General features: G+C 39.7%; 6 protein-coding genes across 10 annotated transcripts; 4 read left to right on the forward strand and 2 right to left on the reverse strand.

Moving 5' to 3' along the window:
* The first annotated feature begins 21007 nt into the window (after positions 1 to 21007).
* WASL (WASP like actin nucleation promoting factor) lies at positions 21008 to 71488 on the forward strand. The gene is made up of 11 exons (XM_075146767.1): positions 21008 to 21174; positions 47938 to 48072; positions 49285 to 49371; positions 49909 to 50005; positions 54952 to 54975; positions 59988 to 60156; positions 63469 to 63511; positions 63908 to 64061; positions 67278 to 67798; positions 68922 to 69030; positions 70459 to 71488. Exons 1-11 carry the CDS (start codon positions 21055 to 21057, stop codon positions 70518 to 70520), a joined length of 1521 nt encoding a protein of 506 aa, XP_075002868.1. The 5' UTR covers positions 21008 to 21054; the 3' UTR covers positions 70521 to 71488.
* Positions 71489 to 90215: 18727 nt separating this feature from the next.
* LMOD2 (leiomodin 2) lies at positions 90216 to 98351 on the reverse strand. Of its 2 annotated transcripts, none has more exons than XM_075146790.1 (3): positions 97982 to 98351; positions 92733 to 94073; positions 90216 to 90835 (listed from the first exon to the last, which is right to left on the reverse strand). In XM_075146790.1, exons 1-3 carry the CDS (start codon positions 98252 to 98254, stop codon positions 90818 to 90820), a joined length of 1632 nt encoding a protein of 543 aa, XP_075002891.1. In that variant the 5' UTR covers positions 98255 to 98351; the 3' UTR covers positions 90216 to 90817. The 2 variants fall into 2 exon arrangements, with proteins under 2 accessions (XP_075002891.1, XP_075002881.1); XM_075146780.1 differs by lacking the exon at positions 90216 to 90835 and adding an exon at positions 91960 to 92389.
* Positions 98352 to 109198: 10847 nt separating this feature from the next.
* ASB15 (ankyrin repeat and SOCS box containing 15) lies at positions 109199 to 118529 on the reverse strand. Its single transcript, XM_075150683.1, has 9 exons — positions 118414 to 118529; positions 117026 to 117078; positions 116798 to 116929; positions 116224 to 116382; positions 113916 to 114161; positions 112951 to 113122; positions 112001 to 112571; positions 111273 to 111426; positions 109199 to 109788 (listed from the first exon to the last, which is right to left on the reverse strand). Exons 1-9 carry the CDS (start codon positions 118527 to 118529, stop codon positions 109616 to 109618), a joined length of 1776 nt encoding a protein of 591 aa, XP_075006784.1. The 3' UTR covers positions 109199 to 109615.
* A 9640-nt stretch (positions 118530 to 128169) lies between these two features.
* Positions 128170 to 132189, forward strand: NDUFA5 (NADH:ubiquinone oxidoreductase subunit A5). 4 transcript variants are annotated; one of them, XM_075146834.1, is made up of 5 exons: positions 128172 to 128277; positions 128827 to 128871; positions 130477 to 130593; positions 131318 to 131383; positions 131981 to 132189. In XM_075146834.1, exons 1-5 carry the CDS (start codon positions 128179 to 128181, stop codon positions 132080 to 132082), a joined length of 429 nt encoding a protein of 142 aa, XP_075002935.1. In that variant the 5' UTR covers positions 128172 to 128178; the 3' UTR covers positions 132083 to 132189. The 4 variants fall into 4 exon arrangements, with proteins under 4 accessions (XP_075002944.1, XP_075002935.1, XP_075002918.1 ...); XM_075146817.1 differs by lacking the exon at positions 128172 to 128277 and adding an exon at positions 128337 to 128684; XM_075146825.1 differs by lacking the exon at positions 128172 to 128277 and adding an exon at positions 128337 to 128615.
* A 3489-nt stretch (positions 132190 to 135678) lies between these two features.
* Positions 135679 to 161413, forward strand: IQUB (IQ motif and ubiquitin domain containing). The gene is made up of 12 exons (XM_075146802.1): positions 135679 to 135686; positions 137137 to 137605; positions 138788 to 138949; positions 139055 to 139230; positions 139475 to 139630; positions 141776 to 141986; positions 146054 to 146229; positions 151105 to 151275; positions 152742 to 152918; positions 154515 to 154763; positions 158629 to 158814; positions 161076 to 161413. Exons 2-12 carry the CDS (start codon positions 137140 to 137142, stop codon positions 161241 to 161243), a joined length of 2298 nt encoding a protein of 765 aa, XP_075002903.1. The 5' UTR covers positions 135679 to 135686; positions 137137 to 137139; the 3' UTR covers positions 161244 to 161413.
* A 6740-nt stretch (positions 161414 to 168153) lies between these two features.
* ATP6AP1 (ATPase H+ transporting accessory protein 1) lies at positions 168154 to 223605 on the forward strand. Its single transcript, XM_075150810.1, has 10 exons — positions 168154 to 168266; positions 175399 to 175525; positions 175631 to 175699; positions 182247 to 182440; positions 183499 to 183542; positions 188114 to 188199; positions 209620 to 209861; positions 210466 to 210519; positions 218437 to 218674; positions 223380 to 223605. Exons 1-10 carry the CDS (start codon positions 168154 to 168156, stop codon positions 223587 to 223589), a joined length of 1377 nt encoding a protein of 458 aa, XP_075006911.1. The 3' UTR covers positions 223590 to 223605.
* Positions 223606 to 250677: the final 27072 nt, after the last annotated feature.

Below are 250677 nucleotides of genomic sequence, written 5' to 3' on the forward strand. Positions count from 1 at the left end.
TTGATTAGACTTGTGGGCTATGGGCTTCATTTCAAGCCCGTACATGTACCTGGAACTGAATTCCACTCCTAAGGGTCTATTTTATTTAAAGTTAATGTGAAATAAGAGGGCTCGTGCCCCTGTGGTCACATTTCCAAGTCACACCATTGCCTAAAGATGCAAACAGGCACTTACTGACGTTGTTAAAGGCAGCTGATCTGATTCGACCTCATAGGACTAAGGGCTCATATCTGTAAAATTATTCAAATATTTAATTCCTGTTTATTGGTGATTTCAGTGCAGTCAGGCACCTAGCTATCTTTAGGTGTAAGACTGATGGCACTGAACCAGGTTTGTTGCTTTTGAAAGTATTATTAGATAGTTACCTGCACTTTAAGCCCTTATGTAATTTTATAAATCTATCCCTTCAAGGGTTAGCAGGTTAAAGGATTAGGTCCCTCTCTTGCATTTCTGAACACATTTAATCATAAATACTGGACATTTGATTTTATGGCTAGATAAACTAAAACTAAAACACACCCTAAAAATATCTAGCTAACCGTGAGACAGAATAAGCTGCCTCTCCCAGCTTTCTGTTTGGACAGGGACAAGTTTGGGATGCTGGTACCAACTGAATGGCCAATGCAACCCAGAGATGCCAAACTATATATATACATATGTGTGTGTGTGTGTGTGTGTGTGTATACATATATATATAAACCCTTTCCGGTAGGAGTGTCTCTGAATAACATGTGTACAACCTGCGTGCGAGTGGCACTTCTGCCACGCAGGGAAGGACAGTGGGTGTGCACGGCTTTAGGGTGAAATAAAGGCCAGACCTGTGAATACCAGGGCAATTACAAATCAGCCAACACCAGTGTGAAGTTTGGGCTAGCGATCTGGTTTCATCAGGAGAAAGATCAGGGATTTAAGAGTGTTACAAGGAAATTTTGCAATAAGGTTAGAGGTTCTGGCCAAGGAACATCTAATGTTCCCTCTCAGCCTAATGCAAAACATAAGAAATTAAAGATAAACCCCCTTCACTTTCCTTATGTTTTCTAAAGAACCTAAAAATCCATTTAAGACAGAACCTCTTACAGCAATGCCTCTGCATTTCCGCAAATATTTAATTCTGTGGGTAAATGCAAAAAGTGTGCACTTTAATAACATTCTCTGGATGCATCCAGTGGTTTGGTCAATCTTAGTTTTTAAGTATTCTTGCAAGGAGCTCTGGAGAATACACTCAGCATATATGCCTTTGCACTTAGGTAGCTGAGACCTTACTCTGGAGGTGGTTATGTTTACAATACAAAGACACAATACAAAGGTAGAAAACGTGTTTAAAGCTCAAAGCCTGCAAACATTTACAAGATTATCACACTCAGAACATAGTTTTGGAGACATAAAAGCTTTATTAACAGCTCTCACAAAATCAGATCTGTGGTGCCCAACTCTTGGTACATCTATCAAACAGAGAAAAGTCGGGCTGACTCGCTGAATACATTTCCCTGAAGAGTCACCAGGCCTGAGATGCTGCTGTCTGAAGAGCTACTTTACTCAAAAACCTTTTCCTATTTTTTTTTCTGTGATATTGCCATTATTTTGGCACTCCTTTAGAAAGAAGTGTTGTGCATTCACTTTTTTCTGAATGTAGATGAATTTTTATTGTCACACCAAAGGGAGTTGGTAATCTCATCACACAGGAAGAGAATAAGTAACAGACCTCGTTCCTGGTTGAACAGAGGAATGAAGTTATATTTAAAGTGCAAGGAGGAAGAAATGGAATTTATTGTTCAGCTTCATGCAGAGAGGTGGCTGACTCACCGGCCTGTACGGCTGACGGTACTTTCAAGCAACAGCAGGAGATAAATGAATAGGGAGACAAAAATGTCAATTTATGTTGACTAAAGAGGAAGCTAAAGAACAGCCATGACTTCCCACATACTTCTGCAAGGCAACTTTCTTCTGTTTCTATTGTATAGCCAGAAAGCAGAAGCTGGGGCCTGTGGCTAAATCGTACCTCCACAATTTTTCAAGATTTTCTAACATGGTATGAAAACAAGCAAGATCATAGAAAACTCATGAGATCAGGTTATTCCTTCTTCCACAATAAGTACTTCTGGATGTTAATAAAAATAATTAGACAGCACTTGAGAAAAAACTTTTTGTGGAAAATAAGTCTTTGCTTATCTATATACGTATATATACCTGTATATATATACAGAAATCACAATCAGAAACCCACTGCTCACAAAAAGCACTTCACACTTCAGACTCATTTTCTAAAGTCTGTGCTGTAAACCAGAACTTGGATAAGTGGGGAGGGTAACAGTAAGCTACCGATAAAACCAAGAAATTTGTTTTTCTGAAATTATTTGGCCCTTTTCTTTGTTGAACACTCAGGCTCACGAAATGTTGTCAAAGTTGTTTGTCAGCTTGTAGAAATACAATAAATATAGCTATTTGCAGAAGTGTAAGCTTTGGTCATGCACTTTGGCCTTTTAAAAGCTCTGTGTGGGAGAAGTGAAAGAGGAAAGACTCTAAAAAGTGCTGAAGATGAAACAGGGGTGGGGGAACCGTGAACCAGCACCCAGACTCCACCGGCGTTGCACACCTTCGTTACACCATGCTAAAACAAAGAGCAAACGGGCGATGTTCGTAGCACCCTGGGGCAGCTGCCTCTGCAGGGCTGGCGATGCTCCGCAACCCTGGCACCAAAAAGCCAGCAGCATCAGTCGTGGGGAGAGAGCCATCTTACGCCTCTGACACAAGCCCTTTCTAATATCCATCCTTCTAACGTATGAGCTTCCTCCCCAGCTTCTTTTCTTTCTTTGCATTATTTTTTCTCAATCCTTTCTGCTTTCTGTCTGGATGAGAACCCATCTTAGCCAGGCAGATCGTCTTAAGCCTGCTCTATTTAGCTTAGGGCAGCAAGCTAAAAACCAGTCCCAAACAATCAGATCTAGTTCTAAAAAAAAGTTTTCCATGAATTGTAGAGAGGAAAATAAGAGCAAAAAGGCAAATGTTTCTCCTGGCCCGAAGAACATGGTTTGGATCATGTGCTCCAGATATAGAAGCTATATTTTCCTGCCTTTGCTATTCCTTCCTCCTTCCCCTTCCTACCAGAGGGCTTTGTTTTGCTTTACAAGGAAATATGATTCAATTTTAACTGTGAAACACAAAAGCCACTGCCTGAAATCAACACTTTTTTTTTTCACACAAGAGGCATTAATTATGTCTTTAAAGACTACCAAATGAGAGGTTTTTTTCCTCTAAAAATATGGTATAATATAAAAAATATGATATTATAAAGTGGAACTATTTAGAAATGTGGTGTACTGAGGTTTCTAATAAGATTTAAACCAAATTATATCCACTTCTTTGAAAATCTTAATTTTGAAGCTTCTTCTGTTTTCTTTCTCGCTTCTCTCTATTCATCTTCCTTTTTTTGGCATTTTAATAAAAATGAAATGTAATTTTGCTTCCTATAACTAGCAAAAACCAAGGGCTTTCCAACATAACCTCAAATCCAGACTTTTGTGCAAATCAAGGAAATAGTACAGTCATTTTCCATAAGAGCTTGTGTCTCATCTTCAAACTAATTTTCATTTTTCAAGCACAGGCTGCATATGTATATGGGGAACTCCCATAAGGAACCGGATTACCTAGGCATCGGAGAAACATCCTGCGTGACTTAGGCTGGGACACATCCTTAGGCTTGCAGCTTGCCTAAGCAAACTAGGTACAGAGCCGTCAGACTACCCTGAGTCATGCAAAATCCCATACTTACGCAATTTGAAGTAAACGATTGCTTTTGACACCCATTGGGATGGTAACTAACTTCAGGTGGTGAATAACCTGTTCCCTCCAGAATTAGGGATTGCCATAGGGATGACACTGTACCACCTGGGCCAGGCAGAAGCCGGGTGTGAGTGGGGAATTACCTTGAGACAATGACTTGCTTCATGGTTGGGAGGAGAATTCATGCTTTGTCATCCAGCTACTTGTGTTAGGGTTTCTGTATTTCAGAAGAGCTCACAGGCAATAAAACACTTGAAACCATTTCAGTCATTCACCCTGCTGTTCCTAACCATCTGAATAGAAACGGTTTGGGATTACACTCTCAAATAAAACTCACAAAACTGCCTGAGAGATATAGGAGCCTATGTGTTTTGACCTTCCGTAGGAATCAAGCACACAATTCATTTGAATAAAAGGTTCATTTTTCCACCTTAAATGCAGATTAAGATTTCCATGATAAAACACAGAATACATCTCTATTCTTAGTAAATTAAAACATATTCTCATCAAGTGTTGGACTGGCAATGATGCACATGGTCGAGTTTTTCCAATGTTTTTGCATCACTAGACACTATTTTTGGGGTACTTGAACCCCAAATAAAAGCAGGACGACCCTCCACGTGTTCTGGTCCCCTTCACTTCTTTGGCTGCCCTAACAGAGGAAGCAGCTACTAAATGAATGTGAGGGGAAGCAACCAGGGAAGCAGGTAGGAGATGCTGCAGTATGGGAGAAGGGGCCAAAGGCCAGGGTGTCCAGAGGGGCTGGAAGGGGACGAGCAAAGGGCAGCCGAGGATGGGGACAGATAGCTGCCAAGGGGCTACCTCTTTTGCTATCTCCTGCCATTTCAGTATTTGACTTGAAGATATTTTTACAGATGAAGTGTTGTACAAAACCATAAACTGGTTTCTTAATCTTTCAGGTTTTTACCCTTAATGAGGTGACAGTAATAATAAACAGCAGTTACCATTACAAAAGGTCGTCTTCTGAAGTGCCTATAAGAATGATATTTTGAATGTTCTGCTTTTTTACTCTTCCTATGCATTTAGTTTAAAAGCTAGCAGTGTTTTGCCTTCTTGTTCTAACTGCCAACTTTGTAAACCCAGCAGCAACCTGAAGGAAAGCTGGTAGCTGGTAGCTTTCCACCCGATTAATCATTCCCAGCAATGAAGGCTCTCAGATGCGTTCTCAGCCACAGATTGGCAACCCCGCCTTTGTAAATTGCAGTTATATCTGTGCAGATCGCCCATCTTCAGTACATTTCCTTAGATATAACGTTTTGAAATTTGCCAAATGATCATTTTTACGGTGCACAGAGAGAAACAGAAACCCACTCAGACTGAGCGATATGACTCTGAAGAGCTAGCAGTGACAATATGCACTAACGGGTTATTTCTGTCACGCAGATCAGCAAGTACGTCCCTGAATTCGTGCAGGATGTATCTTACTCTTGTGGAGAGGGCCAGCACAAGGACCATATGTCATTTAAATCCCGTTTAAACACTATTTTAAAGGCACTAGTAGGACTTACGCTCTCCATCACCTTTTTCATGGGGATTAATTTCCTAAGTGTCATTTTTACATTGTTTTCAAAGGAAAATTGCACTTTAAGTTGAGGAAGTGGCACCATCTTGTGGGTGAAAATGGAAGTGTTTTTTTCTTTGGTAAATTTAGTTGGTTTTCACTTTTCTCTCATTTCCTGACAACCCTCCCCCCCCACGTTTTTGGTTCTTATAATTCTAGAGAGTAGCCTTTTGAGTCTAAAAAAAAAAATCATTGTTTCAGGAGGCTTTAGAGCAGAGCTGTGCTCTATTATGCAAAAAGTGCACAATATTTAATAACTTACCATGCTACCCAGATTTCTGAGACGTTGGCTAATGTCTGTGAATGATTTTTGAAAAACCCTTTTGAGGTCAGTCCCAGAAAATTTAAAAAAAAAAAAAAAGCAAGCTAAAATATGTCCATCAAGAAAATAACGGCTACATTTGCATTGGCAATGTCTTACTCCCAGAACTGAGTCAAAATTGTTCAAATCCACATATAGAGGATTTCAGTTTGCTTAAAAACTGAGACCTGTGCTTTCACTCTGAGAATTATCAAGATGCAGACTCATTTTTCTCAGTCTTTTTTTTTTAAATACCTCGATTTCTTCTACTTTTAAAGGACTAGTCAGGCTTGTCAGCAACCTAGTGTGGAGACAGAAAAGAGAAGACCAAGAATATTGTTGATGATAGAGTATTACGGGCTTGTTTAATATGCAAACAGCTGTAGGGCTAAGAGTAAAAGGTGTTGTGCTTAAGCTCATTTATTTAAAGGCATGGCCCTAATTACTGTCAGTCATCTCAGTGGGATTCACCTCTCTTTAGATATCACTAGTATCAATGTCTATACCTGAACCGGTCACCAAGGCTCCTTTTGAAGTCACTAGGGAGCAATATTTGCTTTTAAGGTGTAGTTCATCTCATCGTATACCGGATATCTGAAATAGATCAGCTGACTCATACCTTTAAAGTGCTTATGTCTCTTCTTTGGTTATAAAGGGAAAATGATGTGATTAGCATAGACGTAGATAGCTCCTGGGGCGATCTGCAGGCAGTCGAACGAATCCCACCCCGTGTGCCTCATATAAACGACATTATCAAGAATCTTTGAGCCCTGTGGATGATATTTAATTCAGCACTCCAAATGACTTAATACAGACTATCTTAAATATGGATTTCAAGAATAAGCTCTAAAGATCAAAACTGAATTAAGAGCCATTAAAATAGCTTAATATAGGGCTGCACATGCTGTGCCAGGAGGTTGGCATGATCCTTTGTGGCGAACCTATGAGAGGAACTATATATTATAGCACTGGTTGCTTTACATTTAGAGGTGTTTTCAGTTCTTTTTGCCTTTGGTAAGTGTGCGTACAAAGTGGCATTAACGAAAGTTAATGTGCAAAGTAACAATAACTGCTCTTTTTAATCACTGAAATACAAGTTAACCCTAAGATATTTGTTGTTAATTACAATTATTTTTCAAAGTCAGCGCTACAGTATGAGCTGGGCTGTAAAGCAAAACCTAGCACAAGGGTATCCTCCTTCCGAAATCAGATACTCGTGCAAAGAATATGGTCCTTCATTGGCATTACCCCTTGTGAGCAAAGCTCAGAGGCTGTTTCCCTGTTGCTGAACAGAAGGCTGAACTTCACAGCACCTGGGTACAGCTCCTTCCTTTGACCCCATCGCAGGACTAGCTGCTCCCAGAAGCATGAGGAGAAAATGGGAAAGCTGGTCGGTTTTGCTGCCCAACAGTTCCCCTACACCTGCAAGGTGTGGAGATCATCTCTGGTGAGGGGAAGAGGTGGGACAGGTCTCATCCATCCTCCTGTGTGACACAGGACAGCAAATTCAGAGCCTTCTGCTGCCCAAAGCTCACACAGGAAAACAGGCAACGTCCAAGAGCTTCCATCTTCACTCGTCCAGGACCGGGACTGGTCTCTGCCCCCTCACCCTTGTCACCACCAGCTCTGCTTCTCTGCCAGGACCAAGACACACCTGGCACCCTGGTGTGTTTCTGGACATAGCTCTCAGAGTTTCCAGTTCTTGAAGGTTAAGCTGCTAGGGGATTATGCATCTGGACTTTATGCCGCACCTTACCCTCGAGGAGATGAAGGTCTCCGTTTCGAAACTGCTGACAGGGATTTCAGACAGGGATCTCTGAGATCTCCTTCCAATGGTCTATTCTTCTCTTGAGAAGGGATATTCCAGGGCACTACATGGATGCATGTTGTAAAATAATGGCAGCATTTAATCATGAAGAAGCATAAGAATATAAAGAGATATACCTAGATATATATATATGCGGTTGTAAAGGCAAATCATAGGAAAATGCTTCCCCAAAATCTTACTTAGCAAGACCGTAATTAGCTACCTGTGAATTTCTAGAGATTAAGCAAGACATATTGAAAGTGCATATAGCAAACCAGCCCAATTATTCACCCGATGAGGAAAGACATCAGAACCTTGTGCAATAAACTGAGAACATATATTAGAAAAATAAAAAGTTACAGAAACAGTATATACTGTATATACATAATTCGGGTAAGATACACTGTCTAGAAGTTAAATGTTTCCAATGTTTAAGGAAAGAGGACAATTCCTAGCCCAACACAAAGCCCTTGGCAAATTCAGGAGTTTGCCTAGGCTCCCTGGCTCCACGTTTGTAGGAAGCATTTGCACAGACCAAAATCATTATGGAAATGCTGCCTTAGGCAAGGCAAGAATCTGGTTGACCCTTTGGCCAATTCTTGCACTGAATCTCTTTTGATGTCAGAAGAAGTCTGGCTCATTTAAATGCTAGCCACTCCACCCACCTTTTCATCTCCCGCTGTGTTTCTTGGGTTGAAAATGTCACTGAGAGTAGAAGCTGTTCCTGCAGCACCCCGGGCCCGACGGCGAGCGTGATGCAGCTGGAACCTTTCCCCAAATCTCTTCTCCTGCCATTTGCAGCCCGTCATCACAGAATAAAGACAAGCGCGTAATTTCAATGGAAAATCATCTAAACTTTAAACTTTGCCTCATCATTTTGAACAAAATTTCGAGTGAGACTGAGAGAACGCGGAGCCGGTTTTATAATTGCAGAAAGCTTGGTCACCACCATTTGTCATACTGATTGCCATGTTAATTGTCGCGTTCTCTGCACTTCCTTGATCCGCCTGTATTAGAATGGGCAATACCTTGACATAGTTTCTCTTTTTCAGCGTTTGTGACGGGGCAAAATAAGGGAGCATTAGAAACACTGGAAATAAATTTATTGTTATGAAGTGGAAGACATCAAATGATTTATCCAGATTTATCTTCATCAAGATTTATCAATCAAAAAAGACTTATTTAACATTCAGATAATAACACAAAACATAACCAAAGCAGGAGAATTTGGAATTTCTTCATTAAATAATCATATATTTAAAAAATCTTAATATTTATTATCAGGTCTCTATACCTTCCCAGTCTGCCATTAAGCTCAAGAGGGGCAGAATTCTTTTCAGTAATAGATCAAAAATGGCTTCGATAGAATAGTTTAGGATTTTAAGTCTTAAAACAGGCAGTGGCTGAAAAGAGAATACACAAGGGTTGAGCACTGAGCGATGGCTGTTTGGAGATCCAGGATTGTTCCCACACCTTTCATTAGTAAAAGTCTCATCTACCTCACTGCAGATAAGACAACACACTGGAGAACCAGTCAGGTTCTCATACATCTATTGAACTCAGCTTGCACCCACTACCGATCTCTCTGATTCTTTGTAAGTGTTTACCATAGGAGGAGGTTTACATTTACATGCCAGCTGCTTACAAAACCTGCAAACACATCGGCACTTTGAGAGCAGGAGGCTTTTCACATGATTTTGGATTCAAATTATCTTGCATGACCAGCAGCGACTCCAAAAATCCATGTGAGGAAGCAGAGCTGTTCAAAGCTTTTTAAGAATAAGCTCTACCTTCTTCGAAGTCCTGCCTGTCCTCAGGCCCTGGGCTATAAAACCTCATCCAGACAGTACAGCTGCATTAAAGGTTCGGTTATAGCCTTAGCTAGTGCAAAAGTTCCAGTATATATGCATTTGTAAAGGCCAAAGACAAATGATGATCTTCAAGGTTGTTGAAGGCAAATGGTTCTCTCTGGTGAGAGTTTTCCTTTACTCAAGGGGCCAGGATGCATCCCTGTTGGAATAGCAGTGCAGGACAAGAAAAATCAGTGACGATATATGTACTAATACATATATATAAAAACATACATATACATACACATGCACAAATGCTCCAATCTCTGCAATACATGGCAATTTTAATGAAACCAACTGTAAATGAGCATGCTGCTTTCCAGATTGTGGGCTGTCATGAGACATGAAGCACTGATGTGTTACAGACTTGTAAAGTGCCTGTTTTGCTGGGGCGAGAGGGGTTACCCCCCCAGTGCGAAAGTACTGCTGGTCTTTAGAGAGTATATTACAGCTGATTAACTTTATGAACTGCATTGGTTAATAGACGATTTTGTTTCCAAATAGTTTAAATCTCTGATTGCTGGCTCAGAAACGTGTTGAAACACAACTCACTTGTGTAGATTGTTTACTGGGTTTTGTTTGTTTGCTTGTTAAAACTTTTGGCATAACCTTAGCTATTCAGTTTCAGCAAAAGAAAAACGAGTAGAGCAAAGCACAAACTTTGGACTTTTATTACTAAGTTTGCTTTTGAGGGAGAAGGAAAAGTTAGACCAGCCGACCACTAACAGTAAGCAACTGTTTGCTTTAAATTAACGAAGAAGAAATACCACATAGAAGTGGAGATGATGAACAAAATTATTGCTACAAGACAGAAAGTGTCAACAGTAGTACTCTCTAAGAGCGGCAGGGCCTCACTGCATTTCTCTTTTGGCACTCCTCTCTTCTGGTAAGCCCAGTGCCGAGCTGTACAGGGTTTTGCATCCACACGTATAGCTTGCAATCACCTTGAGATGCCCTTCCCCAGGAAGCTAATACCAGTGCCATATCTTAAGCAATCTAGAGGTTGTGATAGCAGAAGGGTGAAAACAAGAAATGACTTGCACAGCGTTGTGTGCATGACCAGCCATCGGCAGAAGGGATTGTGTTGGGAGTGGTGGTTTTTGTGCTCGTGTAGCTGTGTAGGCTTTGAGAACTGCACTGAGAATTGCCCACCACCAAGGGGTGTCTGTCCAAAGACCTCACCACGAGCCCAGCCCAGCGGCTAGGGGCAGCTTCACACAAGTGTGATCGTGCGCTGGCACTTGTGGGTGCTGGGATGCAATCAGAACAGGAATCTCACGCACTCCCAGCCTGCTGGTGTTGTCTTCTCTGCTGTTCCAGAAAGCTGTCCAACATCTTCACATCTCCTTTTTTCAGCATTCTTCCTTTGCATCATTACAACATCATCTGTGATCTCTCTCGTTTTCTCTTCAGTGTGTATGCTCAGCATCCTGAGTGGGTTGACTGGCCTTTACATTCACCAAATGATTATTTTTAATATTGGAAAAAATAATTTCCTCTATGCATATCTTATTTTTCTGTGACAAGAGTGGTATTTGCATTTTTTAATCATTTTTAGCACATTTACATTTTTCACTTATAGGTTAGCCGGAGGTTATAAGGGTAAAACCTGTGGCCAAATTCTGCAGTTGCACGAGAGTGAACTCAAAATGAAGCCAAACTGATAGTTATGGGAGATAGAGCAAATGTTGATGAATCCACAAAGTATGTTTAGAGGAAATTATTTTTCTGAATTTTGTGCATTTAAAATACATGCCAGGAAGTATTGTGATAGTCATTTGCATTTTATTGACATACTTGTTTCAAATGAGGCTTGCAAGAACAATATCCAGCTCTAATGGGATATGGAAAGGAAACCCAACAATTTTTTATTTATGTGGCTGTTGCTTTATTCCTGTGGGCAAACACCATTTAGATAATTGCTGCAGGGTGGGTCCTGTACCATTAGATATCCCTTCTTCCTGATGGGATGCTAGAGGTGTTCTAGCCCAGCGGTTCCCAGCCTTACTGCTTTTCATAGCTACACAAATTCTCTACAAGCTGTTCTCCGAGATACTGCAGCTTAGTGCCCCCGCACCCAGTGAAAGAAATCTATCCTTCAGCATTGATAGAAGTGTATTGTTTAACAGGATTGCATTTAAATTTCTATAAAGGTTGTCAATCCAATGCTTACGCCTCAGAATGGAAACCTCCTCCCAGAGAGACTTTATTTAACCACTGACTTCTAGATACAGAGAGTGAGCAGTACACTGTAAAGAGAGGTTAAAAACTTTGTTTGTTTTAAACTAACCAGCAATCAGTTCTGGCTTCAGCAGTTTTGTGACTTGTTATTAAATGCAGTAGAGATTGTCTATTATTGGAAAGCACTAAATAGAATGAAAAAGCTTTTTGACAAGAACTGTTAAGACATATTTTATCATGTATTTTCCATTCAGAGCAATCTCTCTGCTGCAGACTAAACAGAGACTCAAATTAAGATTTGACAGATTTGTTTAGAAGCTACTGTTCTCCAACAGACCCCAAATCATTTATTGTTTTTACACAACTTAAGACAGAAGGATTCTGAATTCCTTCCATAGCAGTGACCAGTTTTATTATTACATTTTAGATGGTAAGATACCTAAAAGACAAATATGAACAGAAAAGCTAAAGGGATTTTCTGAATTATTGAGTCCTGTTCTTTGTTGTTAAAAGCAACACTTTATAGAATCACTTTGATAAATGTCTCAAGCTCAGCTTAAAAGCAGTTCAATTTTTTGCCCCCACTTAATCCTGCTGGAGACATGTTACAGACTGTCCTCACAATTAGGAACCTGTAAATTTCTGTCTAAATGTATCCATTATTAATTTCTAAACATTTTTCTTGAACCAGGGTTGCCCTTTCCTTTAAAAAAAGATATTTCTTCTCTGATGTGTTCCTCATAAAGTCCCTCATCACCTGATAAATGAGGATGCAGTCATTGCGGATTGCTTAGAAATTACATGTATGCGCAGAAATTATATCTATTCAACAGAAATTGTATCCATTCAGTGATCAGGAAGTACACTATATTTAAACAGTTATACCTTTTCTCAGGTCTTCTGTCTTTTCGTTTTGCCGTGATACCTCACCTCCTCTTTCCTATTCTCCCACACATGCTAGCTTTCCTCTGAACCTGTTCCAATCTAAATTCATCTTCAAGAAAATGGGCAGAGAGAATCATACACATTATTTCTGATAAGGTGCATTAGGGTCTTGCACAACAGCACTAATACCTCCCTGGCTTTGGTGGGAATCTCTCCCCCGAAGCCCCCGGGACTTGCATTCACCTTTCCAAGGCCCCATTGCCAGGGCAGCTCCCAGCCGTTCTCGGGCCTCCCCCTGGGTCGTTCTCAAGCGAGACACTTAAGCACAGCGCTTTTTACTGCTGAATTTCATCTCATTGCTGTGACTCATCCTCTGTGCTCTTTCTGTCTAATATTCTGATCCTCCTCATATTCGAAGACAATAAATAATGGATAAAGACACCTCATATTGCAAAATCAAGCAGGCTGCAGGTCATGGATTGCATCATATTTGAAATAAACCTCACATGGTTATAGAGACTTTGGCAAACATTCTATATATTCAGGAACGATATTAAAAATTGAGTGTGGCTTATTATTTCATCAAAAACATTTTTTCAGTGTAAATATGAATTGATTTTTGTCTTCTCTTTTGAAAGTTTAGAGTTTATGCATTTATTCCAGTCCATCTGCTTTATACCGTTCCTTGGGCAACAGCTAACACCGGGTTATTTCAGTGTGAAGGAAGTCCCCATATGACACAGGCCCACGTAACACTCTCTTTCAGCCTTGACCTTGCACACAGAGATATCCAGAGAAAGGAGAAGTATAGACAGAGTGCAGCAGTTGAACACACCTAAACCTGTTTTGGAGATTGGAACTATGATTCAGTTATACGTGGTTAGAGATTTTGGGTTACAGAGCACCATAAAACTTCTAAGACCACCCATATTCCCACAGAGTTACGTTATGGTTATAACCATGAGCAACCTAGAAAAGAAAGTGAATTTATTTCTTATGGTTACATGTTGGCAGGAGAACATAATAAGTAAAGGCTGTCTCTTCTGCCACTAAGAACATTTCTCATGTTTTCTTGTTCTGAATTGATCACTATAGCTAGGAGGAATCAAAACACCTATCCAAAATAATTGTCATAATGTATCATTATGGGGAATAATCCTATCTTGCCTACATATACTGAAATACCATACCTCAGCCTACTGCAATGTGTAGGTAGTATTAAAATAGTATAAAAATCGTACTGAGTCTTATTCCATCCGATTTGAACAAATTACTTTCTGCCACAGTTAAAAATGGCTTAGCTTTTAGGAAGTTTAGTGAAAAATTAACCCCCCCCCCCCTTAAGCAAACACTCTGCAGGCTATGCTTATGGAAAATTATTCTCACAGTAATCAGCTGTACATGCTGACAAACTTGTTCTTTTCTGGTTGCCTAGCTGTCTACCAACCTCCTCTGGCTCCCCGCCACGACCTCTGTGAAAGAGCTGCTCTAGCAGTAGCAAGTATTTTCCCAGAAAGCCTTATTAACTGTGCTGTAGGTTTCTAGTTTTTGAAGAGCAACTTGTCGTACTGTAATTATTGTGAAAGTATTTTAAATGAAGATGTTTGGTTTCATCTTTTAAATAGATGCGAGAAAATTCAAGGCCAAGAAACCTAACTGGACAAAGCAGGTCAGCATTGCGTGTTATGCAGTTCTGGCCCTCTTAAAATCCACAAAAATATCCTATCGGCTTAAAAATGATAGGCCTGAGGCTGATATGTATTTTTTTAACAAATGTGATGGTAAGCTTGAAGAACCATGACATCTACAAAAAAAAGAGGTAGACATTTTCCAAAATTTGTCACAAAGAAGTGTAGAAAGAAAATTGATTAAAGGAACTTGACTAAATTTCTCTACTTCAGGTTGTAGCACACAGAATCAATATTTATTCAAGGATGGTTAGTTTTAGGAGGCGGAGTCCTGTGGATGTTCTCTAAGTTTAACGTCACCTCCCTCTGGATCAGCTGCTTGGTTCTCATACGTGTTTACGGGGCACCTCGGCACCAAATCTGTATGGGGCTTCAGGCACTACTGTGCTACACATACAGCAATATTTTAGTCAGAAAAAGAAAAAAGAAAAAAAAAATTAGTTCTCATAGGACAACTTCTTCTCCTCCAGGTTGAGTTGATGAGCATGAGCAAAGTAGATATCCACCTAAAGCACTGCTATCATTTGTATATGCCATCTTAACATATCATGGGAAGAGCCCTTAATTGAAAGTAATAATAGGGTAGCCAGGAAAGTACCAATTAAAATAACTTGGCTGTCTGTGCTAAATTTTAGATATTCTTAAGGTCTTAAGGAAATTGGATTATCTTTACTTACTAGGATGCAATCAAAAACAAAGATTTACTTTTAGACTTACTTATCTCTGAGGTGAAACAGCTGGACAGACTGCAGATTTTCTTGTTGACGCATCATATGCATAAGCAACAGCCAATTGACTGCACATAGTTTTGAAAAAAAATAAAATAGATGGTTTTCATCCATCTTCTCAAGCCAGTTTGCAGCATGTTCAATTTCATTTTGTTTATATTTGTTAAAGCTCCTACAGCATGTATTTGTTAAGCTTCTAGGTTTGTTAAACATATTCTCTTTTTCCTATAAAAACAATATAGTTCACTGCACCAGTGGCTCTAGTTGGCCTGGAGCTGATACGAGTAAACTCCCTGAACACAAAAATCAGGCTGATCAAGATACGCACGTTCTCAGTCTTGCTTTATGAGGTGGAGCCATATGCCTTCAAGAACACTGATGCACAAAGACTGTTCTTTTTCTTCTTCTTTTCCTAAATATTTGCATCAACTAGCAAACCACACAGAAGCAAGACGATTAAAGAAGTACTAACGCACCAGAGACAGCCTGATGCAACAGTGAAGCCCCAGGTCTGGACCCATCTGCCAGATGAAGGCTGACCTTTGATGGGATCTCACTCTTCAGGCTCCTGGAGGGCAGCAGCAGTAGAACAGGACTGGCAGGACATGGCCAACCCCGACACACCACAGGGCTGCAGTAAGGATCTGGTAGCGTGAGCCCCAGCACAACCCCAACAAGAACCAAGGTGCGGTTCATGCCTATTCCTTAGGGTTGTTATATGCCGGATACAGAATTAAAAGAAAAAAGAAGAAAAAAAAAAGAAAGAAAAACTACATGAAAGTTATTAAGTCATACAGCAGGATCCAAATTGCAACTGCTGTTGAGTTGCATTACATATTTGCCAACTATTCATTGACCTATTGGGAGTAAACTACTGATCTCAAGCCAGCTCTTAGGGGGCGAGTATGTACACCGTACTTAGTGCTTACAGTAAAAAGGGTGGATTTTGAACGCACTTGCCTGTGCTCCCCTCTGCTCACTAAGGACGAGCCTTCCTGGTCAGAACCGTGCTGATCAGGGTGGGAGGTCAGTCACACTGCAAACAAGAACTGACATTTCAAACCGAGTGCAAGATTTCTGTTGTTAAGGAAATGCGCTCTAACAACAGATTTGCAGATCGTAGTAAGGAAAGAACATGTTTTTCTTTTTCTTTTTTTAACTGGTGAAGTTCTTGAGCTTTATGGTGGCTGACTAATGGCTGAAGGGAGATTTCATTACCTTGAATTTAAAAACTGTCAGGAAACTTAGAGGAAGGAATAAACATTCCTTTTAATACCTGTGGATAAATTAAAATGATCTTATTTACTCCACTCATGGTTATTGCTGGATGTAAAACTCAGAAGTCACACCTCTGCTGACGTATAAACCAAGCAAAGAGAATAAAACGAGTGTTTCAACAAACCCTGTGCTACACAATTTTGAAGCGGAGCTTTGATGCAAGGCTAGATGCTAGCTGGGCTGGGGAAAGAAAAATGTTTCCCTCTAATTTGCAGAGCAGCTACAGAACTGTTCCAGTTACTGTGGGCAGTGATCAATAAGTATGAACAGGAGAGAGAGGATGCCTCCAATTCCAGTATGTTTTGTGGTCCATCTTCTCCACAGTCCTGAAAAGGAGAGTGATACAGTCCGATGCTTCAAGCCACAAAGGAATTGTAGAGGAGCTCTTGAACAGAGCTAGATCTCCCCATAACTGATTTCAAAGTTAAAACAGAATTGCTCATATCTTACCCCAGCATATTGAAAGTACGATTCTACATCCAAAGCAAAATCAATGTTATCCTTTGCTGAGCAAAATGGAGGGGCACAAATTACTTTCCTTCAAGTAAACAGCCTGAGGTCAAAAATGAGGGCTAGAAAAGATACGGCAAACAGAAAGACATGCGTAACAGGCACTACAGAGAGAGAAAAAGTTCTAGCTGGCACCCAAGACGGCATTTGTGCAAGAAATGAAAGAACTTATTGTCCCACAGCATTGGTTCTCAGACCCAGCCTGCTCACTCTTGCGGCAAGGATGCTCTGCTGCGTGGCCGGCCCACAAAGGGAGAGGATTCTTCCTACTGACATTACACTTCCACATCCATATGGAATTAGCGGAGTCTTTCCTGGTTAATTAAAATAAAACTTAATTGTCAACATTGCAACTTCTGTGGCTACTTCATGTCCTTCTGTAACTGAAGCCTACAGGATAGAAATTCAATATAGAGCAAAAAACCACCATAGACTCCAGATCCTCTTTCTTCCAGACTACTACCCGCCGGAAACAGAGAATATAAAATCTCTGTGAAAAAGGAAATGCAGTGACTGAATCTGAAATGAGCCATAACTTAATAGATGATTCAGTTACCTCCAGAGCAGGCTGGGATTCCTAAATGTTTAAAGGTTCAGTGCACAGAGAGTAGAAGTGAATGAACCTCTTGTCCTTAAAATAACTACTACGTTATTTGCCATCAATTCAGTTAACGATGCAAACCCAGTCCTTTTCGATGAAGTCTCTGTTGAGAAAATCAACATGGTTTACTTAAAAAAGAGAACTTTCATCTTCACAGCTCAAAACCCACTTCCAACCACAAAGACAGTTCTTTTTTTCGGTTACCACAAGTGGTTTTGCAGTAAGTGGACTGGTGTTTCCTACAGGCCCAACCAAAAAGGGTGTTGAGGGAAACAAGCCCTTCCTCCCTTTTGTTCATTCTTGGGCTGCCCTGTTGACATACCCCTCCCGTGCGGTGATAGTAATTATACTCTCTCACGCCTGATCTCCCCCAGCCATGCTTATGTGGGCGCTGCAGCGAGGTTTGCACTTGTCCCAGGCTGTTCCACTTGTCACCGAGAACAAATAACATGAGATGGAAGAGAGACGGTAGGATATTTTTTTCTATGGAGAGCCGCGTTCTCCTTTAAGCCTGCTTGTTCTTTGGTGTGATCAACGGTCTCTTCATCTTATGGAAAATAAGAAAACCAAACTGTGTGACCTAAATTCAGCACTGGGACAAAATCATGATTTGGAAAGTGCAGTGACACTACTTAAAAAAAAAAAAATCCTTGGAGAACTAACAACTTCTTGCATTTAGGTAATTCAGACTTTGATAAACCCTTTAAAATATATTATGATTCATAGCGCTAGAAAAACTCAAAGTATGAAAGTATGAAAAATTACTGTAGAGGTCCATATTTAAAGACAAAATTCAGAGATACGTATTTTCTGTCAAAGCTAAGTCTGACAAGGATAATAAAAACTGTTTATTAAATAAGTATTTATAATATAAATCTTTAAAATCGTTACACTTATATTGATACAAGTTAGGTCACTTCCAATGTATTTCAGTACCTTGGTGCTACGAGCTGGTATCCTGAAATGGAAAAATCCAAAAGAACAGCTTCCCATAAAGCTTGCAGACATCAGCAGTGGGTAACACAGCTTGAACCCTAAGCACTATAGCGAGAAATTCAGAGGAAAGCCTCGGATAAACAACGACAGCAATTTCCCTAAAAGAGGTCAGAAAGAGCACTGCAATTTCTTCAAAATATAGACAGGTAATTCTAGCTGGTGGCTTTGCTTGAGAGAACTTTGCTTGAAATTGGATGTTTTATGCAGGAATAGCAGCTCTTTGCGGATATTACTGCAAACGTAAATAACAAAGGCAAAAATCTATTTGTCAGTGTGTCCCTTGGACTTATCACCAGATACTGATATTTCCATTTCCCTTCAGGACTCACTGCTTTGCCATGATACAAAACTAGAAACAGCTTTTGCATAATTAATGAAACCCAGGGTCTGAAAATAGTCCTTTTTTCTTCCCCTTCCTGCCTACCCCTATTAAAAAAGCAAACAAAATTCCAACAATAGAGCCTGAAGGTTAAAGGGCCCTTATGAATAGCTACCAGCCAGCTGGTCTGAGAAGAACAGTATGAAGCAAAACATATCACCTGTAACACCCAGAACTCTCTTTGAATGGCAAGATCTACACAGTAAGGAATAAACAGTAAAAGTTAACAGAAATGAGAAAAAAAATCAAGGAACGTAAGTGGTCAGAGAGGTGAGGACAGTACTGGCATGTATCCATTGAAGGTGTACTATATTATTAGCTATTTACACTGTGACCACCAACAGAGGTTTGTAAATTTCCTTGAAACAACTTTGGCTATAAAATAATTGTTTATTAAATTAAAAAAACAAAAACAAAATACCAAGTGTCTTGTAAAGTGCTTCCATGTGTTTTATCTTTTTACGTACTTTTTCAACAAGCGAAATGCTGCCAATATTCTTTAGCTAAAGTATTTCCCCTTCCACTAAAATATGCACATAGTTACACAGGAAAGGAATGAAAACTGAAGAACCCAGGATTGATGAAAAGTACTTTGGAAGCATTGGTTTCTACTGTTTTTCCTTTACAGCAAAGGCCCAAGCCACTCTGCGAGATCTGCAGATTAAGGAGTCCTGTATATGCATATATTTTAAATTCTTTTTATGCGGGAAGCTCTGGATTTTCCACCATATTCTCCCTTCCTTACACTTTTGGACACAGTTACAGGCTGTTAAGTACAGGGAAAAGGGCCTATAAGCAGAGCAGAAGGGGTTGCCATCTGTTACCGCCTGATCTTTTGGAAGATACAAAGTCAGTACAGCTTTGTACAAAGACCTGTGTTCACAGGTTTTCCTCCTGTGCTTCTCCAGCTCCTTTCCTCCTGTGATTCTTCAGTTCTTTCCTACAATACAAACAAAGTGAATCACCATGGGGGGATCAATTTAGCACCTTCCAGATGGACAATGAATTTATCAGAGGATGTGAAGCCAACACATTCTTCACCTAAAAACACTGAGAAAACCAGCAAGGTGCTCACTTTGACGTCGGGTCTTCACATTGGCACAGGAGAAGCACGAGCATTTCTCTCGTGCAGCTGAAAGCCAGGCATAAGGCAGCTGTGCTCCGGATCTTCAGGCTTTGAAAGGTCTTCAACCTCCACCCCAGCTAGCTGCTGTCGCACGGAGAGAAGCAGGGGGAAGAGAGATCTAGCTGACAAAGGCTGCCGATTGTGTGATTTCTCCTCAGCAGCTGACCCCCGGAGAGCCTCAAGTACCTACTACTATTTCTAGGTACTTCACCTCAAGCTGCAGCAGCCTGGGTGACGGCTGCCCCCCCGCTGCCGACCCCCGCCCGACTGCGCACCGCCAGGCCCCCAGCAACCGCCCGCCCCGCGCACCGCGGCGGGGAACGGCACAGGCGGCGCGGTGACCTGTACGGCAAACCATGAGGAACGTGCTCCTTTCTGTCACAAAAGGCGAAAGACTTTTGAGCTACAAATTAAACCAGGTTTCACTAAAAATTTCAGGGCTTCCAACACACCTCGTCCGCGAGCCCCTGCGTGAGGCCTGGCCACCCCGCGCACTCGCTCGGCAACGAGCCTCAATTTAACGGATTGCGGCACCTCTCCGCGCCCCGGGTGACCTCCCCCACGGACCCGGCCACCCCCGCCCCGGGGCGGCACGGCCCCACGGCCCCACGCCCGCAGCACCCGGCGGCGCCCCCGGCCGCGATCCCCTTCACGCCCTGCCCCGGCGGCTCCCACGGCTCCCCGGACAGCGCCGCGCCGGTCCCCGCCGTGCGGCCGCATCCCGCCGGGGGGGCGGCGGCGGGGACAGCTGCGACCGCTCCTTCCTCCTCTTCTTCTTCCTCCTCCTCCTCCTCCTCCCCTGCTCCCCGCCCCCGCCCCGCAGCCGCCAGGCCGGACTGGCAGGTACTGAGCGGGAAGGCGCGGGCGGCGGCGCTCGCCAGCGGGCTGCCGAGGCGCGGCGCGGCCCGGCGGGGCGGGAGCGGAAGGCGGCGCCCCCCCCCTCCCCGCACGGCGCATGGTCGCGGCGGCAGCGCGCTCGCCGGCCTCCCCTCTGGCTGCCGCGCGCTGTGGTCTCGCCCGCCCCCGCTGCCATGTTGGATGGTGCGGCCGCCGGAGCCGGGCCGGAGTTGGAAGTTTAGCGCCTCTCGGAGGGGCGGGCGCGATCGGCCGCCGGCGCGGAGCGGCACCGGCGCAGCTGCCCCCCTCCCCGGCGCCCCCTCCGCGGGCCGCCGGCAGCTGGCCGAGGCCCCGCCGCCCCGCTCCACCTCCCTCCTTCCCCGTCCCCGAGAGGGAGGCTCCGCGATGCGGCTGCTGTGAGGCCGCGGCGGCAGCGGAGGAGGAGGAGGAGGAGGAGGAGGAGGAGGGGGCCGCGGGCGCCAACGTTCGCAGGGCGGCGAGGGCAGCGCCGGGCCGGCCCCGGCCATGAGCGGCAACCCGCAGCAGCAGCCCCCGCAGCCGCGGCGGGTCACCAATGTGGGCTCCCTGCTGCTCACCCCGCAGGAGAACGACAGCCTCTTCAGCTTGCTCGGCAAGAAATGCGTGGTGAGTCCTGGCCCGCGGCGGCGGGGAGGGCAGGGCAGGGGGCGGCCCGCGGCGCTCCCGGGCCGGGGACCCCGAGGCCGTCCCCACCCCGGCCACGGAGGGCCGCGGGCCGCGGGGGGCGTGTGAGGGCAGGCCGGCCGGGGCGCCGGGAAGTTGAGGGCTGCGGAAGTTTCAGCCGGCCCGGCCCGCCCCGCTGCCCCGTCCCGACGCCCGGGAGGGGGGCGGCCTCCGCAGGCCTCGCTCCCTGCCCGCCTCGCCCGCAGCACCCCGGGCGCTGGGAGCGGAGCGGGGGTACGGGGGGCAATGAATGGCGGCGGCTGCGGCCCGTAGCGCGGGTGGCGGGGCCCCTCGGCCAGCCCGGCCCGGCCCGGCGGGGCTGCCTACCCCGAGCGGCAGGCCCGGCCTCGCCACCTCCGCCGTGCCGGCTCCGAGATCGCCTCGGACGCCGGTATGGGCTCCGTCCTTCCGTGCTCCCATGCCCATTGGCACTGAGCTCCCGGGGGGCGGCCGGTGAGGCTCACCCCTGCCCTGCAGCTGACCCGTGCTCTGCAGGGGGAACTGGCCGGCCACGGAGCAGCCGTGGAGCTCGGTGGAAAAAGTTCAATTGCTCTACAAGGCTGGGACGAGCCCCAGGTGCACCTGTGGTACAACAAAGCGATGTTGACAAAGTTGTAGGAAGGCTCGTATCAGTGCTAGGCCTGCCTTGGATTTAGTCTGTGCTTTTCCTAGGCTAAACAAGAGGTTCCTGGACTCAAAGGCGACTCAAATACTGCATCTTTTCCTGATTTTATATATATATAAAAAAGACAACATAATGGTTAAAAGAAAAAGCCTTGTAGTAAATGTGTTACCAAGTATATCAGTAAGTTCTTCATTTTCAGAATACCTTCTTGCATATTAATATAAAGCTGTATTAAAACTGTACTTATCTGTATTACAGAACTACTTGAAGGCTTCAGAAGTTAACCAGTTTCTTTAGAAAAGAAGCAGCTTTCAGAAAAATTGTGTTTTTGAAAAAATGAAAAATGCTTCTTTTTGTAAAAAAAAAAAAATTACCACAGAGGCCATTTAAAATTATGTTACCTGTCTGTCTTCTGATGCTTTGTGTCCAGCACCTAGCATACTAACGTTAGGCACTGTGTATCTTGCTGTAATGCTATGAAGAGTATTTAATGAACTTAAAATTGTGATTTAAAGCAGGATATCCGTGCAGTCATAATGATTCCACATAACTCTTTGGACTTTGAAATGGCATTGTTGATCAAACTGACTTCTGCAAGGAAAGCGTAAGATGTAGTAACTGAGCAGGAAGTAGATGATATTTACATTGGGGTGGGTTAAATAAGATGCTGTCACAGTAACTATGTTAAATGAGTCAGAAGGTGTGTCTATAAAGCATGTTTTTTGAAAAGTAATATATTTGTAAAAAAACACCTTCAATTAATTGAACTACTTTCAGGCACACATTTCATATGTTTAGCTCCTTTGCAAAAAAAAAACACAACCCAACTTTTCTTTAAATTTAAAAAACAGTGCATGAGTTTGTGTGTATAAGTTGATTTCCAGTTTGTTTTTCTACAACTTGGGTTTTCTTTCAAGTGAACACACTTTTCATTTTTGTTACACTGAGATGTAACACTCACCTACTCAAGTTCTCAACTTTTCTGCATAAATAGCATGTTGAAAGCAGATTTTGGAGGTAAATATCTTCACAGTATCTGGGTGTCATGCGATTTGTGACAGGTTGATAGCTTTATAGACATGACTTGCTTTGTATTTTTCTTGAAACTACATGTTCTTGTGGTTTACGCTGAATCTTGGATGACTTTGCAATTAAGGTTTTTCCAATTGTGGCCCATTCTCCTCCACTTTTCCCCCAGCCCTATATGCTCTCTAGGTTAAGCGTAGGTTCATTTTACTATAATTGAGGGTCTCTGCTAAATCTTGAGGACTTGAGTGTTGAAGCTCTATAGATATTTAACTAGGCTTTTTTGACTTACTGTGGCATGAGCCAAAAATGGTGATAATTCAGAAACTAATTCATGAACAGATTGAATGTCTCTGTCCCTTGGAGGGCAATGTCTATCAAAGAAGTGGAATGGGCACCTGGAGATGGTAACAGCTTCAGCTGTCTAACTTGAATCCATAATGTCTATCTGTCAGAGCCCAATAGTACTCTTGATACTCTTGACCTTCTAGCCTGACTCAGTGTTGGCATGCTGTGCTGATAAATGCCTTTTTGCTGTAACGTACATGATATTTCATCTCATAATATCCATGTTTGAATTATTCATTAGTGAAACTTCAGACTGTAAATGCTACTTTTTGAGAAAGGAAAATCTTGTGAGTTTCGTAGGATGCTACAAGCTTGCTTTCCCATCAGCTGAATTGTCTGCGCTACCTGGCTGCTACAGGTGGTGTTTCTGTCAGTGTGGGGCATGGGTATGCTACTGGATGTGATGTGCATCTGCCGTATCAACATAATTTTAAGTTATGTTTGACTTAACCGTGTGTTTATGTCACTAGTGAAATGAATGCCAGAGGAACAGTTGAGACATTAAACTGTGATTGTAGATACTCCTTTTGTAGTAATAATTTATAGTGCTCTTATGGAGGGCATAGTGCCGACATCAGTCCCAAGGGGCTTGATTAAGAAAGCATGTGGCACTCTGGACCTGATTTGTTTCGACTATCTTTCCTTTGACTCTGTTTTTGACTGATAACAAGGCAGCTACTTTGAAATAACATTGAGGATTCAAACTACTCGATTTTTGTTCTATGGAAAAGCAAAGGAATTTATCAAGTAGCTTAATTTTGATTGAGTACTTGCAACCTATGAATTCCAGTACTGACATAATTTCAGTGGCATCTTAAGTAATGATGACTGGTAAACACAAAAATTACCTGGGAGCAGGGGAAGTGGTGAGAATCATTGCTCTGTGTGTGTTGCTGAGGCTGATACCATTTTCTGGACTACTACTGATACTTTGGGAATCTCATTGACTACTAGGCAAATGTAGATACAGAAGGTTACTGATATTTTTTTTTAGTCCCCTTTTTTTCCCTGCTTGCTGAGCTGTAAAATGCTTATCTGAATCTATAAGCAATTAAAATACCTCTGCCCATGACAGATCAGGTTTTCAAAACCAAGCCACTGGCTGATAGTCAAAGCTGCAGCTATAGTTAATTTGGTTGAAATATGAATCCAAATGTAGAACTATCAAATTATCCAGTGTAAGGTAGCCCTTTAGGACTTTCATTGTTGCTTAGGCATGTAACTAATTTTTATTCAGATACATGACATTTGTTATCTAGGTCAGGTGTAAAATTTACTGTCTGTAGAAATTTTTCAATAACTATTTTTTATCATAATGTAGAAGTAAAAGTCTATGTAAACTTATGCTAAGGTGAGCTATGAGATTACTTTTGTGCATATTAATGAAATATTTTTGTGGTTGTGCCAAACTTAGAAGTTTTTGCTTAAGTCTGCTTAGTTATAAATCTGTCACTTTAATTTTGTCCTAAGGAATAAGAATGAGTTTTGTAAGGAAAGGCAAATGCTAGGTGTCCCATCAATAATTTTTAATAAAGAAGGTACTTTTATAATTTGCATATTAATATTGGTCAATAATGTCACTGATGAAAAATTAGTTTATTCTGTAGAAATAATTTTATATGTATGAGAGGCCTTAGGAAAGAAAACATGGGAAGTGTGTACCTGATAACATTAGAAGTAGGTAATGGAGTATGGATATTTTATACTGCTTAGAAGTGGGACTCAGCACTTGGATAAGTTGTAAGGAATAAGGCTAGGAATAGATTGTTATTTGTAAGATTGTGCCATGGTTGATATGGTAAACAGGAACTGGTAAAGAATGCAAAAAGAGAAGTGACACAGCAGTAAAATAAGAAAACTGTTTTGGCTGCTTTTAAAGTGCATGTGACCAGAATAAGACTGTATATCAGAGCCAAAGGACAAATTACAGTAATAGTTGAGATAAAACAAAATAAAAACCTGAATGGCAATTATAGCTCTTAATTGATAAGAATTAAAGGTTTTATCAAGAAAGGACTTGTAAGATTACTTGTGCATGTGAAAACAGCATGAACTAAGATTTGAAGGTGGACGACAGCCTTGGAACAGGCTGCCCAGGGAAGTGGTTGAGTCACCATCCCTGGAAATATTTAAAAGATGTGTAGATGAGGTGCTTGGGGACATGGTGTAGCGGGTATGGTGGTGTTGAGTTGACGGTTGGACTCGATGATCTTAGAGGTCTTTTCCAACCTTAATGATTCGATGATTGTATGATACAGGTCTGAGTAATGGGCAACTTCACGTGGCTGAGAAGTGTTGAGACTCTTCAGTTTGAGTTTATGCTGCTGTAGACTGTACATCCAAAAAAGGTTGAGATTGTAGTTTGAAAAAGAGTTATCTCTTGAACAGAGAAGAAGGACTGAGTCATCAGTTCAGTGGTGGTTATCTCATCTTTGCATGTGTTTTTAAATGAGATGCAGAGGGAGAAGACAAAGTATAAAGGATAGGGTCTTGTGGTACAGAAGAATATTGAGTTATGCCTGGATTTTTTTGAGGTCTGTCCTGTTCTATCAAAAGACATGTAACATCTTCAGATGCCTCATTAGTATCCACTGGAGTCACTTCCCTAAACAACTTGTCAGCAATAATTTTCCCTTCTAGAGGGAATTACATTGGTTTTTGACAGCTCCTTTGAACCAAACCTGTGCCTACAAAACTGATTTTCACAGGAACAGGTCAGATCAGACTCTTCAGAGCAAGTGGCTTAGCTATCATCCTCAAACTGCCTCCGTGTATCTACAGTAGGGTTACTTATCATAAAGGGTTTCTCATGCTTGTTTTCTTCACAGCTTGCTATTAAGCTACGGTAGTGAGCTATGCTGTAAACATTATTTACCCATAGTTGAGAAATGTTTTGAGACCACATGTGAACACTCTACAGCATTGTAGCTGTATGTATTTGAGACAAAGCATCAATTCACAGTGTGGGATTTGGTTCAGAAGTAAGAGACAGAAATTTAGGTGTTAAAATCCCATCACTGTCAGTAGACATCACTGGCTGTTATCTAAATATCCTATTCAACTTACCTTAAGATAGAAACTTAAAGTTATCAGCTGAATTTCTGTCTTGGCTTCAGTAACTGTAGTGGCTACACGTCTCCTGACCATGCTTGTAGCTTGTGCTAGACATATAAATTTGTGTCTTGACATGCAAGGTGAGTTTTACTACAAATTTCAGTCACTGTATATCTGTTATGAAGTGTTATGTGTTGCTAAACAGAAGGTGATCTAGTAATATAGGCCTGGAACAAGTACCTCAATGTATTAAGGCTGCAGTGCTCTTGCACTCACTTCTGAGCTACTTTGTAGATCTTTTCTCTGTTTTGGAAGTAGTCAAGTGCCAAACGTCTCTTGGCATCTCTGTGGTTAATCAGCTGGTCAAGTATACCACTCGTGCTCCTGATAACGTGCTCTGGAATCCTATAGTGTACAGACGCAACAGGATGAAAACAATTTGTAGTCACAAGCTGTTGTGTTGTAACTTACCAGCTCTTCACAGCTAAGAATCAGGTGGAGGAATTTGGAAGAGCGTAAAGCTTTAATGTAGGATTCGGATGAACAGTCATGCTTTGACTACAAGATTTCCACCAAGATGTCCAGATACCACTTGTTTAGGAGAACACCTGAGGAAGAGGTAGTTTCTTGTTAGAAGATAAAGACTGAGTTTACTGTTTCATGCAAATATGTAAATGGAAAGACTCTACTTTGTTCTTCCTTTAATGGAGAATTGATGTGATTTCTCTGCATTATCTGATCATAAATATCAATTTGAATCTGTTATCACTAGAATGTTTCCTCTGTGAATATTTCTTCTAGAGTTCTCAAGGGTTTAGTATAAGCCCAATTTGTAGCAAGTAAAGTGTATAAGAGTATAAGATCCATCTTATACTGTGCAATTTCAGGGTAAAAAGGTGATAATGGAGAATGTTCTAACTTTAGATCTCAAATCTCTTTTTTCAGAGGAGTTCTGGTACTTCTGCCTGAAAAAACTTCCGTGTCTTTTCTGTAGAGCTTCTTATGTCCCTTATTGCTCTACTGTTAGTGTCTCTAGTAGTGCTGGAATTAAGAACTTATTTACTGTTATCATTGGTAAGTGGTGGCTGCAGGTGCCAGCAATGGCAGCAGTTGCCACTGGCAGCTCCTAGCTCACTGCTGGAATGGGTGGAGTGAAGCGTTGAACTGGTTTGTATATGGTGAGTGAGTGTTGTCTAGGGACTTTGCAGTAGTTCGTTAACCAACATGACAAAAGGCTTGATTCTTTCATTGACCTTTTTTAGGCAGAGCGGTCTGCAGTGGAGATGGGGTTTGGTGAGCTTTTAAGTGTTCAGTTGGTCAGAGAAAGTTTGCTGTTCACTTAAAGCCCTGTGGTAGGATTTATGGTGTCCTCTCTTCCAGTGAGCATGTTTCATAGGCTTGTCTCTTGAGGAATCTTTGTAGTACAGAAATAAAACTTAGTATAGTGCAGGCGACTTATGGTTTCATGACCTAATACCTAGATAATAAAATACAGGAACTAACAAAAATGTGTCATGGGCACTAGAAAAAATTGCTTATTGGTAGGCTAGGGTACAATTTCCTAAAGAAACATTGGCATTAAGTGTTACTTGGGCACAGAGGGATTTTTTTATTGGCTAGTTTGTTTTCCTTGTAACAATAAATCATACCAAGTGGATTTAGTGGAACTAGAAGTGTATCTTCATGGGTGGTTTTAAACAGCCCACTCTACTGGGACATGACTCAGATGCTGTACAAGATAGTTTTGTTTCTCAAGGTATTTGCTTGGGTACACTGCCACACTAACTTCTGTGGCTTCCAGACATGTTGTTTATGCCTGGATAACCGATAACATGGGCACGGTAGGTGTCCACCTTCAGGGAGAGTTGCAGTTAAATTCGAAGATCCTGAAGTGTGCTGTGATCTTCACATGACAGGAGCAGTGTGCTAGAGGGGCCAAATGGAAGAAGAAGAGATGTAATGCAGACAATCATAGGGACACTTTCTTAGAAAGCTGCTCATTTGCTTAATTCTTCAAATTCGGTAGTGTATTTTCAGCTACCCGTGAGTTAACGGTAGACAATTTTCCTGACACCTCTTCGTGTTTATGCAGTGAATGACACTTTAGGCAGCTCAAATTAGAATGCCTGTGTTAAGAATATATGATTCTGGAAGAAGTTCATTAAATGAATTACTCAGTTCCTGTAGATTTAATGTTCTATGGAGAAGATCATTGCTGGCAAGGAAACTGTTGCTGCGGAGATCCACAACATACTGGCAGATTTGCAGATTGCAGCTCACCTTAGGCACTTGCTTTCATACATGCATCCCCACCTTGGTGAGACTGTTTTCCCTCTACTGTTTATTTGGCTATCCTTAAAATCCTCACTCTAAGGCAGCTTTTTTCCTTTAAGTTTTCTGAGAAACAGTGTTAATGCATTTTCCAGTTCTCCGGCGTGTCTAGCTTAAAGCGGAAAGATCACATTAAGGCTTGCTAATCAAGGTCATGTTTCCATTTCTGTAAGGTGGTTTCACACACCATTTTCCCCTTCAGAACTTTGAGTAATTCAGAATTCCCCTGCATTCATCTAATTTCCCTTCAAAGTAAATGTGTTATTTTGCCTTTATCTCTTCATGTTAATTAGCCACTATGAAGCATCAGAGTGATACAGTTATATGGGAACATATGTGTGCTCACCAAGCATATTTTGTATGCGGGGGTACTGTGCCTGCAATTTGAGAAACACCAACCTAACAAAAGCAAATGTGGCTTTCTCCTCTTTGAAAAGCTAAGAAAACTGTATTTCATTATTTGAACTCTTAATTATGGAAAGATGATGGTTTTCCCGAAAGTTAGCCAGCACTTGGTGAGATTATTTACAAGAAAGGTTAAGTTAAAATATGGATTCCTAAATAACATTCTCCGAGTATTAAGTAACAAGGCCTTGTACTTGTCTTGCTGTCTAGGCTGAAGAATATCAAGAATATTTGAATATGGGAATTTGGCACCAAATTGTAAATGATTTCTCCCCCTTCAAGGTGACAGCCAAAAGATTTATTTATCTGTATGTGATTTGTGGATAAGAAAAGAAATGAGTATTAATTTGTTGTATTAATATCTTTCTATGTTAGGGATAAAGAAAAGTAAGATGTTTTACAACCTTCTTAGTACGTTTTATAACAGAAGCAGTAATTTATTGACTTAAAAAGAATCTTAGTTTCTATGTAGAAAATAAAGCTTTAAGATGTTTATACAGCAGATTACTGTAAAGTTGGTCATGATATTTTAGGAATCAATTTAACCACTATTTCTTTTGTAAGCCCCATCCTGCTTTGAAGTCCTGCACAGTGACCTCTGACCTCCAAATCTTGTGTCTCAGCTTTCATCACTCTCTTATCACACACGCTGCTGTTGTTTTTTTTTAACAAGTTCTCCGTCCTTCTGTCCCAGCAAAAGGGATTCCTCCCCTTATTTCCTCTTTGCCCCTTGTACCTCAAGTGCTTCCAGGATCTTCCGTTCTCCCTTCAGCCCCTGCATCCATAATCTGCACAAAGATCTGCAGGTAGAAGTGTCTCTCCTCCTCACCATTCTTTCCTCCACTCCCTTACCACCCTACTTCTTAGTTCCGCAAGTGCTTTGTTCTTGCTGATGAACTTTGTGTCTCATCAGCCATGTAGTCCTGCCCATACCCGGTGCTGGGATAGACTTGGCTTGTATTCTTCTAACTCAACAGAGCATTGCACAAGGAAAGAGATGAGGAGAGGAGACAGTCTCTATGCCAACCAGCTGTTTGCTGATGCATACACAGAGTGCACTTCAGCCTGAGATATGACCATTAGACATTTCTCTCCTATTTCATCTCCACTGGCCCAAAGTCATTGTTAATGTTGCTGTAGAAAAGAGAATTTTTGGTGGATAAGAGAGGGGGAAGCAAAAACCGGAGTACGATATTCCTCAGGCTTCCTGCACTGCTCCACCCTCCACTGCTGCTTCTCCAGGGAGGACCAGACTCTCCAGTTCGTAAGCTGCTATATTAAGAAACTGTATACTGGAAGATACAGCTTCAGCAACTCTACAGGCTCAGATCTGAAACCACAGAATTGCTTAGTCCTGCTTTGAGTGAACTGTAAGTTATTTCCTGCTCCTCTAACCATGTGACAGCTCTCTCTGAGCACAGCTAAGATGTGGTCATTCTTTGTAAGTAGACATTTTTTTCCTTTACTCCCCCTCAGTCAGCCAAAGCAAATAGAAACATCACTTGGCTTATGACACTAAATATACACAAAGGCATCCAAATAGGCTCCTCTCTGTAAAACTGTGCTTGATTTTTGTGGTTAACTGAAAAGAGGAAGAGAACTATGGATGTCCTGTAGTGGTATGTGTTCTGTGCAATACCACAGGCAAAAGCTTCCCCTTGCGTTTGCAAAGAAGGAAGCAGTAGTTTCTAATAAATAAAATGCAGGGCTGTTTTTTCCTTTCTTGCCTTTAGTCTGTAGTTGAGTATCTCAGGTATGAAATTCATTTTATAACTGGGCACACAGAATTATTAGCGTTTATATTTTTAGTAACCTGGCAATTAACAGTTTCAAAAAAATACAGGTTTGGGGCTTTATTATTTTTCAGCCAGAGAACAGGTGGTGTCATTTTGACCGTTCTTAAACAATGGTGGCGTCTTTAAGTGTTATACTGCACTGTTAGCACTGTTCTCCATTTGTGTAGCTGGAACTTTAAATTTAAAACTATACAAGGTTTTAAAGTGTCATTGCAACAGAAAATGCTGGTTGCACTTGATCTCTAGAACTCAGTAGTGATTCAACAAACCACTTATCTATTAAAAAAATAATTTATTTTAGTTTTGTCTTTGAGAGATTTGTCCATATCATATTCGGGTGCCAATATTTACGTACTTGGGAGACTGTTACTATGTCTGTGTCTCTGCACAGAGCGTGCCCTTCCTTGCCTTAGTTCAAGTGTAGGCAAGATGCAACACACCTAGTTGCGTTACGGTTTTGTTTGATAGGATGAATGGAGATGAACTTGGTGCTAAATGTTTCTCTAGGAGATGTAGATCTTGCTTATTCCATGTCATGGTTTTCACTTCATCTTTTTATGTCATTTAGGAGGTTTCTCTTTTGGCGCTTCAGTTCTTCATTGAGATTTTTCCTTAACAGTCTCTTTGAACATCTCTGGCCTTTGCTGCCGGTAAACAACAAATCCTGTCTGTTCCTCTGCCCTCTGTTCATATTGTTTAAATGAGGGTTGTTTATTGAACAAGTGTTCCCGCTGCTGCTCCAAGCTTCACACAGTGTAACCAAGTGTAACCAGGCCATACCTGTCTGGACCATACCCTTCTGTACCCCATAACCAGAACTGACAAGCTCAAAACATGATACCCACCCCGGATACATTGAAGCTTAGTGGCAGAAGGATGCATCTTGTCCTTTGTCTCACCTCTCTGTCAGCCAGCTGTGCTAACATACTGATGCTTACAAACTTAAGTAGGGCAGTAGCATGAACTCAGGCACTATTTTGTGACTGTTCATGGTGTTTAATTTGTTGGCATGCTTCCTGGCACTTCCTGGTAACGCTAGCTAGTATTCACCCAAATTAATGAGCATGGTTTTGGGAATAGAATGGTGTAAACACAGTTCCTAATAGACCGTATGGGTAGGGCCATCCTTACCCAGTTTGTTGTGTTGGGAGGAGAGGGAGAGTTCCTCTGTGCAGATGTGCATTCTGTTGTACCACTTGCCATCGGATCCAGAAAATGCCCCTGGTCCTAGTTACTAATATTTGCGCAACCAGTGAAAGCTACCAGGAAACAAAAGCAACTGTAATGCTTTGAAGCAGAGGGGAGATGGAAGTGAGCTGTCTCTTCTAGCATTATCAGTGGCATGTACATCACAGAGTAAGGGTCAGCTCTGCTGCTGTTCTCATAACTGTCCTCTTTGACATCAAGCCAGAGTCAAATCTGGTTTTCCTGCTAGCAACAAAATTCAATCTTGTCTCTCTGCGCTTCGAAATTGCTTTTGGAAACCTGAGAAAATGCAGGTGACTAGAAGTTTCCAGCAGACAGAAGTGTGCCTGTGCATATAACAACTTACTGCAGTGGTCAAATTATCAAGTGCATCTGACATAGTGTGAACATAAGCTCATAAGGGTCCTGATCCTCTTCTCTGATTTCAGGAGGAAAAAAAAAAAATTATTTTGCCTTCTGGTAAGGAGATCTGGCTAACTTGTAGCCATGCTTCTAGAGACTGCGTTAGGCCAGCAGGGGTGACCTTAAGGGGTGCTGCATTTCACTTACTGTACTTCTTGATTACAGAGCACTGACCTACCAAGAAAATGAATTCCTGTCTAGAGCTTTCTTTCCTGATGAGTAGCTTGTAATTTAAGAAAAGTTCTGTGCGTCTTCAGAGGCTCCAGGGATGTGCTGAGGTCTCTTGGAATCTTCCCTGCAGCTGCATTTTGGAGCGTTTTAGCAGTTTTCTGTCAGTTCAGATGCAACAATTTGTTTCCCACTTGAGCTTCAGACACAGTTCTAGGGCGTGAAGTAGCATAATTAATGATAGTTTAATTGTCACGTACTCTGTCTGTTCTGGTGTCTCACCTTAATCGTTGGTTCTATCTGGGATGTAAAGGTGCAAGCTTAGGAACCTTTTCAGTTCTGACTTTTGCATCCACTAGGTCTGTTAGATTGTGTTTAGATGCTTCAGTTCTGCAGACACTTAGCTGAAGTTTTTATTTTATCTTATTTTTTTCCCCTCTAGTGTCCTGTGATCTCTTTTTCCCCCTCAAGCTGTATTTTTTCCCAGTGTCTGCTTTTGTAAGTCAGCACTGGCATGAACTGGACCCCTGGTGATGGTTGGTGCTGTACAAGCAGTTCTTCCACAGCAGGTAGTCTGCTTCAGAGCAGAAGGGAGATAACAATCCATCATGGATTTAGAAGCTGAGTGCTTTTAGTCTTAATTTCAGGATGGTGACTTGCATGTCAATTCTGGCTGCGATAATTGCTCTAGCAATGAAATGACGCAGTACCAGTATCTGTATCACTGGAAATAACTTATTCTCCAAGGTCACCACAGACAGACAATATCACTATGATGCAAGTCTGAATTAGCGAAGGATGTTACATAGTTGGCTTATTCCAAATAAACAAACCAGCCATAAACAAGGATGTCTGCCATGCATCATCAAGGCAGGTTTTTCACTTTGAGCACTTTTTTGAAGTGCAGCATTGTGCCCTGGTTTGTCAGAGTAACCTGGTCCTGAAGTGAGGTGACTGACATGTCACTTCTTTGACTCTGGGATTCTTCAGAGAACTGTAGTATTTGTCGCAGAACTGAAGCTTTTATGTGGGGATTGGCAGATCTAGAGATCTTAGTTCCACAGCAGCTAATATAAAACTCTCAAGTTGTGTATCATATTGCACATCATATGGTGGATGGCAGAGGCCTCCTTCTGAAGGATTCACTTTTGAATAACAAATGTTTTATGGGACACTTTTATCGGTGAAGTTGGCTAACCTTTCAATTTATTCTGTAAATCTGCTTCATCGCCTGTAAATAGTCCATGTGCCCAGGAGTGGATTCTGGAATACCATGAAATCAAGATATTTTTTTTTTTTTTTTTCTTCTTTCTTTCCCAAGGCTTGCTCAAGGTCTAGCTGTGTTACTGGCACACCCCCATCACCATCTTCCTGTAGGGAGATCATCCGTGTTTGTACCACAGTGTTGAAGTTTCTGGCAAACAATTTAATTCCTAGATCTTTTGAAGACACAGTTATACAGACTTTAATCTGATGTTCATAAAATTTACCATGCTGAACCTCTAGCAACCTATTAATGCATTGCTATTATTTAGGTTCCACTCCTGTGATTATTTCTTCCAGAAGACTGGAAGAGATACCCTATTTCTATACCCATATAAAGTCTTTTGAGTAGGGTGTCAGTTTTCTTGAACTCTGTCTTAATTGGGTAATCAGCTTGTTTTCTCTAAACTGTATACTCCTGGGACTGATACTATCTTTCATATACTCAACATCATGAGCTTTCTGTTTCTATGCTAACAGATTGAGGCTGTTCAGGTTCTCAGAGCAATTGGTGTAGTTAGTTGATCACAAAGGAAGGGAATATCTATACAAAAACTGGAAACCCAGTGTCTGCTTTGATAGGGGTACCTTCTTTCAGTCATTGGGGTTTAAGTTGCATCAGTGGTCTTATGGAGGAATATCTCATTTCCAAAGGTGTTACACATCTGAAAAAATTAATCAGTATGTCATTAATAACCTTTTTTTTTCTGTTTAATGGTTACAACCAGTATTAATGAACACTTACTCTGTTAGTGTGGTGTAACAATATACCTGCTGTCTTTATACTGTCATAAAAGCACTTATCATTGCATAAGTGGAGGTTTTCAGGAAAGTGACAAACACTTGACCTGACAGTAAGGCTGTTGCCAGTTCTCCCAAGAGCAAGGACCAGTGACATTGAGCACGTTAGCCTCACTGTCAGCACCAGAACAGACTCATAGACACTTGCAGAAAAGTAGTTCAGAAACTGAAGCATGTAATGCTTCAAATCTGATACTTGATTAGGGTAATGATACTGGCCGATTGGACTGCCAGCACCATACAGATTGATTTCAGTATTTCATTTTCACTGGGATCAAAAGCAAAGCTATCTTAATTTCTTTTTCATTAAAGTTATTATTTTGGCTCAACTTGCTGTGTTTCATTAATTCAGTCAATACTCACCAAAAAGAGTAAAGGTCAGTTTCAGACCTAATGTTTCTTCTAAATGTTCTTTGAAACAAGTATTTTCTGTCCTAAGAGTTTTTAAAGTATCTGAAACTACTGTGTTCATGTTAAAATTATTGGTGTGACTTGCAGATTCTAAACTCTTGTATTGCTCTAATAAATATTGATTTTCTTTATTGTAAGCTTTGTTTCTCACACAAGATCTAGTGCTACTTCAGTACTGTTGTAAGTAGAGCAAAATCATTTTTATATTGTCTGTAAATTCAGGCTGGTACATACTTTTTATTTTTCATGTAGTATATTTGTTATTGCTGCTGAACAATGTTCACAAGTTATGAACAGGAACACAGCAGTACTGGAGAGCTAATTATCTTCAATTTTTTTTGTGGCGGTGCTTTTGTTCTGACCCATCCAAACATATGAATATTTAAGAATAAAAGATTGAGAACAATATCACTGCCTCTGTTCCTCAGTTCTGCCTGTGGTTGCTCATTAGAACTGCTATGTGAAGTTACACTGCCAGCTCTGCGCTGAAGGAAAAAATAAGTATTGAGTGATTTAAACTGGAAACTGGTGACTGGACATGGACACTAAAGTGTTGAGTGCAGAGGAAAAATACATCCTGCCCTCTTTCTACAATGTTTTTGTTGTATAAATAAAGACTTTATCATTAACTGTAAATGAGTAGATTCTTTACAGTTTTTGCTGTTCTGGTTGTGCCCAGCAGAGCAGGCAACCTTATGATAAGTAACATTCTGGCACCTTACAGAGTTACAGAGGAAGGATTTTGGCTTCAGGAAAGGCGCTTTCCCATTCAGCATCCCTCTGTGCGTTTATTTTCGGGTAGTGGGTAGTAAGTTCAGAAAGGAGATTGTCAACTCCATTGTTAATATCTGAGTTTCAAAATTGTTCTTCATCTGAATTTTTTTTGAACTCCTAGCTTGGCAGAGGTCAGTTGTATCCATTTCTTTTTTCACCTTGAAAATTGAGTATTGCAAAGTCAGCAATTCCTTTCCTTAAGGTTTTTTCCCATCAATAAACTACACTCAGATATTACCTCTGTACTATTCATTTAGATAATCCAAGGGGAGAGTGTAAGCAGAAACACAAATTGTACAGGGGAGCTTTTCTTACATAATAGAAATTGAGGGTTTGTAATACCTGGCCTGAGAATTTAAACATAAATCTTGAGCTGCAGAGCCCATGCTACAGGATATTGCTGAGGGCAAGCTCTTAAGAGGCAAGTTTCTAAGAGGCGTAAGTAGTAATGCTAAAAGCTAAACTAAACTATCTCTAGCATTTTTTATTATGTGGCCTTCATCCTTCATAAAAGAACCTAGATGTATGGGGTGATGATTGCCTTTATTGAAGGGCTGTGTCGGAACTAGGACAGAGTGCCTAGTTTTCAAAACTACTTTTGTCAGGTGATTATCTAGTTCCTCTGGTATTGCCAAAGTCAGATTTTTTTTTTTTTCGGTGTGTGGTCTCATGATTTTCTCAATCCTTATGTACTAAGACTTCAGGGGTTTTTGTTGCTCAGGGGTCAGGGTTATCGTGGAAGAGACCACTGAGAAATGCCAGGTAGCTGGGAAATTACTTTTATTTCATAAAAATAATTCTCCTTTTGCCATTAAGTTTTGAGTCATGTGCCTTGTGCTCTTTATTCTTCCATCTTAAGAATGAAGTGTTAAATATACTGTGTAAAAAGTAAGTGCGATGATGACTTACAAAAGCATTAGTAGGTTTGTTACAAAGAATTTACAGCTGTGGTTTGTCTAAAATGGAAATAGGTGACTAACCTTAAGCCTGAGATTTGCATAGAATTGGCCACATAAGACCACTGTTCTGTGACACTGCTTCCAAACTACTAAAGTTTGTTTACACACGGGTGAATTTAAGTGGCTTTTGGCCTCCACAGTGCATTGGTAAATGCAATGCTTTGGACCTACAAAGAAGGAGCCTGTACAGGTAGTGACAATTGTAACTGTTAACTGTAATAAATGTCACTTTGCTCAAGGGGCATCCCTCATGGCAAAACAGTATCTCCATTTCTTTATCTAAAACGGTCAACAATGACCAGGCTATCAGGTATTAATTAATGTTCATGCATTGGGGAGAAAACTAACACTAGTGATGTGGAAATTAAGCTGTCTTAACCTTTGCTATTAGCAGAGAAGATAATGTAGACACCCCCCCCCCTCACACCTCCCCTCCCCCAGAATAATGGATTTCTGTCTGTGGCAGCATAATACTTTTTTTGTTCATCAGTAGTTCTCAAGGCACTTTACAGAGGTAGAGGTCCATTCTCCATATTACAGATGAGTAAACTGAGGCATGGGGGAGAAGTAAATGCAAAAATCATGCAACAGGCTATTGCCAGAACTGAATGAAAAATAGCAGTCTCCCAAACATTCAGCTGATGCTTTCACTATTAGGTATGTCTCCTCCGAAAGAGCTTTTAGTGTCGTATCCCTGCAATGAGCTTTGAATATGGCCAGGGATTATATAACTACTGCATCTTCATGCTATTTTTTCCCGTAATATATCTATTATATTCCCTTATAACTGGGAATAACTATTCATGGCAGACTCAGTTGTTGGTATAAAAAAAAAATCTTATGTACAGTTATGAGTTTCCTTATATCTGACTTGAATTATCGTAACTGTTCCGTTCAAACATGAACTCCTGAAGGAGTTGAGTTGTGGCACAGTGGAACATGTTGAGTTGTGGCACAGTGGAAGCGTGAGGGGGGTTGCATCTCTAAGTACCTTTATGTAAGTGGATTGAGTCTGCTTTATGGGACAGGACACAAGTTGTATACACAATTGCGAGACCAGTTGCTGGCTATTATTCAAAGAGGTTTTACTTTTAATAGCCTTTTCTCAAATTTGTGAATATTTTGAAGGGGGTTCTTTGTTTTATGTTGGCATGAAGTTAATGTTTTCTTATAAAAGAGTTTTTTTATTTAAAACAATTTAAGCTGTTTTATTTCTCTGTTCTCTAAGTATCTGAAGTCAAAATTCTGTATTTTCTGTCCTCAAGTGTAAAGATGATAAGAAAAGTTCACCTAAACTTCTGCTTGCTCTGCAAAGCAAATATTAATGTTTGTTTTTTTTTTTTTTTAAATTTGGACCTGGGAGTACCAGTAGGTGCTAAGTAGCATTTTCAGGGGCTCGTTAATGAGTGTTCCAGAGCTGGGATAATTCAGGAATTCCTGAGGCTTACGCTTCACATCCTTTCTTTAATCAATTTAACTGTTGTTCTGAAGATTTTTACTTGTGAACTTGATGATACATATACCATTAAGTGGGTCTATAGAGAGCTACAGTGGGTCTAACTCTTTAAAAAAACCAAAGAAACCTGTTTTGTTTTTTATGGATGATAAGGGTCTGAATTCTAACATATTTTCTCAAAGCAGTCTTATATCTTCAAAGTGGGTGTGAGGATGTGCTTATAAGAACCTGCATTAAATATGGAACTAGTATGTAGCATCTAGAAAAATGTTATTGCGTAGAAAATGGAACGGTTGGTGAAGGCTAAAGAAAGCGGACCTTAGTGCGTGAAGGCAATGGGTTGCTGGTAGAAGGGAAGAGAATGTTGAGTCAAAGGAACTGGTTTCCCTTACAGCTGAACAGGCAGTGGAACAGGACAAAACAGATTCGAGCTCCAATTTTATCCCATGGGTTGCATGAAACTCATGATTCTTGCCTTGAATGTGTATGGCTTGAAACACCAATCTGCAATTTCTGTGTATGACCGTGAAACATAGTTTTGAGAACTCATTAATCTACATATCTGTACAGTGCTCTATTTGTGTAAGGGTCATCCTAGTCTTGGGAGTCTTGATTAATGTAAAGTGGCTCAAAATCCACAGGTAGACTTCAACATTTCATCTAAAAATTCCCTGAGCTTTGAAAACGAACATGGCTTGATTCGAGTGTCTTGGGAGGCTGGGGGTGGGAGTGGAACTGCAAGACAAAATGTCTTTCTTCTGTAGTGAGAATTTTTGCTCCACGGCAGTAAGACAGTGACAAATTTGTGGGGGGCCTGTGTGCAGCACACTTTCTGTTGTTCTGACAGTAACTAAATGTATAACTTTAACAACAGAACATAACTGCGTTTTGTCATGTGTCGTCTGCTTTCTGGCCAGCCAGGGTTTCAGCAGCGTTAAGGAGTGAGACGCAGCTGAGTAAGCTGCTGGTGATGTGTGCAGGTAAACAGGAAGTGACAGTGCTCAGCTTCCTCATCCATGGAAACCCCAGGTTGTGTATGTCATCTGGTAAATGATCTGCTAAGCTGAGATAGCTTGGAATATTACAATCTGGAGCGTGTTTGTGGTTATGGTTATGTCGTATCTCTGGAAGGCTGAAGTCTTGCATGTGTTGTTTGAACTGAGGTTGCAGGATTTAAAAATACCTTTATTCTGTGTCTGGTAAAAGCATGTCTCTTTTAATTAATCATGTGCTGTTTGATTTGGTTTTGTATGCTATGCTGTTTACCCACATCTTAATTGTTGGTCTTCTGTGATCCACAGTTGAGCAATGAGTGTTTGAAAAGGAGTTGGCTAGCTCTGGCTGAACTGGGGGGTTCTGGGAGGTACTGGAAATGTAGATGAACTTGTATCTGAAAACACTCAGAAAAATGTGAGCTGTCTGTAATGGGCTGACCAAGGATTAGGAGTGAAGGCTTGCTTTGCTAGACAGCTGCAGATTTAAGTCTGGACAAGCGCTTTTATAGTTGAGATTTGTTAAACAGCAGCCCGTGTTTCATCCCTTTTTTGTTGTAACATCACTTAGTGATCACTGGTACCTTCTCCACATCAGTAAAAAATCTTCAGTGAGGATATTGTAGCTGACTTCTGCTACATCAGAACAAGGCAGAGAATCCGTTCTTGGGTATTAACATTTTTTTTTAATTGGTTTTGGTCTCTTGATCCCTTAAATGTTTTGGGCTATGTGTTGTGTGGAACTGTCTTTTAACTTAGATTAAGATCCTTGTGTTTCAGAAATGATAGGAAATACCCGAAGTGGCTTTTTGCTATTTCAGAAAAACATCCTCTCCTCCTTCTCCCTTCAAATAAGAAAAAGGCAGCATCTCTTATGCAGTGGATTTATTTTTAACATAGCCTAACTTTCTGTATAGGTGGGAAAAAAAAATTCTTAGCATCTATGCATAGTGCATTTTTAAATCCGTGGGCGATCATGGGAAATTAAGAAATGAAAAGCAAGCTTTAAGCTTAAAATTGAACACTGTTGATGATTGTAGCAAATAATTTCACAGGCAGTAGAGCTGGTGAAGGCTCAGTGTCTTCAGCTGAGTAATTTTTCAACTTGCACCAAATAAAGCTTTTCTCATGTGATTGGGTATTTACAGAAGGTGCTCTTATGTCAGTTCTGTCAAATAATGTGAAATCTTGCTTTAGTTTTCCTGTCTGTGGAGCAATCAGTCGGTCTTCTGAAAATAATGTCCTGTAAACGGCATTAAAATTAGAAGATTGTTTCCAGCTGCTTAACTTGTTGAAATCTGCCAGCAAACTTCTGAAGTTCTGCATTTCTTCTTTCTATGGGAAACTAGTTTAAAATTCTGTCTGTGGCATCTGAAGATAATTTTTTGCAATACACAACTGTCTTTAAAGATAAGATTATTAGTAATGTCTTAAATATATCTTTTAGGGCTATCATAGCTTTAAAAACTGAAGTAATCACAATTTACCAAAATGCAAATAAAGACGTATCCAAATCCCCAGTGCATGAACACTGTCACGTCGGATTCATTTGTGAAGATTCTGAAGGCAACCTGGTGCGAAGACGTAAATTATAAGCCAGTCTGGGAGTTTTTTAAATTTTAGTTTTACTAAAATCTAATTTCGTAGTCAAAATATTATGGAGTCCTTGAAAAGTATTTTTATCTACAGAAAAGTGTGTGTGTACTACCAAGACAGTATCATCCCGCTCTTTTTTTGTACAAGATGCAGTAACCATAAATCACCTGATCCACTGTTCTTAAGGGAAAAAAGGCTAAAAAGACAGTCAGCTGCATATATTGTACGTATTCTTCTGCCATCTGGGGCCATAATCCTTGTGGTCCTTCAGATGAAGGTGTCAGCAGGAAGCAAAAGCCGTCTGCCTTTAGTGTCACTAATCTTTTCTCTCTCCTTGCGCTGTTTCTTCTTATCTCCATCCCTTCTCGTCTAAAACTGCAAAAGTAAGTAATTACAAGTTGACACTTGTGAATACTTATTGAGACCTTTAAAATTTGGCATAAGTGTTGATTTGTGTTCGTATTTCTTGCTGTTTATGCCTGAATTGCACCTAAACCGTCATACTAGACACCCACGCTTAAGACAGTTGGATTACCTACTATCCAGGGCTAATAAATATTGTAGGATTCTCAACCTAATTAAATGCAAGTTTTCTAAGTTTCTGTGAAAGTGCTAGGAAATATTTTTGTCTACTCTAACAAATGCCTCTGCTACTTATACTGTGGAAATTGTTAGGGAAGCATAATTGCATGTAGTTTATGTGGTCTAATTAGTTAGGGATCATCTGAATAGTGGCAGGCTTACTCACTTCATTTAAAAGCACCGTTGGAGGAGATTGCAGTGCATGCCTTCTGTAGGATTGCGTGGTGATGAGAACATTCACCCTGGAAGTGGGTTATCAGCCCTTCCTAAGCAGGAAGGGAACACAGTGTTCCCACATGGCAGGAGACATCCTCAGTGCCAAGCAAATAGCTACATTTTCTCTTGAAAGGGGACCACTGTGCAGAAGGGAAATGAAACTGCCAGAAAGAGCGAGCAGAGCTTGGTTGTGTAGGCCACCAAAGGCCTTCCCTTAAGAAGGGGAGGAGGTTCCAGTGCCTGGTCCTGCAGCAGGTTTTGTTTATGTTTCTGTATTAAGAGTGATGAGATAAAATGCATAGCTATGTTGAGCACTGCAGAAACGTTTTTGGAAGCTACATATATTTATTAGACGCTGAAAATAAGGTAATTGCAGAACAACAGGAAGGTATTATCACTACCTAACTCCAATTTTGTTTGCTTTGAATAACATGAATTTGTTAAAGTATCGACATTTAAATGTGTAATTGCTTAAACATAAGCTTTTTTGAGATAAACTAAGATTTCAAGCAATATTTCTGCTTGATTGGTCAGTGCTACATTTTTGTTTTTTTTTTCTGCAGAATACTTGTAATCTAGAGAACGAAATGTCAACCGTTGAGTTCCATCTAATTGCCTAATTTTCCGTGGATTAGTCTTGATTTCTTACTCTAACTTCTTTAGAGTTAACTACCCTGCATTCTCACTTCTGCTTCTTGTCTTTCTCATTCATGAGTCTTAATGAGTTTCCATATCTTCTTCCATGACTCAGATAATGCTAGGCTATTAGAGATTGCCTTGGTACTGAAGCTCCCTGTCCTTGTGGTCAAGATTAGAGTTACACCTCACTAAGCATTTTCCACAGTGAAGTGGTACTTGATGTTAGTATGTCTCTGTTCCTGAACCCTGCTGTCTGAGGAAGGCTATTACTTACCACTGTTCTAATGTCCATGAATAGCAACAGCCCTTTATTTTTGAACAGTCACCCTAGAGCAAACTGCTGGGTATCTTCCTGGTCTTGTGCCAAAGAAGAAATGAGTGACCCAGGAGCACCCAGCATTACCTGGTGAGGCTTCAGCATGTTGGCTTAGCCATAATAAGGATTTCCACCGTAGTAGGTCTTAAAAAATGCCTGCCAGAGGTACCTTCTCACCAGCTGTAGTATTGATCAGGACAACTTTTCCAGATACCTACTTTAAGGAAAAGACAATAGAAATATTGATTTCTATTCTTACACGGTTTGGATTGCACACAACTATTCACCATAGCTTTTTTCCACAAAAATCTTAAAGTAGCTAATTGTGTTCACTGTGACTTTCAGGCTGAAAGTCTTCAGACTGACTTCGTGAAGAAGCTACAGGCATTGTATCAGCATGTTTTTTTTCAAGAGGTTACTCTGCTTGGAGACAGCTGCTACTACTTGTATTCTTACATTACAGGGCAAGGTCTTTTTCTCCCCCGTTTTATTTGTAAGATACTTCCAGGGGCTGAAAAGGATAACTAAGAAAAGCAAGCCTGTCATATGCGATTAAATTATGTACGTATGCAGGGTTCTGCACCCTTATTGGAAAAACTGTGACTCTTAAAATTGGAAAAAGATTGAAAATCACTGCTAGAAATCATCTTCAGTAGTACTGTCAACATGTAACACATAACAATACTGAAGCATTGGAAGAATACATTAAACTTAGTTGCATTTTTACAGGCACTAAAATGGGAGTGATTAAGCACTGGAACAGGTTCCCCAGAGGTGATTTGCAGCCTTTAAACTTAACTGGACAGGACCTTGAGAAACTTGAACTCTAATTACCCTTGCTGTGAGCAGGAGGTTGGACTGGAAGACTTACAGAGGTCACATCCAACCAAAGTCATTTTATGAGTCTTTGGTCTTTGCACCACAAGTAGTGGTCAACTGTACGTGAACACTACAAAAACCATCCCAATGGGTCTTGAAAAGCTTTCTGTTCAGGTGTATACTGAGGTGGCTGAACATCCTCTTATAGCCTTAATCTTGCTGCTGCTCTTTGTTGTGACTTTTGGCCCACTGTGTTTTAATGTCTGTAGTTTCCTGTAATTGCTTAGCTTTTCACAATCCATGTCAACCATAAGCAATCTAGTGTGATGGCTCTTGTACTGAGATGTGCCACTGTCTGTGTTGGCTTGCTTTACTGTTTTTGAGAAACACTGAGTTACACCAAGTCATTAACTTGACAGGCTACTGCAGCAAATGTTCACACCAGAAGCTGATCAAAGTACACAGCTATCTGCTGCCCAGTTGAAAACTATCAGTGGCTGCTGTGATCACATCTGCAAATGTGTGATGACTAGTTGTGGCTACCTTTTGCAGGCAGAAGGTGTTTTCATGAGCCTTTTGTTGATACCACATATCCTGCAGTATGTGTGTCCAAGGATGAGACCAGCTCTGCCAGTGAGGCAGCCAGCGTACAGCTGACACCACCAGACTTATTGCTTCATAGCTCATGAGTTTGCGGGGTGTGACAAGTCCCTGGAATCAATGGCATGTCCTCCAGCTGGAGCTTGACTGTGGAAAAAATAAAGGGAACTGAGGGGGGGTTGATTCTCATCTCCATGGCCCATCAGTTTTGGGTGGGCTACCTTATTTCTTTCCCCTATGTACCTTTTCCAAATACATAGATACATAAAAAGGACAAGGTCCTTGCCAAAACTGTTAAGCAAAGCGGTAGTGCCAGCTTCAAAATCCATCTCCTGAAAATACAGTAATAACTTTAGGTATTAAGTAACAAATCAACTTACTATAGCTCAGAAAAAATGCACTAATTACATTGAGTATTTAATGGCAGTCCTGTTCAATTCTGCCGGTAAAATTGGTGGCATGACCTCTTGTGAAGGAATATTTACATATAGTTTTAAAGAACCCATACTTTTAAATGCAATGTTCTCTTCAAGAATGCTGTGAGAAACTGAGCTGGGTATATTAATTGGCTTCAAAATAGACAAAGTGAATGGTCATTCAGAAAATGCAGTAGAATACTCAAGTTACGATATTTGTATAAATGTTCTCAGATGCTGCAATTCTGCAATTAAAGTTGGGTGGTTTTTTTAATTGAATTTATGTGGCTAGGATTCATAATGAATATCAGTAGATGAAGTTTATGGTTCATATATTTTCTCAAGGTTTAAATTTTGCTGGTAAGTTTGTAAGTTTCCAAAGGCTGTAGATGATTAAATATTTTTGCCACTTGCCTTTCAGAAGCTGAAAAGCATAAAGCATGGCACCACTGCTCTGCGTGATGAAAATGAACAGTGGCTGAAGTAAAAGGAGTTGGATTTTATTGTCCTTCTCCCCACAAAAAAACACCTTGTATTTTTCCCTGTATTGTCCTTTTAATAAAAAAAAGGATAGAGGTGTAATAGTGGAATTTGTAATTATATGTTCTAACATGTGAAAGCCTCATCGCAGTCTGTCAACACTAGAATTTTCACAATGCTAATGAATAAGTTAAAATGTAATTGAACTCTAAGCTTGGTAGGCCTCAAACAACACCTACTTTAGATTCAGTGAAATTGTTCTCTAACTTGTAAATTAAGCTCTACTCATAGGGTATCCAAGTGCACATTAAATCTATTACGATTATGCAGAATGAGGACACACTCTTTTTGTGTAATATTCTTCTGTCTACTCATGGGCTAGGTGCCGGTTCAAGGTTTTATATGCAATCATCATCGAGTTACGACAGTTACTGGTTTACCCAGATAATCCAGTTGGTGCTTTTGCTGCTAGATATGATAGGAAGCAATGCATAGGGAGCTGTTTCTTGACACAGGTCACTGTCTTCTGTTTAAGTTGCATAATTCCTTCCAAGACCACCCATTTCTGTGGGTAGTCCTGTTGCGGGGGAGGTTAGTGGAGCTGGACTTGTTTTGGGGGGTTGAGAAGGCTTCTTGCACGGACAGTGGGATAGTTGCTGTGGTTGAACGCAATGCCTTCATTACAACTGTAGAATGGCCCACCTGTGCTCTTTTTTTTTTTGTCTATCGGTTTAACAATGAGATGATATTGGAGAAATGAGAGAGAAGGCTGTTAGCAGAAATTTTGAACAAAATCTGGCCAGTTGTGCCCAAAATTAAGTCTTTGCCTGTTGCAACATAAGGGGAAAAATGGCATCTCTTATACCTGCAACTTAATTTCAGCTAACTGTTCCTGGTAGTTGTGGTAGTATGGCTAATTCAAGGGTCCCTTTTTACTCATCTGACAAGTCCAGTTATGATTAAATTATTCATATTACTCTGTAGGTTTTAGGGAGAGAAGCTTTACTCTACACTTACTTGTGGAGCATTTGAGGAGGCAACTGCAAAGCTTTCTTTTCATCAACCAGTCATGCTTTAACTCTTTCTGTAGGTTACCAGAAAGATTAGTAGCCAGTCTGACAGCTTCTGAAGAGGTGGGTGCAAGGAGGAACAGAATTATATCTTGACTTGTGAAAGTTACATCACAGTTCTTGGGCAAAGGTTATAAAGCTTCCCCAAGGAGGAGCTGTCAGTCTGGCTGTATTACTTTGACTCTATTTTAACAAAATTGGAATTTTTTTTGATAAAAAAAATCCCATGAAACTTAGATTATTCTTTTGATTGTTTTAAACCAGTTGAAAAGTATGACATGGGTGATATTGTTATTTAGTAGATAATCTTATAATGCAACAAGACATGCCTGCATTCTAGATGTCAACTGTTCTGGCAAGTAGTCAGTGTTGATGAAGGCAAAGTAATGCTTGTAGGGTGGGGAAAACCTAATACGGAGCCCACTACTCAGACTAGATGTGATCCCTGCAGAAGGATCTTGGAACTATAACAGATCTATGAAAACATCTGCTTAATGTTCCATGGTGAAAAAGGAAATAAAACTTTTTGACTTACAGGGAAAGAAATAGAGAACAAACCAGAAAACAATATTATTGTGACCCTATGTTCAAAAGGCTAACAAACTGGATTCATACAGCATAAGTCTCATCCCCAATCAAAGAAGGATGTGGTAGGACTAGGTAAGATCCATGTGAGAGTGACATGGCTAATTAAAGTGTAGAATGATTTTTTTTTTTTTCCTTGGTACAAAAATGACTTCCTAAACAGTAGAGAACTTAACAGGGCAAAGAAGTGTGACAAATATCTATAAAAGCATGTGCAGCATGGAGAGGCAACTATGAAACCATTAACACTGTCTCCTAGTAAAACAACAAGGAGGGACAGTCAACTGAAACTAGCAGGTGGCAAACTTTTAGATAAAAGTAGCTAACTATTCACACAGTGCATAAGTGAACTGTGAAATACAATGGTGCGCGGTGTTGTGATGCCCGAAGTTCACGTGGGTCTGACGAGTGATTAGATAAATTCACAAAAGAAAAATCCAGCATGTGCTGTAAAACGCAAAGCTCAGGGGAGCTTTGAGCTCCAACCTGCCAGTTGCTGTGGGTATACTCCCATAGTGTACGGTGTACTCTTGTGTTCTTACCTAGGCATCTGGTGCTGTTGGAGAGTAGATCCTGGGCTAGATAGCCTCTGGTCTGTCCCATTACAGGGCCTTTACACTTTATGTCCTTATGACTTGGCTACTAAATAAATATCCTTCAAAGGCTCCAATTTTCATTCCCTCATAGGACTTTCAAGGTAGGACACATACATACTAGAAAATATGCTGAGGAACATTCCCAGTGACTGAAGCAATCTGGTGTGGAATAATCTTCATCTCTTATTAAAATGTCTCAATTTGAAAACAGGACAATTTCAAGTTGCCAACTGGGAACAAGCCTAGCTCATGTGAATTCTCAAACCATGCCCAAGAATTCTAGGAGTTTGCTATTTGGCATAGGCTAAAATCATGCCAGAGACCATTTGAACAATTAGGCAATGTAGACAGTTGTGTTCCAGTACCTGGGAGTGTTTCCAGGCACTGTGCAAGTTACAGTTCTAGCCTGAGTATTGCATTTCTATCCAGTTTGAAGTACTGAACAGAAAGAAATTTAGTTCCACAGTAGGGCTTCTCTGTGTGACCACCATAGTTACTGGTCTGCCTCTTACAGGCAAAGTCTCTTTGCTGATTTTTATGAGCAAGTACAAAAAGTTCAGCTGGGTTTTTAAGCTGTCTAAATCTTTTGTGGAAGTGAAAATCTAAAGCGTAGAAGTGATTTGGGGTCATTTGAACTTTACTGTGTTACCACATGGGAAATCATCAAAGTTTCTGCCTAGAACAAGGAACAAAATTAAGAAATGCTTTGGTAAAAGATGAAATGTAGAACTTGTGATTTTTACCTTAAAAGTAATAGCTACCTTTTCTTTTCAGACGATGTCTTCAGCAGTTGTTCAAATATATGCAGCAGATCGCAATGCCATGTGGTCAAAGAAATGCTGTGGTGTAGCTTGCCTTGTAAAGGACAATCCGCAGAGGTCGTATTTTATCAGAATATTTGACATTAAGGTAAGCATTTTTTTTCCTTTTTCAGACTCTTTAAGCTTGATTGTATTCATTCTCCATTTTGAATTGAATTGAGTGTAGGTTGTCGTAGCTACAAACTCCTAGAAATTCTCAAGTAAATGGTTGTGCTTTAAGTGGTGCAATTACAGTGCTTATTAATAGGCAAGTGCAACTTTCTCAGGTATTATAAATTTAAATTATTTCATAGATGTCAGCTTTTATGGATGGAAATAAATATCAGATACAATTTTCTTGCAGCTGACAGAAGCTGTCCTCTACAGATCTGATTAGTCAAACCTAGTGAAAGTTAGTATAGTGTCACTGAGATGGATAGCTATCAAAATTCTAGTGGGTGTCACTACTTTGGGTGATATTAACAAAATAGATGCTGTCTTCTGTACAGGTGGAAACAGTCTTTTTGATTAGCCTGTTGGTGCTTGTGAAAAGTGCAGGACAAATAAGTTCTTTTTTTCCCTCCACAATATATACATTCGTAGTAAAGATCTTTGTCCTTTTACAATATTTTACTCAAGACAGTGGGAACTAAGAGATCAAGTGTCCAAGATGTGTTTTCATAACAAAAATGATACTGAAAAGCGGAAGTCCTACTGACTTTGCTGAGACTTTGGAAAGCTTCCCATTATCTCTACAGCCAGGAACAGCTCGTTATCTGTCAGCATTCAGTGCTTGAAGTCTCTCAGATTTGTTCAGAATTGCCAGTTGACGCTGGCATTTGACTTTGTGATTTGGTCACTTGACTATTAGACTTAGTGAGAAACCTGTTCCTTGGGTGCTGAACTATAATGCCATTTAAATATATAAAACTTCTTTAAAAGTTGAGATTTTTGTTCCCTTTAAGTTAACTGTTTTCAAGTCAAACCTGAGATAGTAACAGGAGACTGGAAGTCTCCTTTATTGCTATTGCTTGTTATCACTGTATTCATATCACTGATCACTTACTGCTCCCAGTATCACTATTGCAGGATTGTAGAACTTAAAGGATGTTTTTTGAAAACATCCAGGAATTTGAACAGAACACAGTGACCTGATGGAATGGTCTTCCACAAGTTCCAGTATATTTTGATTTTGACTGAGCTCATTCATTGGGTAGATGCTTAACACCATGCAGCTTCCAACTCTTAATAGGTTCTATTGTGAAAGAAGTTAAACTCTGCAATTCATCTAAGTTTTTCAAAATCTTTTTCTTCTTTTCAGGATGGGAAATTATTGTGGGAGCAGGAGCTGTACAATAACTTTGTATATAATAGCCCTAGAGGATATTTTCATACCTTTGCTGGAGATGTGAGTCTCAACATCTTTGAATGCCTATTTTAAAATGCCTTTTATTTGAACAGTAGCATCTCTTAATATAACTGAGGTTTTTATTTCATTCTGTAAATTATTTATAAAAGTACAATATTACCTGTGTTCCTTGAAGCTTTTTAAGCTTATTTATAAAAGAATTTTTTTGCTATCTCAACTGGAAAACATAGGACAGAAGCATAAAATGCAGTTCTTTATTTTCAACTCCCTTTAATGAAATTACATTTTGACTTGGAGATGATGTTTGTGAAGTATCATGTATTCTTAAAGCACAAATTTTCCTCTCCCCCGTTTATTTCAAGCTACAAGATTTTGCTCAAATTTGTTAGCCAGAATCTCTAGAAACTTGATTAGTAGACAGACATTCCTAAGATAGAATGTTTCACTAAGACTTGGTTCCAAGTTTGTAGTGATGATTTTTTTCTGATTATACAATCAGAAGGTGTAAGAAGACATTTAAGAAAGCCTTTGAAACATCTTCTTAGTCATGGGTGGGGGAATATTAATGTTTTTCAGACATGTCAAGTTGGTCTTAATTTTGCTAATGAAGAAGAAGCTAAACTATTCCGCAAAACAGTAACAGATTTACTTGGACGACGGCAGAGAAAATCTGGTAAATATTCAAATTAATCTTAAATTCAGGCTTCTTTATGTTGTTTTGGGGGGAGGCAGGAAGCTACTTCTGTGTCTGAAAGCTACTAGAGGCACTACTGCCATGTTTATATGTAGAAGTAATTGTGTTATTAAAGCGTGCTTCTTTTCTCTATTGTGCAAAAATAATCTTTTTTTGAAATAACTTGGTGCTCCATGCTGTAAGTTTCCTTGTAAGCTGAGACTCCAAGGTTGTGGTGTTTGAAAATATAGATCAGGAGGAAGCAAAAATGGTAAGCTGTCAGTGGGAAAACCAGAAATCTTTCTGTAAGCTGTTTTCACATTTGACTAAAACCTCTTTTAGCTCTGGGCTGTTTATAACTGATTTGTTTAAATTCAGCCCGAGTGGGTTGTAACAAAGATTTTACCATCTGGTATGTTCAGTAGTTCATGTGAATGAATTTTTGGCATTGGTCCAGCATTTAGTAGCAAAATATCTTCTATTCAAAACTAGTGATCTTGGCAGAGGCCAAGAACAGAAGACATAATGTGCCTATACTGTCCTGTGCTGCTAAGGACAGTCTGAAGCACAGCATGCTTTTTGCCAGCTGCAAGATGCCTTAGGAACATGGTCAGTGTTTTAAAGGGAGCTCAGGCTTCCTACAGATCTTGTCTTGGTCCTTTTCCAGGGAGCCCATAAACAACTTGCCTGTCTGACAGCCATATGTCCATGAAGAATAAGGTGATATAAAACATAGGCTGTGAACACATGGATGTGCTGAGGCTTGCTGTAAGCTGTAGCATGGACTTGTGTTCAAGCTACAGGATGCGGTTTTGTAGCCCATTCTGGAATTGAATTGCACTGGCAATGCAGTGTAGACTAATGTAGAGGGAGGAAGCCTTCATCTTGGAGTGCCATCCTTACAAGTATTCTTGGGAACCATCTATATGTATTCACTTGGATTTCATTCAGGTATGGTGACTCAAGTGCAGAGTATTTGTTCCAGAAGCTTAAATGGCTTCTTTAAGATTCCCTCTGCTCAGAATTAGAATAAGTTTATAGGGTTTCATGAGAAGAAGTGGGGTCATTAAGAAGTGACATTAATAATGTTTCTTATACTTGTTGTGTAAAAGTAATTTTGCATCAGCTCACATCTCCTGTTACTGAAGTTTCACTCTTATTATGTGTCTAAAACACAGTGCTACAGTGCACAGACATGACTTTGCAGGAAATGTGTTTGCATTATTGGCCATAGCAAACTTTGTTTGAAAATAGTGGTTCAATCAAACCTCCCGCTCACAGGACCTCTGTCTTTCCACGTAGAGGTTTTTTTTTACAGGACCATGTAAGTTTTTCTTGAGCTTGGTTTGTGTGCTCAAACTCATCTTGTAGGATGAGCTTACTCCATACATTGTCTTTTAACAAACAAACAACTCCTTCTCCCCAAACACTTAAAACTTGAAGACAACTTTAATTAAAAACAAAACAAAACAAAAACCAAACACCCAAAAAACCCAGCACCAGAACAAAAAACTCCAAGTTTTTTTTTTCTTGTTAAGAGCTGCAAAGCAAGAATTGAAAACAATCATAGAGATTCCTTAGTCAAGCCACCAGATGGAGTTCTGTATTTGTCATTGATGCGACTGTATCTAATTGTGCTTCCAAAATAACAGGCTTTGCACTTGCCCAAGTCAAAGCTGATTTGCTGTTGGTGTTTATATATTTATTTATTTATATATACATGCTTATGTAAAACATACATTAATTTATACATAGATTTATCTATAACAAATGAGATATGAAAGTTGTATATTATTTATCATGTATATATAAATTGTGTGTGTGTATTCTAATGCATCTTAACTTCTCGAACACAGAGGTAATAGTCTGGTTTGATGCTTTTCTGTTTTAATGGGATTTTTACTCCCTTGCTTTCCAAAATATGTTTCATTTCATAGCAATGCCACCTGACATGCTTTCAGCTGAAATGAGTACTCGATGTGATCACTTAGCAGCCTGTTATACCATTCAGGGCTTGCTAGGAGACTTTTCCAGGGGTCTTATGGAAAGCTTATGTTGTTGGAAGGTAGCAAGAATAGCAGTTCTGGGTCATAAACTTGGTGCTGAGACTAGTACACAAAATACTAACAGCTGCAAGAAGAGGCAACAGTATTCTGCTCTTTCTCACTCGGCATGAAATGCACTCCAGTATACAGACAACTCCCGACTAAGTGCATCTGGAGTTCCAGAGAGGTGAAAGTTTGGCTCCAAATAGGGAATGTACAAAAGCTTGCATATGTACAAAATATCTAATAGAGAATAGAACGAGGGAGAAAGGCAGAGGAAGAATTATTGGTGCGTTGTCTTAATCTTTTTAAAATCAGGCTGGTTTTCAGCTAGCTAAATTCTGATTTGTTTTTTTTTAATTTTTTTTTTAAAGTCAATTAAATTTTTAACCTTAGGCTAGGAAGAAATTACTATAATTAGTTAATTTCTCTGGTAGACTTACTTAAATAATCCCTCCATTTATTTCTTGAACTAATCCCAAATAGTTCCCCTGGTAAGCAGGGTGAACATTGTTTCTCTTCTCAGTGTTTGTCGGCACAGTACATTCTCACTTCAGGTATTCTTGCACATAGCTACTATTAGTTTTGATTTTTATTATCTTGCCTCAGAAATGTTAATGTGTGTACACACACAAGTGTCCTTTTCACATGCTGAGCACTCAGCCATAAAAGGGCAGCAGAAGTTTGTAGAACAGAGCCTTGTTCTTAACGGCTTTTCTGAAGTAGGAGGCTTCTTGACTAATTTTTATGGATTGCTTATAGCTCATGGGTGGGAGCTCTGTTAGCCCTCTCTGAAGCTGCCTTTTTCCTCCACAAGCCTTTAGCTCCTGATGCCCTTCCTAACACACTTCATAAGCTTCAAGCTGGATACTTAATATGGAGAGCTTTTTTTTTTTTTTCTTCATCTTTGGTCACAGCTTTTGTTTTTGCTGCCTGGGAGACAAAAGCATCTCTGAAGTGCTCAGCTTCCATTGGATTCAAGTCTCAGCAGAGATCATTCTTGTTTCCAGGAATACTTACTGAAGGGAGCTGTGTTTTTTGGACATAGGCAGCTGGTGAAGTTGATCTGTTTTGGATCAGTAGGCATCTCCATTTTCAAAAAAGGAGAAATACACCACTCTCCAGTCAGGTTATCTGCACTTCAGTACAGGAGTTCGTATTTTCTAGTCAGAAGTGGGAACCACAGAAAAACAGATCTAGTATCTTTGGGCCACAAATTAATCTTTTATATACCCAGCAAAAAATACAGGAAGTATTTAAAATGTCTTGCTTTGTTTTCCGCTATCTTTTCTCTTGAACTCTTTCTTCTAATGAAAATTGTAATGGATTCTCATGATGTGGCCCAAGGCCGCTTAACACTTCTATGAATACCTCTGGCTTTTGCCAGCTTCCCATCCTGTGCCAAATGACTTGCAACAGTCCTGCACTCTCCTTTGCTGTCTCTGACTTGTTGAATAAAATCACATCAGTGGTTTCTTAAACTGAATATTCTAGGAAAAGAAAGCACAGTATTTGGCCAAAAAGCTTTTTTTTCCCTCCCCTCAGACCTGATATCTTTTGCTGAGGCTCCCTTGCAGAGGTTCTCCACCTCTGTGTCTAAAACTAGTATGCTGTGAGCTAAGAGGCAACTGTCTGTCTTTAGAAGGCTTGCTCAGCAAAAGTTGATTCTCAAGGTCGCTTTCCTCTGAAGGTTTGATGACCTTGACAAGTACTTTATTCCTACCTGAAGATCAGCTGACTTGCCTTGCACACTTAGGAGTGTAGATTTTCTAAATATTGCTAGGACAAGGTCAATACCATCTGTGGAGGCACCTTCTCCCTTCCCCTTATGTTTGTGTCTGGAAAAATATAATAAGTTAGCAGTTTTTCTGGGACTGGCTGAAAAGTGAAATGTCTGTTACAAATTCTTACTACAAAACTCTTGGGAGTCCCTGTTAGATTTCAGATACTCCAGATCTGAAAAGGAGGGATGTACAGCCTTCCTTATAGAGCCATGTTTTTTGGTGTGGTGAGGTGACAAACTGCTTGCCCATATGAGTACTACTAACTCCAAAATTCTTAACAGTGTGTGTGTAGGTACACAAATAGTGTGACTGTGTACTGGGGGTTTTGAAGGATGGTTGCAGGATAGGTAAATGTTATTTGTGGTAGGTTGCAGGGTAGGTAAATGTGGTGGATAGGAGTTAATAGTAAGTGAGGGAAATCTCCTTTAAAGGAGAATTTATTGTTATAGGCTGAGAGTACTGAGGTGTGAAATGTTTACAACTACATTTTAAATCACCAAGCCAAACTTTTCATGGTCTGTGAAACAGTTTGCCGCTGTGAATAGAATATCAGATAAGTACTAAGGAGATTTTAGTTCTGTTTCCATATTATTCAGTTACCTGCTGGGTAACATAGGTGAAGTGTCTTGCCCGTCTGTGTCCTATTTACTTTGCGTAAAACCAAAAATAATTATAATATATTTTAGGTTCCGTGGGAGACCATACTGTATAAAAGTGCTAATTATATTTCAAATAAAAATGAAGGAACAGTTTCATTCAGTGGACGTGAGAAAGCATAACGCTTCAAAAAATCTTGCTTTGATAGGTTGTACTAAAACAGCTGCTTTTTGAATATTTCACCTTACTTTGGAGTCAAAATGTCTGAAACCAACTCAGTAGCTATTTCCTTATGGTCCTACTCGGTTTGCTTGCTTGAAATCAGTGCTTATTATCTAAGATTGGGTTTTTATTGTTCTGTAATGCTTTGTTTCAACTGCACAACAAGTAGGCTTTAAGGATATTAATAGATTCTTAAGTTTGAGTTCAAGGTCATTGAAAGCTTCACTAGAAACTAAAATTTAGAATGAATTTTTCCTGTGATACCTATGAATAAATAGCTCTTTTTCTTTTTCAACAGAAAAAAGACGAGACCCACCAAATGGTAAGGTTTTTGCATGAATCACTGCATTTTTTTTTTTCCTACTGCTGTAATTTACTGTTTATGTATAGCTTTGTTTTGGACTTGTTCAGGGTAGTCATGTGGTGGCAAAAGCAGTAAACTCTTATTCTGGAGGCTAGTATATTTGTTTTGTTTCTGTTCTTTGGTATTTGTTTAGTTGTAGCTTGAAAGATTTGTGGCTTAGCTGGCATTTGTAAAGAATGTTTTTGGAGGAGCATATTTTGTTGCAAATAGGACAGAGGCCCTTCAGCTTAAACTGAGAAGAAAACTCTGTAGCTTGCATTTGCTGCTTGATCTTCAGAACATGAATATATAGGATCACTATACAGAAATGAATGCTGAAATTAGAAGTTAGCCTATTTGTCTAAAGGCAGGCATAATGATGACAGATTTCATAAAACATCCATAGAATTTCAATTTCAGTGTATCCGGCTAACGGTGTAACAGAGCCTTTCAGTCATATGTCATGTGTTTGTCAGTATTAAACTTTTTTTTGCATGAAGGATTGTTTGGATCTATTTGTCTCTCGGGAATACATCTCACCGGCATGAAGATACAGGTTCTTCAGGAGATCCTCTCATTACATTGATGGAAGGAGTCAAAACTATGTATCAATTTGATCCAAAAATTTTTTACCATTTATTTTAAAATCAAGTGAAAAATGCACATCAATGAACATCAAGTTTGGAGTCTTTGTGGTTCTGAATTCACACTGAAGTTCAAAAGTGATTTCTCTTGTGATACTCTGTTGATGATCCAGATCATAGGTCATATCACTGTATCCGTTAGTTTGCTGCTTTAGCAAGGGTATAGTCAACTGATCATTTGAGGTACCCTTATGGCCTGAGGAAGTAGTCTTAAATTTATAATAACCAAGACATCCAAGCATCTTGGTAGGTCACCAAAATAGGTAATCCTTAACTAATCCTGAATTACGGAAACTACTGATATCTTTTATATCCAAATAAAGCCTCCCTCCCCCTCCCCCCGCCCGCCCCCCGCTGTGGAATACTTCTCAAAAAAATTACTCTTTATTTTCCATAAATATTAAGTTTTGAGGAAGTTCAGGCAATCATCAGTTTAGACGAGGCATTTTTAGTATCGATTCCTTCAACTGGGACTGGGTTGTTTAGTTTTGAAACAATCACGTAATACCATTCATGATCATCTTACCAGCTTTTCTGAGCTTTCAGAAGGTTTTAACTCTTCTGCCTCTTGAGCAACATTTGTTTCTGCTCACCTACACAGTGCATCCCTCATAGCAATATCTGCAGAGCAGACGGGAAGGAATACAGCAGTGGTGACTGTGTAGTGCCACCTACCACAAAAAATATAGCCTTTATCGCTAAATGTTACCAACAGTAACATAAACAATTTGTTTGTCTAGTTTGCTGTTGTGATTGGAATAAGATTTAAGAAAACTAAACCTGTAAAAACTAAGCCTGCAAAAACTTTTGTGCTTAAAATAATCTCCATAATTCATCCCGTAAGGCCTCAGGCAACAACATTTTTTTGAGAAAAATACTCGCATACTAAACTTGCATTCATTGGTCCCGTGCCTTTATCCTGAATATTCTGTAGAAGATACAGGTTTATGCCCAATGTTTCAGGTTTATAATCACTAGTCAAAGATCTGAGCATCTCTGCTTTTTAGTAAACTGTTTCACTGAGACATCCACATACTCTTTCACAACCTGTCCATTTTCCTTTTCTGGTTCTGTCAAATTCTATAATGCCTGGCTTCTCTGCTGGCAAAGAGTTAGGTGTGGTCATGCCCTCTGTAGTCAGGGTATGAATTATAGCCTCAGGTGGTTATACTCTCACAGACTCTGCATTTCAGTATTTGGAATTCGGACTAGAGCAGATATATACTGTCAGCATGTAACTGGAAAAAAAAAACATGTTGTAGGATCAGCTAATTTCTGTTTTACTCTCCATATGCAGTGAAATTCTATTGGGGGAAAAAAAAAATGGAATACCTGCTTTTTTGTACTGGGTATCAATGCATAATTAACCTTTAAAACTGAAAAACAAGAACAGTCACATTTCTGTACTCACATGATCCATGCTTGAAATACTGCGGGGAATTTTGTTTTAGTGGGGCTTGTTTGTCTGGATTTTCTGCATACGTTGAAGCTGCATGGAAAAAACACTCTGTCTTTTCATATGACGTTTTCAATGGTACGGATTTAAGATTTTTTTTTTTTTTTTTTTTGTAGAATTGCAGGATTAAAATCAAATTGGCATTAACAGTTATGTAAAATGTATTAGTCTGTAATTTCCTGGGATTTATGTTCTACTCATTTGTAATAGCTAGGTCTCTTTATGCAAATAAAGAAGAGTTATTGTGGTTGAATTGACCTCTTAGTGAAGTTCTGGATGAAATAAGGATTTGTCAGAGAATTAGGTTTTGAGGGAATCTTTAGGAACCATGCGGCAGAATTTTGTTTCAGATGTTAACTAGAACAGTTTGCATTTATTGTAGCGCTGTCTGTAGTCTGGGACAGATGCCTAGAGAGGTTCTAAATAAAATACAAAGAATTTCATAGAATTAACATTTCAACATGTTCTGTACTACATTTTCTGGAGCCCCTTCTGAAGATGTCACAGATGTTGGTAACAGTGGATGCTTAAGGCCACTCTACTGTCAGGTACTTCCTAATGATGAGCTCTATATGCCGCTCTCATCTTCATTTCTTGAGCTATCTACATCTGATGGGGAAGGTGCATGTCTTATGATGGGAAAAATTTTACTGGATATAAATATGGCAGTTCTAGAAGAGTACAATTCTTTCCAAGGTTCTTTAATCCCTCATGGACATCTAAGGTCTAAACCTGACGGTAAGAAAAATTTTAATCCGTAAGAGTTTACTGTGATCTGTGGTATGAATATTATTAATATCAAGGAATTAGTATCAGGCTATCAGTCCTTAATTTCAGCTGAGCTGAATAAAACTTCAATTTGCAAATGGCTGCTGCATTACATGGTTAAAACCTTGTGTGGTTACTTTAGGATTTTACATGCAAAAATGTGTAATTTCAAAGACTGTTAGGAATTGTGAGAAGAATATAAAGAACCTCCTAGAAGTGCTAAGGTACATGTTTCTTTTTGAACCTCAATATAGCTTTTGAAATTACAAATATCACTGTAATGGTGAGAAAATATAATAGGTGATTAAAGTGAAAATGAACTCTTACAGTATTTTTTATTTTGTTTTTGAATCTAATGAAATTAAGACTAACTTTCAATTAATCCTGAAGATTCACTTAACTCCACTTGTTAAGTTTTGGGTTGATAATATTTGGCAATTAGTGAATTAATGCTAACTTTAAGTGTAACTTTAAGAGTGCAGGTTGTTTTACTTGGTTGTATGGGTCAATTTGGTTTTTGGTATTCTCAAAGGACAGTTGTCTACATCATAACATTTCTAGATCAAAGCATTTCTGCTTAGCAGAAAACACTTCAGAAATTCTTCCTGCAGTTTCAATGCAGTTTCAGATCTTGTCCTTTAAGACTCCTACAGAAACGTAGGAGTTGTCATATGGTTTTAGATGAGTTTTGTCTAGCCCAGTGTCGTGTTTCTGTTCTTGTTTCTTGTTCTGGCCAGTACTAGGCTTCCCACTGAGGTGTTAAACGCCAAATGACAGCTATGTTATCTATTGTATTGTCTCTTTCTTCTTTCTGATTTGGACTTTAGACTGTGAAACCTAAGGCTTGTTGGTCCTTTCAGAATGCTTAGGAGAACTTTGAATTATCCACACAAAATGAAGTTACGAAAAAATAATTTCAAAATAAGGTTCAGATTTATCAAAGTCTAACTAGACATTTTTATCATCTGCCCAGTAAGACTGGATGTATGACTCTTATTTTAGTTGATTTGCTAAACATTGGATAGTAACTCACAGCGGAGTGGAGGATGCTTTTCAAACTGTTTCTGGCCAAACTGATCTTAAATTGACTGCTTAGTTTCAGTTTTGGAAGAATGAGGTTACTTACCCTTTTTGCAGGTTTCTTTAAAAATACGCATATACGTGTGTGTGTATATATGTATGAAAAATGGATAAACTGTCTCTTAGTATTTAAATACTACTATCACTTACTTATGTCAAGGGTTCTCTTCTGTCAAAACTAAAAAACCTGAGTGGAAAACATGCTAGGAATATCTATTTGCTAGTATTTACAAGTAATATAATACTAAAATGCTAAAATTGGCAGGAGTATAGTTCAGATGCATTTTAAATAACGAGAGTAGTAATTCAGAATTGTTTACAATGAAGAACAAGGTTTGAGAACATAATTCATAATTTGAGTGTTTAATTTCTATTTCTGGTGCTGTTTTTACTGTCACTGCTCTTCAAGCTTTGTTTCTTATCTGGGACTTTAATTTATTTTGCAAACTTGTCGAAGAGTAAGAAATAAGAAATCCTGAATAGTTCCACAGATACTGTCATATATTTGAGACAATAGTGTGTCCAGAGCAGCCTTCCGAAGTTCTTGTGATGTTCTAGTTCTCTGTGCGAGGGCAGAAAGCATTCCCACTTGGGGCTTATTAAGAGCAAGTTCCCTCTCCTTTAAGATCAGTTTACTGTGCTGCCAAGGTAATGGTGTGCTGGGTGTTACTGTGTATGGCACTCACTTCTTTAATCTTGTCTAGGATTGTAGGTATGCTGTACCTTAATGTGGCTCTTTCCATTGTTCTGTGCCCATGAAAGCTCTTCTGTTTAGAATTAATTTCTTTGCCAACGTTGCAAAAATCAAATTCTAGTTTAGAAAATTTTTCTGCCACTGCTGTGGTCTAGCAACGTTGTGGGAGGGGTTCTTCAGCAAATAACTTAGTTTATGTTTCTGACATCCAGAACCCAGCCAGATGCATGTGGCATGTAGAACTATGGCTACAGTACAAGTATTGTGCCACTCAAAAAAAAAAAGTTTGTAGGTTATATATGGCTTTGTTGAAACACGATAGTAAAAATCCTGTACTTTACCTTCACAGGCCCAAATCTACCAATGGCAACTGTTGATATCAAAAACCCAGAAATCACAACTAACAGATTTTATACTCCACAAGTCAACAATATTTCATATGCCAAAGAAAAGAAGAAAGGAAAAACTAAAAAGAGAAGACTGACAAAGGCAGATATTGGAACACCATCTAATTTCCAGTAAGGACTTTTTTGGGTTTGAGTTTGGGTTTTGGTGGGTTTTTTTTCTTTTTCTTTTCCTTTTTTTTTTTGTGTGTGTGTGTGTCAATTACTATTGCAAATGCTCCAGACTTGAATGTGTGACTGTTGTGTGTAACCTGAACTACAGTGAATGCTAGCTGGAATGCTGTGGGGTTTGAAAGCAAGTTAGTTTATACACAGGTGAGGACTTTACCACAACTGTAAACAAAAAGTAACTTGCTATCCTAAAATAGTTTAGAAAACAATTTAGCTGCATAAAATGTCTTATTGAAGTAGTCAGCTCAGTGCAGACTCATATTTAGCCTCAATGGTCAACTCTTTAACACTGTTATTCTTACAGCTGTGCCTGCTTAGCTGTGCTTCCTCATACAAAACATACAGGCGGGTCCTGACTTGTCATAACAGCAGAAATGACATAGCCATATTTTTATCTCTAGCTTTCTGTTTACAAACTTACTTATTCTGGTATATGGGCTAGTACCCATCTCTTGTGATGAAAGTACAGCATGCATGTATACACCTCTTAGGAATGGGTTGGTTTTTTCTAATATTGTTTCTTATTTATCTTCAAGCTTTTAGAATAGTTACGATGTATCATTTTAAGCTTCACTTTCATGAAACTTGGGTTTGGTCAGTTTACTGAATTAATTATTGTTTTCTTGAAGTATAGTTTGGTATTTTAATCTTCTGCCTTTTAAAATAAGTGTACTTTATTTGCTAAAGCGACAGGAATTTAAAGAGCTTGAGTTAGTTACTGGAAGGATCAGTTTCTGTGAAGTATTAGAAAACCAGTGTGAGGTTTACATGCCAAGTGAATGTCTTGTTCTTTTGAACCATTATTTTGCATCACTTCCACTGACATGCCTTCCCAGAATAAAAAGCCATAAAAGTAATGCTGGTATTACCAGTTACAGTATTGTTACTGCACAGTGTTTTGAGAGAGTGCTCTGTAGAATGGGATAGTGGACAGAAAGTAAAAGGAGAGATGGGTTAAAAGCTTCCCTAACCAGACTGTGCTTAGGCAATTCAGACATCAACCACGTTCTTTCTGATCTGAATATCAGTGAAGTGCTGCATCTGTTAATGTCACTTAAACTGAAAAATGCAGAAAAGAAGGAAGAGTGAAAGAAAGAAAATTGAATAGTGATTGGTAGCTGGTCACTGTTGTAGCTCTACTGATGCAGACTTCAGCATATGCAGACAAAATTGCAAATAATGATTTGCATTAGTGTGTCTTATCTCTGATCAGAATTTGTGGAAAGGTTTGTACAGCAGCGCAGATGTAAAATTAGTTCGAGACTTTGTTTATGTCTGTCAGGTTCTGACCATTGCAAAGCACTATGTGCACTCATAAAATATTAAAAGAGACCTAGAAAAGCTGAGAATAAGATGATAAAATATTTAATGAAATTCAAACAAAAGATATGTTCCCCTATCATTAAATGTAACATTAAATTGTAAGTGGTGAACCTTTGCAAAAGAAGATTGAAAGCCTATTTTGTTCAGCTTAAAGTCTAGTTAAGTTTCCTGTAGAGTGCAGCTAAGTGTCATTTTACTGTGTAAGATACTTTAATCGCTGGTTTTGTACAAACATATAGGAATTGGTGTTTGGTATTGTTAGGCAAATATGCCAGTAGGGTAACTTGTATGTAACTTGAGCTGTGATACTGTGTCTGTCACTGTTTGTTTATGCTGGATCAAAGTTGCAATCAGTAGATAGAATTTTTAAATGCCTTCTGTTAGACAGATGTGGACTTTAAGTGTTCTGAGAAAAAAAGAGATCAGACTATACTTAACATTAATATAACTTCTTGCTGTATGCATTGTTTTAAATAACATAAGAGTTGCAGTTACCTGGTAAGTATGCATTTTCATTGAGAAGACCTCTGAAAACAATGTGTTACAGTCAATGTGTACAAGTAACTTACTTTACTCTGAAGGATGAAAAATAAATGAGAAATAATGCTAACACTACTCCATATAAACTTTGATATCAATTAAGTACACTAAGCTCTGAATCGTATGCTCACAACTTCTTAAAAGGGCATAATGAATTGCACAGATATGCAGAGATACATGGGTAAGATTGTATTTGCTGGTAAATTTGTCAACTTTCATATGCCAATTAATACATTACAACTGGATATGAGACTATGTATTAGGAAATGTGTGTCTAATTTATGTGAAGCAAGCTCTAGCTTAACATCCAGAATTCTGTAACCAATAAATCATCCTATATTTTGGTAGCGAAAGGCATTTAAATATTTAGGCAAAACAGAAGGCTTCCCTTTTTTGCCTTGTCTGTAGCATAATGTCATTTTTAAACCAGATTTTTTACTTCTTCCCCCTCAAACTGGGTAGTTAACTAATCATAGTTATACCAAGACCAAAATTGATCATTGAGCTTCAGTAATCTCGTGAAGAAAACTTGTGCTGTTGGTGGTACTAACAGACCCAAGCAAGAATACAAGGTTGTGCTAGGCACTGTATAAGGACAGCGAAACAGTCCTTGTAATTTAACAAGCTTAGTCTAGACTGTGTTGGCTACTAATGGCTTACCTGGTATTTTTAAAACTCTGAATTGGACTTCCTGAAGACTGCATTGTGTTTCTGGAACTGGCCATTGGCAAAAAGAAACCCAAAACATGGAGTGCTGGTAACATGGTTCTGTCTTCTATAGCCAACAGCAGTTGCATGAAGTAGCTTGGAGGGGCACAAACTCTTCAGCCTTTTTAGCTGATTATAGCATCACATCAAATAATACTTCAGTAGCCATATGAAATGGCTACCAGAAGCCTAGGAAGATGGCAACTGAAAACAGTCCTGACTTTTCTTTGAAAGAAGGAATGGGAGAAGGGTGATGAGAGAACAAACAGCGATGGTAGGGAGGAGGAGGTTTTCCAGCTGCTTGACACTCAAGACCTTGGCAGTATCTTGAGGTCCAGTTACTATATAAAGACCAAACTCCTCCCTTGATCTCTGTGCAGTCCTTCCATCACCATCCATAGGCACCACAGGGTGGCATGGAGCCTTCATGTTTTGCCACAGACCATAACCTAAGGGGGGAAAATAACTTCTCCACTTGGTCTTTTTGACTCAAGACAAAAAGTGGGAGTAAAGGAAGTTTTACTATTCCGTTCTCAAATGGGGCATTGAGAAGTAAGAATTGCATAATGTCTTATAAGCCTGGAGGTAGAAGCTGATAGTAATCTCTAGTTATCTTGGTGTCCTGTTATTTTAGTTAACAAGGTCCTTTTTATGCTGATTAAATGGACTTTTCTGCTTTTTTAGACACATTGGACATGTTGGTTGGGATCCAAACACAGGTTTTGATGTAAGTAATTCAATAAATTATTCAAGACATTGAATAATTAAAAGCTTTAGAGGCTTTTTAATGTAAGTTGTGAAAATTGGCATTAAATAAACTTAACTGTACATCAGAATAGTTAGAAGTTGTGATTTTATAATATGATCCAAACTTAGAGGGATGTTGGAGTAGAAGGGAATAGAAGAGATCTGGGATTGAGGGGAAAACATGCAAAACTTAAGTTTTTGTGCAAGGTACTTACCTCTCCTAAGATAGTCCTTTCTGACTGAAAAGTCACCCCAGAGACATGTTCTTGGCCTTTTAACTACACGCTTCGTGGTTTTTTTTTTTCCCCAATACAAATGATATTTTTAAAAATTCTTCTATTTCAAGCTATTTAAAACTAATGTATCTGACTTGCAGGTGAACAACTTAGACCCAGAACTGAAAAACCTGTTTGATCTGTGTGGAATTTCAGAGGCTCAACTAAAAGACAAAGAAACTTCAAAGGTCATATATGATTTCATTGAAAAAACAGGAGGTGTGGAAGCTGTTAAAAATGAACTGCGCAGACAAGGTGGGATTCTTTTTATTTCCATGTAAAAATTAGCAGGGTGGTTTTTGCCTTGAGGATTAGAATAGAAACTGTTGATGATGAGCAATTTTTGATTCTCTTCTCTGGACTTCATGTCACCGCAGTTGCATTGGATTTCATAATGTTTCTGTAAACCATACGCTATGTAAAAATGTTCATGCACGACCCATGAGAGTTGCCTAACAAATAAGGATCTTATCTATGTCAGTTAAGTAATTTCCAGTAACACTTAGTCTGACTGTAAAGCTATGCAGTACATTCCATGTAGATTTTTCAGACCGTGTATCTTGCATATTTATTTTATAATCTTAATCTTATAAATAAACTAAAATCTTAGAAGAAATATTGCTGTTATCAGTTATAGTAGTAGCACACGTCTGACAGGTGTATGTGTGGTGCCCATTTACCCTGGCAGCACTGTGTAATGAACCTTGCAACAGCTAGAGGCCTGCAGATTTTATATGAATATTTAAAAAAGAAAAAAAGCTTTTTTCTAATTTAAAGTTAAAAGTACTAGTTTTGAGCAGGCTTCTGCTGCAGTAAAATTCTCAAATAAGTCATTTCCTGCCTAACCTTTAAATGTGATCTCAGCTGATGCATTATCTAGTGGAACACAGCAAGTCTAAAAATTACACTGCCAATGTCAAACTTTCAAAATATTTGCCTAGAACACTTCTCAAGAGAAATAGGATATAAATGCCATTGAAATTATAGCAGTTTGAAACTAGTGAATAAATTGTTCGAGTGACTGAAGAGATACAGATTCAGGGTACAATGACTTGTTACATTTATTCCTTAGGTCCCCCACGGTGGAGTGGTATGTATTTAAGCTGGCATCTAAGCATATGCTTCAAAGTATTCATGCTGCTGTGTGATTTCCTTCCTAGCTGAGAAACCTTAGTCTACATCTGGTTGACTGCAATACTAAAAATTATAATCAAACTTCTTAGTTAAATTGCAAGCAAAATTTCAGTTATGATTTTTTTTTCTCAGTAAGAAATCTGTCAGTTTCTTTATATAATCGTAACTCTGTTTAAATGTTTACAGAGTTGTTGATCCTAGACTGCTGACCATAAAATTGGATTGAGAAGACTTGCCTTGGAGTCTTTTGACTAGCTTAAAATACTTTAAAAATGCCTGGTTTTCTATTATGTATGTGTTAACTTCAAGTTACGGCCACTTGCATGTATGCAATTGAAAGAAAAGCTGTCTCATCTTTAACGTGCATGATAATAATCTACCTCTGTGCTTTTTGATAGAGGTAGATAAAATATTCCAGTATTTCAGTGGTTTTATCCGCAATTATGTTATTTGATGTGTAGGCTTGACTGCTGTTTGAAGTGTTCTTTCTCAACTGAAACACGTTTTTCTGTGTTTTCTTGCAAGAATTTCTGTGCTTATGTATTCACCCTGCCAGAATGCTGACTAGAGAGTGGCAGACATGTTGTTTTACTCAGATAGAAGTTACTTTCTTGTTTTTCCTGCCCGTTCCCTAGTACTGTTGGTTGTGTTTTTTCAATGACAGTACCATCAATAGAAGATTTTACGTACCTTTTTTTGTTAATAGCCATGTATTTTCCTGCTTTGTTTGTACCATCTGTTTGGGGGGGGAAGGGAGAGAGTATGAGGTAATGGTGCTCCCTCCTTGCTCCTCCTCCCTCATTTCACTCCAGCTGAGTGCAGACAAGCCTTAAAAAACTGCTGAACTCTATTTCCACAGATTGGATGTGGCATATCTCTCTATATACGGCGCAAATAAAACCTTTTCCCACAGGAAAACTTAAACCTTGTGTTCAAAGTCTACAGACACTACAGACTCCGGGGCATGACCATGTTATATATCTTTTCAGTAATGCAGAAGAACTGTCTGTAGTGCTTGCTGAGTAAGTTATATTTGAAAACACTGGCCTCCAATGGCCGAAAAGGAAACTACGGTCATGTCAGGCAAAAAGTAGTGGGATTTTTTTTTAATCAGGAAAGTTGATAGCATGTCTCTTGCAAAATATATGAAGTTTGAGAGGGGATTCTTCCCGTGTTGTTCTTTTGAAGAGATGGAAAAAAAACAGAGCAGTTTATGGAATTTAGGAACGTAATTTTAGGAAGGATATGTTTCTCTAAGATGAGCAGGGAAAGAGGCACTGAAGCACTAGTGTCTCCTGCTTCCTCAGAATCCCTTTTTTGGGGATGTTCTCTCTCTACTCCAGTGCAGACAGCCTACTTTCTCAGCATGTAACAGGAAGGAGATAATAGAAGAGGTAAAGAAGTATCTTCTTGAATCTAATACCCTTTTCGCTATCAAAGCATGTGAAATCAAATGTGAATTTTCTTAGTTGTGTGACGGAACCTGGATTATTGAGTAGTTACGTGCAACAACCACACAGCCTGAAGTACCATAAGCCATTAGATGCTTAATGGAAGAGGAAACGAAACGGTGCTATTTAAAATGCCATTAGCAGAGCAAGTACGTTTCCAGGCCTCTTCATATAGAAATGATCCTGTGCATTGAGGTTGTTTGGAGCCCTGAAGTTGTTTCCTTTCTACAGGCTCTGCCACAAAGATATAGTTGGAACTAATTTTCAGTAAAAGGGACTAAGAGTCAGTTTATGCTGCATCGTAATGCATTAGTAGGTTTTTTGTTACTAGAAGATGATGCTTCAAAAAATATTTGCCTCTGTAATTCCCTAATAAAATAATAGATAGATTATAAAGTGAAAACTCTGTATTTCATTTTAAGTGTATTTTCTAAAACCTCTTTCTCTTGCCTTCTGTCCTAGCTCAACAAAATTTTAGAGGATTCTTTTGAAATTTTTCTGCATTTTGTCATGAGAAATTGAAACACTAACTTAAGATACGCTTGGATTATGAAGAAAATTACTACCATTAGGACCAAACCAAAATTAATGACCAAGCTTGTTTTGTGACTTTAGTCTTTTTACGTATTGCACTTGTTTCCTGCAGTGTTGATTCTTTTACAAAATAGACGACAGACATAGTGGCTATATTCAGCTTGGTTTGCATTCGTATAAATATAGCTTGTATTCAGCTATATTCAACTTAATTCAGAATTGGTAAAATTTGCACAGGCACAGAGATCCTTGCAAAAGGCAAGGCAAAGCCTTTTTTCTTTTTCTGCTAGTCTCTGAACGACTTAGGGGTATTGAGTAGCATGTAATTGTAAATTGTTTTGTTTCATTTCAGCTCCACCTCCACCACCACCGTGCAGAGGAGGACCCCCTCCACCTCCACCACCACCTCCCCACAGCTCGGGCCCTCCTCCTCCCCCTGCTAGGGGCCGAGGGGCACCACCTCCACCTCCTTCAAGAGCTCCCACAGCAGCACCTCCACCCCCACCTCCATCTAGACCTGGTGCCACAGTGCCCCCACCTCCTCCAAACAGGATGTATCCTCCGCCACCACCAGTGCATTCATCATCTGCACCATCCGGCCCTCCTCCACCGCCACCACCACCGGCAAGTGGGTCATCTGTTCCTCCACCACCTCCTCCTCCTCCACCCCCTCCTGGTCCTCCTCCACCACCAGGCCTTCCTTCAGAGGTCGATCACCAGCTTCCAGTTCCTGCAGGAAACAAAGCAGCACTCTTGGATCAAATCAGAGAAGGAGCTCAGTTAAAGAAAGTAGAACAGAACAGTCGACCAGTGTCCTGCTCAGGAAGAGATGCACTGTTAGACCAGATACGACAGGGTATACAGCTGAAATCAGTGAGTAGAAGCTGTTTCTCATGTATGTTCCCTTGGGACTTGCAAATGACTACAGTATTGCAGTGTGAACTGTAACTTGTGGCTCTATTTCGGGCTGGATCATAACGTTTAGAGGTTTTGAAGTGATGCTTTAAATAGTAGTACTGAGAAAATGCTTAGAATGCATATTTGCTGTAGATGAGTATTGGTGCATGAAATCATCCTTGTTTCAAACTCATTTCTCACTTTTCAGTAAAGCTTTAAGCATAAATCTTACAATGACAATACCACAGTATCATGACTGTAAAGAACTTTTGCAAGAACTATGAAAGATTGCTGGTCTCCTGAATACTTCAGTAAAATTGTCTACACAACTGCAGGGGATGAGTTCAGCAGTAATGGTAGTGGAAGGCAAATGTTAGATTTCCCCCCCGCCCATCTTAAAGTGGACCTGTGCTCTGCAAACAGTGAGGCTTTTAAGAGGGTGGCTGCCTGTGTCTGGAGAAGTGCCGCCCATGAGGGGTGCCTCTGCTGTTCCTGCTGCAGCTCAGGCTATTACTATTACTATTTCTTCTTGATCTCACTGAATATCTTCAAAATAATTTTGCCTGTAGATACTTTTTTTTTTTTGCCACTCTTCTGCACTTGAGGCTTCTGATGTAAAAAGTGTGAGGGCATGTTAATATTTATTTGCCATTACAGGTATGCAGTATCAAAGTCTGTTACTTTCAGAAGGGATTATCAACCCAAAGCAGACCTGATTAACAAACCCAAAAAAGAAAAAATATTTTGTGGTATATGCCAAGGATAAAATAAATAATGATTATGCAGCCATACAAGTCATGCCTGTACAACCATATTAAGAACCTTTCCTTTAGCTGAGTGCTTCATGATATTCAGAGCTGAAATATTTCATTTTGAGTATGAAATGCTCATACTAGAGTTGTGTTATATGGCAAAAGAGAAATGGTTGACTTTTTTATAAATTAAAACTTAGCTTGATCTTGAGCTAAAGAAACAAACAGCAGTTTCACTCTTCCTTCTGGCTGAAATAAACTCATTAATCTTATAAGGAAGTTTGTCTCGGAACACACAGGTTCTGTTTTGCTAGTTGCATCTTTCTAATGTCTCCTTTTTTTCCAAGGTATCTGATGGTCAGGAGAGTGCACCACCTACACCTGCACCCACCTCAGGAATTGTGGGTGCATTAATGGAAGTTATGCAGAAAAGGAGCAAAGCCATTCATTCTTCAGGTGAGTCTGATGGAATTTTTCTGACTTCATGGTGTCAGGTTTTCAAGAGTTAACACTTCTATTCAACATAAAATATTGTTGGAAAAAAGCATGAATTTCAGCGTATAGTCCAATACAGAATGCTCTAGGCAGACCCCTAACGATGGGTTGAATGGTTACTTCGTGCTACTTTGAATTACTGGTGTATAGTAGTTTGCTGTAATACTAGAATTAAAAATTACCAATCAAGGTTAATATCCTTATAAAGACTTTTTTTTTTTTTACAACTGACTTTTATTTTTATCCACTAGATGTCTGATGAAATAAGTTGTCAAAATATTTTGGAAGGAATGTTTTTAATGCTTTCTGTTTATAGAAGCCAAAGCTCTTGCAAAGATTCATGCTCTTAAAACTGTGGCTTCCAGTGTGCTTTGGATGCCACCTGCTGGATAATAATCAGGTAACTAGTGTTACTTGACTAGTCCCGTGCTAGTACTGAATCTGCTTTTCACACTTCAGTGCTTGGAAAAAATAAGGCTGCAAAAGGATTTGCATTTCTCAAATACCAGCTTGTAATAAATGCAGTTCAGTAGCTGCAGTGCAGCTCTTTGTTTACATCTCTTCTGTTTAGGCTTTGAAAAATTTTTCTTCCAGAGCTTGCCTTGATACCAAAACTGCACTTGTAGTCTGCAGACCGTTTGACTAAGTGCAATATCATTTGTTGATTTGCTGCCCTGTGTATTAATCTCCAATTTTGATACTTTACATAAATTAAATACTAGAAAGGTGCTAAATACAGCATTGTCCTAAAGAAGGAAATGCTGTTGCCTAACAAATAAGTAGTTTAATTTTGACAGGCTACAATTTTTAAATTACGATACGTATAAAAATAGTGGAAGGCTGAATAAAGTTAACAACAAACATTGATGTTGAAGTTGATGTGCATTACACAACTTAGAATATTCCAGTAACCACAGCGGACTTTAGCTCACAAAATTTTTATCTGCTTGTACAGTAAACAGAAATCCCATTATGTAGTAAACCTGGGGAAGCAGTTTTTAGGTTTCAGAAATTAATCTGTCCTTGAAGTTTAAAACCCAATCTGGAGCAAGGGGGCCATTCTCACATTCTCTAAGAAAGAGTAATAAGTAGTAAGTGTTAAATGAGAACTTCTGATTCTTTTTCTCATAGCAGAGAATTTTCTGGGGAAAGGAGTGAGAAAGGAAACAAATTAGATTTAACTTTCAGCCAGTATCTATCTAAACTGAATGTCACGTCTAGAAATCTTAAAATATTAATTATTAAAATACTTTAAAATATTACCGAATGTGTTGTCATGACCTCCTTGAACTGATTGTTTTGTTTTCAGAAAGTTGTGGGGAAAATCAATAATATTTTTGTTATATTAATTCGGTGCATGCAAGTGACTTGGTTTTTTTTGTCTTACAGATGAAGATGAGGATGAAGATGATGAAGAAGACTTTGAGGATGATGACGAATGGGATGATTGATCATATATTATTATATATATATATTTTTTAAGGTGAATGATATACTAAACACTACTTTCTGTCTATGGATTCTGTAAAATTATCATGTAAATGTTCTACCAATTTGCTGTATATTTTTGTTGCCTTTTGCTTTTTTATTAATCTGTGCAATACCTCATTTAATCTGTAAAGGTTTGTCATAATCCTCTACAAAGCTACTCCCTGTTAATGTGTGCAAGTTTACACCTGGATGATCATGTACATGTGAATACTTTCCATTCCATCAATAAGGGAGTTTAAATGTAATATGTGAGACTGACAAAAACCTTAATGTAATTTAGTTATAATGCAAGAAGGAAAACACTATTTTCATACCCTACTTTTTCTGTATCTAAATTTTCTTATTAAAACCTAGTATAGCACTATGTTCTTTAAGTGATGCAGCTCTTAGTTTATTTAGCCCCTTCATTTCGAATGCAATGCTACATGAATGTTGAGGCTGGTTTATATTATTGCATGGTTTCAAATACATCACAACATTGCAGTTCAAATCTTAGCAGTATGTTTTACATAAAACAAAATCACTGCAAAAATGCACAGCTAGTTGTGAAGATTACCTTGCCCTAACTGTAGCAATACTGACTGCTATTGAACAGCAGTAGTAATTAAATCCTTCAATTAGGGAACTCTCTGTGTGAAGTTAAACAGGGTGGCTTTACATTGTAATACTGGTAAAGGCATCTTTGATGAAGACAAGTTCAGTCTTCTTTTTTTTTTCCTTCCCAGCTCTTACTTTCAGAATGAAGAAGTGTAAATTACTGGGGGCTATACTGGAGGCTGGCAATTGCTACAGTTTGATTTATTTTTAAAATCAATTTTATGTGGTTTTCAGGCTGAAGGGCTGCGTTTAATGCTTGCTTCAATAATGTTTAATTACTTTTTAAAATTTGTAGGACATTGGTGTACTAATAAAGTAAACATAAGTGGTATTACTTTGCAGTCTTTGCGTTATGGTACACAACAAATACTGAAACACCAATCCTACATCCATAAAGTTGGAAAGCCATTAACTCAGAATATACACTTTGAATAAGTACTGAATTTTATGGCAATATTCTGTCTTCATATGTTGGCTTTAAGACCAAGGGTTATGATGAAGATCAAGAACCCGATTCACAAGAATAGTATTTGAGTAAGTGGACGGAAAATGGGATTCTTATTTCACAGCTTGCCACATTTATATAAGTTGTACTTTGTAGTGCAGTAAACATTGGCATATCTGCCTATTACAAAATACTAATCTATGCTATGTGGGTATTTAATATCTGCAGCATTAATTACTGTACTTACTGTAACTTTCAGGTAGAAAATCTTTTTTAAAGATTTTTTAAAGATAACATTATCTGACATGGAATGTTTAGTTAAAGTCAGTCATATTTGGAGCGTAGTTAATGCATAGTGTCCTGGGTCTTTGACTGTAGTCAAGCTATCAAACTAAATTTAAGTTATCGGAGTTGTATTGACTGAAACCCAGTGTTGACCTGATCTTGACAGGCTGGACCTGCATGATACGGCTTGGATTTCTAACCCAGTTATAACATAGTCTTTAGAGAATTAATTTAGTCATGTGAGAAGAAAGGAAAGTTGCTGAAAAGTAGTGGGAGAGGTAAGGTTGTAGTTAAATTATTCAGAGGATGCTAACTTCCTTCCAAGAGTAATTTAAGCACATAACTTGAGGAAAAAAATTTCCAAGTAGTCTCACTTTCTTGCGGTAACTTTCACATTGCCCTCTGCTGATAGAAACACCTCTACTAGCTTTGCTGCTGAAATGGCTTGAGCATTGGATCAAGTGCAAGTGCAGCCTGGGGTAGCTAATGGCAGTGGAGTTAAGAACTTGTGTATAAGGAAAATACTTGTATGGCTTTCATATAACTTCTGGCACTGCTCCCTTATTTTTAATTGCATATAGGGCATTTTAAAATTAAGCAGATGAGGCCTAGAGTTTTCCTAACATGCTACTTATTAGATATGTTTAGCTGTTGTGTTCCCAGAATTGGAATTTCTGTAATATAGTTAATAATTAAGCATCACAGTTCATTAATCAAACTTCTATTCCAGGTTTTGGGAGCTCTGAAGTTACCTTATTGAATAAAACTTTGATTTGTAGATACTGGCCAAAGAAAGCTTTTAGTTTTTCTATTTCTTTTTCTTCATACAAAAAGTACACTGTGGTGTCCAGGTTAATATTTACTTTAAAGTAGTGTTTGTACATGATAAATTTCAGGCATAAAGACTGCAATGGCAGTTAAGTTAGTCATAACTGCATGCTTCAGCACTCCGCCACTTGCACTATGAGCAGAAGATAGCATTTCATGATACTGGTGCATTGTTGCTAAACATTGTAATGAAGGCCTCTCTTATATATTCTGGTTAAATGACTGTCCAGATAGCCTTAGCAATTAACAAACTAGCATGAGGCTTTTGTATCTCAACACTCTATGTGCATAGACAATATCAGCTAGCCACTTGTACGTATGAAATCCGTAAGAACTTCTCAATCATTCAGTTTTCCATTTATCAAACTGAAATTTTTAGTATGTGAATTTTTGAAATGTACAGTGAATAGGATGTTGCACTGGTGGCAATTCATCATGGAGCATAATAAAATTAATTTGACCCAACTAGCGTAAAATCGTGTGGTTTTTAAGTGCTAATTGTGCACAGCTTTTAAAATAGATCTGCATATTGATTACACAGTCTATAAGTAACTTGGATCGCCTAGCCAAGTTCACAAAGCAGTAAATAGCTGCTGTCAAATCGCAGTAGTTTTCGTGTCTCTGGAAAGTTGGATTGTGCTAGTGAATAAACACAATGAGTAAGAATGTGACACCCTGTCCTCCTGGCAGATCCCACAGCTGCTCAGCAGCCTCTCTGGAAACAGCTACTGCTGCAGGCAAGTGCAATAATCCAGCAACAGTTCAAGGTCAAACAAACATGGCTTCATTAATAAACACTCTGGAAGGAGTACTAAATAGTTAAGTCTTGTCAATGAATGCGCTAACTTAGGAGTGTTTTACAGATGTAAATCTTTGTCTTGCATGTTGTAATGTTTGAGCTCAGAACACTTCAGAAGTCTGCTTTCCTCCTCTGAAGCATCTGAAGAGTCCAGCATTTCAAATTTTTATTTGGTGTACACTTGCTTTTGCAGTTTAGTACTTCTCTGATTTTTAGGCCTTAAGTGCAAGGCAAAGTTGGAATTGTTACTTGCAGGGTGTGCTGAGGTGTGTAATTATTTCCTCTCCGCTTAGTAAACAGAAGCTTAAAACGTGCTTTTGAAAGGAGGCTTTTCTTTCAATTTTTTTATTTGACAGTGGTTACTTTCCCGAGTAAGATGTATGTAAAGAAGAAAAAGGAGGAGAGATCCTTTTGTTTTTCTTTAAGACTGTTACCAATCCATTGCAACAGCCTTTATCTAATCATTAGAGGAATTCCTGGTCTAATTAAAGTTCCTGAAGCTTAAGTACAGTGATAAGCAGCTTTATTTATAGAAAAGTGAAAATGGTTTAGGGAAGCTTAGAAGATACTAAACCTCTGTCTCCCGAAGGACCAGTGTTATCCTCTAGCTCTGCAGCGAGGACTCCTGTTGCTATGTATTTGTTTACTGCCTGGAGTTTTCTTGTGAGTGAGGAGAAGGAAAGGGTAGGGTAGCAGGAGCTAGAACGTGAGCTGTGGAGGTTTAATGTCCATCTTTAAACTTGCTTGTCAGCGACAGCAGCCTGACGCTTCTCTGTAAGGTAGTCTTTGAAAGTTTGAGGATGTTTATACAGTTGTGAAGGAGCCTTTTTTTTTTCTTTAAATCACCAAACTGCTATGGCAGTCTGCTATTTTGTGCTTGAAAAAATAAACCAGTAGGTGTTTGAAATCAGAGATTTGAAGTAATGCAGATATATGTTGAGAAGAGAAGTAGAATCATTGCATCAATGTCCAACTATAAATAGTGAGTTGTTTTCTGAAAATTTTATTTCATGCTGAATTTTACAGTATTTGTGAGAGTAACCTGCTAAAATGAGCTAGAATAGTAATTTATCAGCTATTCAAATTTTTCTCTAACATAGTTTTGGGTAATACCTGCAGGACTTACCCATCTATAAACAGCTTAATACACACCTGAAATTGTGAAGCTTGATATTTTACATTTATTGTGCTTTTTACCTGTTAGTACTGACAAACATACTTAAAGGCCTTTTTACGAGTGCTCTAGAGAGTTTTTGGAGTGTCTTTGGAGTGAAATTCTTGAGCCATTACTTCATGTGTGTGTTTTTTCCCTCCCTGAGGCTTAATTGTCTCTCTGAGTTTTGTTACTCGAGCAGTATGAAATTTAAACTTGTTACTTGAGGATTAGACGAGGGTGTGTAAGCTTTTCTGAGGAAAAAAGCTTCAGAGAAGCTTTAAAAACAGAGCAAGTTCGGAAACAGCCACACCAGCATTATATTTTTGTATGTGCCAGCGGGGGGACACAATATGATCTGGAGTTTAAAGCTTAAGAAATATGATAATGCTTGTATTATATATCAGACACAAAGTATTTCCTCAAATGACATCAGCAGACACTCAAAATTGGGAATCGGCTCTTCTGGATGTTGATGCCAAAAAACAGGCAACTGTCAGAGCAGTGGAGCTGGATTTGGAGCCCTGGTCGGTAGATGGAGCTTTCCCAGGTGCTCAGGGTAGAAGGAACACTGACAGACTGTTGAGAAACCTGCAACCTTTTTTTCTTTTTTTCTTTTTTTTTTTTACTAGCTGCTACTATAGGATTTTCTGGTTAGAATAGTCTTTTGGACCAAAACAGTGCTTGTTTCATCATCAAGGGAAGAAATGATCCTCAGCGGATAGTCCTTTGTCAGGGTTATGCCTGTTCAACTGTCAGCAGAGAATCTGTCTTTATTTTTAAATTCAAAATGAAATGGAAAAAGCAGTCTAGATCGAGACCCAGTTAACATAAACCACTGTTTCTGTGGTTAGTCTGCGGAGGGTAATGTGTGTAAGCAGGGAAGGCAAGTGGCTAAAGCAGAAATCTGCTAGGTAGTATCCTTCTCTTTCAAGGACCTACATCAAGAATTAAGTTTTCACTTGTAGTAGCTTTTAGTACCTAATCCTTGGAGAATGTTACTGAAACTTACCTGCTGTCCGCAAGATCGGTGAGAAGAAGAGGAGTTCTGGAGAGCAAGCGAGCCCCTCTGCTGTCAGTTGTGTTTAACAGCGCTCAGGCCTGCGTTTGATATTTTTGACCGTGCTAATAGTGGGTTATCTGATACAAAAACAAATAGCAAGCTCCTTGTATCAAAGCTGGTGCCAAGAGCATGTGACGGGGAAGGTATAGACTATGATACTGCTGTTGGGTTTGGTTTTGAAATGGGGATGCTATTGATTAGTTCTCAGCATCCCGTCTGGCTCCTGTGTAGGTTCTGTGCTGCACTTTTCATATGTGGGTGAGTATAGTTCCTGGATGAAAAGCGTGGTGGGATGGTACCTGGACCTTTTCATTTCTTTGCCATGTCTACACGTCGCCAAACAGAAATAATACATCTTTAGAAGTATTTCCAGATGACTTTTCCAAAATTTCTGTCTGAATGGCACACTGTGGTTTGGAGAGGGAAATACTATTTTCGTGGCAGGAGGTCTCCCTGCAGACTCTGTGTTCTTAGAAAAGTATTTGAATATGGCACATTACATTCCTAATCTGCTCCTCAGCCAGGCAACCTATCACATGTGGGTTTTTCCTTATGGAGAAAATAGTTCTTGAAAACTTACCGTATATTCCTTATGAACTATATTCCTTATGAATTCTAATGCAAGCTATCAGGTAATGCAGAACCCTTATCAGACTAGGAAAAAAGGAAAGCTACCAACAAAATTTAAGACCTTGGCCAGCAAGATGCCTGGGAAGAAGGGATAGGCTTATGAGGGTTTTTTAGTGGCCAAAATGGAGATAAATACATACCAAGAGTGTTCAGAGACTTTAAAAAAATCTGATTACAGGTCTGCAGAAGGACCAATAGAGTCCAGTAAAGCAAGATGAAGAAAAGAAAAACTGTATGAAATAATTCTGTAATGTTTAAAGGATCCCTTTTGCGCTATAACATCCTCCATGTTGGCCTTACAGGATCTGGGATAATCTTCTGACTCCTGCTAAACTAATGTCCTAGCAGATAACTGAAGTGTCTTTTTCTCACAGATAGATTATCGCATCTCAGCCCTTACTACTCTCGGCCACTCTGGTCTTCGCTACCAATGGCTTATTCCTGGACAGCTCTCCAAGCCTCACCTCAGAAATACATACACCACGCCATACAGCTGTGGTGTAACACATGAGCCATTTCAAAGTGAACAAGTTGTCCCGATGTGGATTCCTCGGGGGGGGGGGGAAGTGGTCTTATCTACATACTTACCTGAAGAATACTTGGAGATACTCAATGACCAGTTGAGAAAGCTTTGCACGGATTGCTGTAATGAACTATGTGATAGATGGGTAGCTGGTCAAAGGATAGCTGTAATCCAAGATGCATTCTTCAAGGAGTCAACCCAACACAGATCACTGCTGGCACAGAAAACAAAACATACTGGAATCTTTCTTTGCTGCTGGGCACGTTGCCTGGTTCATCGTGTATGCTGACTCTCTAGGCTATGGACCTCAGGATATCATGCGGACCTCGGGCAGCGACCAGTCAGGATGATCGTCATCTTTCCACTGTTCTACATGAGGAATCTGCCTCCTAAATCAAACTGTCCGTCCAGTCTAGATATGATATCTGGATTTGGAATGAGTTTAGAGCAGCATTCCTTGTACCTCGCCCTGTGGATGCTAGCTAACTAACAGAGTTACCTTCAGCTACGCTGCCGTGCAGAGGATTTAGTGAGACCTGTGTATTCTGCCAAGTAGAAAGGAATCATCACACTGTTACTTGTAGACGCATATGGTGTCTCTGTTTCCTGAAAGGCTGTAGCTTCAGCCCCTTGATTGAAATCAAACGCTGTGGTAGTTGAAGTTGTTAGTTGTGTTCCGTGTTTTCACTATCGGAACAGCCTTTCCGTTGGTCCTGAAATCCTCTAGGTGAGTAAGTGAGATACCATATGGGATCGTTACAGATCTTCATAGTTCCTGACTTTCCAATAAAACTAGATTATATGCTTGCTTATGTCCTTCCCCAAAACATTTTCAGCACTAAGCCTCTTACCTTTGGCCCATTCTTCAGATGTTCCCTCTCTGCATAGATAGAACTAGTGCCTTCAGGAAGACAGTAAAACGTCAAACTACCTGAACATTTGCCGTCTTTGCTGTAAAACTCATTCAGGTTGTTAGCAGGACAGTGCCCCGGATGAAGCTGCTGCTCTGTGTGGCAGAAACATCATGTCTAACCTCAAGCAGATTATCTCTTGGTGCTCTTTTGGAGATGACTCCAAAGAGTGGTGGCCATCCAGGAGGACTGTCTGCATGGGGTAGCTCAGCAGTGCGTATAGAAGCCCACAGTGAACATCGTGGGGGTCACGTCCCCATGGCTCAGCATTTGAGAGATTTAGCTGTATTCTCTCTCAGAAACAGATGATCTGTTACTGGGAAATCAGGGTGGGATGCATCCCAAAGCAGGCACCTACATTTGTCCAACTCCGTCACTCTTCAGACTCTGTTTATCTCCACTGGCTGTAATGAGAGTGTAGACACCCATTGAGTAGGTAGGCATCTATACCTCAGACATTTAGATGTAGGTGTCTTATCTGAAACTAAATCTCACCCTGTTTTGCCCTGTGCCTCAGTTGCCCATCTGTGTAATGGTGGTAACAGCATATCAACAGTAATGCATATAAATACATATAGACCATGGTACTGCAGTCCAGACATGTGACACTTAAAATATTTTTAAATGCCATTTTACTTGTTAAAATTTAGTTATCTCAATTCTCAGAACAAAAACATTAGGTAAGGCTTCTTTATTTCTACTAGGCCTGGTTTTCAGAATCAGCAGCCATTTTTAAGCTCTCAAAAAGAAAAACAGAACCCACCTGAATCGTGTCTGTAAAGCAGAGTTAATCTGAGCAGTTCGATTATCTGTGTGCGCAAATATGGGGTCGTACCTTAGTGCTGCCTTAAACTGTGCTTTTGAATTTAGTATCTCCTGTGTGATCAGAACACTGGAAACCCAGCCACAGTTGGGTTCCTCATGGAATTAGTTTTAATAAACTAAAAAAGTTTTAATAAACTACATGAAAGACATGAGTTTTGGGCCTTAAAGTTACAGAGCAGTTGCTAATCCCGTGGTTTACAAGCCAGGTTTGCAGCCTCTCACAACAGCTCCCATCGGGAGCACTTCACCGTGATTGACGGTGTCAGAAGCTTAACTGATCCCGAACAGGGAGTCCTCGCCAGGGCGAGCCACCCGAGCCCCAGTGTGTGATTACTGCAGGCAGCGTTTCTACGAGCGGCAGCAGCTATGTATGGCCCTATCGTATGGCCACTGAGCTCTGCCTATTTAATGTATCAGACTTCCTTGCTGACCAGCCACGAATGGTCGCACATTTCTCCCTGAAGATGTAAAGGACATTCGTTTCATGGGTGTAAGCCATTATAAAATCACAGCAATTGGTGCCTCTTCTGAATCCCTGCAGGTCTGCAAGACCAAAGGGTGCAGCAGTGCTGCTGCCGCGCTTTCAGAAAGCTCGGGGGCCTCGGAAGACTTTGAGTACGGGAGGCATTCTGTTTATGGCTTGGATTTACTGCAGCTCTGGGTGTGCTGGCTCCTGCTGGTTTCGTCTTACTGCCTCGTCTGTCTCTATCATCTCCGTTTGAAAGGGGCCATCCTGTTTCCATCAGGGTGCACGTTAAAGCTCTGACTTTGTTTGAGGAAAGGCAGCCAATAGCTTTGAAGTGTGTGATAATATTTTTCCTGTGGGATGACAGTCACACTCTATCCCCCAGCCTCTCGGATCATCACAGGACATTAGGAGAAACTGTGACCGGACGTGGCTGAAATCAGATTGATTTACTTTCCTCTATTAAATTTCTTTTTTACCATTTGTACTTGATAAATACACACAGGCTAAAAATGTGTCAGCTATTTCAGCTGAACAATGTGATCCATGCTTACTTAAAACTGTGGACTTACCATATATTTTAAGATCCCGACTAAGATTTTATTAATCTTTCTGCATAATTTTCAGTGAACAGCTGCACTGTCAACTTAGAGACAGAGAGGTCTTCCAAGAAACACAAGGGCAAAGGCAGCTCTTTAAATCTGACCTCCTGTTTTATTACTATGAAGCAGTTGGGTTCTAATTTAGCAGCATCTATTTTGCAGCATTAAAGAAGGAAAAAAGAAACAAAAACTTTGTCTTTCGTGTTGCTGATTTGACTGAAACTGGCAAAATGTTTCTGCCCAACGGAACTTCTTAAGGTCTTGCTAAACAGAAGCTCATGGAGGTACTAACCCCAAAGTTTTTCATTCAGTTTAAATACTGGTTATTCTCTGCACGTGTGTGCCAGCATTTTGTTCAGGACCTCTGAGCATTTCCTGACACCAGGCAGATTGGACTGCAAGAGGCTCTGTAAAGGGTTCAGGCAATAAAATGTGACTGCTCAAGTTGCAAATGGGGAAGGCTCATTTCACCAAGGCTTTTGCAGAATTTTGTGATAAAGGTACGTGCTCTACCCGTTGCTCCTTATTTCCAGCAGCATTACATTTTATCCAGTCATGAAATCTTTCCACCAAGCTGTATTTAGAACTACTAAACTGGAGTGGAGTCATGGTATGGACTCAGTCAAGCTGTTGGGATGTTCTGGAAATAGACGGGATGGGAGCTCTGCAACAGCGAGTGCAGCGGTACGGTGGTACTTAACTAGCAACAGTCTCAGTCTCGGAGAAGAATATGTGTTTAATTGGTGTGATACTTCAACCACGGGTTTGGTAAGGAACAGAGCTATTAGTTTGTAGAGAGTGAGTCCCTATAGGATTAGTTTTTATAATGTTCATTGAGCAGCTCTCACCGTAGCTACCTGCTGGGGACACGTGGTATGGGGTTGTCTCTGCATTTCATCTGTTTCCTGCTAACTCAGAGAATAACATAGCTGATATACAAAATACAAGGTTACACTGGAGATGGGAGCATCTGAAGCAATCTGCACAGTATTTATGATCAAAGCCCCCAGACTTCTCTCTCTGGAGCACGTGAGCATTTGGCAGAATTCATAGAGCAGAAACAAAGACTGGAATTACAGGCTTGAGAAGGGATTTGTTAGGCTATCTGCAGCAGTGCCCCATTACACAGAAAGACATCAGTCTGTACGAGAATATATCAAGAGATCCACAAGTTCATATTACAGTTTTGGCAATTCTTGCAAGCTGTCAAAACATTTGGCCTTTGTAATGGGGGTAATTGTTTGGCTGTCCGGAGGCTGGAGCTGCATAAAGGACATATACCTATGGTACTGGAGAAGGCATTTAAAATAAAAATCAGGCTGTTTCTGCATGATGTATTATATTTATCACATTCTTCTGATTGATAGAGAATTTTTAATAACAGAACAAACTTACTTCCTCCTCCGAGTTGCAATTACATATTTTATACGTGGTACAGGTGATTATGTAGCTGCTTTACAATGAAATCTGTAAAAGAGATTTTTAGAATACAGAAAAGCAGCAAATCTATATTAAAAATGCTTTGTGGATTCTTTGCTTTAGAGAAATTAATGCTGAAGAATATTTATTTAGATTTAGTGGAAGTTTAAGTTTTATCTTTCTTCATCCACCAGAGAAACCTCTCATTTATGTTTATCACATTTCCGACCACTAGGACAGGACCCTCTACCTGAAACACATTCAGGGATTTAAAAGCCTGTGTGATGTCTGCTAGGAAGTACATGCTTCATCGGTAGTGAGACATAAGATGAAAAGATGTCTTATTCTTTGTTCTGGTTCAGAGCCAGTGGGAAGGAAAAGCAGCTTGATGGAGCTTTGATTCAGACTGTCTTCATGGTTTAGGCTTGGCTTACCTCATGTACTTACATCTCCCATGACCCGAGCAATGCCAGATGAGGATTAAAGGGGAAAGAAAAGGTTGCAGGGTGTCTTTTGACATGACAACGTGGAGCCCAGCACAGAGACGTGTGAGGAAAGGATTGACATTGATGAGAGCACCCTCAGCCCAAGCTGATAACACTTGGATCACACCGACTATGTCTCTGAGAGAGTTATTAAACAGACAAATGCCCCAAAGCACACATGGAAAAAAGCAAGCCACTTCTATGTAAAACACTGAAATGAAGGGAAGGGGCGGCAGGAGAAAATAGAAGTGACGGGGCATGCTTCCTCCCTAATTTTGGAAGTGGTAGTTGGAGGAATGGGAAGAGACATGAAAAGAAACAAGAAAAACAGACCATAGTTAAACCTTTCTTGGTGCTGTGCAGCGTGGAGCCCAAGCTGGTGAGGCAGCCCTTCAAGTGAGAAGTCTGATCTGGCAGCCGGTGTCCACCTCCATCTCACAGCAAGGTGATCCCTCACATACCGCTTGCTGGAAAAGCAGATGATAAAGGGATATAGCATCCTCAGTTCCTCATATATTTTTATGCAGCCTTCCCCTGTGTACTGCAGTGGGAGTCCTGCTCACAAGCAGCCCTGCTGAGACCGTACAGGAAATTCTGCCACTGGTTAATTCAGTGTTTGCATTTTAAAGCAGTATAGAATACCTGGTGTAAGAGCCAGGAGATCAGGGTAGAGCTACAGCTTCACAGCGTTTCCAGACTAAATCCCTAATTTCACTTAAAAGCTGACTGAATTACGCGACTCCTGATCTGCCTTCAAGTCATTCCCAGCCAGTTTCAACTAAATCAGATGTGCTGCTTTTAAAGTATGTTATTCTGTGTCAGAAATAATATAGCCAAGTCCATTACTTGCTTTTGAACGCTAGCAATGGCCCTGGAGACCTCCCGCAACTTCAGGGCAGCAGGCGGCATCTCTTGCTGACAGAAAGAGTGGAACGAGGTGGACACATTTGAATCTTCTTTCTCCTTTGCACGTTGATCATTGCAGCTCTCCCAGCCCTAGAGAGAGGACTGAATGGCCCTGCAGACGTTTTCCAGCCCATGGCTTGTTGAACTGACTGGTGTCACCATTTGCTCCAAGAAGAAATTAGCCCTTCGGACTTCTTCATGAAAAGCCAATGAGAGAGAGAGACACACCCTGAATCTGTCCAAGAGATGCATTAACCTTGAATTTCAAACAAGGAAATACCCTATAAACAAAGCAAATTGAAATTCTCTTGAGACCACCACTCCATTTGGAGAGGGGAGTAAATATTTATCAGCTTGGAAAAAGGCTGATTTGGCAACGAGGTGTTTAAACATTCATTGAAATACGACAGAATGAAATTCACATCTTTGTTTTGAGCGGTCTCAGGCATGTGAGTCCCACCACAGCAGCAGCACTCAAGACCTGGAGGGTCAGGCTGGTTCCCTCACTCTGATCAGAAATTCCACCCTGGAAGTAATGAGTCAGCCCATCCCTGTTGAAAGAACTGCCTCTGCACCTCTGACTCCATTCCCACTTTATCCCAGGTGGCCCTACCAGTGTCAACACAACGATGAGACACTGTCAGAAAGCTGACAGGCAAGGCAAGTGATGGGACAGCAGTCTTGGGTCATGCAGATCCCTAGGTGTGATAACGACCTCATATTCCCAGCTACTCACCACCATGTCTCTTCTGGTGGGGAATATAGCTGAGGAGCTGTGGAGCAGCACACTGCAGGCGGAATAGTTGACTGCTTCAGAATAAATGATGCTCTTGGTGGGATCACAGCTAGCTGACCGTGCAATGAGCTACGGGCCCTATTAGCTCTTGAACGGATGACCATCAGAGGACCCAGTACCCTTAGCATTGAACAGGTCTGGTCACCCTGCATTTAATTAAGCGGTAGAATGAGCTACAGCATTTTGTAGTATTAACACATGATACAGTCACTCACAGATGAGGCCACACGTTGCCACTCAGGTAGCCAAACAACAACTATCCAATGTGAATGGTCCTCCATGTCCAGTGTGGATGGTACAAAAAGTAATGGGCTTACTTTCCACCTGAGAAGATGACGAAGCACTAAGGAAGGCTTTCCAATGGATGGTTGTTTAGGGAAACTAGGAGCTCCTTCTACTATGTAATTCTAAGGACTAATTTAATTCAATTTGATCTTGTCTTGGAGCAAAGGCCACTCTGGAAGCACTATCTATAACGAATTTTTATGCTCTACAGAGAAAGGAAGCTGACACAACTTGCCCAATGCCCTTGAGGCACACCGTGTCTCACAGCACAGCGCTGGCAGAGCGGGATTAGAGCTCGGGGTTGTCTGACACCCAGCTGTGAGCTCAGTTCTCCGTCTGACCTGGGGGATTCACCTCAGTGGGAATTTGAGAGCGGGAGCCAGCAGCACGGTGGGGTGATGCGGGCTGCTCAGCTGTGCTGGGCTATCAACATCCGCGGTTCTGTTGTCACAAAGAGCTTAGGGTACGGATCTAGAACAATTTCAGCCAAGCTAAATCCACGCTGCCCGATGCTGTCCTCCCTCTGATCCTGGCTGGAGGTTCCCACCACCTCCCCTGCACCAGCAACACAGTGCTGAACCTGCAGCGAGAGGTCTGGGGAACCAAACCAGAACAGTCTTCCTTTTTGTTTGTTTGCTTTTATTTTTGTTTTCTTTTTTTGGTGCTGGTTTACCTCCCCGAACTGACCTATTGCAGGCTTGGTGTGAGAGAGGGGGCAGCAACGCACAAACAGGCAGGCATGAAGGGGGCAACAGGGACCACAGCAGCGCTCATCCCGAGCTGCAAAATTGTCCTGGAGCTGCTCCGACTGGTGTGGCACGTAACATCCAACAATCAGGATGTTTGGAGTGATTGGATCTCACTTAGACTATTTTTGGTCACTCTAAACTATAGCAGAGACTGAAAAATTTGGCTCATGACTGGCTAGGCAGAAGATAAGCCTGGCATGGGATGTCAAAAGTCACGTAAGAGGGGCTAGTGAGGCACCCAAACCTGCGTGCTAAACCGGGATGAAAGGCAGGAATATTTGCCCCGTGGGAGTGCTGCCTGTGCAGTCACACACCTTCTGGACTGGCGCTGGTGCCTGTCTCACCGCCTCGCAATACAGAGGGGCAGAGTTTGCCTGTACCTGCCCGCCCTGCACCATCCAGGCTAACCTGCTGCGGCCCCGGCAGACTGGGTGAAGGGGAAAACGAAGAGCTGGAGTTCGGCGGAAGTGTTCAAGAGCACATGAAACATGAGCACTGTTGCCTTCCAACTTGTTTGTGCAACACAGCAACTCGTGCATGTATCGCAGGTTTGAAGAGCAGTAAGCTGAGACCGAGCGACAGGAGTGACCCCGCTCTGTGTACGCATAAACGCTTCCTTCAGGTGCCTGTGAAATTCACTGCTTTAACTGCAGCTCATTGACAGCCCTCAAGAACATTCACAAGTACGTTAATAAAAAAATAAAGCTATGGCTCCAAATGTTTGTCAGAAAAAGCCCTGGAAAGAAAAGCCCAGGAAATATTTAGCCCTTTTTGGGTGGATTGACCTAATGCTCTCAGCAGGAAGGCATAACGGGGTGCAGAAGGGACAAATTTCTTACCTATGGAATTGAAACTTCAGGTATCTCCCACGCAAGAAAAATAGTCTGATGGATAGAGGTTATACTTGGTTAGTCTTGTGAAGCTGTCTCCTAGGCTTCTCCTGGGAAACAGCCCCAATTTATCCTCCTCAGGGTGCGTAAGCATTTCTGACTGTCCTTTCAGTTCCTTATATACTTGTTTCTTAGGTGACTAAATGACAGAAATGGCATGTCTTTGTTTTGATGGCGTTCTTGCACGGCTGAGTCAGCCTTGGGATTCCCGTCCTTGTGGCTTGTTTCATCTGAATTTACAAAATTTCCTGTATGGGGTCATGGGCTGTGCTTCTCTTACCGCTTAGAAATACACTGACACTCATCATATTCACTCAGCTATTCAGCCAGTCAAAACATTGCTGTTAGCAAAAATAAAAATAAAAATAATAAAAAAAAAATAAAGGTGCATTTAATAGCTCTTGATATCTGCGGATCGTGGAGCACACTTTATGTGAACATAGCCTTGCAGTATTGTGAGGCAAATCAGTACTGATATCTCCAAGGCAATTTAGAGGCACAAGAAATTAAGCAATATACCCCAGAGTACACAAATAGCAGAAGCATAGCCCAGGACATAACCCTCAGTCTTGGCTCTGGCATACATGTTCTGGGTCTTACCAGAAACCCGCTGAGAAATTTTGCTGTGACAATGTTTTAAACAGAAGCCCCTCTCCCTGTGTCAGAGTTCTATGGAAAGTAATTTATTTTTGCCATTAAAAAGGCTTTTTAAAATTTGTATTCATTTGAAGCTGAAAAAAGTCAAATGTTACAGATAGAAATAAACACACCTGGCAGGCAGGCTGTTGTCCTGCTTTCAACAAGGACAGATTTTTTCCGTATTTCCCTTTTTCTTTTGGACGGACCCATCCTTTTCACACAGGACAGTTACATCTGGGTCTGGTAACACACCAGCTACCCCGCAGCCAGTCGGTGACCATTGCCCTGTTCTTCCACCACCTTCACGAAAAGAAAATAAGCCCCTCGACTGTTGCACGCTACCTGCAGTTTGCTCTTCCACCTCCCAGCTTCAGCTCAAGGCTGTGTCCACCCTGCAGACCCAAAGCTGCGACGGACCTTCAGCCCACGCTCCCCTCGCAGGACAGCCCTGGCAAGCCGGGGAGCGGCACGGACCGTGGGGAAACTGTTGGTCCATGCTGGGAGCTGCCCCGCCGCAGCTAACCCTTACCAGTAGCCCCAGATTCATACCTTCACTTAGCCTACCCGAGCTGTGACGGCACCCCTTGCCCGTAATCCTCCTCCTTCGGGGCTCTGGGTCTTGGCAGCTCGGGGTGAGCCTGAGGACTGGGAAGCCCAAGTCCCTGCCGAGAGGTGGGATGTTGAGATGTCCCCACTCAGATGATGAAGGTCTTTTCTGGGTAGCAGCTATTAAACATGAGTCCTCTTACTTCCAAAAACAAGAGAATTGTCTGATAAAATAAAATGACCAAAATACTGCAAAAATCACAGTCCAGTTCAGAAACTTCATTTGCAAGTGCCTAACTTGAAACCCTGTTAGTGGGCTGATGTTTTGCACGTCTGAAAAGAAAAATATCTCGCTATGCTTATATAAAAGTAGCCACTCCAAATGACCAGGGGCTTCTAAAGACCATCTTCTCAGTAGTACAGGCACACAATTTAATTTCTGAGCAAGGCTTTGTCTCTTGGTTGCAGGTTTTCTCCTAGCGTGTAAGGCACCATTATCACTATCCCATTTAAGAACGTCACGTTCAAAATGAAGTCATTGAACTGGCAAGTCAAAAGAAACTTTAGTTGTAACTTTTCAGGAAGGAGTTTAAAAATTAAGTCTATTTTAAGTGCAGGGTTTTGGAAATAGAAATCTGTCAGACCAGTACATACAGACATGCATGTATGGGCTTATCAATACGTTAACTAAATTCTGTTCCCTCTTTTAAGTATTTGGTTCCTGTTGGTATCAAGCATGCATGGTATTAATCCAGCACCTAGTAGAAGACTTTGGCTTCCATGTGATAGTCTGTTTCTAAAGTTACATCCGACTTGCATGGATTTGAAAATAAAGCATCTTACTACAAATTGTAGGAGATTTTTACAATTTTCAATACTATTCCAGCTTGCAGATCCTGTGGAATTATCACATCTTAAGAGGACTAAAATAACAATGGCAGGAGCTTCTGTGTTATCAGTTTCAGGCTTCTTCTGCTGAAAGCTCCATACCATACTATCCTTTCCATAAACTTCTTGCATTCTTTTAGCAGTAAGTTGGTGAATTTGCCCAGTCCTTTTTAATGGGAATGCTATTCCAAGAACCTTCTTGTTCTAAGAGTTAGGAAATGTCTTCCAACTTCTGGTCCAAATGCAGTCATGCACAGTTTCTGTCCTTTTTTTTTCCTACTGCTAACAGTGTCCTGTAGCTCTTTCCCCTTTGCAATATTTATAGACGTGAGCTGAAATCCTTTTGAGCCTTTGTTTGGCTAGACTGATCCCACCACCTGTTCTCATCTCTCTCATAGGAGAGCCTCTCCAGTTCCCCAATTATCCTAGCCATTTTCTGCTCCTCTTCCAATTCAACACAATTTTTCCTGGCTGTTAGTTACTGGAATTGCACACACTCTTCCAGATGCTGTTTCACTTGGGCTGGCACCCAGGAATAGTTCTTGGAGCTACCTCTCCCCTTACATCCAGGCATTGCAGGTACCCCCTTCATGGCTACTTCATGCTAGTTACGTGTCACTCTCTAAACAACCTACAGACAAGTCCTCTCTATTTTGGCTGTGGAGCTGCTCTGCCTTAACCATTACTTCCACAGACCTGGTGAACTTCTGAGGAAACCGTGTGAGTGGTGGCGTGGAAGTCTCGAATACTCACAGCTTCTCTTCTGTGCTGGGAGGGTTGTGCCTGTGTTGTGCCAGCGTGCGGGCAACGGAGAGGCCTTGGCCATAACCTCCCGCTCCCCTCCGCCTCGCAGCCTCCCACGCCCCAGGGCATCCACCCTCCCACCCGCCACGCTGGGACTGTGCTGCCCAGCCCCTCTGGCTCCCCGGCTGCCTGCAGCCTCCAGAAATGGACATGGCTTCGCCTGGAAGGAGCCTCGCTGGCCACCTGCCCTGTCTGGTGGGAAGGAAGCACCTCTGCAGGGCTGTCGGACCAGCACCTCTATCCCTGGCTAAAACCCCAGTTGCAGAGCAACGTGGGCCACTGTCCAGAACGGCTAACAGGGGACTCGGCAGGAGGCAGGAAACTTCCAGAAGACATGGAAATAAAATCTCTTGGACTCTTATGAACTCCTTTTCTTTCTATAAGCTCAGACACTTCCCCAGGTGATGAGGCACAAACTAAAGGGCCAAATACTGGAATTACAGCTAACATTTCTGATATTTCTGATATTTCTGGTGCTTTGGTAGGTCACCTCTTTCGCACCACATTACACGGCACAGGTGCTCACACGGATACACGTATGGGGAAGGGCCAAAGCATGAAGCTGCAGTGGAGGCACTGCCTCCACGTTGGACTACCTGGAGCGTGGGGCTTCGCAGGGTGGCACAGCCTCCGACCACCATGCAAGGCTGCAGCCCTTGCCTGGTGCAGCTGGGCACCGCAGCAGCAGACGGGCAGGGTAGCTGTGGAGTGGTGGGAGAACCCCGTGTCAGTCTCAACCACAGTATGAAGCTTGTGTGGTCTGTGCAGTACCTAGCCCTCCCCTCCCGCCCCCCAGCCCGAATTCGGGAGAACACTCACAGGAGAGGTTTGGCTCAGTAAATAGGGGAGGCAGGTTTTGCTTTTTTTCTTCCTTGGGAAGCTACTGTGTTTCTGCTCTTCAATGGGCTGGGTTATTTCTGCAACTCATGAGGAGATAAACTATGTTCCCAAGATATATCGTCTGTTCCTAAAGACATTATAACCCTTTGTCCTCTCCTGTCCCTTTACCTCTTCAGTGACAGCAAGCGCTTGGTTATCCTTTGCAGCTCTTTTATTGCTGACCAATTCATTTTGACAGATTTTGGTGTGTTTTGTTTCTCTGACTGGTCTTTGAGAGAAAGCGGATGGCCACCCACTGCAGGGAGCCCTATGAGTCCAAACGAGGAGCATACCTGCATCCTGGAGCTCCCTTGTCCAGACACCGCGTCCAGCTCTGATGGGGCCATAGCACTGGATGTGCAGGAGCTGACCCAGGGGCCACCTTCCTTACAAGTCAAACAAGAGGCAGTCAGGCCTGCAGAGGAGGTGACTTGCCTCCCTGTGACTCAAGGGAAGGGTACGGAAAGGGAGCTGAGCTTTCAGGCAGGACCTGGGCCCCAAGGGAAATGCACAGTTGTTTGTTCCCCAGGCAGGAGCACGGCTTGGCACCTCCTGGCTCCTGCTAAACCATCTTCCAGTCCGGAAAGGTGGCACAGTACCTCCCAGAGGGGTTTTGTATGCTTGTCACCTTGCCTATTTGAAAGGAAAACAGATTGCTCCTTGGAAGCACCCGTGAGGGAGCTCAGTGCCGTCGGCCCCAGGGCTGACACCCGCCCTAGGAGGGAAGGGGGCTGCCTTTCCCTTCAGCGGGGCATCAAAGCCTTAACAAGGTGTTTTTGGGGGCTCTGCCTTGCGACTCTGCAAATAGGAGACGGGCTTTGAAATGCCTCCAAGCGAAACCGCTGTGAAATTTATGTAGGCAGAAGGTAATTACCCAGATTAGACTTTGGCTAAGACACAGGTCTGACACTTCGTGAGGGAGTGTGCCGCAGGACCTTAAATAACCACACGTGGCTGCCACTTCCGTGACTTTACATTTTAGCTGAAATACTGATCTCCATCACCAGAGCGGGCCGCGGCACCAGAGAGGACCGATGAGCCGCTCGTCAGCCACCACAGTCAGCAGCTCCGGCCGAGCCTTCGCAAGGGTTGTGCCCATCGCCCTCCCCTTCTGCAAAAGAGTAACTCCAGCAGCTCTTACCAACCTGCAAGATGAATCTTACCTTCCTTTTTTGCTTTGTCTAGGTTTTCTTTTTCTTCCGCATTCTTCTCTTCTCTTCTCTTCTCTTCTCTTCTCTTCTCTTCTCTTCTCTTCTCTTCTCTTCTCTTCTCTTCTCTTCTCTTCTCTTCTCTTCTCTTCTCTTCTCTTCTCTTCTCTTCTCTTCTCTTCTTCTCTTCTCTTCTCTTCTCTCATCTGCCACTTCTCAGTATTCATTTTCTTCTATATCATCTTCTTTTTCTATATCAGTTTTCACTTGCCATACAGAGAGTTTTCTCACTTCTCACTCTCCCTCTTTCCATAAAGGTTTGGTTTTGTTTTTTTAAACATTTTCTTGTCTTCCTCCAAATCCTCTCCATTGTGCTTTCCCTGAGTTCCCTCTCTATCTTTCGTTCTCCCTTGCAACTGCTTAGCTGCTTCTGGCATTTGATTAAACATTTTGCTCTTTTCTCATCCTTCACAAAGCTGCTGGGGTCAAGGTCTGGGGTCGCAGCTCTCCTCCTGACTGTGGTCTGCATTCCAGCATTGCTTCAATCCTCAGAAGAACCCAAGCTCCAGCTTCCATTTGGTCATGGGAGACTGACCACAGGTTGATTTTTATGCTATGGGAGCCTATGCAATTATAAAGGCAGCTGAAGACTAATTGTACGTACCATATTTCCTGTGATACTGGGTCTAGAAATACTCATGAGTTGTTGTGATCCTGAGGCAAGAGGAAAAATGTCGGAAAGTGTTTCAGTTAGTTATAAATTGCTTTTGGTATGTTCTAGTCAATAAATACAAAAGCAAAAAGGTACCTATCTTCACTGTTTTCTTGCCGTAACAGTAACATTCCTGACAATTCATTAATAGATCCCCTCTCTGTTACGCTTCATTTCCCTCCAGTAATTTGTTCCTCTTTCTGCGGAAATCTGTGTCATTAATATTTCTAGATACAAGCTTACCTGTATTTTTTCAGTACCACTGCAATGTTTTACTTCTCTTTGGTGTGGTTTCATGTAAAAAAAAATACTAATTCTGTTATTTATTGTCGAAATGAGCAAACTAATTAATATTTAGTAGTGCTTCTAAACATACATCTCCTCTTGCCTTTCAACATTTTGGCCACTGCTCAGTTTTCTTCATGTTATCACTACCTTCACACTAGCTGAAGCATCCAGAACCATAACTGATCTGACAGAGGGAGATGTCTAGTTCTACACGAAGAAGGGCTGTTCATGCCATCGCCTGTGATGTGATACCTCCAGCCGTGCATCTCCAAATGATATTGGCTCTGCTTCCACCTTATCATATTGACAGTTCACACCCTGCTTGTTGTTCAGCTGATAGCATATGAAAGTCTTTTTCCAGCTGAATGCTCGACTGCTTTTCAAGTTTCTCTGTCTGACTGAATGTCTGCACTGGGGTTAGTTCTGCCTAGATACAGCAGTGTGCACTTGTACTGAATAGATCTCAGTTGAATAATTCTGCTGCATCCTTAAAATCTCTACATTAATTTTTAACCTTTAAGTTAACATGAACTGCAGCTCTATTCATCACCCACTTACCCTTCTGTTAGATCAAGGTTTAGGACCTGGTACACAACACCAGTGACCTGACACAGCCCACGGCTTAATTTTAGTTGTATATAGCCTTATGAACCATTTTTTCCCATGTCAGTATGAAACTGCACTGACATATGGGCTCAGGGACTATCCTCCAAGCAGGCCTGATGGGTGCCGCTGAGAAAGACCTCAGGTTCTTTCCCAGGAGACTTCCCTAATGCTCATGAACTTGACGCAAACATCTAGTAAGTTTTCACTCACAGAAACCCAGGACTATGTGTCTGCTTGAAAGCTTCAAACCACATTTATTGTAAATTCATGGAAAAGAGAGAAAAAGAAGAAACCACAGGTTGGTAAACTATTACATCTCAGTGTGAAGAACTTGTCCAATGATGTGCAATCAGAGATTGAAAAGAATATCTAAATAAGCAGCAATTTCTCAATAGAAATCTCATTAAATAAAAAAGAAAATTATTTCCATATTTACAGATTACAAGGCAAATGTATCCTTAAAGCATTGTTTCGTATTTAGCGGGTTTATTTCTTTGAAATAAAAGAGAAATGGTTTGAAGCTAAGATTGTACTTTGGAAGCAGCTTGCTAGACAGTCTATGTTACCACCAGTGAGTGGACGAGTAGCCTCCCCTTGACGACTGCAGTGCTCTGCTTCTTCTGTCGTCCAGGCTTTCACCGAAGGGCTTCTGGTACCTCCACCTACGAAACGGGGGTGGGGTGGGGAGCGTGTTCATTACATTTGCTGTACAGTCTGGGTGGCAAAATTCCTACCAGAGACACACTCCCAGGAGCCCTGTGCTACGCACCATCTCCCGAAACTAGCCTGAACTTGGGAAAGTACCCCACTTTCTGTCAAAATCATAGTCGAACAGAAATCAGCGTGCTGAGAAAAGCCTAATCAGAGGAAAGCCTCCACCCAAGTGCTTTCTTATGCTCACATTTCTAAGAATGTTTTTTTATTAAATATATATGTACTAAAGTTAATTGAGCTTGTGCTATACCTGAGCCATAATCAGTTACTGAAATAGAATCTCTTACTTACCCGCCTTAATTGCTTTATGCTGCTTGCCCGAATTGCTTCCATAAGGTTGTCATGGAGAGACCTTTGTGGGGTGGAGGGACGGGTGGAGGGTCGTGAACCTTCCTCTGATTTTCTGTCTGAGACTGATTTTAGAGAATCTTTAATTTCTTTCAATATGCTATTCTCATGTTTTTTGCTTTTTTTGCCTTTTTTCTTTTTCTGTCCATTCTGTAAGGCTTTTTTTGAGCTTTCTTGCTGTTTGATGACTTCAGCTATATTCCTGGTTGGTGCCTTCTTCTCTGGAATAACCGGAGGAGGAGGAGGAGGAGGAGGTGGGGGTGGAGGGGGAGGTGGGGGTGCAGGAACTGGAGGCTGACTTTTCACTGGCGGTGCTTTCTTAGGGAGCTTTGGAGAGGACCAAGGTGAGCTCTTAGGTGACACATAAGGTGAGGACCGAGGCGTCCCCTTCTGCAAGACTTTGGTCTTTGGATTGATGGCTCCATCACAACCAGACTCTTGCTGCCGCTGCTCCTGCATACGCTTTTGTCTTTGTTTATCCATATTTCTTGTCAGGATACTTGTCATGCTCATTCTTGGGCCAGCAAGGTCAAAGTGGTATCCAAGCTTCACCAGAGTGGTGTTCTCTTTCAACAGTTTAACTATGTCCATTTCCACCTGGCTGCCCATGATGTGCCTTTGATTGTGGAACCGCAGTTCTGTTAGAACCTTGTTATTCTGCAAAGCTCTCATGATGGCCAGCACTCCTTTGCCTGTGATAAAATTTGAGTCAATATTCAGACTAGTTATATGCTGATTTACCTTTAACATACCAGCAATAGCTATTGCAACGTTGTCATCAGCGTGCGTGTTAGCCAAGCTGAATGACTTAACCACTGTGTTGTCCCTCAGGGCTTGAGAAAATTGTATTAGCATCTGTGAAGTGATGTTTTCAATGTTGTTCAGATTGACCTCTGTGGTGTCAGGGTCATTGCTCCTAACTTTTTCCAAAGCATCCTCAATAACTGTTGGATTTCCACAAGGGTGGATGGCACTGCTCGTTAAGCTCAGATTATCGGTGTCTTTTCCATCATGGCCATTGAGTAAGTTTTCATTGTCCTTTGCGCCATTACACTTTTTGCGTCTAATGTGGTCAGAACTCCTGCCATCCTCAGGTCTTTTACCAGCTGCACCATTTTGCTTTTCCTCATCCTGATCATCACTCTCATCTTCATCTTCCTCCTCATCTTCTTCTTCTTCTTCATCATCCTCTTCAGTATATGCCTCCTCGGACACTTCACTATTGCTTTCTGTGAAATATTCTTCTTGAATGTCTTCTGAATTGTCTTCTTCTTGCTCAGAATCCTGAACAGGAATGTAGGTGTGGGTGTTAAACATGATTGCAGTAATGTAGCTATTGCCTTTTTGTACAAAAACAATTATCTTGAAACTATATAAGTTAATGTTGAAAGCTTAAAATAAATCCCCAGAAACAGAGACAGTTAGGAGAACAGAAAATGTTTCAGCATCTAACACCTTTTTAACATTATTTCCTTCATATTCTTTAGAAGACAAATGCTTAGCATAAATCGGAACAGTTTTACTGACGTCAATGATTTCTGCCAAGAGAAAATTTGAGACAAGATTTTGCAACATGGACATACTTCATGTTTTCTATGTGTTGGCATGTCCACAAGGGGATATTATTTGGATCCTTCCCAGCAGAAACACAAGACAACAATTTCAGAATGGACATGATCTATGAGCAACAAGTTTCTTCATTTCATAAGGATTAGTCATCTGTGTCAATGCTTAGACTCCCTTGCATGTGTTAGTACATCTAAAAAGGCTAAAGACTGCCATGATTTAGAATACAAATAGTGTCTGCACATGTAAACATGCATATTGACAGGCAAAATCATACAGAATTACAGGAGTCGTGTCAAAGACTCTGGGTGCCCTACATGGGCTATACACACTTAGGAGCTATTTGTGAAGAAAAGGTTCAGACACATTCCCACAGGTAACAAGTAATCACATGTCAATAATCCCCAAACTTCTTCATGTTTGCCAAGAGCTAAGACTGTGCTCACTGACAGCTGTCGCAGGTCAGCTGCCATACTGCAACTCGTTATAACTCACTGCCTACAGAGTAAGCTGATTGTTTTTCTAAAACCCAAGGTTATTTTAGTGTGTTTGGTGGGCACCAAGAAGGCAAATTTGGAACCACCTCTCAAAGCTCCACCTGGTGCCCTTAGCAGTTGCGGTGGCAGGAGGCAATTCTCTGCGCAGGAGCGGCACAAGGTCTGCACCCCAGGAAAGCCTCGCTCTCCCCCTGGAGGACTCCAGAAGCATGACAGTGTTGTATGGGCCATGACTGAACCCACACGCCATGACCAACCTTAAAACTCTTGACCAAAAAGATCTCCTATGCCTTGTTTTGTCTACTGGGCAAGCCACGGCATATGCCTTTTTATTTACATTTGTAAATGTTTATAAAATTTTGGATGAAATATAATTGTTCTCTATGCACTACTTTAGCAACATTCATACGTTAGCCTTTGTAAAATACTAGAGGGTATTTTACAAAGTGAATACACTCTGCGGAAACACAGCGATTCTGTTTTGTGCTTCTGGAAAACAAAAGCATTACTAACATGACAGCCTGTTTTTAGAAAACCTGTGCAGTTTTAGGTTTGCTTAATTATCTGGCTCTAAAAATGCAGGGAAAGGTTAAAATAATAGTAATGACAGATTGCATGGTACTGTTTCACAACCTTAAGCAGATTTCTGTGCTGGGACACAGGCAAAACAGATGGTAATTGTAATGTTTGCAGAAGCGTGACTCTAATGAAACAGGACATCGAGCTGTTCCAGCCTGTCGTCCCTGAGCATTCAGCGCCTGGAGGGCTTGCAGGGTCCGGCCCCATTGCTTCTCCTGTGGATCCTGAGCAGCAAGGCCTTTACACTGAGAGATGCTGTGCTACGTATAGAAAGAGGCCTGTGTTTAAGCCAGGTTTATTAGGGGACTAAGATTTATATCTGTAGCTTCTATACATATATGCAGACTTTTAAAAGCTGAAAACACCAGGTATCCAGGAACCTGTCTTCATGGCTATGCTTTTATATATCCAGAAATATATACTATAGCCCTCAACACAGGGGCTAGAAGTTGGTGTCTCTAAATGGACTCCTAATATGCTTGATGATACTAGATAATTAAAAAAATACTTGATTTGTTTTTGAGTGGCATTTCTGGGGTCAAAGGGGGAATTTAATTTCCTGTCACATACACCATTTGGTGTCATAGCAATCTGCACGATAATTTTGAAATCGAGTACTCTTCTCTTTGCAGTTCCATAGAGGCATGCTCTGTTATCGTGGTACCATTTCAGTACAGGACGGCTGCAGGCAGCCTGCAGGGCTTCGTCTTACTTCGTAGTAGCAACTCGATGAAAAGTTAGGACTAAGGTAGTCAATGCAGAGAGGTAAATATCTCTGGAGGGCAAGTCATTCACCCTAAAAGGTTATCTGCAGGATGTTTGCCTTCTGGAGGGGCCGATCTCTCACCGCTAACTATAGAAGGAGCACAAATAACCATCTTAGATAAGGTGTCTAACTTTCAGACAGTTGACGGCAAGAAGAAAATTGTTTTCAAGAAACTCAGAAGGAGCTTTCTTACTGCCTTCAGTGGAGAGAGCCTTTGTGCCCTCTAGATCAGCGTGTCAACATTTTCATATTTATGGATGCATTTAGGAAGTTTCTTCTCACATCAAAACGTATAGAGGCTTTTGCTAGCACTTCGAGGTTTAGCCAGTACCCATCGTTAATGCTGTATAGACATGGAAAAAGAAAAAAAAAATCCTGCCATTATATAAGACACTGAACTAGACCTGCTCAGAAGGTTTTTTGGAACTGTCCAGGTTTCGAGTTCCAGGCCCAGCTGGAAATAAACATTAATCTTCCCATTGCCTCCCTAGAACTTGACAAAGAGGGAGTGAAGTCAATGTCTGCAAGCTGATACTAACGGTCTGATGACAGCTAGTGGTCTGTGTGCTTGCCTGCAAAGACATTACACCACCATTCACGAGCAGGAGAAAACACTTACGTGTAAAGAAATCCTGGATATTATTATTGCAGGCTAATTTAATCTGTGATTTTTCTCTGGGAGAATATTTTATCTAATGTACAAACAGCAATTGTTTCCTTGCAAATGAACTGAGCTCCTGAATCAAGGCTGTTAGAAGTTCTGAGTCCGGTTTTGCTGTCTTTGCCTTTGTTGTATTATTTTCTACTTAAACATGGGAAAACCTGCCCTTATAAACAGAGTCAGAGCTGAGTATGAAGCAGTGCTTAAAAATCAAAAAGTTACTCACATCCCCAGGTCCCCACTCTGCTTTGAAATTACATGTAGCCAACATGAAAACAGAAGTTGCTTTTTGATAGAGCTCAGTCTCCTAAATTGTTTTAGCAAGGGCCCGGATATGCCAACATGGACATTAGCTGAGACTGAGCGCTCATCCCCTGCTAGGACTGAGCCCTTCACTCCTGCTCAGCTGTACTGTTCATTTGCAGTTCAGGGACCGGCTTTTATTATTGTCATTTTTATTTTGGGGGACGAATTGCCTAACATGCACTATTGGTTGTTTTTTGGGGAATACAGATAAATGGTTTGGCTGATGACTCTGCCTCAGGCCACTTTTTAAGTAACTTACAGCTACTCTCTGACAGCAGTTGCCAGAAGACTCCCAAGCCGTGCCAAGGATCCTCAGCAGGAACAAAGCAACATAAGCTGCTGACTGCAATGCAGCTTCCTTCCAGCCAGCAGAAAGCCTGGAGACCTCTTACTCGACTTCTGACATAATATGTATTCAAAATTATCTTCCTGACGTGCTTCTCAGCAGTCAATACTGATTTTTTTGAAGGAAAGGAAAAGGCAATTTTTTAGCTCTTAAATGAAATCAAATATTATCCAAAAGTCCGCATCGCTACCTGGCAATAATTTCTAACATGCTCTTTAAAATTTTTCCTATTTTAATCACTAGTGATAGTTTTTACGGGACTTTCTCAACTGAGCACGTAAGTTTCCTCCAGAGAGAGCAAAAACTCTCTGAGCTAATACGGAGCACTTTAGCAGGCACAAAAGTGTGGCTAACAATGTTCTTAAAAATGCTACAAGAGACTGAAAGAAAATGAAAACAGTCAGCGAGATCATGCCAGAGAAGAACAAACCCCAATATTTCGAGGAAACGGCAAACGCCTCAGCGACTTACCTTGTCGCACGCACCCAATCTCTCTTTTTCTAAGAGTTTCCTGGTCTCCCTCTCCCAATAGGCCATCAGCGCTTCCCTGCTGAAAGTCCCCGTCGGTGTTTTCTCCGTCAGGCTCTTCTGCCGTTGTCCCACCGGAAGGTTACGGTCGGGCTCTATGTCCTCCAGCTCCCGCTCCAGCTCCTTCAGCTCCTCTTCAGTGAGAGAAGCGAGGAGCTCATCTTCATCAATGTCTTCATATTTACTGAGCTCTCTTCTGTAGCCAAAGGTAGACATGGTCCCGCTTGGTCAGGCTGGTACAAACTTGAAGTGACTAGGCATTCAAGAAGGCTGAAGCAAGCAAGCTGTGTCTCGTTTGGTCAGCAACTGTTTCCCTGCGTAGCCGAGGCACCCTTTTAAGAGTAATCATCAGGGGCTTACGACAATGCACGAAGGGATGAAAGCATGCTCCGTTTTAAGCATCAGACGTCAGCTAGACATCTGAACAGCAAGAATGTCCCAACCCTAGTGTTTGCAGGTCCCTTAAAGAGGGGGATTATTGACACAGTGGCCATGGCCATATTTAGAGCAGGCGGCTAGCGGGAGAATACCAGCCTCGCAGACGGGGGGGGTGGCAGCAAATAAAATCCCGGGCGCATTTACACCGACTTTGTGTCCAAACTGCAGTAGAGAAAGAATAATACAAATCCATTTAATCCTGAGCTGCCACAGGGGCTGGAAATAAAACACCCTCGCCATTGTTCAGCAGACTTCCTCTCATTTTCACGGCTTTCGAGCGGAACAGCGCTGTTATCCTGCCAAGGTGTTTGCAGGAGGTTGGGATCGGTGGGAAGGCAGCCCGAGGGGAGGAGGTCGGCGTGCCGGCGCCCGTGGGGAGCACTGCTCCCGCAATGTCACGCCTCGCCTGTAGCAAATCACACAACTGGATTATTTATTAATTCCCCCCTTTTTTTGAGGCGGGGGGAATTGGAGGGAGGGAGAGAGAATCAGCTTGACATGTCCATTTGGAGCTCCTGTGCGATTTTCTTTCACATGGAGAACTGTGCTCTGCTGGGGTAGTGAGCAGAGTCCCCCAGGGCTTTAGGGGGAACCAGCCCTCGGCGGGCAGCGGGGCTCTGTCTTCATCACGTCTGACAGCCCCTAGCAAATGAAGGCCTCTAGTGGCTATTTTAGTTAATGGCTATTGCTTGCTGTAGCTGACTGATGTGCAGCTGGAGGGTGCCCTTCAACTCTTAATTTTAAATGTATATCTACATTATCATGTCCGCTATTAAATGATATATTATTCTGATATTATTTTTATAGACAGGTATCTTCCAATGTAAGAAACTACAGAATGAAAGGTTGAACTTCACACTGTTTTTTTCTTTTCTTTATTAGCAGTGAATGATGGTGAACTAGCAATGTTTTCTGAAACGTGCAGGCCAGCAATATCTGCAAACCTGTGTTGTGAGAGAGAGAGAGAGGAAGAGAGAAAGACAGAGAAAAGGCGGGTTTTGGTACAGGGAAATAGGAGCACATCCATAATAACATATATTAACCTTATTAAATAATAATACACAGTGAGTTTATTTTTAGATAGTCAAGTCAGTATTTAATGGAAATGCAAGTGAAAATAATTTGAAGTATTGCTCTTGTCCAACATCATCTCTTTTTGGTTAGTGTGGATTGGACACCTGAACTGATGTATGATGTTTAGCTAAATTCCTCATTTAGTTTTATTATTATGCATATTGCTTTATTGGCAATGGAGAGAGGAGATTGAGCATGATTTTCATAAACAATTTTGATAAAGAAATTACATTTTTCCTTTGATCATTTTTCTATATGGATTTCGTGCAGTTTAGCTTGCTCAAGAAGTGGGATGCAAGCTTAGTCTTCCCTAACACACAAAATACATTAATAAAGCAGACTAAAGAATACTGTGCATCTTAAAATAAAATAAATATTTGCAGGTCATTTACATTGACCAAATCTTTGCATAAAATAAAAAGGAGGAAGATGCAAAACAGTTTGGTTTATGGAGCGAAGAGTGTTACCTTCATGGTATAAGACACTGTGATGGGTCACCTGTATCTAGACAAGTGGGTGGGTCAGTAGAGCTTCTGTTCACTCTTTCAGCTGCACTTGCAGAAATGATCCTTAGGCCAAATTCTGTGAAATGGCAGGAAAAAAATAATAAGTACCTTTTTTCTTTTAACTTTGCATTGTGAATGCTGACGCTGGCATTAATTAAATATATATATAACAGAACTCGGAGCAATTTTGTTTCTTCAGTATGTCTAGGACAATGGTTCACTTCGTTATCATTGGAGTTAGCCAGAGAAGCAGCACAAAAAAATTATCTTTCCTGGGCGCATTTTTGCAGACAACATTGTGTTGCAAACATTTTTAGGTGGAGTTGGTTAGAAAATTTGCACTGGACAGATTTTCTGGAAAATGCTGATTGAAACTGAAATGATTTTAGAAATGTTCTATATTTTATTAGTACAATGTTGTCAAGTACAACGTTGATATGTACAATATTAAAAGCAAAAACGTTGTTAAAAATGAAATCTATTCAAATGTACTGTTTCCCAGAAAATTCTGAGCTTTCTGCTTTTCCTTTTTTCCTCAGATGATACAACAAAATTTGTAAGTCTCTGAATTCTCCTGGGCTGAGAGTCCATAATACAAAGTAAAAACATACAGATACCTGAATTGTCTATTTAAAATTTTCTATGTACAATTCAAATTTTCCAAACCCAAAGGAACTTCAAAAGCAATGTGCATTACCCACTTGTAAAATAATATTCCAAAGGAAGATTTAGTCCAGTCCTTGGCAGCAACATGAATATTACCTTCAATGCTACTCCTTGCTGAGGCATGATACAACACTGGGCCAGTGGAGATGTTTTTCTATATATAAAATATCAGTGATGTCCATTGCAGCCATGAGATAAGAGAATTTAAAGATGTTACTAAAGATGGACAAGGTATTTTATTGCAAATGTCTCCCCTGAAGCAGGGGGGAAATTGGCACAGTTAGGTGAGGTAATGAGAGGTTTGGGTCCTTTCTTAATCCTGTACATGTCCCTCATGGTAATTCAGGACCCATTCTTTATACGGAGAAGGCCAAGGGTGAAGACCCATGAACACTCTCTAGAACAATTTTAATAAAAGTAATAAGGCTGTAGCACATGGCAAATTACATACATAAAAAGGATGCACACAAAAACTGTAAAGCTAAGTACTCACAGGTCAGAAAATGCGGGGGCTAATCAACAGTCCTTGCCTGTTGATGAGCACTGAAACACAGTCCTTAATTCCATAATTCTGTAGTCATATACTTTGATTCCAGACCCATGTGTCCCCAGGACCTTTACTCTTGTTCAGTGTACAGGAGAGATCATGCGCATTTAATAAACAGCCTTTCAGCATTTTGTTTTGCCCCTTGTGCTTCAGCATATCAAGACTACCAATGGCTTTATTTGTCCAGCGGCCCTTTCAGGAGATGTGAAGGTGTTACCACCTTTGTGAGGAGGAAAAATAGAGGTAGAGAGACCTTAAGACTGAAAGTATCCACTAATTTGGAGTTTAGGATTCCCTGTTTGGGGTATTGGGCAGTATGCCGCACTTCAGCTAGTCAGGGCTCAGTTCCTGTGGGCACCAGCCACTGCTGAAGCTGCCCACCACTTTGACAGTTCAGATCACAGGTTAACACTCAAATGATTTAATTACGATTGAATTGACTTGTCCAGCTTCTGAGAGGAACTCTGCTGCAAAGACAGGAGTGATTGTGTTTTCTGGTTCTCAGCATTCCTGCCTGAAACTTTTTGTTCTTGTTCCACAGTCCCATTTCTCAGGCATTATACGTGTTCGGATTTCTGCAAAAAACAAGCAAAAAATAGCAGTCTGAGCATCCTGTTATAGGTCCCAGGCTATGTGCTCGACCACACCATTATAAACAGTTTAGGAAGAGACCTTGTGCTAGTGAGGTGGCCCAGTGAACTTCCTGCCGTCACAAAAGGCAGGACAGCAGAGTGTGAGCCGTATGTAGTAGGCGAGGGCAGGTTTATACTGGCTGCTTTGACAGCTGTTCAGGATGAATCCTCCAAAGTGCTTCGCCATCTCCTAACAGAAAACCCAAACTCACCTCCCTAACGCCCTGCTGAAATCCTGTATGCAGGGAACAAACCATTTCACGTATGGGCCATGAAAACTCATCACTCAACAACAGAGTTATTAAAAGGTTTGTTCCCTTCAGGACCTGGGCTAAGATGAGGGAAGATAAGAACTGGGAGCGCCCATTTAATAGGAGCAGGATTCATGCTGCCATTGCAGATACTTGGCACCCAGGTTCCTGGCTTCGAGTGGGACGGAGCCCACTCAGCAGCAGCGAGATTGTAGACAAGACTTTCAGTCTTGTGATCTATTTTCTTGGTTTTAAAAGAAGTGGGTTTTTTTCCTTTCCAAGCAATTAACTAGTTCAAGCAGCAGCCTAGGAAACTCTGTTCTGCTTCTCACACGTTTCCACACTTTGGGCACGTTGGCCCAATGGCTGACAGGACGCGAGCAGCACCTGAGGGGTGGTACTCACCCCCCAGCAGGGCAAAGCCCACAGTTTAAATTTTACTTCCACTTGGGTGAGTGCAGGGAAAACTAGAGGCAAGCAAAGAGAGGGCTGCGCAACCTTGTCCTCAGGCGCGGGACACGGCCGGCCCCAGGACAGCGGCTATTTCGGTCCCGGTTCCTGAGGACAGCCTGTCAGACAGATGCGTTGGCTCGTACTGAGCTGCAGTCCCACGCTGCAGAAACAAGTCCAATTGCCATAGAGCACATTAAAAACAATGCACCACAGCACGTCTGGGCTTTCCCCATCTCTCCCGCTGCCCTTCTGCCTGCCATGCTCGCTCCCACCGCCCCCCACCGCTTTTGCACCCCTCGTTCCTCAACCAGCTCCTTCCCTCCTGCCGTCCCCTCACGCAGACCCCGAGGCGCCCGCCCCTGCGCTCTCCCACCTTCCCCTTTCCTGCCTCCGTGCTGCTGCGCTGCCTTCTCCATCCCCGGCCCTGCGGGCCCCCCTCGCCTGCCCTCCCTGCACAGCCCCTCGCTGTCCTCACCCACCTCCGCGGCCGGTTCCCCGAGCTCTCCTTCCCTCCCCTCCTCGCACGCCCCCTCTCCTGCCCCCGTGCTCCGCTGCCTGCCTTCCCCCTCTCACCTACATCAAATGAGATAGATAGATAGATAGATAGATAGACAGACAGATAGACAGACAGACAGACAGACAGACAGACAGACAGACGTGCGTGTGTGTGTCTCAATTTCTGTGTGCTGCTTGCACAGGCCCAGGTTGAATGCAGAGTCCACATCGGCCCGGAGAGACAAAGGGTCAGCCACCTGGCACCCCAACAGGACCGCGCGGCAGACTGATGGGACAAGCTGCAGCTCTTTCTCCCAGGAGACTTGTGAAAATTGTGCACACCGTCCTGTTCCTGAAAAGGATGTGTCATCACCTACATTTAACAGTGGTATCAGCAGAGCGAATGGGATAAAGCATGCACTGAAGGCATTTGAAGGAACAATTTTTCAGCTGCTTTTCTCTATGCCAGATGATTCTGTTGTCCAGTCCATCTCTCCTGGTGATGCCATAAACAGGGAGTCACATGGGAGGAAAAGATCTTTCCCTTCATCCATGCTGGGAAAACAAAAAATGGGGTAAGTTTAAAGATGACCCTGATCTAAAATCAGTCTTTGCTTGGGAATCGGCCTCAGCATCCTAACTCAAAGACGGATTTTTCCCACCGATCCCCTGCAGCACACCCCAGGCTACCGGGAGGGCAGATTCCAGGTCCAGATTGTAGCTTGACAATTTGGACGCACCACAAACAGTGATCAGCTTTCACTCAAAAACATGTGCATGTGGGCTGCCTTATTGCTCACATTAGTTTTGAAAACAGCATTCCCAACAGCTGCTGGGGACATAACCAGAAGTCTATATACAACATTACATACCAACAAGCCATGGGGCAACCCCTAATCTAATGCATTTTGATGGCAGGGGTGTTTGGGTTGCCTTGCTTAACAAGAAGACCGAAGAGTCATAGAGAGTGAAGAAGTGAATGGCTGGGATAGCGCTGCTGATGGGAAGTGCGTAAGCATCAGTCTTGGAAGGGGATTCAAGAGGTCGACCTGGCTGCAGGGAAGCACCGGGGGAAAAAAATTCATCTGGGTGCAAATAAGAACATTTCTGGACTACCAAATTCCTCAACCTTTGATTAAAAGAAGGAAAACTCACTGCCCACATTGCACAGGCACCCGGTGTCCTTCGTGCACGGATCCTGAAGTTCTATTTGATTATACAGAGAGGAATGCAGCTGGGTGCCAAGGGTGCAGCAGACTCGGGGTTTATTGCCCCTTTTGCCTACCTGAATCACACTAAAATAGGGAAGGCGAATAAACTGAATAACCGTCATTCTCATTCCCAGTTTTCTTTCCTTCCTACACAGCTGATACTTTTTAATCATCTTGTGTCAGTACAATGTCATGATCTGTAACAACAGCGCGAGATGAACATGCTTATCTTTGACAGCACAAACTATTCCTGCCAGGGTTTTGCTCAACCCAAGTGCTTCTCCACATCTCTGCAGACTGGCCGTTTCCTCAGTGCCAGTTTCTGCCACACCAAAAAGATAAACTGGCTTGTACGCAATGATGGTCTTAATGCTCTGGCTTTCGTATAGCTGCTCTTATCCCTCAGAAAGAATCTCAGTGTGCTTTACAAACATTGCCAACAGATTTACAAACTATATATAGAAATCATTTCACTTGCTACCGATGTACAGACATAGGATGACCACAGCAGCTGTTTGGAATTACATCGCGATATTGCCCAACAGGTTTGGACAGGAAGTAGAGGCCCCTCTATTGCAAAGGAAGTAGCAGAGGAACTGCTGCATGCACAAAAAATGTGGGTTTTGGAAGTGCAGTTTGAATGGGACGCTGTTTAGGCATCTGCAGTTAGCCTATTCTTTCCCGAAAAAGCATGATAAAATAGGTAATATCTGCCAGTGTAAGCATTATATTATTCGTGGTGGTATTTGCAAATATACTATATTTGCATGTCCAGGTCAGGTGTTCTTAAATTATAAGTGATTATAAAAAGTGCATGGACTTAATCCTTTGTTGAATATCCTAGTCCCATATGGCTCTCCCGTGTAGCTTAGCCAAACCTACAGTTTGCCATTCAGATAAAAAATTTGCTCTATTTCTTTATACACAGAGAGCAATACAGGTACTTACTTCTATATTTAGCATTTCCTTAGTTTTTGTAACTTTTTTTTAACAGTATGTGTTTATGAAGATTTTTTTAAAGAGGAGATCCCACAAATATAAACAAGTGATGTAATTCATAGGGAATTAAATACAAGCAGCAGTACTAAGTAAGTAAATTCTCTACTTTATTGTCTTTATTTATGTCTGTTTTTTAAATAGTCCATATTAATGATGATGGGAGTTCTGGGCACCATGTGCATAATATGCAGACAAAAGGCAATGGTTTTGTCTGAACAAATGCAGAGATTTCTACTGAAAATGTGAATTTTGAAAATTAAATGTAAATACCTCGTACATATCACCAGAGCTACACTGTTATATCAGCATTATGACTACTAACAATTTACTAATATATTCTTACAGCTTTTCAGGAGAACCATGAAACACAGATTCCTCAGGGAATATTTCTCCTGATTTAAGTATCTCTTTTGCTCGTGTGAGTGTCACTTAAGGGAGCATTTCAGAGAGAAAATGCTTCCCATTGCAATATATACCTTTAAATATTTATACAGTAATTTAGTGCACTTCCCCATGTACTTCTTTCTGATTTATCCAGTGTTTGCCCTGGTAAAGAATCGGGATGGATTTCTTTGAAGACTGCTCCATGCATTTGGAGACAGACAGTGTATTTTTGAATCAAGGTCGTGATCTGTAGGGTGCAGAAAAGGCCTCTGAAGGATAGACAACTTGGGTGGCAAGGTGCCAGTTTTAAGTACTGCAGCCTAAACAAAAAATTTCCAGTGGAAAGGTCAGGGAGAGAAGCCAGAATAGGGCCATTAAGGCTGAAAATCAGTTTGGCTGGAATTACTTTTCTTGATACCATTTTCATGAGCAGACATCTATCCGTCCTAAGGCTCACAGGAAAAAAAAGTGGGGCGAGGCTTTAAAAGCACTGATTCAGCAGGCAGAGTGCACCAGGGAGGCAAAGCTGGCTACACGGAAGACACGGAGGTGAGGGCAAGAGACTGTTGATTAGGTGCGTATTAAAGGGAGCGATGGAAAAGCAAAAGAGAAGAGACCTGTTCTACAGAGATAAGTGCTCATGAATTTATGCCACTTTTCTCCATGCAAATCATAAAGAGCAGGAATATTTAGAAGCCTTTTTCTACCCCAAGTAAGGGTCAGAAAAAATCCCTTTGCCCACCCCAAAGTAGGCACAGAAGAGCCCGTGGCTTTGTGACTGTGTTTTTCCATGCATGACTCCCATACTATCAGCAATAGCCTGAGAAAGGGCAGCTCAGGCACAAAGAGCCCGAGCCAGAACACCGAGTGCTGCAGTGAAACAGTAAAATTGTTCCCCCTTGATACCCAGAACAAGGATCTGTCGTGCCAGCTCCGAGGATCAGATGGTAGCCAGTGCATGGAAGTTTTATGGAAGGTACATGACATTATAGTCCCTACAGGGAATAGCTGGTCATATACAGAACTTATGGCTATGGTTTGGTCCTTCACCAAGCTATGAAAACACTTACAGCTACAAAGTCCATCTTGCTGGTGCTGCAAAGGCTGACATAACCACTGTTGAATGTCTGGCTCCTTGGAGAGCTCATCAGTCTGGTGCAGCTGCTTGTGTCAGATTTTATGAGAAACAGAGACCAAATGATACCTCTGCTTTCAAACACGGTCCCCAAACTGATAGAAGTCCCTACCCCAGAGCATGCCTGAATCAATGCCAGGGCATTTAATTACTTCTAGCCAACATCGTCCATAGGGTGGACATGCCATGGAATTGGGTTGCGGTGGAACACCCCATGAGTCACACCCAAATAGCAGAGAAAATTAAATCCCAGCGTTGCAAGGGTTCAATCACAGTCCAAGCAGGTTAAAAAAGGAGTAGTTTTTTCCTACCAATTTCTTCTTCCAGCTGGGGCTGCTGCCTTTGTCTCTTTTCACACAATCACCAGTCCTAGACCAGTTACATTTCCTGCTCCCACCAGCACATACTCAAGTCCATAAAAGTAGTATTCAATGGTCTGGCTGCAAAACACAGGAGTTGAAAGACTTGTGTTCAATTCCTAGCTGTGCCATAAGCATGACATGGGGTAAACAGCTCCCTTTCTGTGTCTATCTCACCTTACATTCCATTTAAAACAAAGTCTTGCCCCTCCTTCCTCCATTCAGTTCACAGATGCCTTGAAAGCATTCAAGATGCTTTCTCATGATGTTGTACTTCCTTAGCATCCGGGGCTGGGGGAGGAAGTCTTCAATAAATAAACAACTTCAATGTTGAAGGACAGAAAAGCTTTAAAACAGGATTAGGCCACCTTCTGTAACAGGCTACCAAACAACAAAAAGGGCCCAGATGTATTGTTTAAAAGATAAACACAATAATAGCATGTCTTTTTAGCTTACCTAATGATATTCTAAGGAGTAGTTCATGGTATTTTAAACACTTGGGGCAATGCTCTATCCTAGAACTGAATGCTTTGATGCCACAGGCAATGTAACTATTGCCTGAGGCGTGTAGAAAGTCCTAAATATAAACCTTGGCCCATGAACTAAAATTACTAATGGAATTTGGCTCTAGCCACAGAAAGGGTTTAAAATCTCCTGTCTAAAGCCCTATTTGATCATGTTTCCTTTGCTGGTTGCAGTATACTGTATCAGATATGTGACTACCCATATTCTTGCTTTGTGGTCACTGTATTCATTAAAATTACCACTATTTAAGACTTATTAAGCCCGTATTTCTGTTTAGGAATTCCCACATAAAAATATCAGTTTATAGGTTATGCAGCATACATGCATTTAGCCTGGTATGTCTAGGATGTATTGGCCGGCGGAGCCTTGACTGCAGAGAGCCGTGTTGGGTTCACTGGGCACTCTGTGCCCAGGCCATGCCTGCAGTCACCAGCCACCCGGGGCATCCTGCTGTCAGGGGCCTGGCCCAGATGCCAGATACCTAGAAATTTTTCACAAGTGACCGAATTCTTCTTTTTCTGACAAAAAACCAGAGGACATGTCTTGGAAAGCCAGATGAATAGTGGCCTTAGTGGGAGCAGAAGCAGCAATTAAGCCTTCTCTTCAACCCTCTACATGTCCCAGACCAGTAATTTTCACTCCTTCCATTTGCTCCTGTAAATCTGTTGTGAGGAAGGACAGACCCACAAAGGACTGATATAGCTGCCTTGGGAAGTGGAATTTACATCACTGACAGAGGTGTTAATAAGTTATATATGACAATGACGTCCAGCAAATAAGAAATTCTGAAGAACAGGGAGAGCCAGTGAGGGAGCAGGGCAGAAGGATGCTTGAGTTGACCTTTGGTTTGTGTGAGTGTGTGTATGTGTGCGATAACCAGCGTATCTCTTAAATTATGTGTTTGGCTAAACTCTGACTACGCACTATGTAACCCTGACATCCAACAACTGAAATCTTTTCTTAGTTTAGGAGGTTTGGATTCTTTTTTTTTTTTTCGTTTTTTTTTTAACCCAAGATGGAAGGGATGGTAGAACAGCAAAGGGAGTAATTGCAATCCACTTTTAATAGAACAATTTAAAGAATATTTAATCAGATGTGCAGAAGCATACCGCCAAGTGCATCACAGCATGACTGGGGGTGTTGTTTAGTCTGGTCGAGAAGTGATCTGTCAAAACTCTGTAGGAACAATAATTAAAGTTATGACATTGCAACATTTCTCAACCAAGAGGATATACTGCTTGATTTCCTGGTTGGTTTGTCCATCAAAATCTACTCTTTCTTTAGAACAGCCTACTTAAAGTCCCTCAAATTTTGCCAAGCCTGGAAACATGCAGTACTGGCACAAACAGCAGTCATACCTGGGAGCAAACACTTTGCAAAAATAGCTAAAAAGAATCTTTTAAGTGTTTGGAGAATTTTATAAGAGGACCATGATCTTCAAAGTACAAAATGTGCTACATTTCAGGCCACTTACATGACAGACATGCATTTAGTGGTTTAATTTTCTTTGCCAAGCTAAATTAGACATTTATTTTCCAGAGAAACTAACGCCACAAAACGAGAGCAGCAATTGTATTTATCATTTTCATTGGGAAGCCCATCATGAAAATTCTTCTTTTATCCTTTATTCCTCTGAATTCCCATTTAGTGTGTACTGTTCTACGCAATTATTATAGCATCCTTATTCTGATTTTAGCCTGTATTTGGATAGTACAATGTTGTGTTGAAACACGAGCTTTAACGTACTAGTTTTGAAGAAAAATTTGTTCCCATAAAAGAACTATTCGCAACAAATATCAGAATGTTGTGAATGTATATGAAACATCAAGCAGCTCTTTAGCTAGTAAAAAATAGTGAGGAAATGAGTCAAATTACAGACTGTACACAGTTATTTTTTAAAAACTATTCTAAAAGTATCCCTTTTCCATACAGATCATATTCTTTATATAGGATATAGTTCTTGAGAACTGGTGGAAGTAGAAACTTCTTCATGGATGACAGTTTCTGGAGTCTCCTTAACCCCAAGAGTTTACGTATTTTCAGACGACACAGATGTTTCAATGGGCGAGGATTATCTAAAAATAATAGTGAGAGAGAAATGGTGGAAAAATCAATGCCATTAACAATGACTGTAAGCCAGTTCACAATCTCAAAACATGCTCTAATAAAACTAATATCAAAATCTATTACCTTGGGGTGTTATTATTTTGCCACTTCTGAATAAAATATCATTCTTTCCACTTCAGAATTGTGATAATACACAATGCTGACATTAATCAAACTTCTTCTGTCAGATATCTGCTTAACATTATTGCCTCACTTTTGGACTCCTCACTCCGGCTCCAAAGCACCCATCTGAACACCTAAACCAGGATTTTATTTAGCATAATCAATGGTAACTGATGAACGATCTCTCCTTTCCCTAGGTGCACCTTTTAAAAATTGCATGTTGAGGCCAGCCATGGCACCTTCCATTTCTGCTGTATCAATAAGGCACCAGGACCACACCTTCCCATGCTTGGGCCTGCTGAGTCTTCTAAACAAGTACTTCTTACCAGAATTTACATCAGTCAAAAAGCTCAGTTTAATTTAGCCTTCCTGAACATCATAACAAAAACTTTCACCATACTTGAAATATCAGTAGTTAAGACTACCAAATTATTCGGATGTTCTTGTGACACTAACAAAAAGTAGTTCCTCTGCATGCCAATGTAAAATACTGAAGCAAAATTAAATACAGGGTACCAGTTTTAAACCTAAGTATTTTGGTTTTTAACAGCTGATGTTAAATCAAATTCTATTTAAAATTAAAAAAAAAAAGGTCAAATAAAATTAATTCATACAAAGAGAACATTTAATACATTCCCCAACAGATTTTTTCAAGGTGGATGAAACCTATCTCTGGTGCCACCAATGGTGGAAGGTCCAGGTTAATGTGTAGAACTTCAAAAGTAAGGCATACGTAAGAAATATTATTCAATTACAGTATTAGTAATGGCAACTCTAAATGTCTACCATGTAAATTGGAGTTAGGAAATGATGCGTCACAGATTGTGATGGCACACTCATTGTCACCACCTACTACCTTGAACATAACAGGATCTAAAACATGCTCTTACAATAATCCTTGAACGATTAATAGACTTGAGAGATCAAGGGAGCACAAAGAAGGATGGAAGTGTGAGCAATATTCCTCAACAAAAAAAGCTGGGCCCCATAGCTGTGCAATGACTGGTGTCACATGGGTTAATAAGGAGTTTGAGAAGTACCTCAGCGATCTTGCTTAACTAAAAGGGCTTGCCACACAACAGTGATATTCCTTATGAGATTAATTCTTACCAGGCGCAAGTTTGCCATATTCCAGTCAGATTAACCAATTTATGACCAATAGCAATAAGTGAAGATCTGTCTCAATCTGAGGACTGGATGACAGGAACCTGGTTCTTAGCTAGTACACATTTGGACTGCTAAAACACTTTGGATGAATGTCACCTGACATAAGCAATTAAAGTCTCCTATAATAAATCACAACATCATTAACTGGAAGTTAGATATTTACCCAATATCTGACGTATCTCTGTCCATTCTTTCTGTGTTTCTAAGACAAACTTAATTTTTGTGCATAGAGGAACATAATCCATGTAATCTATAAAAACACGAACCACTTTTCCTGCTAAATGTTTCAACCAAGGAACAGCAATAAAGTCACAGAACTGAAAGGGAAAACACATCAAGTCATAATTTCAAAATCTGTGCAGAGGAATGCCAAAATAACACATTTTAAAGCAATTACACAAGATAATTTAAACAAAGTATTAGCAATGACCTTTTACAGTCATAAATTGACGCCTAGGTAGGTTATTTTAAAAGCCATTTTCTTCCATGCTTAACCTTTGTGATCTCTTAATTTGTCTGGACAGGCCTGAAGGCCAATAATTATAACATTGCATAATTTGCAGCACTGTTTTGTTCAACAGCAGTATCTCTTGGGAAACAAATCTACTCCACTGGTTAGGATAGGAACAGAAATTCCAGAATCCTGCTTCATGATTTCTTAAAACTTCCTTCCTAAATTTCTAGTATATGAACCCCAAACTAAACCCACCTATGTACATAGTTTTCTCTATCACAGAGTAGAAAATGAAAAATGGCTGTTTTATTTTTAGGGTCTTTTAAAAAAGGGTTTTGCCAGTATGTTAATCTTAATTCTGCACAATAATCTGGAACGTTTAAAGCTGGCTAATGAAAAGCGCAAAGTAAAGAGAAGGAAGGAAGGTATGTATTTACTGGATTATCCTTTATTACAGAAGAAGTCCACCCGGGGAGAACCTCTTCCTCTGGAGTTGACCACACAAAAGAATTTCCAAAGATATCTTGATGCATACAGTCAAAACACATCTCCACATTATATCCGTGATTGAGCAACAGTCTCAGCATCACCTCATCATTCAAGGCATACTGAATGGCGCTGGGGAAATGCGTATCATTAACCAACATAAAGTAGCAATTGACATTTGCTCCGTAAGATAGGAGTAGCCTTACAATTTCATGGTTGCCAGCTCTCACTGCCACAAGAAGACAGTTTAAAGGATCCTTGTTTGGATTTGCCCCGGCTTTGAGCAATATTTCGGTGCAAAGAATGTCATTGTTAGAAACGCCAAAATAAAGTGCGGTTTTTCTTTCGTCATCGTAACTATTTGAAATGTGTTCAGCCAAGAGAGTATTAACATCAAAACCATTTTCAATGAGGAGCTCTAGACACTGTGAATTCTGGCCATCTGCTGCTGAGTGAACAGGGCTTAACCCACTTTTCTGGATTGCAGTTTGGGATGTGACTGGAATGAGATACTTCAGGGCCCTAAAAAACAGTGAATAAAACTAGTTAGGCATTGCTTCCCTGCATGAAGAAAACGACTCTCATCCAGCTATATGCTAAATTACCAGCTAGTCACTTTACACAAGAAGATCCAAACACAGAAACACCAGTTTTGAGCACTGTCAAATAGGACCTTGTGTTTAACTTTTTCAGTGGTTTTCACTTAGTTCTAGGGAGTATGTTTTGCATTTTGCTTTGTTTATGCTAAAAAACACTTAAAAGTTAATTCAAACTAATGTAACATAGGCACTTCTGAAATATAAATGATCTATACATTTGCAAGTTTACCACAGTCGTCTTCAATGTGACCTTGCGCCATATTGTATCTTAAAGGAAATGTAAAGTCCAAGCTCAGACTCACAGGTAATGCCCCTCATAAGCCGCTTTGTGTATGGGAAGCAGTCCTGCCTTATTAGGCACGTTGCCACTTCCTCCATATTCCAAAAGAAGGGCTATGCAGTCTGGATTACCTCCTCCGGCTGCTTCAAACAGTATCGATGCACCATCATCTGCTAAGGCCTGGACATCTCCACCTCGAAGGAGGATACAGAGTTTATAATTATATCCAAAGTGATTTGCAGATCATCATAAAAACAAGCCAAAGTACTTTCCTCTTCACTTTCAGATGTATTTAAGCTAAAACTTTACTAAAACAAGAAATAGTTCTTGTGGCAAATTTAAAACTCAAAGGCAAAACAAGACTTGGACAGATACAAGTTCAAATGCTCACCTGAGTGGGGTCTGCTTTGACCGTAAGTGTTATAACCGAGGATTTTCAAAATTCTAGTACATTTCAAAAATACCTAATTTCATTAATTAATACCAATATAATTCTGTATATGGAAGGAATGAAGGAAGGAAGGAAGAAAGGAAGGGAGGGAGGGAGAGAGGCATGGAGAGAGGAAGGAAGGAAGGAAGGAAGGAAGGAAGGAAGGAAGGAAGGAAGGAAGGAAGGAACGAACGGAGGAAGGGAGGAAGGAAAGGGGGGGGAGGGGAGAGGGGAGGAGGGAGGGAGGAAGGGAAGGAAGGGGAGTAAAGAGAAACAAAGAAGGGCAAGAAGGGCATGTATAGCAGTAAGTCCCTCCTTGACTGAAATGGATTCGTATCAACTCTGCCACTCCTCTCACATGCATTATGGAAATGTGTAAGCATCACTCCAGTCTAGCAGGAACACTCATAGATGCTTCCTTTCCTTCCCAGAAACCAAATCTTCTGAGTCATCACTATTCTTTCTTTCCTTTTCCATGCTCACCCCAAAACACCTCAGCAACCAGGCAAGACGTGAGCCAGGGCAGAGGTGTATTTCCCTTTCACCTGACTACATACCTTTATGAATAAGATGCTCCAGCACATCACAGTGCCCATATTCAGCAGCAACACCTAATGGTGTAACTCCATATCCATCCTTAAGGTTCACATTTCCACCATTCTTCAGAAGAAGAGCAACAATGTCTTTGCGTCCCTGTTTTGCAGCTTCGTGCATTGCTGACCAACGTTTTACACACGGCTGGTGGATACTACAGTTGTGTTTAATCAGAGTGGATACCATTTCAAAAGAGCCTCTTCTTATAGCTTGAAGATATTTTAAAAAGGAAGCAAATAATACAATCACATTTTCAGGTATATTGTCTTGAAAGTTAAAGACACCTAATAAGTTCAGAAAAGCTTTTCCTTGTGTGCTGGTATGAGGAAATTAAAAAGATTTCCAGTCCTAGAAATCTGGCAATCCAATTTACTGGTAAATAAATGGTAATGTCAGCTGCTCGGGAAATCAAGGTAAACCAACAGAAGTTGGAAAATATGTCAGTGTAGAGCATGGAGGGCAAAAGCAGCACCGCTTCGATTCTGAGAAAGCAGAAGCAGATGTATCACAAGGAAAAGCAACAATAAAAATAACATAATATTTGAATATGGCCCTTACTTCTAAAGTTAGTGCAAACATTACAGGGTCCCCAGAAAATTCCACTTCTGACTTTGTCACCTGGTAACTCTAATCCTGGCGTGTACTCAGTGGCTGTTGTCAGCCAAAGTACAGTTGACATCTGTCATACTTAAAGGCCATGTTCTACCCTTTTGAGGTTCCAGGTTTGAAATTTTCACAGATAATACACCTGCAAATCATTTACATAAAAAATAGCGATCCTGAGTAAGAGTCTAATTTTACTTCTGAACTACCCTTTGGAATAGCAGGTCTCTCCACTGAGTGGTGGGGCAGCTGAGGGAGATATCAGCATCATAGGGTTAGCAAATTTAACTTTTGTGAATGTCCCATTTTACAAGTAAGAAGGTTTGTAAGAGGCCACAGTCTTCATAATTATCCACAATTGCTTTGAAATAGAGTATTACCAAATGTACCTGGAAGCAGAAGTCTTCAGCATTTACCTTTGTACTGAAGAGCCCTTTAATCCAGAGCTTTAAAATTAAAAGGAGTAACTAAATCATATGCATCATCTATTAAGTGTTAAGCATCTGATCCTCTATTTCACTGTGACTAAGATTGAAATGTATGACGCACAACAATATCTACATCCAAATTTTCAGCGCTAAGTGATATAAAAACATAAAAAGCATCACATAAACAATACATAGCTGACAAACCTCATTTTCAGGAGTTTGTATAGAGAAATATTTAGGAAAACAAATTGGCATTATAAGGGGGGAAGACCCTTTTCATAAGGTCTAGTTAAATCTTTGCAGGATTCATTAAAATGAAAGGCTGAAAATAGCTTAAAAGTTTCACAGACTTACAATTATTGAAAAGAGCTGAAACAACGCAAAGCAAGACACTGCAGAGGAACCCTCTAGAAATGCCTCAGGGCCTTAAAATGTTAATACAGTAATCGCATCTGATGAAAGTTAACAAAAATTCAGAGAATTTAATATTTTAATACTGATAATTGTACTATATATTGTATTTTCTTATATTGTATTAATTTCACAGATTGATTCTCTTCAGAAGAATGGAGATGTTTTGACATTCAACTGAAATTAGAAGCTAATATAGCTAAATTACTCATGTATAGTAAAGCTCATTTAAGTCTATCAATAGCATAAAATCTTCCAAAGGAATCATATTTCTTTATATCAGCGTATTACTTAGAAATGCAGTTGAAGCTTATTTTCAGTGCAAGAAGGGAGGGAAATGAGATGGGAGGTTCTGAAATTGAAAATACCTGCCTACTTCAGTAGAAACCATCCAATAAAATTAAAAATCTCCAATAACCTCCAAACCTCCAGAAAAAGTACATTCAAGTTAACGCAACAGCTTATTCTTGTACCATACTTGCACCTTAAGATGGTCAAATAGGAGCAGGTTGGTAAAGGTCTTGCAGCACCTAAAGACACCAAGAAGGTGCCTTGAACAAAAAAATAGGTCCCATTTTCTTAGGAGCAGCTCAGCAATCACCCGAAGCATAAGGAGCATCTTTAAGAGCAGCTCAGTGATCACCGAAAGCATAACGAGTGCTGAACTGAACGCTGGGTCCATTTCACTAAGTGCTGGGCATTTAGTTTCGTCTAAAAAGATGACCAGCATCTAAACCACACAAGCCAACAGAGGTACTCGGGTGAGTACTTAGCGGAGGGGAAGTGCTGCCATTCGCTTTGCTTAAACCCAGGGAGAGGAGGCAACTACCTATGAGAAGTGGAGTTTCTCCTTTGTCGTTTGTGGTGTTGGGCCAAACACCCTTTTCCAGTAACGTTTGTACATTCTCCACAAAGCCGGCTTTTGCTGCCAAAGTTAATGGTGTTTCTCCATCGCATGTTTTGTATTCCCACATTGTTTTATAAGATGCTAGAGGCAAGAAAGTGAGAAAAGATAAAACAAAATTAAAGCACAAGGCTGTTAACACATACACACATACCAGAAATCCTTAAATGCTAAGTCTTTATGAAAATTACCTGTAATTACGTTTAACTTAACCTAACTAGTACTGCCAAACACACTGAATACTGAACAGTAATTTTTGCTCTGTCTGTAGGTTTCTGAACAAAACATTAAAAACGGTTCAAGTTCTTTGCTGGTATGCAAATTTCCCCACAAGAAAATTTGCCTGAATATTTAAACAACATAAGCAAGATGTTCCATGGAGGATTTGATCATACTTTTTTTAATAATCAGTTCTAGCCTGTTGTTGTGCATGGCTGTTTATTGTTCCGTGTTTCTTTGCTGCTCCCCTTATCTCGTGGGATATTTTTACCTTACTCACCATCTAAAATGATTTCAAGTATTTGCTGAATTGGCTGAGCTGCAGCCTCATGCAGTGGAAACCACCCTCTTTCATCAGCTTCATCCAAAGCATATTTCTGTTTCACAAGTTCTTGGAGCCCAAATACTGCACCTTAAAAAATCCAACAGATAAACGAGATGCAGTTGGAAAAACAATATACAGAAAGCTCAGTTTTGCAAAGGGACTATTTTATTTTAGGGTTTTTACCTTGCTTTATGGATGTTACAATTTTCCTATTTTCCTCACTAGGTGGTACAAAACTATCCAAAAAAGAGCAGAAAATAGAAAATATAAACAAAAAGTGGATGCATTATATTATTTATTCAATATTTTCCATTAGGTTCTCATCTGAGCCAACTTTCCTTTGAATGTATCAACTACAATCTTGATGAGCCTCATGACCTCCTAAGTTACACCTGTTCTGTGGACCTTCAGAGTATCCAAAGTTCTCGAGCTAGGCGCAATTCCTGCTGAGGCTGACCTGATAAAAGTCCTAATTTGGTAAAGAATTCTGCCGTAGACTAAAAAGCTGTATTTGCCTCACACTACAGAAATGAGCCCTTCAGATTCAGAAACCTTAGACAGCGAATGAGAATGTGACGGTGTCAGAATGTCAATATTCATTAATGAAGGAGAGTTTCATGGTATCAATGGTACCATTTTCCCTGAAAAAGAGTTGTACTGTTTTTAACAATATCGTTTAAACCTCCATGAGATGGAAGTTAAATGCTGGTGCCTGCTAGTTCCTTGAGATATTTTGGTGATAAAAGCATATTAGAAAATATATCAGATTTAATAAAAAAAAAAGCAGCCAAATAACAAGAATACCCAGTGGCTCTGCTGAGAGCCTTCAGTGGAAAGGAAGATTCCAGTCCTACAACAGGAGCCCCATGAGGACCTAAATCTTCATGAGATCCTACAGGAAATTAGTAAGTATTAACAGTCCCCCAAGACTTACAGTTCTACAGCTTTCCATTTTAGACAGGGCAATCTACAAAATGTATTTATGGGGTTATTGCCGAAGAACTTCTATTAAGCAAAGTTTAGCTTTGTTTCACACATATGCTTTTCATAAGAAGGCAAATGGCCTGAAAAGCTAAGGGAAATATTAGTTCAGCCAAGTGAATCTCATCTCCCTCAGCTCTCATCACCCCACGTAGCTCAGCTGAGCCCTACATTTCCCAGTCATGGGAACCACTCTTAACCATAACATTAATGTCATGTATGAGCCCTCGTGGAACACCCCTGTGGGTTTTTTGTTGTTGTTGTTCTGGGTGGATTTTTCTTGTACACGTATGTATCTGAGTGCACAGGGAAAGGCTGGGACACGGGTACAATTACTGAGCAGACACATGACTAACAAATCAAAATTTACTGCCTTTAAAGTTTGAGGTTTTAGAAATATTTGAGAAAAACAAAATCAGCATTTCTGTTTTGTTTACTCTCTTCAATCATTGCTTCAGGCAGTGCTTCACTGAGAGAGGTCTAATCAAACTAAGAACTGTTTTAAGCATGATATAAGGCATTAAATATCAAGGTCTCAAAACACTGTTAAAATAGGGCATAATCTCTAACACATATTGAATTGACAGTACCTGTCATTATAGCTGGAAGACACTGGTGGTTTGGCCCCATTTGATTCTTGAATGCTAAGCTGTATGGCATACTCAGTGAGCAGATCTTCAACCAAATCTTCTCTTTCATCCATCATTTTTTATGGTGAGCTATAATGATGAGCTATTTTGAAATATACACAGAAATATACTGCTAAGGATCATATCTTGCTTAAGGTATTTTTTTATAATAAAATCAGGTGTTTCCATAAATTTCTTTTAATTTAATAATGTATTGGTGAGCTTATTCCTACTTAAAAATGATAAAATTCCTGTTTAAAAATGGTGATAGAGAAGAAAACAACCCTGGAAACATTTAGTACTAGACATGCCATTTAGGAAAAGCTCTTTTTACTGTTCATACACTACATTTTTCATCTACAGACAAATTCTGGACAATTTGTCAATCATAAAAAGAAACTTTTCCACTTTAGAAAGCTGTGGTCATCAAGTCAGTGAACATATATTTCCATACAAGCATGAATTATGAACAGTAAACAAAGTTATCACCTCATGAATGATTCCTATCAGACACAGGCATTCACAAGGAATTCATGAACATAAACACAAACACATATACATTTAAAAATTATAGACACAAAAAAGAAAAACACTCAAATTGTTTGAGAATTATTTACAGAGAAGGCTTGCAGTTCAGAATGAAACACATGACCAGTTCTAAGGGTGATCACACATTGCACTTATTCAGGATTTACAGAAACGTCAAATTATTTCAGAGAAGCTCTGAACTAACTTGACTTTTTTGCACAGGGAAGGAGCATTTTTTCCCACTTCCTTCACCCAGGGTTGCCCTGGCAGCAGATGCAAGATGGATCCACCAACCAGTGTCATTTGGACACAGGATTTCAGCGTGCTAAAGCCCACGGCACGTCACTACAGTTTAGGTGGTGACACATCATCCAGTTTTGAATTCAGAAGAACTTTACTATCTTTCAATACTTAAAGGGGGCTTATACGAAAAATGGGGACAGACTTTTTAGTAGGCCTGTAGCGGTAGGATAAGGGGGAATGGTTTTAAACTAAAAGAGGGTAGATTTAGACTAGATAGAAGAAATTTTTTACAATGAGGGTGGTGAAACACTGGAACAGTTTGCCCAGAGAGGTGGGGGATGCCCCAGCCCTGGAAACATCCAAGGTCAGGTTGGACGGGGCTCTGAGCAACCTCATCTAGTTGAAGATGTCCCTGCCCATGGCAGGGGGGTTGGACTAAATGATCTTTAAAGGTCCCTTCCAACCCAAACTATTCTATAATTCTGTGAAAAGTTTTCAGCTGTAACCCGTATTCACCTCTCCTCTCCTGGAGCTGGATGGGGATGTTTTCTCAAATAAAAAATAAGGGATTTGAGAGACAATACCAAATGCAAAACCTGCTTTATGTTAATATAATAATGTACAAGATTTTTGGACTTCACAGACAAGTAGTTGTACAACAAAACATTGCAATGGTCTTGTGTCATTAATTATCACTTTTAATGATCATTAATATATTAAAAAAAAAAAAAAAGAAACAAAAACAAAAAACCCCTACAAACACTTGCAAATCTTGCTTTATTTTTACACTGCCAAGGCATGGTCTATCAAAGCAGACTAAGGACTTTGGAGTCTCTGCACTACTTCTGCAGTGATGAAGTTTAATGGACATTCACAGGAGTTCAGTACACAAGCCCAGGTCATGGTCAAGCCATGCCAGCTATTATTTTCAAGGTGTGAGAGTAGTCGGAAGGTTCAGTGGATTAGTAATGGAGTACATCAATCCTTTTAACTATAGTCACCAGCTTAAATTCAGTCTGCTTGTATCACCAACTTTAACTGTGGCTTATGTTCACTACGCTTTTTGCTAGTAGTATCACATCAACCAAATGCCTTGGTAGTAAATTATAACTATAATTGGAAGGTCAGGAATGTTGCTTTTTACATCATCTTCCTGTAGGTTCTTGAAGTGTAAAATGTAGTATTTATATATTGTAAAAGATCTATAAAGAACAAAAACTGAAGTTAATATATGCCTAGCTGCACCTAATTATGTTTTTACAAGTGGGCTTTGCCAAAGTTTCTCTGTTTGATTCGAACTTAGTGGCTTAACACGTTTGTCCTTTAATCAGATGGGGGACACCAGATGTTGCATTATTTTTTAAAAAAGTTTTAAACCACTACTCCCACAGTTTATGCAGTAATGTATTGTATCTACCACACAGAACACTTATCATCACCGAAGTGTTGCACAAATATTAAACAATTATACTAAGCATCTGTTGTATGTTTCTCACAGAACAATCATTGTGGGGTGCCCTAGTCATTTTGCAAATAGAAAAGGAATGTTGTAGAAATTATTTGGAGGCCATTTCTGAAAATGATCTTCAAGGGAAAGTGCTAATCAGATTTCTTTTTAGACTAATTTCTGCATTCTTCCAGTAAATAATAAGTCAATCAAAGTACCATAGCCGATATTATAATTCCATCCCCAAATACTTTACTACATAGTATATTATGATAAAGCTTGCAAACCAAAATTAAATTAGTAAGGGCTTAGAGTCAGATTGACCCAGAAGCTAAAGGTCCCTTGGATTCAGATTCCCACATAATGCAGTATGTACTGGAACCATGGCCCAGGTTTTTAACTGCAAGGATGGACAATCTGAAAGAAAGTGGAAAAAATCTCCACTTCAGTCCCATTTTCTTTGAAGGAAAAAATATACAACTTTGGTCTTGACTGCCACCTCTGACTGCAAAAAAACTTCCACAAATAATAATAAAAAATAGTCATGGACACATTTTCGTTTGGGACTTAGAAGAATAGACCTTTATGTTGTTCACAAAAGACAATGCTTTTCTGAAGGGTTATCTATTCCTTCCTTTTGTGTCTCTAATCAAGGCTTCAGCACAGAAGATTTCACACATAAGTTAGAGTGATGAACTGGTCAGCACAATGCAGACACAAGTACCAAAATCGTTCACATGCTAGCTAATGTTACATCTGCTGCACATCATATTAATGCTTAGAAGTTCTCAAAATTATGTTCTGGCATCCTGAAATTTAGGTAGAACTTCTCATGCAAAAAATATTTCTGAAATTACCGAGAATGCTGACTGACATTCTGTCAGACAGGATGGACAATACGAACTTCTCTGTAATTCTACAAAACAAAAATAACCATGTTCTGAAACTCTTATGATCAAAACAAGCTTATGAAAGCCTATCAAGTTTGTTGCAGCAAAAAGAAATTAATAAGAAGTTGGGGTTTTTTTTAAATAGTTTGCTTTATGCAGAAGGGAAGGTATCCTATGTCAAACTTCCAAGGTGTAATACAAAACACAGCAGCTTCAAAAAGCTACACAAAACAAAGCAGCTGACCATCTTTCTTTCTAAATGCTGCCACAAGTTTCTTATTAACCAGAATGTAAAATTCTCATCAATAAGGCCATGAAACTGAGCCTCTCTTCCTCATCTCTTGTTGGCAATACACTTCGTTGATGGGCAGAATTCTGAGTCAAGGTTCTTTTGTGAGTTTATCTTCATGTTTTAATGAACACTTTCCTAATTCTGATGGCACCTTAAAGCTTCCATCATTTAACCCACAAATATACACTGTTCTGAAGACTGACAAACCTTTTAGACAGCAAAGATAAAATCTCTCTTGGACTACCAGTTTTAGAAGTGTATCTCAATAAACATATCTACAACCTCTTCCTGCCATCAGCTAAAAGGAAAGTACATTTTAGAATAAATTAACATTTCACTGGCAGCTGGGAAGTGCTCCTAATGAGACTAAACAGTTAATTTACATAAGATAATTTATTAAGGAAAAATATGTAACATTCCTAATCTCGTTTTCTCCAAGGCAAACAGAAGCTACCTTCCCTTTCTTCACACCTTTTGTTTTGAACACCCTCCATTTGAAGACTTCATACCATCACTTTGAAGCATCTTTTTCATGAATCATGATCACCCTGGATGGACCTTCATGCCCTGCAAGCCCTACTGAAGTTGCTGTCCTCAGAGAATTGAGACTAAATATTATATTACAGCCCATCATATTATATTTACCCTAGAACCTGAACCAAAAAGACTCCTGAAGACTTATATAGGCCTTAGATTAGACCCTCACGTTGCAAACTCTCTGAAAAAAGGCTGTTTTGGTACATTACAGTATCTTTATGAAGATGCTTACATACAGTTTAGTCCTGTGAGGTGATCAATAACCCCAACGTCACTGATTCCAAGAAGAGTTAAAGCACAGAGCATCTTGCAGGATAGGCATTTAGTAAGAAAATCCTTTTATTTTCAGAAAAATGTATTGCCTTTCTACCTCCCCTTTATCTCCAAAAGATTAGAGGAAGAAATCAGTTTACAGGTCATCATAGAAACTTGTTTTTTTTTTTCTGGTCATACAACATCCACACCCATTTGGTCAGCTATCTCCTGCTTTGCTGTATTCCCCAGAACTGATTATGCCACAGGCAACACACAACTCTGCTTGAACACGGACTTAACCAGACAGGTCTCAGATGAGCAGTGTTTCAGAATTGTTGTATGTACTGTTGTCAAATTATCTTACGCCACAAAAATTAGTAATATTATAAAATGAGAAAGTTAGTAAGGTAGCAAGTGACTGTGACATGGTAGAGTAAGTATAAGGCAAACAGCTCACCACAGCACAAGTGCTGGACACATTGCCAGGGGTCTATACGTGCTTTGAGAGCCTGATTTGCTATATCACTGCTGGTAATACGCTGTGCTGAGGTGACAAGGTTCGACTGAAGCATGGATGTTCCACTAGGATCACAGTGGAATATAACAGCATGGCTGGTACACTCAGCAGCAGCAGCGACATCCCTGCTACATTACGTGACGTAGCAATGAAAAGGCTAAAAAGTTCAGCAGCAAAATCTTGTTCTATTCAAGAATGGACGCTTTGCAATTACCAGACCTAGGCACTAGATCACTAGAAACAATTGTAAATGCTTCCTCTAAACAAGTGTTAGTGTCTGTATTACAAAGAATATTTTCCTTAAACAACATTTTGAGTAGTCTGATATTTTTTCCATTTATGCCTGGAAAAATAAACACATTACTTCTTGCTGTTTTCCTTAAAAAAAAAAAAGTTTTGCTCTCTTAAATTAAGTTACTGTTTTTTCATCAAAAAAAATCTGAACTACTTGCTAATCGTGGTAGTTGCGTCTTTCCTTGGAAAGAAGTGTATCAAGCGCTCATCACTTTTAAACACATAAGTATAAAGTTAACCTTATGTGAGTGTTAATGTTATTCTAATTTCTTATCCTTAAAATAAACTAGACAATCCTAGCTTTGCTCTCTATAAATAGAAGGCCCTTAGGCATGCAAAGAGGTTATTCATAGCAATAAAATAATTAATAGCAATCTAAATTTGGACTCATTCTATTAAATGTTACAGTTTTAAATTATTTCACTGTTAGTCTAACTGGCGAGCATAACATATATTCTCACCTTTTCAACCCATTATCTTGCCACTGTTACTCTGGGGCCTGCATTTTGAACAGCCAGGAATGGCGCCCTGCAAGCTGATGTGTCCTGTGATACTTCTAAAATTAAATACGCAGTTGCTAGATAAATTAAGGTCTGACCTTGTACAACTGTAACATAAGCAGACTCGACCCACAGGAAAGTATTACACATGACTTCTCTAAAATCCTGTCAAATGTAACACGAGGTCTGGACGGTATAATAATATTATCTGTGCCCTCATTGGTTCAACAACTCTCATTAAGAAAATAAATTATTTGCCAACTTAGTCTCACGGGCTACGTTAACAAAATCTGGTAACACATTTACATAAATTAAAACAAATCTGAGAAAGTTTAGCCTTCAACTAGTTGTAGATCCTGCCATGTTACATCACCAAACACTAATCTCTCTCTCTGAGACCAATATGATGCAAAGCTTTACAGATTCATTGACAGCCAATTATAGTACTTATTTGACTAGATTTAACAACTTGAAATTGGACAAAGAAGCAGGAGGCACGGCACCAAGACAGCAGTGATGCAAAAGCAGAATAACCCAAGAGTAACATCAAGAATAGCAGTAGCCAGTAACTTAAATCACAAGCATGGGATGAGGAAGAAGCTGGATCTTCTCTTCTCTAGCTAGACACACTGCAATACCTGTCTTCTTCTGGTTTTAACCAATTAGTTACTATCTTTACCAAAATGAAGGGACAAAAAGGGAACATAACAAATTGAAACAACAAACTTCCAACTTACCTTTAGTTGTTCTGATGAAATGAAATTGTACGCTGTGAACTCTGCCGTGCCCCATGATTCACTTGCATTTATAGAACCATAAAACTGTAAACTTAACTAAGGCACTACATGCATCTCATCTTTGGACACAAGATCAAGAAAACCATTTAATGATGATAAATAATATTCATTGCAACTTCTTTTGCCAGTGCAACCTAAGTAAGTGCAGCAAGCCTCCAAAAAAAACTACAACAGAAGCAGACAAACACAGCTGAGACCCTGCTCTACTGTTGGCTAAGAGCTGATAAGGACAGAAATATATAATAAAAATATGTAAAATACACATTTATAATATATATAAAGAACATAGATGTTTTAATTGCTTACCTTGGGTTCTTCCATTTCCTTTACATAACCAGGATATTATCAGAACTGGTACATATCCGTATTACAAGCACGGTATTGTTGTGCTTTTCAGATCTTTTTAATACTATTTCGCACTGCTATGTAAACAGTGTCCGATTCCAATCTTACATAGTTACTGATTATATATCCATCAGTCAATTATGTTCCATGCATGTAAAGCCAGAGTAAGTAAGACTCTTGTCCAGATACCAAACCATACGGCAATTTCCAAGACTTGATAGTGAGATAAATTCATTGGTGAGACAAAAAAGGGAAGAGAAGTCACAGCTATAGCAAGGCCTTCTTAGGCTGCCTACGCACTGTACATTAACACGCAGGATAATACTCCCAACAGTCCCCAGTGTTAAACAGATAATAAACTGTGAAATGCTATGTGGGTGGTTTGGGGATTTTTTTTTTTTGTTTTCAAACATAGGTAATTATTGTGTGTATTCTGATAGTACTTAGGGCTTGGAGTTGTTATATTTTAAATTATGTATTGAAACAGAGTTTGGCAATTTGGGGAACTTCCTGCTTTATCACTTCTGGATTGATTTCATGAATGGTCTCATCAACGTGGCTGACTGTTTTTTACTCTTTGTACTAGGATGTGGCAAGGACATCTACATTCTTGGGTTGTCTGAACAGATGGTTAGAACTAGTGTTTGAATGATGCTAACTGAGCTAATTTGGCTAAAGAAGATCACCAGGCACAGAACAATTTGTGCTGTGGTCGGTTAGTGTAATCAGGAGATAGATCACCTGGCTGGACCATCACAGAGAAGGGAAAAATACAGGGATGATCCAATCAAAAAGGCTGAAATTTTTAAAGAATGTCATTTTGATAGGAAAGAGAGATTCTCAATGCCTTGGAAAGAAACCCCCACGTCTGTTTGATGCAATCTCAAAGAACACTCGGGAGTGGAGAAGCACAAACCCTCAATTCTGATATAAACTGTATTAATCACTCTGCTTTAGTTACGGAACGGAGGTAGCGCATGTCTTATCCAAAGACTGGCTTTCCGTGAGAACTCTACGATATTCTGAAATTCAGTTTGTTGGGTTTGCTTACCAGTTATGGAAAAGAGGAGCTCAAGAGCAGGCCAAAGGAATTATAAAGAAAAATTTGTCCAGAATAAATACAATATAAAGTTACAATGCAATTATTATTAAATCTTACTCACGATGCAAAACTCACCCTTTAAATTAGCAGCTAGACCATAAAGATAAGACCTAATACAAGGCCAACTGGATCTTCAAATGAACATCATGTTTTCCTCCACCAGTAATTTAAACTGACTTTTTATTGCTCTTTCCTACCATTCTATCTCAAGTCCCTTAATTGAGTTTTCTACTTTCCATCAGTATTTTACAGCTTTTTCTGCTTTATTAACTTATCACATTACCTCAGAAATTACGTATTTGCCATATTCTATTACAGTGATCCTTACTTTTGATTCTGCAGTTAATTAGCTACTTTTAACACAATTTCTTGGTCAAACCAGTCTCACAGCTAAAATTCATCGAAGGTATATGCATGCTTCTGCTTCATAAACAGATTCCAGAAAGTTATCAACTTCAGGAAGACTTGACTGATAAATACATGCACATACAATCCTTTAATATAATAATTTTGCTAAAAATATATATATAACATTCTAATTGTTTATAAGCTTCTGCATTATTTCTAAATTAGACCCTATTCCCAGGCATAAAAAGTTACTTACACATTACATCACTTATGAATCAGAAGGTATTTATTTTTTCCATACATGTTGCAGAAAACTAGAATTCATGTACTAGAAACTTCTACAAACCCTAAAGACATTGTTTCATGAAAGAATGTCAGAAGCTGACACATATTCAAATCACATCTACTACCCCAAAATCTCACGCTGAGTGGACATAAACAGCTTTATTTCCAAATACACATTACACAAAACTGCTCTCAGCAGCTGCCAAACATACTTCTGAAGCTTTAAGGCTTGACACAGTTGTTTGATTCATGAAAGGGAGCTTTGAAATCAACTCTGAAGCTTGGACTAAGGTTGCACTCTGCAAAACATTCTGGAAAATAAAACAAATCAAAAACCATGAACCTGTAATAGTTCTGAAAACTCATTACTGGCAGTTAGCTAGCTATCACTTGGCAAAAATCAGTTGATTTCAAGTACTGTCACCAGCCACACAGAACACATCAACCAAATGTGTATTGCATCTTTACCAGAAATGTGCTGAAAATCTAAATGCAATATACATCATTTATTACTTCTGTGTGATGCACTTCTAGTAACAAATCTTTCAGCGGAGTATTCCTCATTTAGAAACTGCCAAGTTCTGCAAACTGATAATAAGCTGTCTTTAGCAATTTCATGTAGACAACTTCACTAGTAGGAAACATGTTTATATTTAAAAAGGGATATTCAAATCTCCGTGTCTTCTAAGTGCAGCAAAGCATGAACTGTGGTGCACTCCTACAGCATACCCAGCCCACTGGGCTCCACAACTTGGGCTGCCTTTGGATCGGACACCTCTCCTGCATAAACACTGCGCACGGGCCGGCCTGCGATGGTTTCAGGGGCTCGGATCTCAGATGGCAGGCCCAGCAGCCCTTCCCCACGCAGGGACACGCCGACCTCCCGTCCCTGCGGCTCCACAGCAAGGGCCTAGCCGCCTGCCCCCGCAGCGGCCGCCGCACCACATAGACAGGAGGCTTTCTTCAGAGGGGGAGCCCCCGCCGGGCCGGGCCGAGCCGAGCCGGGGCCAGCCTCCCGCGCTGCGCACGAACCGGCGGCGAGCGCCGGGCCGGGCCCGGCTCAAGCGACCGCAGCCCAACAACCCCCTGCGCCCCCGCCGCTAGGCGCATGCGCGCCACCTCACCGCCCTCAGCCGGCGCACGCGCACCGCGCCACCGCCTTCAGACGGCGCATGCGCTGGGCGACACCACACGCCTTGGCGCACGCGCGTCTGCTACGACCCGGCCTGCTTCGCTCTCTGCCCGCCGGGATCGAGAGCCGATGCGGCTGCGGCGCATGCGCAGTCCCGCGTCCTTCGCCATGTCCTCTAGCCGGCCACCGCATGCGCCCGGCGCCACGCACGCGCATGCGCCCGGCTGCTCCGTGGCCGGCGGTGCCCGCGGGAGCTGGCGGGGCGGAGCGGGGCGCTTCGCGCGGCGCAGCCATGGCGGGGGCGCTGAGGAAGGTGAGGCGCCGCGGGGGTCCTTGAGCCGGGCAGCCTGCCGCCCCCTCGTCCTGCGCGGGGGTTCCCTGCCCGCCATGCTCTGCCATGGCGGAGTTTCTGGGGATAAGGTAGGGGGTGCCCGAGCGGGTGAGAGTGCGCGGGGGCGTCCTGCGAGGAAAGGGCTGAGGGGGGCGTGGGGCTCCCTTCCCCTCCCCGGCCCACGGGAGACGGCGGGCCCGGCGCCAGCTGCTCGCGGGGCAGCAGCGACCGTTAGCGGAGGGGGCGGGCCCGTCGTGCGGGGAGGAAGGAGGCGGGTGAGTTCACCCCGCCGCGAGGCTTTCCGGCAGCTGCGTGGTAATGTGAGCTGCTCCTCTCTTCGCGCTCTCCCTGCCCTTGGTGTGCGCTGGTCAAAATACTGCAGATTTGTGGTATGAGGTGTGTGTGGTGGGAGGCGGAGGCTCAAGTCACAGAATGGGCCCTGGCAGGTGTATGTTGAGCCAAGACAAAATAATCACATAGCATGGAAACAGGTGTTTAGGTATATTACATATGTTTATGCTCTCTATGCAGACCACTGGACTTGTAGGATTGGCTGTAGCTGAAAACCCTCATGAGGTACGTCACATGTCTTGTTCTGTATTTAATGGAAATTGTAAGTGAGATCAAAGCTCTTTGTTATGTATTTGCCTATATGGGTATGCTGTGTACCTTAAAGCAGTGCCAACTTAATGAAAGTGTAAAAATGTTCCAAAGTGATAAAGGAAGAAAAGGAATTCTTAAAGGTTTAATTCATATCATTAGGAGTTATTTTGCACATGTACTTTTTGTTGCACGTGCTGATTTCAAAAACCTCCTCTGTGTAAGTACTTTTATGAACTAAGATTTGATTTCTCTCATCTCCAATGCAAAAGCAAAGAACTCTTTAAATTCAGTTCTTCATAAATGGAATTTCTACTTCACAGGGATACAGATTTTTGCTGCCTTGCTATGTTGTGTTTCCAACAAGTACTGAAATAACTTATACCTGTACTAAGGGGATAGGCTAGTCTTACATGATAGAGGCTAACCATGTGGTGCAAAGCCACATCAAGGCCCTCTGATGGCAAGCACTGTTGAGATTGGAATACTTCAGTGGTTCTTGGAACCACGTTAGGTGGTTCTTGTAGCAGTTTGATACTTTCTTTTTACCTCCTCAGGCTCAGTAATGGAAGTATGTTTGCCACATCTTGCTTGCTTATTCAGGAGGCATGAGCTTTGAAAGGACTTCAGTAATTCTTTAATTTCTCTGCTTTGAAATTTCCCACTATGCAACAATTCTATTTCAAAAATGCTTTTGCCACCAATAGTTAGGAGTACTGTCAGAAAGAACTATTGAAAAAATGGTTATTGTTCTGTACAAATTATTCTAGCTTAGTCTACAGCCTTGTCAGACACCTTCTGGGTGAACTTACTATAAATTTTAGTTTTTCCGGTGACTTAAAGCCAAGAGGAAAGAAATCAACAATGCATTAGTTGAAGTGTAGATTCTATGCCAGTCCCCTTTTTGTTTCCTGTTTTTTCTTCTTTGTATTTCTTTGACCGCAGTATTCTGCTTCTATTTCTTGTTGTTCCTATAGGACATCCATTCCTCTTCAGTTAGATAGTTACCCAGCCAACATATAGTCCAAAAGCTGCAATTTCTTCACCCCAGTGTGTCCTTTATCACTGCATTTAAATCCAGCAATAAAAGTTTCAGGTTTTATTTTAATTTAAATCTGTCTGTCACTCAGAACTTTGCACCAGCATGAGGAGAAGTGCCAAAAAAAAAAAAAATCTCATTATGCTTTGGTAGCTTATGTACTTCTTTATATCTTTCCCAGGGAGTTTTTCAGAAACTGATGGTTTAGACGTGAATTTGCCTCATTTTTTAGAAGTATGGTTAGTATTAGAAACACGGCTTTTATTGTTTCCATTTTGCATCAAATGTACTTCAGATTGCAACTTTCTTTTTTCTTCTTTTTTTTTTTTCCTTTGAGGAATCTGGCAGTGGTAACTTCCCAGTCCTGATAAATCCCAGTCTTACCCAAGACAGAGTTAGTTATTTTGTTAATCCTACATTTATGGATTGAATACCATAGCCCTGTATATTTTGTTTATAGGTAATTAGCTAGTAGTTTAAGTAGGACAAAAAGTTAAATAATTCTAGTTGTGTATTTTATCCATGTCTTGTGATCACTTCAGCGCCTACGAATACTGTACACAAAAATCCTTGGTGTCCTGCAAAACATTCCCAAAGATGCAGCATATAGGAAATACACTGAGCAGATTGTAAATCAGCGATTTAATTTGGTGCAAAAGGTAAGTACAGTGCTGTTTCATAAATGTTACACATGAAAAGATTTTTACGATGAGAAGAATGATTTTCAAAATGACTGACTTTTTCAGGAGTATATGTAACTGTCAGGCATCAGTTCAGAAATAATTGAAGTCTTGAGGTTTATTTTTGTTATTGATGGAATATTTTGATGGTATATTAAAAAGAATTGTTGATATTACTGATGTTTTCTGTGAAAATTAGAAGAAAACATAGTTTTTTGAAGATTTGTAGAACAGTGGTAATTTCCACACACTTGCACAAAAAATGTGCATGTGCTCTTACCAATGTAGTATCTTAGCCCAATCCTTGCCTTTGACATTTTAAAACACCTTTTGGTACATTAAACTTCAATACTGGTATTGTGTATTTAAGGTGATAATTGGAAGGTTGCATATCATTTTATAAAAAGCTAAGATCAAAATTTTCTTTCAAGATACATACTAAAGCCCTTAGGTGCTAATACTTCTTTGGATGTCATTAAATAGTACTCGTTCTTTGTATTCATCATTGAGAGTTTGATGTTCGTTTTCCAACAAGAAAAGTGTGTTTCTTTGATAATGTAAAATGACAGAAGCCAGCTAATTTGATGGTAGTTTTGAGGAAGACCAGAGTGTGATCTGGTTAAATTATTGTTTTCATGCTTTATCTGGGCTTTCTACTGCTCAGTAAAACTAAACATGTATTTATATGTATTTGAATACACAGGAGACTGATGTGCAAAAGCTACAGGACAAACTGAATAGTGGTCACATAGAAGAAGTCATTGTACAGGTAAAGGGGAAATTCAAGGTTAGGTACTGTGCAGGGGGAGGGAGCAGTGGTTTTCTGTGTTGCTTTGGCTGAGCTGCTGTTCAGAAAATTGGCAGTTTTCCATATCTTCCTTTGCTGCAAAACAAACAAACAGGAACAAAAAAAAATCTGAAAATGAATTGTCATGTTGTGATTGGGATGACCCTATTAAAACCTAACACAATTACTCATTTACTGTATTATGCTTACATATATACCATGTATATTTACATTGCTTCTTACAGAGTCTAAATCAGTGGAAAGGGCAGATGATGATTGAATAATATTGGGGGATAATCCAAATAGACTGGAAAATATCATGAAGTTGTTGTTGGGAATGCCTAGGTGAACAGACTGTCTGTTTGGGTATTTGGAGGTGATTAAGTATGTTTTTAAGGAAAAAAAAAAAAACAAACCCCCAAAAACACAGTTCCTTTTGATATTTATAGATGAAATTTGTGGTAGTCCCTGACTGTGATAGGTAGTGACGTCACTGAGATAATGAACTGAAATAGAGGTAATTCAATACTTTGGCAATTGTATAGAATTTAAGAATTTGTGTATGGTGTTTATTAACAGGCTGAAAATGAGCTTTCCCTGGCAAGAAAAATGATACAGTGGAAACCATGGGAGCCTCTAGTTGAAGAACCTCCTTCTGACCAGTGGAGATGGCCAATATAATTTTCAAAATGGTGTGACCTCTTGAAAGTCAAAAAAAAAAAGTTAATTATTAATCTATTGTTACTGACAGTTGTCTTTAAATTAAAGATAATAGCTTCATAAAAACATGTTTTTGCTAATGTCCACTTACATCTAGTAATCTAAAGACTTCTTCCAATTCTTGCAAAAATGGATTTAAGAAAATTCTTTTCAGCTGTTGTACAACCTTTGGTTTATTTCCTTTTGTAATTTATTATTAATAGGGTATTCGTGCCTCATTCTGAGTTATTTTTATAATCTGTATTTGTATGTTAACATATACAGATATTATAGGCCATTTGAAATCAAAATCAAAGTTGTAGAAAAGTACAATCCCGCCCTTCTCTCTCACCTTTGGTTGTGTATTTTGGTTGTGTATAAAGACACTGCCAGTGTCTTTATGACCATGCAGATGCTGAGATCAGGGATCTGATGTAATGAATACTAGGCTTACCAAAACTAATGGTTTTTTAGATGCCAGCTGAATCACTGTCTTGAGCTGTCTGACTCCGCTGCCCACGTAAACACCAGTTCTGACTCGGGGGAAGCACTGGGAAGACCCAGGACTGGAGGGATGAGGGGGGGAAGGAAGGCTACCCCTTAAGGTGGCAGACAGCAGGAACAGGTTTCTTGGTTAGCAGGTAGGTTACGATACTTAGCATGATACATGTGGCACTTCAGTATTGGGGTCTTACAAAGGCTTTGTATATAAACATGTATACTTTATGGATTTATTTGCATATTATTGATTCAGACCTTGAATATTACTTAATAATATGAAAAAAAAAGTGGATCTTTCTTGACGCATCTGGCTAGGTTCTTTCAAACATTTAAATGGAAACAGTGCCTGCCTCTTCTGAAAACTTTTGTTTACAGATTTAAGCTTATAAACCCCAAGTAAAATATCCAAACTAGATCTAGGGATACAGTGCGAGTTTGCCTTACTCACATTTTTTCAGTACCATTAATAAAGTTATTGCAAGTTTAAAGATAAGAATATAGCTGTATGACAAAAATCTGCAGTTTGTTCAACGTTTATGATAGAGTGCCACTGCACTACATTACATACTTTGTCATAGCTGCTTTTTCATAGTCATTAGGCCTATAAGTTTACCTGTGACATCATTATTATTAATGATTACATCTTTATATAATATTTCATACAATCAAGGTATTAGGAGATAGGACAGTAGAAGAGAAAAACAGTAAGCATACTTAGGATATTTACACTAGCAACTATTTTCACTGCATTCTGTAGCATTTGGGTTTTTTCCAACTATTATTACTATAATTACAGAAATTTCTAGATTTTTGAAAATTAAAAAAGTGGAAAATATTTTACTTCATTGGTTGGTTTTGAAGGCTTTTTCAGTCTTGAAAAAGGTAGAAGCTGATCTCTTCTGAGATAAAACCACTAGATGGCATTCCAGAAGAGGACTTTGCTAAAGTTAACAAACACAATTTTCACATGAGAAATATTAAATGAAGGCGAATGATGTCAAATGAGAAATGAAGATGAATGGTTTTAGGTAATAAGTCTTGAGCTGATGTGAGAGGAAGCAAAATAAAAAAGAAAGAAAAAAATCCTGAAGTCTAGTATGAATAATATTGGTATGCAATACTTGAGGGCAGGAAAAAAGTTGCCAGAATATGATGGCAACTATTGGAATTCTTTCTGCTCTTTCATAACTGAGTCATTAGTTGAACTCTCTTTTTGCTCAGTTATTTTCTCCACTTCTAAAGCCGTATTTGTCATGTGACTTACAATAGCTCTGCTATAAGCTTGTGAGTTGAGTTGCGGGGGAGAGGAAGTCTCTCTCTTGGCCCATTGCTGCTGAAATTTGATATCCAGTCTTTTAAAACTGAGTTTCACTCATCAAAAGCGTACTCACATCTTCTCCCTTTCACAAATATGTCCTCCGTACAGACCCTAATATAAGTTGTTTACTACCTTGAGGGGATTTTTTTTTTTTAGAGCTGTATTTTCTAATTTATATTCTCAGTGACTTTACTGGTCTATAAGTGTTTATTTCACGTGACTCAAAATAGGATCATTTTCTAAATCTTCCTATCCAAAACACTGGATTAGCCTTCACAAACGCTTTAATTTAGGGATCAATTAACTTGAGTCTTAAAAAGGTTCTACTGAAGTCAACTCTAGGAATCATTAATAAAGATTTTTCAGCTTTCTGAGCTTTTTATCAAATTCTCAGAATGTGTTATGATTTATTTTCATTATCTTATCATTGGTTAAATTTGGTTTCATTATCTTAGCATAAATTAATCATCTGTGCTAAGCAAGATTACTAAATGAATTAGTATTATGTTGTAGCATCAAGTTTAAATAGGAGTTATTGAGAACAAAGGGAGGAAAGAAAATGGATTGCAGTTTTGAGATGTAATGGTGTATGCCTTTTGTACAGTGTTGTGTAAGTTCACGTCATCCTTGTTCCTGGCTAATTTAAAAATGCATCGTTGCCAAGAAGAGAAACAGTAATTTTACCTTGCTATTAACTCTGTAACTAGCTGATATTTAAATCCACACTGTAGCAACAGAACAGTACACATACTTTACAGGCAAGAGAGAATCTATATTAGGAGTACTATGTTGCAAATAATTTGTTTTAAGATGAATATGCTAGCAAGGCATAATTTGGAGACTCACTAATGATTTTGCTTGATTTTTCTCCATTAACTATGTTGGAAATACATGATACAAAAGATTTTATCATTATCTGCTGTAATATGTAAGGTAAATCACTGCAAGCCTTAGAGTTAACAAACTTTAGATCTTTAAAACACTTTGAGATTGTCTGATTGAAGTCATTATGCAAGTGAAAATAACCCTATCTGCAAGGATGGCACCTACTAGAGACAGAGCCTGTTAAACCACAAAAACAGCTTTGGATTGCCATGGAGTGGCAGTACTGAGGTTTTTGTTATTCCTGACGTGCTATCTGGGCTGCCTAACCTATTTTGAGTGGCTGTGTTCTGAACAGCCACTGACATAATTTCTGATCGTGTTCAAAGGCAGATGAGTGAGAGCTGATTTTTTTATTTACAGCATATATGCTATTTCATTAGAAAAAAATGAAAAATCATCTTGCAAACTGAAAATGAGTTTGAATGTTTAATCAAGTTGAATATGTAATACTGATGAAGTGACATAAAATGACCTAGTATATTTCCGTAGAGTTACTGCTGGTCCTATTCTACCCTGAGTTCAAGTTCAATCCAGGTTTTAGAAAAAAGAGCATTAACAGTAGTAATGGGAAATTTCTGTCCTTTTGATGGGAAGCAGGCCCATGTTCAAATGCCTAACAATGTCTGTGAAAGATGGTAACAGCGATCATGGCATACTGTTACCGAGTGTGGATATAATTTCAATGCTTGCTGAAATACAACTTTTTTTTCAGGATTCTCCCAGAGTTGTGACACAGAACTGTGTATTTCACCTCTGAAATGGTTGTGTGAAGTGCGCATAGCCTCGGCTTTCCTGTAGCATGCCGAAACACTTGCAAGAGTTGTCTGAGAAATCACACATCAAACACCAGGAAATTCAGTTTCATATGGTTTTAGTTCTGGTGTAAGTGTCTTAATTTCCGCTCAGCAGCTCAGCCTCGCCAGAACCGCGACCCCAGCGGGGAGAACACGGCTGTCAGGCTGAGCGCACCACGCGGGTGATGCTGGCACGCCGCGGGGACCTGACAGTCTGTAGGGTGGGGGTTATCGGCATCCAAACACACCAACTTTTCCTAACATCCAGGAAACGGTTTTGGGTATTAGCCCGGCTTCTGCCACTATCTGCAGCATAAACTGAAAGGAAAAACGGTGTTTTCTTACGTTAATGCCACTACCAGCCGGTAAGAGTTCATCTTCACCTTGCTATGGACCACAGCGTAGGACGCGGCGGTTGTCAGGATCGCTGCTGTTCCAACGCCGCCTGAGGCCCAGGCGCAGTTACCAGCCCCCGCCCGCCCGGGCGCGCAGCAGCGGGGGCGCAGGCACAAGCTGCTGCAGGTGCTGCGTTCCCAGGCGCTGTGGTGCTCCCCTTAACCGCGGTGGGGTAAATGGAGCCGGGGAGCGCTCCCAGCCTTTCCCTGTCTCACCGCTTCCCTTTCCCCCCCTTTTTGGCCTCCCTCCTCCCCGGGGCGCGCACAGCAGCGCGGGCGGCCCGCCCCGCACGCAGGCCAGGCTCCAGGGGACCGGCCCGCGCCCCCGCCGCCCGGCCACCGCTCCCCCCAGTGCGCATGCTCGCCCTCTGCGCTGCGGGCTGCTGGGCACCGCCCCGTCCCGGTTGCTATAGCTACCGCCACACGCCGCCGGCGCGGGGAGCGGCGCCGCGGGGAGCCGCCCGCGGCGGGAGGCCCTGCGGGAGCCGTGGCGGAAAGTAACGGGTGCGGGGCCGGGCGGGGGAGCCCCAGCCGTGCGCCGAACGGCGGCCGCCGCCGCCTTCCGCCCCCGGTGCGCCCCCTGCCAAGGGCTGCTGTCGCCGGGCGGCACGCCGGGAGGGCCGGGCCGGCGGGTGGTGCCGGGGCCCGGGCGGGCGTCAGGGGTGGCGGGGCGGGGGAGCGGCCCTGCCGGGCGGGAACCGCCCGTTTGCCGGGTCCTGCCGGAGCTTCCCCCCGTTTGCCGTGGGGGTTTTTCATGGCTGTGGGATTTGGATTCTTCCGGCCCACGTCATGTCGGTGGCGGCGCGGCAGAGCTGAAAGGCGTGCTGTCTGCGGGAACGCCGCTCCGTGAAGTCCTGCTATGTATATGTATAGATAGATATAAAGAATTACGCTGACTGCCTGCTGGCAATGCTGAGGAGTATTATGTTTGTTAAACACCAGTGAGAAGGTGTTAAGTGCTTTGCGTTTGGTGCAAGAGAAGACCTATTCTAAATAGGCTGTTTGGGAATAGATACAGAAAAAGCTTTTCAGGTTACTAAGTCACCCATATGTTTGGTAGCAGAAATGTGCTAGGATGCAACTTTAAATAGATACTGGGATTATTCTTGCAGAAAGGTTAAAAACATGCAACTGATACTTTAGGAAATGGAAGATACATCGGACAGTTGCTTTGAAGTTGTTATCATGGCAAGGTCAGGTGCAGAGCAGCCCTCTGCACCCTCAGAAAGAAGAGCAGTCGGAGAGGCCGAGGACGGGGACGGGGACCCAGCAGAGAGGCCTCTGCTTTCAGAAGCTCCAGGCACTGTGCAGTCAGAGGAGGGCTGCGAGCAGCGGTCTTCTCTGGAGCAGTCAGCTCTGAAGGAACGGGAGCAGTCAAGTTTAGCACAGTGGGAATTACCCAGCGAAGGACTAGGCAATCAAGAAGTGATCGGAAGTAACGACCAAGATGTATTTAAGCCAGATGCCCCATTCAGCGCATCATCTGAGAGCATATCTCCTGTTACCAAAGAGAATTATTCTACTTTACTTGAATTAAGAAATTCAGAAAGGGAAGAACAAACGTCTCAAAACCCAGTACTATCAGAGAATACGGCAAGTGGGACAGTAACAGGTAAAGAAGTTATTAAAATGTTGGACGTTAAGGCTTTAAAGAGAGTTTTTTTTCTTCAACTTGATTATGGCCTCTTGCACCCTCCATACCCTCATTCTGTTCATGTTTGCTGGTTTTTGGTCTTGAAGTGGCTTTTTAAATTCTTGTGCTTGAAAAGGTGAGGGATGTATTCTTTACCTCAAGTTGCAGTAGCAATTTGTAGACTAATATGGCATTTTATAGAGTGATCTTCATTTCCAGAAATGTGTGTACGTATCCGTGTTTTGTACACGCATTTGAAAACCAGCAGTGCGTAATTCACATGAGTACATGGGCTACTAGCAGTTTAGACTAGACCATAGCAATCACCTCACTATTTTATGTCTCTTGGATTCCCCCGTAACTGACCTGCCACCCTTCTGTTATCCATGCCTTTCTCCTGCAGTCCCCAAACCACTCCCTCATTTCCTGCGCTTATTCCTCTCTGTTCTGGGTGCCCTGTGTCACTTCCTCTTCCCAATTCAGTGCCCTGTTTTCTTAGGCCTTCAAGGCAGGAAGGAGTGCGTCCCGTTCAGCAGGTGAGCACAGTTAGTGACCCTTCGGAGTACGGAGCTGCTGACGGCCGTCCTCCCGGCGGGGCTGCGTTCAGATGCTCTCATCCTGAGTAGCTGGCGATCGCTTCCTAGGAAGGGCACTGTACCAAAGTCAGATAGACTCTTACCTCTAAATCAAAAAGCAGTAATTTCTGGAGCTTCAAGTTAAGTAGATCTGGTTCAGAATGTAGTCTTTGAATGAACACCATGTCAAGTATTGTGTGAAAGACAACAGTGATTCAGCCATTGTATGCTTGTATGGGTCTAAATTGGAGCAGGTTTAGGTTTAGATTTTTCAATAGAAGTTCACTGTATAAATGGGTAACTTTGATTTAAAATTATGCATTTTCAAATAAAACACTGTAACTTTTTAAAAATTGTAGTATGAATGACTTTTCATGTGCTGACAGTATTATATTGGATAGCTCTTTAAAAAGTGTATGATAATACTGTTTCAGCTTTAAAGTAGACTGTCTCTCCAGCTCAAAAATCTATGATTATTCTGCGTTGCAGTGTTTCAATAAAATCATCTCAGGGTAAACTTGAGTTATTTTATTTATTTGTTTGTTTTGAGAAGCATATTAGGAATTAATTTTGGTTTTATTTTTAGGAAGCATGAGTGAGGGCGTTGAAGCTCTTAGAAGGACTAGGGCTAACTTTGATGAAACTATCCAGTCTGAGAAGTTATGTCTTGATCAGGAACATTTGCCTGGGAAAGCAGTTCAACAGGATTACCACATGCCTGATGTCATAACTGTCAGAGTACAAACAGGTAAATGCTGTTTTTAAATATGTATCAATATATATAATCGTGCTTTAATCTCAATCTGTTACAAAAAGAAACAATATTTCTATCTTGAAACTTCCATTTTAACAGGTTCTGATTCATTCCACGATGTAGTTGTAAAAATTGAAAGACCTACCTATCATAAACCATTTCTGGGTGGATATAAGAACAGGATAACAGGAGTGGAATTTCATAATGCAGGATCACAAACGATACCCAAAAAGCGACCTGACAAAGGAATTAAATTATTTTGTAGGGAAACACAGGTAATGCCTTTGTAGTGTCTTTTTAGAATGTTGTTTTTGCCAAAGAGAATAGAATGTTGACACAATTATTTCCAATAGGAATGAGGAAGTAGATCAGAAATCAGTGTGCAATTGAAAGTATTTAGTGGATGAATATCATTAGTCTTGTGAATTTTGTTATAAATAGCTAATTTTGCCACTTATTGTAATGAGGAAAAAAATCTCTGTATATTTTGTTATAATCTGACATGCATTTTTTCCCCAGACGGTTTTTGAAAAAAATAAGCCACAACAAACAAAAAATACAACATCAACACAGATGACTAAAATTGGCCTGTATGTGTCAAATATGACTGACAAACTAGTAAGTCCTGGAAAGTATCTTACAGCGGAAGAATACCATAAACGTCGACTTGAAGCAGTAAGTTCTCATCTGTTTGAAACTGTATTATGAAGTAGTATCTGAATATTTAATGAGTGTTCAGAGTGTTCAAAGAGTGAATTTAACAGTGAACTGGAAAATGTCTGTTTAATCTTCACATTTTGGAATCCTTCAGATACGGGGGAAGCATGTGTCTGCTCATTTACCATATTAGTGTTTTTAATGACATTTGAGACCTCGTGGTTTCTTAAAAATTAAGAATTGTGATTTTACTGGTTTCTGTCTTACAGTAGCAATTAAGCTTCTGTATAGAGCATTAGGGATTAAAATAGGCTTGTCCCTATGGCATTCTCATGGTCTCTTTAGAAGGACCTAATCTACAGACTAGATATGAGGAGGAAATTTTTTACAATGAGGGTGGTGAAACACTGGAACAGGTTGCCCAGAGAGGTGGTAGATGCCCCATCCCTGGAAACATTCAAGGTCAGATTGGACGGGACTCTGAGCAACCTGATCTAGTTGAAGATGTCCCTGCCCATGGCAGGGGAGTTGGACTAGATGACCTTTAAAGGTCCCTTCCAACCCAAACCATTCTATGGTTCTACATGCTTAATGTATGGCCTCAAATGGATAGAGTATTGGGTTAGGATTTAGGAGACCTGCATTCAGCTTATGAGTTTTGTGGGTTTGGGGTTTGTTTATTTGTTTTAACAGGCCTGACAGGTTACCTTTGGCAAACTGTTCTGTTTTCGATTGTGTTCATGCTCCTCCTTTGGCATTAAGGTAGAACCTGGCTGTTCAAACACATGCAATGGGCCTGTGGTGTTTTTTGGTGCGCTGAATCGCCTCATGCAGGCGATTCTGATGACAGATTCTGTATAGTCATTGAGCAGAAGATGCCATTTAGGCATTCCAAATTGCTTTTTGAAAACCACATATTCAGTGACTGCACGCCCAACTTAAGTACACCCAACGTCATGTTAGGCGGGGCACTGCTTTGTAAATGGTCTAGTTGTTAATTTGATTGCTTAAAATAGTCTGAATCTAACTAAATGGAGAAACAGTTGGTTCCCCACGTGTCCAAGTAGGATAATTGTATTGACATGGTTGGCAAGATGCTTTGAAATCTTCTGGGTAGAAGTTTTCTGTAAGAACTTATTTGGTCAGCATCAGCTGACGGCAATAAGCGTCTTGTAGAAGTGGAACCCAAATAGGTAGCCACTTTCTCAGGACTGCCAATATGTTTTACTCTGAACATTACTGCCACTTACTGAAATCTGTAATACATCTGTAGGTAATCTATGATGCACAGTAGAGAGACATCTGCTTGGTGTTGGTTCAAGTTGATGGATTCGCACAGTGCAGTGTAGTTCTATATTGAAATACTAGCTGAAGACATATTCAAGAGAAATGTTTGGTTAAGATGTCCCTAGAGACAGTATAACTGTATTAATGTGGTTTTGTGCTTGATAGTCTTCAATGTTGAACAATGCTAATTAGCTCATGGTATTCACCTGGTGCAAATGCTAACTCAGCTGGCAAAAGCTCAGCCTCGTGCGTTGTGCTCCCTTAACTTAGTATAGTATATTTCTCTAGTTTTTAGTGGCCACAGCTTTGGAAGGTGGATTTTTTTAATTTTCTTTTTTAAGTTCTGTCATAACAGCATTGGTAATTTAACTTTCTTTTTTTTTTACAAATAAAGTGCAATTGATTTTGTGTGTATGTGTGTTGATTCTTGCATTTAGAAATTTAAAAGAAATTTTGCAAATATGTGTCTAAATTCCCAATCTAGACACTATATAAATGGATAGTAAAATGAGGACCTCTGCCCACGATGCTGAAGAGAAAAGAATAAAAAAAATGCATGGCAAAAAGCATTTTTTAAGGAGAGATTTGAAAAAGAAAAATAGACTTCGTAATTGCAGTTTATACTTTAACTTGATTGTTTGAACCTAGTTTCTCGACTGTACTCACTGATTAAACTCCTGCAGTTACCTAAATAAATAACCATACTAGTGTTTAGACTAATAGTACATGACTGGTTTTGTAACATTTAAATTAGTTTGAGTACAAGACAAATGTTAGAAAATGTAGTTAAGTAGCTAGAAAAAATAACAGTCAAGAAAAAAATATTATGCTGTATTGTTTTAAATTCCTGATTCTTTGGTATTGTATCACATATAGGTAATAGTATTACAGACATATTTCCGTCGTTGGCATGCTATAAATGTAGTACAAAATCTGAGGGAAGAAAAGAGGTTAAGGCTGGCATGGGAGGCACAAGAAGAGTTACGGAGAAAAAAAGAGAAAGAAGAAAAACTGAGAAGGGAGCACGAACGAAGACTGAACCCTAAAACAAAAGAAGACTTTGAGCTACTGTACCATGCTTTAGAACGTAAGTTTTTTCTTAAAGGGATACTCTTCAATCAGCAAAAGAGTACAGTTTGTTTAAAACAAACTCTTCTGGTTTTGACATGTTTCTATAGATACTTCCTTGATTTTTTTGACTTACAGTGGAATTTCTTTCATTTTTAAAGAATTATTTGACTTTCATATATTTCTAGAAGCAGAAAAGGCCTTGACTCTGTGTAAGCACTGTTTAGCAATAACTAAAACATCCCTGTGTTATCAACGCTGTTTTCATCACAAATCCAAAACAGCACCATACAAGCTACTATGAAGAAAATTAACTCTATCCCAGCCAAAACCAGCACACCTTTTTAGGAAATAATCAGCTTGTAGAATAATGCTATTTCACAGGGTTGGGGTTTTTTGTTTGTTTTGGTTTGGTTTTTTTGTTTTGTTTTGTTTTTTTCATTCATTGCTAATGTTAAGGTCAGCTAGAGGAATAGGAACTGTTTTTTTGGATCAGAGTTACTTTAATCTTTTCACTTTACATTTTGGATGCTGAAAATAATACCATGAAGAAATTACTATTAAGATCCATCATTTTTCATTTAATATAGATATTTTTTATAATGGATTAAATTTTTGCCCAGAATTTTACAATATATGACTGAGGTTACTCCTTTTGTCCTAGTCTTCTCCCACTTTTTTCCTTTCTAATTTATTCCATGTTTCACGAAACTGTGTTGTCAAAATTTTAAAAATCCATTAGGAGTCCTAGAGGGCATCCTGAAAGACTTACTTTTCCTATTGGAGTGGATGGTGTCTAATATAGGCAAGCACCTCTACACTTTCCTGGAAGAATAAGGTGAATACTGCAGATAATTGATATAACTTACAGGAGAATAATGTTGCAAATGTAACAAAAAAACTAGAGTATGTCTTTTTGGAAAAACAAAACAAATAGAAAGCAGTGGACTTGTACCAGCCTATAATGAAACTGCAAGAGTTCTTTTCAGAATGCTTCCTTTTAAGCAAGATGCTTGCATTGTGACTTGTAACGAATTATATGTTATCTAAGGCTACAGTGCTTGCTTATGATGTAACTCTTCGGTGGTTTGGACATTACTGTCCCTATAGCAGAACTGGCCTAAGTGATTACCTGCTTCATTACAAAGCCATTACCTGACCTACCTTAAACTATCCCAGCTCTTTCTTCCATGGTAAACTGAGCATAAATTTGGTGGTGTGTGTTATTCATAGAGCTTAGGATCATGATTCAAGAATTCCCAAGTTATATGCTAATCTTTTAATACTGTCATACTTTGTGTGGCATTGAACAAATCATTTTGTCTGAATGTATAAATGACTTATAAATATTACCGTTTGTGATAAATGTAAAAATTATTACTGATCTTAAACTTCAGAATTTTGGGAATGGTATCTTCATGAGATTTGTGTTTTGTTAGAGGTTGTTTTCCCCGCCCCCCTTTTTCTTCATAGATAGTTAGCTTTTCACTTTACAAGAATCAAGCCCTTTTAAAGGTGTGTCTGACTACCTAATCACAAGCCAAGGTACTCAAATAATCATTTTTTTCCTCTCTGCTTATGGCAAGTGCTACTATTTAGTATCTGATCTCCTGCAATATTTTCTTTAAAAAAATGCTTCCTAGCTTATGTGCTATCAAATGTACGATCCACTTTTTTTTTTAAGTGTGATGAGTCTTATTTGCAATAGAAACAACAAAACTGAGTTAAAGTTGTGAATAAGTGCTGATATTCCCAATATTTTTAGATTTAAAATTTATGGTTATATAAGTATCTCTTTTGCTTAATTTGATGTCATTGGATTCACAAATAATAAATCTTTCAGCTTTGTATGTTCAGGAATTTAATATCTAGGCAACCTGAAAAAGCATGTGCCACTTCAAAACTGGAACAGAACAAACTCCAGTATTTGAAATGTCTTTTTAACATTTAGTTAAAAATAATGGTCTGGTATCAATCTTTTTGGTTTGTTTTTGTTTACCAGTGTTGACTACATGGAGACTTGCAGTCATGCTCTTTATTTTAATAGAGCTTAGTGGTTCTAGGAAGTTGTTTGTTTTTTTTTTTTTTCTACCTGCATCTGAAACTACTTTTACATTCTTATAGTGTCAACAGTCTACACAAGCTAAATCATTGTGACAGTAATAGAATGAGACTATTGTCCTTTGGAGATCTGTGAAGGTTATTGCTGCTGATCACAACAGGGGGATACTATTACAGGGTCAGCCAGTACAAGCAATTGCTGTTGGTACAAAAACATGCCTGTTGACTGTATGGTGCAAATGAGATGTATCTGTATATTCAGTGTGTCTGCATATAGAGACATTGATTATTTTTTTGAAAAGCATGAACTAATTTGTTTTATAAAAACTGGAATAAAAATTATAATGAGTAAAATCTCTGTAGAACAGATAATCTAAGAGGAATGTTTTTAACTTGATTGCATGTGTGTGGTGAATCAGGAGGTGAGTATTGATGGTAACTGACAGCTTCTTCATTTCTGTAAGTACAAAATTGCTTACTGTATTTATTAGCTCTACCTTTGAAGTTGCTGCCCCCTTCAGGCATATAAAACTTCATGTAAATTAATTCTATACAGTGCTTTTGTTTGCTGAAATGACTTCATTTAAAAATACATCTTTGGGTACTCAGAACTTGTTAGACAGCTGTCATATTAATACCAAAGCTTGGAGAGCCTTAAGGAAATGAATTGAAATATTTTAAAATGGAAAACATAAGGTATTGTAGATAAGGAAGCCACAGGCAGAAAATAAACTTTCTTCCTTTCCTTCCTCCTGCCTCTAATCTTACCTCATAGAGGATGTTATAGGCTTTTTCAGTAAGTGCGCATCACTTATTGGATTGTTTTCTTTACATTGGGTTTTGCTTTTGCATAACTGTTCTGGAACAATAACACTTTGAGATATTATTCAGGAATGTTGAAGTGTCGGATCGTATAAAATTCCCTACAAAACTCCAGATGTATTTGAAATGGAACAGACTCTTCAAAAAAGCCAAGAATTGTTACAATGTATGCAAAGGAAAACACTATTCGGTAAACACAATTTGATTTTACTAACGGATTTCTGTAAGGGCATATTGTCTGTGTATCAGCACTTACAGTCAAAAAATGGGTACTACAAAATAAACCATGATAGACACATATGTATACATCTATGTTTCTGTCATTAAGTAGTCTAACTTACAATTGTAAGTGCAGCAGGTACCTGTGGTTTGGTGATTTGACCCGAAGAGTCAGAAGGCCAGATTCTTATACAGCATGTACTGATTCACATGCTGCTGTCATTATTATCTTGTGGTTTGCATGCCACTTCCACTTGAAGGGTTCTGTTGTGGAAGAGGAAGGGGAGAGTAAAGCAATGACTGTCTAATTATTAATGCGCATCCATCTGCCTTAGATGGCAAAAGATGATACTACTCAAATATTCAGTGTAAGACCTAGGGTGCTAAACGTGACTGTCAGTCAAGTTTTATCTCAGTTTTGGAGGACTTCAAGCTTCTTTAAGATTTTACTCACTTATGCAGGGAGAAGCAGTAATATTCTCAGCACGGAGTACTAGTGGTACCACAGTAAGATCCTGTCCTTAATCTGTTGAGAAGATCTCCGTGGTATCTTTTCTTGTGACTTTGATGAGCAATTGTTTAAAAGTTCCTATTGCTCATACCTTTTGGAGCTGCTTGAGTCTCAAACAGTTATTTTAGATGCAAAACTGTGAAGAAATCTTTTCATCACACGTTTCCACAGAAGCTAAATTCTTTTTCTCACATAGAGCTCCTTTTTCTCCTAACCCATCGTGGAGTTTGGAGTACGAATTGGCAGTTTGGAATTGATGTACACACACACACTCTCACACAACATCTGTATAATTTAGATTCATTTCTGGGCCATTTTGCGTGTATTGAAAATATACGTAACAATCAATTCCCTAACATAGAAACTGGCTTTTAATGGATATTGAAAATTAATTATATTATTTCTTAAATATAAAAGTAGAAGTTTCACTGAAAACATCTTGTAAAAAATACCCAAAATATTTGTATCTGTAGTATGGAGGCAGGAGGAGACTGAACGGATTAACAGAACTCTTACTGGAGCTGAAAGAAAGGCAGCATTTTGTGGACTTCTGGAACAAGAGGCACAGCTGATTTCTTCCATTGGGAGACACAAACTAAATGCAGATGAGGGGAATCAACAAAAAGCAATACTGCACTTTCTGGATAAGGTCAGTGATGTAATTTTAGGCTGACTATAGAGAATACCAAAGTACAGGAACAGCAAAGACATCTGCAAACTACCTGCCAAAAGTAATTTTTGTAGCTTTAACCATTAATCATGTGATGCTAATGTTATAAATATCCAAATTATCTAGTTGTCCATGTCAATACAATTCAGTAAATTTCTTCTTCCAAGCTGAGAATTTCTTAGCTCTGTGACTGATTGAAGGACTAACAGTGCATCATTAAGACTACTAACTACCTGTGTTTATGGTAAGTCTCAGGTGTGTATATATAGTATAAAAAACCAGCACTGAATGGAAGAATTTTGTATTCTGTAACTATTCTGCATAAAAAACCATGATTCTGATGGCACTGTTAACAGCATTAAAGGCTCAAATTCTGACAATTCAGAATGGTTAATTTGAGGTTATAAAGCATCAGGATATTGCATACCATTCTATATTTTGTATTGTGTGCATTACAGTGATGTAGGAATTCGTGCATGAAACTATGCTCTTTCCTAATCTGTTTTTGAAACTTTAAAAATCTGCCTATTAGCTTCTCTTTCAAAAATACTCAGTTTCACTAATCAAAACTAATCATAGAACCATAGAATAGTTTGGATTGGAAGGGACCTTTGAAGGTCATCTAGTCCAAGCCCCTGCAAGGAACAGGGACATCTTCAACTAGACCAGGTGGGTCAGAGCCCCGTCCAACCTGACCTTGAATGTTTCCAGGATGGGCATCTACCACCTCTCTGGGTAAGCTGTTCCGGTGTTTCACTACTCTCATTGTAAAAAATTTCTTCTTTAATGACTAAGTGATTTTTCCTCTGGTATGTTCTGTTCATTATTTTCTATAGTGAAAAGTTTGCTATTGCATTTAAACTTAAATGCAAATGTTTAAGCAAGTATTTGTAAAATTAAACTTTAACCCTGCAGAATAGATTAATTTATTCTTTTATTCTTCTCTCAGAAATGTTACCCTTCAGGAACTAGATTTGTCATTTATTTCCCCATTGAGCACAGGCCTCTGGTCATCATATGTCTGTCTTTAAAGAAAGTATTTATTCTGTTCTCATGTACAGGACAGAAACCCAGAAGAGCTTTGACTGAATCTTATATCGTATTGAACTCAGTTATTAGTTCACTAGTTTCAGTTGCGTTAGAACTTGAGATTTTATTCTTGTGTAATCTTGGGGATGAAATTTAATGCAATTGTTCTTCTGGCCTTCATCTATAAAACAAAGATGAGAATTCATTCATACACAAAGATGATTTAGAATGGCATTAGATTCAATGGCACCTTAATGTAGAAGACAAAAAAAAGTCCTTTTAAGAGGACTTCCCAGCAATCCATCCTCTCAGAAAAAAAACAAATAGTTTATTTTCTGGCTGTTTTCATAGTATTTGACATAATTATGAAAAGAAATACTGCAACAGAAATAGCTTTTTTACTTTTTTTTTTTTAAATTTTGACTATTTAGTGCTCAAAAGTAAAAATGACAGTTTTGTCCAAAAGAGACTTTTTTCTTTTTATTCTTTTTATTACTGATGTGTGGGAACTGGACTGTAAAAAGTGATTTGATAAAATCTATTACCTTTCTTCATTATGAACAAATAACTTATCTGAAATGTTGGTGGAACTGTTACCAAGCTTACTGCTGTGATGTGATTGTATTTTCCGTTACTGCTTTCAAGAGTGCAAAAAAACCAGAAAACTAAATATTTAGGAATGATATCAAAACCTTGAATCATTTCTATGTTAAATGTTTGCTTCTATTATTTACAATTTATTCTGTTATCTTCTCAGAAAAAAAAGCCTGGAACAGTCAAAGCAAATATATTTCTCTTTTAACTGAGTCTCTATCTTTATTTTTCCTTTAATGTCCTACCCTATATAGATTACTTCCAGTATATATTCTCACAAGTTGTACAGTTTTCTTACATCTAGGAATTAGAAGCACAATGTTCTTCAGTACCAGAATTCTTAGTGACAATTGATGTTTCGAGATTCAGGAGACACATGAGAAACAAGAGATGCTCTCTCTTTCCAAACAGTGGACATGTTTCTGAAGCACTTACTACTAATTTATTTATTCATATTTTAAATTTATAAATTATGTTTTTCATTAAAGAGACTGGTTTCTTTTTAATTTGAAAATCTAGTGAGCTTCTGAGCTACTGCAACTTTTTTTTTTCATGTTTTTTTTATCATGTCAGCTATAGGGTTTTGAGTGTTCTGAACTGTTGATATAGATAGCAGCCTAACTCAGAGGTAAAGAAAGTAACAATTTCTGCAGTTCTTAAAAAATAAAATAAATAAAAAATAAGTTTGGAAATCTCAAAGTTAAATGGATGGTTTGTTATGACTGTAGTAGTGCAATTTAAACACTTTAAACTGTAGTATGAAATTTATTGTTGGAGTGCTAGATTATAGATTATTCAGTTATTTCTTGAACTTTGAGCTGATAATTTAATCTGGACACTTGCCAGTTAAAGTTGAAATAACACCTTTCACATCTGAAGATTGCAAGCATTTCACTTTGCTGCAATAGCCAATGTGATACAAAACTTGCTTCTCCATGGAAACCTTCATTCCCTTCTTTGCTACTTTAAGCATGTACCTCCTCACGCATGTGGCTTTTACAACGGTTGCTACTGGTTGTGTGTGCACTGCATTCTAGGGGGTTCTTTTTTACACTGAGCTCATTCTTCTTCAGCATTTGTATTTTGAAGAGGAAGTACTTGATTAAGCTTTTATACAGCAATCATATTTTCTTAAAGGAATTTGTGTAATTATTAACTATCGCTCAGTTCATACCTTTCACGCTTTGTGCTATTTTTGTATTTTTTTACTTTTCTTACCTTTTTCTCTCTGTATCTGTGGTGGTGTCTCTCTCTCCTCAGGTGCTTTTTTCTGCTTTCATGCATTGGCAGCAGAGTGCAGTTATAGTAGTCTTGCTGTCTGAAGTAATACAGATAACAGGATTATTGTAAATTCTGCAGCACTGCTAGCAGACTAAGAGGCAAGAAAAAGCTGGCAAAAAATCTCCAAGTTTTAGTTTTCTCGCATTAATCTTGAATACATGAAAATAGTCCTGAAATCAGAGAGCTTGTGATTCTTTCTGACATACTGGAAATCTTCATATTGATGAGACCTCTGTATTTTTTTTTTCAGTAAAAAGCTGCATAATTTCTTTCTTTTTACATTACTGTCTTTTATGTAATACCCAGTTATGATGAGGTAGTAAGTGATTTCACTGAAGAGGATCAAATGTAGGTACTGAATTAACTACTCTGTGGAAAATGGTGATTTTTTGCCAGTCTACCATACAAAGGAGTTACAGCATGATATAGCTTCTAAGTTGGTGGGGGTTCTTTTGTTGTTTGCTTGGCTTTTTTGTTTTTTTTTTAGAATTTCTAGGACTGTACAAAGATAATGAAACAAAGTAATGAAGTTACAGTAGAATGCTCCCTTTTTACGACAGAGAGAAAACCGCCTCTTTCTAGTTTTGCAGAAGTTCCAAGATTTCACTAAGGAATTAAGAGTTTTATTTTTTACTGATGTCTGGTTTTGCTATTGCATTTCTTAATCAGTTTTGGCTCTGAATTGTGACCTCTGATTAAGAATACCTCCTTTAATTAGAGTTCCACCCCCACTGATAATGTAATTATTCAGTGTTAAATCCTTTTTTCAATTATTTTGTCTTTCTTTTGCTTACCTAACTTTATAATTTATTTATTTAAAAGTGAGGAAAGCTCTGTTTTTGATTGTGGTGGTGACTAATCATATCTGTTCTAACTATCTAATATTCTTGGTATTTTTATGACTTAGCGCCATAGCAAGCCTGTATATTTGGTTTGATTTGTAATGATTACGTCAATGCTGGGGTCATAGCCAGAAAACTACTAGGCATGTGAATGCTGCATGAAGTGTTGCTGTAGTTAACTCTCACTGAGACTGCAAAGTGAAGTTCACAAGTGATTGTGAACACTCAAGTTTCAAATACAGTGGAAGAGAATAATTCATGCACAGAATGAGGTTCCAAATAGCTGTCGCAATTAAGGAAAGGGAGTGGAGTTAGGTAATGATGGGGAGAGGGTTTTGAATACTATCTTTCATTGAATTTAGATACCTACCTCCCTATGTAACAGTGTGGTTTGCAACCAAAGCCAGTCCTCTTGAAAGAGGAGAATGGTTGGACTTTTCAAATTGAATGGGGCAGCTGACACCGTGTAACTTCTCACTGTCTATAGAAATTAAAGATATGCAAAGAGACAATTGAAGTAGTAGGCATCTGGTATGTGGTTAAGTTAGCAAACAAGAAGATAGGTGAAGTATCTGATAAGCTGTAAACTCATACTCTGCCTTAGTCAGGTTTAACAAAGTCTGTGCCTTCTATCCATCTGTGTAGCTAGCATCAATAGAACAGTTCCCTGGAGATATTTCGTACTGCGGTAGACTCTGAGGCCTTAAATTTGCAATCTTTACACAGTCAACAGTCCCATTGATTTTTACTGGTGTTTTAGAGGGATTTATGACTGCAAGATGAAATACAGAGCAAATGTATTCTAACACTACTGTTAGTAAATTCATTTTAAAGAAGTAGAGCATATCCCTGTAGGAGAATATTATTACTTTTAATATAGTCTAAGTCAAAATTTTCATGACCTGCAACTTTAAACAAAGTGTGCGATTGAACACTTGCTCTGGTGGAAAAGGTACTGTATAAATATCGACAATAGAATTTGCCTTTGTATTAGTCAAGCATTAATGTTAACTCCCTATTTGCTTTGGTGAAACTTGATGTAACATAATACACTTGTTCAGCTGGTGATCAGGTTATAATAGCTCAGTTATACAAATTGTTTCTGAAGTGTGCACAACCTAAGAGATGGAAAGCATATGATGGAAAAATCACTGAAATGGATACACAGGACACACTCCGTGCCAGAGAACTATTTGAAATTTACCGCAGCATTAGCATGAATGACATCCCAAAAGATGAGAGAATAGATGTGCTGTTAACACTCAGACGTACAGTGAAGGTATGTTTTATTTTTCTATTTATGTTTAGCTTGAATCTGTACTTCCCAAAGATACAGTGACTTAATTATGTTGACACCTAAGCAATGCTTCTTTGGGCAAACAGGTGCCAGGATGATCAGCTGGCAGCAAGAGAAAGCCTAGCGTACCACCCGGCATGACAGTGTAATTTACATTCCAGATATACTCTAAATTCATATTTCACTTTGTGATATGCCCATTTTTTTCAAGTTGTGTTAGAATTTTAACCCTATGGTTTTAGACTTTTTTTGTATATTAATACATAATACAATTTTAGTACAAAGTTTAGCTTAATATTTATAACAACTTGACGAAAACCATGGCAGAGATGTAAGTGGCTATTACTATTTTTTTTTTTCTCAGTTCTTTGAAATGTCTGTTAGGAACCTTATCTCTCTGTTGGTTTGGGTTACTGGTTTTATGGCTGGCAAATACTGATTTTTTTTTTTTTTTCTTTGCCCCTCACTCCCCACTCCCACTGCTGCTGCCAGTGTTCCCCATGAATTAGAAGCTGGTTGCATTTCTTTTAGTCTTTCATATTTGGTTATTTATTTATTTATTCATGTACAAAAAGAATAATATGAGTTTCAAGGTACTTTCAGGATGATACTGTTGATGTCAAACTGGAATAGAATGCTGCTTCGTCCTCTTAATAAAACAAATTAACACGTTGTTGTTTGCTTTGGTAGTACCAGAATTTGATCTAAAGCCAATATAGCATTGGGAGCATTGCTGGTTTATGAACTCCTGCCCATCTTAATACAAGTCAATATTGCTGTAGTGAACAAATACTAGAATTTCTGTGAATTAGCACTCTATTTTAGGTGAGAAAACATTGAACTCATTCACCTCTTACCTCTCTCTGGAGAATCTCCTGCTAAGCATTTGAAATATGGAAATGGCTAATTTCCAAGCATACTCATAAAGTCCCCCATGCCTTTTGTGTGGTGGGTTTTTTTGTTTGGTGTTGGGTTTTTTTTTGTGTGTGGTGTTTTGTTGTTTCTTTTCACCATATCTGTGTATATACATTACACTTCCTATCACATAGCCAGAGGAAGCTTCTTAGGGAGATATTTCTTGGGGCTTTTGGGGACTGAAAACTTTGCGTGTGTTCTGTGCCTCTGCTTAGCATTTTTTAATGCCGCCAGGTTTACAGTTCCTCACAGCTTTGGTATATATACAGGCCTCTTAAAGCAGGAACTGTAAGCATTCTCATTTTTTTAATTCTTTACATTAGTTTTCTTGGAGGTTGTTTTCCTAAGACACTAGGACTGTTTTCCTAGGGGGTTCTTATATGAACATGCTCTTATGTGAACATGCAGAGGTATGAATGATGATTGGTAAAGAATCTATAGTTTGCTTTCATATCTGCATTAAAATTATTTTGTTTGTTTGCTTCCTTATTGCTGTGGAGTTTGTTTTCCTTTTTCTTTGTGTTTTCTTTCAGGAACATGAATGTAACTTAACATGGGAAATAGTGGAATTAATTGACAGGGAAGTTGATCTTATGTCAAGAGAGGTGAAAGAATGCAACTTGGAAGGACTGAGGAAAAGAATTTGTACATTATTTCTTCGGTATATTAAAACTCCAAAGTTTAACCCTGAAGTTGCTAGGATACTTAAGGTATTATTCCTATTTTGCAGTCTGACGTAGCAGCCATTGAACTAAGGATGGTGGAGAAGGGGAATGGGAAACAATGAAAGCTTTTTTTATTTTAGATTTTGTGGTAGAATTGCTGGAGGAGTTCCTCAAGAAGTAAAATGTAGCAAGTACACAGGCTTCACACAAATAAGCTTATGTAGTAATATATGAAGCACGGGGCATAGACATGGGTATAAGAAGCTGACAAATGGCTGGTAGCACTGAGAAAGCCCAGGAACACTATGTATGAAATAAAAAAATCTGAGAATTGTAAATGGTAGATCTCATGGGATGGCAACAGTAAATTGTAATAGCAAATGGGGAACCAATAGAGAGAGCAATTATCTCTTCTCCACTGGACAAGAGGCAGCATCCTATGTGTCCAGAAAGGAAGAACATTGTCAAGGTGATGTCTAATGAGCTTGCACCTAAGCAAGAGCTGTTACAAGCTTCTGTTGTACAACCGGTTGCTACTTCATGAGAAGCAGATACAGCTATGAAATGGAGATAGTGGTAGACACCTCTCAAGTTGTGTGATCGTTTTTCTTTTCTGACTACAGATTATAATTAAAAACATGATTCACTATCAATTCTGCATCTGTCAGAAGAGGATTCCTCTTACAGTGGTTGGTGGTATCTCTGGAGTAGAGAATCTGTCAGTAAATGTTAGTGGGATTTAGAACCAACCAGCAGTTATTTTACACTAGGTTTATGAGCAGAGTTACCTAGATGGGTCATAGCAGAGACTGGAGATGGGAGATCTTTGGCTTATGTAGCTTTTGGTTAACTGTACCTTGAGTTGAATGCTGAATTGCAGCTATATTTGTATCTGAATCTGGTAACCTTCTGTAAAAACCATAAAAAAGGTGACAATTCATCAACAGACATCAAGGCGACCAAATCCTCAGGGTACTTTCAAAAAAAGGCAGATGAACATAACAGGTAGCTGGGCTATCAGACTACTCAAACTACCCAATTACAGGCTTGGGCCATCTGCACAGACTACATGAAGTTCTTTCCAGAACCCATGAAGCAATATGAGGATGAGGAGGTCATTAACAAGTTTAGTTTATTATCTTCACCTATATTGTTTTTGGACATGTGGCTCTGATGATTTTATATTCTTATGCCAAAATATTAATATGCCCATAATCTCAGGGTTTTATCTTTGACATAAAGGGCAGATTCTATATGAAAAATTAAATGCAGAAGAATTAGTTTCTCTTTTCTCTGTGTTGTCATCTTTCTGGAGTGGCTGACAATCTGCATGCATAAAAGCACCAGCAAGACCACTGGAGCATAATGTCTAGGATCTTCATATAGCTTAAAAATTAATTGACTGATTTGTATAACTGTTTTTAAGAAGCACGGTAAGAAAATAGAAGAGCTTTTGGTCTTCTATTTAAAAAAATAAAAACACCACCCTATTGGGTATTTTAAAATAACTATTACTGGCTTTTACATATTAGAATACTTGCATGCATATATATAAAATATATTCCACTAGAGTTAGGGTGACACACAAGTAATACAAAGATACTTTGTGGTAAACTAACTTTTTTCTTTTTAATATTTTAGGTTCCACCAGATCCCCTAAAACTTTATAAAAATGTTAACTTTTGTCATAGTTGTGAAAATTACTTACCATCTACTGAGTTTCCTGTTTCTGCTAATTCCCACACCATTGGCAGATGTCGCTTGTGTTGCAAGCTTGATAATGAGGCATCGCGACGAGAAGCATTTTTGAAGTACAAACTTATACTAGAAAATCTCAGAAAGTCTGAAGCTGATTATCAGGATGATGCTAAAATTGTTTTCTTAGTCCAGGTACCGTCTGAAAGAGCATTGCTAATAATGGAAACCAGTGGCTTTGACTATAATTTTTCCTTTATTTTACGTATATTGTTGACAGGTGGAGAAATAGGCTAAAAGCTACAAAAACTTCTTCCTGTGATATGGGATGTTCCATACCATAAAGAAGCAGCACTTAAGCTCTTGAAGTATAGCTGTACTTTCAAAAGTGGTTACAAGCTATACATTAAAAGAAGGTAGAAGTCTAGCTGACAGGTCAAAGAATCAGATGATCCAAATTCTTCTTCTGATTCTGCTATGGCTATCCTGTTGCTTACAGATATTGGCATCATCTGTAAAGCAACAATAATATTTTTGTGACTATAATGTTGTTCAAGACATAATGCTAGTAAAACATTTAAAGCCTCATTATTTGGACTGTTTGAGTAATACAACTAAATTGTTTTGTGTTCTCAGAAGGAAAAAAATAAAGAAGCTGAGGTTTTGACATTCCTATTCTATGTCAGTAGAACATCTGTATAGTTGAAAGTTTTACTCTTTTGCATTTACTAGGAGAGGGATTCACTAAATATTTTAATTTTCTAATTTTTTACCATCATCTGTAATCATCTGTAATCTTTTGCAATATTACTAAGTAGTTAATGTTTCTTCATAATCATTACTGGAACAACTCAGTTCAAAGAACTTCTTGCCTCTGTCTTCAGCAAATTCTCTCTTTTAGTTGTTATTACTTATTTTGTCAACAAAGGAATTTGACATCCAGTATCCATTGGGAAAGTTTCAAATCTGAGGTAATTGCAAAGTGTTAATTACTGAAAATATTGTAGAGCCGAGATTTATTTGAACTTTCTGAGATTTAGTAATAAAAATCTCTACGGCATCAGCATTCATAGAACAGTTTTTGAACTGTATTTTCAGTATGTCTGAAACAACAACCAAGCAAACAAAAGCCAGTCATCAATATCCCACTGCTACCAAAACAAGCCATGCTGTGGTTTAGCACTTTGCCAATGGCAGCTGCCGAAAGGAAGATTGGGATTCTTTAATTATCATGCCTGTGTTAAGAAATATTATCAAAGAACCTGGATTTTGGAGATGTTGTTCACCCATATTGGTTTTCACAGAGAAGTTTTTTGTCTGTGTCTAACTTAGTTTATCTTAATATGTAAACATCCTCCAAAATCTTTTGGACCTCTCTCACATCACATCACTCGTGATGGCTGGTGGCCATTGATGCACTGAAACATGATTGCTTCTTAACTGCTGACACTGAAAGCCCTCATTTGCAGTTCTGTTTGTGGTTGTACCACTGCAACATCATACTATGTCATCTTCATCCAAATTAACTTCAAGTTCTTCTCTTTAGAGTTGTAAATATCTAAACAACAGAGGTTTGTATCTTAAAACGCTAATTGCCTTGGCTTTTTCCTAACATTTCCTTACATTATTAATTTTTTTTCTGCGCTACTTGCTTTTTTTTCCTTCCCTTCCCAACAACCATCTGTCCCCTGCTCCACCTGTATCCAGAAAACAGCTCTAAGGCATCTAGAAATTACTTGGGCACAACTAGAAGTCTTTTGCAGCAGCAATGACAGCTTCATTCATTGCCCAGTGCCATACCATTACTGGCTCTGATTATATTGTTTGTGAATAGATGCAAGACTTTTGTGAGAAGATAAAAGATTTTTCTTCAGATCTCTTGCATACTGTTTCTAACTGTGTTTGGGTTGACACCTCTATGAGTGCTGCTAAGGTTTAAAAGGCAAAAAGCAGTTGGTGAGAGTTACGGTAGCTCCACTAAATTCTGCTTACTGCAGCTAAAGACCTTTTTGGTATCAAAATGAACTAATTCAGCAAATGTGTCAAGTCCTGAGGCTGCCTTTTATTCTTTCAGAGGGCTTCACTATGCCACGCTCCTTAGAATCAATGGTACATACTATGGCTTTGATTTTTCTTGATGAGCAACATCCTAATGGGAATGTAGTGTTCATTTGAAGTTACAAATACACTAGACTCCTTTATCGGTTTGCTGCCTACCCTCTTTTTCCAGTCTCAGCTGCTGAGCCTTCAATCATACTTGCTCCCAACCTGTCAGATAACAGTGCTGAAGGGCATTTCTGTTTCTTGTGAGCGCAGAACAAGTTATTAGGGGGATGGGAGGGAAGCATCATTTGAAATTAATTAACTGTAAAATTTCACAGCAAAATGCATGCCTACCTTTAGCAAGTGCAGAAGAGGTCTTCTAAATGAAACTCTTCCCCATAACCTGAGAAGTTTTAATACAGAACAAGCTTTTGCCTATTTTTCAGGCAGAAAAAAAATTATAATCCATGAAAAAGGAAGAGTCAAATTATGGATGGACCCTTATATGCCTCAGTATAGATTTTTGCAAGATCTGGTAACTTTTGAGATGTGTAAATTAGCACGCAAATTGTAGTACTTGCTAATATGTCTGCTTGCAAATTTCTGGCTTCTAAGAAGAAGATACAGAAGTTATTTGAAATTTTGTGACAAAGAGGAAATACTGAAAACAGAAGCCAGTTGGTGAAACCTAAAATCTGGTCCTACAGGGCCTCCTTTACAAGACCAGATGTAGGAGCAGTCCTATGTTCCTGGAATCAGTAGGCATAGATTTATTACCAGTGGAGGTTCTAAGCCCACTTTTTATCTTACATTTTCCCTGGCAAGAATTTACATGGGCTTCTGGATTTTGGAAGCAAGACAGATGAGAATACTTGCAGCTACATTTCACTAAAGCGTTCTGGTATAGTTCCATTCATTCTTTGTCAGGAATTTAATAAGTAACATGTAAGCACCATTATTTAGTTAATTAAGTCAAGATTTCTTTTTAGAGGAATGAGTCTTTTTCAAATAGCTAGCTTGGAGGAAAACCTATTTAAAAGTCTGTTGTTTACAGACTCCTGTAGATAAAAATCTTCTAATAATTTTCCATGACTAATACAGAGAAGAATTAATGGAGGGTGACATAAAAACTTGCCAAAGTTCAGTGGTAACTGCCATCCCAATTTTTTTTTTTTTTTCTTCATTGAAGAGGTTGTTTTTATCAAGATTTAGTAGTGATTTCAGATGGCTAGTAATAGATTAAACAAATTAAGATTGACATAAATTAACCTTAGACATAGGTTAAAAGTACATTTAAAGGCTTTTCTGTACTAGAGAACCTTTACAAGACCTTCTGTTATTTTTTGTTAATATTGTAGCATAGCTACCTGATCTTATAATCTCATTTGGTAAAATGAATGACAGTATCATGAGCACTATAAACTCTTCATATGTCAACAGCAGAGTGAGGGGAAGAAAGCAAAGCAGGCAGTGATTTGGGGTCTGTCACAGATGGGAGTTTTTCTTGTCCTAATTTCCCACATTTTCCAGGCCAGATTATTCTGATTATATGTAAACTTTAAGTAATTTAGTAGTGTACTAACTCATTTATTGAATAACATTAATTCTGAACTGAAGAATGAAATGGTGAAGTCATCTCAGAAATGACAGAGATGGATTATTGTTATTAATCAAAAAGATCTGAACAGGCGTAAGCATGCTGTATGAGAAAAAACATGAGATCTAAGAAGCTTTATAAGAGCAGTTAGGCAATCAGGATGTCAACGGAAGATATGAATTGCCATTGGCAGAGACAATCAAAGTAAGAATGTAGATACAAGAAAAATGCAGTTAATAATTGCCACACCATGCTAAAGGAAGATGTGTATGTCTAGACATTCTTTAACCAAGTGATTATATGACATATGCATAGAAAAAATTTTTACTCAAAGCTTTATTTGGATTCTTATACGGTTACAATGCTTTTGTTGTAGAATGAAACATGCTTACTTCTTCTTAATCCTGTTTTCCGTTTCAGCATCAAGATCTACAGTACATGATTGAGAACATATGGGGCTGTCAGTCAGCTCTCAGTGCCTGCAGTGACCTCTATGATTTGTTTATGGTCAGATGGGATAAGCAGCGTGAGTGGTCTCCGTGGAACACTATTCTCCTCACTAAAGATGAGGCAGATGCACATCTTAGGCTGTCTAACCTTCAGGAGGTAAAATTTGATGGGCTTAATTTTTTACAATATTTATATTATGTTTTAATAGAATCCTGTGACTAATGATATTTGGCCAAATTTAGTCCTCACACTCATCCATGTTTAAATTGGCCCATTGTGACTATTTAAATGATTGCATCTATACTATTAAATAAAACAAGCACTAGTCCTGAGGGCAGCTGACATAATGCAGCTCACATCCATGTACTGAACTGTCTTGCCCTGATTCTCTCTCCCGAAATGCAAGAAGCTAAGTGGCCTCATCCATGCTACCTACTGAGAACAGTGCCACGCCTATGTTCTTCCCTCAGCTGAGATCAGACAAGAGCTGGCCTGGATGAAAAAAATACTAAAGACTTACCATAAAGACTGTGACAATTGTGTGCCTGTGCTCTTGCACATGCTCTGGCCTCAGTAGCTTCTGGCCTTATAAATTTCTCATCAAATAACAGAATGGCTCTTTGTCTAGAACTTAACTATTTATCATAATAAAATTTGTCTCAATTTACTTTCTTACATAGATGTCATTTAAGTACCCCTGACAATGTAATCTTATAGTTTGTAATTAAGCAATAAAACCATAATTGCTGTTCTGAACTGAAAAAACTTAAGAATTTGTTAAAGTCATCATTGAAACTGTGTATTTTTACACCACTCCCCCCAAATTCCATATCTAAACATAGTAGGCTGGTAAATATCTCACTCCACTGGACATCATATGGTAGAGTATTTAGTTTTCTAAGGCACGAGAGAATCCTGTGAGTTGTGTTTGTCCTGCAATTAGTAATGGATTATTAAGTCTTTCACCTCTAGGTTATTGATTTCTGTAAGTAGTGATCTGAGGTCATTGTTGTACAGTGTTCTTTTATTCAGGGTGTTCTTAATTCAATTTCTAACACAATATGTGTGCATCACAAATGCAACTTCAGCTGTTACTCATTGCCCTTCTTGTTAGAAGTCTTGAGAGTATGTAATAACTAAACTGACAGAGCAAATGCATTGCTCTCTTAATGAAAGGTTTGCTTTGGGGACGAAATATATTAGTCAGGGAATTTTAAAGGTAAAGGAAATTCTGCCATCTATGATACTTTTTGTATGTGTGCCCAACTTGCATCTTCAAGCAGACACTTACATGTTTATGTGAGCATTAGCTTTAAAAGGTAAAATCAATTTCAAGCTGGAAATTTCTTTATTGACTCCTCTGTCTCACTTTCAGTCAACAAAGCTGTTCAGGCAGCCTGAATCTAGCAATGCTTCTCTGCATCCATAAGTTCATGTTACTGGCATTATGGCAGGCAAAGATTCTGATTATGCACTTATCTGGTTTAACTTAAGTCTGGATGTCATAGTCAAAGAGATGCCATTAACTTGAGTCTAGAGCTCAGTGGAGGTGGGAGTTAGGCCAGAAGAGCAACAGGCAAGCCTACCTAAAAATCGTAAGGTATTGTCACTTAGCTCTTGCTACAAAAATAGAGGCGGGCCAGCTATAGTGAGGAGTCACCTTTCTTCACTGGTAATGGCCAAAGCTTTATTAAAAAAAAAAAAAAGAGTGTGAAATAAGGAAAATGAGGCAAAGTTGAATTCAACTTAGAATTCATTCTAAGTTGAATCATTGTTTCTCATTCACTGAAACAAAAAAAGGCCTCTCCAGCACTTTCTTTAATAGCAATTATTCATAACGATGACCATAGCAATAGTAAAGGGTTTTTTCAACTAAATATTCTGGTTATTTATTACATTTATTACATTTATTACTGAACTACTACTAATCACTGGAAATTTAGGAAAATGTCACCACTGAACGCAAAGGCTGACTGAAATGCTGCAAAATGCTTGCTGCCATGATTATTTGTAAGTAATCACTCTGATTCCTATCAAGGGAATTTCCTATAGTGATCACCTTGCAAATGTTGATAGTTAAGCATTGCCTTTTTTAATTTTCAACGGTAAGTACAAATGTTCTTACCTGAAAAGAAATAAATAAGTTTAATCTCAAACGGATAAGAAAATGCCAGAAGTTTTTCTGTTTTTAAAAGGTGACTAATATTTCACAAGGAGTGGTTAGTAATTTTCACTATTGGGCCATAGGGTAGCAGTATAAAACTACAAAATATTTCATTATGTATCATATATGAATAAATTATCTGGCTTAGTTTATTAAAGGGTCACTATTTATACGGTCTAAAATATGAAGCAACATGTAGCTTGCTAGATATTGCAATTGTATTTAACGGGATTTGGATTTTTTTTCCTTTCAGGCTTATGAAGCGGCATTTATTCACAGAATAAAACACAAGCATATCCGGGCAAAAAACTACTTTGCTCAAATTCCAGCGATGGCATCATTTTTGCATAAGAGTGACAATCAGGCTAATGCAAATGAATTTTTAATAGCTATGCCTATTCCTACTGGTACAAAAAGATAAGTCTTAGGCGAAGTTAACTGAAGTTAAGAAGTTAACTGAATTATTGATTAATACAATTTCCTTGGTTTTAAAGAAATGTACTTTTTCATGAATACCTTAATTGTATTACACATATCAAAATAAACTTTTGAGGATAAAATAATTTCATCTTGACCAGTCAATGTAACTGCATTTCATGTTTTGTAACCTCATTATTTAAACAGAAAAATGTTGTTGATGAGCTGTGTAAATTATAAATGTTTAGAGCAATGACTGTCTTTCTGTGGTGGGTTGACCCTGACTGGACGCCAGGTGCCCTCTAAGCTGCTCTATCCCTCCCCTCCTCAGCTGGACAGGGGAGAGAAAATGCAACGAAAGGCTCGTGGGTCAAGATAAGGACAGGGAGATCATTCACTAATTACCGTCACGGGCAAAACAGACTTGACTTGGGGAAATTAATTTAATTTATTATCAATCAAATCAGAGTTGGGTAATAAGAAATAAAACCAAATCTTAAAAACACCTTCCCCCACCCCTCCCTTCTTCCCAGGCTCAGCTTCACTCCCGATTTATCTCTACCTCCTTCCCCTGAGCAGCGCAGGGGGACGGGGAATGGGGCTTGGGGTCAGTTCATCACACGTTGTCTCTGCCGCTCCTTCCTCCTCAGGGGGAGGACTCCTCACACTCTTCCCCTGCTCCAGCGTGGGGTCCCTCCCACGGGAGACAGTCCTCTGTGAACTTCTCCAACATGAGTCTTTCCACAGGCTGCAGTTCTTCACAAACTACTCCAGTGTGGGTCCCCCACCAGGTCACAAGTTCTGCCAGCAAACCTGCTCCAGCATGGGCTCTCCATGGAGTCACAGCCTCCTTCAGGCATCCACCTGCTCTGGTGTGGGGTCCTCCACGGGCTGCAGGTGGATATCTACTCCGCCATTAACCTCCATGGGCTGCAGGGAGACAGCCTGCCTCACCATGGTCTTCACCACGGGCTGCAGGGGAATCTCTGCTCCGACACCTGGAGCACCTCCTGCCCCTCCTTCTTCACCAACCTTGATGTCTGCAGAGTTGTTTCTCTCACATATTCTCACTCCTCTCTCCAGCTGCAATTGCACAGTTTTAGGTTTTTAACCCCTCTTCTTCAAATATGTTATCACAGAGGCAGTACCACCGTCACTGATGGGCTCGGCCTTGGCCAGTGGTGGGTCTGTCCTGGAGCTGGCTGGCACTGGTTCTATCAGCCATGGGGGAAGGTTCTGGCAGCTTCTCACAGAAGCCACCCCTGTAGCCCCCCTGCTTCCAAAACCTGGCCACGCAAACCCAATACACTCTCTGTGTATGCCTGTGTTGCTTGGAATATTTTGTCTATAGTGTGATATTGCTGTTGGGGGAATTTAGCTAATTCTTTGTCACTTTTTAATTAGAAAAATAATACTATAAACACTGTATTAAATTTATTTCTCTCGTCTTAAGCATATAAGGCAGAAAACCCCTCAAATCCTAAATTCTGACAGCAACAGAATTGATATGCCCTTGAAATGTAGCTGCTTTGCCTTGCAAACATTTGTGCAAAAGAATAACTTTACTTTTTATAGCTCATCTTGAAGGTCATAGTGGAACTACTACAATAATTATTGTATCCAAGATGTTGAAATTGTTGTCATTCAGACTTATAATTTGAAATACACAATGCAGACTATTTGGAACATGTTTATTTTTTGAGGCACTTATGTTATTTAAAGTCAAAGTCAATTCTCTCCGTAAACATAGTTATGTTTATGTTTGATTATAGTTACAGACAAAAATATTATTTTTTTGGCCAAGTAAAGCCAACATAATTCAAAAATAGGGTAACAATTTTTTTTTTAAAGCTAACATAATTGAAATGTATAAAATCTTTCATGTTCATTTTCTTTAATTGCTACTTTGATCATCATAAATGTTTTGTTGATATTGTTACTGAATTTAAAAACAATTATTTTTTTACCCCTTTTTGTCCATAGCATTTATAATTGTATTGTGTTTTGAAAAGGAATTAATTTGAAACTTTTTTCTAATAGTTACTGTGTTGCCTCACCTGTTTACATAGCTTACAAATGATATTAAAAAGGTACTGGACAAGTATAAAGAATGAAAGAATTCTCTGTATCACGCAGTGGCGAATACTGGAAAAGCTGACTGGAAAGATCAGAGTCAGGTTAAAGCTATTCTATTTCTAGGAGAAGTCATTGCATTTTTTCAGGAGAAGAAAACTGTTCAGATAAAGGGTCAGATCTGCTAGTTTCTATTAGAACTGAGTAAATTCTTTAAAAGCACAGCTGATCATCTTTGCTTGTATTTCAGAGTTACTCACAAGATGGTTTTGGAATCTTGGTAGAAAAAAGCCTCTGCTTTGGAGCCTAGATCTCTCCTAGATAATGAGAACAAATGATTGCAAGGTGTCAATGCCTCTTCAAAGGAGAATAGACTGTAAGATTAAATTCTAACCTTGTCTCTTCACTTCTGAGAAGTGGCGAACGTGATAGGCTTATAAAGTCTCTTAAATCGTAGCTTAGAGGTTGAGACCACAAGGAGTCCATGGTGAGAAATGCTGGCTTTGCCTCAGTTCTTTCCCAGCAGGAAAAGAGGATCGGTCCATATGGCTTGTATTTCTCCTTCTGCGCTGGCAGAGACACGAGGCCAGTTAACACCTGCAGCTTGCCTCACAGGACTCTTTTGTGAGCAGGACTCTTCAAGCATAAAGCAAAATTTGCCTTCTACCCACCTCCAACACTGGTAATCCATTTCCAGAGGGAAAAGTTCCGGCTTTCTTCCCACATGCACAAGTGGGTAATATGTTAATTTGGGAAAGAAGAACATGCATTTTGCCTCCCCACTCCCAAGAGGAAAGTCCATGCTTTTTCCAGTATGTAAATTGCCCTAGTTATGTCTCAAAGGAAGAAGAACTCAGAGTAATTGCTCCCTCCACCTCCTTGTCCCAAAAAGATGTCCTAATCAACAAAGCATTCATTCCCTTCTTAGATCATAAAATGATTGTAAAAAGTGAGAAAACAGAATAATAAATTAAATATGTGAGGGTAGCAAAGTATTTGCTGATCAATATTTGGCATGTGGAAAATACTTTTTTAATAGGAAATGGTACTAATAGTAACTGAGATGAAAAAAAATTCCAAATCTTGGATTCTTTTAATTATTATTTGTCTTTTTAAGGAGCTAAATTTGAATATGTTTATTATCTGATCTGAGGGAAGAAGTTCTTTAATACGCTGCTGTAGTACCATGTTAGCTCCCAAACCTATCGCTCAAGGATCACATTTGCAGACAAAATGGATAGCACTTATTTTTGTCATTTGCCTATAGATAGTTCTTTTGGCTTATCTTGCACTGTAAATTGTCCTTGTTACAACAGTCATCCCTTTTAGCCTGACTTACAGTCCTAAATTTACCTTCATCCCACACAAATCTGGCATTCACACTTCTTTTTATTCAAAATTTTTTACATCAGGAATGTAGAATTCTGAAGTTAAGACGATTTTTTTCTTTTTTTTTTTTTAAAAAAAAGGATTCATAAGCAAAAGAAATTAAGCCTCCATCATCTTGGTCTTTTCTGCCCATTATTTGTTATGAGTCCCACGTTTCAACTTTGACAGGATAGGAAATATGTGGGATATGTGATATACGTACGATTGTAAAAGAAAGCATGTATAAATCCAGAAAAATGGGTAGGAGTAGAATGTAAAATACATGGTAGGTCAATATTACAGCTTCTCTTAATAAAATTGAGTTAAGTGGAGATACATGGTAATGGAGGTATTTTTTCCTTCATTGCAGTTTCACAATGATTTCACAGTAGCCTGAGTTTCAGTATTTTGATTTTGTGTTGGATTTAAAAAAATCTTCATGTGCAAGCAGTCCTAAACCTGGACTCAAGATCACCTATGGGTTTCAAGGAAAAAGCCCTATTGCAAATGCAGCAGTAAACTGTGTGTGCTTTTGTGTATACCGACAGACATCAATCAAAAGTGGTTTTAGGTTCCTGCTCACAGATAAAAGAACCACTGCAATCTCTTTGCAGTAGGTACATTTTTTTCTTACCGTTTGGCAAGAAATCTTTATTTTTAGGAGTGAAGAAAAAAAAGAAAAAGGAGCAAACATATGCAGATGCATTTGTGAGCCAAATTTACTGAGGGAGGCAAATTAAAATCCCAGTCAATGGGTTCTTCTCATTCCTTTTTTCCAAAGCTTTCTTCACTTCATTTGTTCCCAAACTGTAGTTTGTGGGGAAATATTAAAAAGGAAAATTCACTTTGTTTTCAGTTAAAAGTTTTTTCATAAGTAATATGGTAATCTGAGAGAAAACAATCTGATTTTGTTTCAAAATGTTTTAAGATTGTTTCTATAAGGCAGAATACGGAGAGTATACCCACCAGCTGTGCTCCCTCCCACTTGTGTGTGATTTGGTTAGCGTGTGCAAATGGCCTCCAAAAGATCCAGCTCAAACCAAGGGATAATCAGTTTTTGAGATATTACCAGCTGGAAAGGGACAAGGACAATATACCTTTCTTTCATAATTCTCTCCCTTGTATTTGTTTTCATTAACCTACTGTAAGTCAACCATTTCAGAAACAAGAAGCTGGGAATCATCCAGGGTGTCAGCCTTTGAGTGTGGACTTGTAAAAGAAGTTTCACATGCCAGCAGTGAAATTTTTGAAATGGTGTAAATGCTGTGTGATAATGCTCTGTGATAATACACTTGAGCACTAGTCACCCATTTAAAAAGTATGGAATTGTCAAATATTTAGCAATGAATCATTTGATCTTGTAGTGAGGTTCCTATCAGGTTACAACACGTATATGTATTTGTTGGTCTTGATTTCCATACATTCAGATCAGATTGTTGAGGGCTTATTCTGGTGTGGAAGCCCTGGCAGTGTTGGTCATATTTATCAACTGTAATGGAGGAGACCCACTAGAACCTAATCTTCATTAGTTCATATTAGAAGAATGGTAAGATATGCTGCTTTCTTGCTCTGTTTCGCAAAGCAAGGATCTCTGCATTGTGCAAGCTAAAGTATGAAAGGAGTCACAATCTGAGAAGGCATGGGCTTAGTGGAATAAAAGAAAGTGTAGAAGTAGTAATGCACTATTTCTTTAGACTGCCAACTGCAATGCGAATTTAGTAGGTTCTGCAAAATTGAAAGTTTTGCTGGAAATTTTGTGATTCCTTTAGTATTCTGTGGGCAACCACATTGTGCACTCTTGATTTATATAATGCTGACCTTCAATTTGTCTTCGTTTCTTAGATGGAGGTTAATTGTAAGAAGCAGACAGGAAGAGTTACAGTCAATTGGCTTTGTGGGCAGGAGAGGCACACAAAAATTGGCAAGACTATTCTGGACAGTTATGTGAGAAACCAGATCTCCCACGTTCTGTGAAGATACCATGGAAAAGTCAACCACTTCTAGAATTACAAAGTATTTTGCTTGTGTTGACCAAACTATTCCAATTCATACTAAATTCTCTCTAGGGTGTTCCAGTTCTACCCCTGTCTTTGTGCTCTGAATTGCTGTCTTACCTGCACGCTCCCTTAAACAGACAGACAAACACCAGCTTGTGAAAAGGGAAATGAAGGATTTCTAAAATATCTCTGAGGAGAAGAAGGAAAAGTACAATTAAAGGGTTAACCTCAGTGTTATGTACAGGTAACATGGAGAAGAAAAGGAACATGTAGATGATTGGTTTTATTGCTTCCCTCAAAATGATTATTTTTGTCTCAGAAATCTGATTCCAGACTGAAGTGATGAACAAATTGCCTTATATTAGACAACAGCACTGTAACAGTATGCTGTGAGTTAAGGCAAATGGATTTCTTAAATCAAGCTACATGTGCTCAGATTCAGAAGTGCATGTCTTCTGACATCTGTTTATATCTTCTCTTACAATTTTCATTGTGCTTCCTTATTTTTCCCTTATCACACCTAGTTTTAACATAGCTAACAATTTTTTCTGTGTGTATTATCCCTAACATCTTGTTCTGATTGTGAAGAGGCATCTGTGCCCTGTGCTGACGACGTGCCGAGTGACTGCTGCTGCCTAATGTAGTCACAAGGTGTAGAAACAGCTCAGTGCTTGGCAGGAGCAAACAAGTACGCCGGAGGAATTTGCTTCCCAGCTTGAAGAAATTCTCTATGACTGTTTTGATCTTGCATGAGACTTGTGAAATACTGAAGTCATGTCAGGTTCTGAATTGATTATAATTTGCTCCTGACTTTTGATATTTTTGATTTTTGGGACAGCATCTTCCATGCAAAAGACAGCTGAACAATTCCATGTTTCAGTGGATACACTCCAAACGTACCATTTTCTCACTCTCTTCCTTCTTGCTGGAATCTGCAATGGATAGATTTACTGCAGATTTCAAACCTGTCAACACCCAAATGTGTGACACCAGCTCTCAATACATGTGAAAGAGCTAAGCTGAGGGACATGATATGTAGCAGGGGAAGAAGAGAGAAGTTCTGCAGAATATATTTTGTGCAGTACAGAAAAGTTTTCTATAAACTCCATTTTGAAGTTGAGCAATTCTGTTATCAGCCTGCAGTTATCAGGGAGTTAGAAAATAGTAGGGCAGGAGTTTGGACTTCATGACTCTCCCTTCTACTAGAATGTTAGAGGAACCTGTCTATGTTTATACTGTGGAGAGTTTTATGAGCTGCTTAAATCACAAAACTGAAAGTTATTAAAAGTACATATAACTCCCAACTTCAAGCTAGGGAAGTCTGTGTTTTGAAAATTCCCACTGTCGTTACAGAGCAACCTCGCCCAGCAGCCTGCCTGAATCCGGATAGCTGCAACCGAAGCGGAAAGCGCAGCGGTGCCTGCGCTCGGGCTGTGCTTTGCAGCTGGCCAGTTAGGTACGCACCTGCCTGGAGTCATGAGGCAGCTCCGCTCCGCTGCTCGAGCCCCGCTCTTGTGCACCCTCGCCGTGCTCTTCAAAATGGCTCTGTCAGTGGACCATGTACCGATGCTGCTTTGGTCAACTCAGAGGTAAGGAATCTCATAAAAGAGTATCTCTGCTTATGCTGTTGCTCTCTCTGTGTGCAGAATGTATTGTATTTCATCCCTTGTGGTAAATAACCTCGGGGCAATAAAATTACCCGATAAATGAATTTGCCTCTCAGCAATCGAACAACCTAACAGATGAATTTACCCATTTTTATTTATAATTTTAGTGTTCTAAGCTGGGCAGTAAGAAGTAAATTAAACTCATATTCTTCAAATCTGCAGTAGACACGCTTTATTCACCCTAAGGCAACCTTGAACTCCGCTGTTAGAGGTGTCGTGACTCAAAAGCACAACATAAGGCAGTCTCACAAAAAGGAGCTGACCAAAAACTGTGTGGGCAACCTTAATCCTTGCATTCCCTAACTCCTGAATCCTGATTTTTCACTTTAATGTTCTTTTTAATGCAGGTTTTTCCATAGAATACACTGTTGTATGTATAGACATCAGTTGTTAGAAACAACTGCAGAGCCTTGACAGATCCAAAGAGACAATGTGAAATTCAGGGGTTTGGATATACTTATGAAATAAGACTTTGAACCTGTCTTGAAAGAGCTAGATATAGACCTCTTTTTTCCAGCCAGGAATTTTATTCCTGCAGACTTTCAGGATTTTATATAATTACTTGGGCTTTCCGGAAATACAGCAGCTTGGGCAACGCAGTAGCTTCAGGCAGGGTACCAGATATGTAAAGTTGTCGGAGGACTACGCACTGCTTATTCACAAGGCTGTCTCTGCAGGGCATACACGTTGGTTTTGTCTAGGAAGTACTGCCCCAAAATACAGTAAGCCGATGTCAGAGATTACGGGATCACAGGACTAATTGGAAGGGTTAAAGGCAAAGTCCTGTTCTGGCTGGGAAGGCGACAACAGATCTGCTGTACTCTAGGTTTGCCTAAGGTGTGCTTTAGCCTGAGTAAATCACCTGAATCTCTCCTCCTAATTCCTGAATCCTCCACATTCTTAACCTGGTTTATCTAAATTGTAAACCCTCTTGTGGAGAGTTCGTCTCATACCCTCTGCAAGCACATATGTATTATACTTAGTTCAACAGGCCTGATCTCAGCTGGGTATTTATTCATTTCTCTAATAAGAAATAATCCACGACACCAACAGTATTTGGAATTTGTCACAATCCGGTTGGGTGACTTCATAAGCATAAAATGCTTTCCTGTACTGCAAATAGCCTTGGTGCACAGGTTAACCCTCACTTTTGCTGTAAGGATGAACAGAAGGGGCTGCAGCAACAGGGATTCCTGTTGCTGGCCTGACCGAGCTGTGTGTGCCTGGGCAGGGGGAGTTCTGCTTCTGAACTCCTTTGGTCATCAACTCTTGTCAGGTCTGAATTCATGGGATTTGATCATTTTGTTGCTTTGTTCATTCCCAGAGTGTTACTTGTGATTTACTCTTCTGTAAACTGGCAAGGAACAAAACCAATGGGAGGTCATTATCCTTTCAGCTAGTTGCGCTGGATTCACTCTACCTTTCATGAGGCTTTGAGCCATTCTTCAACACATTTGAGACACTGTGAATTATCTAGCTGTCACTAGGAAGAGAATTAGACTAAATTCTGCTCTCATTTGTCCTAGTGTAAATCTTTTGTCTTTAGGCAAGTTTATTAAGATTTAAGTCTGAGAGCTAAATCTTGTTAATTTTTTTTTCTTTTCTTTTTTGTTCTTTTTTCAGTTGCTCTTTAATGTGATAATTTTAAGACAGCAATAGGAGGATTCAGAAATTTTTTGAACATCAGGAATTAGATCGATTCAGTTGTTCAGGAGATCTTTCTCCATGTATAGTGCCATATAGACAAGCGTGCTACTTTTCTGGTTTTTCATATGTGATGCTGTAATGTTGAGGGCCACAGAAAACAGATGTATAGGAGGTGTTGATTGTGTTTCTTTCATATGTATCCTGGACATTGTGTCCTTTTCCCAGCAGTAATTAATACCAGCTTTGACAAATGTAATCTCTTAAGCATTTCCAGAACGGAACCTCTGGACCCTGCGGAGCCATAACGTATAGGAATCTGCAAAGTTTTGTAAAGTTTGATTAGGTAATTTTGACCTTTTTTTTTACCCTGAGAGAAATAAATGGATGTCTCAACATCAAGGCTTTTTTATATTCAAAATGCTTAATCTGTTCACCTTTATGCAATACAGGCATATGTATGCGTACTAAACCTCTGTATTTAAAAGCAAAGTAAATGTTGGAAAGAGTTGTTCTTAGGATAAAAGTGATCCTAAGAGTCTAAGCAAAGATCAGTGCTTCCTTTGTCCTACTTCCTAGTTTATATAAACAACACACCTGTTGTCAGTATAAACCAAATCTTATCAGTTAATCCAGGGTGATCATAACAGCAAGATGCAGTTAGTGACTTGCTCTATTGCAGATTGTTCAGGTTTATGCAAATCTAGAACAAGAAAATCAGGATAGTGGACTGATTAAACCAGTTTCATGTTTCCAGGAATAGAACACACATAGAAGTGTTCCTCCTACCATGACCTTTGCATTTTTTGAAAGGTGAAGTTCTTGTGGGGCAGAAATTAGTTCTGGTGAAAGTCAATGAAGCAACGGGAAAGGAGATTTGTGTTATTTTATAAAATAAAGAAACAGTAACAGCAACTTTTGTTTGCTAACCTTTATTCCATGCTTCACGTCTAGGTACTTTGCAGTGATGCAAGGTTTGCAGAGTGTGATCTACAGGCTTATGAAATCTGGAAACTACTATTACCATTTTAGGAAGGGTAACTAAAGTAGTGCAGCAATTATCAATGGATTTCTATTCACTTTGTGGAAATATGTCCCACCAGTTTAAAACTTCAATGATTCATTGATCAACAGAAGCTGAGATTCACCAATCTATTCCATCACCTCTCCCAGGTTATCTCTTAGGATATGATATCGAATAGTTGAAGGATAATACATTTTCCTCTTCTTTAGAACTAGCCAGTGTTTGTAAAGCCGTATCTCAGAACAGCTATATTAGAAGAATGTAACACTTTGAATTCTCTCTTTTATGCATTATTATTGTACTGTAATCATGCTATTAAAGATAATGTTAGATGCCAGATACAGATGAAACCTGCAACTGACAAACACATGCCGTGTGCAAAGCATAAAGGAATTGTGATATAAATTCTTACAGGGACATTAGTAAATCAAATACCTCTTTCCTCTAGAAAGAAAAATGCAGATCTGTACTTTGAGAAAAATAAGTATTTTCTACCAAACAACAGTCTTTCTCCATTGAACTCAGGAAAAAGATGAAGTGGGAATAACTCAGTAGGTCACAGTGACCTGCTTTTCACAAACTAATACTAATATATAAGTGGACATTCTCCAAATAACTTTGGCCTGGAAAAATTGACCTTTATCTTAAATTAGCCTTTAAACTAATTTCTCCTGGTTGCTTTTCAAAGCAGTAGAGATGGAGAGATTCCTCTTGCATATGATTCACAGAAGAAACTTGATTTAGCCATTTTGAACCAATATTCAAAAGAATTTCTTTCCCGCCTTAGATCAGAGAGGGAGCCTGAGGAATTAAATTCATTAAAATTAGCTTTTGTGATTGCCCCCTCATGTGTTTGGTTTAGGAATGATTTTTGCCTGATTTTGCAGTCATTGAAAATACATTATTGCCTTCGCTTATATTGGGAAATTAATCCCTTTCTGGCAAATCCAGGTTATAAGTGACTTTGAGAAGGCATTAATACCAAATAGTACATTTGCATTATTTCTTAAAACTGCAAGGAATTTGCTGAAAAATCCACTGAAAGAAGGTGGAACATAAAAAAGATACAGTGGAAAGAGAAAATTGTTTTAGCTGTAACTTTATTGGACTTCTATGGAGATGTTGTGTGCTAGCATGCTTGAGTAGCTTTTTGAATTTTTTTTCCTATGATCATGAGTTTTCATTCTACTGCTGCTACTAGTAATGGTGACATGTGAGCTTTGTGTGTAAAAAGGTAGTTGAAGGTCATTTCCAATTTTTTTTTAATTAGCTTGTTTACTTCTGCTGTGCAGGAGAAAATATTATTTCTTAAATGCTAATCACGAGGTGACTGAAAGAGAAAACTGACAAGAATAACTTGTAGGAAAGAGTTCGGAAGCCAGCTACAAAGCAAGAATGTAAGCTCACAAGGTAGAGTGATAGAAGTCCTGTTATCTTACCGTCTGCCCTTCTGGCAGGTCCAGATACAAGAAATCTTGAAATCTTTGCTTCCATCAAAGATAAGTGCTCAAATTCCAGTTCTACCTAGGAAGAGCGCTAGTCAGAGAAGAATCTGTATTTTTAAACTTGTTGTCACGCCAAGAGCAGTTAGGGACAAGAAAGAAGCAAAATACCAGGTGAAGCTTTCTTTCCTCTCTTTCTTTAGAGCATTGTCTGGCTATTGGAGGAAAGAGAGAGCAGTTGAGTTTTAAGTTTCCTCCTTTTTAGCCAGCAGGAAAGCACATACATTAACAGAGATGCTCATCATTATGAGCCCCAATGGCTGAGGAACCCAGGATGGTTCTGCAGTGGGGAGGTTAAGTCTGATGTGCTTGGCATGCAGATGGCTGCACAAGGCTGTGTGTCTTTGGACATAAAATTTTGTGTGAGCAATCAACAGTAGCAATCAATATGTGTGTTGGCCTACTGCCTGTTTCACCCTATGCCACCCCTTGCTGATCTCTTGCTGCCTGCTTGAGGTGAAGAGTTCAAAGGAATGGACTGGCTCATTGCGTTCAGTAAAGCATACCTTCAGCTCATCCACGATGCACTATCTGTGGCAGCCACGTGTCTCCATTTCGTTCTGTAGTTCACAGTAAACCAGCTAGCAAAACATACTGACATGTCCCACCTGAACCGTGGTGAGAATATTGTTTCACCCAGCTGACAGTAGCAGCCCATTCACTGAAGGGTGTAGCTTTGCCTACTGCCATGCATAATGTTCAGCGAACTATTTAAAGGAAGCAAAATAAATGTGGGTATAATATGGTGAATATAATATTAGGCAAACGCTGCATTATAATAGAATTATTAACTAAGTGATGTAGATTTCTTTTTCTAATGATGATGCCGAAGTTGCTGAAGTTGACTGCTTGGAAGCTAAAAAGTCCCACAAAAGGTGCTTTTCAAGGTTAGATAGCTAGCAAGAGCTGCTTCAAGGAACAAGGAATACCTTAGAAGCAAGTATGCTTTAAAACAGGATCATTAAATTTCTGAGGTTTTGAGTTCATGACAAAAGCCTTTGCCATTGTGCTGCTGCAAATAGCTTTGTTTTGTTTCATGTGCTTTCTGTTACCTTTTATCCTTAATTGCAAGTCCCAAAAGCTCTCAAAATCTTCAATTTTTTCTAATATTAGACATGAAATGGATTTAGTTAGTTAGTTTTTTAAACAAATATACCAAGATATTCACTATCATTTTCTTTCACACAAGCCATTTTTAACGTCTCTTAATTTAATCTATCATCTTTTCCTTTAATATCATTAGTATTTTGATGTGGCCATGCAATGCATAAAGTCGGTATGAAAGTCAGTTCCTGAATAGTCATTCAGAATCTTTGGGAGTTTTTGTGTTTTCAAATATCTTATTTTTAAAGATTATACTTAAATATTTGAGATCATGAGGTTTGACTTTTCTGAAAAGTTGAGGCATGTCTGTTACAATTTCTAAGTTGTTTGGCTTCATAAATATAAATTGATATGGATTTCCAAGCACAAATTAACAAAGAAATGAAGATGCTGAGCAAAACTAAGAAAATATCAAATGATAATTTCTACCAAATAGAAAAAAATTCTTTCTGGCACAGCAGGGTTTACTTCTAAAGCTTGAAAAGTGACAGACAGAATATCTACTAGAATTTAATTTTAACATCTGCAGCACGTTGTCCTGGAAGAGTCTTCCACATGTACTGTTTGTTCTAACACTCTCCAAAACTTCATTGGAATTACTCAAAAGTCTTGAAGTGAAATATAGATTTTCCTTACCTGAGAAACAACTTGAAACCCCGCTATGTGTTCATTATCCCCGTTCTGCCTCCATCTTAAGAGACTGCAAAGATTGTTTCCATTCATAAAAGCTTGCTGTGCAAGGGTCATTTTTGAATTGCTTTTGGGTTAGAAAACTTAATAAGCATCTAAACTTCACCAAATTGCAATCATATAACAGCTGATGCTACAGCACACATTGATTCACTATATTATTTGTAATTAGAACCATTTAGAGGGTCTGGAATACCTGATTTGTCAGACCTTAGCAACTGATGTGTATTTGGGAAAGATGAGAAATTAAGCTTCAAGCTCTGGGTTTTCTACAGGATGACAATATTACCTTAGTCAAGACACCTAGGACAAAAATTTTCATAGTAAATTTCATCCCTATAGACCCATGTTGCATACTGTTAAAATCCCAATCAGGTGTTGAAAGAGTAATGCCACTTCTTGTTTTGCCCGTAACTGGTTTTTGTGGTAGTAAAAGTAAATAGATCAGTTATTTCTCTGTCCAATTCTCATGATGACAGGTTGGCAAAAGAATTGTAAGCTTTCCTTGGTGTCTTGAGCTGTTCTGTTCAGAAAAGCTTCTGCTTCTGGGAAGGTGGCTTTTCTGAGCTGCTTCTGCAGAGTGATTCCTTCATCATGAAAACCTTAGGAGAGAACATATAGTTTACAATAACACTGAAAAGCCACTTTTACTTAACAAAATGTTTATGAAAAAATATTGGGTTATGACAACTTGTGGTCTTGCCTGAGTTCTCTCTGGCATTGGAAAGTGTTTTGGGAGTTGGGATTCCCTTTGGGAATTCTCTCTGAATGTTTTCAACATATTCTGCTTCATTCCACTTAGTAGCTACCTTTTTGAAAGACGCAACTGTGCTGTTGTACGCAAACAAGAAAGTAGAGAGAGCCAGTTATCTTGATTCGACCAATTTCATTCCTGCTGCCACACAGTTAAGGTGATATGGGCATAAATGGGCAAGTTCTTTTCCTCCTGAGTAGAATGAAAGCAAACTGAATTGTAAACTTGATCTTAATCCAAAGATGATGATATCATTACCTGCTGCTGCATATTTAAAGAAAGAAGAGGTGTCATCATTGGCAGCAAATTTTACAGGAAAAAATTTTTTCTTTGTAGATCACAGTGGAATCCAGACACTGCTTTGCACGAAGGACACGTTGTCTCAGCACAGGAGCTGACTGTACTCTTGCAACCTGTTTTTACCCAGAATTCCAGACACCTCATCTTGTTCCTGCAAGATACAGTATGTAACATTAATTCCTTTTCTCTCACCGATGCCGAGTGCAAGCCTGTACCTAAACGAGATGCCGTGGCTACTTCTCATCAATCTACTCTCTTTGTTTTTCAGCTTAGCATAGATGATTTCACATACCTCAGTGAATCCTATGGTAACAAGAATCCATTTCAAAATGTTCAGGCAAGCATTTCTCTCTTTTATTTCTTTATATGCAGTATTTAAAATTAAAAACATATAAGAAAGATGCAAACAAACAATAATTGGGAAAATTAAACTGAATTGCAGCAGTTTTCCTATTTAAATTATTTATTGAGATTGTTTCAGTTTAAGCAGATGGGTTAAAGGAAATCAACTGAGTTTGCAGAAGTGTTTTGTAGCTATTTTATTTCTGAAGATCACGTTTTCAGAATTCATCGTAACTGACAAAATTATTCCTTAACATGCTGCAATTTTGTACTGTGAAAAACAATACAAAATTCCAGACTGACACCCCAAAATTCTGTTTTGAATCCATAGGAAGAAAAGAAGTCATAGGAATCAATTATTTATTCTGGATTTTCAGAATTGAACATCTATTTTATTTTCACAGAAATTGAAGCTCTCTTAACTCATGCAGGGAGTTAACTGTTTCATATTTGAATGTAGTTAATATATGACTAGATACTGGATTGCTTTAATCTTCATGAAAAAAAGCCATGCTACTTGAGTAATTTGAAATCAACTCCAGGCACAGAATCTAAGACGGAGTCCTCCTGAGCCGGCGAGCAACTTCAACTTCTCTTCTCACTCAGGAGGTTTACAGATTTTGTGCACGGCATCTCTGGTTATACTTACGTGACAGTTTATTGAACTGTAATTGGACAAAGGAAGTGTTGACACGTGGAAGTCACAAAGGCATTCCTATAGGCAGAGCAGGATGAACAGGGCTATTAGTGACGTAACTGGTATCAGAGCACATGAGGAAGTGCAAATTCCCAAGCACCACACAGCAAGCTGTATGTGTAATTAAGTACATAAATATTCACATATTACCTGTCCCTACATCTATACTAAGAACCTCACGTCTTCCTTGTGTCACTGATACTGGTGATCTTCATCTCTTTGCCATATAACAGCATTTTAACACTGATGCTGAAACAAAAACAACTATTCAGAGTATGTACATAGGTTTTCTGAGGAATGAATGGCAGTAATAATCCTTTGTAGTGTAAGGCTCAGCAGTTGCGCCCAGAGGCAGATGTACTGGTACTTCTCTGGTATGGCTTATCTTCTCTGGGTTTAAAATCTATGCAAGGCTGTGTCTGGAGCAAATTTTGTTGCTGCCTGACTGCAAACCTGATTTTGTTTTAGAAGCTGTGTGAAATGTAGACGTGACACTGCAAGCTCCTAACGATGCGGTGGTCTTATTTAAGTAGGCCCTGGATGTTTAAGAGGAGGGATATTAAAGTATTTAAAACTTTCTTCTTTCGCCTTGCAATCAGGACTCCGTCAGCACTGTAGATAGAGCTTATAGCCAAAGGCTAGAGATGAGTCCAGAGACTGATGGGTTTAGAAATCGGGTGGTATACTGAGTGGATAGGGGACCTACCGAGGAGGTGAGGAGGTCCTCAGCTAAAAAAAGGATCACGTTTATGTAAATCTTTGGTCTGTATCTGGCAGAGCAAAGATTTAAACCCAGGTTTTCAACAAGCTGAATAAATGTCAGTAACATTTTGTTTGCTTTCTGACCTTGCCTCTGTTCTCTTTCTGTCTTGGAGCCGAGAAACTTTTTCTCTGTACAGCTTCTTTAAAACTGGAAAGTTTCTTTTGACAAATTGCTCGCCTTAACTCCAGCACTTCCTAGATTTGTTCTGTTGGACTTGGCAATCTTAATACTTTTCTAGCATAGTTTTGTGGGGGTGAGGTGCTGTAACTTGAGTGAAAGAAAATGACATGTATAAATTAAATATTTCTTTTTCACTTTGGTGCCCATATGGAGAATTTTGTCAATATCTATTGCAAAGACTTGTAGTTTTTAGGGCCAGAAAGGATCTTTATAATCATCCAGTTTCATCTTGGATGTGACAGAGGCTACAAAAATTTGATCAGTTGCTATCGTACTCCACTTGAGCTACTTTGGGAAAGAAGTCCATTCTTAATCATACTATGAAAGACTCTATCATAATATTCACAGAACACAGGACAAAGTGAAGGTCAGGTCTGAATTTTCTCACTGGGGAAATTAGAATCTGATGTTTCATAATCACAAATTTTTATACCTTCGCACTCTGTATTATACAAGTGATTCATTAAGCTATAATAGGTGTTCCATGTCACTCCAGTATCCTCTTTTTGAACTTCAGAAATGCAAATTAATTCTCAAACCTAAACTGGAGATCTCATTTAGAATGTATATGTGCATGTAGCAGCATGTGTGCTACAAGAAGAAAGTGTTATTTGTGAAAGAATTATAGCTTGTAAACCACAGACATTTGCAGATATTAGATTTGTTCAGCTACATTAGCAGCTGTTTTGAGCTTTTGGGATCAATGGGTTTGTATGCAATAAAATAATTTTATTTCCAGTAGATACAAAAGGAATCTTATAGATGGATCATTTATCTTAAACATTCAAAGAACTTTTTAATTAAATAATAAAATACAAAGATAAGCTCTTGCAGAACTTTTTTGTCAAGCAGTCACCTACCTCACAAACTATTTTTCTTTAATAGTGCTCAGCTTCTTAGAACTGCAGTGTATGGTAATACATTCCAATTAGTGGCCAGCTGTGCCGCTGCATAATTATTATTGTAAGTCATTGCCATTCATGGGTCTGTATCTCCATCGTATCCTCACTCAGTGGTCATAGACTGAGGAGTACTATTTAGTCACGTGTGATACAGGAGTCCTACTATAGTTTTGGTTGTCTTTGTTCCCTTTCTCTTTACCTCATTTATTATATTATTTTTTCACAAGGGGGCATGCAGAACGGCATAATAAACAAGATATAAGTTAATCATAGATTTATTTAGTGACCTGATGATGTTTTGTTCTCTGGCCTTTTCCAAAAATACTTGATTTTTCAATTCTGATCACTATCAGCTACTGAATTGACATTTTCAAAGAGCTGTTGTGCCTCTTAAGGTTTCATTACTGAATGGTAACGCTCAGTTCTGAGTCTATTATCTATTATTGTGTACATAAAATTAGTGTTGTTTTTTTTTCTCACCCTGTGCTCTGCTAAAATCAATTTACATTGAATCTCATCAGTTACTTTGTTGCCCAAGAGGTTGTACCAGAAGTTGCTTCTGCAATTCATCAGCCCTTGCCTTTACTATCCTGAATAATTCAGCGTAATCATGCCTTTTTACCAGATAATTTATGAACATATGGAACAGAACAGACCCTAGTACAGGAACAGATACTTTTTTCTACCCCTTGCTTGCTATCTCTTTGCCTACTCTTTGCCTATCCTTTATCTACCTCCATGTGAAGACTGCCTCTCTCACGCTGAAGCAGCTTAATTTCTTGAGTCTTTGCTTCAAGACTCTGCCGAGTGCCTTTTGTGGATCCAAGTACGCTGTATCAGCTAGAGCTCCCCGGTGTACATGCCTATTGACTCCTTCAGAGATTTTTAGCAGAAGTGTGAGGCACAGCTGCTTTTTGCAAAAGCCATGTCAGCTTTTCCCAGTATAATCCTTCCTTGTTGTTACAGTCTGTTATTCTTTGGAATAGTTCCTCCTATTCTTGGACTTCAGGTTTGCTTCTCTATAGCTCCTCAGATCTGTCTGTAGCCCTTGAAAAAAAACTGGTGTTAGGTTTACCACCACACAGTACAGTGGTATGGAAGTTTGTTCAATAATACTTTCTGCAGCTGCAACATATTTTTATCTGAAGTACATCAGATCTATTTTCATTAAAATCATAATATATAGCTTTACGTATACATTTGGAGAACACAGGTACAGTGTAAAAGTCTGTAAGATTAATAGAAATTGGAAAGTTAAAATGCAACAATGATAATTTTCTTCACAGTTCTCACTGTGTGTAGAAACACATGTGCTTCCAAATCTGTTTGAATAGATTTTTCTTTTTTATAGATAACCCATTGACCAATGCTGTAGAAAATAAATACAATACTTTAATAAATTACATACTCACAGATAAAAGATGAAGATTTACAAGATCTCTTTTACATGGAAGAGCCTGCCTACTTCAGGTGTGGGTTCCCAGATATTTTCAGAGCCAACACAGGAGCCTTTTTCCCAACTAATATTGTTATTATAGGACTGTCTATCAGCTTTGACGCCAAACATAAACTAGTTCAGAACAATGAGTATGCCTACATGATCTTTTATAGATGGATGCATGAGTCTTTAACAAAGATTTTAACAATAGGTTTTTAATGAGAGGCCTAAATTTACTTCATTCCAGTTTCAAATTGCTTAGGTGTAATATCAATCCAGTTAACGTAACACTGAAAGCAGAGCTGGGCAAGTAAGTCCAAGCACACTTCATCATAGTGCAGCTACTTGGCTTCAGGATGGCTAGAAATGTGGACAGAGTCATCCCACACCTACCTTCAAAAAAACCTGAACAGCGATATATGTAATCCAAGAGTGAAATTTCTTGTAATATTTCATTCAGGAGACGTGCTTCAGGGGACACTAAAGAAAGTAAATGTACTCATAATCAGAGTAAGCTGCCCATAGACAGGTTATAGATTCTGGTAATTAATACAGGAATTTCTGCTACCAGTCCAACAGCTCAATGGGAGGTTTTTTTCCCTCTCCCTCTCCCTTTCTCTGTCTTAGCTACTGTGTGGTTGTACCTCTTTGTTTAGTCCTTTAGCAGAATGCAAAATCAGGTGTTTTCCCAGTAGTCCTCTTCATTCTCCATCCTCTTTTGGAGTTCTCGTGTTTTGAGCATGCATGGTAGTTGAAATCCTAAAATGCGTAAAGCAACGTATGGGTATTGTAAAGACAAGTGTGCAGTGGCCAAATGTCAAGAAGGACAAACAAAAGGCATGGGATCAGAATGGCTATCTGAGGCTAATGAGTAGATATCCAGCTGTGTCTGCCCTTCAGATGGAAATCAGTTGAATACCAGTGGCTGGAAGCTGAGCCAGATGGCAGTGCAGGATTGATTAGGAGCAGAAGCACAATTCAGATAATACTCAGTAATGATGCGTTTTATATCTTATTCTACAATAAATGAGTAAACTGCTTAATATATATCCTTGGAAGAAGTGGCTGCTGCCATTCTGGCTGCTGCTAGGGGACAAGGTATTAAAATACTGAAAATAAAAACAAATAATTGACTATTGCTCAGAATTTTAGCTCTAATTTCATATATGCAAACAAACCAAAATGAAATGTATCATCTTTTCCTTCCAGGCACTGCTAAAAACGCTACTTAAGGACCTGTGAACCAGATCAGTGCTTTCTGCTTTATTTTAATTTCTGCAGTTATTTTTCTATCAGTCTGGCAAATCAGACAATACTGCATAATCCTTCCTTCTGAGCATCTACAGAAATGTGAAAATAACTAACCGTTGCCTGGCAAGGAAAACATGTGAGCAATTAGAAAGAACTAGAGCAGGTCAGAAAAGTGGTAGGCAGCTGGAGAACAGACAAAAAGGAAAAAGAGTAGGAGGAGAAAAGTGTTAGCAACACTACAACACTTGCATCAGACAGAGGGGGCGAGAGAGTCTATAACGACTTGAATATCTGAATGTTGGATCAAGTGACAGACTCAGTCTAGGCTTAAATGTAGAAAATGGGGAAGCAAAGTTAACAAGTTGTAAACTAGGACTCAATGAAAAAATATCTTCAAATATTCACATTAAATTTGGGGTACATTAATTTTGATCATTCTCAAGTCTCTATCTTGCATTTTCTTTTCCTGAATATTTCAAGTTAATTTTATTATCAAGGAAAACCTCTGAAAAGGAAGTTTTTCAACTATGCAGGTTTCAAATTCATAGAACGAGAATGTTTTTAAATGCATTTCACTCAAGTATTTTCATCAGAAACTCAGCTATGAGAATTATAAATAAAGTGATAGATATCCTGAGGCTTGATTATCTGAACCAGGTCAGCCTAGGTTTATAATTTGTATTTTGAGTAGAAAGACAGAAAGTACATGGCATGAGGTTTGTTTGTGTGTGACTGGAGGCTCTGTAGATCCTGAAACATGTAGCTTTCTTTAGTTAATTGTTACAAATTAGACACTTGTCTGTATTGTGTGCTGTACCACCAGGATGTAGACAAAGGAAGAGTATTTATTATGCAAAGTATGACCCTGTACTGGATAGAGCTGCTGGAACTTGAGATGTCTGACATTGATTCTTCTCACCTCTGAGGGCATTTAGTTAGACCATCTGATGAGCTTTGCTTCTGGCAGCGTTCATAACCTGTCTCTCCAATACATTCTTAGCTTGAGAACTTCTACATCATCTGTCTCTCCTCTTCTACTAGACTTGTGGAAAGGACCGTAAGAATTTGATGTCACTGAGTGCCTTAAGCTTGCCCCAGGAAGGTGCAGGAATAAGAGCAACACAAGTGTCCCTTCACTGCCCTTTTCCAGAGGCAGCCTGCAGCCAGCATCAGGCTGGTGAGAACTCACGTACTGTTTAACATGGTGGTTCCTCATCTTGAATATTAAATTAAGGTTACATAAAAAAAAGGATTGTGTTTCATAATTAAGCAAGTAAATAAACTGTTCATAAATTTGTTCCTTTGTTACAGGAAATTCTTCAGTCTTCTCCTTCATCTTTAGTTTTGCCAGCTGTTGACTGCGAGGCTACCAGGTATCTTCTGAGCTTTCTTCAGGAGTCAGAAGATTGGAAGTTAACAAACATAACTAATCTCGATGTCTCTCAGTTGAAAGTGAATACACGTAAACCAAACTTACTGGTGATTCAGCTACAACCACTTGTCAGGTAGGAGCTTGTCACAAACAAAACTGACCCACATGTGTGCACGATTTTTAAAGCTTTTGAAAATGTCACTTTTATTCAGGAAATTTAAAAAGCAAAGTGGAAGCTTACAAGGTTAGCAAAATTATGCTTCTTGCAAGTGTGAATTCAGTGGTTTTTAAAGTTCCCTGATGAGCTTACCAGGTGTAACAGATGAATTATGTTGGGAAAGTCAGTCAGGCATTCCTATTTTGTCTGCCTCATTATATGAGAACAAAGGGACAACTAATAAAACTAAATGGCAACACACTTTTAGCAGAAAGGCTGAATTATTTTATGCAACACATGATTAACCTGCAGAATTAATTGCTAGAAGGTATTCCAGGGGTCAAATAAACTGGCAGGATAAATATGCAAGCAAATAAACATACAGAGAAACCTGAAGTTAATATGAATAAAGAGACTGGTTTTCATCACTCTAGAAGGTAGAGGGGGGCTATAATTTTTCATGTTTCCAGGCCTATGACAACTGTGATCTAACGGAGGTAGACAGAGACTGTTCCTTCAGGTGAATGTATATTTAGAAAATATAAGGCATGGGTATATTGAATCCCTCTGCTCAGCTTCTCCAGATCTTTCTTCTTCCTAGCCTTGGGCATTTGTACATGTTGGTATACAGTGCATGTATCAATGGGCCCTAAGGAAGTGCAATTATAGCTATCTCGTCACTACACAAAAACAGACCTGATACCCATTTTAAGGAGCTTATGTACGAATGTTAGACAAGGGGCCCACACCAAAGGAAAAGAAAGCTGTGCAGAGATTGGTCAAAATAACATCACTAGTCTGGCTTCTCTGCAGCTAAAGAAATTTGAGGGGTTTGAAGAATCAGCTGAAGATGTGGTCTTGTACTATTAATGGCTTTGCAGAAGAAAAGGGTTATAAGGAGGAGATGAGAGAATGATGGAGGGACTGACGCTGACGGTAATCCTTTTACTAGGCAGTATCTTTGTACATTTCTAGTTCACATTGCTCTTGCCTAGAAAAGTGTTTTAATTATTTTTCTCACACTTGTTTTGTAGTGTTTTAAATGAGATTTCCACCCTGGAAGCAATTGCTGAAAATGGTAAGCAACATGACCAAGATATAACTAACATTTCATCTTTTAAGTCTGTGTTTTCACTTGAGCAGACTGTATTCTCTAGTTCCTGGGTTTTGCTGTAATACTACTATTTAAAGGTTTTCTTTTCCCCCAGCTATGGTACTTATAATCTGTCAATTATCATAGTGCTGAAGTACTGAGTGTCTGATTCAAAATTCACTGAAATGGATACAGCTCTGTGACCTGAAATGAAATGATAATTCACCTCTGCTTCAGGCACGGGCCTTTGCTCATGCTCTGAGATCCTCCCAGTTCAGAGTACGAACCTGTATCTCCGTGCAGCTCGTTCTGCCTCCTCGGATCTCACCTCGTGCACCGGCAGCTGGAGGTGTCAGGCCCACCCGGCAGTTCGAAGGTCTTGAGCTCAACAGAGGGTGTCTGAATGAATAAGAAATGTTTTTCTAATCTTTGTGGAACGGTACTGATGCCCTTTGCAGCCTTTAATTTTAGAGTCTTTTATTGGTTTTGCAGGTATTAAAGACTACTTGTTAAAGTTGAATCTCTCCATATAACACTATTATAAAACTTTTCTTGCCTAGCATCTGGCTGAAAAAGAGATGCCATACACCAAAGAGGCACTGAGAGGCATCTGGCTTTTTGCAGGGTTTTCGCTTACTCCTCTAAATTAGAGATCGAGTTACAAAGTCTGCAAATCACTGTAGTGGTAGTTTCAGGGACATACATTGTAGTGTAGTGTAGTGTAGTGGGCTGATAATTGAACACTGTCCTTAATGCCTATGACTGTTTCTGCCCAGAGCTAGGGGTGTAAAATCAGAAGCAGATTTGAAAATCAGGGGAAAATACCTTACTACTGTAATCAGTGGTGTGTCCTTTTCTCTTTGTTTTTGCACTACCCCAAAGTGAGTGTGGTTTTTATACTCAACTAAGCAGCTGGATTTCCATCTCTGAATTGCAGAGGAGTTGTTTAGTTCTCTTTTCTTGCCCCCAGAGCACATTAGATAGCAAAAGCCTTGGCTTAATGTTGGTCTTGTCTGAACAGCTTTTTCTTTATGGGACATTTTTTTCATTAGCTGCACAAACTCAAGAATAAGCTTCCCAAAGCCCGTCTCAGGCCACTTTGTTTTGGAACAGCAAAGTTAACGGGGGACCTGTGGGATGATGGAGGAATAGGCTATACCAACTTTCCAGGTAGTCTCAACTAGCTGTTACCAGGAAAAAGGTGTGTGGATCAGGGAAGATGTGCCACTTCGTATGGCCAAGTGCAAAATCTGCACTTAGTATTCTGTGTCTCAGCTGTGCTCTAGAAAAGTGGGAGTGTGGGCTGAATCCTCACCTTCTGGTTTATTTGCCGAAGCAGCCACTCAACGCATTGCTGAAAAAAAACTGGAAATAACATCAGCAGAAAGTTTTTAGTCAAATGGAAGTTACTGAGCCACAGTTCCTTAAAATTATCCCACTGAAGGTCTGTGCAGCAGGGAGAGAGTCATTCCAAAAGGAATAGGTAAGTGTTCCAAACACAGTCTTCCAAGTCATGCAACCTGGGCTCCAGCAGGTCTAGGTGTCTAGGTACTGTTTGCAGCACAACCACAGTCACGTGCCAAATACTGCTGTCGGGAGACCCTTCAAGGTCAGAACTGCTTGCAAGGTCATGAGTTACTGGTGTTTGTTACTGAGGGACTGCTGCTAGATCTACCTGTGTAAGCAACAAAAATTAATATTTTTCACATACCTGCAACATGACAAGAGAATTGTTAACCCATAAATACTGCTTGTAAATTTTTTTTTGCAGTATCAACAGTAAACCCGTAGAAAAACATTGCAGACCTGTAGCAGGCTGCCTAAAAGTTCACAAAGCCTCTTACGTTTGTCACAGCAACTTCTTTCCTTTCCGCTGTAGAGGGTTTTAAAATCTGGTGTAATCGGAGAAACCCCTCCTGCTGTTTTACTCACTGCAGACAGGAAGCTCTGTAAGACAGAACAAATGGGCTCAGATTCTGCCCAAGGGAAATGTGCTGTTCTGAAATATCTAGAAGCTGGAGTAAGCAGAGGTTTTTAGCACGTTATTAAAATCAGGCTCATTACGAAATCCAAACTGGAATTCAGAATCCAAATCTGCTCAAGTTTCAGGGGATTCAGACTTACTGTTTTCTTTATGCTTCTTTTCAGTATTTCTTCTTTCTTTCTTTTGCATGAGGTAGCATTTGACATTATTACTCGGTTTTTGCCTAAATGTTTCTCTGCTCAGGAGAAGGTTGCATTCTTTCATGTCAGTCTTACCTGCTGGATTCATCATATCTCAAAATCAATGGCAAAGCTGCCTATCACTCCAATTGCATAAGAAGAGGCTCTTTAATTGTTATTGCACGTACTCCTTTTTCCACTTTGATTCTCAGTGCATTCCTCTTCCCGCTCTTTCTCTTCTCTCCCATTTTTCCCCCTCTCATCTTGCTCTTTTCTGTTCTTTCTCTCTTGTTTTACTCTTCCTTTCTTTTCACTTTTCTCCTTCCAGAACATTTCTTCTCAGTTCATTTCTTCCATCCCTTCCATCCATGTGTAAAATCACACAAAGAAATTAAGGTAGATTAGAAATTAATAATAGGACTAATCCTGCACTCCCTGGTGAAATTCAAGGGATGTGTCTCCCATGAGTTAGAGAGGTTTAATCCTTCCACCAGGGCATAGATGCAGGCAGTTATGCTAATCGGAAGGTGTTAGCCTAGACAAACTGCTTTACATTCATAGATCTACGTAGTGTTTTCTTAATCCATGCTATCTAAATTAAAAAAAAAACACTTCAGTAGAACCACTCTAAAATCACTCTAACATCAATATCACCATCTGGAGATGCCTCTTGTTCCATTAAAGAGCGAGCCCAAGATGACAAATGTTCCCATGTAGGCATGTAATTTAGGTGCTTTAAAATACGGTGGACAATCTGGGCCCTTTTCCTTGGAGAATTTATAAATACTTAATAAGGAAGGTAGAGTTTTGATCACAGGCAAACAAAGATCTGTTTCAACTCTGTTGTTATAAGGGTGTTCACAGCAGCTTCTCTGAATGAAGGAATTGCCTCTAGAATCTTCCCAAAGGCAAGAGTTATAGATGTTATTGGTAACTATAGTTACATGTAGCTCGTTACTGAAGTGAAATGCAAATAACGTGTTATTTCAGAAAGCAATCAGTTGCTTTAATGAAAGAAAAAACAAAGACAGTCTATGCATTTTTCTATGTATTATTTTTTCTTCTGCAAATTTTAGCTGACGTTGCTGAGATTTTCCAGTGAGTTGCACTCTGTGCATATAGAATACAAAATTTACATTATGTAATGCCTTGGACCTCCATACCCCATATAATTACACTAGTAGTATATAAGCAGTTGTTTTTCTGAGTAAGTCCGTTTCTTATAGTAGATTGTTTTAGCAATAATTTTTTAGAAGGAAAATTTACATAGCTATGATTCTTGACTGATATAAGGAAATCAATTTGGTTAAAACCCTGCAGAAAAACCAATGCTTGCATTTTTACAAAAGCTAAACATTTTACTTAGCCAGGAGACCATAATTACTGTAAATAGAAGAAGTTAAAAAGGATAATAATATAAGCTCCACTTATATATTTCCAGTATATGAAAATTAAATACAATTTCTGTAAAGTATAACCTCGAAATCTGAAAGCCTGTATGTCCGGGCTATAAAATATCCATTCACCAGACTGGTACATGAATGAGAAGTGGGAAGGCGCTGAAACAGTAAATGTGAGTCTGCTTGCTTATTTCTCTATCAGTCCCAGAACTAATAATGGTTCTTGATTCACAACTATTAGGCTCCTTATCATAAGCAGATGTTAACATTTCTGCATACAGCTTGAAAACATTTATCAGTTGTATTTGTCACAACTGCCTGTGGTTTCAGAACTAAAGGAGGATCTTCTGTAGAGGCATCTTTGGACCTCTTTGAAGGGTCCTCTCTTCCTTACTTGGCTTTTCCTTCCTTTTCCAGAAATATGCCACCATATTTCTCCTTTGGCCTCCACTGTAGTCAACAGCAAAATTTTCCATATCCTGTTGAGGGTGCAGAATCAGGCTTTAAATCCAGTGAAGCAAAAAGGAATATTGCTGCCAATATTATTTATATCATGCCCCAAGCACTACATTTGGAGTATTGTTTCTCAGTGATTGGTTCTGTGTACTTTGTAATTCAGAGAATAATACTACTTAAGCTTTATTATTTTCATCTCTTAAGAAATTTCTTCTGCTCTTGCTTTTAATTGCCCAGAGTTCAACCTTTCAGGTATTGTTTCTATGGTATTTACTTTTCTGTTTAAAAATCAGCCCTTTTCTGAACTGTTGTAATGTGTTTGTTTTGTATTGTTTCACTGCAATTGTGCATTTTTCAAGACACTGAACATGTCTTATCCCATTTGTACCTATTGACATATAAATGTTATGAGCACCTAAATTGCTTAAATAAACTAAATAAGCTTAAACATTTAGCTCATTACTTCTCCAACTGCTCTAGGATTTTAGCTTTCTCAGCTTACAGAGTTTGTTAAATTATACATGTTTCTATCTACAGACAAAATAATTGGAACACTGACCATGGATCTGCAGGAACGAGGGATTCATTTTTCAGTAATTTATACTGCAATGAGACCTTCAAGGGTGAGTAATCTTCAGTGCCTACAACTGTCAAATTTTTGGCATCTAACAACTTAATGTTTACAGAGGAACACTGTAGATTATTTTCAAGATTACACAAGCAAGCAATCTGTATTACATGAAGTTTTGAGCAGAAATGATTGCATGAATTTTCATGTGCGATAGCTATATCACATAACTATTGAAGTTTTACTATTCTAGGAGACCATAACTCTGCCATTGTCTTTAGAACTTACTATTATTTTTAAGGACTGTAATTTTAGATTTTTTTCCATTTGACTCTAATGGTTTTATAGTAAGTTCTACAGGGAACCTTATCGAGCTTCTCAGTGTGGCTGGTCAGTAAAGGGGAAGTGTTGTTAATTAAATGAAGGCTACTAATGTATCCATTTTTAAATTAATGAGTTTGATTCCTTTTAGTCAATACTTGGTATTTACAACCGGAAGGTAAAGTTTTCACCCTTGCTGATAGTCAGAACATCATTTATAGATCACATCATATTATGTTAGCAGTAAGTAGCAATGCAGAATAGTTATTTATGCAGTTACCTGTTTTGTCCGACATACAGGTTGTAATCAGGAAATATTCAAATTTTAATTTTATTGCAAAAACAGTCATGCCTTGAAGAAAAAACAATACAGTTCCCACTAGGAAGAGAGGCATATGAGGAATGGGCTGTATCCTAAAAATCAGCAACTTTGAAAGAAACATATCTATCTGTTCCAGTGGTAACACATCTGAGCTCCTAATACGATGCTTAGTTTAATTTGAATTTTAATTCAAACTCAAGATAATGTTATTTGAAAATACAGAAGATATAATTTCCTTGGTTTAGGCAACAGGAAAGCCATTAATGGGATTGTCTAAATCTAGTGTGAGCACTACAGACAGGATCTTGAGAAGCTGGAGGATTTTCGGGCGGGAACACTAAGAAAAATTTGCAACTGTTCTTAACACAAGAACAATACCTAGAAAACCTGTTTTAAATGGGATGGAAAGAAGTCCCTTTTGCTTATCCAAAAGAAGAATGAGAGGCAACTTGACTGCACTTCATAAATGTTCTTTAAGCCAAAAGTGATGAGCACCCCAAAGGTGTTCTGTGTTCGATCAGAAATGATCTGGGTTTTTGCAGGGAGGTAGGATCTTGAACCTCTGCCTACCCAACAAGATGATCAGAATACTCCCTTCACACTCTAGGAAAAAGGCTAGTTCTACTGAAGAAAAACAAGAACTTTCTTCAATAATCCACCCTGTGAAATTCATTTCCAGAGACTGGGTTTTGAAGACCAGAGTTAAAATAACAAGACAGAGCAGTATGAGGAAGCTCACATTGATACTCTCTGTGCTGTGTGTTTCTTGTGGTAAAGGAGAGGACATGAGTCCAAGACTTTTGATCTGCCTTTTTTGCAAATACTGCATTATTTCTTTTAACAAAGATCTAAAATAAAAATAAAAATTATTTAGTTATTGTGGCTCTTTACTATTTGAAATCAAAGGAACATGGGCATTCTTAGCTTCAAATTGCATTTAGAACAATTGGAATGAAAAATGTTTTTAATTAACGAAAGAACTGGTGTCAAGAGAAGGACTTTTTCGAGCAATTTTAAAAGTTTGTTGAATTTTAAATCTATGCATATTTCAACAGGCTTTCTAAATTAAAGTGACTTAGTTTGAGCAACTGGAGCACTTTTAAATAATTAAGGCAATGTATTTTAAGATGTTCTGCATTTTTAAAAAGTAAGCAATTTAACCTTTTCTTAATTCTTTAAATTCAATGCCATATAAAACGATTTGAAGCATTTTTTTTCCCCCCAATATAACTTTAAATTATTTCAATGCATTCAAGGTTATCAGCTTCTGTACAGAGCTAGAAAAGGCAAAATGGAAACTACCTTTGAGGGTTCATCAGTTTGTACATTTGCATGTAACCTCTTCCTAGTATGTATTGCATACCTTTGGCTATGCTTGAACTACAGATGATGTGAACTGTTTTGTAACCTTAAGTTAAAGGATTGAATCACTTTGCTTAAACTATAAAGACTATATTCCATGATCTAGAAGTTACAGGGTCACTCCCCAGTGATAATCAAGATCACTGTATATAAGAAGTGAAAAGCTTTGATCATATGGGAAAAGAGTTTACATTACTTAGTACATTTGAAAATCAATAGCAATCATTCAGTATGAAAGATTTGCATTTACTCATTTGACTTTTTCTCATTGATGAAGGAAATGAGCTTTAAGCATGACACACACACACAAAAAAAAGACAGATCAGATAATTTAATTTTATGCAATGAATCTCCCAAACACTGGGGCTATGAGATTCTTCTTTCCCGATAGCTATACCTCCTTTCTGTTGGGCAGTTAATGGCTTCATAGCATCATCTTGTTACATTTGATCATTCTTCCATTGCCTCAAGCAGAGAAAAATAAATGTGAGAAATGCATATATTGGAAAAGATTCCAGACTGGTATTGGCTTCACAGAATGTGAATTAATGAGACAGAAAGAAAAACTCCCCTATGATTGAATCTATTTTCTGATTTGATGAGAAAGAGCTGTTTAGTTTAGTCATTGCAGCCACAGATGCCTTTATCAGTTAATAGCCCCAATGCACGATGGAGATTTATTCAGGCTGGTTCTTGTTCTGTTCCAGCTTCAGAATTTGAAGCTAGGACACAGAATTAAGACCCTGAAACAGAGGCTGTTTGGTGACCTACATGAAATGATTTCACTAGCCAGTTGATGATTCCTCTGGATATCCCATTGTGTCGTAAAAGAGCTGCCTTCCTCCAACAAGGCAACTGCCATGTCTTGCAACTCTTGTTCTAAAATGCTTTGCCTTCAAGGTCTGGCTGACTTGGGCTGACATTGAGAGAGTGATTTGTATCACCTAATTCTGGGCAAGTGAAGTGTAAATGTCTTCATCTACAATGAAGTCATCAATGACAGTTCTCTTTACAATCAAGGGTTTTTTAGGGTATAATCCTTCTGACCTACTTTGTAGATGACTGCTGCAGCATGAGATGAAACTCACCCTTCATAATCTCCTTTGTCTCTGATAGCCATAAAGACAGTCCTCACGCTTAGGTCAGATGTCAACATATACATTTAGTCAGACAACTTTCACGCAACATTTCTCATCTTCTTTTCCATTAAAAACCACAAACTTACCCCAAGAATTGAGGAGACTCCTGCCAAGACCTTTCGTCCTCTATGAAACTCATTTGATAGCTTACTTTTCTTCAGGAGAATCAAACCCCTCTGCAGTCTTTGTTCCACCCTTGCATCAGGAGTTCTTATGAATATATGAATTTCTGTATTCTTGGGAGCTATGATCACAGTCACCCCTCCTACTTGTGCTTGCTGCTAATTAGTTTTTTTGGCTTGTGGTTATAATGCTTAATTTTACCTGTGCTGTTGGAATTGGAGAGGTTAAAAAGGCTGCAGTGATTGAAAGATAGATATGCCTCAAATCATAAATCTCATCATGTTTCCCATCCTTTAGATCCTCATGGTGTCCATGTCACATTTTTACAAGCTTGCTTCTGAAACTTCTGCAAGACAGTTTTATAGTTGTTATCTCTTCCCAGTTAGATTGAATCCTGAGGAACCACATATTGCCAAAAGGAGATTGATGACTACTTCCCAGCCAATATTCATTTTGCTGACTCCACTTTTTACAGATGCATTGTGAAGTGCTGTTTAAGCCTTCTTTACTGCCTCCACATTTTCAGAGAGTTTCAGCTACCGTGGACTTTTGACTGCTTCATTCTGCAAGCTATCTGCTTTAGTTGGTGTTTTAAGTGTGTTGAGTCTTTGATCCCACTCAGAGACAAGCAATATGAATTATAGGAACTTCATTCAGCCATAAGTAACATGGCCATCTGCAGCACAAGTGGTGGCATTTGATTCTTAAAAAGTGTCTCTGGAAAGTACCGATCCTCAGGTGCTATTGATGTGCACCCCAGCTCAAAAGAGTATGAAAAGGCTTTATCTTTGACAAGTGTTTGTGGTTGCATTTTCTTTGTTTCTGCCTTCCACCTAATGCATTTTAAAAAATGCATTACATTTTGCGGTGCTGCATCTTCCACTTATATCCAGCTCCTCTCTTTTTTGTTGACTATGTCATGGTTTGACCCCACTTAACAACTAAGTCCCACACAGCCGCTCGCTCACTCCCTCTGCAGTGGGATGGGGGAGAGAATCGGAAAGGTAAAAGTGAGAAAACTCGTGGGTTGAGATAAAGACAGTTTAATAGGGAAAGCAAAAGCCGCACACACAAGCAAAGCAAAACAAGGAATTAATTCACTGCTTCCCACCGGCAGGCAGGTGTTCAGCCATCTCCAGGAAAGCAGGGCTCCATCACACGTAACCGTTACTTGGGAAGACAAACGCCATCACTCCAAACGTTACAGTGCTTGTAAAAGAAGAAACTGCAGGAATTCCTCATCCTTTGCTCCTCTCCTCTCCCCACTTAAAGAATTTCATTATAATAAAAAATAAATTTTAACCTGTAGATGAAGAATATGAACTTAATTATTTCCTAGCTAACTCAGGGGTTTTTTTACTCACTAGAGGTAGAGTCTTTTTAAATAATTACAAAAGAACCGCTTAAGGCTGGTTGAAGCCAGTTATGTGTCACTCTAGAGGAAAAAAAAATGAACAAACATTTAGCCAAATTAGCTTGGAAATTGAATGCTAAGGTTGTGAGAAATGCTTGCTAGCAATTCTGTAAGATTCATTCCATCTGTCAGTGGGGAATTCAGGGAAATAACTGAAAACTAGTGTTTTACCTTTAACCCTGGACTTTGCACTAGGGCATTTAGATTCACTTACTTTAAATATTTTTGCAACTTCAACTTTCATTTTATATTTATGTTTTTTTATATATATGCTTATTGACTTCACTGGGAAATGAAGGGCAGCATGGAACTAAACTATTCTTCTTATCTGATCAGAACAATATTTTTATTTTCAGTTGCTAACTAACTTTTTAAGGCATAGATGAAACCTGTACAGGTGTTCCATATACACCAAATTAGAAAGTTGTATTTATTTTGCATTTAAAACTAAGGATCAGGAAAACTGGGGGAGGGATGGTGGAGAGGACAGAGGATGAATTCTGTCTTAGGAGAAAACAGAAATTGGTAAAATGCAAGTTTGAAAATTGCAAATACAGTCATATTTAGACAGAGGTCATAAACATAATAATTCAGATAAAAATTAAGATATAAGGCTAAAATAGGATAGAATAGATGGAATGTGTAACTGTAAACAAACATATTGATATGGCATGTTGGTAGGTATGCTAAAAACTTTCTGGAAGGAAAATGCCAAGGTAAAAAATTTATTAGAGTGACAGAATAGATCTGTAAAGGACTGCTCTTGTATCTTAAAGGAAGATTGGATTCAAGAAGACAAAGATAAGTATTCTGGGAATTCTAGAATCTTATTCTAGGGACAGAGTCTTTGAAGACTGAGGCCGAACATAGCATCCAAGTGATATGACTTTAACCTAAAGATTGAAAGGATCCATGTATCTGTGATTTGGTGAATTGCCCTGTAAGCTCCACTAATTATGTTGACTGACACTGTTTGCAGATGGAATGCAAACTGTTTAAATGCAACATATTAAAAGCCCAAACTATATGTCAAAAAGCATTTTTGAAAGACCGCTTCTTTCCCCTCACCGTCCTCCCCACATGAAAACATCCCAAACTGTGTCATAATTAAACAACAGAGTGAAGGAGGTGAGGCTATTAAAAGTAATAAACCCATGCTTCAAAAAGCAAAGCCCTGTATGCATACAGAAAAGTAAGAGGAATATAAATTCTTGCAATTTCAGTGCAAAATCATATGGCAGACTTAAAGAGATTCAGAGGAATAATGTGCAAAAGACAATAAAAACACATTAGACAAGAATTCTTTCAGAGAGCATTGGATCTAATAAAAAAGAGGAATTCAGAAAAATGAGTGACAACACAAAGCCAAATGAGTCTGTGTGTTGATTATCTCTGTGGTGGAACATACAGAAGTTCTCACTTTAAAGATTTTTTCAGTAATCATCGAGCCTCAAAAACTTTTGCTGATACTGAGGTGGTAGTAGAAGAGATTTCAGAATAAATCAGTAAAATGAATATTATCATATCACCAACGTCAGAAAATTTTCACCTAAGTTTTAACTAAAATAAGATAAGAAACTGCCCAACTATCAATTGTCATGATTTCTAATGTACAACTTACAAATTATAATTTATATATGTATATATAAAAATTATTAATTAGTTTGGCCTTAACTCCAGAGCAGCAGGAAGTGGCAAGTGTGACATGGGGTTTGAAAAGAGGCTCCATATCTCTGGAGAAATAGAACCAGGAAACCTATCTTCTCTACTGACAGAATCGGTTGAAACTAAAGTAGTAAATATGTGGACATATGAAGAAAATACAATATGGATTCGGTGTTCTTTGAGAGGCATAAAATACATAAGTAAAAGCGATCCTGTTGCTACAGTAAAAAAGGTAAAAAAGTGAAATTATTTTTGGGCAGAAATAAAAAAAATAAAGGTAGGAAACAAGGGATAAAAATAAAGGATTGGTGCTTACAGAGGAGAGTAATTACCAGTGGAATTCCCTGGGTATTGATGTTGATACCTGCGCTGTTCAACAGAGTCTTTGTCAGTATGGAAAGGGGGCTGAAATCCAAAGGTGCCAAAGTTTGCTGATGTACTGACAAGCTGAAGAAACCACTCACAGCACTGCGTTACTGGGTGATAAAATTACAGATGAAATCCAGTATGAAGGAAAGTAACGCACATAAGGAAAACCTTAAATATACATATTACACTGTGGTGAGTGGTTGCTATTTCTCAGAAGAGAGATTATGGTGCGAGTTTGGGTAGATCTCTTGGAACATCCCAGCAGTCAGCAGTGGGATGAATAAGCGAGCAGAGTGTTGGAAAGGAGAAGGGCAAAGCAGCAAGCGTCAATTAGTTCACTAAGCCTTTGGTAAGTGCAAGTCAGCCAGTGGAATAGTGTGTGTGATTCTGGCCACCCCATCTCCAAAGGGACTGTCGTGGTTTAACCCCAGCCAGCAGCTAAGCCCCACACAGCTGCTCGCTCACTCCCCCCTGGTGGGAATTGGAAGGATAAAAGTGAGAAAACTCGTGGGTTGAGATAAAGACAGTTTAATAGGGAAAGCAAAAGCCATGTGCACAAGCAAAGTGAACCAAGGAATTAATTCCTTACTTCCCATGGGCAGGCAGGTGTTCAGCCATCTCCAGGAAAGCAGGGCTCCATCACGCTAATGGTTACTTGGGAAGACAAAGGCCATCACTCCGAATGTCCCCCGCTTCCTTCTTATTCCCCCAGCTTTATATGCTGAGCATGACGTCATATGGTATGGAACATCCCTTTGGTCAGTTGGGGTCAGCTGTCCCAGCTGTGTCCCCTCCCAACTTCTTGTGCATCCCCTGCCTTCTCGCTGGTGGGGTGGGGTGAAAGGCAGAAAAGGCCTTGACCCTGTGTCAGCACTGCTCAGCAGTAACTAAAACATCCCTGTGTTATCAACACTGTTTTCAACAGAAATCCAAAACATAGCCCCGTACTAGCTACTATGGGGAAAATTAACTCTCTCCCAGCCAAAGCCAGCACATTCTGACAACTAAAACATCAGTGTGTTACCAACATTATTCTCATCCTAAATCCAAAGCACAGCACTATACCAGCTACTGGGAAGAAAATTAACTCTATCCCAGCCAAAACCAGCACAGGGTTACAGTAGAGCTATGAGATTAAAATATTTTAGCTAGGAAAAGTGACAATTCAAGAGGGAAATAATAAATAAAAACACCAATATCATGGATGAGCCAAACAGAAAATAATTACTCACTGTCTCTGGCCAGTATTCACAATTATCACCAATCACAGACCATAACACCGGAATTCAGAAGCACCAGATCCATTTAAAAAAACCAAAATAAACTATTTTTGGGTGACAAAAGTGCATGGATTTCAGTGATTTGGTGAACTAATAAAAGAAAGATAGGAAGGAAAGATGGAAGGAAGATCCTATTACACGTGTTCATTTGAATGCAACCTTCAGCTCTGAAGGTTTCTAACCCAAAGATTACAGAAATCAGGGAGGGCATCCTGGGACAAGTATTGTTTGTATTTTCCCTTTTCTTATTTTTAGCTGCCAGTTACTATCAGTAGCACTGGCAGCGAGCTAGGTGGACCTTTGGTCTCACACAGTTTAGCTGGTCTTGTGTGTTGGCAGTGGAAGGCTGGGATATTGACATAGCATTTCTCTGGGACAGGAATGTGAAATGTAATATGTAACTTATTTAACTAAAGGCCATGAGCCAGAAGAGGCAGCCAACAGACTAAACAAAGCTCCACTAAAGGAAGCTCACGGACTTTCCTCCTCCTGCTCGCCTATCAGGTTGTAGAATTGCCACTTTTGAAAATGAAGACAATTGCCACATCAAAAAAAAGTCTGCTGCATGTAAATCATTGTTCTGCTGGCAACCAGGAAATCCATAACAAAAACTGATTGTGTCAGCTGGAAATCAGATACATAGCACCCCAAGCTTGGTGCAGTTTTCCCTACTTTCAGTGTAGTGAAACAGGTTGGATTCTCAAGATCCCTGTAATTAAGGATTTGCAAGTTTCCTCTGGGAACTGTGAATCCTTTCCCCATTCATTGCTGCTGGTGAGCAAAGAGACTTGTGTCTTCAGCACCTTCTCCATACACCAAAGCCCATAGGCATGATCTTTTTCAGAGGCAGACATATATTCCCATTTTGGGGAAGCAAAGGCTTAAAAACTGTAATTGATCCCGTCCACCCAGAGGATCACAGCATATGTGTCTCCTCCCAACATGTCCCTAGGGCTGAAGACCCAGGAGCTCAGTGCTGTGTGGCTCCTGCACGTGGTCAAAGCAGCCTTGCCCTAAACATCTACCTGCAGTATTTCTTATCTTCCTTCCCTTTGTAGGAAATTAAATGAATAAAGCTGGTAAAAGAACCAGCTGGTGCAACCACAGGGGTGCCCCATGCACTGGCAAAAGAATTTGATTTCTAGTGCAGCCTCCGTTGTCTGTGCTGAAGGCATAGCCGTTAGAGGAACAAAGACACACTTTACCAACACATGGCATCAGAATTTGCCAATAATCGGTAAAATACAGATCCCTGATCCTGTGAAGTTTTAGTGCATCCAATCTGTAACACAGTTAAGACTAGTTAGAAGAAACCTGGATTATTTCATTTTAGTTTCAACTGGCATATCATATTCTACCTTTCTTTTCACTTTAGGAAATAATTTATTCACTCTATGTAGTGCCACAATATGTTTCAATTTTAGAAATTCCATGTTTTGTGGTAAGAAGACATTTTGTTGCGCAGTTCTAGATCTACCATATTTGTGCATGTAGTGGTTGTGTTTTTGTCTGCTTTCTGACTCTTACCTTGCCTGTGATCCCCTGAAGCATCAGACTCAGTTCAAAGCCATCAGCTAATGATTTTCTGCCATTTGAAACAGAAAAGAGGGGCCATCATTATTCATACACAGCCACTGTGCATATGCAGCCATTAAACCATAAATACAGCATACATGCCTCTAAAATTAGGATAGAGGATGATAATTTTTTGTGTCATTTTCAAGCATATTTATTACTTTAGCAGAGAAATATACCTTTGCTTTAGTGAGGACAGTTCTATTGAAACATTCTCTCTAAAAGTTATTTTTATTAAATCCTATAGGCTTTTCCGTAAAAATTCGTTAACCTGGAATTGCATGCAAGCTTCTATTCACAAAGACTGCACATCAGAGCTTTAGCAGACAAAGCTAAGAATTAGGCCAGGGTGTTAATAAAATGTTGACAGACTGTTACGGGAGTGTTTGTGTATTGAAATACAGATCTTATTTCTTTCTGAGGACCATATTACCCCATCCCTTGTAGCTAACAACTTTAAATTGAATCAGATTTCAGACACCTAACATATGGTATCTTTCTTTTTAGAAAGTTGTCAAATTAGAAAATTAACTGCTTACAGAAACTTGTGGTGCTAATATCTTTAAAGGAAGTGGCCCGGTACAGTCAGATCCCTGTGCAGTCACCCGTGTTAGCACCAGCCAAACTACAGCAGACCCAGAGGCAATGGTGGGAGGGCTCTGGGACTCACCAGTGGGCCCCCGGACTGTTAGCCCGGTGAGGTACTGGGATGCTGTAAGAGAAGAGGCAAATTTGCCCAACACGAGATTGACAAGGCTTCGTTTCTTCTGGAATCCAACCTAGTATCACAGCACTGTACTGATGCATGTAGGCTTACCAGCTCACTCCAACCTAGCATGGGAATCTATTATCGGGCTGTTATATGATATATGTCCTTAGTGTCCCTGGTAGGCACACCCCCAGTAAAAAAAAAGGCAAGAAACCTATCCTTTTCCTGCTAAAATGCTACAAGCCTCTTCTAAATTTGTTAATGGAAGCATTGCTGTAAAAGCCATACATAAAGTGGTGCCTGACATCAAATTTGATACTACATATTTTGTTCTTGTTCTGTCCTTGTCATTTTACTAAGCCCTCAATGTTTACAATTTTATTGAAAAACTGCAGCGGTTCTTCTGTGATGGGATTTCTGGTTTAGCCCAAATGATTCACAGATAGATATTTAATGAAACATAAAAAGTATCATTCTACATTTTAGTGCACTACAGTATGAAAGTTAAACCCAAGTGTTCTAACAGCTAGATATCTCTGCCTCTGGGGCTTTCCGCCGAATCACTTGCAAAATCCTGGAACAGAATAAGGAGGGTTTCTTGCCTTACGTTGAGCAGAACTATTGCAAGGTGAATGTTAGATCCCCCTTTACCTCCTCACTGTTGAAAACTCCTTCCTCCTCCCCAGTACATGATTTCCTTATGACCCTAATGATATTCCTTGCCACTGCTCCACAATTTTTCTCAAGATCCGAACTGCCAGCAGGAGCAACTGATTGTGGTTGAACCAAATCCCCAGCCAGGCTTGCCATTACCTGGCAAGGGAAGCTTGGCTATGGGGTAGGAACAGCAACAGGCATCTGATTGCTAACGCAGTCCCACAGGAGTGCTGGAAGGAAGTTGGTCTTTGTTTTCTAATACCCCTCACCTTATAAAGTTCAGTTTTTCAAAGTTTAATATCAAAGCATCATGACAAGGGTCAGTAATGACCAGCCACAGAGGTGGCAGTTACACCTAATTGCTGGCAAAGGTTGCATGCTTTGGTCTCATTTTGTTTCAGTTGATGGGCTAGCAACTGGCAGCAGATGAAGGAAATTATGAAATTGAGATTGGTGACATTGGCTGAGGTATGTTAACTGGAAGGGTTAACTAGGCTTTGGTGGAAATACATTTATTTTGAGACAAACTTGGAAGGGGAAAAAAGGTTTATCGAGAAAAGAAAGCATGGTAATCTCCTTCAAAAGTGCATGGATTTTATTTCTAATATTAGCTTTGTCTAGACTTTCTGATGTGCTTTTCATTTATATATGTACCTTTTAGCTTACACACACTACTGTCAGAAAAATTAAGTGGATACTGAGTGCAAGAAAGCAGAGTAGAAGGTAAGCACCTTTTTATTGATTTTCTGTGAAAAAAATGCTTGTTTAACTTTAACTTCCCTGTCAAAGAGATGCAGTTTGCTAGTATAATTGGCCTTTGCCTTTTGATTCAGCAAAACTAGGAAGACAGAGCCAGAGTCCCCTCACAAGCTCCTGCAGTGCAAGTTCTGACGTTCTCTGTTTTCTCCAAAAGAGTTGTCACACACAGATGGAGATGCTGAAAGCAAAGAATGGTGTTGTCACATTGAACACAGTATTTTTACAGGGAGAATCTGACCATTTGAAAAACATACTGGTATTTAGACTGTCATTTATTACAGATAGACCTGAGGAATTGTAAGAATGATGTGCAACTTTTTAAAGTTAAAAATCAATTTCCTTGAAGTATCAATAAAAAATTTAAGTGTAATATGTGATGCTATAATCCTGTCCCCACCTCTTTCTTCAAGTTAAGAAAAATGGAGACAGGCCCCCCAGTTTTGCAGATTAGTCCTCCAAAGTGCTGTGGGATCAAAATATTAAGTGGAGGGAGGGAGACTTTTACAGATCTTCAGATTTAATTAAAAATTCCCCTGTGACTAGCCTATGTCTGGGACAAACAGTGCTGGCAACTCTCCCGGCACTGCGAGTAACATATTTTGGCCACTGTCTGCATTTTTCAATTAGGTGACCCACCAGACCCCTATCTAACCTCAGTCCAACCCTCACTACATAGCTGTTTCATTGCAGCAGAGGCTCCTCATCCTTTCTCACATCTCCCTTGGCAACTTGGATTCCACATATGGACATAAGACAGTGGGGAAAAGCCTGTTGGAGTGGGTATTCCCCTTAGCAGTCTAAAAATGATGTCAAATCTGTAGGTGCTTTTATCTTTATGGCAGAATTGCCTGAAACAGGGCCCAAAATCTAATGTTAAAGCTGGGGAGATTGGCATCAGTGAATACTCCTTGAATGATACACCTGGTAGATTCCTTTCAGGATTAATTCTGGTTTACAATGCAAGCTCTTAATACTATGTTTATTTCTCTTTTGTATATTAGATTGAAAAATCTGGTTAGCTAAAAGGATGTAAATGAGTTTTAACAATCTGGTAGATGATCAAGACATGGTTTTCATTGGAATAATTGTATTTGGGTTATTTGTCCTAAGTGAAATTTAAGGTGGAGAATTAAGTGTAGCAGCTCCTTCCAGTGCTACTCTACCTTATACATATTCTGTTTTACTTTCTAAAATCAAGATCTTTTTATAGGCCAATTGCTGCTCTTCCTTAAGTTAGCTGAAAATGTTTGGTATAAAAATCCGTTAAAAGTTGGAGCCAGAAAATAACAGACAATATCATAATTTTCTTCAGAAAATTGAGACTACTGAGGCATTTATGGATGTTCTTGTATGTCCCATACATGCAAAAATTCCTTGCCTCATTTTAAGGCCTTTCAAGCAGAATGATTATCACAAGTGCTGCATCACAGCACCTTCCTCTGCTCTGGGTTCTGTCACTTGCATGGTCCCTGCTAACTCACTCATCTCTGCACCATATTCAGTTGCACAGAGTAGTCACATTCTCTGTAAATGACAGTCAAGAGATCTCTTATACAGCCCAGAGCTGCAAAAGGACAGGCCTGTGAAGAAACACCTCTAGCCATAAACATACGAGCTGATACTGCAGATTGTGTTTACTCAAGCCATTGAACTGAGCAGTATAATAAATATTGCAGTTTTATTGTCCCTTCTAACAGAAGATCTCCAAGTGCTTGGTCATGACTTGGGTACTCGCCACAAGTCATAACAGTACTATCAATTATAAAAGAGAACATCATCTTTTACAGTGAGATCATTATCTCTTACAGTGAGACTTTAACATTGACTTTAACATTTGTGTCCCAGCCTTGCTTTTGTGAAAAATCCCGGGAGATGCAGAACACCAGGTAAGAGCTGAGTGTCACAGCCCCCGAGCCATTTGGCTTGCTGGTAGAATTATGCATGGTTGGACAGGGAAGCCATCAGATGATAATGTGAGCCAGTACGCTTGGTCATATATCCTGCAGGGCACTAAAATGATAGTAATCATTGTTAATAAATGATTGCTATTGATGTAATGTACCTCATTTCTGTGCATTCTTTTTCCTCTGCTTTATCAGAATATTAATAAAGAAGGGAAAAAGAGGTGAAGGATTCCTCTGGGCAAAATGTCATGCTCTTGACATTTATTCTGATGTCTGGTTAGGCTTACAGTTGCTTTACAAATGTGCAAAATAGCATAGAATTCACTTCAGTGTGATAGCAAGCAGTGGCCTAATGACTCCCCTACCAGCTGCTGAAGTGGAAGTGAAAAGGCGAAAGTATAGTGTTAAGAAGGAGAACATTTTCTGGAAGTTTAATTTCCATTTTTTATGAGGAGTCCATTCCAGTTTCAGCAATCCTAAATCCAGCTTAATCCTGCTTTGAAAACATTTTTCTTTGTGTGTGCTTTTAAGTATGACCACTTTAAGCTCCTTCTCTCGGTCCTCTTGTAAATGCCCTCAGATCTGCCTTCTCCATCTGGATCTACCTGAAGATCCATGCAGTCAGCAGGGAAAAGAATGAGATTTCTGAGAAATTCTCCACTTCTGAGTATATTTCCACTCTACTCTTTCTGTATGTGTGTATGTGTGAATGCACATGTGTATGTGAGCAATACAGGTATCCAAGTCCATACTTATGCCAAGTATTGTCATAGTTCCATTATGCATGGATTTTGAATTAGATGATCCTTATTTTAAAGCATCTTTCTCTCTTTGCTTATAACTTAGAACAAATTTTCTATTTTGTGTTTCACTGAAGAGAAGCGCGTTACATACCTGCTTGCTTTTTCTGCGTAGACTGGTGATTCTGGTCAGTGTAAAGTTTCTACTTTGGAAAAAAATCATTGATGTTGACAAAAATTGATTTTTCTAAATGACGTTTCTAAATTTTTCTGAATCTACTCAATGCACATTTTTACCTGCTTTGTTTCACTTGAAAGCTGTATTGTCGCTTTACCTCATGCTGTTTGCATTGAAGAGAATTAATGTGGAATGAAAGAACAGTTTCAGAAATTGAATTCTGGTTCTGATAACACCTGCAAGTGCAATTACTTGGGATTTGTGCAGTCTTTAGATATGTAAGTTTTACTGTATTATTATGCAAGTTATAAAATTTCAGGTGATTTAGTATGAACAGAAATTTCAAATTTGAAAAACTGCCTTGAAGTTGTGACAACCTACCACCTTGAATGAGATAGGTAAATGAGCAAGAAAGGTGTATTCAAATGAGATTCTGGTCGTTCCTGATAAGCTAAGCATCTCCACTGGAAGTGTTTGGGGGATTCTGAGTATAACCAGGTCACTCTACAAACATTCCTGGTGGAAAATGCAGTTCAAACATCCTCTGGGTTCAGTTGCAGCAGAGCAGAAATTTTGTCTCTGTCAGTTTTAGTTATAAAGAATGAAAGTCAAAATTAGTTGCAGGTAGGTAAGATCCTTTGCAACAGAGCACAAAAGACTGTAGTTGCTGCATCAAAGCTTGCATTTGAATTTGAACTCACTCGGAATTTTGTGCTGCTCCAAACCAGTGTTTTTTTTCAGTACTATGCCTAATTTCATGTCTTTGTAGGTGATGGAGAGATAGTATCTCATGGTTCACATTTTGTACCGATAAGTTAATTCAAACAATGGGAGTTGGAAAAAGGAGTAGGTAAAATATGTGTAGTTCACTTAGTAGGGAGGAAAATACATCCTAACAATATTGGGCTTCTGTATCTTTTGAAAACTAGGTATCTAGGCTTTGACCATTGTGATGAAGAAGCCTTCCTTATCCTGCATCCTACTCAGGTCATGCTGAGATCTAGATCTGTAGGTGATTTAGGACAGAATCACACAGAATCACAAATAATTGAGGTTGGAAGTGACCTTGGGAGGTCATCTAGTCCAACCTCTCTGCTCAAGCAGGGCACCCTAGAGCCAGTTGTCCACTACCGTGTCCAGTTGGATTTTGAACATCTCCGAGGATGGAGACTCCACAACTGCTTTGGGCAACCTGTGCCAGTGCTTGGTCACCCTCACAGTAAAAAAAGTGTTTCCTAACGTTCAGACAGAATCTCCTGTGTTTCATTTTGTGCCCATTGCCTCTGGTCCTGTCACTGGGCACCACTGAAAAGAGACTGGCTCCACCTTCTGGTAATTATACACATTCATGAGATCCCCTTCTTGAGCCATCTCTTTTCCAGGCTAAACAGTCCTAGCTCTCTCAACCTCTCCTCATAGGAGAGATGCTCCAGACCCTTCCTCATCCTTGTGACCCTTTGTTGGACTCTCTACAGTATCTCCATATCTCTCTTGTACTGAGGATCCCAGCACTGGACCCAGCACTCCAGGTGTGGCCCCACCAGTGCTGAGTAGAGGGGAAAGATCACCCACCTTCGACCTGCTGGCAATACTTTGTCTAATGCAGCCCAGGATATCATTAGCCTCCTTTGCCACATTGCTGGCTCATGTTCAACTTAGTGTCCACCAGGATCCCCACGTCCTTTTCCGCAAAGCTGTTTTCTAGCCAGTTGTGCCCCAGTGTGTACTGGTGCCAAGGGCAGGACTTTGCACTTCCCCTTGTCGAACTGCATGAGGTCCCTGTCGGTCCATTTCTTCAGCCTGCGGACATCCCTCTGGATGGCAGCACAACCCTCTGGCGTATCAGAGGATGAGTCCAGGACAAATCCAGTCTCCTCAACAGAACAGAGGGAGACTGCTTGAGGTTTATATGGAATGCAAGATTCACCAAATCTAGGGCCAACATTGAAATTATATTTTAAGATGGTCTAGAGGGGAAGAAAAAGCCAAAACCCGCAAAACATTAGAAATCATAAAAATGTAAACAGCTCAAACTCTCAAAAATAGAGATAATTGGTAGCTCTTCGCTTAACGTTCTAGATTTCGACATCTCAAAGCACTGTTATGCTACAGTCTTGCACCAACAGATGAATGAAATAAGTGTAATCAAATACATTCTTTCTGCTTGCTGTACATGTGATTTTATAAACTTGACACTGCAAAGAACATCTTTGTGGTTATAGCAATTCTAATGCTTGCATTTCAAATTTTTGACCTTTAGCAGTGAGATACAAGCAGCCATTGCCTGCATCACAGATTTGTGGTACAGTACCTTTCAGAAAAACTGATGTATCAGCAGGGGTGGTAGTGATGCTGTCCATAGTGAGGCCATGATGCTACATCTGTTAGAAAACATGGCCTGTTTGAGTGGGAAGGAAACTGAAATGGTAATTTCAGAAAAAGGATTTGAAATGTGCTGATATTTGGTGGAATGTGAGTGCTGGAGCGTGTCCAGAGGAGGGCAACGAAGGTGGTGAGGGTCTGGAGAACAAGTCTTATACGGAGCTGCTGAGGAAACTGGGACTGTTTAGTCTGGAAGAGGCTGAGGGGAGACCTTATCGCGCTCTACAACTACCTGAAAGGAGGTTGTAGCGAGGTGGGTGTTGGTCTCTTCTCCCAAGTAACTAGCGATAAGATGAGAGGAAATGGCCTCAAGTTGCGCCAAGGGAGGTTTAGGCTGGACATCAGGAGAAATTTCTTTACTGAAAGAGCGGTCAGGCCTTGGAACAGGCTGCCCAGGGAAGTGGTTGAGTCTCCATCCCTGGAAGTATTTAAAAGACGTGTAGATGAGGCGCTTAGGGACATGGTTTAGTGGGCATGGTGGTGTTGGGTTGATGGTTGGACTCGATGATCTTAGAGGTCTTTTCAACCTTAATGATTCTATGATTCTATGATTGTGATGTGCCACAGCCAAACCCCAGCAAGCAGCATGATCTGCCATTCGGCTGGGAGCAGCACCCCTGCGCTCAGCACACGGCAGCTTCCTAGCGTCATTTTTAAATGATATCTTGCAAAAAAAGATTGTAAAGATTCCTGTTAAAGTGAATTGAGAAAATTCAAGTGTACAGTCAACTTGGTATCCTGTCAAAAGAATTACTGATGGTACATTATGGGTAGATGCAGTTCAAGCTACCAAAACCAAAATCTAGTTCAGATAGCAGGCATTTGTCTGTGGGGTGCTATGGTAGCAGTTGCAGTGCCTGCCCTCCCCTCCTCAGACATTACACCTCATAATTCAGGCCATCACAAGTGACCCAAAAGGATTCTTTGACCTCCCCTTTCACAATGTATTTTGTGCTTTTGTCTATACCTGCATGCCCTAAATATTTTTTAGGCTTTTTTCTGCATTTGTGAAGTTTAATACTATTAAGCAATATCTGGTTCTTACACTGTACTTTTATTTTAATAGTAGCTAAGATTTTTATGTAGTTTTGTGATTCCAACAACTGGTTCAATCGTGTTGTGACTAAATTTGGAAAAATTACCATTTGCCATCTAAGTACGGTATATACAGAGAACGCACTGTAGTGCACAGTACAGTATGGAGGCAGGGACTAGGCTAAGATACAACCTACAAAGAGAAAAGGAGTCGACCCTTCTCCCTCCTCTCCTCTCTCCTTAAAAATACAGAAAGACCTTCCCTTTCCCCTACCTGTTACAATAAGAGCAACAACTTCACAGAGAAAATGTGGTCATAGATCCATACTGTTAGAAATGAAAAGGAGCAACAAGCACCACCAGGACGGTCTTCTTATTCTTGATGTGCACACCTAAACTTAGCAATAAAAAAGTCAAGAAGCACAAGATTGAAAAAGAAGGCATAACCATCTGTTGAACTGATATCCAAAATTCCCACATTGAAACTAGTGTTAAATGTAGCCTGTTTCTATGGTTCATTACCATTCATCGTTTCAGCCAATGAAAATTTTATTTTCCCAGTATTTTCTATTTTTCTTGTATGTGTTTGCAACCATTCGATTTATATTTGTTTGTAATTTCAAATATATAAAATGGCCCCAAATCTTTTTTCTTGTCTCTAGCCATTCTATTTTGGAGCAGCCAACAAAACCTCAGCAACAACAACAAAACAAATGAATAATTTTGGATGTAAGGTCTGTTTGCTTTGAAAAAGATCAGTATGTTGGTGCATGCAAATGTTGCCAGATCAGCTGTCTTTCTCCTTTCCAAAGAGATTATTCTGAATTAGGAGGCTTGCAAAACAGATCAAAGGGAAGAATTTTGTCCAGGCTACTTCTATTGCAGGTTCAGTTAGTAATTACAGTGTTCAGTTCTGGTCTGGGACAAGGTAAATGGCACCCTTTCTTTTCTGTATCTTATTTAATCAGGTCTTGTGATTGTTCGCTCATATCTGACACCAAAAATGTCATTGATAAATCCAGAGGAACAAGACAGTGACTCACACATCCCATGGTTCAGATTAGGTAAAGGTGAAGGGGGTACTAAACAACAGAATAAAATATGATTTAATGATTGACAACACTGCCACTATGGATTGTTCCTAAATAACCTAATTTGATTTACAAGAATTCAATGTAAATATAATCCATTTCTCAAGGAAGTATCTTGTGATTTATAGTTTAGCATGAAATATATGGCATGGGGAGAATGATTTTAATTGAGTAAGCTCATGTTTGTGCATCAACAAAAGAATAAGAAAATGTGCCTGAAACAGAGAGGCAGGGATGTGCTGGGGGAGCTCTCAGCTTCCCACTGCAGGTCAGCCGAAGGAGTGACTGCCCACTCCAGTGGGTCCCAGGTTGGGCTGTTTCAGAGATCCTCCTTCCAGCCTCAAGTCCAAATTTTCTCAAATCTCAGTGAGGTAATGCTTTCTGATTTCGAATGTGCTAAATTACCTCACCCACACGTAACTTATAGAAATGCATCTTCAGGCTGAAGGAATAAATATACAGGCCAGTAATTGTTTGGGGGACATTTCTCCAGAGAACTGATACTTTCAGGCTCCCATTTGGTGTAGTCATCCTGCCTGCCTATAGCTGTGCAAGTAAGGACTCGCTGGGCTGCACAGCCCATGACTGCCTGTTATTTTCAGCCACAAATATGACTGAAACAAAGCCCGATTTTAGAAATGTGTTTGGCAAGCTGTATTTCCTCCCTTCTTCAGCATAGGTAAATTTGTTAAAACAGGTTTAATCATGGGAAACTAGTGGATTTCTTAGTCCCTGACATCCCTTCTTGACAGGCAAACGCTCTTTCTGTTCTTGTGCTTTTTCAGAGACAAAAGGGAATCTTTATGTGAAAGCCTCACGACAAAGTACTGGCAGCAAAGCAATAGAAATAAAGCTGTAGTCTCATGATTATATTCTAATAGCTTTCTTTTTATTTTAAGATACTTAAACCTAATCTCCCAAGTTAGCCCAATCACAGTCTCCAATGAAACCTTGTTTTCAGCTATTAGCAGGTGGTTTTTAAAGTCCTCTTTAGATGATATGCAGGGCCCACATGGTGAAGTCAATTGTTAGACAGGATATAATTTAGACTTCAGCTCTTCCTCTCAGTTTGAAATAAAATGATTACATTTCAGGAGAGCCTAAGGGAAGGTTAAAAGTTTTATATCAAAAGTTGAATATTTTCTTTTGTTGTACACTCTTCTTTTAAAGAAAATTGTATTCATTTAAAATAATGCATGTTCTGATGTATTTGAAAAGGCACTACTCTGAATTAAAAAGAAATTCATAAAGTATGCATGTATGGGAGAGGAAGATTGCAATCTTCATTTGAGCGTTTAGTCAAAGGTTTTTAACTCAGCCCATTCTGCTTTGTTCGTAAAATGAGGTATCTGCAAAGATGCGTTGTAAATAACAGATGGCCCATAGCGTTTAGAGAGCAGCGGTTAAGGTGACAAAATCTTCTGGGGCTCCTCTCCACAGGCAGGTTATAAAACGATATTATAGCCTCTGCTCCAGACTGGAAAATGGTCCTTGCCTGTCTTTAAACACGTTAAAAGTGGTTCCAGGCAATAGCTCCACCTAATTATAGTTCTGGTAACCCCACATTACCTTCTGGTAATGTGATGCCTCTCATTTCTTGTATCCCAAAGTTATCCAAAGGCAGAGGCCACTTGTAGAATATAAAGTTGTAAAGCTGAAATGGGTCTTAAAAATAGATGAATAGCCCAGATATGAACAAAGTAAAAAGTGAAGAGTAAGATATGAACAACAGGATTGTTATCATCTGATAAGGTCAGCTAGCTTTTATCGTTGGTATCAATGGGACTGTTTTACTAAGGATGCCCTGGGCACATTTGTAAAAAAGCATTAACTATTAAAGGGAATTCCTGGAAACCTCCCAAGAGCAAATGTATATATGCAGTGAAGTCTCTTGTAGGAGTTCACCACATCAGCCAAATGAGCATAGATCTTCTTTTTTCCAGAAATCATCCTAAGAGTCTAAATATAACACTGCTGTACTTAAGTAGCCTGCTTTCATGCCTGTTAAAATGAAGAGTGCAAAAACCGTTATTGTTACTAAGGAGGGTGGTCACTGAACAGGCAAATTAAAGTTTTCTTGTGATTTTATTGCAGAAAAAAAGTTAAATTCTTTCAGTATATTCTTCTGTAAAAAAAAAATAAATTTTTTACCTGTTAGCACTAATGCATACTACTATCTTAAGGCAGCATTAACAACATGGTTTTACGTTCATTTGCCTAATATCAGTGGTGCTTGTTTTCACATGTGGACACCTGACTATGGGAACCTAGGTTAACATCACCTCATTAGCCTCCATATTGCCAATTAAATAGACAGACAATAATAAATATTGAAGTTGGTTGAGGTTTTAAGAAGGGTGAGCGCTCATGGTACAGAATGGTGAAGGTCTGTGTTCACTTGATATTATCTCTTACCAAGGAGATGAATTGTTAATGTGCTGTTATTCCAGATTTCTAGAAGAACTGATGTGGTGGGGGAATTAAGACGACAATTAATGGCCACTGAGGAAGAAGACAGTTTATCATATCCTCCTCTGAATGTGACCACTGGAAATGATATATGCATCCTTTTTTATGCTAGTAATTTCAGCCTCAAAGCCAACAGTTCAGTTTTTATAGATTTGACAAATGCAACATTTGTAACGCAGAATGTGGATATTTCTTCCTCTGAGTGCTCAGACATCAACACAACGTGAGTAGCACAAGAAATTTCATATCGTAATACATGTGATTCCGAAAACTAATCAGAAATGGTGCAATGTCAAGTTAATACTAATTTAATTTTATTCTTCTAAAGCATCCAAAATAAAAAATACTAAATTGGATATTCTTAGAAGAAAAAGATTGAGTCAAGACAACAAAAATTGTTCAGATGCAGCCTCTTATTTTCACAATTTTTTTCCTCTTACATTCCGTACTTTCTCGTTTGTTTATATTTGGTCCAAACAGGTTTCCCTGTGCCCGATCTCACAATCACAGAAATCTCCACTGGCATTAATGAGATCATCATTTCATTGTAAATTCCCTTGAAGGGAAGTATTGCCAGTTACTAGGTAGTAATTCAGCTGGAAGTACATTAATGAAACATGATCTCTGTTTTCCTTTACTTTGAAGCACCTGCTCTTGGGCGAAAAAAACTCTATAAATATTTTGTCATGTTTTTCTGTGTACTGAAACTTTGCTATATGACTTTTGTAATTGCCCATTGATTTAGAATATTCCCTCCGATTGAAATGTCACAATGATCTAATTAAAGCTGACTACTCTAACATTAAAAATCTGTTTCTTATTTTTAGACTGTCATTAAAATACACAAAGCCAGTGAATGGAATCAGCAGCCTAGAGATAAGGTAACTTATGATTTATTCTTGAATAGACCTTTGTGATATTCAAAGCCTGTTTGTAAATTAGTAGCAAAAAAAAGAGGAGGAGTTAAGGGAAAATGTTTTTGAAATTACGATTTGCTTTCTGTTCTGAGGAGTCACTATGCAGGAGAACAATAATACAGTCTTTATATAGAGAATATATTAATACGCTCAAGTAAAGTTCTGAAAAAGTGGTGTAGGCAAACAACCATACTGTAAGGTACTGGTATATACAACATCCTGTTTTACTAATAGGATTGGACCACGATCCTGTTTCAGGGAAGTCTAACTGTGATTTGTGAACAATTCTAGGGGCTGAAGTCTACTTGCATGGCCAGAGCTGTATTTAGTCCTAATGTGGATTACCCGTGTTCCCTATCAGAGCTAGCTTGCGACCAATGAGGGGTGCAAAAACTCATAGTTTTTCTGCTCCGTGGATGGTGACAAGATCACGTTTCTCCTGCCATGAGAAGAAGGAAGAAAAGTTAGAGGATGACTTGGGATGAAAAGTCAAAGGGAGAACTTGCAGCTATTGCTCTCACTAGGGGATTCTAGGGATGGGGGAAACATCTGCTTGAGAGCAGAGGGCTGACATACAGCTGCTGGTCCACAAACCTCAGTTCTTTCCTCAGCAGCAGGAAAGCAGTTTAAATTATTTTCTTAAGCTCTGGCAAAGATAAGGTGGCCTGCTCTTTTCATTTAGGTACCTCAGTTAATTCCTTAAATTTATTTGGGAAGGACATGGGCCAGGGAACTTGCACTGAATTAAATTTGCATATATTAGAGGATGAACTGGATGTTTGCTTGGGCAGTAGAAGGACAAATGATTTTTGCCATCTAAAATGCTTTTGACATCTTGAATAAGGGAAATTGAAATCCAAGGAAACCAAAGAGAGGAAGTTTAAAGTAATAATTTAGGAGACAATCAGAGCTTGAACAATATTTTGGTAGGAGAGTAAAAGAGGCATGTGGCACCAAGATGATAAGCACGAATGAATAAATACCATTATTTACACTGAGACAGAAGGACATTCTACATTTAGGTAAAAGGAACCCCAGAAGGACTTGTGTTGAAGAGAGTCAGTGATGTGTTTGGAGTTGTATTTGGAGGGCACAGAGACACTTGCCGTCATCATCAGAGACCATGATAGGTGGCAAAATACCAAACATGCTTTGTTATTTAACATCTCCCCTCCCACCCAAGCATCTAGAGCTTTGTGAAAGAACATAATGTACAGATAGGATTGCTGTTAGTATAGTATTTTTACTTTTTTGACTATTGTAGTTAGCTGTGTATAGGATCCTTGAGACTTGTCCTTGGCGATGGAATCAAGCATTTCTTGGTTTCAATACTGTAAATTATCAAAGGGGCATGCATTTCCCTGAACACCATGGGGAATTAAGGAAATATTTTCCTTGGATCCCATTCCAAAAATACTGCTCTCAAACCAAGACTCTGCCCAAGTTGTGTCTTTACTTTTAATCCAAGTCACAAAATATCACTTTCTCTAGTGCTGCCCTGGGGCTTCTCTGTCTACTGTCTGCTGCTCCTGTCTCACTCTCGTACTGACAGACCCACCAGAACAGTGCCCTGGATTCTCATTCTGTGTCTTCGCTCCTACTAGTGCGGATCTTAACTGCTCTCCTGTAATCTCTTTCTGTATGAATGAATCTGGTTGCTTTCTACATTTGTCCTGAATGTGACCATCCTCAGCATAATACCATGCTTTCTAGTAAAATTACAGTTCCAAGAAAATAATATGAATCATAAAGCACTTGAAAATCCTCTGGAGCATGACACTGTGCTGCAAAACTAGCTACCAAGTTAACTGATAGTTCTTAGAGGGCTTGTTTTCTTCAAAGTAGTCAACAGGTTTTGGTCAACTCTACAACAGCAAATTGCAAACCTTGGGATGCTACTATAGAAACAAAATACTTCGGCAGTTAAAACATTTGTCTTACGACTTTGATTACTGCAGCAGGCATAAGAAGATCAAATGTGATGTTAGTGCACGCATATGGATTTAACGAGGATTATTCAGATTTATGTTTAGTCATCTATTGGTTAAAATCTTATAATTTTAATTAATTATTGGGAGAAAACGTTAACGTGGTCATGAACCTGAGGTGCATCTAAAGAGAAGAAATTTGAAGCAACTCTGTAGACAGACTGACTGTAAATTAAAGGAGAACATCAGTACAAAAGGTGAATTGTTTATGTTTTCTCTCTTATTCTGGAATTTTTTTTTACATCCTTTGAGCATGTTTTAGTAAAGGCAGAAATACTCACAAAGTTTCTCTTGACCTGTGCTTCTACTTGAATACATTGTAACTAAATACCAAAATGCATAAACAGCCCTTGAAGCTGGGATAAGAAACTCAGGCTCCATAATAGTTGAGGACTTGAAAAGAGAGTAGGTGAAGTCCTGACCACTGTCATGCCCAGCGAGTAATTAAAGTAGCATAGGCTGGCTGTGTTTTGCGGGAGAATTTGATTTATTCCATTGGGCTAGGTGTGATCCAGGTTTTTAATAGCCCTTCAGGGCATTTAGACACAAAAATGCCTAAATTGATTATTTTTTGTGTGTGACACAGGTGTTTAGCAATAAAAAGATGGAATAGAGGAGGAAGGTGGGGGGTGGCTTCCAGGATAGTCATTGCTCGGGCATTCACTGTGCATTGGCCTGCTTGTGGGAGGTAAAGAGTGATTGCTTCTGTATCGCTTTTTTTCCTCTTTCCTTCCCTTATTAAGCTGTCCTTATCTCGACCCACAAGTTTCCTCATTTTTGGTCTTTCTGTTCTCCCCCCTGTCCTGTTGGGGACAGGGAGTGAGCAAGCAGCTCCATGGGTGCTTGGCTGCTGGTTGGCATCAACTCACAACACCCCAGAACCCTTTACAAAGAAAACTTTCTGCTAAAGACACAGCTGGTTATTTGTGCTGTTTTCTGTTGGATTATCTCTTGATTTAAGAGACAATTGTGTCATTTTAGGCCTCTATTAGCTACCATAATATTGCATGGCATATAATGCAAATAATAAGATATACTCAATAGAACCAGAACAATCCGTTGATCTTTTCATGATTCGGGAACACTTTATTCACCTTGTTTATCTCAGCATGTCTATTGTCAAGAGCTTCTAAAATCCACAGACATACATTACAACCTCTGTTTTCCCCTTCTGATTCACTTTGATTACATTTCTTGTTCAGGATGACTCCTTGGTAAGATTACAGTCTGCCTCAATAAACAGGCCACAAGCAGGGCAAAGAGGTGGGAAGGAACAGAGCTTAGAGCCACGACTGCATTTTTTTCCCCTGTAAAGGCCATTTACTTACATGTAGGAGAGCATCCCCTGAAGATAGAAAGTGACACCAGAGAGGACTACATTCAAATAGCTCAATTTATTTGTCAATAAAAGAGGCTCTAACTTCAGCAGCATGAGCTGGATCCAGAGCCTGCCCTTACCACCACTAGTCTACACCTCGTGCTGAGCAGCTAGTCATATCCCACCTCCTGCCAGCAGCTGCAATAGCTGCTTCATCCTATGCAAACAGCTGTCATCTCCCTCTCCCTCTCTCCAGCAAGAGCAGCAGTCCCATTCATCCTCCAGCGCTTGCCACTGAGAGGTGAGCTGTTAGGGAGTGGTGGTAGAGTGCTTCTGGTTGCGCTAGTTTTAGAAAAGTGCACTACGGCTGCAGCAGGGGTAGGAGCAGTTGGCAGTAGTTTTTGCTGGAAGAAACATCATCTCAGCTCTCTCAGCAGCTGATGACATCCAGCTGTTCAAACACCTGTCTGTCATCTTCTCTGGGAAAAGGTGTCAAAGTGGATGGAGGTGCAGAGCATTAGTATTTTCCCCACTTACCTTGATAAGTACCTGACTGCTGTTGTTGCTCATAGGATGTATAGAATAGAATTGACACAAGAACCATGTTTTAAAGTCTTTTACCTAACGGTTGTGTTTCTCTTTGAATCTTTGAAGCGGTAGTAATTCCAGCTAGCTTCCTTTTCAGAAATATCTCTCCTTGTAATCAATAGCCACATGAGATGGTGACCAGTAACAGGTAGTGGCATTTGGAGTTCATATGGTTATCTGGCACAAAGGGAGTCTGGCCTATGACCAGGAATTGTTTGTGCCACAATACATAAAGCACATAATGTCTATGTGAAAGTTTGCTTCCTGTATTGGCTCTAATCTTTAATACGAACACAGCATTTCCTGTAAAAGCCAAGGTACTTTCCATTTTGCAGATATAATCTTTGTTATCTCTCCTCCCTTTGTCATTCATGCTATGTTGTGCTCATTCTATTTGCTATCTACTTGTCTGAGAAAATATTAAACTAAATGAAGTATTTCTATTGATTTTTGTTGTTTGAATGTATTTTTTGTAATTAAATGAATTATAGTTGTATCAGTTATCAGTTAAGTGCATGCTTGTTGGAGGCTATTCGCTTAATGTGTGAAAAATTCCACAAATGTTTGGAAAAATGCTAAGGATAAAAGCCTGTATTATTAAGTCAACCATGCTCAACTAATTCACTAATTAGAACCTTAATTCTCATAAATCTGCAAGTAACATAAAATTTTAGTCTGTGGTGCAATGTGAAGAGCCAGCGTTCTCTTGGAGGTCACTTAGACTGTACTCACATACATAGCCTTATAAAACTTGTTTGTTCACATGGTAAGTCTCCAAAGAATTTCCTTGTTTACCACTTTTCTTATCTTCTCAACAAAAGTACAGAGCACACCCAGCATCTGTGGTTGGCACAAACATTTAAGTAAGCTCCTCTGTGCTTTTAACTGGCCTCCAGCTAATGCCTATAGCATTGCTACTGAGACACCATGGAAATTCTGTTCAGATTGTGCTGTATATCAGGAAAAGATTCCTTTCTTCTAGCAATTAATATCTAGGCCAATACATGTTTTAATTTTGTAACTTTATCACTATAACAATAGAATATTTTCCATAAATATTTGTGGATGTGTACTAGATGAAATTCAAATATTTTTTTCTTTTTCACTGATACTTGCAGGTGAATGTTTTATGGAAAGAGCTATTTAGGCTCAAAACATAAGGAATGCCATAAGATAAAACATCCTTTTCTCACCTGAATGACACTTTGAGATCTAGGATTCCTTCTGAGCATTTTGAAACTCTTGAGGATTATGAAGTTATGTGAATCAAAAGCCACAGATTATTTAAGAAAACCAAAAAGGCTCAATTACTGTAGTAACCTAACCCGTCAAATTTTGTGTGTTAGTCCTAAGGAGCATTGTTTGTGTTGAGTTTAGACTCTACGTTGTGTGGATGACATAGAATCATAGAATCATAGAATCATTAAGATTGGAAAAGACCTCTAAGATCATCGAGTCCAGCCATCAACCCAACACCACCATGCCCACTACACCATGTCCCTAAGCGCCTCATCTACACATCTTTTGAATACTTCCAGGGATGGTGCTTCCACCACTTCCCTGGGCAGCCTGTTCCAAGGCCTGACCGCTCTTTCAGTAAAGAAACTTTTCCTAATGTCCAATCTAAACCTCCCTTGGCGCAACTTGAGGCCATTTCCTCTCGTCCTATCACTAGTTACTTGGGAGAAGAGACCAACACCCACCTCGCTACAACCTCCTTTCAGGTAGTTGTAGAGCGCGATGAGGTCTCCCCTCAGCCTCCTCTTCTCCAGACTAAACGGTCCCAGTTCCCTCAGCCGCTCCTCATAAGACTTGTGCTCCAGGCCCTTCACCAGTTTCGTTGCCCTTCTCTGGACATGCTCCAACACCTCAATGTCCCTCTTGTAGTGAGGGGCCCAAAACTGAACACAGGATTTGAGGTGCGGCCTCACCAGTGCCGAGGACAGGGGCACGATCACCTCCCTGCTCCTGCTGGCCACACTAGTTCTCCTACAGGCCAGGATGCCGTTGGCTTTCTTGGCCACCTGGGCACACTGCCGGCTCATGTTCAGCCACCTGTCAACCAGCACCCCCAGGTCCTTTTCCTCTGGGCAGCTTTCCAGCCACTCTTCCCCAAGCCTGTAGCGTTGCCTGGGGTTGTTGTGGCCAAAGTGCAGGACCCGGCACTTGGCCTTGTTGAACCTCATACAATTGGCCTCAGCCCATCGATCCAGCCTGTCCAGGTCCCTCTGCAGAGCCTTCCTACCCTCGAGCAGATCAACACTCCTGACCAACTTGGTGTCGTCTGCAAACTGACTGAGGGAGCACTCGATCCCCTCATCCAGATTGTTGATAAAGATATTGAACAGGACCGGCCCCAGTACTGAGCCCTGGGGAACACCGCTCGTGACCGGCCGCCAACTGGATTTAACTCCGTTCACCACAACTCTCTGGGCTCGGCCGTCCAGCCAGTTTTTTACCCAGCGAAGAGTGTACCTGTCTAAGCCGTGAGCCGCCAGCTTCTCTAGGAGAATGCTGTGGGAGACAGTGTCAAAGGCTTTACTGAAGTCCAGGTAGACCACATCCACAGCCTTTCCCTCATCCACTAGGCGGGTCACCTGGTCATAGAAGGAGATCAGGTTGGTCAAGCAGGACCATGAACCCATGCTGGCTGGGCCTGATCCCCCGGTTATCCCAGACATGGCTCATGAGCGCCCTCAAAACGAACCGCTCCATAATCTTCCCCGGCACCGAGGTCAGGCTGACCGGCCTGTAGTTCCCCGGATATGCTACTGAAAGCAACTGATTTGAACAAACAAGCAATATTCTACAACAGAGCATATTCTTTCTATATGTACATATACCCATAGAACATAAAATACTCTATATTGTGCCACATTTATAGATGACTGCTTATTTTTCAAACTTGTCATAATTGCATCTAAGTATTACCCCAAATTTTAAAATCCACATACAGTGTTACCCATTGTGGATAGACATATTTGAATATTTCATTTTGTAGGAAGTCTCACTTGTTGCTAAAATGATTCCTCTTCTAAATTCTTTGTGGTTATCAATAAGCAACAAAAACTTCAGCAAACTATATAGAGCAATACACACATAGACCAAGTAGGGTTAAAGTATTAAGCAACATACAATACAGAGAAAAGTTTACAATTTCCTTATGAGATAACTTGAATACCTAAAAGTAACTGGGTAAAAAGTGGTAAAGACTAGGACATAGTCCTGATCCGTAAAGGATCAGGATGTACTTCTGAATGTTCTCAATTACTTCTGTTTCAGAACATTTGGGAGGTGTTCAGACTGCAGTGGTAGTAACATATATATAAATCCCATAATTATAAACTACTGGAAACTGCTGCAATACCGCACATACACAGACCTTTTCAAAATGAGAAAATATTTATTTGTGGCAAACCCACTACAAATTGGGAAACTAGGGCTGACGACCCCTCCCCACCCTCCAGTGAGAGAAAACTGTCTTCTAACTGCAAATTCAGACATTTGCAAAGGAAATTGCCATTTAGGCATCTGAGCCAAGGAAGAATTGCAATGATAAATCAGAACGGTTATCATGCCTGTACCTATCATAAAAGCAATTTTCAAAAAATCCCATAAAATGTTTATTGAGAGCCACTGCAGGCCTACCGGCAGTCTCTCAGGTTCTGCTCCACTGATTGGTAACTGATGAAATACTGCACTGGCAGAGGCCCTTGAAGAATGAAATCACATTTGTTTCTTGCCTGCCACAGCTATGGAAAGCTGTGCTTGTGAGATGAAAACTCTAAGAAGTAGTAAAAACATATTCACAGAGTCTCTTCACTTATGAGCAATGCTAATGACATGCGAGGCCAGGCTAAGATACCAACTGTGACGTTTGCAGCTAGCAACAGTGAACCTTTATCTGCCACCAGTACTTCATCAAATGAATATTAACATTTTCCTTCTGTCATTTTGACTATTTTTTCCCCTCTGTTGTCTTTCTAGGTTTTTAATGACCAACAAGTTCTATGGAGGCTCGGCTAGAAATTGGTCCACGTTAGATTCAGTTGAGATTGTACAAGATGGAGAAAAGTTTGCTAAATTTAATGTTTCTGTCATCTCTGCTCCTGCAGAGTATTCATTTCATTGTCAGCTGGTGGGAACAAGCAATCTCTATCCTGCAAGGCTGATTCCATCCAACAATGAGGCAAAAAACTGGGATGTTTTCATTTCCAGGTTGCAAGTGAGTACACACTGCCATTTCAGAGATAATTCCAAGAACTATTACTTGCTATTGTAGGTGCTGAACACATTCATAATGCCCTTACTTTCATTTCAGCCCGAGGGAAAATGTAAAAGAAAATCTGTTCCCCCTAGGTGAGCTATTCAATAAAGGGGTAAAAAAGTCGGCAGTTGCTGAACAATAAGAACATGAAAGCACAGCTTTGAAAAACAGAAAACTATGAAGCTGTCCACAGAAAAGAAAAAACAATAAAACCAAATGCGCTTAATCAGGCAAAGAATGACTAAGTCCCCATGCCTGTTTAATGAATTGGGCTGCTATTGGAAACATGGGCCTCTTAAGTGGGTAGCTTTATGCTTTATGCTGCTTACTTAGTTTTTATTGGATTTCTTTGCACTTTGTTTACCTAGGAAAGTACAGCTTAGTGTGGTTACTGTTTTCAGTGACATAGACTGTCTGTACTCCTACAGACAGAAACAAAGCCCAATGCAATTAGATTTAATGGAACGTTTGCCATGGACTTCAATTGGGAGCAATACTAGGTCCCGCATGGCCCAGAAGGAAAGCAGTTGCCTTTTTTTTTTTTTTTTGAATGAGGCATAGATTTTATGTGTATTCAGTACAGACTACATATGTGAGGTGTAGTTGATTATAACTTTATTATTTTGAGCATTGATCTTGACTTAGGAGAAGCACATCAACATTTATATCTTAAAACAATATTGCACTAAGGGATCTCTTTGATTAAAGAGATCATGGTAATGATAGGAATAATTCCAGACTGGACTCTATTTGTCAAAGATGAGCTAACCCCATGATAACTGGATACAAATGCTGATTATAGTTGTATTTATGATTTCGATAACAAACAAAATCTCAATAATCTGAGTCCAGATTTGACACTTCTGCTTAAACAATGGAAATCTCAAAGGAACAGCATTGGTGCTGAGATTTATTTTCCACAAATTCCAGGATCAAGACCCACAGTTTTTTGAGAAGCAACATAGCAAGACACACCAATATTGTGAAGGTTCCTCCTGATAGTACTTTTTACGGAAAGGCCTGAAAATATCTGGGTCCACACAGCTGTACTTTGCCTAGTCACTCTGTGAAGTTAGACTTCGGCATCACTATGCTATGAAAGTACATGAGCTATGAAAATACAAAGCCTCCACTTACAACATACCTTTTCCTTGAATTTCTATATACATTGACACTGCTGCCTTCTCAAAGCTTAGGGAGAGGCCTTGCTCCATCCTTAGTAGGCATCCTTTCATTGGGGTCTTGATCAAGAGTAGAAGTAGTAGGTTTCCCACCTTCCTTATTGATTTGAAGCAGCAGCTACTTCCACTGTTCAGACAACAGAACTTCCAGTTCCTCTTGGAAAAGGCTTTTTTCTCTGATCAAGTCCTAAGCATGGAACACAACCTGAAATGTCCTGTTTCGATCTTTTGTGTTGTGTGAGAAAACAGAAAGTCACATTCTGGGCTCGTTTCTAAGTTCTCTCTGAACTAGATCATATCTTTCCAGATATCTTCCACTGATACGTAGTGAAATCTGATTGATCTCAATATCAGTCTTTGTTCTAGAATGAGGTTTAGAAACCCCCAAGCTCTGTTGCATGGTGAAAAAGGTACATGGAATGTGTTCAGCACAAAATCTTGTTGCTGAAACTGAGGAACGTGATTTTCATGTCAATGTTATGCAATGAATTAGAAACTAGGATCCAATGCCAATCTAGCTGGTACAATTGGGTCCTGAAAACAGTATCACTGTATTAGAGGGACACGGCACCTGCACGGTGAAGCCTTGCATAGCTTGTTCCAAGGCAAGGCTGAACTGATGCAGCCTTTTACTTTAGTTCCGGAGCTAGCTCAGTCACTACCACCTAAAGAACCGCTGTGGGATGCTGTCTAGGCGTGCCTATAGCCTAGGATGTCACCACTCATAGCTGTACACAGTATCAAAACTGCTCTGGTTTTGGTGGGGATTTTTGTTGATTTTGTTGTTGTTGTTACAGGAATGGTTGTTCTACCACGATACCTTTTATCCTTTTGAGGATCTCAGAATTGTCTATGAAGTTAAATAGGAGGCTGCCACCAAAAGCACTGTTTTTCTTTAGTATGTGTCCTAGTGGTTTAGAAGCCCCTTTGTTCCTAAGAAAAACTGCCGAAAACTTTAAAATCAAGAATATAGGATTCTTTGTGGCTAAAATATTTCTAAGTTCAAAAATTAGATGTTCGGTGTACACTTAAGAGCCACGAAAACAATAGGTTTTACTTGAAGGCTTTGTCAAAGGTCAAATGACAAGAAAACTCCATTCAAAACAATATTTTAAAAATTAACAGTAAATGCAGACTAGTATAACCAAGACAAATGATGCTGGTCCAAACACTAAAATTAAAACTTCTGCAGTACAGAGGCCTGTATCCAAAAGGCTTTATAGTCACAAAAATTAGAGAACTACATGTAAGTATTTTTAACTTTTCTATAGGTAGAAATGCTGCTAGGAGTCACATTTTTATCTCCCACCTGGAATCTAACACGCCCACAGAAATGATAAAGCTTCAGAAAAACAATAAAGGAACCCTGCATATACTTCACCTCCCACCTAAAAGTAGATATAGCATTTTAAGAATGTACAATTAAAGCTTTCACCTCGAAGGTTCAATAAGCATAATCCTGCTTCAAAAAATACCCAATAGGATTGACATAGTAAAAGTCAGTATTTCTGGCTCTAATTCAGAAGAGGTAAAGCCTTTCTAAATCAAATATGCCTGTTAAGTGCTTCAGAGAGTTCTTGTAAATGTGGTAACAAGTGTGTATTGTTTTCCAGAATTTCAATCCGGTGTTTGAACATAAATTACATAAATCATCACCTGCTTTCTGTTTTTATTGTAAATAAGTCTTTCAGACTACATTTCATGACTCCTATTCACATTCTCATCTGTTGTCAAAGCAGTGGCTTAACAAGCGAAGGCTTTTGGTAATCACCTGTATTCTCTAAAACTGTGCAAACAGTTACCCAACCCAAAAGCTGATTTTTTCTAATCCTGCTTTAATCAGAAGTCTGACTGCCTAGAGTGAAAGCAGGCAGTATTTGCAAGTTAGCTACCATGATCTGTCTTGGAAAGATTCTTCTAAAAGACCCAGAAAAGCTTGAATTGCTAAAATTGTCTTCACCTCCACAGTACCTAAAGAGTCCCTAGTTCTGCATATGATAATAGTTTTATTAATCAGCATTCTGGAAGGTATGGACATTGGTCTTAACACACATATTACGTACACATTAACCTTAGGTGTCTGAGCCGTGAATGAACTCAAACCCCGAGTGCTTACCAGTGTAGCACGGTATGCAAGCCACAGACAAATTTCTTCAATGTTTGTACCAACACCTTTCCTAGGAAGTACAAACTCTTTTATTAACACAAAGCTTTCCAGTTAGTTTATCATAAAGCATTGAGTAATCATGGAATGGGAACATAGAAAAGTAGAAATCCATGGTCTTCTGCTTCCTTGCTTATTGCCTGGTGAGGGAAGTGATTAAAATAAAATAATCCTTTCTTATTTTATTCTATAATATTTTATAGAAAATAGTCAGTTTTAAGGTCTTGTTTCTTTACTGGTGGATTTATGATGTTTGGTGCTTTCCTTACACACACATTTCAAAGAATCTGTAAATATATAAGAATCCCAGTCTTCATTTTTCTTTATAAAATTATTTAAGAAAGACTCAAAAACACAGACCAGATTAATTCTTTCCTTCCTTCATTTTCGTCCACCAGTTAGATTCTCTTCCTTCTCAAGGAATCAGTGCTTATGTCATTATGTGCATGTGTGTAGAGGGGGGATTGTCTTCCCTTTCTGCATAGTTTTCTAATCTTCTGACTGGTTTTAACAAAATTTTTAGAAGGTTAGTGGTCTCAAAGACATTCAGTTTGTTGATACTTTTTGCAAAATTGGTGGCTAGGCAGAGAATAGATCCCCAAGTTAGTTGATTTTTCTGAGGAAAATAATACAGCAGGAGCTCAGTCAGTGGCAGACCTCAAGAATCCAGTCAAAGGAGAGATATTACAGAATTTTTCTAACTGCTGGAAAAGCTTACATAGGTTTCATATGTTAATAGACAACACACTCCTCAATAAAGCAAGACCTCTGTCGTGTTTTGAGTCCCCCCTAAGGAGGGGGGAAGAAAGGTTTCACAACTGTTTTCTCCTTGAACTTTCACTAAAACTCAGCCAAAAAGGTCATCTTCATTAGATGCATTTTAAAGTAGGTTTCAGGAGTTCTGCTTGTCAAGGAGTTATTAGCTAAAAATCTCAGGGTATTTCAACAAATCTTATGATCTGGGAGGCCTTAGCTCTCAGGCCTTTGGATGCTTTGAGTTTCCTGGTTCTGAAATGGTCATTGAGCAATACTGATCACACGTCCTCTTTGGGACTTTACTTCTAAAAGTAACACAAATTTCTGAAGTGGGAAACACAACCTACCTCTTGCAAAACAAACGACTTGTGCATCTTTAATTTCCTGGGCGGAAAGGAGACCTGGAAAATTGTTATGCAAAGGATTTGGTTCTCACTCTTTTTTAATGGGCAGAGTGTGAGTGGTAATTAACAGGTGCATTTTTTGTAATTACCACATATATTCTGAAAGTATATGGTCCACATTTAATTGCACTCCTCTATCTGCCTTTCTTCATTCTCAGATTCAAGGCTTCAACGTTGAAAACAACCAGTTTTCCTATGCAAGTGATTGTACAGGCTTCTTCACTCCTGGAGTCTGGATGGGCTTGGTGACATCTATAGTTTTACTGTGGATCCTGGCCTATGGAATCCATATGATCATGCAGCTCACAACAAACAGCAGATTTGATGATCCCAAAGGTCCAGCTCTGTCAGTTCCTCAGACAGAATAGCCATGGGTTGATTTAGTGCTGCTACGGCTTTTCCTGGTCTGATATTTATGATTTTTATAATCTTTATACTTCATAATATGTGTAACCTAAAAAGATATCATAGCAGAAAGGGATAATTAAACTACATATAAAAAGGATACTTATGCTTGGCAACAATAATAATTCTACTTGTTATTACTGTTATTTGCTAATAGCTATCTGTGATAAGGGTCTGAGGTGAGGCTGTATAGGTTATTACTCCATCTGGCTATTGGAAAGACCAGTGCAAACTGCCTTCAGATTAACTATTATTGGAAAGAAAGGATATCTCAACAACGATAAATGGGAAGGATTTATAAATAACTTAATTAACAAGAATCTATATATTGAAACTACTAGTCTCTTTAAAGGCTCTTTAGTATGCATGGTATGTTGATGCATCTTAAGAAGGCTAAACTGTGTCTTGTCATTTTTTCTGTTGAGAAATGTACAGAACTAATAAGGCATAAATCACTAAATAAATGGTCTCAAAAAATCTTTTCAAAATACATCACTTTGCTCAGATGTGGTATCACGAATGAGAATGGATGGATGGAGGCATATGTTCTCTCTAATGTAAGCTAATGCCTGTGAGAATTATGTTGAGTAACACTAACTCATGTGTTTGTTTTAGCCATGGACAGCTGATGGAATTACTAAGCAAGATAGGTCCTTGTCCAAACTGATCACAAAATTGTATTTGGTGTCACGGCAATGAATGCAATTTTTCAAGCTCATAACCTAGATTCAACGTGCCAGTGCAGACAGCATCTTAACAGAGGCAAGGTAATTTTCTTAGCATCCCTTCTTTTCCAGGTATCTTTGGAGTAATGAAGTTTGTACAAAAAAGGAAAAAAAAATTATATAAGGTCATCAGAAGCACTGTGCTAATGTACTGATTAAGTCTGAGCATGTTTATGGTCATCTCAATGATTCTAGGAGCTTGAAAACATTCAGAGTGTCCTGGATTCTTTTGCAATTAATAAAAGACTCTACATCTTCTCATTGGGCAATCTGACTATGGAGTGAATTACTAAATGTTACGAAAAGCTAGGAAATAGTAAAAGAGCAATGGTAAATTGGTAAAAAAATGGTAAAGATAACATTTTTATTCTCTCTTCTGTAAAGTTTTGTGAAGACTGTGCATGTTCTATTAGTAGTTAAAGAACAGACATATAATTTTGACAAAACTACATTTGTCACATGAGAAGTAGTCTAACTTTTCTGATCTTGATCGATGTCATAGGACAATGATACAGAGGAAAGACAGAATCAACAATTTAACTAGACCAATAGTTTCTACCCATCATTCCTGGATGTTACATTTTTATTATGCAGTCAAAGAGGTAAATTAAATGCTGTCTGAAGCTATTCCTTCTGAATCATTCAATCCTGACCTGGAAAGCAAAAAGAAAGCTGGCATATAACTACCAGAGGTGACTTCTCTGCTGTAATATCTTTCCCAAATGTTTTTCAAAACCTCAGAGAATGCTGGCATTCGATCCACACAAAAACGCCCTGTTACAAAGGCACATTTTCTTTGCAAAAATGTGTTGCCAGGAGAGACAACCGGACTTGTTCTATTAATTCCCCTTCAAAGCAAGTTACATGAATGTGACATTGAAAATTGACATAATAGTCATGTAACTGATAGCTGGAAGAGAGGAAGGCTATTACAAAGGGCTTGGTTTGTAGGAGACAGCTTTCTTATGACTTTTATCTAGATTCATTGGAACAGATTTTGTTCAACAGTGACAATATATAGGAACCGAAGACCAGCTTTACCAGGCCATCCAGCTCAGAATCCTATCTCCAGCAGTGGTGTGAGTATGGCAAGCCCGTAGTAGTACTTCCTGCAGGTGTTCCACCAGTCTCCACCATTTAAGCTCAGGGACTTCCACAGCCTTAGAGGTGGTGTCTTTGTATTTAATAACTTCGGGTATAGTTATAGTACCTGAATTTGTCCAGCCTCCCCTTGAGCCTGTGGACTCTCCTAGAGCTCACAGTGTCCTGAATATAGTGTGGCACTGGGGATACCTGTACCCTCCCTTTCTTGTCTGGGCTGGACTCTGGAGAAGAGGAGGAGGAAGCAGAGTCTCATATAGGCTGTACCATGGTAAAGAGATAAGCCTCTTCCAGAAGAGATCAAGCTGGAACAGATGATGGTAGAGATGTTTGTTGGATTAGCTTTTCGCTGATGCAGTAAAACTGAAGCCCTCAGAAAAGGGCCAGACTGAACTGCCTGCTGTGTTTGATATTACACATTCCAGGATGAAGGGGAAGGCATTTTGGGGGGAGAAAAGCTTTTTCCTTCTATCTTCTTTCACAACAATGATACCATGAATACAGGCAAATAGGGCCTGTAGGGGCGTATACTCTGTTTCTAAGTGAGTTGGGACATCCCTGTGATGGAAAGCTCAAGCCAGGTGTTGTAGCCCTTGATGTGGCAGGGTTATCCCAGTGAGGTCTATGCTGGGAAAAACAGCAGAAAAGGAAGGGAACTACCCACAGCCCTAGCTGCCTTGGGGGCCAGGTGGACTGGGCTCTGGGGACAATGGCCAGCCCTTCTTAGAAGAGGATCAACTGCTTTTTGTCCATACGTAGTGGGTTGACCTTGGCTGGCTGGCAGACACCTACCCAGCCGCTCTGGCCTCTTCTCACAGAGGCCATCCTGCTGCCAACACCTGGACACGGACGCCCATTACACTGCATTAGGGGGCCATGTGTGCTGCTGGATTTCTCATGCCATCTCTAACCCCTGCAGCTGCACATCACACTGCCCTGTGGTTGGAGACAAAGACAACCAATTACTGATCTCAGCAGGGCTGGATTCCTTCCTTTTAAATAGAGCTGGGCCTCAAGAAATTCTAGCAGGATTTTGCACCTGCCTGTGCTTGTTTACCTTGCTGAAAGTTAGAAACCTGTCAGGGGCCTTCCAGTTCTGTGTACATCTGATTTCACAATTCAGCTTAATCACAGGTGTGCTTGTTAAAACATGCCTGCTTTGGGAGCTGTTCCAGCCAGAATATTAGCTCTATCTGGAAGGTGTGAGCCTTTAGGACTTCCCCCGGAGCCCACTGAAGTTATCAGAAGTACTGACTTCCGTGAGTGCTAGCTCATTTCTCTACAAAGTACAAAAAAATTAATAAAGATGGAGGGGATGATGGGAAAGACCATCAGTTAGAAAAGTAGAAGCTTTTTTTTTGCTTTCAAATACATAAATCAATGAAACTTTATCAAGAAAAAAAAATCAGAAACTATCAAAAAACTATGGCACAACTTGAAAAAATCAATTTAACTGTGAAAAATCAAGATTAAAACCAGAGAAAACCCAAACTTAAACACAAAAGTCTAGAAGCCATAAGTTAAGGTATTTCTTCACAAAATTCAGGAATGATCATTTGTTGGAGGAGAGAGCTGAAATGGAGCTAGAATCTGAACCTCCTGACCTGATACAGGCTTGCTTTGTGTCCTGGTCTGTTGGTTTCTCTGCTTGTAAAATTACTTATTTCACAAATCATGTGGAAACCCAGCAATGACTTATAATGAAACAGAATTATAATAGAAGTTGTCCAAGAGTAGTATTTTTATGTAGGCAGTAAAGGAAGAGAAGTCATTCCATCTGTCAAGGGAAGACTCAATGAAGTAATTGGTTCCTCCTTTCCTTCTGGGTGCCTGAAAAATAATGAATATGCAAATCTCAATCAGCTGAATTATTAGGCGGAGTCCAGGCATTAGAGGGCTCTGTAATTATTTCAGCATAAGCTGAGGTCAAGCAGGGGAAACTGGAGAGCTGAAAACAACGAATGACCATGAGATGCTAACTCCAAAGATAATCAGAGATACAAAAGGAAGCCTGAATGTTGCATACTGATCACTTCTGGCAAAAAACTAGCAGTAGTCTCAGGAAGTGGTGATGATTGTGGGGGCAAGTGTAGTGATAATCTTATCCTTACATTGAACAAAAAGATGAGACAACCCACACAAGGTGGGCAGGGACTCCTTTTCCTGCAGGCTGTTTTTTCTGTTGCATCTTGTGGTGGGCTGCCAGACGCCCACTCAGCTGCTCTCTCACTCCTCCTCCTCCTCCTCCTCAACAGGACAGGGGGAGAAAATAAGATAGAAAAGCTTGTGGGTCAAGATAAAGAAGGGGACACCACTTATCAGTCACCGTCACGGGCAAAACAGACATATGAAAGATTAATTTATTGCCAGTTAAAATAGGTTGGATAGTGAGAAACAAACACAAAATTAAAACAACACCTTCAGTCTGCTCAAATGCCAAAAAATCCTGCGGTGTCTAATATCTTCCAGTAAAGGATCTGATCTTCTTCAGTTTGCTAATAAAGGTTCTGCTCTCAGATTGGTCCGTTCCGTATCAAAACTTAATGTAAAATCAAGGAGAAAAGAGCTGTTTTTTCAGAACTCAGATTTCCAAAGGCTTAAAAATTATTGGGGGGGGGGGGGGGGGGGGGAGAGGAAAAAAAAAAGAAAAAAAAAAAGAAAAAAAAAAACCCAGAAAGAAATTAGATCTTGCCAAGGGGTGGTTCCCTAAGTAAGTAGTCTCTCACTTCAATGTGGGCCGGTGTCTTTCTCAGTCTTCCTACTTGTGTGGGTGGAAAGGAGACTTACGACAGTGACTGAGCCCAAGAGCAAATCACCTGCTATTGATGTCCAACAAATGAAGTGGCTTCCTTATCTTCACCATAACTTTTCGTATGCCTCCTGTTTGAACACAGGTTCCCTGCTCCAGATTGGCTGGATTTCTGTATAACCTGGTATGTTCTTGAATTATTATAGTTGAACTTAGTTTTAGACTGTTTTATGTATCATTCCTTATTGCCGTGATAGAAGATAGTTTACTGAATGATCATTTGCTTGCAAATGGCAATGTGAGTGTCCAGTGGAAGACTGGGAAACCCATTGCGAGTCTGTCTTAATACTCCTTTAACTAATTGTGTAGAAGTGACATAAAATGAATGGTGTACAGTTACCATAACATCATATGCAACTCTCTTTAGTTAATGAAAACTGTGCAAAAATGTTTGCAACATAAAAAAAAAGCAACAAATGCTTTCATAAAAGTACTTTTGAAAGGTGGATAAGTTAAGGACTTTGTGATGTAACGTTTGAATTGTAATTTTGTGTATCCTGTTTATTCTGGATAAATATAGATACATATGGATAGCAGAGTGATCAACTTAGTTATTTAACAGATATCTTTCACTGATGCATACTGGCATGATTTGAGATATTACTGTCCCTATCTGCCCTGCCTTTCACTCACCTATGCCTCAGCTGTTCATTAAGTTCACACTGCTGTGCTCTCTTTTTCTACCAAGGATGTAATATATCGGATTTTGCACTCGAGTAGCTGAGGTGCAGGTGCTTGTCTGGGTCTGTCAATTCCTGCCGCTGAGTAATAAAATCCTGGCAGAGGAGCAAAGCAGGTAGCTGCAAACACTGATGTTTCAACACATTACAGTGATATTGGGGAAGGATTTTTATTATAGCTGTCAAAAGGGGAAACCAATGCATGCGAGCAGCCATGTGCCTTGTCAGAGTCAAAGACCTGAGAGCCTGAGAGGCAGGACCGGCTCCACTTTGGGCAGTGTGTTTTCTGTCTCTTCATGCCTGAACACAGTTCAGCTAGTAATGTATGTTAGGGCAAGCTCAGGAGTGCTCTGTTTCATACCTTGCTACAAAGACCTAAAGGCTGTCCACGGCAGAAGATACCTAGAAGGCACCAAGATCCAGCTGTGGCCTTCTCTCACTCTGTATCTTCAGACAGCAATTGAACAGGGATGTCCCAGGCCCTCAGTGGTCTCAACCCTTCTCTTCAGTAAAAAAGAGGAAAAAGAAATGTGGAAGAGGAGGGGCAGTGAGAGTCCTTGCACTTCTGAGTGGTTGCCAGAGTCCTACACCCCAACAGAAAAGCAAGGCTCCACCAAGGGGCCCTGCCACGGCCCGTGAGGGTATGCGCACCTGCATGATGCTGGACTGTCTTGGAAGGTCCTCCAGGTCTTCAACTTTCTCTCCCAGAACAACTCTTTAGGACTGTCTGCAAACTAAGGCAGGAGCTGCCACTTTGGCTGCCCTCCAGAAACTCTGAGGTAGCTGAAAGGGAGTGGGAGGAGGGAACCCTGCAGCTATACCGCATTTATCTTACCATGTGCACAAAGCAACAGAATTGGACCCCAGAGTGTTTGAAACAGGCAGCTGAATTCTGAATGGAAAAATCTAAGGTTTCATCTATCTTTTTATAACTAACTAGTATTACAATTACAAAATAGATGGTCTGCTTTTACTTGTAGAGCTTTCATGGATGTGTACTTACACAGCAAGAGTGGAACAGTTGCATCAGATTTCATTGATGTAGATTTTTCACAGACATTTTTGTGGGTGTGCTTGTTGTTTTTGAGGCCAGAATTTAGACCTTAATGGCTTACTGCTACCAATTTGTGTGGTCTAATAGTGATTAATAGATACCTAAATGGAGAGGAATTAGCGTGGTTTTTTGGTGTTTTGTTTGTTTGCCTTAAATAGAATAAAAAATTCTTTATTTGATATATCAGGGAATTTAAAGTTTGCCCATGTTCTGACATAATTTGAACCCATTTCTGCTATAATTTTTTTATAGCACTTTGAAGTTCAAGGGAGCAGGAAGGGTTTAGTGGTGATAGATTGTTGGGCTGAGCATGCTTCTGGCAACAGATAAATGAGCTAAAGATTAATGGTCATTTTTCTTAATTGTAATATCTGAAACTCTTCTGTGGATAAAATTGGTGTCTAAGAATTTAGAAAGACATAGGATTTTGCCTAATGAATGGCTATCTTCGGTTTGTTATGAAACTCTTGGCTAACATGTGAGCTAGTTACTTTTACCATCTTACCTTATCAGAAGGGTGAAGGACTCCTTCAGTAGGGTCATTGTTTTCATCTGGAATAGCCAAAGGTTTCACTTCAAAGATTCAGTAAGATTGCATGTTACTTATTAAGCAAAATCTGCATCTTGTCTAATCAGCAGTGTATGTGTCTGCTGCAAATCCAGGGCTGGATTCAGCTGCTGTGCAATGGGACTCTCGTTCCGAAAGCTGGTTATGGTGAAGCCGTTGCTGTGTCTAGAAATTACATAATGATCAAAATTATAGCTCATGTGTTCCTCTTCTTTGATACTGTAACATATTGGGCCTCCTGTCTCAAAGTGTTAGCACAGAGCTTCAACTGCAATATAATCTGTGCTCCAGCCCTTTGCACACTTTGTAGGAAAGGAAGTCTAAAGGGCACTTGCAACAGAGGAGATGATGTCTGTTATTATCTAAGTGAAATAATTTCATTATTGTCATTACATATTATTGGTTTAGTGTATTTGGAAGGAGGATGATCTTTAAACACTAAGTCCAATGTTAAACAATTACCTATGCGATACTTCTAATCCTGATAAGGAACTTGGTAACCTGGCTCTGCTGGTGGTGCTGTGGTGGTAGTCATTTCATACCAGATACTAATACGAGCCTCTGATACAGAAAGGGTCTCCAAATCAAAATGTATTGATGGAAGTTGCTTCATCTGTATGGAAAGACTCCAGTTTTTTGACAGAACATAGCCTCTATTTACTGGTGTGCTACAGCATGCTGTGAAATTGCCTATTAAGTGAACACAGATTATATCTGAGATGACACTGGTTGTATAGGCCATACAGTTTGACCAAGACACTAAAATTAGCAGTTTTCCCTAAAAACCTGAAGGTTAATGCAAAGATTATTCAGATTTATGTCTCCCTCCTCTGCAGTGTGGTGCTCCCACCAGCTTTCAGAAATGCTGGTCCTCCAGTGCCATTCACCGGTATAGCTCCCAGCAACAGTCACCCGGTCTGCTGATCTCACTGACTGAGCCTGACCTTGCTTAGCTTGTTCAATCCTAGCCAAGGTGGTTAGGACTGGAGATCATAAGACATTGCCTAATTTTTCTAAAGTTCAGTTTTTGTAAGCTCGCCAAAAACACAACCCAGAACTTACACCTGCTTGAAAACATTTTAGTCAAAAAGCTGGAAGATCAATAGTCAAGGGCCAAACCTTAAGTTTCCTTCTGATGAAAAGAGCTGTACTTGCTCACATCTAGACAAATTCAAACTGAATTAGAAAATGGAAGAATTAAAAAAAAAATTCCTTCTTATATGCATGAGCTCTAGAATGAGATTGGAAGACCTGCACACAATACAGGACTTCTGTATAAATCTATGAAATGCTGCAAAAGTTTAAATAAGAAACCTGTAAAGAAGAAGATTAGATTCCTCTCCTCTTCCCAACTTCCTTCCTGTGAGGAATAATACATAAATAAATAAATGGGGAAACACAGCAGCTGCTTTAAAATGTCAGGAATGTTTCTGTCACCATAAACTTTGTTAAGTAGGAATGCATATGTTGTGAAAAACAACATGCAAAAAGATTTTTCTCTGAGTTAAGCTTTTATTCCAAGAAAGGATCTGCCTCTACCAAAAAAAGTGAGCACCGCTATATTTGTTCTTTGAAAACAGACTCCGAGGGAGACTTTGCAGTGTCAGACTGCTCCCAGTTCTCCTGTTCGCTTGCTCTGAACGTATGAGTCAGGGAAAACAAACACCGTGCTGCACCGTTCAGGTTCACCCCCTTGCAGACTGAGGGCTGGCTTGCCTCATGTCGTCTTGCGTTTTAGAGAGCAGGGAAGCAAGGTGTCCTTCTCTCCCTCTTCATCCTTGCAAGCAGCAGGCATAGCAGCAGTATCTATGCTCTCCTGAACTCAAAGAGTGCTTCTGAAAAGCATATCAAGCGATGTTAGCCCTCTTCTCCAAAAAATCAAGGTATCATCCTGCTCCCTAACAGGCAGAAGTGGTTTGGCAGCTGAATATTGAGCCTTCTGTTGTTTCATCCTTTTTGTTCATGGGGCTATGTTATCCACCTGGACGTCTGACTTTAAGCTTTGCCTGAGTTGAAGCTCACCTCGTTTCCCCTTTTCTTCATGTTTGCAATGGGCCTGTTTGCTAGTAAACAGCAGAAGTGAGGGGTGACCTGATCTGATTTGGAAATACTGTGAAGTCTGAAACTCCAGAACATCCCTCTTCTGCCCCCACACAAGGCAGCACCTTCTAGCTGGTCCTTCCTGTTAGGTGACCCAATTGCTTAGAGCCAAGCTCAGTGCTTAAAAGCATTTGGCAAGTGCAATGCATATCTGAGAGCAGCACAAGTACCATTTGTGGTCCTTTGCAGAAGGAAAAGCTGCTTATTTGTTTAGGAAATAGAGGCTACACTGCTTAACTTGTGGTATTTCAGTCACTTCCATGGCAACAGGCTCTCCGAGAACAAAGCAGGACTTCACCAGATCACATAACAGCTTGAAAAGGGAATAGAGAAAATTTTACATGGCGACACTGTGAAGTTTCCTTTAACTTGAATTTTACCTCTGTTAGTTAACGGATGATTTAATCAGTGAAGTAATTGCTGTACTGCCAAGCAGTTATGAGCAAATTGGCATTGATTTCTTTCAGTTGTCAGGCACCCCTTGTTTCTGTAATGACAGGGGATGTGCCAGCACAGTGTGGTGCCCCTCTCCCCCTCTGCCCAAGGATAATACACGCTATCCAGCAGATTCCCTGCAATGATAACTGTATTTAAGGGGCAGCATCAGTTAGAAACGATGGCCTGGTTCAAAGGCATTGGAATTTTTCCATCTTCCGTAGGCTTCAGATTTAGCCTGATCTTAGAAATGTGGCATAGCCCCATTGCATGGTCTACTGAGTAAGAGGTCACAAAGCACGTGGCTGAGGGACAGGATTGTGAACCTCCTGTATTTAAAGGTAAAACCTTTATATTCCCAATCTGAATTAGATCTGGTCACTGGGATTTTAATCCCCTCACTGCAGGCAGGGAGAGGGAGAGGCAACTTTACCCCTCGAGTTTTTGTGTTATGAGCATCACTTGCACCATTTCCTTTGGCTGGCTCACGCAGGTAGCGCCAGAAAGGGCTACGGTGCCCATGTGTCAAAGGCCTTATTGTCTGCAGCTGCCATTCTCAAAGTTTGGTGACACAGTTCAGATTCTGGATAAAATATCAGCCCTTTTGGAGTTTGTTCACGGGGAACAGAGCTGACGTGCATCACCCCTGTGTGTGCAGGAGATGCATAGGCACGGGGAGTCCTGTGCTTTCTGCCTGCGCCATTGGGCTCCGCGTGGCCCCACGTGGCCCCGCAGAGTCCCACGTCCCAGGCTCATGCTGCCTGTCCTTGCTGCAGGCCGCCGTGTTCTTCAGGCTCTGGGGAGCCAGAGCAAGACCTCAGCCTTGGAGAAGGCAGCCAGGGCACGAAGCAGACTGCTGAGGTGACAGAAGTGTGGCAGTGGCGGGACAGCCCTGGTGATGCTGCCTGCTCTCTCTGTGCAAGCGTCTTCCAGAGCTGGGTTTGCTATGTGGCCTGCCAAGAGAGAAGACAGGTGAGGAAGATATTAACAGGATTAATGGCTTTTAACAGGGCTGTTGACAGTTCTCTTTGCCTCCAGGGCTGAGCAGCAGGGTCTATTAATTTTATCCTGAGTGCTGGCCACCAAAAAGCTGTTTGGTCCACACAGCTGATAATCCTTGAGCCAGGCAGATTTGACATTTGGTTTGTTGGTATAGATGATTCCATGCTGATCCTTTAAATAGAAACTAGGTCAGCTGCAGCCAACTGGAAAGAAGGGAAGATGGGGGAAATTGCTCCCAAGTGAGCGAGCGTGCTGAGGGAACCGGGAAGGTTCAAGACCTGGCAGGGACACGTAGCGAGGGAGCAGGGCACGGAGCTGGGAACCTGCAGCTCAGAGATGGGAACTGCTGTGAGGAGCAGGGAGCAGCCGGCCAGCCCCTGCCACGGACAGAGGGAAGTCTCTCCAGATCAGGGGAATCTGTGCAGAATTTGCTATGGTCATCTAAACCAAGACCGGAATAAAGGACTGAGTTGGAGAGGGGGAGCTATGTATAAAAAACTATTGTTTATATATTTAATTTTATTAGTATCTTACCTAGCTGATATTTTTCTATTTAAAATGTTAGCTGACTTACTTTATATTGTAATGAAGCCTGGCTTTTTTTTTTTTTTTTTAATTTAAGTTTTAAAGCTACCTGGTTGCCTTTGAGGAGCCCTATAAGGAAGTGGTCTAGGGAGCGGACTTCAAAGCTGTGGACAGCTTTCAGTCTCATCACCTGGCTGTGGTCAGCTATTCCCTAGCCCCAGCAACACGAACTTGAGCCTGGCTGAAGACCCAATTGTTATAATACAGATAATTTTTCCCCTTGGTTGCTCTCCAACGAGTAGCAGCAAGTTTCCTGTTGTTAGATCACCCTGACACTCTGCAAAGGAATGTGGAGGCATTGAACCTCGTGACAGAGGAATTTGCAGTCTGCTTGATTAGCCAGGGAAGAGTTTTCTGAATCTGACAGAAATTCTCATCAACCCCCCTCTTGTTGTTTTTCAGAATACCCGAGGAAAGGGGTGTGCGTCTGCATAAACACACACCATATATATCCTGTAAGGGAGAGCTGTCACAACCACCTTAGCAGGTTTGGCTATAGTGGGTTAGCAGCGCTTATTGTCTGTACGCAGCTAGAGCACAAGGACCCTAAATGAGATGGGAGACCATTCGGTGCATGCTGTTAACACACACAGCAGAAATCTCTGTTGCAAACTGTCTCAGCCTCAGCAGTCAGAAGAGACAGATCTGGTTTTGGAAACCATAAGTCAGGCTACCATCCCTCCTCTGGACCAGGGTTGCAGAGCTGGCCGCTGCTCCCCGCTGGCAGCTGTGGGCAGGCAAGAGGAATCTGGCTGTTTGGGCAATGATTGTTCTTAACCAGCAGTTGTCCCTCCTCAGGGAAAAGCAGCAAGCCCAGTGGAGGTGTCCCATAGGAAAAGCCGAGGTACAGGATGAACCAGCATTGAGCTGTGCCAACCTCAATACAGGACACAGAAAAAAGGGAGGAGTATTGCCCCTGCCGGGGGGTTAAACATAGAGAGCCTGAATACTGGAACAGTGTCAGTCGGGCCTTGAGTACCAGAGCTGGGAATGTAATTCTCGTTTTCAAGAAGTATTTTCTTTGTAGTGAACAAGTAGGTGTGTTATAGTGAGATTTTAAACTGTTAAGTCAGGTAGGAAACAACGTTTTTTGGAACATAAGGGAAGTTGACCAGGGATTGTATGGTGGTTTTTTTTCCATGAAAGTTACTGTGTCACACAACAGGAAAGGAAAGAAAAGGTTAATTTCATTGAAATGCTGACAACTTGTTTAAAGCGTATCCAACAGTCAGCCAAGAAGTTCATTTAAGCTACTGCTGTTCAGTTTGCTTCGTAAGAATCCAGCCCTTGGGAGCCCAGAGCTGTTGTGTTGGAGCAGCACACACAAATAAATACAATCTTTTTCCCTGAACTATTTGTTTCTGCCTTCCTCATGAGTAAAGTTATAATCACTCAGGATATGTTTTAGAAAAAATGACCCTGTTCTGAAAAAGTCTTACTAATATTTGGGCTTTTTTGAATTATTATTCTACTATGGCTGGATGAATTTTTTAATTGTTTTTTTTGGGGGGTGGGAAGAAAACATAATCCAGGATTTAATTGGGAAGAACCAGAGAGACAGGAAGCTTGCAGGGATCTCTGGAGCTCATTCCTACAATCTGAATCTGTAAATCTTTTACAGAGCTATATATGTAAATTAGCTGATTGTTAATCTTTGCAAAGATTAAGAGTAAAGGTAGTGACCTAAAGGAAAGTTAGAGGGTACAGTGATTAACGTCTCTCCATAACTAATTTCAGTAAGGAATTCCAGACTGCCATACTTTACATATTTTTGGAGTTGTATATCTCTCCTTCTTCTTCATATTTTCTTGGGAATTGGAAATATACAGCTAAGGAAGCCTCTCATATAAATGTAAAGAAATACTGTTGATTTGTAAGACATAAAAGACATTTCTGTTTTCTGACCTGTAAAGTATATTTTGTGTCACTTTCTTCCTGGTTTACACCTGCTGGATCTGGTGATTTGACTTCCCAAACCTAAGCAGATCCTTCAGGCAAGCAGCTCATTGGAGTGGGTCAGTAGAGCTGTCCAAGGCAGGGTGTTTGCAATTCACAGGAGCTGTTAATATAAAAACTTACCTTTGTTTTGAATCAGATTGAAATTACATTAAAAGTGAAAAAAATCTTGCGGGTTAGAAATTTAAGAGCGGGGCAACTCATCTTTCTAAGGCATGAGGCATTTCCAAAATTAAATTGTCCAGCTGGCATTGGCATTGGCAGCTGCTGCTGGAAATGTAACCTGGCTACTTGAACAAGTTTCTATGCATCACTGTTACTGATACAGCAAGATCTAGAGCATACAGTCATTCATTCCTGCTTCATATCTGCTGCACAAAGGTCATAGCTGACATGCTGTAAATCCATCTCTTAAATTTTGTTGAAATGACTTGGTGGAGAAGCCTTGCCCACCACTGGTGTAAACTTGTGTGAGCCGGAGGTTGGAGGCTCAGCCTCGCCTGACTGAGCTGGCAGGGAGCCGGGGAGATCCAGGGCTCTGTTGGGGGACCAATTTCTGCAGAATTCTGCTGGAGGCTTGACGAAAATTCATCACCAGGAGTGAGAGGCTTCTGCAGAATGTTTCCAGGTGTTGGATGGGGGTTGTCCAATAAAAGAGCACATCTCAAGTCCTAGCCTTGCTGCTACTGCTTTTCTTACACTTAGCCATTTCTGTAGGGAATCACCGGGTTTCTATCATTTCCTCCTGAGGGAATGTGAATATCCCCGAAGACTGCAGTATAACTGAATAGATTTGTTATTTGTTAGGTGCCCACTGTGTACTGAGAACTCCTGTTGGCTTCAAAGGATGACACGGATAGGCTTTAAATGAACAATCGCTGAAGACCTGGAATGCACACACAGGGGAAAAAAGCTCTTAAAATTTCTTAAGATCTAAGTACAGGCTCAGAATTACTTATAATAACAAAATAATAGCATCCTTCTGTGGTTTTTATATATCCTCTTAGGAACGATTAAGAAGAATTCTGAATCTTTCCACAAAAATGACATGGCCCTACAACATTAATTTACAGCTTGCTTTGAACCCAAAATAAGTAATTACTTCAGAATAAGGGAGAATGGGATGGGTGCTAGCCAAACCTCCCTGATCTTTCAAGCTGTTAAGAGTTCAACACTGATTCAAATTCAAATGAGGCAAATTGGAAGAGCCTTAAAATCTGGTCCAGTGCAATTCTGGACGTGGTTTCTGAACATGGTCTATTTTAAAAGAAAATATTAATGGTTAAGCAATTACTGATTAGTATTTTTCTCGTCTGTATTTTTTCTGTATTACTTTAATAAACACATTGCAGAATTCAAAGGGAGATTTATAACATGATTTCACATCTGAATTTCAGTATTTCATCATTGAAATATGTTTTCCTTGAAATATGTATGTTCATTGAAATATACATTTTCCTTCACTGTTGATTAAATAACATTGATACAAATATGCTCTCTTGTTGTGGGACTGCACTTGTATCCCACAAGAAACAGTTTTCTTGAGAGAAAAAACAATTTGCAACACGGCACATGAAGTCTGATGTTGCCTGTCTCATGACACATTAAGGGGATTGCTCCCAAATTCAGTGAAACTTCCTGTAAGATAATAAGTTGCAAACACTTTGTTTATCTAAGTTAAGGAGGACACTTGCTAATTTGTGCAGATTAATTCCATGGGTATAGGACCACATTCGCATTTGGTCAGTTTTTATCTCAGAAGCATTAACCTTTTAAAAAATTACTTCTCGGGTGATTTTTTCCTGCCATTACTCCTTTGGAGAATTCCTGTGATAATGCTGAAAAAATAATCTATGAAAATATATTCTTATCAAGCAGAATTTACTCTTCAAATTTGAGCTGGTTTTCTTTAATGTGAGAGCAGCAGGTCTTGCTGTGGCTGCAAGTCAGAGCACTCTTGACATAGACAGTGTAAACAGTGGGGCAGTGCTGATGTAGATGCAGACATCCCAGGACTATTCTTAAGACATGTTATTAATGACATAGCTATCTTAATTGTCTATGATTAATTTCAATTGGTAGTAAAATAAGTACACTCGGACCTGGGTGTGAAGATGGGAGCAGGGGCTGCCTCCACCCACTTCTGTCCCACCCCGTGGAAGTTTTGTGGCTGTAGCCTCCTCATCACTGCAGTTTCAGCCTGAAATTTAAACTTCATTCATTAACAGGAATATTCCTTGACCATGCTAAATGGGCCTACTGATGTGACATGCATGTGTGCTAGTACCTTACTCTCTCCCTCAAGCAGCGGCTTGCTCCATGAGCCTGGCCCTTCACTGGGGCTGCCTGGCTTGGGGCACGTTACGAGCCCACGTTCACAACCAGCAAAGCGCTCAGCCTCCTGGCAGCGCAGGAGACGCTCTGCCAGGCCAGGCTGGTACAGTGTTTACCAGGGTTGACAGAGTTCCCACTGAATGAGTAAAAAGAAGAATATGTTCAGCTAGCTCCAAGACTTCACAAGCCAATTTTATTGTAAGTTGAGTTCGTTTGCTGTGGCGTGGGGAGATGGGAGTGCTTGTGTCGTTTGTTTTGCTGGTAGGTGTCAGGTTTTTTCTGAGAGAGTCTAGATTACAAAGAATCCCTGAGTAAATATATCTGTGTGTTTATTGTCCAAAATTAGTGAAAGATTAGGAAGTAAAGTCTTGATTAAGATAAACCCGACTTTGATCTGGCTATGAAATATTCTCAGGACCTTACAAACATAAATAACTGCCACAATTTTATTGCCACTGAAAGAGAGACAAATGATGGCTGAAAATTGAAGGAAGGAACAAGGAAAGTGAGGCTGAAGATTAGCTAAAATATATGCCTGTCAATGAGAAGACTTTGAATGAGCTCGTCTAGCAGTTTCATAAACTTTATAAAGACAAAAAATACGTAAGAGTATTGACAGAGAAGACACATAGAATCACAGAATCATTAAGGTTGGAAAAGACCTCTAAGATCATCGAGTCCAACCATCAACTCAACACCACCACCATGCCTACTAAACCATGTCCCCAAGCGCCTCATCTACACGTCTTTTAAATACCTCCAGGGATGGTGACTCAACTACTTCCGTGGGCAGCCTGTTCCAAGGCCTGACCACTCTTTCAGTAAAGAAATTTCTCCTAATGTCCAATCTAAACCTCCCTTGGGTGCAACTTGAGACCATTTCCTCTCATCCTGTTGCTAGTTACTTGGGGAAAGAGACCAACACCCACCTCGCTACAACCTCCTTCCAGGTAGTTGTAGAGCATGATGAGGTCTCCCCTCAGCCTCCTCTTCTCCAGGCTAAACAACCCCAGTTCCCTCAGCCGCTCCTCATAAGACTTGTTCTCCAGACCCTTCACCACCTTCGTTGCCCTTCTCTGGACACACTCCAGCACCTCAATGTCCTTCCTGTAGTGAGGGACCCAAAACTGAACACAGGATTTGAGGTGTGGCCTCACCAGTGCCAAGTACAGGGGCAAAACACTTCCAAACCGAAAAGTATTATCAAGTCCTACCTTTATACATAACTAACCATTATGAGATGTTTTTTCTCATGTGTTTTTGCATGTGGACGTTTATGAAAAACAGATACCATTTTGGAGAATAATGTCTTAATGTGAAGTTTTGGGCTAAGACAGGAGAAGATCTAATAAGGAATTCAAAAAATCTGTACCAAGAAAAGAAAATGGGATTATACTCCTATGGCTTGAATGTGGAGAGCATATAGTTAACATAACAGAAGCCTGATCAATAAAATGCCCCTTGGGGTAAAAAAAAAAAAAAAAAGAAAAAGCAATTCTTTTCCCACAAAGTTAAACATGATGGAGGAATATTAAAAAAATGTAAGGGCTTTTAAAGCGTATTAATAAAATGGAAATAAAATGGCTTCTATTGAAAGGAAGCAACGGTTAAAGTTATCTGTGACTATGAAATGGGGAAAAAAAAAAAAAGATTAATTTTAGGAACCATCAGTTTAGAATAATTACTCCACTGAGAAATTTCACTAGTGACATTGATCAGTTAAAACTTCCTACATATTTCTGACAAACTATTTTTATTCAATTTTGTGTTTCACCAGAGTAAATTTAGTACTCTTATTTGCAGTGATTTATATTCTGTGGCTTCCAAGGAAGCAGAGGTTGAACTTTGTTCTAAGTATAAGTCAAAAATCATAGTTTATGGTTTTGGCTGATTAACATCTTTCCTCAACAATAACACAAGCCAAACAAGATGTTTGGCTAATCAAATACCTTAGACAAAAGCCAGCATGGTTGATGACATTAACATGTCATCAACACACAGACAACATCAATTGCAAAAAGTGTAATTATACCACATCTAATTAGCTGTCATCACCTGAAATAATTAAACAACAAAAAGCTCTTAAGCTAGCAAACAATTGATGAAATGATTTAAATATTTTCCCTTCTCATGTTGCTTCCCAACAGACATCATTATTGTACTATTGACTCAAATTTTAGTTCATAGAAGACCACGTAAAACAGATTTTGCTGTCATGAAGGAAAACCCCCTGCAAACAAAACCACATTTTATAGTGCCATTTTAGGCAGACTTTTTTCCCTGCTGCTTTTGCATTCTGTATGAGACTAAACATAGAATGGTTTGGGTTGGAAAGGACGTTTAAAGATCATCTAGTCCACTCCCCAGCTGTGGGCAGGGACATCTTTCACCAGATGAGGTTGCTCAAAGCCCCGTCCAATCTGACCTTGAACATGTAGTCTTCCAAAAATGAAAACCCTGATCTGGGAGTCATATCGTGCAATTAATTTTGAAGCAAAATTCCTCCTCCAAAATGATAAAAATCAAAAGCATAGTATGGTGTTTAATCAGGTGGCATCTGTTTTTTTGTAGCTCAGATTGTTTGCTGAAAATTGTGCACTATTTTCAGAAATATATTTTGAAATTCACCGCCAAGCTTGTGGTTTGTAAGTTTGAGGAATATTATTAGCGCTTCATGAAATGAAGAGGCTTACAAATCCATGTTTACTCTAGCACAGTCTCTGTCACCTTGTTTATATGAGGAATGTACATATTCCAGTGGGAAGAAGTCTGAAAAGTCTGTGCTAAAAACTCCAGGAGAAAATTAGACCATGGTGTATGGCAAACAGATCTGCCTGTATAGCCTCTGCAGTGTGCACACAGACTTGCCCAGGCTTTAGGAGTGTCTATTCTGGTAAGAAGACTTGTCCATGCAGATCCACTACAAGTTAAAGGTTTTGGTGCACATAGCAGTCTTGGATTCACACCGCACCAACTACACGGCTATCATTCAACAAGAATAAACATGGAGACCATATTTTAGGGAGGCAAAGCGTTGTTATAACAACGCCTATAATTAGGCCTATAAATCATTCAAGGCTGGGGTTCTGGTCTTGTGCTAGTCGCGTAACAGCAGCCCAGAGAACGTCTCTTAAAGAATGATATTATTGCCTGTTCAGTCAGTAAGCAGGATATGCAGGAAGATGGAAAGTTTTTGAAGGCTCGGGTTTTTTTTCCCATCACATACTGGTAATTGGCAAGGGAAGTTTGCCAGAATTTAGGAGCACAGGTGTCAGTTGCCCAAAGGCAGAATGACTACTGTCCTTAAAAGGAGCACATTGGACAACCATGTACAGGAGGCTGAGGCATTCAGTGAAGTCTCTGGAATGAGGGTGGAGCAAAACATTTGGACAAAGTGGAAGCATGGCAGTTCCTTCATCAAGAGGACTGTACTGAGCTCAACAGAGAGGTCCTGGCCAAGTAAATAACTCATGCTGTGGAAGTTGAGTGGCAGGTTCCCCAGGCAAGTTTCCAGGATGGGTTCCAATATGTGGAATTGGACTCATCTGGTTAATGTCATGCTCCATCCAGGTAACACTCTCAGCAGAACTTATTACCGTAGGCACAATATTGCACTGATGAAGCTAAATTGCTTCCAGTTCTGAAGGTAACTTGCTTACAGATAGTTCAGAGGTGAAGAGAAGCATTATCAAGGAGTTGTTTGGGAGAAGCAAACTGATGAAGAGACAAACTTAGTATAATGAGTCTCAAGTTACTGGGCCTTTTTAAGCTTTCAGGGTGTGCTTCAGGTATGAGAGACCACTATCCGGGCTCTTTATTGTTTTAAAATCCCATTATTCATTTGTATTTTACATTTCTACAGGAAGTTTATATGTAATTCACATCTTGGAAATACTACTTTGTGTCACTGGCTGGTGATTCTGGTGGGAAGACTTACAGGAATAGAGTACCTGGGATGAATAATGAGTGTATTGGAGGAACTCTGTTCTATCTAGTGTCATTGGAAGAGAGGATTCTGCTTCAGAAAGACGGAAGATTATATAGTAATTGCTGAAGCACTTGAACTGATTCAAAGAAAAAGGCTGTAAGTACAGGTCATCTTGAAAAATCATGGCACTAATGTCCTTCAGGCACAGTGGGTTTCTATTCAAAACTAAAAGGAATGATACAATGTGCTTACAATGAATAGTGAACATTTTAGTTTTTACAATTTCCAAAGTCAAGCCATTGGGTTTTGTTTCTTTTCACTTTGTTTGCTTTTATGCAGTAAGGAATCTGGAAATTTATTCAACATGTCAGGTTCTGTCCATTCAGAAATGCAGCCTGAATGTAGGTATGAAATGTGTTTCTTCTTCTCTCATCACATGCTGAAAATAGATTTCATCTGATTTCTGTGAACTGCTTCTCCAAAAGTTGTCAATAATCTCTTCCAAACAGCACTTTCCCAGCAGTTCCGTAGTTTAGAAACAGAAATGCAAAGAAATTTGGAAAGAAAAAATGGTTTGTAGGGTTTTTTTAACTACTACCCTTTAGCAAATCAGGCCAAGATCATAGGAATACAACATCCGAATTATTTCAGAAGCTTCCATCCTCAGTCTGGAGATAAAGCTCACATATTGTTGAAAGTCTTGAATCTCATGCTATTAAAATTCCAGAAAGGTACTTTTTTTCTGACTGCTCTGCCTGTCAGTTTACCTCCTTTTCCATACAAATCTCATTGTCCCTGATAGCATTCTGCTAAGCGTAGTAGTGACTGTTCCTTAGGAGACAGTTTAAAAAAAGAAGACCAACGGGAAAATGAAAAAACCCAGTTTAAAATGCATCAAATCCCATTTCCATAAAGATTTACTAACTTTGTTTTTAGAGCATTTAGAGTTGTTGGAGTAGTTGTCTGTCATCGTGTTGGATATGTACTTAGAAATGGGAGCATTTCAGGATGGGATTTCATCTGACACCCCTAAGTGCTAAATCTTAGATATCTTATTACATTTTCCCAACATCTGTTGCTTTGATTCCCGTGTGGTTTTTAAAGAAGCAAATCTTGATCAAGGCCCAGCACTTTCATATCATCATTTCTCTTCACCACTGAGTCGATGGGAGACACTGTGTCTCTGGTGGGAGACACTTGTGGCTACACACCCAATTCCGCCACTGACCCTCGGTGTAATTCTGACTGTTTTCACTTCCCTGCTTTCACATCTGTAACAGGGAGAAAGGGAGGGAGGAGGAGAGTTTCATTCTCTTCAAATGTGTTTTCTGGGGATGTAAATAGGATTTTCAGTCCTAAAAGCTGTTACACTTCTGAGGAAAAATAATGAGCGGTAACAATGGGAAGAAGCCAGGCAAAATTTCGTGAGTTGGTGAAAAGCCTGGCAGAATATGCAAGATCTTGGGGAATTAGTGCTTGTGGTTTAATTTCCATGCTTGCCGTTTAGTAAACATTTATTCTCAATGGCATCTTTCAAAAGGTGGCAATCAATGTTGTGTTCATACTACAGATATTTAATTTTTCTCTAGTAATAAAGAAACCCCTTGATCCCAGCCACTGGTAAATTAATACACAAATAAAATTAGAGCTGTTTTCCACTTTTTGCAATGATGAGGAGGGAGTGAAAGCTAATTATTCAATAACAATAATAACAAAGTTTATCATTCTGATGCAATCTTGTTTATTGATAGGTACATGCTATATCCTATTTGCTTAAACTCTAAGACCCAAGGAAAAGAGAGTTGTTTTTTTGCTCAGTGCTCCAGGTCTCTTGCAGCCATTCTTGACTTCAGATAGCTTCTCAAGATTTTTTTCCAAACAGGCAGAGGATAGAACACATCTGTCCTAGCACAAACATCTAAAAGTTAGACATCTTGCTCCGAGCCATTTGCTTAGGGCTTTTTGTAGTCAGTGAAGAGAAACACTCATCTTTAGAATGTAATTCACCTCAGCCTGGTATAAGCACCTCAGTTAAGCAGGGTGGAAGTACTTACATCTCTCTGTAGATTGTGAAAAAAGGTTATGGTGACCAGTTTAAATACGGATGCGTAAAATTAGAAGTGAATCCCACCACAGTGCTTACTCAGGCCATTTCTGGAGCTTTCTTCTCTGCCCTCTATATGTTTTAGAACATGGTAACTTGAGAATTCAAGCTCTCAAGTTCTTCTTATATAAAAAACTTAACTTTATTGATAATGCCTCTTAATTTTGTAATCAATAAGTATCATCTTGAGAATCATTAATAAACTTTTGTAAAAGTATAAATTCCTCAAATATCTTTGAGAATCTGCTTTTATAACATTCCTTTGCCCTGATTATTCTTCCACTGATGTCTTCCCTTTGGGCAATACCTTACCCATCTTACAGCTCTTGTAGTAACATATAGCCTTTCTGTTACAGTAATTAGTCATATATTGGTATAACAAATAAGAAATACTGATTTTTTTTTCCTCCACATTTCCAAGGATCCTGCCCTGCTGAACACCGTACTAAAGTTTTGCATGCTTTTGAAATTCCCAGGAAGTATCACTTAACTGAAGTGTTCCTCTTAGTTTCGTGCAGTAGTATTACCATTGTATCTGTGATGGTCAAAAGATAAATGCATGGTAAAGTAGAGAGTGGTAATATAACTTAAAGGCCATTGGCAAGGTGTGGTTCAGCAGCAAAGCACCACCCAGCTATTCACCTGCTCTGCCCCCAATAGGACAGGGGGGAGAATAGGAAGAGCAAAAGTGAGAAAACCTGTGGATCAAGATAGTTTAGTAAGTGAAGGAAAGTGGAAGAAAAAAACAAAATAAAACAATTGATGCAAAGGCAATCATTGGCCACCTCCCACAAGCAGACTGATTCCCAGCCAGCCTCCGAGCAATGCCTCCCTTTCCAAAACACCTCTCCCCCTTAGTTTTTATTGCTGAGCATGAGTTTATATGCCATGAAATATACCTTTGGTCAGTTTGGGTCAGCTGCTTTTGTTGTGTCCCCTCCCAACTTCTTGCACACACCCAACCTACTCACTGGGAAGACAGGGAATGTCTTCATGCTGTGGAAGGACTGCTCAGCAATAACCAAAACACTGGTGTGTTACCTACACTTTCAGTCACAAATCCAAAACATCACAAAATCCAAACCAGTGCCATATAGGCTGCTATGAACAAAATCCATCCATCCCAGCCAGACCCAGTGCATTCATCGCAGCCAGACCCTTATTCCATATCATGTATGTCATGCTCAGGTCTTACAGTATCCAATACATCCCCATTAAGCACCACCCTCCTTCCTGTCATGTGATATATATGCACAGATGGGCCTTAGTCTATGGGCCACCCCTGTAAAATGTTCATAAAATGCCCATTGAGTTCATTTAACCCATGACTTGGGCTTCATGTGTTATGGTGGTTGCTCAGGACAGGAGAGATGACATATTGTGTTAAATTGCTGGCTCAGGTTGGGTCACTGCTGTACTTGCCTGGCTTCTTGCGAGGCTCATTCTCCGTTGGTTCGGGTGATTCTTGATGTAGTACTTCCTATTTTATGCAACTCAAATCACATGTTATTTTCCCCCAAAGTTTAATCTCCTTGGGGTACACACTAGATTTCCCCATTCTTCCGCATTACCCACCAACTGTACTCAGTTTCTTTGAGCGAAATGCCCCTAGCTCCAAAACCCTAGAGCCTGACCTCGGGTCTCGCCAGGTGCTTTCTGCCAGAGGCTCCAGCTGAGGTCATGCTCCCCGGCAGCAGCATAGAGAACATTTCTCACATCTGGTCCTGTCTGGACTGGCCCATGGGCTGCTGTATGAACTATCTGCTGTTTGACCTGTTCAACAGCTTGTTGTTGCTCAGGGCTTCAGTCAAAATAGTTCTTTTGGGTCACTCAACATAGAGGACTCACAAGCTGACTGTAACCTGGAATATGCATTCTCCAGAATCCCATAATGCCTAGGAAAGTTTGGGTTTCTTTTTTGCTAACTGGTGGGGACATGACTGTTATCTTATTGATCATATCTATTGGGATGTGATGATGCCCACTTGCCGTTTTATTCGCCATAACTGGATCTCTCATGCAAATCCTTTGATCTTGCTTTGTTTTATGGCAAAATCAGCTTTTGGAAGAATCTGAATTATTCTTTCCTCTTTTTCAAACACTTCTGCTGTGTTGCCCCCCACAAAGATGAGTTTCTGAGCACACAAGCCCTTCTTCAAGTATGAAAGAGAAATAGTAGTTCTCAGCTAAGTTGCAAATACAGCTACCTGGACAAAGCTTCAGCATGAAAGGATCATCCCCATAGGCTTTCCTGAGGTCTGAAAAGATAAACCACAAAATTCAATTCAGCTACTGAGAAAACACACAGGAGTTGTCCACAGTTAACTCAAGACATAACAAAAATAAATAAGGCATTCCAAGAAGGCTAGGGAATGAGGGCTTAATACTGACCCAGATCATCTAACAGTGGTTGGTATAATGAGAAATGTTCTTTCTCCCTACAAACTTCAACTCTATTCTCTTTTTTTCGTTGTTGCAAACACATCCTTATTTTTCAAACTGAATTTATCAGTTTTTTCCCTAATCATTCAGTAATACCTCAAATCACATTAGAACCCCTTTCCTCTTCACGTGCAGAGCTGTATGTTTAAGGTCCTTGTAAGCAACTTTCCATACCCTTGCTTGTTCCTGGTTCCTGCCTATAAGGAAAGTTTTGTGCCAAATTCCATGGTCTCTCATAAGGCCTTCATCCTTCCTCCACTGAACTTACTCCACTACAAATTCGTTGTCTAGCTGAGCATCTAACAGTTGATCCATTCTCAGGTTACCTGTAAAAGCTTGACTGCTCCAGAAACATCTCAGCATAAGTTTGGAAGGAAACTTCTTCCTTTTAACTCCTAGTTTTGCCCTGGCCATCTCTGGTGGCTGACTGTAGATCTCAGACCAGGGCCCTGCAGACAGGCTTGAGAATTTTAATGCTAATTCTGCAGGCCAATTTCTACTGCCTCATCAGCAATAATTCACTTGGATTAGTACTGGAAGTCTCTTTCCCTTTTCTCTTTTGTTCTGAAATGTGTATGCCTATCTCCACACAGGATTTTGCTATAGCCATGATGGTCTGAGAATGCTGAAAAACAGCCTTTATGGTCTAATATAATCTAGAAGGTATTATCTTTGTCCTGTCCATTGCTAGTTTATGATTCAAACCACTAATGAAAATATGGGCTAGAAAATTTATCAGAATAGACCCCTTAAGGACCCCATTTGAAATGTCATCTAAGTATGAATGTGAAACATTTGTAACTGCTCTTCAGGAACAACTTTTTTTTACCAATTGTGCACCAAAACATAATTTCCCCTAGAGCATTTCTTCTGTGCTTACTTCTGAATTGCTCTTAGTTCATCTTAAAAGTGTATTAAAATAAAATAAAATGCATATATTTTGTATCTTCGATCACTAAGCTATTTGCCCCATAAAAGAAGAAAATTAGATTGAGTTCACATGACATATTAGCTATATTTCATTTCTATGTATGCCTGACCAATTTTCTAGGAACTTGTAATCCTCCACAGTTTTTCACGTATATGGCATATCAGAATATATTCAAATATATTCTAAAATAGTTCTCAGATTACTGCATCAATTCTCACCCATGAATTATGGGTGAATTTCATCTGGAACTGTTGACTTGAATACATATATTAAATCTAAATATTCAGCACTCCCACCAGCACCGTGCCCATAATGCAGTCCCTTTTCCATGTTAAAATTAATTTCATTAGAGAATTGACTGCCATTTACCTTTGTGAAGACTCAAGCAAAGAAAGTGTTGAATTCTCCAGCACTGTCTGCAGTTTGTCTTCCCTTCTAAACCCCTTTACTCTCCTCTGTTTTCTTCTTACTTCTGACATTTTTACAGAAATTTTCTTTGACATCTCCAACCGAAATTTATTTCACATCACAGTCTTCCTGAATTTATTCGTCTATATTTTTGTTATTCCTTTATAGCAGCCCTCAGGCACATGCCAATTTTTCCAGATCTCATACAATTCTTTTTTCATTTTTGGATATTTGAAGCTTTCCTGATGCAGGCACCATAGTGTCCCTCTCTGCTCACTGTCTCTGAACCCTTTAAGCCAGGTTTGTCGTTATATATTTAGAATAAATATATAATTTCAAAAGCTACCAATTCACTTGAAGTTCTTTATTCCTTACATTATCTTCACAAGAGGTCTCAGTCTCAGTTCCCTAGGTTGTGTCAAAGCTGTTTTCCCAATTCTTTCTGTGCAGTAGCAAAGGCTGTTATTTCATTATTAGTTTCATCCCCAAATTATTTCCCACCTTTGGGTTTTCAATCAATTCCTTCCTGTTAGTTAGATTTAAAAGACTGCTTTCCTAGTAAAACCAAAGTCCTACCTTCCTGAAACCAAAAGTTTGTCTGCAACACTGGCGATTTGATCACTTGGTTTGTCTGTATCTGACACACGGGATCCTTATAATCAAAAAGTTATACGGATAGTAAAAATCTACCTTATTACGTGGCCTTTGGATGGTTCTGATGGTAGCTCAAAGACTCCTTCATCTGTCCCCTCTTCCAATTTTCTGTTTCATGTAAGATCCTGAGCATGAAACAGTGTGTTCTTTCCCCTTTTGATCTTCACCCACAGATAGTGTACAAGCCTCTTTCCTACCTTTTCCTCTTCTTTATTTGATGCTATTCTGTTGTATTACAAAGACGGTACCAAGTTTTCTTTTACTGAAAACAGGAAAATTCAGACAAAAGGATTTATTTATTTTTTACTTTTGTCTCAAAAACTCTCTTATTCTTAGGCTTTCTCAAAGCTTTATATGATGTACGTGGAACACCTTATCCTGCTTCTGCATGAGAAGAGAAAATGAAGTATCATACACTCTCTGCCCTGCAAGACAGAAAAAAACCTGGTTTTATCATGTATTTCAAATTCTAGATGGATAGAATCAATAAAAAGACTCAGACTGGAAGGGACTTCTGCAGGTCATCTAGTCCAACATTTTGCTCAAAGCAGAGCAAAGTTCTAGGTCAGGTTGCTCAGGACCTTGTCCTATCAAGTTTCGAATACCTCCACAGATGGAGATGAAGAGGAAGAATTTTCAACTCTGTTCAGTAAAATGATCTTGCATATGTTTTCACATAACACCATAATTGGTTTTGAACATATATTCTATGTTTATTAGATGTTTTGATTTCCTACTGAAGCCAACAGTGACTAGGAGAACACCTGAAATTTTTGGTTGTCTAAAACCTGCTCTAATTACATAAACTTGTGTGGTGGGTTGACCTTGGCTGGATGCCAGGTGCCCACCAACCCGCTCTATCACTCCATTCCAGGGGGAAGAAAATAAGATGGAAAAAACCTCGTGCGTCAAGATAAAGGCAGTTTAATAAAGCAAAAGCAAAGGCCGCACGTGGAAGCAAAGGAAAACAAAAGATTTATTCCCTACTTCCCATCCGCAGGAGATGTCCAGCCACTTCCCGGGAAGTAGGGCTTCAGTACGCATAGGGGTTGCTCTGGAAGACAAACGATGTAATAACGAATGCCCCTCCCCACCCCCGCCTCCTTTCTCTTAGCTTTCATTGTTGAGCAGATGTCATATGGTATGGAATATCCTTTTGGTCAGTTTGGGTCAGCTGTCCTGGCTATGTCCCCTCCCAAGATCTTGCCCACCCCCAGCCTACTGGTGAGGAGGGA

Source organism: Calonectris borealis, chromosome 1 (assembly GCF_964195595.1).
Source record: "Calonectris borealis chromosome 1, bCalBor7.hap1.2, whole genome shotgun sequence".
Classification (NCBI taxonomy): domain Eukaryota; kingdom Metazoa; phylum Chordata; class Aves; order Procellariiformes; family Procellariidae; genus Calonectris; species Calonectris borealis.

Excerpts from the sequence above, each read along its gene's own strand:
- WASL (XM_075146767.1), top strand. The coding sequence starts at position 21,055 with ATGAGCGGCAACCCGCAGCAGCAGCCCCCGCAGCCGCGGCGGGTCACC. Across the intron at positions 49,372-49,908 it reads TTCATACCTTTGCTGGAGAT|ACATGTCAAGTTGGTCTTAA; the intron begins GTGAGTCTCAAC and ends AATGTTTTTCAG. Across the intron at positions 50,006-54,951 it reads ACGACGGCAGAGAAAATCTG|AAAAAAGACGAGACCCACCA; the intron begins GTAAATATTCAA and ends CTTTTTCAACAG.
- LMOD2 (XM_075146780.1), bottom strand. The coding sequence starts at position 98,254 with ATGTCTACCTTTGGCTACAGAAGAGAGCTCAGTAAATATGAAGACATT. Across the intron at positions 94,074-97,981 it reads GATTGGGTGCGTGCGACAAG|GATTCTGAGCAAGAAGAAGA; the intron begins GTAAGTCGCTGA and ends ATTCCTGTTCAG. Across the intron at positions 92,390-92,732 it reads GCATAAAGCAATTAAGGCGG|GTGGAGGTACCAGAAGCCCT; the intron begins GTAAGTAAGAGA and ends CCCGTTTCGTAG.
- ASB15 (XM_075150683.1), bottom strand. The coding sequence starts at position 118,529 with ATGATGGATGAAAGAGAAGATTTGGTTGAAGATCTGCTCACTGAGTAT. Across the intron at positions 116,383-116,797 it reads ACTTGAAATCATTTTAGATG|CATCTTATAAAACAATGTGG; the intron begins GTGAGTAAGGTA and ends TCTTGCCTCTAG. Across the intron at positions 112,572-112,950 it reads GCTTATGAGGGGCATTACCT|GGCCCTGAAGTATCTCATTC; the intron begins GTGAGTCTGAGC and ends ACTGTTTTTTAG.
- NDUFA5 (XM_075146817.1), top strand. The coding sequence starts at position 128,352 with ATGCTCTGCCATGGCGGAGTTTCTGGGGATAAGGTAGGGGGTGCCCGA. Across the intron at positions 128,685-128,826 it reads CAAAATACTGCAGATTTGTG|ACCACTGGACTTGTAGGATT; the intron begins GTATGAGGTGTG and ends CTCTCTATGCAG. Across the intron at positions 128,872-130,476 it reads TAGCTGAAAACCCTCATGAG|CGCCTACGAATACTGTACAC; the intron begins GTACGTCACATG and ends TGATCACTTCAG.
- IQUB (XM_075146802.1), top strand. The coding sequence starts at position 137,140 with ATGGAAGATACATCGGACAGTTGCTTTGAAGTTGTTATCATGGCAAGG. Across the intron at positions 146,230-151,104 it reads TACTGCACTTTCTGGATAAG|TGTGCACAACCTAAGAGATG; the intron begins GTCAGTGATGTA and ends TTGTTTCTGAAG. Across the intron at positions 158,815-161,075 it reads GGCTGTCTAACCTTCAGGAG|GCTTATGAAGCGGCATTTAT; the intron begins GTAAAATTTGAT and ends TTTTCCTTTCAG.
- ATP6AP1 (XM_075150810.1), top strand. The coding sequence starts at position 168,154 with ATGAGGCAGCTCCGCTCCGCTGCTCGAGCCCCGCTCTTGTGCACCCTC. Across the intron at positions 175,526-175,630 it reads TCTTGTTCCTGCAAGATACA|CTTAGCATAGATGATTTCAC; the intron begins GTATGTAACATT and ends TTTGTTTTTCAG. Across the intron at positions 175,700-182,246 it reads ATCCATTTCAAAATGTTCAG|GAAATTCTTCAGTCTTCTCC; the intron begins GCAAGCATTTCT and ends CCTTTGTTACAG.